This window comes from Panicum virgatum, chromosome 9K (genome assembly GCF_016808335.1).
Source record: "Panicum virgatum strain AP13 chromosome 9K, P.virgatum_v5, whole genome shotgun sequence".
In the NCBI taxonomy this organism is placed as follows: domain Eukaryota; kingdom Viridiplantae; phylum Streptophyta; class Magnoliopsida; order Poales; family Poaceae; genus Panicum; species Panicum virgatum.
The window spans coordinates 64872424-65149579 of NC_053144.1; the positions used below are offsets into that span (position 1 = coordinate 64872424).

Genomic DNA, 277156 nt, shown 5'->3' on the forward strand with positions numbered 1-277156 from the left:
TCAGTAGCAAAATGGCATGTGTACTTGCATAATTGCGCCGGTGCTATGTAGAATATCTTCTGTGATCAAGTGCTAGCCGAGGCCTGAATCTGAACGTTCAGCTTTCAGTCCTTTTTCTTTTCTTTCAGAGAGCACTCGATCGTCGTTTGATGCCCACCCCGGACGTGAATCTGCTGAACTGTTTTGTGAAGGCCACCCGGACTTAGATGGGCCGAAAAGTACCTTGGCTGTTGGCGAAGCCCAGTGTGACAAACTGAAGAAAGGAAAGGGCCTGGAGCTCTCTGATACCAATGTTGGCCCATAAGAAGTCACAAGTGTGTCGCATTCCTTTCTTATTCACTTACAAGATTTCATCTTGGCCCCCCTAAAAAAAAAGATTTCATCTTGGTCAGTGAATCGGCATGGACTATCCGTGAAACATGAAACCTATTTTTGCTGGGACCACTTTCATACACGTACGCATACAACCAATCGATGGTATAGTTGACGTATTAACCTGGTGACATGAAGCACAGTGTGAACTTTTGGAAGTTTGCCCGGCCCTTCGACCCCATCCTACCATTTTGCTCAAGCAAACAAGGCTCCTTTTTTGTCAAGTAAGCTGGAAGCGAGAAAACCTTAGCTTTCAAGGCAGGACACTTCACCTCAGGACGAAAAATCCACTGTGTATTACGATTGTGGGAGCGTTTAGTTACTTCCCCAAAAATTTTTGGATGTCACGTCACCACTTTGACCAGATGTCGGGAGGGTTTTTCGGACACTAATTAAAAAACTAATTTCAGAACTCACTTGGAAACCACGAAATGAATCTTTTGAGGCCTTTGACCGCATCATTAGCACATGTGGGTTACTGTAGCACTTATGGCTAATCATGCCCTAATTAGGCTCAAAAGATTCGTCTCGTCGTGTATATCCAAACTGTGTAATTAGTTTTGTTATTTAATTACATTTAGTGCTTCATACATGTGTTCAAAGGAGAGGTGAAAATTTTTGGATGAAAATTTTTGGGAACTAAACGGGGCCTGTGTGATCCAGTGAACTAGAAGCACCTGGACCTCCCCCCCATTTGATCAACTGTAATTGAACCTTGCAAGACAAGGAAAGCCCCTCGTCCTCTTGGGTGGTTCCAGGGCTCCAGTGTAGTTTTCAGTTCGTACTGTACTGTACAGAGTTACTGTTGCCCGTGTCAAACATATCAGGGTCCTGCGCACTGCGTGATGTACGTTTGCCAGTACACGTACTTGGGTAATACTGAAGCTATCTATCTATTATATTAATAAGAGAAGGTTAAAAGAAGTCGAAAGAAGCCATCACGTTCGCCGATAGAGTCTACAAATTCTCACATTAATCTAAAAAAGAGAAGATTTGCACCGTTGGATTTTATGAAGATCTAACGGTCTAGATCAACTCAAGAGTCCATATCAAATACAATTAGAAAATAGCTATTTTTGGATTTAAAAAAATTAGGACATGACCAAAGAGTTCATGCCGAATACGATAACATGGACATGGATTCTATGTTTCCCTTCCATAATCACACACGTACAACACCCCCATGTATCATGTCCTCTACGTCGCTCACATTATTAAATAGATGCAAGCTCAATTTTAGATAATGAGACACCTAGTCTAGATAGATGCAAGCTAATAAATCCAAGAATTAGCAACATAATTATTGATGAAAAGAAGTTCAATCCAATAAAGAACAAGATCTCGATAGGGTTGGACGGTTGGCTAGGCCGCAATCCGCAGATGAGAAAAATCAATTTGGACAAAAAGTAATTAAATTGAGTCATGAGAACTTCGTTTAGGCAGGAAACAACTCGATCCCGCGGATGAGGAGCTTGATTTGAGTGCTGCAGCTTCCATCCTAAGGCTATGTTTAGATTCCAAAAAAAATTAGGACCTGCAGTAATTTCGAATGTTTGACCACTAATTAAAAGTATTAAATGTGAATAACTAATAAACGCATTCCATAACTCCGAGTGTAATTGTGAGATGAATCTTTTAAGTCTAATTGGACTATGATTAGATAATATTGTGCTACAGTAAACAACCTCTAATGACGGATTAATTAGGCTTAATAGATTTGTCTCGCGATTTCCCGTCCATCTGTGTAATTAATTTTTATAATTAGATCATGTTTAGTCCTTCTACTTTCGGTTGAAAATTGCTATAGTAAATTTCATCTAAATTTTTTCAGCATCTAAACACAACCTAATTTGTTTTATTTGCTATGCGTACAGAAACTGATCAGCCTGACTAGCAATTCGACAAAAATAAGAGGCAGGACTTGCATATGCCAGTACGGGGGCTATGAAATTGTGGTTCAAATATTTGCCCTACATATGTCGATCTGTACCCTATTAAATTGTTTCAACTTGGGCATTCAGCGGGTTTGTCCTCTGATGCTGCGGAGTGCGCAAAACTATATGTTGAGCTATTCAAATAGCAAGAAGCTAGCAACGCGCATTACGAATAGTAAGGCACCAATGTGGTTGAGCCCGTATCCATAATAAGACGAAAGCACGATACCCTCCATGCGCCACGCTGAACCATACACACGTGTGATATTCTTGATGCGTAGGCAAAGCGTTAATTTCCATTAACATGAAGAAAACATTAACCTTTCTAAGTATAATAATTAATTATTTATCTATTATCAAATGTAATAGTGTTAAAAGAGACACAACGTGGTCTAAACTAACTAGAAGAGTTCATGTTGAATTCAATGAAGATGCAATATTCTAAATTACCCAAAGTGCGTATTACCAAAACAGAGCATGTAGCAAATACAAAGTTCCCATAAGAATCCATATTTCCATTAGTATCTTGACTTATACCGTGTTTTAAAATATTACATATTCCATAATCTATACATAACTTGTGTGGGGAAAGAATAAAGAAGGAGCAAAGTAGATCGGATAAAAAACTAGAAAAAATAGAGAAGAGAAAAGAAAGGTAGGAAAAATGACAAAAGTGAGGGGAAAAAAAGAAGAAAAGATAATTTTTTGGCTTTATTCTATTATTATATTACTACTATGTTACTTCATATAAAATTATATTATTATAAAATCATATTATAAATTGTAGGAGAATAATAAAATTTATCTGTAAGGAATCATAACCTAGGAGAACTTTGCATATTTAACATCTTACATGTATTCATGAAAAAATAGAAGTAGTTTTACCAAACGTTTTTCAAGCTCCATCTCCATTTGAGAAGTTGCTCCATCAACGGAGCTACAACCGGAGTCGTTTCAGTCATAGCCGAAGTCCTGCCAAACTAGCCCTAAGTTGATAGCCTACAACAAAATAATTCAATCCAGTTGGTGTTGTTTCTCCTCTTCGCTTAGGAAAAAACAGCAAGAGACACAATCTAAACTCAGCAAGTGAGTCGAACTAAACAGGGAACTACTCCGTTAGGTGCATCGAACGTGAAATACACTAATTGATTTCAAATGTGTAGAGAAAAAAGCGAAAGATGGAGAAATCAATCGAAATAGCTCAAGGAAATGGAAGTCAAAAGAAAAGAGTTAGAAACAACAGCGAAGACATGTCTGGAACTATACATCGCCGAGATGACAAAAGTATGAAGTTAACCAATTATGCAATCAGTCAGATGGGCTAAAAATAAATAAAAAAATCTACATAAATGGAGAAAATACCAATAGGTTTCACTAAATAGAAATTACTATATAGATATATAGTAATATAGCATGTATATAAGTTTTGTATGGACAAGTGAAAATGAATAAAAAAATAATATGTTTTGACTGAAGCCAGCAAAGAGGCCCAACCTTTTTCTAAATATTTTATCCATGATTATTTTTAATTTGCTTCCACAATAAGCTAGACCTAAGTCTACTAGAAGCATTTAGGTATTCTAACAATTAGGTTTGAGATCTTTTCGCTAAAGAATAATAAAATATTGCAAGGTACAAATCGAGGTCAAACATCTATTCAACATGACCCAATATTAAATACGATTCTCAAATTGATATTTTGCATATTAAAGTATTAAAATATGCAAACTTGGTATAGAAATAAATGATTGATATAAACTTCTATACATAGAAAGGTACATGTAATATTAAACGAGGGCGAAAGATAGGTAAATAAAATAGTAAATACGTCTTTTCTGTTAAGGTAAAAATACAAAAATAATTCAATAAAAAACTAGCTACCCGCGGCTATAAATTCGGAATTAGAAGAATACAAAGAAATTGGGAATTAACCAAAAAGTTCATGTTGGATGCAATGATTAAATATATAAAGTCATAATTATAAAAATAATAAAATTAGAATTATTAGCATTAGCACTTGATATAAAAGAGTTACTATTAGCAAAATTGCTAAATTTAAAATTAAATATATAAGAAAATTAGCAGTTCACCAAAGGGTCCTTATCGAATATAACTAATAAATATATAAGTGTAAGAATTAAAATATAGAAAACAATTAGTAGTTAGTTTGTATATTGATTAAGAATCACTAAATAAATAGTTTAGATCAAATGCAAATAATAAATCCTAAATTTGAATTATAAACGGGCCTACAAGTTCTCAAACATTTAATGTTCAATTAATTAATAAATAGTTAAATTTAGAATTTCAATTAATAAACTTAGTAGTTAATTTGTATATGAATTTTAAACAAAGTGTTAAAAGAAGCCATCACATTCGCCAAGATGATTTAAAAATTACCATATTAATTAAAAAAGAAAAAAATTGATGAGTTAGCCACGAAGAACCTTAGCCGAATAGTAGCATATTCTACATAATTGGAAGATAGAAAAGTTGCTAAGAAGTGATTTTGATATGGAGAATGATGAGCGGATAAGAGTCTCTAAACATGAAAAACACATAGATAACTAGCCTAATAAAATTAGAAGCATAACGATGACTGCATGGTGGTGCATCCATATCATAGCCACGACATAATATTAGCCTTATCACCAAGTTGGTGATTGCTCTAACATGGATTGCATTGTCTCTATTGCCAAAGCATGACGATCATCACTAGCGACACCAAGAAAGACTGAGATGGTGATGTTTTGCTACATAATATTGTCATTTGATGATGACCGAGAGCTAAAAATATTTATAAGAGAAGAAGGCACGATAGATGATACAACCATTATGGAGCGATGATGCGAGATGTAGAACAAAGCAACTTGAAAATTGATGTTTGAGATGCACGCCCGTTGATAGCAAGCCAAATGTAGTGTTCAAAAGTAATATCGTGCACCATCATTGATGTATCTTCGGTTACCATAGTATAGCGGACAAAGGTTCTTGGAATCATTATGGAGATAACTATACCTAAGATAATATGAGAGCATGCATTACGAGGCTATATCAACGGGTGATTCAAGGATAATGAAAAGAAAGTATATTATACTTTTATTGGTATCTGGATTAAACCACTTACCTAAATCTTCTTCTACAAATTTTGAAGTAATTTATTTATCATGCACCATAACTAGAACATTCAAGAAAAATCATACATCACAAGTATTTTTTAAAAGTAATATTGATGTCAAAATAAAATACATAAATATTTAGTTACTTCAGTAAATACCCTAAAGATGTATTTCTATATAAAGCATTCTTTTTTTTCTAAATTATAATCTGAAAACACACCACAAAATATAATAAAAAAATAAAGATGTACCTGTGTGTGTGGACCATGATCATTAGAACAAGACAATCACAAGGATACAACTAAACAAAACTATTTGCATTCAACTTTTCTAATGTAAGAAAATCTAAAAGTTTAGAGGAAAAACTAGATACCCGCGCAAATTGCGCGGGGCACCTTGCTAGTTATCTTATTATTTGACCAATAAAAGGAGCCTCCACGTTCGCTCTCAAGGTCTAAAAATTCTCACGTTAATCGAAGAAAAAAGGAAAAAAAGAAAAATTACCCACCACTACCATTATGATAAAAACTGGTCTGAAATACCCCTATGTGTAATTAAAAAATATCCACCATTACCATTATTGAATAATTAAAATAAAAAATACCCACCGTAACAAGGAGAAATTACCCACCACTGCTTGGTCTAAAATACCCCTATGTATAATTAAAAAAATATACCCCTATGTCTAATTAAAAAAATATCCACCATTACCATTATTGAATAATTAAAATAAAAATACCCACTGTAGCTAGGAGATTTTGTATTGATTGCGTGAGTCACCTAGCTAGGAGACAACATTGTATCATCATGTGTCCATATATATAGGAGATGTATTTACTTATTTTAAATATATAGGTGACATCAGCGGTCACGTCTCGCCAGCGCAGTTCTGTCCCTCGTCATGCGGAACCAAGTAGGACATCCATGCATGGCCGCCGCGGCGACCGCTGTCCGAACCACCACTGTTTGATCGGTCGTGATTCCTCGAAGCTGTTTCAACCATACAGCCTCTCAGGTGCTTGATTCTGGTGTCTTGAAGTCATAGATTGATTTCTCTTCGGCGCCGGCGTTCCATCTGAACCACTCATAATCACATCACCATCCATGAGATTTACACTGAAAACCTAACAGACCAAAAAATTACAAACTCAGAAAGCAGAAATCTTAATTGAACATCTGGATCACATATTAGTGTGATGACCATTGTCATGAAGCTCGCTAAAGTGAAAGTACTTAGGAGGTGTCTACATATACCAATAAGGCAATAAAACAATCTTTACATGTGTGTGATAACTTTTATTATTCACATTGTGAAATTTAATTTAATTAATCCAATAATGGGCCTTCATAATAGGTTGACTTTCGTATACCAATTAGCCACCTTAATAAAGAAAATTTAATTAGAGCGTAAAAGACAGTGCATATCAGTGCATCCTGATATGTCTGACCAGCTGCCTCGGAGCTTATCTGGTATGGACAGTCAAAGTAATGTCATTCAAAACATCAAAAAACGTTGCAAAGAAACTCATTCGACGAAAAGGAACAAAAAAGGAAAAACTTTGATGGAGAATATATTTTAACAAATATAACTTTCATTTTGCATTTTGGATTGCTACCTCTACGGTACTTAGAATTTTGCTACTATATGACAGCCGATGACAAAAATAGTGTAACCTTATATTTAAAAAAACCAGCAGCTAGCAAAACTAATAAATACAAAAAGAAATAATTACAAATGCAACATTAGAGATGGTAAGATCTAGCCGCGCAAATGCACTGGTAACCCAACTTCATTTTGGTTGACAAAAAAATCGCTACTATATGGCGGTTAATGACAAAAAAATGTAACCTTATATATCAAAAAAAGTAGCAGCACAAGTAACAACTAGAAAAAATAAAAAAAAATGCAAATATAACACTAGAGATGGTAACATCTAGCCGCACGGTTGAGTACCTTCTCCTAGCTGTGATGAGTGAATTGTCAACCGTGCGGTGTGATCGTGTGCTTGGTCTTTGATTGCAGGTACACGGGCGTCGAGTGTCGACGGAGAGCTGCCGTGGAGGTGCTGTGAACGATGGACCGTGCGGTGGACGGCGGTGAAGGGCAGCCGGGACCGGAGCTCGGGCCGAGCGGCAGCTGTGGCGTCCACTCCTGGATCGAGGGCGCAAGCACCGGTGGATGGCGGGTTTCTTGGTTTGCGCCACAAAACTAAGCTGGCGGAAGGCGGTTGAAGACGCCAAGTCGTGGAGGCACGGGCGTCGGTCTCGGGACTAGCGGAGGAACGGGCGTCGACAGCGTCTAGGGCCTCGCGCGGGCGAGGAGTTGACGGGCGTCGGGCGGCGTCTAGGACCGTCAGGAGGCCGAGGCGGGAACGACGTCCAGGGTCACGGCGTGGAGGCGGGAATCTTCCCGCGCGTGGAGTTTTGGCGGTTTTCTCAAAACCGGCCACCTACCCGGGTTTCGCGGACCTGAAGCGTCCCCTCATAAGAGAAGACCTAAATGTGTTACAAACATCAGTCCCAGGAGGCTGATGGCACATTTATTACATCAGATGGTTCATTACCGTACAACCCTACGCGGTAGTGAGCAGAGAAATGCCACTATCGCGAGGATTACAATCCACACACATGCGACGATATTAAAAACAAAGAGAAAATCCTCAAGGTCTTGCGCCATGCGGAAACTCTTGCGGGTGACCCAATCCACAGGCAAGGCTGGGTGCAGGACGGTAACCCTACTCGGCGTCGTCTGGCACAAAGTCTGGATCTTCTTCTGTAAGAAGGAAAATGGGGTGAGTACAAACGTACTCAGCAAGTCCAACCACACCCACGGAGGGGGGGGGGGTATAACAGAAAATATGCATAGGTAAATCAAGGATAAGGTTACGGCTTAATTTGCAGAAAAACGACATTTTATGCAGGGGTTTATTTTATAGAAAACCTTTTAGAAATCAGTTTTTGTTTTAACACGGAGTTCAGGTTTTAAAACTGCTACCGGGCTCCCCGTCCGTCGTAGCACACGGCACAACTGCCGGAACTAACTCCAAAACAACTCACGCCAGCCCATCCCAATGAAACACTAGTTATGTGACCACACCGTAACTCGCCCAATACCGTGGGCACGGACTATTCGAATAGATTCTTAACTCTGCAGAGGTGTGCAACTTTACCCACAAGTAGGATACCACAACTCGAACACCGTCGTGTCGGTGTAGATCCCAACATAGCCATTACCCACCATAGCTAAGCCTGACTAGCCATCACGGGATGCACCAAGGGGTCATTGACCGTTCACTTAGGTATAACCGGGCATAAGTCACTCGGGGCTTATCCCTTTTACTTAGTCACCCGTTGCTCCCAGCTCTCCTGATGGCTATCACACCAACTAGTGGGATTTATGCTACGCCGTTGCCCATACAACGGTCGAGTGGTTTGCACGATAGTGGAGTTAGGTGAGATGACACACCAACTCGGTCCTTAGACACAACAAGATGGATAACTCCCTTCTTTGCCCTGCCACACAGGCATAAGCACACCAATCGGCAATTCACACAGAAATGCCGTCCATCTCGCACATAATCATCTTTCGAAAATCCACATTTTATCCCTTCCCACACGCACACATTTTCTTTATCAAATAAATCATATTAAGGGTAAAGTCCTAAGCGTTCTAATATCGATTAACGTCCAAGCAAAATCAGACATTAATCTAGGTGGTCAAGGAATGGTCATCACAAATCAAGGGGTGGCTATCCAACTGGGTTTTCATGCAAGTAAAACATATGCAACTTTATAAAACAGGCCATTTGGTTGTGTTCATAAAAACTAGGACAGAAACATGCATCAAAGGATGGGATTGAACTTGCCGTCTTCGTAGCCTTCGGGGAAGTCCTGTCCTTCGGGCTCGGGGTCGCGGAACTGGCCCTCGTTCTCCTGCTCACAGAACTGCTCGTTGACGGGCTCTCCTTCGTTCACTCCGCGGTCTACAGCACACACAACCAAGCGTCCAATCAAAACAAAGATTCTATCGTTGAGCTCGAATCGGAAGCACATAAAATATAGAGTACGAAGTATTATTTTCGAGTGGTTTCCTAATGGCATGGCCAAGACTTGGTTAGGAAAGGCGTGATAAAGTTTCGGGTTGATCAGAGGTCGTTTGTTACATGAAATGATAGGTTTTAGTAAAGGTTCGGGATCGGATAAAGGGGCAGGGGCCTAGTTGTAAATAATTCGGGAAAACTCGGGGCCTGTTTACGATTTCTAAAAGTATTTGGGCCTAAAAGGGAAGTGCAGGGACCTAATTATTATTAGGTTTAAATAGTGGAGGATTTGTTTGCAAAAATAGAAAAACAGAAGGGCCTTTTTAGGAAAAAGCCCATAAGGAGTGGGGGGTTCTTTATGGAATAAAGGGAAGGGGGAGGACCTAATGGCAAAACTGTCATCTCCCTCCTCACCCTCGCACTGGGAAACAGGGGAGGCGGGGGCTCGCCGGCGGCGGCCTTGGGCCGGTGGCTCAGGGCGCTAGGGCGGCCGGGATCGTGGGAGGAGAGGGAGGCGGTGGTGGCTGTGGCAGCTTGGGTTGTGGAGGAGCGGTGCCGGCGGGTCTCTTTATAGCTGTGGAGAGGCGGTGGCGAGGCCGGGGGTAGGTGACGGCCGGCGAGCCGCGCGGAGCGCCATTAATGGTGTCTTGGCTCCTTGCGGGCGTCGCGGAGCGAGGCACAGGCGGCGAGGCGGCCTCAGTTGACGGGACGCGAGCGGCAGCGGCGTGCACAGGGCGGCGCTGTGCGGCCCAGGGCGGTGGCGCTAGCGGCGAGGCCGCGGCGAGCACAGGGCGTCGCAGCGACGGGCGGCGCGCGGCGCGCACGTGGGCAGGGCAGGGCGTGCGCGTGTGCGTGCGCGGCGGGGCAGGGGGTCAGCGGCGTGCACGGGAATGGGGCAACGCCAGCGGCGGGTGTCGCGGCGTTGGCGCGGGCGGCGAGGCTGCGGCGTGCGGGAGCGGGCAGCCTGGCGGCGGTGTGCGCGCACGCACGCGCGTGCTTGGTCCGGGGTTGGCGTGGCGTGGCGCGGCACGGCGCTCGGCCAGTGCGCGGGGTGCGCGCGGGCAGGCGGCTTGGCACGGCCTTACGGCGGCCGGCGCCGCGGTCCGGGGCTCCGCGGCACGGCGAGCGCGTGCGCACGGCCCGGGTCGACTTGGCGCGGCGAGCTGTGCAAGTGGGGTGAGCGCGCGCGCGAGAGCGGGGCGGGGCAGGCTGGGAAGCGGCGCTCGGGCGGCCGGGCTGAGAGAGGAGGGGGCCAGGCCAGGCGGAGCGGGCGGTGCTCAGGGGCCGAGCGCGCGGGTAGGAGAAAGGAGAGGGAGAAAGGAAGGGGGGAAGAGAAAAGAAAAGAAGAAAAAGAGAAAAGGGGGAAAAGAAATGGGAAAAAGAAAAAGAAATAGGGAAAAAGAAAATGGGAGGGAGGGAAAGGAAAAGGAGGGGGCGGTGCGCGCCAGCGGCGACCGCGACTGCGGTCGGCCACGCGTGGCGTGCGGCCGCGGGAGGTGGGGCACGCGGTCGGAGGGGAGAGAGGAAAAAGGAGGGGGCGGGATTCGCGGCGGCTGGTCACGACGCGTCGCGTTGGATGGGAAAGAGATGAGACGTGGATTGAATTCGGGTGTCGGGTCAGATCTCCGGGGATCGGGAGATCGGAGCAGGAGGGTTTCCGGGAAGTTAGGGTTAGGGTTTGAGTCGAGCTCAACAACAAAAACAAATTTAGCGCATGATTTATTTTGGTGAGTTTTCGGGATGTCACAAACCTACCCCACTTAAAATGAATCTCGTCCTCGAGATTCGGCTGGTTCCTAAACAGGTGGGGAAACTCCTTCTTCAGAGCGTCTTCTCATTCCTACGTCGCTTCTTCTACTCCGTGTCTGCTCCACTGGACTCTGCATATCCGTACTTCAGAGTTTCTGGTCCTTCTGGTGACCGTGTCGAGAATCTTGACCGGTACTTCTTGATATCGTAGGTCTGGCTGTAGATGTATCGTTTCTACTGGCACGTGCTCTGCCTCGGGTACTTTCAAACATCTTCTTAGCTGTGAGACGTGGAACACTGGATGTATATCTGACATTTCTTCTGGCAGTTCCAAACGGTATGCTACTGCTCCAACTTTCTTCAGAACTCGATATGGTCCAATGTACCGAGGGCTAATTTTCCTTGTACCTGAAATCTTCGGGTTCCTCGAATGGGTGATACCTTGAGATACACAAAATCCCCTGGACTGAAACTTATTTCCCGCCTTTTCTTGTCAGCGTAACTCTTCTGTCGGGACTGGGCTGCTTTCAGCTTTTCTCTAATCTCGGCCACCCTTTCTTCTGCTTCCTTTATGAGGGCAGGCCTGACTAGAGCACGTTCCCCAACTTCTGACCACATCAGAGGGGTTCTGCATTTCCTTCCGTAAAGAGCCTCGAACGGCGACATGCCCAAGCTTGCTTGATACCCGTTGTTGTATGAGAACTCGGCATAGGGTAAACTCTGTTCCCAATCTTTGCCGTAGGTGAGAACACATGCTCTCAACATATCTTCCATAATCTGATTCACCCTTTCTGTCTGACCATCTGTCTGCGGGTGACAAGCGGAACTAAAGTCTAGCTTGGTGCCCATAGCTTTATGCAAGCTTTTCCAAAATCTAGAGGTGAACTGGGTCCCTCTATCTGAGACGATTCAACTGGGCACACCATGCAACTTTACTATATTTTCCACATAGAGCTTGGCTAGCTTCTCTCCGCCGTAGTTGGTCCGTACGGGTATGAAGTGAGCCGCTTTAGTGAGTCGGTCCACTATTACCCATATGGAATCATGTCCTTTCTGGGTTCTGGGCAGCCCTACCACAAAATCCATTCCTACTTCATCCCATTTCCAAACTGGGATGGGTATGGGTTGCAATAATCCTGCCAGCTTCTGGTGTTCAGCTTTAATTCTCTGGCAAGTATCGCAATGGGCGACAAATCGTGCAATATATGCCTTCATCCCATTCCACCAATATTTCTGTCTTAGGTCCATATACATTTTGGTGGATCCTGGGTGGATGGAGTAGGCCGAGTTATGAGCTTCGTCCATGATTATCTGTCTGAAGTCTCCCTTCTGGGGCACACAAATCCTATCTTTATACCATAACGTTCCCTTATTATCCACTCTAAAGTCTGGTGCGTTATTTTCTCCGGTCTGCCTCCGGATTTCCATCAGTCCCTTGTCCGCTCTCTGGGCTTTCCTGATTCGTTCTTCTAGAGTGGATTGAACGTTCAGCACTTGGCTGGAGCCTCGAGGGACAATGTGCACGTTTAATCGCGCCATTTCCTCTTGTAAATGGTCATTCTTGGGCCCATAGGATTTCCGACTCAAGGCATCAGCTACTACATTTGCCTTTCCCGGGTGGTAATGAATTTCCAAATTATAATCCTTGACTAATTCTAGCCATCTTCTCTGCCTCAGGTTTAAGTCCGGTTGGGTGAAGATATACTTCAGACTTTTATGATCGGTAAAGATTTCGCACTTATTTCCAATTAAATAATGCCTCCAAATCTTAAGTGCGTGCACTACGGCTGCAAGTTCCAAATCATGAGTTGGGTAGTTTTGCTCATGGGTCCTGAGCTGACGGGAAGCATATGCAACGACTTTCCCATCTTGCATCAGCACACAACCCAATCCTTGTCGGGACGCATCACAATAGATGACAAAATCCCGATGAATATCCGGCAGGGTTAGCACTGGGGCTGTCGTCAATCTTTGCTTCAACTCCTGGAAGCTTCTTTCACACGACTCCGTCCAGGTGAACTTCTTCTCTTTCTTGAGCAGCTCTGTCATGGGCCGGGCTATCTTAGAAAATCCCTCAATGAATCTCCGATAATACCCAGCTAATCCGAGGAAACTTCTGATCTCACTGACATTAGTTGGTTGCTGCCAATTGGAGACTGCTTCAACCTTCTCGGGATCCACTGCTACTCCTTCCGTGGTCAAGATATGACCAAGGAAAGCTACTTTCTCCAGCCAGAACTCACACTTGCTGAATTTGGCGTATAGCCTGTGCATTCTCAACTTCTCCAGAACTACTCTCAAGGTGTTGCTCGTGCTCCTGAATACTCTTTGAGTAAATAAGTATGTCATCAATGAAGACTACGACAAACTTATCTAGCTTGTCCATAAACACTTTGTTCATGAGGTTCATGAAATAGGCAGGTGCATTTGTCAGTCCAAAAGACATCACCGTAAACTCAAACTGACCATACCGGGTGACAAAAGCTGTTTTCGGGATGTCGCTCTCCCTGATCTTGAGCTGAAAATAGCCAGACCTCAGGTCAATCTTGGAGAAGTACTTGGCTCCTTTTAACTGGTCAAAAAGGTCATCGATTCTGGGTAGGGGATACTTGTTTTTGATAGTGACTTCGTTTAGTGCCCAGTAGTCTACACATAACCTCATACTTCCGTCCTTCTTTTTGACAAATAGAACCGGGGCTCCCCAAGGCGACGAACTTGGCCTGATGAAGCCAATCCGTTGCAACTCCTCCAGTTGTTTCTTTAACTCCGCCAACTCGGAGGCTGCCATTCTATAAGGTCTCTTGGCTATAGGGGCAGTTCCAGGGACAAGGTCAATAACAAACTCTACATCCCTATCTGGTGGCATACCAGGAAGTTCTTCCGGGAAAACATCTAGATACTCGTTCACTACTGGGACTTCTTCCAAGGACTTGGCTTCCATGCTGAATACCATCGGGTTTGCTCCACTTTCCCGGGTATGACAAGTCACTCGGACTCCCTCTGGGTTTGTTAGATGGACTACCTTGTCCGTACAACCTATGAGGCCATTATGTTTGCTCAGCCAATCCATTCCAAGGATCACATCTATCCCTTCTGACTTAAGTACTACTAGATCTGCTAGAAACTCTACCCCACTTAAATTAATCCTTACCCGTAGACAACCCAGTTGACACCTGATGTCTCCTCCGGGCGTCCGGGTTAATAGGGGTGTCTTTAGTAGTACTGTAGGTATTTTATGTTTCTCCACAAAACTCGAGGATATAAATGAGTGTGACGCTCCAGAATCAAACAGTACTGTTGCAAGAGTTGAGTTGACTAGGTACTCACCGAGTACTACGCCTTGAGCTCCTTGAGCTTCCTGTGCGTCGATGTGGTTGACACGGGCTCGTCCGAAAGATTGCTGGGATTGCCTCTGCTGATTGTTGCTGTTGTTGTTGCCATTGCCACGGAGGGGCACTCGGTTGGCACCCGTCAGAACTGGCTTGGGTCCGTTCACCGTGTTGGAGAAAGCTGAAGTAGCCGGCTTGTTCTTCGCATAGGGGCAGTCGGCGATGAAGTGACCCGTCTCACGACAGTTGAAGCAGGCCCTCACGTTGCTGTTGTTGTTGGTGACCTGGCTTGCATTACTCTGTGGGGCCCTCATGGTGCTCTGGCTTCTGGGCTGGGTGTTAGGGGCTCGTGGTCCTGTCACTTGCGACTGAGTTCTGTACTGCATTGGGGCTTGGGACCTTGGTGCATTGTAGCTGAAGCTTCTGGCCTTCTGGGAACGATCCTGCTGGCGGGCCTTGCTCTCCAGGAACTTGCGCTTGTTATCCTTTCTTTCATCACTCTTGGCCTTCTCAGTGAGGATTGCCTTGTTCATCAAGGTGTTGAAGTCAGGATAGATCTGAGGGGTGAGCAGGGTCCTGAGTTCTGGATTTAGTCCCTTCTTGAACATGTCTTGTTTCTTTTCGTCGTCGTTTACTTCTTCGGCGCATAGCGAGCCAGCTCCATAAACTGGTGTGTATATTCTTCCACCGTCATATTCCCCTGCTGAAGTGCGCGAAATTCATCTGCCTTGCGCTTCATGGTGGCCGAGGGGATGTGATAACGGCGGAACTCTCTCAAGAATTCATTCCAGGTGATGGTGGAGGCATCTCTGGCAGCAGCGCAGTAATTTTCCCACCAGGCTAAGGCAGTCCCGGTGAGTTGATGTGGTGCCAGGAGGACTTTATCTCGATCCTGGCACCCAAACGGCTCGAGCTTCCTCTGGATCACACGGAGCCAATCATCTGCGTCCAAGGGGTTGCTGGATCCGGCAAAAGTGGGTGGCTTGGCCCTCAGAAAAGCTGTCAGCTTGTCATTAAAGGTCTGCTCTCGTGGCTGCCTATTCATCAGAGCATTGGCCAGTGTCTCCAGTATGAGAGTCTGGTTATGGATTATTTGTGCCAGGTCCACGAAGGGTGGTGGTGGTGGTGGCAGCTGTGCATCATGATTTTCTCCTCTGCCCTGACTCACTTCTTGTTCTTCCTGAGGATGGTTCTGCCCGTTAAGGCGTACTCCTGCATCAGCGGCTGCAGGGTCCCTGACACGGGAGGCCCTCGTGACGCTTCGGGAAACCATCTGCAGATTTGGTAGGGTTTTTGTGAGATTGGGATTAGGTGATGTTTAAGTTATTTAATTCGTATTTTGAAACAAACAGAATTAACCTTCTGCCGAAAGGCACACACACAACAAACACACAACAAGGCAAACAAGCAACTTTTACTAAAGCGAGGTAGGGTACAATATGGGAACATGACTAGAACGCGTACTACACGTCCGGGTACAGGTTCAAACTAGGAATACAACTTAAACTGGAAGGGCTAGAAGGGTACAACAACAGGGTAGGGTTGGACACTCTACTCGCGGGGCGAGTCTTCTTCTGGGGTGGTACGTGCTTCCGGGGAAACAAACGGCTCGTCGTCCTCCGGGTTCCCGTTCTCTTGGGGCTGAGCAACAACTTCTCTTTCTCTGACAGCAGTAGACCCTTCGGGGTTCTCGGGTGGAGCTCGAGGGCTTCCAAAGAGCGTTCCCCATCCTATGACGTGTGTCCCAAGTAGAACATGGTCTTCTCCGACGGCCGGAACTGGGGTCCCACTTCTGGTCCATTCTTGCATGCGCCGGTCTCGGGCCTGTCTGAGGCTCTCCTGTGCAACTGCTTCACTGCTGATCGCGGCTGCGGCTCTTGCCTCGGCTTGGGTTGCTCGGACCTGTTGGAGCCTCACCGCGAGTTCAGCTTGCTCGGCACGATTGGTCTGCTCCCTCAGCAGGTGGGCCTGCTCATCGAAGAGTTGGTCCAAAGCGGCCAGATAGTTAGCCACTTGGTACAAAGGGTCTACTTCATGGCGGCGCCGTTCCAGGCTTCTCATGCGGGCTTCCCAAACAGGGGTTCTGATGGCCGGCGGAAAGAACCTCATTGGCGTGGGTGCTAGGTGTTCTTCGAAAATCCGGCATAGGTACCGAAGTGCCTTTCTGACAGCCAAGGGATAGGTGTCTTGGTGCCTGAATCCCGTAGCGGTCACTCGCCACGACTGGATGTTGGGGTGGCGCTCACTTCTGGCGATGACTATGATCACCCTGCAGCGGAGAGTGCCATGATGCTCGTACTCTCTGCTGTAGTACCTTGGGCATTCCGTAACGCCAAGGCTTTCCAGGGCGTTGATCAACAGGCTGGGGAAGCCAGGTGCAGCTTGGCAGTCGCCCTGGGTCCATCCTTCCTCAGCCATCTGAAAACAAAGATAGGGTGAAGATCTTGCACGAATATTTGCGGTACACAAAGGGATAGATGGTTTTTATTTATGGCATCATGGTGGGGTACAACTTCATGGGTACATGATTATTAGAGCAAAGGTTCTAGCTTAGAGACCACTCCTATCATGGGGATTCTTCCTCAATCCTAAGGGAGCGCTTCTTCAGTGGAAGATACTGATTCGTGGAATCATCGGTCTGAGTACCCTTATCCCAATGGGTTTCCTCGGGCTCTTCTTCTTCTGTCTGAGTACCTACGTCCCAATGGGTTTCCATGGGTTCTTCTTCTTCATCTTCCTCTATCCATCCACCTATTCCCCAGCGAGCCTCGTACCTCCGCATCTGAGCTTGGAGAGCGGCTAGCGAGTTCTCGGCACGTGCGGTTCTTGCCTTTTGCTCTTCCAGTTCCGCCTCTTTTTCATCCATTTGGACTTGGAGGGCAGCCAGGGAATATTCCGCGTGTACGGTTCTCGTCCGTTGTTCTTCCAGCTCCTGGGTTGCCTTTTCTGCTCTGCGGACTTGTTGCTTTAGTTGTGCTGCTTGCTCGCGGTAGAGCTCATCCAGGCCGGCGAGGTAGATGGACAGGTGGGATACAGTGTCTTCCAGATCTTCTTCTTCCCTCCCGAGTCCTCTCATTCGGGCGATCCAGGTGCGTCCTCTTCCTTCAGTTGGCGGGAAGAACCCCATAGGAGTCCGCTGAAGGTGATGCTTGTAGATCACTCGGAGCCGTCGCAGGGCTTTACGGGCGGCTTTCCGATAGGTATCCGGGAAACGGAATCCAGTGGTGGAGATGAACCAAGGGTCCACATCAGGATAGCGGGTGCTTCTTGCTATGAAGATCATCAGGTCACACCGAAGAGTACCCTTGGAGTCGTACTCCCGATAGAGAAACTCTGGTGGATCCACAACTCCGATGCGTTCCAGACTGAGTATCAACAACTTGGGAAGGCCGGGCTCTGCGAAACAGATTCCGCCAATCCATCCATTGTCAGCCATCTGGAACAGGGCAAGAACCAAAGGTAAGTGTTTGTGTGAGGAAAGGATTAAGGATAGAAAAGTCCTAAGGTAAAGGGTCTAAAAACGGGTTTCGCTCCTAGGGTCACGTCCTACGGCCAACCTACGGCTCTGATACCACCTGAAGCGTCCCCTCATAAGAGAAGACCTAAATGTGTTACAAACATCAGTCCCAGGAGGCTGATGGCACATTTATTACATCAGATGGTTCATTACCGTACAACCCTACGCGGTAGTGAGCAGAGAAATGCCACTATCGCGAGGATTACAATCCACACACATGCGACGATATTAAAAACAAAGAGAAAATCCTCAAGGTCTTGCGCCATGCGGAAACTCTTGCGGGTGACCCAATCCACAGGCAAGGCTGGGTGCAGGACGGTAACCCTACTCGGCGTCGTCTGGCACAAAGTCTGGATCTTCTTCTGTAAGAAGGAAAATGGGGTGAGTACAAACGTACTCAGCAAGTCCAACCACACCCACGGAGGGGGGGGGGGTATAACAGAAAATATGCATAGGTAAATCAAGGATAAGGTTACGGCTTAATTTGCAGAAAAACGACATTTTATGCAGGGGTTTATTTTATAGAAAACCTTTTAGAAATCAGTTTTTGTTTTAACACGGAGTTCAGGTTTTAAAACTGCTACCGGGCTCCCCGTCCGTCGTAGCACACGGCACAACTGCCGGAACTAACTCCAAAACAACTCACGCCAGCCCATCCCAATGAAACACTAGTTATGTGACCACACCGTAACTCGCCCAATACCGTGGGCACGGACTATTCGAATAGATTCTTAACTCTGCAGAGGTGTGCAACTTTACCCACAAGTAGGATACCACAACTCGAACACCGTCGTGTCGGTGTAGATCCCAACATAGCCATTACCCACCATAGCTAAGCCTGACTAGCCATCACGGGATGCACCAAGGGGTCATTGACCATTCACTTAGGTATAACCGGGCATAAGTCACTCGGGGCTTATCCCTTTTCCTTAGTCACCCGTTGCTCCCAGCTCTCCTGATGGCTATCACACCAACTAGTGGGATTTATGCTACGCCGTTGCCCATACAACGGTCGAGTGGTTTGCACGATAGTGGAGTTAGGTGAGATGACACACCAACTCGGTCCTTAGACACAACAAGATGGATAACTCCCTTCTTTGCCCTGCCACACAGGCATAAGCACACCAATCGGCAATTCACACAGAAATGCCGTCCATCTCGCCCATAATCATCTTTCGAAAATCCACATTTTATCCCTTCCCACACGCACACATTTTCTTTATCAAATAAATCATATTAAGGGTAAAGTCCTAAGCGTTCTAATATCGATTAACGTCCAAGCAAAATCAGACATTAATCTAGGTGGTCAAGGAATGGTCATCACAAATCAAGGGGTGGCTATCCAACCGGGTTTTCATGCAAGTAAAACATATGCAACTTTATAAAACAGGCCATTTGGTTGTGTTCATAAAAACTAGGACAGAAACATGCATCAAAGGATGGGATTGAACTTGCCGTCTTCGTAGCCTTCGGGGAAGTCCTGTCCTTCGGGCTCGGGGTCGCGGAACTGGCCCTCGTTCTCCTGCTCACAGAACTGCTCATTGACGGGCTCTCCTTCGTTCACTCCGCGGTCTACAGCACACACAACCAAGCGTCCAATCAAAACAAAGATTCTATCATTGAGCTCGAATCGGAAGCACATAAAATATAGAGTACGAAGTATTATTTTCGAGTGGTTTCCTAATGGCATGTCCAAGACTTGGTTAGGAAAGGCGTGATAAAGTTTCGGGTTGATCAGAGGTCGTTTGTTACATGAAATGATAGGTTTTAGTAAAGGTTCGGGATCGGATAAAGGGGCAGGGGCCTAGTTGTAAATAATTCGGGAAAACTCGGGGCCTGTTTACGATTTCTAAAAGTATTTGGGCCTAAAAGGGAAGTGCAGGGACCTAATTATTATTAGGTTTAAATAGTGGAGGATTTGTTTGCAAAAATAGAAAAACAGAAGGTCCTTTTTAGGAAAAAGCCCATAAGGAGTGGGGGGTTCTTTATGGAATAAAGGGAAGGGGGAGGACCTAATGGCAAAACTGCCATCTCCCTCCTCACCCTCGCACTGGGAAACAGGGGAGGCGGGGGCTCGCCGGCGGCGGCCTTGGGCCGGTGGCTCAGGGCGCTAGGGCGGCCGGGATCGTGGGAGGAGAGGGAGGCGGTGGTGGCTGTGGCAGCTTGGGTTGTGGAGGAGCGGTGCCGGCGGGTCTCTTTATAGCTGTGGAGAGGCGGTGGCGAGGCCGGGGGTAGGTGACGGCCGGCGAGCCGCGCGGAGCGCCATTAATGGTGTCTTGGCTCCTTGCGGGCGTCGCGGAGCGAGGCACAGGCGGCGAGGCGGCCTCAGTTGACGGGACGCGAGCGACAGCGGCGTGCACAGGGCGGCGCTGTGCGGCCCAGGGCGGTGGCGCTAGCGGCGAGGCCGCGGCGAGCACAGGGCGTCGCAGCGACGGGCGGCGCGCGGCGCGCACGTGGGCAGGGCAGGGCGTGCGCGTGTGCGTGCGCGGCGGGGCAGGGGGTCAGCGGCGTGCACGGGAATGGGGCAACGCCAGCGGCGGGTGTCGCGGCGTTGGCGCGGGCGGCGAGGCTGCGGCGTGCGGGAGCGGGCAGCCTGGCGGCGGTGTGCGCGCACGCACGCGCGTGCTTGGTCCGGGGTTGGCGTGGCGTGGCGCGGCACGGCGCTCGGCCAGTGCGCGGGGTGCGCGCGGGCAGGCGGCTTGGCACGGCCTTACGGCGGCCGGCGCCGCGGTCCGGGGCTCCGCGGCACGGCGAGCGCGTGCGCACGGCCCGGGTCGACTTGGCGCGACGAGCTGGGCAAGTGGGGTGAGCGCGCGCGCGAGAGCGGGGCGGGGCAGGCTGGGAAGCGGCGCTCGGGCGGCCGGGCTGAGAGAGGAGGGGGCCAGGCCAGGCGGAGCGGGCGGTGCTCAGGGGCCGAGCGCGCGGGTAGGAGAAAGGAGAGGGAGGGAGAGGGAGAAAGGAAGGGGGGAAGAGAAAAGAAAAGAAGAAAAAGAGAAAAGGGGGAAAAGAAATGGGAAAAAGGAAAAGAAATAGGGAAAAAGAAAATGGGAGGGAGGGAAAGGAAAAGGAGGGGGGCGGTGCGCGCCAGCGGCGACCGCGACTGCGGTCGGCCACGCGTGGCGTGCGGCCGCGGGAGGTGGGGCACGCGGTCGGAGGGGAGAGAGGAAAAAGGAGGGGGCGGGATTCGCGGCGGCTGGTCACGACGCGTCGCGTTGGATGGGAAAGAGATGAGACGTGGATTGAATTCGGGTGTCGGGTCAGATCTCCGGGGATCGGGAGATCGGAGCAGGAGGGTTTCCGGGAAGTTAGGGTTAGGGTTTGAGTCGAGCTCAACAACAAAAACAAATTTAGCGCATGATTTATTTTGGTGAGTTTTCGGGATGTCACAGGACCCTCCAAAACCGCGGACCGGATCTTCATATACGTGGCAGCATCGCGGAGAAGACTTCGTTTCGAAGAAAGAACCTCGGCCGTCGGATGAGACCATGTAGATATTTCCGGTTTAGCCCATACGGGCGTTTTAGTCTCTAATTTAAGTCTAAGGGTATTTTGGACCCCTGTGTGGGCACCATAAATACCCCCTCACTCCCTCTCTCTCTCTCTCTTAGCGCCTGGAACAGAACACTCCCTCTCGCAGCCCGGCGCCGCCTACCCCTTCCTCCCGTGCGCCTCTCTCCCTCTCTTCTGTTCTTCCTCCCTTTCTCCTCTAGAGTAGGATTTGAACTATGAATTTTTGAGTCCTTGTACTGAGATTGAATGGGAAAGGAGGCCCTTCCCTCCTTGTGCCCTCCGGGGTTTTGATTTCGTTTCAATCTCGTACGTCTTGTGCTTCGTTTGTGATGAAATTTGGTTTTCGTTTATGTGTTCATGAAGCACGAGACCGTAGTACTTCTCTGAGCTCTTTGTGGTGAATCCATCGCTCTTTACTCAGTACAAAATGCCTAGGATTCACGAGGTCTTTCGAAACGAAGTTTTTGCGTTCTTGAGAAAACCCCGTTCTTGCTCGGTAATCCCTCGATTCCTCCCAAATCATGGAGTGATTCGTCGATTCCTTCCGTGGATATGTTCACAAGTCCTTTGTGATCCTGTCTACAAAATTTGGTAAGATTTGGACTTGATTTGGCCCTTCGATCATCGAGTTTCTGAAGAGTGGCGAGCTGAAAAATTCGTTCTGGGCTCGGGCAGAATTTTTCGTATCACCGGTTGAACCGGCTCCTGCCAATGAATCAACCGGTGATCAGAGTTTTGCTCATATTTGCGTTTTAGGGTTTCTGGCGTATTGCTCCGACGTAGGTGTTTTGGCATCATCGGTTTAACCGGCGTTGTCATTTTGCTTTCACCGGTGTATTGAGCTTTGAGTTTTCCTCGTCGGATCAACCGGTGTTCAGTTTGTCTGTTTTGCAGTCTCTCTGGATAACTGCACCGACGTTGGTTTCGATTTTGTCGGATCATCCGGTGAAGTAACACCGGTTGAACCGACGCTGTTCAAACCTATACGTCGGATCAACCGGTGCTTGCTTCATCTCTGCTGCCGGCTCTGTGACATCGGTTAACCCGGTGAGGGTTTTCTTCACACGTCGGTTTAACCGGTGATCATATACCGTGCTGTTTCTGCTGCTTGCTCGCTGCTTTTGATCCGATCTCTTCGCGGTTTGTTCCTAGAGTTTTTGTTTGGTGTCTAGCTCAGCTATAGCTACACTTTGCACTCTAGAAGAGAGGATTTGTGGTGTGCTTATGGGATCATAGGCCAAACTTTCCAAGTAGAAAGTTTTAGTTGGCTCCCATTCACCCCCTCTGGTTGCTTTTTCGGTCCCTCAAAATACCTAACTTTCTTGCCAACATTTTTGCATGCTATGATTTTGATGTTGGTAGGCCAATATATTGGCTCGCCGTGATTTTGGCTCGGCACAAATTTGCATCCAACCAATCACGCTCATTATTCCTTCGCGAGGTAAAAAAAAGAAGGAAATGACGCCTGCTGACTGGCCACATCATCGAGCCATCATTCTGTCTGTCTCGAGACCCGTTCACAGAAACGCATCACTCCACAGATGCCACGGTAAAAGTGAAAAGAGGAATGCGTGGATCCACAGACCCATTCGTGGTAGCTTATTAGCTTCATGCAAATTTGTATCTGTGAATAATTGAATATACAAGTAGTCCGCTCCAAGTTAAAGGAGCTAGGTGAAGGTGAATAGGTGATTAGATTACAGCCTAAAATTCTTGACATGTATCCTTGCTGCCTGTGTGGCTCATCAGGTGCCTGCCCAGGGTGCAATCACGGTCACATGCAGTACAGGCTACGGGATTCCACTGGCAGGACGGCACTGCCAGTGCAGTGTGCAGGGGGCATGCAGATAGATGCAGGTCCTGTGCAGGGTTTCACATGGCGGCGGTCTCCTCCTCCTGCTGCTGGATGCTGCCGAGAATCTCATCCACAGCGGTGGCGATGTCCTCAACAGAACCCATCTTGGAGTCATCCTCCACCTGCCATCCAAACGGGAAAGGCGATGCCATCGCCGGCCTCATCAGTCAGTTTTATAGAAATGGAGCGAGCCAACGAACAATGGCCGCGCGCCACGCCGCGTTCTACTTCTCTAAACGCCCGGTTTGTCTCGACCGGCTTAATAAAGCAGCCACGAGCCGTACGGGCGATTGATATAATTACCTTGAGACTGAATGTGTAGAGGACCATGGCGTCGACGGTGGTCATGTTGAGGTGCAGCGGCGGGATGCGCAGCTGGTGCAGGCCGGCGACGAGCTTGAGGAGCTGCTTGGGGCGCCGCCGCGCGAGCACCTTGAGGCTCGCGTGGCCTTCCACCATGGTCACCTCGATGTCCGCGACCGCCGCCGGCCGGCCGCTCTCGGCCGACACGTCGCCGCTGCTGGCGGCATTATTGCCCGTGTTGCTCGTGGAGCTGCTGCAGCCGTGATGAGCCGGCGAGGTGGAGTACTGCGGGAAGCTGAAGAAGCCGGCGAGCGGGGAGGAGCTGCCGCCGGCGTCCGTGGAGCCGCCCCGCCGGTTCCTGATGCTCTTTTGGACCTCGAGCGACTGGAGCAGGTGCTCCAGCTCCCTCACGTAGTTGATGGCGCCACCGACGATCGATGCCTGGTCACCCTGTAAGAAGGAACCAAAAGCATAGCACTGCTATTATCGCATTGCAAGACATGTAATTAAGTTGGTAACGGTGAGCGATTGATGAGCAGCGATCGATCAAAGGCGGTTACTACTGACAGGACGACGTACGCGTACCCTGTGGGCGTAGGACGGCGGCATGAGGGAGCGGAGCACGGCGAGGTACTCGTTCATCTGGCGGCGGCGGTTGCGCTCGACGGCGATGTGGGTCATCCGCTGGGTCTCCATCTCCTCCTTGTTCTTGGCGACCTTGGTGCGGCGCCGCTTCCTCCGCACCGCCGGCGCCGGCGGCTCGGGCGCCGCCTCCTTGCCCTGCTGCTGCCGGTCCGAGGAGGCGTCCGAGGAGTGGTCCCTGGCGGACGCCGCCTCCCCCCAGTCGTCGTCCCACACGGCCGGCGCCGCCCACGCGTCCAGCTCCTGATCCCAGCTGTAATCCCCCGCGCCGAGGTCGCCCATGTCGCACCAGGGCAGCGCGTACGGCGAGTCCCCGCGGCCGTAGCCGAAATGGCCCGCCGGGGAGAACACCACGGCCTCCAGCGCCATGGCCGCTGGCTGGCAAACGGACGCTCCCGCACGGAGGGACGCGATCGAAACGGCCTCGCTGGCCCGCTCGTGCGGCTGTGCCGGCGTGGGCGTGTGGTGGATGGATGCGAGCGGCGACGCGGCGTGGGGCGGCCGGCTCGTATATAAGGTGACGCGCACGGCGTACGGGCACGGGAGCGAGACCGGCTCTCCGGCGGGTTGATGTGAGGAGGGGTGGCGTGTGCCGAGCCGCGCTTTATAGCGGGGGGGCCGGGGGTGAGGTGGGGTGAGCGAGGCGGACACGTACGCGGCACCGAATGCCCCCGGGCCCCGCCGCCGGGCCGGGCGCGGGGTTTTGCGCTCGGGGGGATGGACGGGGCAGGGCAGGCGATGATTTCCCGGGCCGGCGATTAACCGAGACTCCGAGAGAGGGGTGGAGCCGAGCCGGCGAGCGATGTGGCGCGGCGGTCGGGTGGTTTTGTTCGTTGCCGGGGCAGGTGGCCCCAGGTGGTGGTGGCCGAGCTCGAGCACAGGCTGTGCTGGCACGGGCACCACGGCTGGGCGGGGTTGCCAACTCGATCGCCTTGAGGGTGCTACCTGCAAAATGGGCGTCAAGGCGCGGGCGCGGGGATCGAGAGATTCTGCGAGCAGAGAGCACGGTGGCCGGAGCGGCGTGACAACACCATACTGCAGGCGCGACGGCGATCGTCTGTCGCCAGTCTCGTTCGCTGCTCGCCGGCCGGACGGCCGGTTGTTGCAGAGCCGAACGGCGACCGGCGAATACTGGGGGGCTCATGTGATCGATCGTTCATTGCGAGGCTAGCTTAACGTCTCTTTCCAGTCCTTAATTTCTTCAGAGACTCGGCCATGATCGCGTCCATCTTCCAGCGGAATCATCAATTCAGCATGAACGACTCGTACCAGTCCGTCACGCGATTCCGGGCGGCAGTGACTTGTACGTTACTTACTGCGTGGAATGGAGCCCCATTGGGTTAGCTCGATTCTTCGGAAATTGATGGGAGGCCTACAGGAGCTACTAGTTTATATGTACAGCGAGTCGAGGACGTTTTCACGCGCAGCTCCATCAACTTGCTCCCCGTCACGTAGAGGGAGCAGAAATAGCCGCGTCACAGCGACAGGGGGGGAAGAAAGCGAAAGGTGCATGCATAAAGTCTCTCTGACAGATCGAATCTGGCTGTCACTTTTGATCCCTAGCTTCTTTCCTCGCGCTGTCAAATGCAAATGGGTAACAAAAGAAATTGGCTCCCTTTTACCTCTCGTTTCAGACTTGCAGCCTTTCATGCCAACAGTACAAGTTGCTGATTCCTGAACCTAATTACCTAGGTACACTAGCATTAGGCAGGACTCTCGAATACACATACTATACACATGGACTTTTAGACGTCGGAGCTGCACTTTTTGGAGAATAATGCACTGCTTTTCAGCACATAGAATACTACAGTGACTTGTACTTGTTTTCTGAAAGATATAGTAGCAGAAAGACAGAACGCTAACTGGCGGTGCCCTTGGAATCCTCCCAAGAAATTGCTGATAAGGTATATCAATCATTACTTTACTCTGTCTAATAGTCTATAAAAAGACAACTCGACTCTGTTCCTGACATACGCTGGGGAATAAGAACAAATGTTCCCTTGCAATTTGTTAATTATTGTTGATCTGCACACGTTAGATCCAGTCCAAGCACGGAGAACTGATCATGAAACCGCGCGCGCGCTCATCCTAACAAATCTATATATATTTTTCCTACGAGCCAGGGAAACCGTGGGCGCCAGAACACCGGATTGCCCCCCCGAGGCATGATGCATCAATGCATCATTTGTTCTGTTCTTCAGGTCCCGGAGAAAATAATTTTTGCACCTATTTTCTTCTTTCTTATTAATCTCTTTCGTTCCTGCTCTGCCCATTATCACTCAGGGCGGAGACGGGGGCAGGGGTCTGGCTCCCTAACGATCCTGTAGCACCATTATCAAAAGTGGAATTTACTTCAGCAGCAGCCTGCGGCAAAACTGTTGGCCCCCCCAATGATCAAATCCGGGCTCCACCCCTGCATGTACTCGTACGTGGATTCTAGCTAGTGACACCTGCCAGTCTGTTTCCTAAACAATTCTTCTGTTCACATCCATTTGTGGACGTTAAAACTGAAAAAGAAAAAAAAAGAAAACTATACGACAGTTGAGACTGTGAGGTGTCATATACATGGTGTTGCCTGGAGGTGCTAATAATGGTCATGTTTGGATGCTCTTCTAATCTATGGAGAATCTCTACAGATGGAGACTGAAATACTTGTATTACCAAAACTGTACGGACATCAATAACTAATCACTTGTTAATGCTAGCTCTGCTTTACTTTTTTACTTTGATACCATTGCTTCGATCTGGACAGACTCTTTTTTACTTTGATACCATTGCTTCGATCTGGACAGACTGTCAGTTTGGCAATACAGATGGAGTATTTGTCAGCAGTGTATTGCTGTCGCCTTTCATGCTCTGATCGAGGTCAAGCTAATTTCTTTTCTTGCAGTACTAGACTGCATGCACAACTAAAATTAATCAGATGTATTTTTTACTCATCTCTTTGAAAAAAAAGCCCTCATCCCTGTGTGTAAAATCGAACCGCTATAGCTTAAAAGGTACTTCCTGTGCTAAAAAAGAAGAAGTTATTTTAGATTCAAAATTGGACCCAAAAAATAAATTATTTTAACCTGTTAAGTAGAAATTTTTAGAAATAACTATTAAGTATGTTCATGTGCATGCAGAAATCAATTACTGCCAAATATGGCTAAAAGTAAGGGCAAGTAAGATCACCTTACCTCCTTGTTAACCTGTCAGAATTTCTGAAATAACTTTTTTTGTGTGTTCTCTAAGAAATGCTTTATCCCAGAACAATAATAAACTGCAAGGGGATTAGTGGTACTAATCTGATTTAGTCTATCACTAACTAACATGCCATGTTGAGTATATTAGCCTACATGAGATCCTACGATGCTGCAATTGGTACATTATGTTTATTGTGTGGCTCCGGTGTGATCTTGCTGCGTATTGATAAAGATACATTAAATCCAGGCTTCCAATCAATCCAGGTCAAAGGAACTTCCTCTATCTACTCTTAGAGCATTGGATTGTTGAACTAAAATTAGAACTATACTTTGCCATATTTTATTTCTGGAAATCATCACTTGCCTTTGTAAGATGAAGGTTTTTTTTGTTTTTTGTAAAACCAGATCATTAAGGGTAATAAGCCGCATGTAGGTATATATCTTAGAGTGAGATTTAAATAAAATTCTAGAAGATATCCTGGACAAAGTCACAAATAATGAAGTTCCAGTAACTTGATAATTATGCGATGAACGAACTAACCTGCGTGGGATATATTGGGCCATCCATGAACAATCTCCACTGATCTCGTTGCATGGCTAATTTTGTCAAAAAGATACGAATCAGGAAGTAAGGTATCATGGCACGCCAGTAGTGGGTTCTTTTAGAAATGCATTCTTAGCAGCCTAGAAGGAGTATAGTGGCACTATTTTGGTTTAGTCTAAGTCCTAACTAACATGCCATGTTGAGTAAATTATGCTACAAGACTAAAAAAATCATACTGCTCCAATTATTGGCACATTACGTTAATCGCGTGGTTTCCATGTGTGTTCTTTGTTACGTATCTCTAAAGATACAATTAAAATTCATTCACGCCTTCGATACTGATTTCCTCAACTCTTGAAGCCCTTGTTATACAATTAAAGTTAAATGCATGTTTTCCATTTTATTTCAGGAAATTAAATCATCACACCTCTCTTTTTTTTTTTCTTGCGAGGAACACTTCTCTATAAAGTGTACCATTCAGGCTATATAGTGCTTGCAGTTATCCGGTAGCTTTATTGTTACATGGTGATATGATTGGACTAAACCGTGGGGAATTTATGTGGTTATTCGTGAATGTAACGTATATCACAAGCGATCTCGGTGCATGCATGCCTAGCTAATTTGGTCAGAGAAGATACGGATCAAGAAGGCATGGTATGCAAGCAAGTGTGGTCCGATCCCTTAAGAAATGCATTGCTCCCATAACCATAATAATCTTGAAGGAGATTACTAGTACTGATCTAGTTTTGTCCAGTGCTTAGGCTAACATGCTACGAATGATGCTACGAGATAAAAGAAGTTGCCTATACTGCTCCACTTGCCACATTCGTTAATGCTGTGGTTCTGGTGTGTGCGTGCTCGTAAGCTCGTTACGTATCTGTGAGGGGATACTGCCGCGGATACACACGCATGCACGAATGCACGATCGTGTTAGCCAGTTGTGCAAATCGCCGCCGTTGCCATTATTTCTTGGAGAAATCAGCATGCTTGTTTCCATTTTTTGTTTCTTCTTGATGACCGGCTGTCATTGAAGAATGGCCACTGAATGAAGCAGGGAGAGAAGACGACAGGCATACACACATAGACCTTTCTGCTTGGCACGTACAGAGAAGGTCAATTCCATGGTGCAGCTGCAGCAGCTCCTACACCATAGGTAGGCGTCTACGTACTCTGCGCCAAACGCAATTCTCGGCGATCTTGTTTCCATCCTGTTGAATGTTGATGGCTTCATCCCTTGCTTGTACACCAAACCACAGTGCGCTGCTGCCGATCGAAACTAAACTAACAAAAGTCGCATCGCAGCCTTGGCACGAGCATGGTTTTTCTTTGCCATCTCAAGCAAGACTAAAACCACACACCTGCGCGCCGCATTACCGGTGGCGGTTAGACGTGTGGAAACAAGGTCATTAGTCAGTGCAAAATCCTGGGACGATCTCGTGTGGGGATTACTTTGGATGCATACATAGGGGCAGCGGGTGAGGCGATTTGATCTGCTCAAGAAAATGCTGCAAGTGTGAAATGCAAAGTTTGGAAGCATTGCCAACCTCTCTGCCAAAAAAAACCCCCGCTCTGCCCGGGTCCAACGCGCGCGCTCCTAAACAAAACGGTACCTGTCACTTGAGTGGCGCTGGAGGAGGAGGATGCTATCTGGACAGTTCCTTTGGCACAGCTAGTTTATTGCAACAGCCATTTCCTTTCACCGGCCGGGGTGTCCAGCCCAAGTTTATTGCAAGTTGCCAGGACAGTGCTCGGCCGTTTGCTTGCCCGTTTCAAAGATTCTTGTGATCGCCTTCATCGTGAGGACGACCCCTGCAAGAAGTATGCATGGGTCCTTTGCCCAGTTGCGAGATCGACATGACTAATTGGTTTTTAAAGTAGGCTACTACCAGCTACAAGCAGGCGTACGTTTTTGTCTTGGTTTGTTCTTGACAAAAAGAATGTCCTCTGCGACTGTATTTTTCCCATCTTTTTGGCGGGAGTGTTATGGGCGGCATATTGTATTATACTATCATATAGCGTCACCGCAAGTCTTGGACCAACACCGTATGGTACTCTACTTTTATTAGCTGATTAATCAACTGGAGTGTCATATATAGTCGTCTATTTTGTTGCCCATTTACACACACACAGAGCTCTTGACGCCATACATACAAAGAATTTTAAGTTTTTATGCGAAGAATAAAAGGATCGGCCATGTCAATTGGAAACGATGGTCATCAGAATTCTCTGCTCGATCGATCATACTCTTCTTGCTTGATTGAATACTGCTGCCATGGCTATAGATGGCCATTTGGCCCGATACCCATGGGGGCCCGAAGCCCGGCCCATATTAGCCCGACCCGAGCACGGCACGGGCCCGAATATTATTGGGCTCGGGCCGGCACGGGCACGATAGCCGGGCCGTGCTTGGGCCTCAATCCTGGCCCATGGACACGTCCAAGCACGGCCCGAAAAAGCCGGCCCGATCGGCCCGATGGGCGGCACGGCGGCCCAGGCACGGCCCACGGCCCGCTCGCCAGGCCAGGCCAGCAAAAGAGCCGTTGGAGGCGCTGCCGGCCCAGCCCAGCGGAGCGGGTATGTAAATGGCGCCGGCCTCCATTCGCTCGCCCCGGCCTCCATTCGCTCGCCCCGCCCGCCCCGACCCCTCTCGGCCTCTCCGCTCCCCTCGCAGCCTCGCCTAACCCTAACCCTAGATCGAGCCTCTCCGCTCCCCTCCCGTCTCCGTCTCGATCTGACCGTCTTCTCCAACTCCGGTCGCCGGCTCGCCGCCGTTGGCCGTCCACTCTACCCTCTTCTCTTTGTTTTCCTGCCTACTTTTGCATCTTCACCGGTCGACTCGCTTTCTCAACTCAAATCCGTCCCCAAACCCAGTCCTCCCTCTATAAATCTCGTAGATCCGGCCGTCCTCGATCTCGCCGGCGTCCTTGGTGCTCCGGATCTGGTAAGTCCCTAAACCCTAACATGTTTTTTTTCAGTTTTTTTTATTTCTTTCTCCTGTTCTGATATTTTTGACCTCTCTGCGCAGTTGCTCGGCCGATGCAAAGCCGTTGGGGTACCTGAGGGGGCTGGATCTGGGTCTTTGGACCCTAACCGGCAGCTCGGTTCCCTCGGTTTTGCCGGCCGACGCGAAGTCGTGACGCGCCGAAGGCCTGGCGTGCGGCCTGCCCTCCAGGCCATGGACGACGACGAGGGCCACACCATCAACGATGAGTTGCGGATGATGGGCCTGGAGGGCGACGACGAGGACGGTATGGAGGAGGAACGGGAGGAGCTTTTTGGTCGGCGTGGTAATGTGGAAGTAAGCATGCCCCCTCCCCCTCCCGTTGGTGTTGGTGTTGGTGGTGCCGGTGCGGGTGCTGATGCTGGTGTAGGTGCCGGTGCTGGTGCCGGTGCTGATACTGGCGCTGGTGGCGCTGGTGGTGCAGCTGACGGTGCCGCGCCGGACTCTGTCAGCCACGCCGGCGAGAAGCGGGGACGGCCCTGCACCTCCAAGGTGTGGGACGAGTACGAGAAGCTCTTCAAGCAGATCAATGGTAAGACCGTCAGGTATGGAGCCAAGTGCCTTCACTGCAAATCCATCCTTTCTGGCTTTTCTAGTAGCGGCACTGGCCATCTTAGTCGGCATCTTCTAACTTGCCGTAGTAAGAAAAAGAAGTCTGGAGCTCAGTCAATTCTTAGTTTTGATGCTGACGGTAGTGTGGTTTCCTGGGAGTACAGTCCTGATGTGGCTCGTACTCAATTGTGCCGTTTGATTGCAAAGCTTGATCTGCCTCTAGGGTTTGGTGAAACAAATGAGTTTAAAGAGTACATTCAGATTGCTCATAACCCTAGATTTACTCCTGTTAGTAGGCAGACCACTACTAGAGATATTGCCAAGTACTTTAGTGAACGCCGTGATGATCTTGTGAAGTACTTAAGCTCTAATTCTGTTAGCTCTGTTGGTCTTACCTCTGATATATGGTCTGGTAATGCTAAGGAAGATTACCTTAGTGTGGTTTGTCATTATGTTAATTCTGATTGGCAACTAGAAAAGAGAGTGTTGGGTCTCAGCCTTATTGATGTCAGTCACAGTGGTGACAACATTGCTGAGCGTGTGCACACTGTGATCTCAGACTTTGGCTTGACTAATAAGGTGTTCTCTATCACTCTAGATAATGCTTCTGCTAATGCCTCTGCTATGGAAGCACTGACACCTTTAATTAGAGGTTATATTGGTGATGAATACTTGCATCAGAGATGTGCATGCCATATAATTAATTTGATTGTTAAGTCTGGCTTGAAAAGGCTTAAACCTTACTTGGAAGCATTTAGGACTGCTATTTCATTTGTGAACTCTTCTAACCAGCGCATTGCTGCTTATAAGTCCTACTGTATTGCTGTGGGTGTGAGGCCTAGGAAATTTCAATTAGACATGGATGTGAGGTGGAACTCCACCTATCTCATGCTTAAGCATCTTGTTCCTCACAAGCAAACATTTGGTGTGTTCATCCAAACCCAGTACCCCAGAGCAGAAGGTACTCCTTATCTCTTAACTGATGGACATTGGTATGTTGCTGAAAAAATTCTAGAGTTCCTTGAACTATTTTATGATTCTACTGTTGACTTATCTGGTGTTTACTATCCCACTGCTCCACTTATATTGCATAATCTCATTGAAATTGCTGGACAACTTAAAAATTATGAAAATGACAGAATGCTTAGAGAGGTGGTAATTCCTATGAAATCTAAATACCTTAAGTATTGGAATGACATACCTCTGCTTTATTCCATTGCATTCATCATGGATCCTAGAGCTAAAATAAAAGGTTTTAGCAATGCTCTCAGGCTGCTCTCTAGTTTAACTGGTACTGACTATTCTGCTTATTTTACCTCTGTGAGAGCTGCTCTGTCTGACATGTTTGGCAAGTATGAAAGCAAGTTTGGTTCTATTAGATTGGCAAGGCCTACACATAAACCTTCTACTGGTAAGAAAAAAGCTCAATGGGGTAAGATCTTTGGTGATGGTTCTACTTCTACTACTTCTCCTGGGTCTGGTCTTGGCAGTGTTGGTGCTGGTGGCTCTTTTACTGTTCCTCTTGGTAGAAGGACATCTGCAAGTGCTTTGCTGCAAGCAGCAAGCACTGGTGGTACATATGGTATTTCTTCTGAACTTACTGCCTACCTAGATAGTGACACTGTCAACCAGTTTGATGATGATTTCAACATCTTGACCTGGTGGCATGAGCACAAACAGTCTTATCCAGTACTTTCTATCTTAGCTAAGGATGTTTTAACTGTGCCTGTTTCTACCATCTCTTCAGAATCTACCTTTAGTCTAACTGGCAGGATCATAGAGGAGAGGAGGCGTCAGTTGAAGCCAGAGATGGTAGAAATGCTCACATGCATCAAAGACTGGGAGGCTGCAGATGAAAGAGCTCAGCACATGGTGGAGGATGGAGACCTGCAGGCAGCTTATGAAGATCAGTACCTTGATGAAACTCCAGCACAAGCTGCTGTGTAATAGGATAGTTTATTTGCACTGCATGACTATGAGGTTAACTTAACACTGGAACTTGAACTTAATGAGCTGGGCTGTACTCTTTTTTCCTATCTAGGGTTTTCTCACGAGGTGTGAGTTTTTACCTAGATAGGTTTTTAATGAGGCAGTCATTGCACAAAACAGCTCATCCTTGATATTTTGTTGATTTCTGTCATTTTTTGTTACTCAAGATGAATTGATCTGTTGAATGAGTCATGTTGCGATTTTAGTGCCTAGCCTCGTGCCTGGGCACTTGGGCGGCACGAGCCCGGCGGGCGGCACGACACGGCCCGAAAGGGTTTAGTGCCGTGCCTGGGCCTCAAGTCCGGCACGCTGGGCGGCACGGCACGGCACGAAAGTCTTTTCGTGCCCAGGCGTGCCGTGCCTAGGCGTGCCTGGGCCGGGTCGTGCCGTGCCGCCCATTTGGCCATCTATAGCCATGGCATGCATGCCAGCTAACCAATCCAAACCTGCAAGCCCTTGAAAGTCATGCAACGGACAAGTCTGATTGCTCGATTGCACGCACTAGTAGTTATAAAAAAAAACTGCAGCCAGCAGGTAAGTAACCGAGGCGTAGGGCTGGTTTGTTAACGGGAACCGATGTCGGCACGGGAATCCCCTCAACACATGCGAAATGGATCGCAAGGGACTTATTTTTGTCTTGGCAGGGGAGGGGGGCGGCTAGCTACTGTTCGACTGTTGTTAATGTTAATCGCCTGCGCTGTCGACACTGAACCCCTAGCTAGGCGTCGAGCCTATCTATGATGTCTGTCGTGGCATGTGTGTGCTCTCCTAGTACATTCCCTAGGCCAGGTTTTGTGTGTGTGTGTGTGTGTGGCTGAGGTTACATCACATGATTCCGTTTAGACGGCGTTGTGCATTGCTTGCTTGGTAGATGCACGCATTTCGTTAGGACACGAGAGTGACAGTAGTGAGAGCGATCAGCAGCAGCAGGTCCCAGGTAGCCTAACGTGACAAGCATCCGCACACAGAATTGTTCTTCTGCTGACTGGGGCCGGGCCTGGCCGGTACACCGGGCGCTTCCGAGCCATACAGTCTCGCGAGCCCGTGCACGCTGGCCCGCCTCCTGGCGACAACCACCACTGGCCGCCGCGCCCACTTTTCTCGCTCGCCCCCAACTCGCGTCGCGTCGTGTCTGCCCCGGGCCGCAGGGGTCCCTGTTCCCAGCTGCGGCAGCGCCCCGCCACTGTGCGCCGCACGGCCCCGAGCTTTATTCCCACGGGGAACGCCGACGGGGCACCGGCCCGTCCGTGCTAGCGATGCGATGCGATTCCACGCGCGCGGTGAGCCGGTCCGGACGGCACGTGCGGTACGACGACGCCGGTACCCTCGCCGCACGCCCCGGCGGAGATGCCACTCTCGGCGGTTCCGCCACCAGTCGTCCGTCCTCGCCCTGACGAAACACGATGGCTCCGATCTGTTCCCGTCGCGGCAGCGCAGCGAAGCAACGGACGGCAATGGCGACGTGGGGGGGGGGGGGGGGGGGGCGACCCGGCAGTGAGCCCCGGCCGGAGACAGGACATGAAAGGGGGGAGGCGACGGCCCGGACGGCGCCGATCGGCCGATCCTTTCCGTGCCGCCGCCTAGCGCAGTGGCAGCCCGTACGCGGGCTCCAATTCCCCAGGCGCGCGGTCACGGCAGGGGAGCACGAGCGCGGCAGCAGCCAGCAGGGGTGGTGCGTGTGTCGCCGTCAAATTATTCGCGGCCTCCGAATCATGAGGCCGCGGATCGACGGCGATCGGCGCAATCATGCCGCGCGCGCGCCTCGGCATCGTTGCGAGCGTAGCATCTACCACCTTGGCACGTTCTACGTGCAGGCCTGGCGAGTGGCGAGGTCGTCCGGCCATGCCGGGCCGGCAGCGTCGTCGTTCAACTCTTGCTCCCCCATGGATGGACTGGAGGACTCTGCCGGATCCAACGGGATAGAGCACGGCTGCAAACAGTACGCGTCCGTCCTTGCGTGTAGCTGCTGCTGCTGCTTATTATTAGGCCTTCGTGGCCGTCGCGCCGGGTGCTTTTAGCCGACGTGACATCACTCCGCTGGCCACGGTAGAGCCACGTAGCAGCACAATCATCGACCGGCCGGCGCCGCTGGAACCCTAGCCTTGCTCGGGCTTTGTGATTCCATCGTGCGGTGTGCTCGTACCACGGAGGTATCATGATGGCGCGCGATGCGGCAGTGTTCTGCAGATGTGCAGTGCCGCTGCTCGTGACGACGCGGATCCCCTGCCCCTCTCTCTGCCGGCGGGCGGCCTATTCTCTTCCACGGATCGAGATGTTCTTCCACCATCAGCCTGAAAAATGGTGAAGAATATACCGGATCTTTCAAAAAAAAATGGTGAAGAATATAAGGTCCGTGCGTTAGCTATCCCCAGGGAATACGATGCTCTGGCCAGTCCTTGCTCTGAATTATTCGCGTTGCAGAGGACAGAGTTCAGACGCTCGTCAGCTTGATCTGTGTGTGCAGCAATGTTAGCAAGCGGCTCCAAGCTGCTGCGACGATCGTACTCCTTTCCGTATCCACACATCCATAATTGTTTTGTGTTCATTAAACTCATCATAACGAAGGAACACCAGCAAGATGGTCCACAGAAGTCCATTTTTGCAACAAAAAGAAAGAAAGAAAAGCATCTACGAAAGACGAAGACGGAAGACTAGTCGTGCATCTCAAACTTCGGGGCGATGTATCTCTGAATGTCCGACGGCCCGTAAGCAGTGTTGGGCTGATGGGTTTATTTAGTCCGTAGGTAGAAGCGTCGTGAGCCCATCCCGTAAGCAGAGTTGGGCTGATGGGCTTATTTAGCCCATCCTCTCGGCTCGCATTTATTGTACGTACTGGGCTACGCGCTGATAAGCCAGCCTAACCATCCTGAGATATAAATCAAAGCGACATACGCGCATCGGAAAAAAAAAAATTCTTGCCCGCGTGAAGTAGCCGTCCACATTTCCAATCCGCTATCCTAACTTGCATCCTATAGAATAATATACGCGACATGATGAGGGACTCCAAGCTATAGCGTCAGGGACCCCATGGAATTCATATTGACTACGGCACAGCATCCAGGAAAAAAATTTATCGAAAGAGATCTAACCACACATTATTGATGGATGGAGCGTTGAACGATTCACAAATCAAAGCAATATATGGCTACGTCACACTTTAAAACGACTTCAACGGCACTCGAAAGAGTTGGCAAACTGGATTTTAGATTTCACACCGAAACAAAGCCAGTGAGTACTCCAATTCGTAGACAAGAGATGTTACTCCAACTTCCAGCATCCATGCGCAAAGCTTTGTTGTCTTCGTTATCCATCTTGGTATGTCTGTTTTTTTTTTAACTTTAGCTTGAGTGACATACCATGCATGACACAGGATGGACACAAACACATCCCATTCAATCAAGAGACCTCAACGAGACTCGGCTATAAGTTTTTTTTTCTTTTTCTTTTTTGGGAGACGCTGAGAGTGATCCAGCTCCGTAAGCAACCGCATTATATCAAAATCACGAACAAACTTCGTGTTTATTTGTTCGCTAGGCTTCAGCTGAAATCATGCGGCCAGGTGACCCGTTAAACAAAGAGAATTAGTATTATGCGGACAAGCACGCAGCTTGGATATACCGAGGCATGAATAATGTCGGGTGCGATGGAATTGGAGGGAGGCTTGGAGCACACCGGCATCCATAATTTGAAAAGGGCCGGTAAGCTAGCAAATGGGCCTGAGATGGCATTGGGCCGTGTACTGGACTGTTCTAAATTTATCCGGAAGCTAACAGAAGAGGGTGGAGTGTCCTCTTCTAAAAAAAAAAGGAAGAGGGTGCAGTCGTTAGATTCATTCCTGCGTCCGGTTCGCCAAGGTCGGAACGCCCTAGCCGCGGTGTGTTAATTCCTGCCCCATCACATCCATTTGCAGTCTCATACTTGTTCCTTTGGGTGTATTAGATCTCCAGTATTCCAGCGGGCAGCGGCGATAGATCGGCTCGTTGGAGGTGAGCAGCAGAAGCACTGTCGCCGAAAAAAAGGTCCACATTGTCCACAGCAAAAGTTCACAGAAACATAGGTTCAGAACCACATTAACCGATTTGCATGACAACCAAAAGATAAGACATAGAAGTGGGGGAGGAGAGAAAGTCCATGCCAATTAAGCTTCTGCATTATCATCTGGCATCTTCGACTCAGCTAGCTGTCTTCTTTTGTTGCGAGGAGCGTCATCGACTTGGATATGCTGAAATCCTTCCGTACTGTGGAGCATTGGGCTTATCTTGATACCCACCGTACTGAGAGTTTGTACTAGTGTTGATGTTTCTTGCTGTTGCTGTGAATTTCTACTGTTTAGTTGGTGAGAAACAAGTGTTTATCAAGGGCAGATTTGATTCCTTAGTCAACTAATGTTCTCAAAATTTGTAAATTTCTGCAGCATTAGGAGCAGCTTGTACTGGTGAGGGATCAAGCACCGGTTCCGCGGGCGCATGAAAAAGCTTAAGGTCCTCATGTGGGAGCTTCTCGGTCAAGGGAAAACTGGGTAGCAGCAATTGTCAACAGCACGCGAGCTATGGTGTGACAGCACTTTTAGCATGCTCGTGGACTGGACTTGTTGGCCTTCAGTGTTTCAGCTGTAGTTTGTTATTAACGTTTCACCTTGATCGTTGGTTTCGAGTTATACCAGCTCTGTATGTAAGCTCTTAACATTTTACTGCCTTACTTGGTCCGTGACTAAATGTTAAATGTTCTTCAGTATTTCTGCTTGCAATGATAGCTTGGAATGTGCATATTATTCTTTCTAAAAAAAATCTAGGCACAAGAAATTGAGGATTACAAAATTAGTACATTGTAATTTATATACTTATGTTATCCGCATAATTCATCTTCTTATGGCTTGTATATCTGAAGTGAGATTTTTTTTTTTAATTTGCTGCAATATCTGAAGTTCGATACCCTGATTTTGAATCAGCATCCATGGTCCTGGACTAGTGTTCCTGTCTGAATGGGACAAGACTCTGTAGGCAGGTGTTGATATTGGATCATGGTTTGTCTTACTCATCGAATATGGTCAGGAAGCATGGACACTGTTCATGGTTTCCACTTTGAGTTGCTAAAGTTTAATTTCTGTGCATGCTCGGCAGAGCCTCTTGGGAATGAAGTTGGTTGTGCTGAACTGAACATGAGCACATTTCTTTCCTAAAAAATGACTCTGGTTCAGGTTCAGCAAACAAGCATTGCAAGTTAAGCTTCACCATTTTCAGAGCAGTTACGGCCGGTGATGATGAATCAAGCTATGCCACTCAGTATGGTGTAGTCGTTCGAATGTCTGCTTAACGCGTAATACATAGAAATCTCATTCATCGTTGCTTATTTCACTTTCCTGAACAATTCGTCACCCATCAGCATGGTTCTGCACTTCCGTTCAGTCTGAATGGAACAATTTTTCAACCGGCAATTCGGCAGGTGTTGATCGTGCATCATGGTTCGTCTTGCTCGTCGAATTGGGTCAGGAAGCATGAACGATGTTCAGGATTCTATTTTGAGCTACAGTACCAATACTGTACCCCCGAAACTATGTATCGCCTGGGCACAATGCCTTCATCCGGAATGGGCTCTACTTCATTTTACAGCCAAACTTCTGGATCCTGGATTATGATTTGGGCATTGCTGCCCTTGCGGGCGGTGCTGGTTTAATTTTTTGGAATGGTGGCATTGGTGTCTTTGCTACAGATCTGAAGTTGGGCCGGGTCACCAAGATAGCCACGCTCAATGACGTCAGTTTTGTTATTCCCTATAAGAGCTTCTACACTCCACCGGTATTAAGCTTATGCTGTGCTTCATTTATTTAGTAACAACAGAAGTATGGATTATGATATACGTATTCCCTCATGCTATGAATCAATCTTCTCTCTATTATCGGTGCTGTTACATGAACGGTGGAACTCTCGATAGTGAAGTAGTGATGTTTTTCTACTTGATTAGCCAGCTTCCATTGGCTCGTCAGTCAGTTGATGCCTTCCTGATTCAAGTATTTTCAGCAGAGTTGGGAGCGCCCTCCACCAGTGACGGGCCAGGAGCTGGTGTCTCAAATGCTTGACAAAGTTTCTGCTATACCAGACACAGGCTTCTTGATCAAGCGGATATTTTGTTGACAGCAGTGGTGGTGCTTTAGGTGCTTACTAGTAAGTATGCCCGTGCTAACGCTACGGATAAATTTAAAACATACAAAAAATAACACATGATCCATAGTCCAAAAATAACACATGATCATACAATCTCGCTCTTGCAGTTAACCAAAACTGAAAGTAAGAATCTGCCATCTTTGTTCCTTTCACAAATTGATTAGTAGATACAAATAGCAGAGATCATTGCATTATGGAAGTTCAGAAGGAAACAATACATCAATCTACTTGAAGCAAAAGGAAACAATACAAGGCAATTAGGCTTAATCTATATCTCTTTTTTCATCCCATACAAGGCATTCAGGCAAGAGATATCCATAAATGGCTTTGTGAGATGATGCCTATTTTCATCAATTAAATAAACCACCAGAATATCTTTGGCTTTCCTGCCTTCTGGATACCGTAGGGCAAGGATCTGCATGCAACCATCAGGCTTCAGGCCTGCAAGAGGCACTGTGGTAGGATTGACTGTGCCAAAATAATAAAAAATTGCACAACATGAAAATAACAATCTGATTGCAAGCACAATTAGCAAAGTAAGTAGTAATAGGTCAGCAAGTTTTATTCTAGGCATGAAAATGCAAGCACAGATAAGAAAGTATTCCACTACAACAAACTAATTGTTTCATCAGGATAAGAATTGTTTCATTCAATCAGACCAACATTTAATAATCTCAGCTATTAGATATAGAAAGATATAGTGGCAGAATGGAGATCACGCACAATATGTGCACTTCAATATTGGACTATACCTCAGCACTCTTTTTCTTGCAATGTTGAGCTGACCAACACCAATGTACTTCCAGACCTGACAGTGCCATCCAAAAATGATGACCTATCTCCCAGCAATGTTACAATGATTTAGGAATTTGGAAGAACAAGAGTATAAACAAAATGAATACAAAAGTACAAGTTGGAGGGCCTTATGCCCAATCAGCAAAGAAATGCAGCAATGGCTAATAGTCTGCTCATATGCCCTTATAAATTAAATAGCCATAAAGTACTCCTTTATGATAATCAAGATCGAATAAGATTCATCCTAAAATCTGTAGGCATGATCACTATAGGTCTTAAACAGATGAAATAAAAAACCAACCTTTTCATTTTAGTTGTTTGCTGCTGCAGTAGGTAGTCTAGGAATACCAGTGAACTGGACAAAGACAAACCCATATAAGCTAAACTTAAACTACCACAATTGTGTCATGTAGTAACTACATACTATACATGTATATGCACACCAGGACTAAACATGCCTTGAACCACTGCAAAGCATCCTAGTTCCCAAAAATGTATGAGCATTTGCATCTGCACCACTAATTCGTTGCATCACACAAGTCCAGCAAAATGCTAAATTACCTCCAAATTACCATAGCTTTTCTTGCCTGTAAGCGATGCCTCTGTCACCGGGCAATGCACAATCTGCTGCTCACGACCACCCAGGCGATCTTCCGTGCTAGGCTGTGGAACATAAATTTCGCCACATTCTCCCATATATCCTTCGGTCGACTTGATCTCCATAGCCGCTATGACACCCTGCTTTGATTGGATTCGTGGAACCTCGCACAAATTCCATATAGAACCGTACAACCTTCTCACCTCTTCAACTCGATATCGATTTTCCAGACCGATGAACAGCTCCCTCTTCTACCTTCTCCATCTCATTCCTACTTCCATGCAGCCGCCTCCAGTGTCACGCTCTGACTCTCGTTCCCCCCCTAGATCGGATTGCTTGACGGCATTTCTGCCTCTCCAAACGTTCGAACGTTCTGGAAGCAAGCAGATGGCTGCAGCCAAAAGTCTACGCGTTCCCACCTGGATACACCACAGTGCAGTTCCTCCACACAAACCGTCTTCCTCGCTTTGACTTTTGTAACATACCGCTGAAGCTTAGATTTAAATTACAGCTTCTTAGTCAGTAACCACTCAACAGAGGAACACGAATCTTGACGTCTTACTTTTCATCACAGCCGTCGGCTACCGCGTGGGCACGGGCCGCTGTGCGCACTAGAACATTTGGGCCCGACCGCCACGCGCGACGTCCCCGTCTCGCGTGCGTTTCGTTGCGCGCCGGCCGCGTAATTAACACCTCTGCTCCGCTCCCTTCAAAACCTCTCTCTCTGTATCTCTCCTCCCGTCCCGTCGTCCCTCCGCGCCACGCGATCGGCCAGATCCCTACCCCTCCCCGGGGGACGGCGATGGCTCGCCGCGGTACCGCGCCGCGGCTCCTCGTCCTGCTCCTGCTTCTATCCACCGCCGCGCGGCCGTCTCTCGCCCAGCCGAACAACAACATCACGAGCGGCGGCGGCGGCCACCACACGCTCCAGGAGTACCGCCGGCGGGTTCGCGCCGACCACGGTGATCGTGCTCGTCGTCCTCATCTCCGCCTTCGTCGTCCTCACCCTCTTCTCCATCTACATCAACCGCTGCGCGCCGGCGCGCCCTCCCCCGCGCCGGCCGTCCCGCTACGCCCCGGATCATCAGGCCGCCGCCACCGCGGGCGCCGCGCGCACCGGCCTCGACAGGGCCACCGTGGAGTCGTTCCCCACCGCGGTCTACGGCGACGTCAAGGCGCGCGTGGCGGCCAGGTCGGGGCCGCTCGAGTGCGCGGTCTGCCTCGCCGCGTTCGAGGACCACGACGAGCTCCGCGTGCTCCCGGCCTGCTGCCACGTCTTCCACCCGGACTGCATCGACCCCTGGCTCGCCGGCGCCGTCACGTGCCCGCTCTGCCGCGCCGACCTCACCGCCGCCTCGCCTCCGGCGACCGCCGCCGAGAGCCGCGAACCGACGGCGCGTGAAGAGCCGGACCACGAGGAGGAGGAAGAGGAGCGAGACGAGGCGGGCCTCGTGGCCCCGTTCACGCCCGAGTCCGTCATGAGCTTCGGCGCGGCGCGGCACCACGAGTTCCACTTCCGGCGGACGCAGTCAGCCATGGACATGCGCCCGGACCGCCACACGCTGCGGCTGCCGGAGCACGTCATGAAGGAGTTCGCCGCCGTCCGGAGGCACCGGCGCGCCGCGAGCCTCGCCGGGTACCCCGACGCCGCCGCGGAGCGGACGCCGCGGTGGCTGGCGTCCTTCTGGCGGTCCGTGTCGTGGCAGCGGCAGGGACGGACGGATGCGGACGCCCCGGAGGAGCACGGCGGCAGCAAGCGGGTCGTCCCGATCACCGGAGCGCCGGCAGAACAGCCCGGCGGATCAGGGTCTGCTGCTGTGGACGACAAGGAGAAATCTCACCTTGGCGCGTTAAGCCAGGTCTGATTGATTTACATTCGCGTGCCTGCCAGGACGCTCTGCGTGGTACAAGACCCTGCAAGCTGTACAATCAGCAGGTGTCATGCTTGCATTCTGGTACCTGCAACAAGATTAGGGTTCTAGATACTAGTGTAGTACATCATAAAAATGTCCGATCTCGATTTGAATGCCTCCCAGAATTGTAAGATTCTTATGGCGATCGACTAATGCTTAGGTCATTACAGCACCATCAGTTACTTGGAAGGCTTTGATTGCCTCCAGCTGTGACACGCAGTATACCCAAGACCCGCAGACACGAGACGGGACGGCTGTCTGAAACAGAAAACTTACACCGCCCCGCCGGTCGCCGGAGCATTTTTTGGCCGACGGTCAAACAGAAACCCCCTCAAGGATGTGGAGTATACCGTCAAAGAAACAGTGTTCGCAATAGTCGTACTCGTACGCGAAAGGGTCAGCGCCTAGGCGACTTTATCCGGAGCTCATGTGCGACAGCAAAATGGCGACCCGTAGCAATGATAAGAGCATGCATCAAGCAGTAGCCAAAGACACCACTGGGCCGGGGCCAGCACAAACTCAGACCGTGTTTAGTTCTTTTTTTTTTGAATTTTGAAAGAAAATATTTCATATTTGAAGTACTAAATGTAAACTAATCACAAAACTAATTATAGAACTCGTCTGTAAATACGAGACAAATCTAATGAGTCTAATTAATTCATCATTAGAGCATATTTACTGTAGCTTTACTGTAGCAATTTAGTGTCTAATCACGTCTAATTGGGTTCATTAGATTCGCCTCGCGATTTACAGTCCATTTGTGTAATGCAATTTTTTCCTGACTATATTTAATAGGGATCCCTATTTAATATACCATACAAGCGATTTACAAAAATTTTGAAATTTAAAGTTTGAAACTAAACATAGCCTCAAACGACGAGAGAATGGGGTGATCTCATCAAGCATCTACACACGCCACAAAGTCACAAACCGGAAGGGAGAGAAGCATTTCAAGATTTTTCCTTTTCCTTTATGGAAAATCCATTCGGCGTGGTTGTTGGTTGTCTTTTGGATGGGACATGCTCGCACGTCGTGCTGGTGCCAAGACGAGAAATGTTCCCGCCTAAGCAGAAGATGATGGTTACAGAACTTAGTGAAACAAGCAAAGCCAACCTTCGTCTTCTCGCCGGCGCAACCCCTCCATCCCGTTGCATGGCTTCTGGGCTTCTTCTTGTTCTTCCATTCACCAAAAAAATCGGTCACAGGCCATCACCGAACTTCCGACAGCTTGTCCATGCGCGTGCTCGCGATCATGGCCTGCAACAAAACGAAACCACCCCCGGAAATCGTTAGCTCTCGATCGACGAACGGCATTCAGAGAACATCTGGTTTTTTTTTTCTCGACTGGATCTACAACACTTGGTCAGAAATGCATGTGCTCTTGCAGTTTGGGCGAAATCTGTGTAGGGTGGCTGACCTCCTTTTCCCAGTCGCAGCGGACCGTGATGATGGCCAGGATGAGCGTCTGGACGGCGGTTCCGCCAATCATGCCCGCCCAGATTCCCTGCAGAAAGGTTTCGCGCAAAGCACTAGTGGTCATGGTCGGGAGAAAATTAAGTGGCCGGCGGGCGGCGAGAGGGACGGGCACAGTTGACAACGTACCAGCACGCCGAGGTTGAAGAGCCATCCGAGCAGGATGCCGAGGGGAATGCCGATGAGGTAGTAGCAGCCGATGTTGACGTAGGCCACCATGGATTGCCAACCGGACCCAACGGCCACACCTGACGATGATTGATTCAGTAATAGGCTCAGTAGCCTATCGGGCTAATAATCATGTAACTTATGGGCCAATATGGGCTGTTTGTCAAGCCCGTATAATTGCCGGTCCCACAGAAGGAAAATGTGAGTAGTGACCTGAGAGGACGGGCTGGATGCTGTTGAGGAGGACGGTGAAGGCGAGGAGAACGGAGAGGTGGTCGACGGCGTCGAGCACGACGGAGCTGGAGGTGAAGATGAAGGCGAACTTGTCGTGGAGGCCCATGATGAGCACCCAGAAGAAGAGCCCGATCACCAGCGAGGTGACGGACGACACGATTGTCGCGAACCTGGCGCCCGCGCCGTTGCCGGCGCCGAGCTCGTTCGCCACACGCACCCTGCAACCATCGAAATAAAACCACCGAATCCGAATGTTAGCACTGTTCTCTTTTAATTTTTGAACCGTGGTCCGACTCTAGAATGGGCCGGATACAGTCGACACATAGGCTTTGGCCCCACTGGGCCCGCATCTGGCATGCCAAACATGTAGGTTCGCGCTGGCAGCTGCCCCTGCAACAATGGGCTGGCTACTTGGCCCCGTCGCAGAGGATAAGCCGACGGCAGACTAGACGTCACTTGGCAGTTGGCACTCGCCCACAGCAAAGAGCATCTTCACTAATCACTAGTATGGCAAAGACCAAAGGATGCCTCCGGACACCGGCGAGAGGTCCAGCTTTGGATTCTCGACAAGTCCACCATTTCACTCCGTCTACTTTCCGCCTTCCACGGGACTCTGCCGCATATATGTTGCAGCTGTAGCACGGGCGCTATTGGCAATCGGACTCGCTACCCTGCAAACCACCACCGCCGTCGAGCTGCTGCGACCTCGCCAAGTTTCTGATCCACCAGTTATTTCCCCACCGCTCCCGGCTGGCGGCGTCCCCACCGCCATACCGCGCCGTCCCCCATAGCCCACCACCACTGCGGCACTGCCTGGCTTTCCTGCCATGCGAGTCGCCTCGACGAAGAAAAAGCTCAGCAGCTATGGTCCACCTGCCAGCGAGCAGCAGCAGCGCTCTTCTTCGCACTCTTCCGCCCTGGGCCCTAGCGTGAACCATGCACGCATAATACTCCGAAATGTGTAGAGCGAGAAAAGTAATCTTACCCGGTGCCTGCGAAGAATGCCAGCGGAATCATCATCTCCCACCCGTTAATACTCATGCTGCATACGCAACACAGGAGTATGTGCGATGTCAGACTGTAATTCCAGTGGGTGCTTTATATTAACTAGCTAACCAGCTAGGGATCGGAGGTGTTAGATGAAGCAAAGCGAGCGATGAATAATAATCACCGTACCAGATGGAGAGCGCATCCACTGCAATCGCCGCGTTCTTGAGGTTTCCAGTCAGCAAGACTAGGATCCTGTAGTACCAGTTCTCCAAGCTGCAGGCAGGCATAGTTGTAATAAAAGAAAAGTCAGCACGCACAGTTGATCAGGTGCAGTAGTGTCATCCGATCCTTATTCCTTAACAAATTACAACGTACCATAGCATGACGCCTGAGGCGGAGGACAGCTTGACGAACTCCCACATCCCCGCGAAGGCCTCGACGGAGAAGCCGTGCCACGTCTCCGGGCACCCGCCGCAGGAGACGTAGGCGAAGAGCATGGCGGCGGTGGCCCACCACGAGAAGTTGAGCGTGAGCGCGATGCCGACGAGCCCGAACTGGAATTTGGCGACGAAGAGCCAGCTGACGAGGATGTGGACGGCGAGCGCGGCGGCGGAGACGGCGGCGTTGACCATGTTCTTCATCTGGCACTGCAGGAACCGCTGCAGCGGGAAGAGGAAGGCGAAGGAGAAGTGGAGCGGGATGAACCACACCGACACCCGCCCGGCCATCGCCGACAGCTCCGGCGGCTGCCCCGTCAGCAGCAGCACCTCCTCTGCGAAGAAGTACATGGGCAGCAGCAGCACCGCGCACAGGAGGAGCACGATCCACGACCGCTGCATGTACACGCCCATCATGTGGAACTTGCGGGCGCCGAACGCCTGCCCGCACAGCGTCTCCAGCGCGCTGGCCATGCCCAGCTGCAGGCGGTTGGTTTAATTTGTGACATGCATGCAACAGATCAGTCAGGCACGGCAAGATAGATCATATCATTTTTCTTCTTCATTTTTGCTGTTTCTTTTAAGTTAAATCTTTAATTAGTTTTAGATGCAGAGATGAGTGGAAATCGCGAGCAAGTAAAGGCTCTCCTTGTTTCAAAAAAAAAAAGTAAAGGCTCTCCCGTGTTTGGGGACCAACTGGGATTGAGGTCGCGGAATCAATGCAATAATTTTCTGTCGTTTTCTGTTGCTCTAGCTAGCTAGTACAATTCGTGGTAGGTTTGCAGTTAGTACGTATATATCTATATCCAGCTGGGAAAGAAGATGAACTTATTTTGTTTTAAAAAAGACGCTGTGCAATTACTAACCCACAGCGAAAATAGCCAACGTCGTTGTACTGGGGTCCTTGTCCGTTTGAAACTAACTAGCCCGCTTAGTATTCAGCTATCATGATGAATTCATGCTGAAGAAACCTATAATTGATGTTGAACAAATGGAATACCAGTGAAGAAGACGCCTATGGCTGAATTTTGTCCAAAAGTCAGTTTGACAACGACAGGTTCAGCTTTCTGTGATGCTGTCGAGAAGCGAACCAGAGGCGCGACGCGGGTGAGGCCAATAATGGGAGCGAATCCTAAACGGGAGCCGCGTCGGTGGCAGGCAAGCTCAGCCGAGTGTTCGTTCCTTCATAGGAAATCCAGAGTTGGTCATCGTTCTCCCTGTCTCTCCTTCGTCGACCCCGTTTGGCAAGGAGTAGAAAGCAGGAGGGAACTTGAGTACGCTATCTGGAAGGATCCATATCATGCCAGAGACCCCCCACCCATGCGTCCACCGTCGATTTGGCACTATGTCTGTGTCGTTTTTTCAGAAAAAAGAAAAACTATGGTCGCGTCTCGTACTGTACTCCGTGGATAACTGTTTCCAGAGCGTAAGGCTGTAGAATTGCCACAACAGAGCTGAGCTGCTGCGTCGCCTGGTAAAAGGGAAAAAAACACGGTTCACTTGCTAGGAGACGTGCACAAGGCTACAAGCACCGTGTAAATCAAGTGGCTGGGATAAAAGCTAACTACGAGTAACAGCTAGTGTTCGCAAAAAAAAAAGGGCTACTGCACATCCATGATTTGCAGATAGAACGCAGCGCACATGCACTACGTAGGCTACCAGCTGAGAGAAGGAATTTTTTTAAGAAAACACTACTACAGAGGACCACGTGAACTAACATTGTACGTATATGAACGAAGTCTTAAAGTGCGTCACATTATTGTGCTAGTATATGTTAGTAGTCAGGAAAACATACTGAATGTGGCTGTCTTTTGCGGAAGAGAAGTTTTTTTTTTCGTAAAGGTGACTATGTATAGTATTTCATTAAGAGGGAAGGGAAGAGAAATTGACACGGTATTCTTAGGGAGCCCGGCCGCCGAAAATAGAAGGGTCGCGAAATTAAACGAGCCAGCGCGGCTTGCTTGCATTGGATTCGGAAGGTAGGCAGGTAGCGGCGGCGGCGGCGGCGGCGGCGCGCGTACCATGAGGCCGAAGTTGAAGCCGACGACGACGGTGTTGGCGATGGAGATGGCGGCGAGCTCGAGGTCGCCGAGGTGGCCCGCGAAGGCCTGCGTGATGACGTTCATGCTGTAGGTGACGACGCGGCTGAAGATGGCCGGCGCCACGATGACCCACAGCTTCCTCGACTCCTCCCACACCCTCCGCCCGAGACTGCCGGTGCCCGCCGCCGCCGCCCGCCACTCCTCCTTCCTCACGTCGGCGTGCAGCAGCGCCACCCGGGACGGCGCGTCCTCCTCGCCCCCTCTCTGCTTGTCCGCGGCCATCGTATCGATCGAATCGAAGCCTTCTCGGTCTCTCTGGGGGATGCTATTGCTAGGTACAGGAGGGAGGCTAGTTCTGCAAAATTTGGAGTCCAAATGTTTGTTGGAGGAGGAGGGAGGGAGGGACTCCTGTCTGTCGTCGGTCTGGTTTTCTCTCGGAATTGGACCCTGAGAGAGACCGGCTTTTAATAGGCAAGGGGGGCCGTTGGAGTTGCGTGGCTGTGTTGGGGAGTCCAGCCTCGCCGGAGCCACCGCGTCAGCGACGACGGAAGCAAATGTTTGTTGAAACAAACGGCTGCGCGCTTCGGCACGTGTGGTCGCTGTAGCGAGCGAGCGAGCTTCCTCCGCCTCCCTCGCCGCGGCCTGTGTGTAGACTACTCACGCCTCACGCGGCGCCCAGCGGCCCACGCCACACCAATCATCCGGCCCTCGCGAATTATTATTTTTCTTTTACCCCCGGAAAAGTAATGCTTTAAAAATAACCCCTCGGCACGTGCAATGACGCGGCTGTAATTATGTCACTGTGCTGGGCGTGAGTTGGTGATCAGCCTTAGAGGCAGGAAAAAGCTCGCGCAAGTGTGCATGGATCGGATGTGTCGTCACGTGCATGGATCGGAGTAATACATTGAGGTGAGGCCGCTGTTGTCACAAATCATGAATCTCCAAAAATAGCTGTACTTTTAGGGTGGGAGATCAGAATTTGTAGTCAAATAGATTGACTCATTGTCTTGCTACGCATGCAAAACCGGTGGTCGGTCAGTTCAGTTGTTTTCTTTTGTCAATCTCATAAGTCATAATCACCATCGGCTCCAGTTTTAGTGAAAGTGTTATCGATATAGTTACTAATACCATGAACTAGGTAATAGAGCTATAGGAGTGTGACACTCATCTCACATTTTAACACTTATGACACTTATATAACTAGGCGTATAGTCCGCGCATTTGCGCGGCTAGTATTGAAAATTCAAAAATTGGCATATCGTTGTATCCTTACTTAAAGGTTATACTATTTTCTATCATACATCATCCTGTTCATTATCGTAAATTATGTCTTATTGTTGATTAAAACAATTCAACTATGATCTACCTATAATAATAATTTGATTTGTTGAGTTTTAATAATATTATGCAGATAATTATTCTTATTTTCATTTTATTTTGATTGATTGTTGTTAACTTTAGTTTTTATTAATAGTATATATTTGTAAATGCATAGCTAAATGGTATTTTATATTTGATTTTTCATAATGACATTGGTGGGTGATTTTTAATTAGGCACATGTGTATTTTAAGCTAATTTTTATCATAATAGCAGTGGTGGGTAATTTTTATTTTTCTATTTTTTCCGATTAATGCGAGAATTTCTAGACCTTGAGAGCGAACGTGGAGGCTCCGTTTGTTGGCCAAATAATAAGATAATAGATACTTCCATTGAAACTGGCCTAACCATCGCAAGGGCAAGGAGGAAGATGAACAGTGTCGTGGGCCTACCTACAATGATAACACATCTCCTTCCGGGACACGTTGGCCACGCCTCGCGTGCACGATAAATAGATCCGCCCGAAAATGTTGGCCCACTACCTTCAATGCATTTTACAATGAACCAGTAAGGTTTGCGCACTTGTGCTCATAGAGATGAATGTGCTTTCCCTCGAGAGGAAAAAAAAAGATGAATTTGTTTCAGGTTCTGTACATGAAGTCTGTCCAGCGGGCGAGAGAGATTCAGAGATAGAGAAAAAAGCTTAGAGTGTGGGTTTCGTGGAGGGTGGTTAAGGATTTTTGGCAGGTGTAGCTAGACTTCCGAGAGCTAGAGCGATAGAAAGAGCACTATCCAATTCCTTTTGATTTTACAAAAAAAATTAATACCCATAATACATATACATAGGCTTTGGCACAAGAATGAATGATCCCACGTGTCATACACATATATCATTGTCAAACATTAATTGGCTGGTTGGTAGCTTAAACACAATGTCAATATTCGCGCAGATAAATTTGTACTTTATACAATTTTTCGAATTACTGATTATCTAAACTGCCGGCCAATATAACCTTTAAATTACCTCTTTCTATTCTATACAGAAAAACAGTGCATGCACGTGCGCCATCTGTTTGTAACTTCTTGTATATATACACGCACGTGGTGTTGACCGACGAACTTATTGTGCCAACAAATTGCGTGGCGCGACTAGAACTACTGCTATAGTTTAGGACTTGCTAGGCTGCCGACGATTGATATATTCTGAGAATAATTAGTTTTTTTGTTAAAATAAAAAATAATCCTGTCCTCACCTGGCTGAGATCCGCCGCCCTGGATCCGATCCGCCACGGCGCCAGGCACCAGGCCTGGGCCACCCGCCACCGTGCTCGTCGGACTCCCGGGGCCACACGGACACACACAGATCTCCTCCCCCAAAAGGACAAAACGCAACTCTCCTCCGTCGCTGTCTGCATGTACGCACGAGCAGGACGCGCAACGACATCTTCTGCAGCAAGCTCCTATTTTTTGGAAGTATAATTAGGTTAGCACCCACGGGATCAGTGGCGACAAGGACCGGCGTTAGATTAGAGGGAGCTAGGCTGCGCCGTAACGATTAAATACACCGTCTACGCCGATCAAGGGGAGTATGGTAGCTAGGATAGCCCACGTGCTGCTCCTGCTCGTCAGTTAAGGACGAATCATGCCACCAGATCAGAGCACTTTGGGAAAAAAGAAATCCCCAATCGGGTCGCAAACTATGCATGTATCAGTACAGCGACCACATGCGTCGCGGGACGCGCGCTGGCTAGTCCTTTTGTTGTCTGAAAACCAGATGAACCGACGACGGATCGGACGGCGATCATACTAACGAGTAACGAGTAGATGGTTGTCGCTCATCATGTGGAAATATACCAGGGGCATCCGTCCAAGTCGTAGTTAGACTTGCATTTTTTTTTGCCGGGTTCAGTGCTTTACGAGACTCCAATTACGTACCTGAAGGGAATGACAAGCAATTTTTGTTTCTAACTCTTGTCAAGCCGCAATAATTGATCCACTTGCTGCTCATGTGGACATCAAGCAGTCATACTACGTCAAAAGTAGTCCGTCACCATCATATTTGGAAAGGGCATTTATTTTTTCTCCCCACTTAAACTTGTCAAAAAAAATGCATTTATTTTTCCCACTTAAAAGGGCGACTTGCACTAACACACTATGTGGAGGAAGATGAGCACAATTTTAACTATTTATTTATATATAGTAGTAGATGATTATAGGACAAAGAAAACAGATTAGTACGTGTATTATTTCACAGCATATGTGGCTCCCAAAGCACGCAGAAAGCTAAGCGAGTAGTGAGCATATCGATCAAGCAACTGAATGAAAGCAGGTCGTCGCCGAGGTGTACCGTACCATGAGGCCGTAGTTGAAGCCGACGATGACGGTGTTTGCGAAGGAGACGGCGGCGAGCTCGAGGTCGCCGAGGTGGCCGGCGAAGGCCTGCGTGATGACGTTCATGCTGTAGGTGGCGATGCGGCTGAAGATGGCCGGCCCGACGATCACCCACAGCTTCCTCGACTCCGCCCACACGCTGCTGCACAACCTGCTGCGACCATCCACCGCCGCCGTCTGCCACTCCTCCTTGGTCACGTCGGCGTTCAGCAGCGCCACCCTGGTTCTGCTGCCCTCCTCCTCCTTCCCACATACTCCTATTTCTCCTCTAGGAGGATGATGATCCATGTCGATGGCCGAAACGACGATCAAAGCCCGTCTGTGATCTCTGTGTCCCTCTCCTGCTATGCTTTGTTTTGTTTGGTATGCTTGTCCAGGTGTGTGTGGAGGGGAGTGAAGTCGATAGAACGGCCAAGCTGCCTGGCTTTTAATAGAAGAAGAAGAGCTCCATAGCTCGACGCAGATCGACGGCCCGGAGCGGCTTGCGGGGATCGGGCGGCGGACGTGGTAGACTGGTAGCGACAGTGAATCCGACAAGCCGGGGGCAGGGGGAAAAACGAGATGGATCGGATGTACTATGCTGTGCGAGCGCGCGGTTGTTATTAAACTTGAACCAGACGCGGATGAGAAATACTACTGCTATACATGTATGGTTGGGGTGCCATTTCATGATCCAGCAAGAGAACCGTCATCAGTACGGAGTAACTAGAAGATGGCTGCCATAAAAAAAAACAAACTTGAAGATGGCTGCACGGATCGGCCGCGAATCGCTGCTGAGTCAGAATGCTGATGGCCTGTCGTCCCACGGTACGCGCGCGCTGGGCCTGGGTGTGATTGTGGTGGAATGCGCAGTTTCAGCAGCGTGGGCCCACGGCTGTGTTTTCTTTCGGCCCGCGGAAGTATGGAAAATGGACATCGCTTACGGGCCTTCTAATCGGCCCGATGCTGCCGATTTCTTCTATTTTCGTGCACCGGGCTAAACAGGCAGCCTGCTCAGTCGGCCTGCTACCCGGCTAACCTATGCCTTACGAGAGTCTCCGTAGCAAGTGAAGTTTTAAGTTCGGCTTAATATGAGAATGGATATTCTGAGATTTAATGTCATTATGCATTCAGTGGTAGGCGACGTTCCTGTCGACAGCAAGTGGTGACTTCGTCATCAATTTCGAAAATTGCCGGCTCAGTCTTCCAAGATGCTCATAAAGGTAGGATTTGCGTACGTGTATTTATAGAGGTGTGAGTGTGCGTGCGTTGTGAGTGTCTGAGTTGTACTGTATAATAAAAAAATTCAGAAAAATTAGAGAGAGAAAATTGTCTCGGCAGGCAGATGGTATCGCCCGTTACATCAGAATTCATGAATCGATCGCAAGACAATACTGGATGACTTGCATGGACGACGTGCCATTATCATTCGCGTCATCAGCCATGCGCCGACAGCCCCGACACCGCCAAGCACATCCCCCTCGCTGACGCGCTACTGGCCGTCGCCGCTGGTCATATTCAGCGCGTGCCTCGTCCTCCTCGGCGCCGGCGGCCCGCTCCTCCTCGGCGTCCTACATCGTCCACGGGGGGCGCCGCCTGTGGCTGTCCACCCTGAGCCAGCGCTGGCCGGGCTCGTGCTGCCGCTCATCAAGGCCGCCATGGCGCTCTACGGCCGACGTACGGGGCCGCCGCGCGCGAGAGTGCCGCCCCCTTACGCGACGACGGTGATGCAGATGCAGGTCGTCATGGGCGGCTGGCACGGTGGTGTGCCTGTTCGGCATGGCCATCAAGGGAGACTCTTCCAGGCGATGCCAAGGGAGGCCGCCGAGTTCGGGCTCGCGCGGCAGGACCAAGTACTGCCTGGTGCTCGTCTTTGGAGCCGTCTCGTGGCAGCTTTTCAACCTGGGGATCATGGGCCTAATCATTTGCGTCTCGTCGCTCCTCGCCGGCGTCCTGATCGCCGTCCTCCTTCCGCTGTCGGAGGTGCTCGCCGTCGTCGTCCTTCACGAGAAGTTCGATGGCACCAAGGGCATCGCCCTGGCGCTCTCGCTCTGGGGCTTGGTGTCCTACCTCTACGGTGAGAACGCGCAGAGGAAACTCGTGGCGAAGAAGATCGCGCAGCAGGCGGCGAATTGAGAAAATGGAAATGCTCCTGGGATGTTGTCAGAGAACAACAAACATGTGCGCGACATTGACATATCGGACTATCAGAGTTTTGATTCTCCAAAAAAAAATCCTACTGCAGCGTGAAGGTTATGTTTAATATACGACTGTTCAGTCTAGGTCTCTAGGAGACTTTGTGCCGGATTGCACATGAGTGGGGGCAGCGGCTTCTATGTCTCCTTTGCATGTCTCCATCAGTGTCCCTGCATACGTGGAGTCCATCCGTTGGTTGGTTTTGTGGGCCTTTTAATTTTGGTAATGATTTAGATACAGCCGAATTTTGGTAATGATTTAGATACAGCCGACCGTACAGGTGTCCAGTTGCACGGCCGGTTACATCCAGCATCCGACACGGAGAGCTGCCACCGCCACCTGACCGGGACGGTCTCACATTCCAGAAATTAGGAGAGTAGAGGAGAAATTTATTCAAAATCTCGGGACACGCGCCGGTTCATTTCGTTCGGCCCCCCTCTCTAGTGTTCGTCTCTCTCTCCCCCCCATCCCCCTCGCTTGCATCGAATGGCGATTTCCGCCCCCTCTCCCATGGCGACCAGCTGAATCCATTGGGGGCGCAGCACTCCGGGCGCGGTGAGTAATTCATCCCCCACGTGCGCGCATTTCGCCCCACATTTTCTCTCTGACGGGGATGTGCTTCGTTCTCTATTTTTTTCGATCGACGCGCTGAACCAGCGGGGGCGAGGGGGGCGATTCATCGTGCGCTGAGGGGGAGGAATCGCTAGATCAAGATAAGGTGAGCTCCTATTGCAGCCCTGCGCGCGCGTGCATCGAGCCCTCTGCTGCCTCCCCTACCTGGCGCGCCAAATGTCGTGGTGTGGCAAACCACAGCCGGGTGGCGGAAGGCACCCGCCTAAGCCCAGAGGGTGAGTACCCGGGGGTTAGCTAGTGACTAGTTCAATCTCGCTCAAGAACACGATGAACACAGCAGGATTAGAGTGGTTCGAGCCGCCGGAGCGTAATACCCTACGTCCACTGTGTGTTGTGTTGCCTTGCCTCGAGAGAGTCTGCGAGAGCTTGTGTGTCGTCTCTTTTTCTATGTACAGCGAGCGCCTCCCTTTTATATCTCAAGGGGACGCGTACATAGCCGTTGGGACCCCGACAGGTGGGCCCAATGATGTAGTACAAGATAACGTACTGTTCATAATTATGGCGTCGCAGGCGAAGGAGATCTCTCTCCTGGACTCCATTGTGTGCTCCTGGAGTTCCCCATTCAGCATGTCAAGGCGCTGTCTTGTCGGAATGGCGCCAGGCGTAGCTAGCGGCATTGCCTGCCACGTAGCTGAACGGGCCGCGTAGCTTGCGGCGTAGGCGGCATGATGGAAAAGTGCCATGCCGTCGTATCCAATTAATGCGGCAGACGGGCTCTGCGCGGGTACAGCACAGGTGGCTGCACTGTGTACCTTGGTAATACGCGGTGCACAGTGAGGCCTGACAAAGGATGTCCCGCGCGCCGCGGTGACAGAGCACGCCTCAACCATCTGCATTAAATGCGGTGGGTGTGCGAGTCTTCCAGCGGAAGACTCGCGCACGAGCCCGCGCCCGTGCCTCCGGGACACGTGGCGGCTCTGGACCCCCCAGCAGTATGTTGGTTCTACCACGTGTGAGGTCCGGATGGACGCGGGAGGTCCCGGACCCCTATGGGGGGTCCGAGGCCTTGGCTGTCAGGTTCGGAGCTTTCCTTCCTCTGGGACACGTGGCGTCTCCGGACCCGTCCCCTAGCGGGAAGCGGGTCCGGGGCCGTTGGCCCGAGGAGGTAAGGGCCTGACCCATGGGGCCCGGTTGCTCCGTCCTTTGGGCGCAGTTACGGATAACTACGCGGGTCCTGCCTTGCCGCAGTAAGAGTGGGTATCCCTGTTACAGGGTACCGACAGAGGTTCCCATCCGCTTTGTGTTTTGCTTTTTCTGGGCTCCGATCTGATGTGCTCTAGATTTTGTAGTTTCATAGCGCTCGATCAGGGGGGGGCAGCCATCCTGCGCTGCAGCATATGTGCGTGGTGCGTGCGCGATGCAGCTCTCCGTGGTGCCAAGGTGAGTTTCTCCTCCATGCCCTCCTCCCTCCCCCAAATCCTCCCTATCGAGAGAGCCCCGTGCATTTTGTTTGATTCAAGCGATGGTGTCGAGCGTGAGATTAGTTTTACAACAGCACCTAGTTTTTTAGGATGGGGAATGTGTGGGATCGATGCAGAGATTAGGGGGGGATGCCGCTGTTTTGTTCTTCTCTCTTTTTCTCACCATAATATGCGCTCGTTTATTGGGTTACAAGTGTAGTAGTTCAAAGTCCAGGGAGCATGCAAGTGATTATTGGGCGTCATTTTTTTTCATTCTCTTAACTGATTTTTTTGTTGTTGTGGTAAATGAATGCTATTATGTGTTTGTAGTCTATCGTTAGTAGGTTTATCTATCAAACAAAAGTGAGTCATGGGTTTGCTGCTTATGCTAGCTTGGAAGTCTTGTAAAAAAGCGGCTCATCTGTAAGCCTCATTTTTTAATCAGCAATCTATCTTGTATGTAAGAATTCAATGGCCAGTTTTTGGCTATAATTGCGTCAGAATTCATTTATAATTGCCAAGCAAAAAACAATAAAATTGCCTTTGTCTTTTTTACCTAAGCAGACCACACATGGGATCATCTTTTTTCCTGCACATACTAGCATGAATCTATTTTTTGGCAAGTACATCATAGTTTACATTTGCAATTTTACATCACAGCTTACCCTTTTCATACATGGATTTTTGTCATTTCTTTTTAAGGACTCAGAGAGTGAGAGGGGGAGAGGGGGGGTTGTAATGTCTGCACCATTTTTAACATTCAGTAATAATGTGCAGGTTTGCTGGTTACTTGTTACAATGCCAAGAGGTCAGAAGCGGCAACATTGCAGCCTGCAACCGTCTATCATGGAGGTGTGCCATCTCTCTCTATATAACCCACCTCTTTTTTTATGTGTGATAATATAGGCAATAACATGGTTTCTGCATTGCCAAGTTTCTACATTCCATGAGGCAATTTTTAAGGTAATATTAGGCAAAATATCAGGCTCGAAGACAACATCATTTCCTCTTTTTTGTGTTACTGTATGCCAAAGAGTAGTATATATTAGCCACACAGTTTGCCACCTCTTTTTTATAACTAATCTTTTTTTTGTTTTTGAAGTCCCGAAGAAACAGAGCATCGCCTGCTAGGCTTGTCAAGTTATATCCAACATTGACAGATGACCAGCGCAAGAAGATAAAGGAAGTGAACTTTGACGGATTGCTCAAGATAGCCTGCGCCACTCTGCCGGTGGGTCTTGCAACATGGCTTATGGTGGACTGTTTTGATGCTGAAAGGTCAGAGCTCGTGTTTCCTGGGAGGGGTAGGATTTCAGTCACATCAGATTCTGTTGCGGAGATTCTAAACTTACCAAACAAGGGTGCTAATGTGAAGATGAGCTGGACGTTGACGCCATGAATTTCATGATCAGCAAGTACGGCATTATCCATGGTTCAGCACCAAAGATTGATGACATGATCGAAAGGATAAAGAAAAATAGGTCCCCAAATGAAGATTTCCTGAGATCTTTTCTGATGATTGCTGTGTCAACATTTCTGTGCCCTCCAACTAGTTTGGGAATCAACCCAAGGTGTTACCCAGCATTAGTTGATCTTGGAAGCGTGAAGAAGCTGAATTGGTGTCAATTTGTGGTTGACCAGCTCAAAGAGGTCTCTAGAAATTTAAACAAGAAAAATACTGTCAGAGGGTGCCTCCTTGTACTTGTTGTAAGTTTTTTTCACTCCTCCTACTGAACCCTCCCCCCCACCCCACCTCCTCTCCTGTCTTCTGAAATTTAATAAATTTTTGCTTTCTATCTTTCTTTTTTTCTTGCAGATTCTGTACGCAAATTCCTTAGCTGTTGACAACGTGCAAATCCCTGATACCAAGCCCAGAATTGCTGCGTGGACTAGACAACTTTTGGACAAGGTCATTAGGCTGGATAGGAACCGCGATGGATCCTTTGGCAAGCTTAAGGTACATTTCTATTTTCTGGACATCTCAAAACAGATTGTCCTTTTTTTACAAAACAAATGCATGGCCTAGCACTCTTTTCCTCTTAATTAAGCTTAAATCATCAGAATATTCAGTGGCCCAAGACTCTTTTTTCCACATGGATGATGTGCATACATTTATAACATCAAAAGTGCCTCGACATATGGCAATTGAGGTGTGTAAATTCTTTTTCAAAGTTTTTTCTACTTTTTCAGCTTTTCATTTTCCTTCTCCCCTGCAAGCAATTATGTTACCATACATCAGCAACTTAGTGTCTAGACTCTTAGCAACTTTACTATAATGTTTTGCAGAAAAAGAGAAAAATCACATTAGCCGTAAAGCAAAGTCCTAACTGGTGTGACAGACATGCTTGGCACATTTATTCAAGAAATTGTTGCGGCAGAAGATCCCCCTGCAGCAAACTTGAGAAGATCAATGCGGCAGAGGACAACCCAACATGAACCTGATGTTGCTCGAGCGGAGGAGGAATTTGATGCAGATGAAGGAGAGACAGACGAAGATGCAGACTATGCAGAACATGAGGAAGAGTGGATTAGCAGCAGCGAAGATGGCGGTTCAAACAATGGAGATGAGGATGAAGATGGGCAAGAAGAGGAAGCAGAAGACAGCCAAGATCTTGTCCCTCTCAGCACGCGGCTCAAGAGAGTGCAGTCAGCTCAAAACAAAACTGGTAGTCCAAAAACTCAAGTAAAAGTAGCGGATAAATCAGGCAATCTGAACACCCTGCGTTCAAAGTTGAAGCTGCCAGACAACCCAATGAATGCATGGAAGCACGACAACATGACGGATGAGGGTTGCAGTGCTAGGGAGGGTAATCATGTTAAGGCAAAATGCGCAGAGAAAAACATGGATGAAGAATGCACCTCAAGGGGGAAAAGCCCAGCCATCTCAGCTAGTGTTGGCAAGGCTAGTTCTTGGGATTTCCCCCCTCCCGGATTCGATATCATGAAGTCAATCGAAGAGCCGACCCCACCCGGTGAAGGAACAAGTGGATCACACCAAAACCAAGTGCCATCTACAGCTACTGCAATGCCTAATACATTCAACACCAAAACTGCATCATCTGGTATTCCCGCGCCCCACCCCCCCTAAAAAAGTTGAAATAGGCAGTTTTGTGTACCTGAATAGGCAACATAATTATTTCCATTTGACATTTTTATTCCCAACATTGCTTTTTTCTTTTCAATTCTGCGAGCATAACAGTATATCCCTCTAACCCTTTTTCTTTCTTTTTTTTGCCTCTCTCTAGATGATGCATCTACATGGTCACTGGATGACATACCAGAGGAAGTGTTGCAGCAATGGGAAGCACAAGCTATTGAGGCCAATAGACAAGCCAAGGAAAAGCTTAAGATTAGTTTTCAAGATACACCATCGAGCGCACTAGCATCCACCAGCAAGACAAATAATGCTGGGCCATCAGGGACAACTAACATTCAAGTGTCAAGAACAGATGCTAACTCATCTGTCACACTTGTCTACACCCCTCCACCTAGACGGATTTTCAAAAGGAGTGCAGCACTCCAGTCTCTATATGCTGAAGCTGCTCCTAAGATACCATTCAAATGCAGCTGGGGAGTCAGCAAGGTATACAATGATGTGTGCATGTGTTCAGGAAGGTCCGCCAGAGGCAATAATAGGAAGTATGTATGCATACACCCTGCTACTTATTTTCAATCATACTTTTACCTCACAAAGAAATTCTTAGCATTTTTCTACAGGGCACTCGTAATCAATTACAAGTCCACCTTTGCTGTACTGGGGGATCTAGTGGACTTAGTAAAATCAGAGGGGAGGTTGAAGAACACCATTGCAGAGGTTAGCATTAATGTTTTAAATGGCAAGAACAAAAGGGGCGCCACCAGATTTGTAATGCCGCTCTATGTCACAGTAAGTGGGATGAATATTTTCATGTTTCTTTTTGATTAAAAATGGCATAAACATGACTTCATCACACCCCCACGTAGACACTGTTGCAAAACAATCAAACCGAAATGGCATCTGTTAAATACGCATTTCAGAAGGATAGAAACAAGCTACACCACCGACAGTTGGTATGTGCCCACCAACCTTTTTTTCTTTTTTTTATTGGTCCCACGCTTTCTTTTTTCTGCTATCTAACGTGATCTGAAATAAAAAACACAGATATTCTTCCCAGTAATACAGCAGCTAGTAGAGAACAATGAACATTCAGGTCATTATTTTTTTATTGTACTTAATTTGCGCAACAAAAGGTTCGAACTGTTGGACTCATTGAGGACTCGTGGAGATGCAAAACTGGAGGATTGCTGCAACAAAATTATGGCTGGGATAAAAACTTTATGGGGAATCCATTATGGTGATACTAACCACGATATAGAGAACTATGAACTTGTGGATATTGGAGTTGCAAAGCAGACAAACAAGTAACCTAATGTCACCTCCACCCCGTTTCTTTTTTTTATGTGTGTGCTGAAAAAAATCACAAACACAGCCCCTGCTTATTTGTGTTTTGTATGGTTTTTTACAGCCACGACTGCGATTTTCATATGCTTTTGCATGCTGAGTTTTGGGATGGACACTACGTCTATACTTTCAAGGAGAAGGATATATCAAATATACGCAAGATATTGACACACAAGTGGCTAAACCACTTCGAAAATGATGCAGATTGGGAAAGCATTCTAAACTAACTAGGTACGGGCCTTTCCATAAGCATTTTTAGTACTTCCCAATATGCAATTTCATCAAATACTAGAAGCTCGACCCCGCCGGCCATGGGGAGCTCGACCCCGAACCGGCCATGGGAGAGCTCGACCCCGACCCGGCCATGGGGGAGCTCGACCCTGCCGGCCAGGGGGAGCTCGACCCCGACCCGGCCATGGGGGAGCTCGACCCCGCTCGGCCCTGCGGCGGGAGGGAGCTTGGCGGTGCGGCGGGCAGGAGCACGGGAGGGAGCTGCCGACGCCGGCGAAGGGATGGGGAAGAAGAGGAAACTATGTATGACATGTGGGGTCCACAGGCAAAATAAAGTATAAAGAGTGTAGATTTAAAAAGTCTGTTGGTTTAACTATGCTATAGAAGGTCTTCTATCTTTTTACAATGCTTGTAAAATTCCAAATTTAGATAAAACTATACAAGAGCTCTTGGAGATGCTCTCAGGATGATAACTATCAGATTTACATCTTCCTCTTCACACAGCAGCGATGGCACCTCAGCGAGACCATCGCATATCTACCAATGAAGCCAGCTACATGGATTCAGCAACACTATTACTCAATCGATTGGTGCAAATTGTACATATATGGAAAAAAACCCAATTTTGTTTCTTCTTACGAACTACTCAATTGATTTGAAGTGCATATTTCTGAAAAGAAAAGGAAAAGCGCAAGATTAGTGGGCCCAGCTTCTTGAGGGGAGATGAACGGATGGCCTCTCCATGCACAGGGACACCTAAGGAGACATGCAAAGGAGACAGAGAAGCCCCAGCCGTGGGTGAAAACTCCATTGCAGATGCCTTTTATTTCCATATCATTCTGAGATCTGTATTATATGCGTATTCAAACGAAACACAAATGCATGTTATAATTGAAAATTGGCAGATCCAAATTCGGCGATGCAGCAGCGTTCGGAATGGGCTGGATTATTGCGCGCGGACGATGCGCGGCGATGCGCCAGATCATGCGGCCCAGCTGTCCCTGTCGCACGTGGCACATGCTCTGGTCTAACATGCTACGGAGTAATTGTATTTTGACACTATTTATTAATTTAGCACCTCAGTTACCAAAGCTGCAACCCCTCCCCCCTAATTCTCCGGTCTGGCTCCCCCAAGAGATGATCATGTACAAGTGGAGCTGCAAGAAACATCAAGCCGATCAGCTAGAAGAGCTAGGCTAGCTAATACTCTACCATCCCAATTCAGTCAGTCCTTCTCCAACTTTTTTTTTGGAAGGAAGAGTTCATCTCCAATTCTCCATGCAAGCCATAAGCAATGGGCCAGCGCCGCGGCGCAATTGGCTGTCGCCGCCGGTCATGCTCAGCGCCTGCCTCGCCCTCCTCGGCGCCGGCGGGTCGCTCCTCATCCGCGTCTACTTCGTCCACGGCGGGCAGCGCCTGTGGCTTTCCACCATGATCCAGGTGTCCGGCTGGCCGCTCCTCCTCCCGCCCCTGTGCGTCTCCCTGCTACTCCGCAGCCGCAGGGACGGCGTCGGCGGCGTCGCCGACCGCCTCCTCCCGCCCCGCCTCGTCGGCGCCGTGGCCGTCCTCGGGGTGCTCTACGCCGCGGCGTGCTTCGCCTACTCGCTGGGCTTGCAGGCCCTGCCCCTGTCCACATCTTCGCTGCTCCTGGCGACGCAGCTCGCCTTCAACGCCATCGCCGCGGTCCTGTTCGCGGGGCTCCGGTTCACGCCCTTCTCGGCCAACGCGGTCGTCCTGCTCACAGTCGGCCCGGCGGCGCTCGGGGTCGGGCCGTCGTCCGACAAGCTAGCGGGCGAAGGCTCGGCTACGGCGTACTGGACGGGATTCTTCGAGTGCGTGGCCGCGGCTGCGCTGCTGGGGCTCGTGCTGCCGCTCGTCGAGGTCGCCATGTCGAGGTACGGGTGCCGGCGGAGCGGCTGCGCCGCGAGGGTGCCTTCGTCGTACGCAACGGTGATGCAGATACAGGCCGTGATGGGCGTGGCCGGCACCACGGTGTGCCTGGCCGGCATGGCCATCTCGGGGGACTTCCAGGCGATGCCTAGGGAGGCGGCCGCGTTCGGGCTCGGCGAGACCAACTACTACCTGCTGCTCGTCGTCGGGGCCGTCTCGTGGCAGCTCTGCAACCTGGGGATCATGGGGCTCATCGTCTGCTCCTCGTCGCTCCTCGCCGGCATCATGATCGCGCTCGTCCTCCCGCTCACGGAGGTCCTTGCCGTCGTCTTCCTCCACGAGGAGTTCGATGGGGTGAAGGGCATCGCGTTGGTGCTCTCGCTCTGGGGCTTCGTCTCCTACCTCTACGGCGAGAGCGCGGAGAAAACGGCGGAGGCGAGGAGAAGTGGGGACCTGGATTCGCCAACCTGCTACTCCTTGATGACTTGATGGCAACTTGTAGGTTAAAGAATCTGTCCACCCTGTCCAAATAGACACCCAACAAATTGCGCAGCTCAAGCATGTGGCAGGTACAAACGCACCCGCCCCATACTGTGCTGTGAATGCGATGGTGAGGTGCTACAGTAGCTCCCCTGATCTGCAGCTAAGTGCATCTAAGAAAGAAATTGTTTTTTTAGGGGGATCTAAGAAAGAAATTGTTTGCTTACCATGACCCTGACCATGACGGGGGCTCCTATGCATCTTGTGGAAGATAGATAAGCTATCTATCTTTAAAGCTCATTTGGCCCAATTAGCTGCTGCAAATATGTTTAACATTTTGATAGCATTAACTCAACATTTGTTATAAACAGATTCAACATTTGATTTCAAATTGTTGGAACTGTAAAGAGAAAATGTTGAAATTGAAAGCGCGAAATATTGAAAATACTAAATTAAAATGTTGAAGGCGCTTCTTCTCCGACGAGCAATCTTCTTCTCCGGCGAGCTCGGCGCGCAGCGGCGGCACGGGCGGGCAGGCGGGCGGCGGTGGCTGGCGAGCATGGCGCGCGGCGGCGGTGGCTGGCGAGCATGGCGCGCGGCGGCGGCACTGGCGGGCGGAGGCGGGCGCGACCTTAGCGTGCAGGAGCGGCAGCTCGCCGAGCTTAGCGCGCGGAGCCGCGGAGGTGCGTGCGGGCAGCGGTGGCGGCAAGTCAGGCGCGACGTGCGGGACAGGAGGGCGGCGGGGCAGGGAGCGCCAGCGGCGGTGGGGTGCGCGGGCCGCGTGGGATGGCGGCGGGGGTAGGGAGGGAGCGCGCAAGTGAGAGAGGGTGAGAGTTAGGGTTTGGTTGTGTCGATCCAATGGTTGCAAAGGGTTGCACGAATCTCAAACACTGGAAGATGGGAAAAAAATCTAGTGCAGACGAGGAGCCCATTCTGGCCCAACAATCCTATATATCTTTCGGAAGATTTTTTTCTTCCCCACCTTCGTGTTCGAGATTCGTGCAAATCATCTCATCCGTTAGATCTCCTCAACCCTAACCTTCCTCCTCCTCCTTTCTTCCTCATCATGCGCCACCGCCGCCCCTGAGTCCGGGCTTCGCCCGCTGCGCCGCCGCCGCTGCCTGCTTTGCCTGCTGCGCGCTGCGCGCCGCTGTGCGCTGCCCGCTGCTGCGCATGCTGCTGCGCGCATCCTGCTGCGCCTGCTGCCACTGCATACTGCTGCGCGCGTCCTGCTGCGCATGCTGCCGCTGCGCGCCGCCGCCGGAGAAGGAACCAGTTCAACATTTGATTTTAATATTTTCAACATTTTATATTTTTAATTTCAACATTGTCTTTACAGTTTCAACATTTTAAAAACCAAATGTTGAACAAGTTTAACAAAATGTTAAGCTAACTCTATCAAAATATTGAATAGTTTGTAGCAGATAATTGGGCCAAAATGGACTTTTTTTTTGAACGAACGGCACTCGACGAGTGCGTTTCTATTGATATAGCAGCAAATACAAGACTACGGCCCTGGGAGGCCATAGGCAGGAAACCAAAAAAGAAAAGAAAAACAACAAAAACTCGCCCGGTTGGATTGGGACGTCAACACGGATAATCGCTCAAATATACTCACTGGCCGGTTGGATTGGGACATCAACACAGTCCAACTCTACCCACAAGACGACAGAGAGACAAGGCTCAACCGCAGTTTCCACCCATCATCACAATCATGTGGTTATCGAACCACTGAAGTGTTCCGGCATTGATAGAGGAGCAGAAGGGGCAGACACCATCGCACCAAGAGGCCACTGCCGTGCAGGACCCAACGCCGCAATGTTGCTGCACCCAACTCAGCCGCCCGACGGCAAGAAAAACACCAAGTCCGGAGCAACTCAACGTGCGGGGGCCTCGCCACTTCCGCCGTTGGACGCCTCTCTCGCGTGCGCGGGGACCCGACCCGCCACTCAGCACGCCTCTCCCATGTGCGGGGACCTCCAACCCGCCACACGGCACCACGCACCGGATTCGTCTTAGGAATTGCCGTCGAGGCAGCAAGAAGAAGTGCCCCGCCCCCGGGACCTGGACCAAGCCGCCAGACCACCGCCGTGGTTCGAAATCATCTCGTTTCTTTCCCCCTCACACGAAGACGCCGCCCGCAAGCCAGAAGACCGAAAAAGTCACCCACGCCGTCTTCCGACGTTGTACCGCACCGGTAGGCTCAGCTGCGCTGAACAAACCGCCACGTTCCGCTGCGGGCCAAGCCATCACCGGCTGTAGTCGCCACAAGCGCCGTCCTTCAACGCTGTCCCACACCGCACTGAGGTTGCCACGCAACACTAGGCGCCGCGGAACGCTGCAAGCAGCCGAACAACTGCCAGAGATGACATTCGGCCACCAACAGGGGAGCAGACATCTTGGCGTGAGGTAGACAACCCTCATTTCGCATGTCCAGCGACAAAATTGTCACCGCCGATCGAGGTAGCCGCGAGCAGCAGGCCAGCCATGCCGCCGAACGAACAGTGTCTCTAGAGACGACGCCTCCAAGGAGGTCACGACGCCCCGCAGGCGCCGCCGTCGCTCGTCCAGGAGCTGGACCGGGTTTTCACCCAGAGACTTGTGCAACAGGAATCTTGCTCCAGAATGACGCCCTCAACAGGGAGAGCGACGCCCGAAGGCGCCGCCGCCATTCCACCAGAAAGGATCTGGCGAGGGCTTTCGCCCGGAGCTCCGAAACCCCGCCGCACGCGTTCGCCGTAGCGAGCCGACACCATTGCCACGGCCTTCCCAACCGGGGGACGCAACTGTCGCAGCACCAAACCAAGCCGCCGCCGAGCTTCGTCTCCATGCCGCCGTCCTCCGCACCCAAGGGATGCCGCACCGCCCACACCAGTGCGCCCTGACCGCGAGCCGCCCTGCCGACGCGCGCAGCCGGCTCGGTCTCACGCCGGCCGCAGCCACCCGGCCGCCGCAGAGCACCGGCGGCGGATGACGCACCGCCCGCACAGGCGCACTCGCGGGCGTGGGCACCGGCCACCATCACGAGCGTTCCCGCGGCCCCGACCGTCGTTGAGGAGATTCACGCGCAGGCCTTCTCCGCGCGCCGCCCGCGTCGGTCTTCTCCGCAACCGCGTAGCCCCGAGCGCCAGCTCCACCCCGACGGTAGATCCGCCGGCGCAGTCGCCGGATCCGGCCATTGGGGGCCCGGATCCGGCCTCCCCGGCGGCGACGACGCGCAGCCCGGCGACGAGCCCCTCCGCCCTCCATGGGCGTCCGCGTCCGCCACGAGAGGGAAGGAAGGAGTCGGGGAAGCCACGCCGCCGCCATCCCGGCGGGCCGCACGGGCTTCCGGCGGCCGGCTCCGGCGGCGGCGCGGCGGGGGAGAAGGGGGGAGGGGTGGCGGCGGCGGCCGGGGTCGGAACCGCCCGAGTCGCCCTACGCGGGGGCGATGCGGGGGCGACCGTTCTCACTATAAAAAATGAATAGTTTATCTATCTTCCGGAAGATAGAGAGCCCCCATTCTGGCCTGGCTGAGGAGCCCATTTATCAAAGCATTCCTTTCGTGCAGCCCCAATCAAGAAGGGCTTCTGACGGACGCTCCGATCAGCTGGCCCATGGGCCACAATCAGCTCGTCCCTTTTTTTTTCTCTCTCTCTCTGAGCGGCCTGGCCTTTTGTTTTCTTTGATTGTTGTACAAGTGTATAACCGTGTGACCAAACACAAATTATTTTCTCCAAGTACAACGATTACCACTTTACCAGGAAGAGTATGAAATGGCCTTGCAGTGTGATTATGTACAAAATACCACGCCAGACGCAACAACCGTACGCGATCGATGCAAGTCTGCTGAGAGGCTGAGACTTACCAGAGCTATCAGCATTGGTTGAGCAGTCACATTACTCTGACCATTTCTTGCTTCCCAGCAGAGTAGGTAAGACCGCCGGATTGAGAGGAGAGCGTTGGGTTGGGTGGTCTCAACAAGGTTAATCGGAACACGCGCGCTAATCGTTCAACAAACCTGAAACTGTAGGTTCCACGAGCTCGCGCGGCCGCCTACACCTACATGTCTATATATAATATACTATAGAGCACGGCTGCGTCAGACTAGTTGTCTGGGCAATGCCAATTGGTCACAGTCCGATTAGTATAGTTGGATTTCACTAGTTCGAGCTCGACTTGATAGTAATACTAATACTCTATCATTCCATCATGCTGCAGCATGCACGCTTGGACCAAATTTAGGGCAAGGCCGTACTTTCACCGTAGTACTACCAACTACAGTAACTCCTTATTTAGAAACAAAACGAAATCATACACGTAACTGCTAATAACTACTACAGTAATAACTACTCTGAACCTTGGCACGCCATGAAGTCTCTGAAACACACAAGTGTTTCTTCGTGGACAGTATGAAAGAAGATTTGCAGCAGGCGTCTCGTTTTTTTTTTCCTTTTTTTTCTGGTAGTTGGTGACTGAAAATCGTGAACGTTGATCTTTGAAAATTCAGCGGATAAATCATGCTTATTAATTGATACAACCAACTGCTCACCTGGGCAGGCAACAACAGTAGCATAACCGTAAGTAGCATCCTGATGTTTACATTCAGAAAAATATTTTCAATAAAGCTGAATGTTAACATTTTGCTCCGTTAGGCTTTCAATAAAGCTGGTCACCCCAGCAGGTGTCGGCTGAATGTTAACATTTTGCTCTGTTAGAGCAAGGCTTAGAACCCAGCCCGTTGCGGGCTGGGAACAGGCCACGGCATGCATCGGTGGCAGCGGTGGCATGCAGCGGTGGCAGTGGACCCGTTACCAATTAATGCTATCTGTGGGTGCAGCAGTCCGCATGCAGAGAGAGCAGCTGCGACACAGTTCTTTTCGCCGATTTGAAGCCGGCTGGGAACAGAGCGCCGGCTGTCTTCTTTTTTCTTCTCTCTCCGCCAGCGAGGACTTTTCTGCTGACATGGATTCCTCCCAGCCGGTGAATAGTCCTCATAATACTTGCTCTTAGGCTTTCAATAAAGCTGGACAATGTGCCTTTGATCGAAAACATTCAGAAAAATATTTACCTGCACCCATCCACTTGTCCGGTCCTTTTCTCTATCTGGAATAATGATGAAGTGCGCGCTCATACCTACCATACCATTACCAAGGAAGAGTAGATGAGATCAATCAAAAGCTCGAATGACACGATCTTGCTAACGACGAGTACTAAGCACTAGCTTCATTCGATGACCTCGGGAGAGAATGTTCAGACAAACCAAAGCTGGGCTTTTGATGGAGTCGAGTCGATTTTCTCGCAGTAGGTGAATGCGGTTTCAGCGCTTGGATCGTTGTTAAGTTGAACCAACGCAGGCCGGGAAAAGTGAAAGGACATCACCTTTTCCCAGGATATTTTTTTCTTGACAAGGTTACTGTACAAGCTAATTCCAACCATCTCTCCTCCCCTTTCAAAAAAAACCATCTCTCCTCCTACCAACAATATGAACCGCGGTCACAATCATCAGACTGGATCAACGACGAGCATCACCTCTCTGAGGGGTTGTTTGGTTCCAGAGACTTTTTTTTAGTCCCTGGAACTTTTTAGTATTTAAAAGTATTAAATAAATATTAATTATAAAACTAATTGCAGAACCCTGAGGCTAAACTGCGAGACGAATCTAATGAGGTATCTTAATCTATATTTAGCGAATGGTTACTGTAGCATCACTGTAGCAGATTATGAATTAATTAGGCTCATTAGATTCGTCTCGCGAAAAAGCACTCAGCTGTCAAAAAACATTTAGAAACAGATTTTATTTAATACTATAAAATAGTAAGATTCTTTTTGATGTGATAGGGACTTTTGAAAAAAGTCCTGGAGCCAAACAACACCTGAAACCTTGCACGGGAAGAGTCTACTAGACTACTAGCATTCCATCAAAACAAGAGTCTACTAGCATTAATGAAGTGAACATGCAACCCCAAATGCAGCTGAAAGTCTGAAACTGCACGTCCCAACAGAACAGTGTGCATCAAAATTTTGGATCTGCATTATTCCTACAGGCCGGCCATACTCCACAGTCTACACACAGCAATCGTTTCAAAATATTTTTCATATGTTCAGATACAGTCTGAAACCTACAGCAACAGTAGATTACTGTGTCTGGATATCTGAATTAAACCTCGGCCCGAACCAACCATACAGTAGTACTACTAGTAGAATAATGGAGCCGATCGAACAAATATCTTTCTAAATTCTTCTAACAGAAACATAATCAGCGCGCATGCGTTAATTACCCGGTCATCGCAGCCCGCTGCCAGTTTCCGCGGAGGCTCTTCAGTTTTGTTTTGTCTCGCGAACAGTGGCCTGTTCGGTTCCTGCGCTAAGAAGTACTAGGAAACTTTGACCACTAATTACAGTGTCAAATAAAATCATTTTATAAAATCAATTTTAAAATCCATACGTTAGAAAACTTGAAGAATCTAATGAGTTCTTTGACCGTGCGATTAGAGGATGGTACTGTAGCATCACCGTAGTCAATCATGGATTAATTATCGTCATTAGATTCATCGCGAAAAGCTACTCACATCGCTAAAAAGATTTTGCAAATAGACTTCATTTAGTACTTCATGCATGCGAGATTTTTTTTCGGACAACGCACGTGCTAGTCACTAGCATGAACTAAACAAGGCCAGTGGGAAAGACTGAAGATGTGATTGGCAGCAACTAGTCCAATATGCTAGTAGCTCAGTTTCGTTATCGCTAAGGCCTGCTCCCGCCGGACGGGCGACATCGCCAGCAACATGGAGGAGAGAGGAGGTATATGCTAGTTTCTGGCACGAATTTTTTTTACATGCATAGTTTCTAGCACGAATTTCTTTTACATGCATGAAGTATTAAACAAAGTTTATTTGTAAAAATTTTGTAGGATTGTGTAACTTTCGCGATGAATCTAATGATAATAATTAATCAATGATTGGCTAAAGTGATGCTACAGTAACTATCCTCTAATCGCGCGGTCAAAGATCTCATTAGATTCTTCATGGTTCCTAGCGCAGGAGTTGTGAATTTAATTTTACAAACTGTCTTCATTTAATATCTCTAATTAATGATCAAAGTTGTTACAATTCTTAGCATAACAAAAAATGGGCCATAGGTTTTTTTAAAGCACAAACAGGGCCATAGTAACAGCAGGTGCTTGAGGCACGCTAGGCAATGCATGCAGCTTATACACAATTCACCGATTAAAATATTAATTAAGCCGACGACGTTGTCGGCCGTTTGAGAAGACCCATTGGCTATCACATGTCAGCAACTCCTAGTCCTACGTGGATGGTGGTTGCCTTGCGTACCGGTCAAACGGAGCAGCAGTCCTGGCCGTGGAACGCTGACTACCAGTTTGCTCACATGTTGCTCCCTGTCCCTGTGGTCAATCAACAAGCATGCTTTACCCGTAGGGTTGAAAACGGACGGAAATATTCCCGTTCCGACCCGTTCCGTTTTCTATTTTTGTCCGTCCATGTCCGTATTTGTGGGATCCCGTTTCCGTATTTACGGAAGTAGAAATGAGATTTCTCCGTCCGTTTCCGAGAAATCCCGTTTTTATATGGAATTGAACCGTATTTATTCTGTTTTCCATCCCGTTTTTAATCTACATAAGATATGTCTAAAAAATGATATGTTCAAAAACATACTAATCACTAAGTATGCATGTTAACATGTTAACAAATGGCATACTAGTGAATATTGGACTAATAACTTTGTACGTGTATATTATTTTGTGACTTTGTTAATGTATACTCGAGAATATTTGATCGCGTTATTCTTTCCGGCTCAACGTCCGTATTGGTTCGTTTCCGTACTTCCGCGTAACCCGATTTTGTTTTCGTGCCCGTATTTTCCGAATCCGATCCCGTTTCCGTCAAAAAATATAAAAATAGAAGTAGAAATGAGGTTTTTCCGTCCGTTTTCATCGCTATTTACCCGGTCAGGGCAGAGAAGGACATGACATGCATGATGGAATTATTAGTTGTTGCAAGATATATAAAAATAAAAATAAATAAAGCCCAACTAATTAATCCCACGAGACCAGCAAAAATGCAGAAAAGTTCTTGTTAATTATGCTTCAAAATTGAAATGCTTGCAAACTGTAGTACTAGTAATACTTATGATTGCATAGGCTTGTACACCTCGGACGATTAGGATTTTGTTTATAGATCCTAATATATATAGCAGTACACTTTACAGGAATCGCAGAGCCCAGGGACAAATGAACATGCGTTATCTGAAATTGAGAAACAAACAACTAGGCCACTTTACTTAACTGTTGCTTGTGTACTTGTTTTTATGCCCGGCTGCAACTGCAAGTGTGTAGTACTCCTACTTGTCTTCTCTTTTCATTCCGTGCTTTTGTGTTGACGCACCAACTTCGCTAGCTAGCTAGCTTCATTTATCTGGACCTCATCGCTTCTATATAAACCCTAGAGGCAGACACACAACCAAATCAAGCCAAGTACAAGCACAAGCATACAACAAGCAGATCGAGCTGAGCCTCTAAACTCCTGCCAATTAAGAGTAGGAGGCTGAGAGGCATAGCATCATCTCCCATGGCCACCATAACGGCTAGTGCCAGTCCAGCCATGCAAGAAACCGGCAGCAACAAGGCGTCGAGCTCGACGTCGCCGGATTGCACTACCACCGCCGCCCCGGCGCCGGCGCCGGTGCGCTACAGGCCGTCGCTGCTGGTTATATTCAGCGCGTGCCTCGTCCTCCTGGGCGCCGGCGGCCCGCTCCTCCTCCGCGTCTACTTCGTCCACGGGGGGAAGCGCCTGTTCCTGTCCGCCATGCTGCAGATCTCCGGCTGGCCCCTCCTCCTCCCGCCCATCTGCGTCTCCCTCTTCCGCAGCCGCAGCAAGGGCGTGGCCAACCTTATCCTCCCGCCGCGCCTCGCCGGCGCGGCGGCGGTCCTCGGGGCGTTCTACGCCGTCTCCTGCTACGTCTACGGCCTGGGCTCGGAGGCTCTGCCGCTGTCGACGTCGTCGCTGCTCCTGGCGACGCAGCTCGCCTTCACCGCGGTCTTCGCCTTCATCTTCGCCGGGCTCCGGTTCACGCCCTTCTCGGCCAACGCCGTCGTGCTGCTCACCATCGGCCCGGCTGTGCTCGGCGTCGGCCCCGGCGCAGGGAAGGTTGCCGGCGAGTCCTCGAGGGCGTACTGGACAGGGTTCTGCGAGGCCATCGCCGCGGCCGCGCTCGCCGGCCTCGTCCTGCCCCTAGTCGAGGTCGCCATGGCGCGCTACGGCCGGCGCACCGGGCCCGCCGCGAGAGTGCCACCCCCCTACGTGACGGTGATGCAGATGCAGGCCGTGATGGGCGCCGCCGGCACGGTGGTGTGCCTGCTGGGCATGGCCATCAAGAGCGACTTCCAGGCGTTGCCGAGGGAGGCCGCCACGTTCGGGCTCGGCAGGACCAACTACTACCTGGTGCTCATCTGGGACGCCGTGTCATGGCAGCTGCTCAACCTGGGGATCATGGGGCTCATCACCTGCGCCTCGTCGCTCCTCGCCGGCATCATGATCGCCGTCCTCCTACCGCTGTCGCAGGTCCTCTCCGTCATCTTCCTCCACGAGAAGTTCGACGGGCCCAAGGGCATTGCGCTCGTGCTCTCGCTTTGGGGTTTCGCCTCCTACCTCTACGGCGAGAAGGTGCAGAAGAAACGCGAGGCTCAAAAGATGATGGAGCAGCAGATGGCTTCGGCTAAGAAGACTGGAGACCTGGAGTCCGCTGCCCTTTGAGAATCAGATTTCTCATTTCTGATCTGTTTACTGTTTGGCAGTTTGGGTCGTGCAAGCATATATAGGGCCATACAGATACATACAGGTATAGTAAAAACAAAAGGGAGTTTTTCAGCTACGAAGTTATTGTACTTGTACGACATTGTTTCATTTGTAAGGAAGAGAACACAGAAATTAATTAATCAAGTGCTATATATATACTGAATTACTTATGTATAGTTGAAAGAAAAATAATACTTTCGTCCCCGGCTCTTGTCGATCGTCCATGCACACAATCTAACTTTTTTAACCAATAAATTTTTTAGGTGCTAATGCAAACTTCTCCATGTGAAATTTTCTAGATCTGTCATTCGGTCACGAAGTGACTAAATAGGCTATTGCCATGGCACTATATATGCACAGCCTCACCATGGGCCTGTGTGGTGTGATAACTATAGGGGGCTAACGGATCATGACTCTAATAATTCCTTCACAAACCAATTCATCAGTTCATAATCATGGTTAACTTAAAAATACCCCATTTGCAAAAAAAACTTAATATACAAACTATGAGTTTTGAATATTCCTTCACCACCTCATAGATATTTGTATTCTCTAGTCGAGAATGCGAAGGTGGGATGAAACTGTCTTTGATTTTGACGATTGCGAGTTTAGGGCGCAGGGTACAGACGTACAGTTCAGTCTTTTTGGGCAAAATCAATCGTTTTTAAAATAAACTAGCTAATAACTGACCAATGTTGCCACTTGCATCTCTTTTTTTTCTTTCTTTCTTTCTTTATTTTTGCGGGTACCCACTTGCATTTAGGTCCATGGGGCTCTTTTCCGAATAATATTTTAGTACCTGTGTCTTTTTTGAATAGCCATATGTGTTTCAAAATCTATAGACGCCAAAGGAATACCAGTTGTATTTCGCAAAAAAAAAAGAGAGAATACTAGTTGAAGAGACGTAGAGGGCACAGTGAAGAGTGAACCTCGGAGCTCTGGCTACAGAGCTCTCGGTAATTTGTGCGTGAGCATGATCTGCGGGCACAACATATATAGTTTCGAGTTTCACGCGGAAATCCTCTCCCAGTTGAACGTGAGCATTTCCAAGAGTTGGGCATCTCTACTTGGCATCTATTTTTTTTGGCAAATCAAGAAAAAAAACCTCCAACAGTTTGACATCTAACTTGGTCAGGAAGCTTCGCTTTGCTTCCCGGCGGCGCGAACGCATCGACCCCGCCTCCTCGTCCTCCACCGTCCCTCGCGCCCTTCCCTAGCTCCTACTTGTACAGAGAGGCTGGCGGCCGGGCCGGGCCGGGGGCACGTGATGATCTGTCGTTCTGGAGGCGGAGGGGCGACGTCGGATGCCGCCGTGCCGGTGGGGGAGACGGCAGATTCGTACTCCAATCCTGGCCGAGTTCCATAACGTGGTAGAGGTCCTGCCCGTGAGCCTCTCTTTTGTTCTGTTCTTGCTTTGTTCGTCCTGCTGAAATCACCTTGGAGCACAGCATCGCGTCCCAGGCGCCATTGATGGCGGCGGCACAGAGCAACAGCACGAACACGAAGCGACGGCGGCAGGGAGCAGGCCGCGACTTCACGTGAAACAGGTAAAAGACCGGCGACAATTTATTGTGGGCCTTTTTTTCTCATTTTGCCAAGTCTAAAATAGCAAATTATTAGAAATGGATTTTATTTTTATAACTCTTAAAAGAAGCTCTAACTACTCTGAACATCGACATGCCTCGAAGTTTCTGACACAACTTGCTTTTGTGTTTTCTCGCTCGCGGACTGTGTGGAAGAAGTTTTGGCGCAGCCGGCCCACTAGCTAGTTGGTGAATGCGACGATTGAACGTTGATCTTTGAAAATCCATCGGATAAAATACAAATCATGCCTCAATATATATATGCCCCTGCTACTCATATGCGACGAACTGTTCACCTGCTAGGTGGAACAACGGTCTTGGCAGAACTGTAAGTCCGCAGCTCGAAATAAACTTCCTTATAGTAGAAAAAAAAGTCTACGGTGCCATCCTTTCCTGATATACTCACCTTCAGCGGAAGTCTGTAGCATCACACTCTGTTTAGCTGGCTGTGGCTTGTGGCCGGTGCTAATTTGATGTGAGAGAAAAGTACTGCTGACTGGCTGGTGGCTGATAGTTGATGCTGATCTAGTTTGAGAGAAAAATACCGCTACTGGTTGCTAGTAGGAGAGTGAAAAATACTACTACTGGTTGTCTGAGAGAAAAATACTGCTACGCGTGCTCTTACCTACCATGCATCCCAAGGACGAAAAAGGAAGCGATCGTATGATCGATCTTACTGACTACCACTACACATTAGCTTTCATTCGACGACCCTCTCGCGAGTGAATGTTCAGACAAATCAATGTCGGGCGGCTTGATCGAGTCCAGTCGGTTTTCTCGCAGTAGGTGAATGTGTTTCCAGCATCTGCATCATACCGTTGTGACTGCAACCGACGCATACCAAGATATATGGAAAGTGAAAAGGCGGCTCTTTTCTCTCACGGTAAGAAGGAAAAAAAATCGCCGGTGAATCCAAATTAAAGTTTTGCAGATGGTAGAGAAACAGATAATCTTAACTCCTAGATAACCAATTCCGACCATCATTTTCTGCACTTTCAGCCAGCAATACTGAGATAATACCTGCATGCATTCAACATTGGTGATACTGACATATAATCTACACCTGCCTATATATATATATATATAGGTTCAATACATATGATCATATATATACCTGAAATTAATATTTGCACAAGGCACCGGCAATAAGCCATTTTAATCTGTATGTTAATCTCTCAAGCTGAAAGGAATTAATTAAATACGTACAGAAGAATGGAACCGATCAAACATTTGTTTTCGTTGAACAGAGAAACACAACACAGGTCAATAGAACAGCGACCTGCAGCAAAGCTTATGCACTGATTACCCTACCTGTCTTTGCAGCCTGCACCTTCGAAGAAGGCACTACCCCTCGGTTTTCATTCGGCTCTCTGAAAAACCATCATGTCTTTGTGTAGACACATGTGAAAGAACAAAGAATGGCGATGTGCTGACTCGATATTTGACATACAGTCACAGCTAGAGTTAGTCCCATGTACTAGCTTACTGGGTAGGGTACTGCTAACTATCTAGTAGAGCCGACATGGAATGGTAGACCTATTACCATTACACGATAGAACAGATAATCTTAACTCCTTGATAGCCAATTCCGACCATCATTTTCTGCACTTTCAGCCAGCAATACCAATAGATAGTACCTGATTGCACTCAACATTTTGGCATCGTACCAAGATTCTTACCTGTAGACGACCAGCGGCAGCAATTACCAGTTTACCACTTCACGCGACTTGTGATCGAGGCATCGAGCGACAAGCGCTACAGTGGCTGATGCTATAGCATTTTACGGTGTATAAACAGTGCGCCTGGACCCGGACTGCTACATGTTGTATCTCTAGGATCAACACAGTGCACAGATCGAGTAAGATTTGTCTTCTTTTATTTACATCAAGAACAAGAGACCCTAGATCTATTGCATAACCGGTAAAATAAGGAACGCAGTGAGGGAGTAGAGAGAGACCGTCACCACCAACACTTGAGCTCGATCCAGCGGCCATCTCGGGTTCGTTGATGGAGATCCGCTCAAGGGCGGCGACGAGTGAAGCAGAGAGGTCGACGCCGGGCCGACGGTGTCGAGGACGGTGGCGGTGACGGCGGGAAGGAGTCGGCTGCAGCGGAGGAAACGTCAGTGGAGCAGAGGCGGCAGTTTCCCGTTGCTCCTGCGCACCCTCAGATCGGGTTAGGGTTTTCGGTGGGTTTGGCGGCGCACTGGTAAACCTCGTACCGTGTGCCGCCGGCCTCCACCTTTCTTTATAGCGCAGCGCAACGGGGCCCACCAACCATTAAGGGTTGGACGCCCCCGATCAGGGCGCGGATTAAGGGCCTAATAGGCCGTTGGGCTTATTAGGAAGGAGATCAACCTAACATTCTCCCTCTTGATCTCACTTTGTACTTTAACTTTATACTTTAACCTGAAACTTTTCCTTTAGTTGTTCCATCACAGATTAATGAATAGAGCATGCTTTATCATCACGGTCCAACACCGATAGACTCAACAGCTACCACACACATCACTGTTTTGAAACAAATTCTTTATCTTTTGGGCCCTTTTGTTTTCCAAAAATCACAGGCTTTCCCTTAAACCCATGCTGGCTATGTGTTCCATGAACACATTGGGTGGTAAGCCTTTAGTGAGCGGATCCGCAAGCATTTTCTTTGTACTTATATGCTCTAGTGTAATAGAGTGATTCTGGATTTTCTCCTTCACAACATAAAACTTTATGTCAATGTGTTTGGCAGCACCACTTGACTTATTGTTGTGAGCATAAAACACTGCTGGTTCATTGTCGCAGTACATTCTGAGTGATCTTTGAATGCTGTCTACCACTCTTAAACCGGGTATAAATTTCTTTAACCATTCAACCTGCCCCGATGCCTCATAATATGCCACAAATTCAGCGTACATCGTCGACGACGCAGTGACGCTTTGTTTGGAGCTTTTCCACGATATAGCTCCCCCTGCGAGTGTGAACACATAACCGGATGTGGACTTTCGGTCATCGATGTCCCCCGCAAAATCCGCATCTGAGTACCCTTCTATCTCTAGGGAATCGGATTTTCTGTATGTTAGCATGAGGCCTTTTGTTCCTTGCACATAACGTAATGCTTTCTTTACCATAATCCAGTGTGCCTGTCCTGGATTACTTTGATATTTGCCAAGTATCCCGGTAACAAAAGCTAAGTCAGGACGTGTACAAACTTGAGCATACTGTAGGCTTCCGACAGCTGAAGCATATGGAACCGCTTTCATTTGATCGATCTCATACTGGTTCCTGGGACATTGAAATTTCTCAAATCTATCGCCCTTGACTATTGGAGCAGGTGAAGGCTTGCACATATGCATACTGCATTTCTTTAGAACTTTTTATAAGTATGCCTTTTGTGACAGTCCCAATACCCCCTTTGTTCTATCTCGATGAATTTCAATTCCCAAAACAAATGAAGCTTTACCAAGATCTTTCATATCAAAGTTTGAGGACAAGAATTTCTTTGTCTCCAGTAGCAGACCAACATCACTACTAGCAAGTAGAATGTCATCCACATACAGGATCAGGAAAATAAATTTTCCACTTCTGAACTTTGCATAAATGCAATTGTCCTCCTCATTTTCTTTAAACCCAAATTTTCTTATGGTTTCATCAAACTTTAAATACCACTGCCTAGAGGCTTGCTTTAATCCATAAATGGATTTTTTTAAGCGACACCCCATATGTTCTTTTTCTTTCATGAAAAAATCTTTTGGTTGTGCCATGTAAACATTTTCATACAAATCCCCGTTAAGAAATGCCGTCTTTACATCCATCTGATGTAACTCTAAGTCATAATGTGCCACCAATGCCATTATAATCCTGAAGGAATCTTTACACAAAACCGGAGAAAAAGTTTCGTTATAGTCTATCCCTTCTCTTTGCGTAAAGCCTTTTGCCACGAGTCGTGCTTTGAACCTTTCTACATTCCCTTTGGAGTCATGTTTTATCTTATAAACCCATTTACAGCCTACTGTTTTGGCTCCTTTAGGAATTTCCTCTAAGTCCCAAACACCATTGGAACTCATTGATTTCATTTCATCCTTCATAGCTTCCAGCCATTTAGATGAGTGAATACTTCTCATGGCTTCTTCATATGAAGTGGGATCACCCTCCATATGAACCTCTTCTGTATTATAAACTTCATAGTCGCTAGAAATAGCCGACCTTCTTTCTCTTTGTGACCTTCTAAGGGCCACTGCTTGTGGCACATTTTGTGCCTTAACTTCTGGCATATTTTCCATAGGGGGCTGTAGCACCTCCTCCTCATGTCCAACCGCGGGTTCAGGCGGTTCCTGGATGACAGGTTCCAAACCTTCGCTCACTGTTGGTATGGGTGGAGTTGCGACAGGTGTTGACACCGTAATAACTAGAATAGTTGGCGCAGCAACAACCGAAGAAGGTACTGACGTCACTATTTCAGGAATTTTTGGTGCAACATCAACAGGTAGTGAGAAAAATGGCTCTTGAATCATAGGAGTAGGCACATACACCCGCTTCTCCTCAAGGTCAATTTCTCTAGGTACCATGCTTCCCCTGATCATTTCACTTTCTAGAAAGACAGCATGTCTCGTTTCTACAAACTTTGTATGTCTGTCTGGGCAGCAGAAACGAAAACCTTTCGACTTTTCAGGATAGCCTATAAAATGGCAGCTTATAGTTTTTGAATCCAGTTTTCCAATATTTGGATTAAACACTTTAGGCTCAGCTGGGCTCCCCCAGACCCGTAGGTGAGTCAGTGAGGGTTCTCTTCCTGTCCATAGCTCATACGGCGTTTTGGGCACCGATTTGCTTGGCACTCTGTTGAGAATATGAATGGCGGTTTTCAACGCCTCCATCCACAGACTCAATGGCAATGAGGAATAACTCATCATACTGCGCACCATATCCACTAGTGTACGGTTGCGCCTTTCAGCTACTCCATTTTGCTGAGGCTCCCCCGGTGTAGAGTATTGGGCAACTATACCATTTTCCTGTAAAAAACCTCGCAAAAGGTCCAGGAACTTGTCCATAAGGGGTATGTCGACCGTAGTACTCCCCTCCACGGTCTGATCTTACTATTTTAATTCTTTTGTCAAACTGATTTTCAACATCAGCTTTGAATATTTTAAATTTATCCAATGCTTCAGATCTTTCTTTAATTGGATAAATGTAACCATAGCGGGAGTAATCATCTGTAAATGTTATGAACGAATCATAGCCATCCACACTTTTCACAGGAAACGGTCCACATATATCAGTGTGAATTATTTCTAACGTTCCTGCACTTCGTTTGGCACCCTTTTTAATTTGCTTTACAAATTTTCCTTTAATGCATTCGACGCATTGTTCAAGATCAGAGAACTCTAACTGTGGAAGAATTTCACTCTTCACTAATCTTTCAATTCTCCCCCTCGAAATATGGCCTAAACGATAGTGCCATAATTTTGATGAAGTATCTTGAGTTCTCTTTCTTTTCTTTGTTTCTTTCTCTGACAAAGATTCATTCACATTCACATTACATACAGAATGCACTTTATCACGCGTAGATAATAAATAAAGATCATTGTAAAGGATAGCATCACCAATACAATTATTATCAAACCATAGTTCACATTTGCCATTCGCAAAATGACAACCAAAACCATCTGTGTCTAAACGTGATACACTTATCAAGTTTCTTTGAAGCGAAGGAACAAATAAAACATCTTTTAATACAAGTATGAAACCATTAACTAGCTCGATGGAGACATCGCCAACAGCTTCAACATCTGCTTGTACTCCGTTCGCGACTTTAATGTGTCTTTCGCTTCTTTGCGTAGTCCTTGTCGAACGGAATCCCTGTAAAGAATTTGCAACATGCACAGTTGCACCAGAATCAATCCACCAAGTAGATTTAGAAAACTTTAAATACAGGGATTCATTAACAAATGAAATTACATTCTCACCATTCTTTGCCATTATCATCTTTAAATAAGCGGGACAATCTGCTTTACGATGCCCCTTGTCAAAGCAGTGAAAACACTCATCTTGTGCTGGAGTGCGCTGTTGCTGACGCTGTTGCTGATACTTCTGTGGCATAGGTGCTTTGTCTTTGGACTTTGGGGAAGAAGCAGCACGGAAAGGCCTTTTCTTGTTATTATGCACAAAATTGACAGACCCACCATTCTGTTTCTTGAGTCTATCTTCCTCTTGTGCACACATGGCAATTGCCTTTTCCATGTTCCACTTCTCTGGCTGTGAGTTATAGTTTACAACGAATGTTGCAAACTCTTTTGGCAGAGAAGCGAATACCAAGTGCACCATAAACTCTTCTTTAAGATCCAAGTCCATTAGTTTGAGCTTGGAGTTCAAAGCGCACATCCCCATGATATGATCTCTTATTGTACCGACATTGCCATAGTACCTCTTTGTGACCAGCTGCTCTATGATCTGTGTAGCATAAGTCTTTGAAGAACTAGTAAACTGATTCTTTATCTTTGCAAGGTACTCAGCAGCTGAATCACACTCTCCAATTGAACCCAAAATGTTAGGATCAATTGTGTTCTTTATAACTGCCACACATTTCTTGTTGGCGTTATTCCACTTTGTCTTTTCGAGATCATAAGCCATCTGTAAGGGAGCATAGTCCCTTTGCTTTTTCTGCCACTCAGCATCAGTGTAAGAATCTCCTCTCACTGGAGCCGGTGGCTCAGTGGGCTTTGGAGTGGTGATAATCTCATCCACTTCTCCACAGACGAAAGCAAGATCAACCTTCTTGATCCATTCGCCATAATTGTCTCCTTTTAGAGTCGGGATGTGACTGATGAATCCCATCAAGTTCATCCCCGCTGAAATTTTCAAAAAATAGTGAGAACATAATAACAATAATTGCATGTAAAATTCCAACGTTGGTCAAAATAGAACATACAACTGTTTATGTAATTAAATCTATATCACCGTTGGGCAGAAATAGAAATAAATGCACAAAAACTATGAAATTACAGTATTGTAATTAACAACGTTGGTCAGAAAATTAACAATACCATAATCCTCAAAAATAACCTTTTAATCATGTTCTTAAACTTTAATTGTCTCGTTAGTTCGAATTAAAGTATAAAAGCAACTATATTAACTTAGCAGCGGAAACATGTATGAATTTCTATTTCCAGAAGCAAAACTATAAACTTTTATCTCTAAACAATAAACACGTTGGTGCAAAATTGAATAGAGATCAAACTATAATCTAAAACCATTCAAAAAACTATTGAAATTGCTTCTGAAATAATAGAAAAACAATAAAAAGAAACACTGTTGAGGCGGCCCAGGAGCAAAAAACCGGCCCGCGGCCCGCTCGGCCACCTTTCCTTGGGCCCGAGGCCCAACAGCCGACGGCCGGGCCGCCGAATCGGCCCGCCACGGCGTCCCCCTACCCGCCCGCATGGGCCGCTTTCCAGCCCAGAAGGCGAGACGCTCTCACAGCCGTTGATCGCGATCGGACGGTCGTCCGCGGTTTTCGCCAGAACAAAACCGCGTCGCCGTCGCCGTGCCCCAAAACCCTAGCGTCATTCTCTCCTTCCCCCTTTTCTCTCCACGCAACGCAGCGGCAGCCACGGAGCGGAGGCGACGGCCATGGCGGCCGCGGAGGAGAGGACGAAGCGGCGCCATCGCGGCTTGCTCACCGGTGTGCGCGCTCGCCGGTGGGTGAGCGCGCCGCCGTCGAGCTCGCCATGAATGGTGCCTTGCTTTCGAGCCCGCGCGCGTGCGCCCCGGCGTCCCGGCGGCGAGCGGCGAAGCGTCCTGTCCCGCGCCCCGACGAAGCGGGCTGCGCGGATCTGTCCCGCACGAGGGCGGCCGGCTGTGGGGCGGTGCAGGTCAGAACCCACCGCTCTTTGCTCTAGGGTTAGGGTTTGCTGTTCGATTTGATTCGAAATCGATCTTTTTCTTTTGATTTGCTTTCGATTCGCACTCGAATCTTTCTCTCCCGACCTCGATCTACACGTGTGTAGGCGACTGATACCATTGTTGTATCTCTAGGATCAACACAGTGCACAGATCGAGTAAGATTTGTCTTCTTTTATTTACATCAAGAACAAAAGACCCTAGATCTATTGCATAACCGGTAAAATAAGGAACGCAGTGAGGGAGTAGAGAGAGACCGTCACCACCAACACTTGAGCTCGATCCAGCGGCCATCTCGGGTTCGTTGATGGAGATCCGCTCAAGGGCGGCGACGAGTGAAGCAGAGAGGTCGACGCCGGGCCGACGGTGTCGAGGACGGTGGCGGTGACGGCGGGAAGGAGTCGGCTGCAGCGGAGGAAACGTCAGTGGAGCAGAGGCGGCAGTTTCCTGTTGCTCCTGCGCACCCTCAGATCGGGTTAGGGTTTTCGGTGGGTTTGGCGGCGCACTGGTGAACCTCGTACCGTGTGCCGCCAGCCTCCACCTTTCTTTATAGCGCAGCGCAACGGGGGCCCACCAACCATTAAGGGTTGGACGCCCCCGATCAGAGCGCGGATTAAGGGCCTAATAGACCGTTGGACCTATTAGGAAGGAGATCAACCTAACACTACAGTCAGTAGCTACTGCACCGGATCCTGGTCCCCGAAGACCAAGCTGTGAACTGTTTTTTCTTTACTTGTTCGGTAGAAAAGGATGGACAAACGTGCACGGTTATTACAAGAATGCCCTGTCTGTCCAAACAAAACTTAAGCACGATGTGAAACTTAATCCAAGAAGCAGCAGGGAAAAAGGTACTTTATCAATACAGACGTCCGTATAAATTCAATCATTCAGATATATGAGATTGCCTCCAGCAAACACGAAACAACACCCAAGTCGGCATATCAACATAACCCCAAATTTATGCACAACATACAGAAGAACAAATGCCGTGTCAAACAACTACCAACATGTTGTGCCGTATTGTCAATCAGGTACAAAGAGCTGGTATTTCATCTCCGGGAGAATTTGGACACAAGGTACACCAGAAAGAAGCAGCCAAGGGCAAACAGGACCACATGAACAAGATGGTTTGAACCGTTCTGTATGATGCTCTTGTTCATTCGCCTCATGTTGTTCTTGACCCCAGCCTGGGCCTTTGTCAGAGTCATTTGCTGCAACAAGAAATAGTTTTAAATGAGGCACTATCATGGAGGCATATTCCACGTTTTCCAGCACAAAAAGACACACATTACATTGTTGATGAAAAAAAAAACTCGACCGGCGGGGGAAAGACCGCCCCCACGGCTTTCAATTAAGAAGAGGCCAGTTGACCCCGGCCGAGAAAACCCCCGAAAGCCGGCTTCCGGGCTTGGACTGGCGGCACCTTGGCCCTGGGCCGGTCCGTAACCTTCATGGGCCGGGCCGTAGCCACATGGGCCGGGTTCCGTCGCCCAAGAGCCGTGTCGCACAGCCAAGCTCAACGGAAGCACAACGAGGGGGTTTTTTTCCCACAGGCGGGGGTTGTTAGCCCAGTTGGTGCGAAGCAACCAGCGGCACTCCACACATTGTTGATGAACACTCGCATGCTCTCAACAAACATAAGGAATATGGCAGACAACAGATATGTAGTTTGTGGTTCTTTAGGAAATATTTTATAGAAAACAAATGATATGAAAAAAAAACCCAGAACAAAACAGAAAGTTACATTTATGAATGATGAACCCTGCTAAGCTAGAATGAGTGGTTACAGTCTAATTTACTTTGCTAAATAATCTTTATCATTCTTCGTTCCAACGTATCAAGTTACTAGAAATGAAGTAATGCTAAATCAACTGCTCAACACCTGCGGAACTGAAAAATAATCAAGGTCCAGAGCAAATCATTATCTTTTAGAAGTCTTTACATCTGAAGGAAGTGACAAAATAACAAGCACTTAAGGCTTGTGGTTCAAATGCATGACATTAGAACTTACAATTCCAGTTCCCTCTTTTGTTTTGAGAAGCAACTATTCTGTGGAATTTTAACATAATATGGCTGCACAAGGACAACCTGGACAAGATAGTCAATAATAAAAGTAGGCTCAAATCAGATCATTGAGGCTTTCAGACAGTCACACATGATATAAGGACATGCCAACCTTGGTCACTCAATTGACTAGAGCGAGACGACTGGCCAAATGCATTTGAGAAAACATAACAATAAGAATGGATGGTTATTATATCCCATCCTTACTACTAAATCATTATTATAGAATTGTGATGTCCTTGATTTGTTTATTTATCTCAGCTAACCACCCTGTTATATCTCTGCTTTTATTTATCGTGCTACCTCTCTAACTGTCCACCTATAAATGGGGGTGATAACGGATCATGGCCCTAGTGATCACTTCACAATTCAACTTGGCCCTTAAATTTTTTAGCTCAAAATTGTATAAGATTAGAGCCCGGCCCTTAGATTATCTAGGCCAAATTTAAGGCCCTTTACCGCCCCTACCTATAGATGGTTCTCACTAAGCCACAGGCTTGAGCAGCAGCAGCTCACCTTCCACAACACCTAGCTCACCTGTACCTGAGCTGAGTAGGTACCCCAAGCGGTGACCAGAAGAAGAAGAACCCATGGAGGTGGAACTGGAAGAGGATGAAACTGATAACGTACTAGCAGAAGAGGACCAAGCTGATGAGGTGTAAGCTGAAGATGGCCATCAGGAGGAAGATCAGGCAGGACAAGGGATGCACCTGGAGATGAGGATGATCCACCTACGCCCACCACCTGAGAGATGGACTGTGAGGCATCATCATGCTCCTGGACTCTGCTATTTCGCCAGGGCGCTTCGCATGCTGTTCCACCGCCTTCACATGATAGTAGAGATCGAGTACATCGGAGCTCAGAGGAATCACCCAAGATACCGAGAGGAGCGGATAGTGTCAGTACACATCCGCGCACCAGACTTTGACCATGGAGGAACAGTGGAATTGGCTGTGCACCGCGCCTTAGCACCCGGAGTTACCTTCACCGCTAGGATCAGTGATGCAGCTAGCCAGGCTCTTTCAGTGTTATGCCACTACGGAGGAGCTGAGTTGGATGACACCCATGGAGGCACTTCCCTCGACGCTCTCCAGGCAACATGAGGAGCGTGATAGTTGGAGTGCAGAACCTCTTAGACACCATGATGGTTGGCTCAGGGTGGCGGGTTGGACTCACCGCCACCCTTAACACTCAGATGGAGCGCAATGCAAAGGAGCTACAGCTAGTTCGTCATCAGCTAGCGAATACTAGAAGGGAGAATGAAGCACTCGGAACTGCACTTCAGGGAGGAGATCCAGCCGCCCAGGCACAAGACGCTACAGATGACTGGATTGCCATGATTCCAAAAAATGGAAACCGGTCTGACCTGCAACTAAAACACTATTGCAAACAACTGGGAAAAAACCCAAACCCAACCAAACACCACCTGTGGCAACTACAACTAGGTGATTGGAACCTTCAAACAAATATATGTGCTAACAACTAACTACAAATGTAGAATTACGATAAAAAAGCCATTGAGTTTTCTTCATGATTCGCCCCCACACTATTACTAAAATTAGTTACTTACCAGCTGAGATATGAAATCATTTTGATACTTGGCCTCTGATTGGATCTCCTGAGCAACCTGCGGTACAAAATCAATGGCTTATCTTAGAACTAAATCAATGTCTAGCTAAAAGTAGAGGGGGAAAAACTACAGGTATATAATACATGCTAAAATGGTCACATAACATTGGTTTCATTTAATGAATAAAATTGGACAAACTTCTGAAACAGAGTTCATTAAATAACTCATAGGAAAATTCAACTAGTATAACTTACTCCTCTTAGCTTGCGGACTTGTCCACGAAGTCCGAGGATATGATCATCCAAATCAGCATTGATAGCGTCGATCTGGAGCGAAATCTCGCTGGAGCTTGATGATGCAGCAGGCCTGACTGTCAGCCCTTCCCTGCAGAACCGGACATTCAGATAGGAACAAAAATATATGACAGGGAAATCTTGGGCTCCAAAAAACGGACTCAAATAGAAGAAACTCCAATATTATTGAGAAGTACAAGAGGTAAACTAGGGGAACAAAAATTAGAACAGAGAGCCATCGCTGATAATTACTGTGTGGGTAAACTTTGAAACCAACGGGAACCAATGGGTAACAGAACCACAAATATTTGTGCCGAAACAGCACAGAATCGATGTTTAAGTACAAATATTTGTGACCGAGTAATTAAAGATCAATTTCTATTTCCAGCAGATGCTTAGGGACTTGGGGTAAAATATTACTACTGTAATGCGAAGCTTTTTAGATGGCCAACAGGATGACAATCGACTGAAAGTCTGAAGCCAACCCAACCTTTATACCTAAGCTAAAACAGACGTCAGAAATCGTGCATACAAGAAGCGCCAAAGAATGATTAAGCCACATCAAGCACCGCGATGAACCAAATCGGAAAGGCCACTGGACGTTGGGGATCAGCACACGGCACAAACTAATCAACCAGTAACAGTAAGGAGGGGGGAAACAGACACAAAAGGGCGAACCTCGAGCCGTAGGAGCTGTTCGCCATGGCGGACGCAGCAGAGGCGATCTCCGAGGGACCGAAGCTTCGAGATCGGCGGTACGAGCGCAAATTCGCTTGCCCCGCCGGCCCGCCCCGACGAACCGACCCAAGCAATCCCGGTGGTGGCTTCAGAGCAAGAATTATAATTTCGGTCGCTGCGGGCGGTAAGCCGAGTCCGGGCACATGCAGCTGGACGGGTGGACCCCGCATCATCAATGCATTTTAGAAACTTTGCTGAACCAGAAAAAAGCTCACATCAGCGCTAGTCGCTCGCTCGAGCCGGCGAGTAGCAACCAGGGTTTTATTTCCCAACCAGAACCGGTTACCGCCGCCCTCCGGTACCGGTTTACCGGACCGGTTAGGCCGGTAACCGGTGGAAACCGGTTGAATTCAAATCCAAATTTAAATAAATTCAAATTTTTCCGTGCAACCGGTTTGACCGGTTTACCGGCCGGTTTGACCGGTTTACCGGCCGGTTTTACCGGTTTACCGGTCGGTTTGACCGGTTTGAAATTCAAACGCTCCCGTGCAACCGGTTTACCGGCCGGTTTTACCGGTTTACCGGCCGGTTTGACCGGTTTGATCGGTGGGCCTTCATGGGCCGGCCCATTTTTTTTCTTTTTCTTTTTTGATTTAACTTTAAATTCCCACAAACTATACTAAATGAATGAATTTTTGAGAAAATTTGACACCATTAGATTCATCACACCTTGAAGTATTTTTAGAAATGTTTTGGGAATTTTTCATTTTTTGAATTCAAATTTAAAATTTGAATTTTGGCCAGTTGGGTACCGGCCGGAACCGGAACCGGACCGGACCGGTTTGACCGGTTACCGGTCAAACCGGACCGGTTCCCACCGGTTAGGTTAACCTTGGTAGCAACACGCCCGCTTCTTTCTCTCTCATCCTTTTTCTTTCTTCCACGTCGGATTTAGCCGGCTCACATGCACCCATAATACTTGCTCTCAGGAGGGAAGAGGAAGCCGGGCTCTGGTGGGGCCGTTATAATTGGGGAAGCGGAGGGCGACGTGGCAGATCGGACGGCGGAGGAGTCACCGGTGACGGTGGCAGGCCAAAACGCGTAGATACGTAGCGAAGCAATAGAACGTGCAGTGGGGCTAGCGCCTATCGCATCGCGAAGGTTCCTGCGCGGCTGCGCAAATGAACGTTTTCTTCGACTCGTTTACATGTGATGATCTGTTCTTTTTTTTTTACGGTGAATTTGATCTGTTCTGAGGAACAGCTCGCGGAGACAGTTTAAAGGTTTCGCGCAAACTGATCGTGGCGTGAGCGAGTGAACACACGGGAGAGTTTATCAGATTTAACACTAACAATCGGGATGTTCAGACAATAGCTTTTGAGTGCGTTGGTTAAATAAGAAGTGCAATCAGTTGAATCTTGGGTGTGCAATGAGTCCATTTACCGTGTCAATCCACGATTACTGCACGGAGAAAAATGGATTCAATTCATCGCGCAAAGCAAACACGGCAGGATCAGGATGCACATTGTCATATAGATCAAGATATGTTTCGAACTCTCATTTGGTCCAACCGGAGCAAATGTCGAGGCCTGTCCAACTAAACTGCAACAACTATCAACTTGTCGAACACACCCATACCACAAGTTCACAAAATGCAACACAAAAGACTTGTTGGGCCCGTATCAAAGTGATCTATATCAATCGAACCGCGTATAAATCGATCAATTAAGTTCCTTCTCTAATCCCCAATCTGAACCGATCAGCCGGCTGCATTCCACTACGTCAATCTGCTTGTGATTGTCTTAGCATTTCACCTCAGCACAGACACTTCCATAGCGACTGCTCGTCTGCTCGAAGCAAATCATAGATGGCAATTCATAACTCGGAGCAGACATGACAAGATGCACAAGATGTCACCGATTGAAAAATGGTTCAAGTTGGTACAAATCACAGCAGAGCCAATAGTCCCAATACCTATCCAACTAAATCTGGACAACAGTCGACACCAAGTATATTACAACTGTAGTTTATAAGACATGCTACTACCAATCTATGGGCATCACTAAGCACGCAAATTCTGAGCCTCCTGAAGTGCTTCCTGCAGATTCTTTACAGCACTGTCGTAGTAAACAAAGCCCATGAACCAAAACTCATGGTTATCAACTGAAACCACCTGAATGTATTTCTCTGATGTGTTTGTTCTGCTTGTCGAGGAGTTAACTGATCGCAGTTGAGCAAGGGGAATGACCACCTACATTTTCAGATAGATAAACAAATTGTAAGTTACGTATTCTTTTTCAAGAAAAAACAGATTTTGGAATTACTGAGTAATATAAGCAAATGAAACTGCCGAAAAAAAATTCATATGTGCACTGATAAAAATAATGCTTACACCAAAGTGGGGAGGAAGGAATCAAGGCGACAAGAACAATAAAAGTAGAACAAAAGGGAGGACCAAAGAAATTCTACAACTTTAATTTCTCACACAAAACAGTACAGCAAGACAAATTGTTTCAAGAAAATTCTGTAAGGCTGATTATCATAATGTAATGAATAAACTTCAGTATGAACTGCATTTCCTCAAACAAACTTTCATAATTCCTGAATCAAAGCAAAACACAAGTAAACTTCATACCTTGTAGTAGCTCCACTCCGTTTTGTCTCCAACCTGGTATGCAAGTGGGTTATCACTGCAGAAGGCCAGTTTTACATTGGACAGGTAAAGTACACCCATAACAGGTCCAGCCGAGGTTGACAAATAGCATGCATATGGCTTCTTGAGTTTTTCGCCCGGAGCGACCTCAAAGGTTTGATGGAAAATTTTTTCATATCCACCTTCTGCAATGACTTTAGTGACCTGGGAGATCCTGCCCATTGCTGCATCAGTAATGCTTGGGCCAGTTTTCACTGTTTAAAGACAAAAAAGGTCAATCTCTCCAGAAAGCAATGTGAAAATGACATTTTCCAACACAGCTATATTAATTGATATGCATCATAAAAAGTGAGAGGAAGGCCTGATCATACTTCAGCTTCTCTACATTGCAATGAAGAAACATAGTTATAACTAATCAAACTAAGATCATACAATGACATATAAAACTTTTACAGTCACCTGAACTAAGAAGCCTTATACTTAATACAAGTCGACTTTAACTATTGAAAAAATGCCGCAAAAACAAATTGTACAGAACACCTAAGTATATTAGACAGGTTACCCTAATTCAACACTAACATAATTTGCACCGTTCAGCGGAAATCCTGAATCAAGAGCCACACCATCGGAATAAGGTTAAACTAGTCAACTAAATTAGTTGCCCCTCTTTTTGTCCGAGCCCATCAACATGGATTCCAGTCAGTTTCATTGTGGCTAAGCAACAGCAGAACCTAACGGCACCTTAATTCCATACTACCATACCAAAATGCACGTGAAAATAAACAGCACAGTTAACAATTTGATGGAAGGAAAACGCAGAGCAACGAGTTCAGAGCTGAAATTGGTGAAAAAGACGAGTATGGAATCGAAGCTCACAGTGCTGCCAGAAGTTGCCGGTGATGTTCTCGGTCTTCCGGGCCGCCTCGCCGAACCTCTTCCCCATCTTCCCGAGCACGTCCTTCACCGAGTCCATCGTATCTGGAAAAAAAAACACATCACACGAAAGCCCCAAGAAAATTAAGGAACGGTCCAAATTCCGGTCGGATCGGCGGCTAACGGGGCCAGATTTGGGGTGCGGGGGTGACGCACTCTTGGGGGCGGTCGCGGCGCCGCCGGCGGGGGTGGAGACGTAGGGGTTGCCGCCGTAGGGAGGCGGCGCGGCGGTGGCGGCATGGTAAGACGGCGGCGGAGGCGGGGCCACGTCCTCCGGCGTGAGCCTCGGGTAGGCCGCGTACTCCGGGGCTGCCGCGGCGCGGTCTCCTCCGCCGGTGGACGCGGCTGCTGCGGGCGGATTCATGTCGCCGGTGGGCGCGGGGACGGTGCGGTGCTTGGCGTTGGTGTCGATGCCCGTACTTCGTACGTTTCGTGGACAAGATGGCAACTGACAGGCCCTCCGGGTTTTGGTTTTGGTTGTGGAATTTATCCGGGATCCGCCGTGCCAACGATGCCACAATTTATAGTTTTTTTTAGGGAAATTTGTGTGTGACACACTGTGAAACTATGGTTTTGTGCCACACACATTGTAAAAGCTAATTTAGTCTTCAACACATCGTAAAAGAGTTGTTTGGTCCGCAACACATTACATTGAATAAACTAACTATTTTCAGTTGAAAGGAGGGGCAAAAATACCAATTTACCCTTGCACCCTACAGTAATACTACGGTAAACATGCTCTAATGATGGATTAGTTAGGCTCATTAGATTCGTCTCGTGGTTTATAGACGAGATCTGTAATTATTTTTGTGATTAGTTTACATTTAATACATCAAATGTTGAAGATTCTCTTACAAAAATACAAAAATACAAAATACAAAATGAACTGAACAAGGCCTGAACTGAGGGCACGGTACGAGAGCTTTGACATGCGGTGCTATTGCTGAGTTGCTCACTGCTAGTATAGCTAGCTATCCAATTCACTGCCTGGGCTCTCGGCGTCGTGTCCCTTGCTGGCTGCTTGCCTGCTTCTGCACTCCCGCACCGCCGCCAGCCAGGAACCCGGCCGCACGGCACACAGCATTGCAGCCACAACGTTCTCGAGTACTCCTAGGAGTGACCGTGGCGTGGAGAGAGGCAGAGAAGGAGTGCGACTGTGCGAGACTATTTGGTGAGTTTTCGATGGTCATCAGGCATGCAGAGCAGAGCTGGACGGGGGGGGGGGGGGGGGGTAGAGCACAGGAGGAATATGGTAAAGATGATATGAGGTCTAAGGGCAAAATGGTTTTTTTATAACTCTTCTCTGCTGAAAATAATTTATTTATTCTGTCTGATGTGTTGCAGACCAAATCGCATTTTTATGATGTGATGGAAACTAAATTTGTTTTGGTGGTGTGTGTAGCACAAAACTAAGTTTTCATAGTGTGCCACCGACAAATTTCTCTTTTTTTTTAAATATTTAGCATCTGATGAAATAACGCGGCGGAGTCGTCGCTAAGCACCGCGCATCAAAGTTTGAGCTCGACTTGACCACTCAAAATGCTTAGCCACGAAGGTGTTTCCCGTTTTTTTCTTTGCCTCGGCGCAATTGAATATGCGCTCTTCGCTATCGCGTGGCTTGTGGAATTCTTTTTGTAACAAATACTCTATTGAATTTAAATTATAAGTTATTTTAACTTTTTTGAAAATTTTAAATTATAAGTCATTCTAATTGTTTTGAGAGTCAAAATATTTCAAATTTGACTAAATTTGTAGAATACAATACTAATATTAATAATACAAAAAAATATTATTAGATTATGTAATAGTGTGTCTATCATAAATTTTTATAATATTTTCTATATTTTTATCAAATATACAAATAGTTTGATCATTTAGAAAAAAATTGGAGTAATTTACTATTTGAAACGGTGGTATGGCTAATGGCTTGTGTGTATTTGAAATCCGTAACGCCGCGTGATTTGGGGTCTGTTTGGCAGAGCTCCGGCTCCTCAAAAAATGGTTCCGGCTCCGGCTCCTCAAGTGGAGCGGTTTCTTTGGTGGAGCTGGAGCCGTTTTGCAAACCGTTTGGCAAAACAGCTTCATCTGTTGGAATGAGATTATAAAATGTCTAAATTGCTCTTCCCTATATTTTTTTACCCTTTTCTTCTTTTTTTCCTTTTCTTTCTTTTCTTTTTTTTTCTCCTCTCCTTTCCTTTTTCTTTCCCTTTTCTCCTCCTCTCCTTATCCATTCGCCCACCTTATCCTGTCGCCCCCTCGCGCCTCCTCCCGAACTCTGCTTGCGCCGCCGCCACCGGCGTTCGCCTACGCCTCCTCCTCCTCCCACGGGCCTGTGCCGCCGCCGCCGGCGGCCTTCGCCCGCGCCTCCTCCTCCCACGAGCCCGCGCCGACACCTCCCGAGCTCCGCCCGCGCCTCCTCCTCCTCCAAGGCGGCCTCGCGCCTTCTCCTCCTCCATGGTGGCCCGCCCCTCCTCCTCCCACTGGCCAGCGCCGCCACCTCCCGAGCTCCGCCCACGCCACCCCCGCTGGCCTTCACCCGCGCCTCCTCCCGGCGGCCTAACTTTGGCCTGCGCCTCGCGGCCCCTCCACAAGGACAAGGCGGTCCGATGGGTGGGAGGAGCGGCGCGGAGCCGTGCGGAGCCACATTTTCGTGGCTCCGCCTCCGTCGATGGGCTCCAGAGAGCGAGTTTTTGGGGGCTCCTCCGATGGAGCCGCCTCCCGGCACCCCGTTTGGGAGGGCTTCGCCTGGAGCCGCTCGCGGAGCCGCTCTTGGAGCCCTCCCAAACAGGGCCTTGATATGACACCGTCCCCAACTCCGACGACGCGCTTACGCCCGCGCGACCCCACCTGTTCTAGAAGGTTTGAAACCCACATCGGATCCGCTTTGCCACAACGGTTCGATTCCGGACTGACTCTGCTGCCCATGGATCGAGATGGTTCGAAACCCACCAAGGCTAACGACGGCACGTGAGCTCCCTTTTCCCCGGGCCGTTGGCTGCCGCCAGCCCAAGGTGATGGGCGGTTTTTTTATTTTTATGTTTTTTATTTTCGTTATTTATAAAAATATATTTTTGTTTTCGAAATTTACAGAAATATACCCCGGCCGCCTGGTCGCCCCGCTGCAGGGCAGCAGGGGCTTTTTTGCAAAAAAATTCGCTGAGAATTTGCGCTGAGACCCCTGGAGGATCGATCGCCCGGCAGCGGAGCGGCCGGCCCCTCAGGCCGCCCGGCAGCGGGGCGACCGCCTCCCAGAGGCCGCCGGCAATAAGCCATTTTAATCTGTATGTTAATCTCTCAAGCTGAAAGGAATTAATTAAATACGTACAGAAGAATGGAACCGATCAAACATTTGTTTTCGTTGAACAGAGAAACACAACACAGGTCAATAGAACAGCGACCTGCAGCAAAGCTTATGCACTGATTACCCTACCTGTCTTTGCAGCCTGCACCTTCGAAGAAGGCACTACCCCTCGGTTTTCATTCGGCTCTCTGAAAAACCATCATGTCTTTGTGTAGACACATGTGAAAGAACAAAGAATGGCGATGTGCTGACTCGATATTTGACATACAGTCACAGCTAGAGCTAGTCCCATGTACTAGCTTACTGGGTAGGGTACTGCTAACTATCTAGTAGAGCCGACATGGAATGGTAGACCTATTACCATTACACGATAGAACAGATAATCTTAACTCCTTGATAGCCAATTCCGACCATCATTTTCTGCACTTTCAGCCAGCAATACCGATAGATAGTACCTGATTGCACTCAACATTTTGGCATCGTACCAAGATTCTTACCTGTAGACGACAAGCGGCAGCAATTACCAGTTTACCACCTCACGCGACTTGTGATCGAGGCATCGAGCGACAAGCGCTACAGTGGCTGATGCTATAGCATTTTACGGTGTATAAACAGTGCGCCTGGACCCGGACTGCTACAGTCAGTAGCTACTGCACCGGATCCTGGTCCCCGAAGACCAAGCTGTGAACTGTTTTTTCTTTACTTGTTCGGTAGAAAAGGATGGACAAACGTGCACGGTTATTACAAGAATGCCCTGTCTGTCCAAACAAAACTTAAGCACGATGTGAAACTTAATCCAAGAAGCAGCAGGGAAAAAGGTACTTTATCAATACAGACGTCCGTACAAATTCAATCATTCAGATATATGAGATTGCCTCCAGCAAACACGAAACAACACCCAAGTCGGCATATCAACATAACCCCAAATTTATGCACAACATACAGAAGAACAAATGCCGTGTCAAACAACTACCAACATGTTGTGCCGTATTGTCAATCAGGTACAAAGAGCTGGTATTTCATCTCCGGGAGAATTTGGACACAAGGTACACTAGAAAGAAGCAGCCAAGGGCAAACAGGACCACATGAACAAGATGGTTTGAACCGTTCTGTATGATGCTCTTGTTCATTCGCCTCATGTTGTTCTTGACCCCAGCCTGGGCCTTCGTCAGAGTCATTTGCTGCAACAAGAAATAGTTTTAAATGAGGCACTATCATGGAGGCATATTCCATGTTTTCCAGCACAAAAAGACACACATTACATTGTTGATGAACACTCGCATGCTCTCAACAAACATAAGGAATATGGCAGACAACAGATATGTAGTTTGTGGTTCTTTAGGAAATATTTTATAGAAAACAAATGATATGAAAAAAAAAACCAGAACAAAACAGAAAGTTACATTTATGAATGATGAACCCTGCTAAGCTAGAATGAGTGGTTACAGTCTAATTTACTTTGCTAAATAATCTTTATCATTCTTCGTTCCAACGTATCAAGTTACTAGAAATGAAGTAATGCTAAATCAACTGCTCAACACCTGCGGAACTGAAAAATAATCAAGGTCCAGAGCAAATCATTATCTTTTAGAAGTCTTTACATCTGAAGGAAGTGACAAAATAACAAGCACTTAAGGCTTGTGGTTCAAATGCATGACATTAGAACTTACAATTCCAGTTCCCTCTTTTGTTTTGAGAAGCAACTATTCTGTGGAATTTTAACATAATATGGCTGCACAAGGACAACCTGGACAAGATAGTCAATAATAAAAGTAGGCTCAAATCAGATCATTGAGGCTTTCAGACAGTCACGCATGATATAAGGACATGCCAACCTTGGTCACTCAATTGACTAGAGCGAGACGACTGGCCAAATGCATTTGAGAAAACATAACAATAAGAATAGATGGTTATTATATCCCATCCTTACTGCTAAATCATTATTATAGAATTGTGATGTCCTTGATTTGTTTATTTATCTCAGCTAACAACCCTGTTATATCTCTGCTTTTATTTATCGTGCTACCTCTCTAACTGTCCACCTATAAATGGGGGTGATAACGGATCATGGCCCTAGTGATCACTTCACAATCCAACTTGGCCCTTAAATTTTTTAGCTCAAAATTGTATAAGATTAGAGCCCGGCCCTTAGATTATCTAGGCCAAATTTAAGGCCCTTTTACCACCCCTACCTATAGATGGTTCTCGCTAAGCCACAGGCTTGAGCAGCAGCAGCTCACCTTCCACAACACCTAGCTCACCTGTACCTGAGCTGAGTAGGTACCCCAAGCGGTGACCAGAAGAAGAAGAACCCATGGAGGTGGAACTGGAAGAGGATGAAGCTGATAACGTACTAGCAGAAGAGGACCAATCTGATGAGGTGTAAGCTGAAGATGGCCATCAGGAGGAGGATCAGGCAGGACAAGGGATGCACCTGGAGATGAGGATGATCCACCTCCGCCCACCACCTGAGAGATGGACTGTGAGGCATCATCATGCTCCTGGACTCTGCTATTTCGCCAGGGCGCTTCGCATGCTGTTCCACCGTGTGACATCCTAGAGTTTTTAAATGCTAAGTAAGAAATATTAGATACGATATTATGCATAATCAACCAAGAAGATGGACTCGAATACATTTATGTGTGCATGCATGTGTATGTGTATAGATGCATATGTCAGAAACCGTAAATAATTTTGTAAACCAATGCAAGTATACATATGAAAGCGAATAGGCATCTCTCTAAAATCATGTTAAATCAAAGTCTTGTTAAAGTCAAAGAGAGAAAATAAAAGTTTGAACATAAAATGACAGGTCCTTTGAACCGTAGTGTTCAAAGATTTAATTTATCTGTCAAATTTCAAACTAATCTGCTTTGAAAATAATTTCTAAAATATAGCTCAAATGAATTTTTGTCCAAAACCAAAGTTGTAGGTTTTAAAAATAAACAACTTTCGTGTTCAAAGTTTTTCGAGTTGCTACACAAAAGTGGGAGAAAAATTTGAATTTCAAAGTGTATTGGATATTTTCAAATGCACTCAAGTTTCAATTTTTATCTTTGAAACGAAGTCTCAAATGAAAAAGTGCCTAAAACGAAAGTTGTAGATCTCGAAATTTTAAGCAAGTTTGGTATTCAAAAGTTTTTCGTTTGACCTCGGGAGAAAGGAGAAAAATTGAATTTACAAATGAGAGTTTTGAACTTCGCTTTATTTACGATTTTGCCCTCGCTCCATTTCCCTTCTCTGTTCCTGCAGTGACGCCGTTCGCCGTCGAACGCCGTCGCCTCGCCGTCGTCCACGCGCCGCGCCGCAGCCCTCTCCGCGCCTCTGGTGTTTCCCTGAAGCTTCGCGACATCGCCACGCGGCGCCATCCCGTGCGCGCACGCCGAGGACCGCCATCGAAGCGCCACGGCGAAGCCGTATCGCTCCGGCCGACCGTGTCACGCCCTCCCCGTCGCCTTGACTCGCCTGGACCATTTCCGCGGGCTCCGAGCCGTCCTCAACCTCCCCTCCTTCCTTCTTGAGCGCGAGCACCCCGCCCCGCGAGCCCCTGTTGCCGGGAACGGCCGCCGCCGCCGCCGCCCCCTAGCTCACCGTGGAGCTCACCCCTCCACCCTTTCCCGCGCCAAACGGACCCCGTAGCAAGCTCCCTTGACCTCTGCTGGTGCTCCCCGACCTGCTCGCCGCCGCCCAGGCCCGCCGGGAACGCCGCCGCCGCGGACCAGTCCACCGCCGGCCGCCCCTCTCCGCGGCGAGGCCACCACAGGCCACCATCTGGAGCCCCAAGCCCCTCCAAAGGTAGCTCTTGTGCCCCTCTCGCTTTTCCCCAGTGGGGCCCCCACCGCCGGAGCCTCTCCTCGCCGGGAAAAGCTGCGCCCTACCTCCTCTGTTCCTTCCCCGTCCAAGGACCCGCGCTGAGAAGAAACAGAAGTCCAGGGGGCCAAGCGCAAAAACGCCATGAACTCAAAACAGCGAACTTTGAAAATACCTATAAAATCGTAGAAAAATCAGAAAAATACAAATCCAAATGTTTTGGAATCCTTGCAACAAGACCTACAACTTTTGTTACATCCAGTTTTGCATTTGACCAATAGTTTTATCTCTATATTAAATATTAGTTTTATATACCTTTGTATGTATCTCCTGTTGTAGTCCTGAAATAAGGCTAGTTTTTGGACAGTGTGCTATACCCTAGATGATTAGCTTACTGTAAAAATTTGATGACATTTTGACAAATCTAGCTATATGTTTCATTAGATCTTGGTTTATGCCTATGTTAAATATAATTAAATACACAGGGTTATATTTTAGTTTTCATGAGCTGAAATTTTTACAGGAGCCTTAATTTAGTTTCTAGATGCTATGGAAAATTTTTGGGAATTTTTAGTAATGTATCACTAGTCCTTTTGTTTTATTCATGAATAAACTTTGTAAATCAAAAACCCTAGTTTCCTTCATTAGAAAAATCTCATATTTTTATTAGAGCTTGGTTTTCAAAACATGATCATGCCTGTACAATTTTAGGCACTAAAACTAAGTAGTTTACTTTGTGGATTTGTAGTTAGACAAATGCCTAGGAAAGGAATCTAAATTACTATGCTTGCTGTATAGCTCAATAAATTATGAAAACTTTACCACAAGCTCATCTTAAGGAATCTAACCTACTGATACAATTTCAATACCAGAACTTGCATTCTTTACCCTAGAGATTTGTTTTTGCACACTAGTAGTAATAGATTCATGAGTTTTTATGATTTATTTGTTACATCAAATGACCTGAAAATTTTACTGTGCACTAGTGAACCAGTAAAGCATCTCTCATAACAATATCAGCACCATTCTATATTTTTAGCTTTAGTTATAGTTTTCTCTTGTTTTCCATGTGTTAATATGATGAAAAACACTTTTCTGCATTTTTCTGAACTAATATAAAAGAAAAGCGACACACCCAGCTCTTTTATGAGTTAGTATAGATAAAATTCCTACTCTATAAATGACTGCCCAACAGGCTAAAAAAGAAAGTAGTAGCACCTTCCAACTTGAGTTTAGTTGACCTCCATCTATATCAAGAAATGAATGCATTATATACATTTCATACATATGCATTGTTGTATTTCATTTAGGTACGATAGAAGAATCGCGTGAATGACGTGATATCGGAGCCGAGCCAGAAGACGGTGAATGGTGGACACGTCTAGAAGATGGACGGGTGGATCCCGATGTACAAGACTGAAGGAAGCTGCTCGTTGAGCAATTCTCCTCTAACTAACACTAACCTAGTGTTAATTCCAGGCAAGCCCCGGAGCATGTCCTACTATTTTAAATTTATGCAACTTATTATTGTTTCTATCTACTTGCGCATTTAAGTTTACAGGAGTTGCTTGGAACCTTAGCTGCATGATCCTAGGTACCTATGCTTGAACACTAGTATGTGTAGGTCGCTAGTTGGCTAGGCTAATGGTTCGGTAGAAGTCGAGTGATTTCCTGTCACTCGCGAGAACTATAGGAGTTGAATGTCTACTATATACTGCAACTATAAGGCTCACGGGCGGGGTTGTGGTACTTGTGATACCCCGTCTGTTTAGTGAAAATGGATAAGGCCGCAGTGTGTGGTAGTGGTGGTTAAGCGTTTGAACGTACTAGACACATGCCGAGAATATGGTAATCGGTAAGCTTAAGTACCTGATTGGACCGGCAAGTGGACTTTACTTTCACCTTCTTTGAACGTCGTTTCTCATGCGCGCACATGCGGGTGCAGAGTCGTCGTACTCTGTAGTCGAGGACGGTGACCCTGATCCACAACCCGGAAAGAAAGGGGAAATGTTGCACGTGTGACTCTGCGAGTAACCACGTGACGTGTGTTTAGGTCTGCCTTGCAAGGTTAACAAATTCGATTCGAATCGTCCGCTTCTCACGGTTTGGGACTGCTTAACCCTTCTGCTACATAGAGTAAGAAGTGAAAGATGATGATGATGAATATGGATGATTGATGAAAGATAATTGTTTCCACCATTTATGCTATTGGATAGATGCTCACCTAGAATGGTTAATTGAACTAGAACCTGAAAGCTAAAATATAAAATTAAGGATCTACTCTTTACTGCTTTTCGGCAAACAAACCCTCAAGCTAAAAGCCTTGCATGTCTAGATAAAGGGCTAAGTATACCCTTAGTCGGGTAAGCCTTGCTGAGTATTAGTATACTCAGCCTTGCTTGTGGTTTTGTTTTTCAGGTGGTACATCTGAGGATGTGGCTGACGTCATGTACGGGCTTCATCATGACGTCTTGTTTCGTCGCTAGACTATCGTTCGTTTTCCGTCAAACTTAAACTCTGTTATACTTTTATGAATTCAAACTTGGTTTGTAATAATAATTCAATTTTATACTCTATGCTATAAAATTTGTGGAATGTTGCATTCTCTGGACTGCTTTGTCGATCCTGTTCAAGTGGTTTAATCGGGATTTTACCCGACAGCACTGCCGGATTACTCCGTTTTAAGTGTGTGTTAACCCTGATTGTTGTTTTGATGATGGTTAGCGCGCTTAAGCCGGATTAACTTAGGCGGGGCTGCCACACACCGCCTTCACATGATAGTAGAGATCGAGTACATCGGAGCTCAGAGGAATCACCCAAGATACCGAGAGGAGCGGATAGTGTCAGTACACATCCGCGCACAAGACTTTGACCATGGAGGAACAGTGGAATTGGCTGTGCACCGCGCCTTAGCACCCGGAGTTACCTTCGCCGCTAGGATCAGTGATGCAGCTAGCCAGGCTCTTTCAGTGTTATGCCACTACGGAGGAGCTGAGTTGGACGACACCCATGGAGGCACTTCCCTCGACGCTCTCCAGGCAACATGAGGAGCGTGATAGTTGGAGTGCAGAACCTCTTAGACACCATGATGGTTGGCTCAGGGTGGCGGGTTGGACTCACCGCCACCCTTAACACTCAGATGGAGCGCAATGCAAAGGAGCTACAGCTAGTTCGTCATCAGCTAGCGAATGCTAGAAGGGAGAATGAAGCACTCGGAACTGCACTTCAGGGAGGAGATCCAGCCGCCCAGGCACAAGACGCTACAGATGACTGGATTGCCATGATTCCAAAAAATGGAAACCGGTCTGACCTGCAACTAAAACACTATTGCAAACAACTGGGGAAAAACCCAAACCCAACCAAACACCACCTGTGGCAACTACAACTAGGTGATTGGAACCTTCAAACAAATATATGTGCTAACAACTAACTACAAATGTAGAATTACGATAAAAAAGCCATTGAGTTTTCTTCATGATTCGCCCCCACACTATTACTAAAATTAGTTACTTACCAGCTGAGATATGAAATCATTTTGATACTTGGCCTCTGATTGGATCTCCTGAGCAACCTGCGGTACAAAATCAATGGCTTATCTTAGAACTAAATCAATGTCTAGCTAAAAGTAGAGGGGGAAAAACTACAGGTATATAATACATGCTAAAATGGTCACATAACATTGGTTTCATTTAATGAATAAAATTGGACAAACTTCTGAAACAGAGTTCATTAAATAACTCATAGGAAAATTCAACTAGTATAACTTACTCCTCTTAGCTTGCGGACTTGTCCACGAAGTCCGAGGATATGATTATCCAAATCAGCATTGATAGGGTCGATCTGGAGCGAAATCTCGCTGGAGCTTGATGATGCAGCAGGCTTGTTGATGCAGCAGGCATGACATTAGAACTTACAATTCTAGTTCCCTCTTTTGTTTTGAGAAGCAACTATTCTGTGGAATTTTAACATAATATGGCTGCACAAGGACAACCTGGACAAGATAGTCAATAATAAAAGTAGGCTCAAATCAGATCATTGAGGCTTTCAGACAGTCACGCATGATATAAGGACATGCCAACCTTGGTCACTCAATTGACTAGAGCGAGACGACTGGCCAAATGCATTTGAGAAAACATAACAATAAGAATGGATGGTTATTATATCCCATCCTTACTGCTAAATCACTATTATACAATTGTGATGTCCTTGATTTGTTTATTTATCTCAGCTAACCACCCTGTTATATCTCTGCTTTTATTTATCGTGCTACCTCTCTAACTGTCCACCTATAAATGGGGGTGATAACGGATCATGGCCCTAGTGATCACTTCACAATCCAACTTGACCCTTAAATTTTTTAGCTCAAAATTGTATAAGATTAGAGCCCGGCCCTTAATCATACACCAATTGGCTGGTTTTAGCTGGATTGTTTATACATTGCTTTACAATAATTCACGGCATAAGTGCAATGCTACAAGATGTAGATACCATTACGGATCTCTGGACAGATGGGTTTGATTCCAGCTTGTAAACAAATCATAGAAAGTACAGTGTATTGTCAGCACTATATAATAACAATTAACATGGGACAGATCAAAATGTATTCCCACCATGAAATAAAATAGTTTATCATCACAAATACTCGAGAAAATAATATGCTTTCATGTACAGTGGTTGATATGGAGTCACATGGCACCGTGCAGTGCAACATTTTTTTTTAAAAAAAAGAAAATGTTTGCAAAGTCCGCGTAAGTTTACTGCACAACTCAATCAGCTAGGAGCCTAGGAACATGGAGAGCGGAAAAATTATTGGAGAAAAAACAAGATTTGACATGAATAATTTCTTCTATCTTTTTTTTGCAAAGGGAAGAGATACTCCTGCCTTGCAATATCGCTGAGAAGCCAGGTCGGGTGTAGCAAAAGTGGACAGTCTGACCTAGCTAGCATTGCCTTTACCTCCATCATTCAGCAAGGTATTTTTTTTTTTGAAACAAACCGGCAGGAGAGCTGCCCGCTTTATTAAAAAGGAGGGTGCCCGATGGGCAACAACTAAAAATTAGCACAGTACAAGCCCAAGCACATGTCTTCAAAAAAAAGTAGAAAACCGGCCGGCCAAAAGAAAGAAAAAACCAAAGAGAGAAACAGACTCCCGCTAAGCCAAGATCGCAGTCAAGTGATTGGTGCCCGCCGCCATCCAGTTACTCGCATGGTCTTTAATCCTTGAGATCACCATCGGGCATGGTGTTTCCTTGTGCTTGAAAATTCTTGCATTGCGTTCAAGCCAAATCTCCCAAATCACCAACATGATGAGGCTTCGCAAACCTTTTCCATCGTTTGAAGGTAGTCGCGCTAATATGGTCCACCAATCCTCCAGTGATTGGAAAGGCTGCCCAGCTACCGGTCTAAGTCCCTCGAGGCCCAGGTGGCCATAGCATCCCAAATTCTCTTCACAAAGCGGCAATCTGCAAAGAGATGGATCCATGTTTCTTGTGTAGCGCGGCATAAAACACAGTTAGTGTTGTGCGGCCATCCCCTTGCTGCAAGACGATCGGCCGTCCAAATCCTGTTTTGGATGGCAAGCCAGCTAAACATTTTGCATTTCAGCGGCGCCCAAATCTTCCAGATGAGGTTATCAAAGCTAGTGGAGGAAGATCCAACGAATTGTGCCTCATAGGCCGACTTTGTTCTGAAAGTACCATCTGCAGTGAGCTTCCAAGTAATGTTGTCTGGGATATCTTGATGTAGCCTTGTTTGGCTCACTTGATGCCAAAGGTCACAATATTCCCTGAAATGAGCCGGTGAGAAATGTGCATTATGAAAATTAGGGTCACGCACCCAGTTGCTATTCAAAAGCGCAGCTCGGAGGCTTCTGTTCTTTCTTCTTGAGATGCTGAAGACTGTTGGTGCAATGTCCCTTGGTCTGCGGCCCTGAAGCCAGGCACTTTCCCAGAAGGAAATATTTTCACCGTTACCTATGGTGATTGTTGTTGCTGCCGCAAATAGCTGTTTATCTGTGCTTGTGCATGGAGTTTCAGAGTCCAACCATTGGCCAATTTCCTTCTTACATTGCTTCCAAAGCCAACGCAGTCTCAAGGCTCTTGAGAATTTGCCCAAGTGAAGGATACCCAGACCTCCCCCTTTTTTGAGCTTGCCGCTCTAAGCCAATTGACTTTGCATTTTCCACCTGTCAGCACATCGTTGCCCACCCATAGGAATTGTTTTCGTTTATTGTCAATGAGCTTGAGTATTTCTTTTGGCACACGCAGGGCTGAAAGGAGATGTATTACCTGTGAGGTCAAAACCGACTTCACAAGTGTGAGCCTCCCTGCCATACTCACATTGCGACCGTTCCACGCATTCAGCTTACCTATCATTTTATCCACTACCGGTTGGAAGTCAACACTTTTCAGTCTTGTCGTTGACAGAGATAGGCCCAGGTATCTAATTGGGAAACTTGCTCTTTTTGCCGCGAGGCCGATGAGTACTGGACTTAGATCAATACCTTGGCAACATATGGGGATGATTGTCGATTTCTGGAAATTTGTTTTGAGCCCAGTCACTTCGCCAAAGGAGTTGAGAATATTGGCTAGAGTGCGGACCTCATCCTGAAACGGAGCGACGAAGAGGGCGGCATCATCCGCATACATGGAGATGCGCAAGTGCGGGCCTTTACCCCTCAGTTTGGTAAGCGCACCCATCTCAGTAGCCAATTCGAGAATTCTCTGCAAAGGGTCAATTGCAAGGACAAATAGAAGCGGCGAAAGAGGGTCGCCTTGTCGTAGACCTCTTCCATGATGAATCGGCGGATTGGGTACCCCGTTGAGGAAAACACGTGAAGTGAAGGTGGATAAAAGTGCAGCAATCCAATCCCTCCAGCGCTGCGGGAAACCAAGATGTTGGAGTAGGTTAAGAAGATACTCCCAACGAACCAAGTCAAAAGCTTTGGTGATGTCAAGTTTAAGAAATAAAGCGGGGGTCTTGTTTCTGTGATACCGTCGCGCAGCTGTCCTCGCGCGCCATGAAGTTGTCATGTATGCTCCTTGTTTTGATAAAAGCACTCTGACACTGTGACACGATGGAGGGCATGTATTTCTGTAGCCTGAGTGCAAGAGTTTTGGTTATGACTTTGACGAAGGAGTGAATGAGACTTATTGGCCGGAAGTCTCCTACAGTGTCGGTGCCATCTTTTTTGGGGATGAGAATTATGTTGGCCGAGTTAATTAGTTGCAGACTATTCAACCTGAGACAATGAAAAGCGTTAGCCGCTTCCATAATATCCTTCTTGATGATGCCCCAACAAGCTTTCAGGAAGGCACTGGTGAAGCCGTCCGGCCCCGGTGATTTGTCCCCCGACATCTGGTCAATGGCGTTCTTTATTTCCTGTTCACTGAAAGGATCATCCAGCGCCCCTTAGATCGTGTTGCTGGATACCAAGGAGGTCCCAGTTGAAGTCAGCATGCCGGACTGGTGGGTGTTGCATTGTCGCCGTGAAGTGGGACTGTATCTCAGCGGCTTTTTCCTCATGTGTAGTTACCCACCCTGCATCTCTCTTCTTGAGACGTTGTATGAAGTTCTTCCTCCTTCGCGCATTGATTCTCCGGTGAAATTTTTTTGTGTTGGCGTCCCCCAATTTTAATTCTCGCAGTCGGGCTGCTTGACTACGGCGGGCGCGCTCAATGACCGCCAGGCCTTGCACTCTTAGTTTGAGCCTTTTATGTAGAGATTGCTCCTCCGGTGATAGCTGTCTGTGCTCCTGCGCCTCTTCCAATCTAAGGATTACTTCAAGGGCCATGTGTAAATGGAGTTTGGCGTCGGGGATGAGCTGTTTGCTCCAGGCACGAAGAGCCTCGGCCGTGGCTTGGAGCTTGTGGTAAAGCTTATGGAATGGCTCATGATGCGGAGAGTTGCTGTTCCATGCAGCTGCAACCACCTCACGAAAATGCGGCAATTTGATCCAAAAGTTTTCAAATTTGAAGGAGTTTGGACGCCTAGGTCCAGTTTGGTTGGAGAGAAGTAAAGGGCAGTGGTCAGAAAGCGATGTAGACAGAGCGTGGAGGACGTGGCCGCTGAAGTTGGTGTCCCATTCCTCATTGCAGAAGACACGATCTAATTTTGCCTGCGTCGGGTTTTGTCTCTCATTGCTCCAAGTGAATTTCCTATTCTGGAGATAAATTTCTCTGAGATCGCAGTCGTCTAGGGCTTCTCTGAAGCACCGCATAAGCCTCGTGTTGAGTCGGTTATTATTTTTATCACTTGCCTTGTAGATCATGTTAAAGTCGCCTAGTAAAAGCCACTGCACCCCAGGCTGTGGCTTCAGCTGCTGCAGCTCATGCAGGAAAGCTTGCTTTCTAGATGAGAGTGTTGGCCCGTAGACAACTGTGAGGACGAATGTCGAAGAAGTTTCAGTGGTGGAGACAGTTTCAGCAAGGTAATTGACTTTAATCAGAGAACAAAATCAGCATCTTACCAGGTGAGGCGCCTCACCTGGTCAAAAGATGAAGAATTTAGAATACTCCCACCAACGCGTGTGAGGTGCAACCGTGCAAGCCTTTAAGCGAAGTGGATTTGTACTCGAAATCTGCCCAAGGTCGATACACATACACTGTGAGACAGCAGCAGTGTTAGAATGTAAACGTGTGGCCCATGGGCCTGCCACAAGTGGCTCCCCTAATGGCCTATATGTACTCCCTAATTGTCACTATTGATGGTAATCCAAGTATTATCAAACCCTAATACTCTCTCATGGTATCACAGACAGGATCACGATCCTCTCCCTTCCGCTAGAGCCGCCGCTGCAGCGGATCTCGCCGGCCTCCCATGCCGTCGCCGAGATCCCCTCGCCGGCTCCCCTCCCCTTCCCCGCGCTCTCACATGGCGCCCGATCCCGATGCCACTGCTGAGGAAGAGCGCCGCCAGCGCCAGGCGGCAGCGGCCGCCGCCGCCAAGGCCGCGGCCGATTGTGAGGCCGCCCTCGACGCGTTCGACGCCAAGCACGCCGCTGTACACGCCCAGGCCCTGGCGGTCGTCAACATCAAGGTGTTGGTCCCCATCACCCTTGATCGCATCGCCAACAACTACGACCAGTGGCGCAAGGTGTTCCTCATCACGCTCGGCAAATACGTCCTCACCGACCATGTGCTCTCCGACGACGCGCATCCGACGCGCTCGACATGGCAGCAGATGGACTGCACCGTGCTGTCATGGATCTACGGCACCATCAAGGACGATCTGCAGTAGCAGGTCATGCTCAAGGAGCCCACCGCTCACACCGCGTGGCTCACCCTCGACAACGAGTTCCTAGGACAGCGAGAGTCCCGCACTCTCTTGCTGTCCGCCGAGTTTCGTTAGTTCAAGCAGGGCGCCCTCAACATCACCGACTACTGCCGGCGGTTGGAGACGATGGCGAGCGCCCTCGCTGAATTTGGCGATCCCGTCGGCGATCGGACCTTGGTGCTGACGTTGATCCGCGGCCTCAACAGGACGTTCCGCCACATGATGTCGCACTTGAAGCTCCACCGCCCCTTTCCCACGTTCGACGAGGCGCGCACCCTCCTTCTTCTTGAGGAGATCGACCTCCAGGATGCTGCCGGCGACGAACCGCCGAACCCAACCGCCCTCTTCGCCTCTGGTGGCGCCCCTCAGCGCCCCCCTGGCGGGTCCGGGCAGACCGGGGCTACGGTGGCCCTCCCGGTGGTCACGCGGGCAGCTCCAACGGCGGCAACGGTGGTCGCAACAACCGCCGCCGCGGCAAGAACAAGAACAACGGCGGCGGTGGTGTTCCTGGTAGTCAGGGGGCCAGTCAAGGGGGGGGGGGGTCTACCGGCCTGGACCTCCTCCACCGCTGGCTCCCATCCCTAACCCATGGGCGGGCACCCTCCAGCTCTGGCCGCACCCCTACGGCTCCGGAGGCGGCATGCATCGACCCCCAACGGCGCCATTTCAGCAACCTCCGGCCGCGTTCCACGCGCAAGCGCGGCAGCAGCCCTACTTCGCGTCGCCACAGGTGCCCTACCTGCAGCCGCATGGGGGCAACCGGTGCCCCCTGGCTTTGGCTATGGGGGTGTGCCCTCTTCGCCAACGACGCAGCAGCAGGCTCCCTGGACTCCTATGGCTGGCGGATCTTGGCATCAAGGCTCACTGATCGACAACTTCAACACCATGTCGCTCAATGTGCCTCCACCTTCGGCTGAGTGGTACCTCGACTCTGGGGCTGGCTCCCACATGTCCAACACCGCTGGTATACTCACCTCCTCCTTTTCTCCACCCTCATATCCTTCATCCATCATTGTCGGTAACGGGGCGACACTTCCCGTTACATCCGTCGGGTCTACTTCTTTTATCACGCCGCGTCGGTCACTAGTTCTTTCTAATGTTCTTGTTGCTCCTGGCACTATTAAGAACTTGATTTCCGTTCGCTGCTTTACCACTGATAACAATTGTTCTATCGAATTTGACCCGTTCGGTCTTTCTGTGAAGGATCTTCAAACCAGGAGCGTGATCGCCAGATGCAATAGTTCGGGCGATCTCTACCCGTTCTTTGCTACACCCACCACCAGCACCGCCGCCCTCGCAGCCATTGCCGCCCCATCCACCCTATGGCATCGTCGTCTCGGTCACCTAGGGTCTGATGCTTTGTCCAAGCTTCTTAGTTCCAAAGTCATTTCATGTAATAAGAGCACCACCGAAACTTTGTGTCATGCCTGTCAATTAGGTCGTCATGTACGCCTACCTTTCAGCTTGTCTACCAGTCGTGCATCTAAACCTTTTGATCTTATTCATTGTGATCTTTGGACGTCTTCTATTCTTAGTGCATCGGGGTATAAATATTATCTTGTCATTTTAGATGATCGCACTCACTATACCTGGACATTTCCTCTCCGTCTCAAGTCTGAGACGTTTGAGACGTTGTCCCATTTTTTCGCCTATGCACGCACACAGTTTGGCGCCCCCATCAAGGCCGTCCAGTGCGACAATGGCCGCGAGTTTGATCACTCCTCGGCCCGCACGTTCCTCCTTACCCATGGCGCCATTCTCCGTATGTCGTGTCCTTACACCTCGCAGCAAAACGGTCGTGCCGAGCGCATTCTTCGAACGATTAATAATATTGTTCGCTCCCTCCTATTCCAGGCTAGCCTACCTCCCGCCTACTAGGCTGACACCCTTCACACTGCCACATATCTTCTCAACCGTCATCCCACTAAAACCTTGGCTGGTCGAACTCCATACCTCGCGCTCCACGGCACACCTCCCACCTATGATCATCTTCGCGTGTTTGGATGTGCTTGTTACCCTAACTTGTCATCCACCGCCACCCATAAGTTTTCGCCTCGCTCCACACTGTGTGTCTTCCTCGGTTATTCCGCAGATCACAAAGGTTATCGGTGCCTGGATCTCCACTCTAATAGGATTATTGTCTCCCGACATGTCGTGTTCGACGAGTCGTCCTTTCCCTTCGCCGACATGTCCACAACTCCAATTGATCCTGGCACTCTAACTTTTTTGAGCGATGATGACACCACCACTTTGCCCATTGGGCCTAGTGTTGCTCCTGCAGGTCCTTCGGACGTCGACGCGGCTGCTCCACCGTCCGGCGCTGCTGCCCCTGCCGACACACCGTCGCAGGTTGCTGCCAGTAGCGCCAACGCGGGCAGCTCTGACTGCGGCGCTGCTGCCCCTGCGGACACGCTGTCCCAGGACGCTGCCAGTAGCGCCACCAGCTCGCACAGTACCGCTGCCCCTGCTCCGCAGGTCGCTGCCAGCGGTACATGGCGCACCGTCTCCACCACACCGGCCGTCGTCTCGCCGGTGACCAACGCCCACAGCATGCGTACGAGGGGCAAGTCCGGGTTCATTCAGCCAGTGGACATACTCAACCTCAGTGCTACTGTCCTCTCTCCGTTGCCGGCGTCTGTTCGGTCTGCTCTTGTTGACCCGAACTGGCGTGCCGCCATGCAGTCTGAGTTCGACGCTCTCAAGGCCAACGACACCTGGACCTTGGTGCCTCGGCCTCCCGGCGTCAACATTGTTACCGGTAAATGGGTTTTTCGGCACAAATTTCTGTCAGATGGTTCTCTTGACCGTTACAAGGCTCGTTGGGTTTTGCGTGGCTTTACTCAGCGTCCTGGCATTGATTATGATGAGACTTTCAGCCCGGTTGTGAAGCCTGCCACAGTTCGTTTGGTTCTCAGCTTGGCTCTCTCTCGGTCTTGGCCTATGCATCAGCTTGACGTCAAGAATGCTTTCCTTCACGGTCACCTGACAAAGACAGTATATTGTGCTCAGCCCTCTGGTTTTGTCGATGCATCACGTCCTGATCATGTCTGCCGCCTCAACCGGTCACTATATGGGCTCAAGCAGGCGCCGCGCGCCTGGCACACTCGGTTTGCCTCCTTTCTTACTTCGATTGGATTTGTTGAGTCGAAGTCAGATACCTCTTTATTCACCTTTCACCGAGGCAGTGAAGTGGCTTATCTCCTCCTATATGTTGATGATATTGTGCTCACAGCTTTGTCGTAGAGTTTCCTTCACCGGATTATTTCAGCTCTCCGTCAGGAATTCTCTATGACTGACATGGGTCCACTTCATCATTTCTTGGGGATTTCAGTTGAGCGCCGTGGTGATGGTCTGTTTCTTTCACAGCGACAGTATCTCTTGGACATTCTGGACAGGGCGGGCATGCGTGACTGCAAGCCGTGCTCCACTCCCGTGGAGACCCACTCCAAGTTGTCAGCTGACGGTACGCCTGTGACAGATCCTACTCACTATCGTAGTATTGCTGGAGCCTTGCAGTACCTCACTTTCACTCGTCCAGACATCGCCTTCGCTGTTCAGCAAGTGTGCCTGTTCATGCATGACCCCAGAGAACCTCACCTCACTGCTATGAAGCGGATCCTCCGGTATTTGCAGGGCAGCCATGACCTCGGTCTTCACCTTTCTCGGAGTGCACCTCTTGATCTTACAGTGTACTCTGATGCAGACTGGGCAGGATGTCCAGACACTCGCAGCTCCACCTCTGGGTATGCTGTGTTCCTTGGTGACAACCTTGTTTCATGGTCTTCCAAGCGTCAGGCAACAGTGTCCCGTTCGAGTGCTGAGGCCGAGTATCGAGGCGTGGCAAATGGCGTCGCTGAAGCTTGTTAGCTGCGGCAGCTGCTTGGTGAGCTTCGCTGCCCTCTTCGCCGTGCCACCATTGTTTATTGTGACAACGTCAGTGCCGTTTACCTCTCCACCAACCCAGTCCAGCACCAGCGCACTAAACATGTGGAGATTGACCTACACTTCGTTCGTGAGCGCGTCGCCCTTGGAGAAGTTCGTGTTTTGCATGTTCCCACCTCTTCGCAATATGCTGATATCTTCACCAAAGGGCTTCCGACATCAGTGTTTACAGAGTTTAGGTCCAGTCTTAATGTTCGCGGTGGTCACAGTTCCGACTGCAGGGGTGTGTTAGAATGTAAACGTGTGGCCCATGGGCCTGCCACAAGTGGCTCCCCTAATGGCCTATATGTACTCCCTAATTGTCACTATTGATGGTAATCCAAGTATTATCAAACCCTAATACTCTCTCAAGCAGCACCGGTCAGGAGCCGTGCCCAGTTCTCTGAATGCACCCACGGTCCACCGGCGCTTTTGAGCGCTGCTCGAGTTGCAAATGATAAGTTCAACCAGAATATGCCGTGCAGGAAGTCCACTGAGAAAGGTGCCGACTTTTGGCGCCAGTTTTTCCGTTCCTCCGTGCGGGCAATTGCAATATGATATCGCCAGGTCAAATTATAGTGCGTGGCCTTTTGGTGCTTGGAGATGGACAGCTCATCTGCAACTCTGATCAGAAAGAATCCGCGGTGCTCTCTGCTCGTAGCAACACGATCGGCGATCCACCGGGCCTTTTGAATCTCATGCCAATAAACAAGCAGCGGCAGCCGGGTTATGTAATTAAGCTGATGCTGCGGATCATAAGTAAACTAATGCCACACCCACCGCCCAGCGTGATGTGTCCAAGCGTGATGTGATATCTGAGCTCTGGTATGAGAAAAATTATATATCATCACCCAGCCACATCACATTTCATCGCTCAAGATTTTTGTGAGTGCTGATTCCTTTTTTTTTTCTTCTCATTCTCTTGTGAAGAAATCCAGAAACTGAAACTGAAAGGATGGATGCTGAAGATATGTGTACTTCTGAAGAAATCAAGTAAGTCTGACTGAGCAGCAGTGGCAAGCTCGCTCACAGCACATGACAGAAAGCTATGACTGGGCTTTGAGATGATCTGAGATGACCGCAGCACCGAATGCTCATTCCGCACAGCTTGAGTTGAGTGACAGTAGGAGGGCCAATGCAATGTTGATCGGAACATATCGAGTTGCCGCAGCATCGAGTACTATGCCAATGTTCTTCTTGGCATGTCACACGAAAAAAAGCAGAAAATGAAACTTGATGTGGAGCAGATTAAAGGGGAAGGAAAAAAGAAAGAAAGAGAGGAAGCGCTGCTGATCTTGTCAGGTGATAACCAAGTCCAATGCTGCTCTGAACATATTGTTCACCCCATTTAGGTTTCTCCGTTACCATTCGAATCGGCATCTCTGCATCCAAAATGGCGCTCCATCGACGGATCGCAATAATTTTTTTTTTTCAGGAGACTAGAGAGAGCACAAGCCCAGCCGGGACATTATGAGCTGTGCTTGGTGTTTTCTAAGAGGAGATGTTTAGGTTTAAGCGGGGGCGCGCGTCTAAACAAATGCGTGGCGCTAAGAATCCCAATGCCTTGACTGACAGCAATCCCTGCCCGAAAGGGCCGACCAGGCGCAATAAAAGATGTGGGAAGAAACAAAAACAAACGAGCGCCCCCTGGCCTATCTCCCGCTCTTTCCTACCGCTGCCTTGTAAACTAAGCCCCTCATGCATGTGGACTCGGCAACAGTGGCCGCTTAGTTTTTGCGCCGGGTTTTGGACTCTGCTTTTCCGCTCAGTGCCCGCCCTCGTCGACCTGACCTGTTCAAGATCAGGGATGCTGGTTTTCCTCAGCAGGATCTGGGCTGGTGGTCTATCATCTTCTTCACCACCTAGCTTTCTTCGTCAGGCTAAAACTGCCAGATGCCTCTTCTCTTGCAAAGTTCAGAAGTTAGCAGGATTTAACGACACAGGCTAGGCTGGTGATCGGATGAGCGAGTTTGTTCTTCAACCTTTTACTGACTACTAGTACTCGGAAATCATCCGGAGATGACAACTATGCATATCAAATCAACAAATGTCAGGTAAAATTTCTCTGTTGAGCACTGTGAAATTCTGCAGGCTAGGATACACAAAACTGTCCCATAAGGCAAGGGCGCGAGGCAACGGCTACTGCGCGAAACTAGCAGAAATTCCTGGCAATTTTAGGGGGCATGTCCGGCATAACGCAAGTGGCCTGAGGAGTTCACCGCCACTACTAACCCAGTAATCCTCGTCAGTGAAAATGCCGTCACGTGAATAATCCAGAACATGATTTTACAGGCGATTTTTTTTTAACATGGCACCTGAAAAGGAACAGGTAGCCAGATCTACCGCCTCCCTGGCCCTGGCGAGGGGAGGAGGGAGAAAAGGCCAGAGAGATCTACCGCTCCACGGCTCTGCCTCTACCCAACGCAAGCGGCGGCTGCGTCGACTGACTCAGGCGAGAACACAAGTACACCTCACACCCACCTCCCCCGCACCCCACCACCCACCTCGTCTCCACCTCCGCTCCGCAGGCGCTCCTCCTCCTCCTCCCCCACCCGGCCACCCCCTCCGTCTCCTCCTCCGCTTGGCCGCCTCCTCACCCAACGCCGCGACGTCGGGGGGAGCCAGCCCGCGCGCCATGTCGGAGGAGGACGAGGACCAGCCGCCGCCCAAGCGCCCCAGCGCGTCGCCGCCCGCGGACCAGGTGCTCGAGAACGTGCTCGAAACGGTGCTCCAGTTCCTCGACGCGCCGCGGGACCGGAGCGCGGCGTCCCTCGTCTGCCGCTCCTGGCACCGCGCCGAGTCCGCCACGCGCGAGGCCGTCGCCGTCCGCAACCTCCTCGCCGCCTCCGCCGCGCACGCCGCGCGCCGCTTCCCCAACGCGCGGAGCCTCCTCCTCAAGGGCCGCCCGCGCTTCGCCGACTTCAACCTCCTCCCGCAGGGCTGGGACGCCTCCGCCTTCCGCCCCTGGGCCGCCGCCATCGCCGCCGGCGCCTTCCCCGCGCTCGCCTCGCTCTACCTCAAGCGCATCCCCGTCACCGACGCCGACCTCGACCTCCTCTCCCGCTCCCTCCCCGCCTCATTCCGTGACCTCTCCCTGCACCTCTGCGACGGCTTCTCCTCACGCGGGCTCGCCTCAATCGCCTCTCATTGCAGGTATCGTGTCTATCCCTCCTCCTCGTCCTCCTCTGCGCCATTCCGATGCGTTGCTCTCCTGTTACAACTTGATGATGGGTCCTCCCTACCCTACAGGGGGCTGCGAGCGCTCGACGTGGTGGAGTGCGACATGGCCGAGGAGCAGGAGGTCGTGGACTGGGTGGCGGCGTTCCCGCCGGAGCCCACCAACCTCGAGTCGCTCTCCTTCGAGTGCTACGAGCCGCCCGTTGCCTTCGCCGCGCTCGAGGCGCTCGTGGCGCGCTCCCCGCGCCTCCACCGCCTGGGGGTCAACCAGCACATCTCCCTCGGCCAGCTGCGCCGCCTCATGGCGCACGCGCCGCGCTTGTCTCACCTCGGCACCGGTTCGTTCCGCCCGGCGGACGGCGGCGAGGAGGGCCTCGGATTCGGGGAGGTTCTCGCTGCATTCTCGTCCGCTGGGCGAGCGCGCACGCTTGTTTCTCTGTCCGGTTTCCGTGAACTCGCGCAGGAGTACCTGCCGACCATCACCGTGGTGTGCTCCAACTTGAAGACCCTTGACTTGAGCTACACCCCGGTGACTCCCAATCAGGTTTTGATGTTCATCGGGCAATGCTACAACCTTGAGACGCTATGGGTACTAACCTCAATTGCTGCCTTGGCTTGGTTCATCTGGCTGTGTGCTGCTGTTTTGCTGATGACGACGACTTCTTTGCTAGGTACTTGACTCGGTACGCGACGAAGGGCTTCAGAACGTGGCAATTTCCTGTAAGAAACTCCAGTGTCTTCGTGTGCTCCCATTGGATGCGCATGAGGATGCCGACGAGTTGGTATCAGAGGTTGGCCTTACTGCCATCTCACGGGGCTGCCCTAAGCTCCGTTCCATATTATATTTTTGCCAGAGAATGACCAACACTGCTGTTATCGCCATGTCACAAAACTGCCCGGAGCTCAAGGTATTCCGGTTGTGTATCATGGGACGGCACCAGCCTGACCATGCAACTGGGGAGCCTATGGATGAAGGGTTTGGTGCCATTGTTCAGAATTGCAGCAAGCTTACCAGGCTATCCACATCCGGGCACCTTACTGACCGGGCATTTGAGTACATTGGCAGGTATGGCAAGTCCTTGAGGACGCTCTCAGTGGCGTTTGCTGGAAATAGTGATATGGCACTGCAATACATCCTCCGGGGCTGTTCAAAGTTAGAGAAGCTTGAGATAAGAGACTGCCCATTTGGTGATACCGGCCTCCTCTCGGGGATGCACCATTTCTACAATATGCGGTTCGTCTGGATGTCAGGCTGCAATCTGACCCTGCAAGGGTGCAAGGAGGTGGCTCGGGGATTACCACGGATGGTGGTGGAGCTGATAAATGGCCAGCCTGAGAATGAAAGGGCTGAAACTGTGGACATCTTATACATGTATCGTTCGCTCGATGGGCCAAGGGAAGATGTACCACCATTTGTGAAAATCCTGTGAAGCTTCTTCTGCGGAGGCATGGTATGAGTGGCGCCTGGGAGTATCTTGCTTCTGCACTTGATATGATAAGCGCAGATCTAATGCAATCTATGTAAGTTGGAGCTGCAGATATGGTACATTTTTCGCTTTCAATTTCTAGAGAAGGATTTCCAAGCACTTATTGGAGCAGCGGGCAGGGTGCTCAATTGATGTTGTGCTTGTAGGAGTTCATCAGTGTGTGCAAAAATTTTCTACCGCAAGACCATAAGCGCAGCAGAGCAGGCTTCTTCGAGGGGGCGTCATGGCCGCCTCAGTTTTGTTTGCTGCTCTGGGAGACCCCAGTCTCTGAGGATCATGTTTCTAGGCCAGCGCAATCACCATGGTTTCTCTTCTCTGATTTTTCAATGTGAAGCTTGTTATCATATTAAATTCATTAGACCTTTCCCTTCTGTTGTTGTTGTCGTCGCGTATTTTTCATTCCACTTTCGCGTTTCCAAACTATGAGCAAAGCCTCCTGAACTGTGAGCTAATGCTGTTAAATTTCATTTTTCCCTGTCTCGAGTTTTTGTAATCGCTGTTGATGTTTAAAAAGTCTCTGCGCCTGTCTTTTCGTTATCTCATCTGAATCCAGAGCTTTGGCTGTTGCTATCATATTACTGGAGGACCTACAGTCACAGCCTGAAAGCTCTATCCATGGGTTCCCTTCCCTCCTCACTGAAAGGTCAGCCAATGGTCATGCTTATTAGGCTGACCACAGCGGAGGGAGCAAGAGCAAATTTGCTCCCTCCTCGTTTCTCACGCCCTTTCTGTCTACAGTGCCAAACAGTGCATCTACAATGTCAAACAGTATATTTGCTCCTTCATTTGCTCCCTCTACTGTGGTCGGTCTTAGGCCCTGGTCCATCAAGTGATGATTGCGCGCCTGGCGTCCATTTGTCTTGACAGCCCTAGTTCCTCGCCGACGTGTTCGCCGTCCACAGTCAGGCCGGCGACAGCGACGGCCGGTTCTACTAAGCCTTCCATCAACTCCTGCTGCTTAGCGATTATATGATGATGATGAGTCGATGATGAGGTTTTCTTTTGCCCCAACGCAAGTGTCATGCTGATGGTCTTTGCACGCTCGCTGTGGGCGTACTAGCTGCCACCACGGCCTCAGCTTCCTTCGGCTGCCCTGCCGGCCACAGTTTCGGCGAAAGAAAAGCCTGGATGGCGACCAGTCCTCCGAGGAAGCCCTTGTGGATCCGGACGAGAAGAAGGAAAAGCAAGGAAAAATTTCTCGGCGAGAATTTTCTGAGAAAACCGAAAATCCTATTTCTCGGCGGGGTCCGGTTTTTTTATTTATCGCCCGAAATTTTCGGCCCTTTTGAATCTCCGCCCAAACCAAATTGGTGCAGCAAAATATTAGGCCACCCTGTTGCCTTCTAACACTAAATCTTATTCATATTCCATTCCCCATCTCTCTCGGTCCCTCCACGACTTCATAGGAAGCCATAGCGATAGCGGTGGCCATATTAAACAGACTGTTTGTTGTGGCAAGAAAGTCATATTTATATGCATTATTGTATCTTGTTTATACTATTAGATTGTTTGGAAATAATCTAGGTTACTTCCTGCATAAATTGAGAATTTTTTTTCTAAATTTCATCCGAAATCAACATGGCAAATCCGATAATTTTTCGAGAAATTTGTTAAACGCGTTTCTCGCTCACCTTCTGTTTTTTTTCCTTACCGGTAAGGAAAACCTTGGGGAAAAGACGACGGCGAGATGGCAAATGATGGGGGAGTGATGACCGGTCGATGGCGATGGAGATCGATCGATCGATCCGTCGTTTGACTGGGCTGGTCATTGAGTGACCGGGTGAGTGGAATGGGGGTAGTAGATGCCAAGCGAGCGTGAGGACTGGAGATTCAGAGGACAGTGAAATCTGCAGCTATGGTGAAAGGCCGGGCTTCCCCCAGCAAACACTCATTGGCTTCCTTGACCGTCTCGCTGTCGCCAACAGTTGGGCTTGTACCCTCGTTTTTTTGCTCGCCGTCAATGATTGAAGGCGCGCTCGAACTTTACGAACGAATAGGAAAGAAATTTATCGCCACCGCAAGTGGTAAATCTGCCTTGTTGTCACCACCATCGCGAGTGGTAACTCTGCCTCCTTGTTTCTGGTAGTATCTAAAGCAATCAGGCCTGAGCTACTGAAAGGCGGATTACGTACTGAAAGCTGCGGCCACCGATCGCCCCAGCAAGTGTCCGAACGCTACTGATGGCGATCTCCCGGCCCAAAACAGGAGATCCCCATCATCGATTCTGATAGTCCGAGACCGGACTGAGTTATCGCATGATGGCGCCTCGAGGCCTAGCGGTTGGGATCCGTCGCTGTTTCTCGCCATCTTCAGGCATCATGTCAAATAATTGGCTGCTGTTCCAACTCGGCCTCGGGGAGAAAGATCGGGAAATCCGGCAGGTCTAGTGGACCTCATGCTTCAACTGCGTGCAAAGCGGCGGCCATGGAAAAGCGAGGCGAGGGTCTCTCTCTCTGTGCATTGTGGAAGGCTTTGGTTCTTCGAGAGGCAGGGGGCTGATGGTGGCCGCCTGATGAGGGATCGATTCACCCTGGAGGAAAGTTGCAACTGCTATGAGCCATGTGGAACAGCACTTGCTGTGTGCAAACCTTTTGAGTACTCTACACTAGCTGGCATCAAGGGCCACTGCTATTGCATGGTAGTTTGGAAGGACGTACGCAAGTTTAGAAACATATCCTTTTAATAAAAAACGTGCTCCAGCCACTGTCGCGAAAAATAAAATCAGAAACAGGCAAGAGGGGGCATTCATGGCAAAATGCATCTTTCTCTCGCAATTTTATTATTGCTGTGCCTTTTTCTCTCCTCATTACGTTCTATAAACCACGCCTTTCCCGGGCTCATTATGTTGGGTAAAAAGGATGGAAATGATGGCTGAAAGTTTGATTCAGCGTGGTGCTGCACGCCTATTTTAACCCCTTCACCGGCTCCAAAACTAGCAAAAGGTGAGGTAACTTCTTTTTCCCCGGCCATCAGCACGGGGACATGGATCATCTGGTGTGGCCACTCGACGATCTCTTCTGAAAGCTAGGCGCCCTGCGCCCATCCTGGTCTCAGGGCAGGCAGGCATGTGTTCCCAAATCTGCAGAGGTGTTAGCGGGGTTTTAATTATTCAGATCTTGTCAGACTTCATGGCTCAACCGAACTGCATATGAAGAAAGCAAAGCATGGCCAGTTATCGCTTTTGCACTGCACCTCATGATTATGGGGCGATCAAGCGCAAGCTTAACTCCTAACTGCTTCCTGCAGTGTGGGCCCATGGCGAGTAGGGCTTGCAATCATGTGAATATGCGAACAGTGAAGAGATTGGATTTCTAGGGTTACTTTATAGAGTGTCAACACCTTAGAGTTTTCATTTTATTTTGTGGTCATGTCACCTTTTCTCACCCTTTGTTGATTGAGGTAGCAGGGCCATGTTCCTAAATATCCAAGATAACACATGACCAGCGTGTCCACATGCATCTGAAGAGCCCTAGAAAGAGGAGTCCTCCACTAAATCCTATCCTAGCTCATGGGCTTCTCTGCGTGAGCCTGATGCTTGTTGTGTGCCGGCCGGGAGAGAATCATTCGCCTACTGCAAGCAAATGTCAAAGTTCTCGCCTTCTCGGTGAAATGAAATGCACTGCGAGCGCATCTTTTGTCGAAACATCAGCAGAGGATATAGTACCTTTGCTTTATAGGAAAAAGGAAAAGCAAAGCGGCTTTGTATTTGTGGAAGCTGGATTGCAAGAACATATTCCGTAATCTGAACCGCGAGCGATATTAGTCAACGGCTTCTGGTACGTGCAACGTTTCTGGATGAAGTGATTGATCATATTATTGAACCTGGCCGTAAGGAATCAGTTTTTGAACCTAGTTTTTCACCTCTCCAAAGTCCAAACAGAGAACTTGAAATGTTCCCATTTCTATTTTTTTCAAAAAAAAAAGGGTGTGCCCATTTCAAATTTAGATTGCTCAGTTTCTTCGTCCGCCGACATACTACTTGAAAATTCTTTCATTCACTCTATTCGTTTCAACCAGCCAACAGTGTTTTTCTCTCACATCAAATCAACACCAGCCACCAACCAGCCAATAGTATTTTTCTCTCACAACAAATCAGCACCAGCCACCAGCCACACCAGTCTTTGTTGATATACTAATCTATGCACAAATGCCGCACACAGATGACCTACCTACTCGCCAACCATTTAATCTGGGTCAACATTAGTTTTTAGGTGAAGAGCTTATGCCAAAGAAAAACTGAGGAGAATTTCAAAAGTTTTGGGGGCCTCAATCAAGCACTTTTCTGTTCATCAACTAACTCCTGTTTCTCACTTTCAACCATTGCAGAGAGTATTTTGCACGCACTGCTCCCGGACATGAACATGCCAATCCACAAGTTGCTGCTCCCATCCAGCGGCCAATCGCCGGAGTGGACAACTCAACCCCGACCAATCCAGTTTCGGTCTCCCCGGCGAACATGCACGGCACAGCCGAGCCGAGCCATTGCTGCCCTAGCAAAGCGACAGGTGAAGAGGCCGGTCTGGTTCGGTGGCGGGCGCTAAACGATGGGGGCCGGGCCAGGCGGCCAGCCGTGCCGTGCTCTGCTCTCGCGCTCGAGGTTCGGGGTTCGCCATGTGATCTCCTCCAGAGACCAGCCAGTTGCAGGTGAGTACGAGCAAATGATTGAGGGCTCCTCCCCTTATAGTTTTCCATCAGGCCCGTGGGCCGTGGGCCGGCCCGAAGCACGAGAATTGGGCCCGGTACACGGCCCGGCCCGGCACGGAGGTAAACGGGCCCGGGCCGGCCCGGCACGGGCGTCGTGCCGTGCCTGGGCCGCGCCGCAGGCACGTGGGCCGGCCCGGCCCGGCCCGGTTAGCGTCCGGCCCGACTCGGCACGTGAGCCGGCCCGTGAGCACGAAGCCCACGAAGCCCGCCAGGCCGAGCCGGCCGGCCACATAAGGGGGAGGGGGCGGCCGCGGGCGCTTGTAACCCTAGGCCCCCATCCATTCCCCGCCCTGGCTCCTCCGTGGCTCCGCCTCGTCTCCTCCGCGCTCTACCTCCCCCGCTCCTCGCCAGATCCGCTCCACGCCTCCACCCCGAGTCCCCGACCTCCACCGTCCACCCCACCGCTCCGGCGTAGATCCGTCGCTCTCCGACCCCCTCCTGTCGCGCGGATCGCCGGTAACCCTAGGCCCCTCCATTCCCTGCCCGCCTGGCCGTCCGCCTCGTCTCCTCCTCCTCTCCTGCTTCCCCCGCTCCTCGCCAGATCCGCTCCACCCCGACCTGCGCCCCACCTCTCCCGCGTAGATCTGCCGCTCTCCGACCTCCTCTGCCTCTCCTCGGACAGATCCGCCGCTCCAGTGGACCTCCTCTGACTCTGCTCGGTCAGATCCGCCGCTCCTCTCATGCCCTCACCTCCTCCCCTCTCCTTTCTTCTACTTCTTCCTCACGAATCCTCCTCTCCCCTCTTTGCGAGTCTGTGTGGCCTGCAACTCCGGTGAGGGCGTCGACGGCAACTTCGGTCTTCGGTGCTCCGGCAAAAGGTAAGTCAGAACTCGCCTTTCTTCTCATTCTTCCTCACGAATCCCCCTCACAGTCTCTCCTCCTTGTGCAGGCCGTGAGGGACCGAAGACCGGCGATGGCCGCCGACGACTCCTACAACAATGAGTTGCGGTCGATGGGCTTTCGCGGAGATGATGAGGATGACCTGTCTGCGGATGCCGCTGAGTTGTTTGGGAGCAATGCTACCATCGACCTGGATCCAGAAGGCCTTCCTCAGGGGACGGCCGCTGGATCTGGCACTGGCAGCGCGAGCACCGCCGCTGCCACTGAGTCTGGCTCGACCAGGAAGAGGAGGGCGTCCACCTCCAAGGTCTGGAAAGACTTTGATGAGATCTATGAGGTAATTGATGGTAAGGAACGTCGAACTGGTGCTAGATGCAAGCATTGCAAGAAAAACCTCACTGGTAAATCAACCCATGGTACTGGTCACTTGAAGCGGCACATTCCTATATGCCCTGTTTCGAAATCTCGTAATGCCATGACTCAAACTCAACTTAAGTTTAATCCTGATGGCTCTGTGCACCTTTGGGAGTACAAACCAGAAGTAGCTCGTACTGAGTTGTGTAGGTTAATTACTCGTCTTGACCTGCCTATTTGTATTGGTGAGTCTGATGCTTTTGAAGAGTACATTACTACTGCTCATAATCCTAAATTTGCTAAGGTGTCTAGGCAAACAACCACTAGAGATTTTGCCAAGTACTTCACTGAATGTCGTGCTCAGCTTGTTGAGTGCTTGAAGTCTGTATCCTCTGTTTCTCTTACTTCTGATATCTGGTCTGGCAATGCTAAGGAGGATTACCTTAGTGTGGTTGCTCATTTTGTGAATGCTGATTGGCAACTAGAGAAAAGGATCTTAGGTCTCAGGTTGATTGATGTGTCTCACAATGCTGAGAATATTGCTGAGCGTATTACTTCTGTTATTGCTGATTATGGGTTAACTGATAAAATCTTTGCTGTTACACTGGACAATGCTGCTGCTAACACTAGGGCTATTAATCAACTTAATCCTTGTTTTGTCTGGTTATGTTGGTAGCTTGTTCCTGCATCAAAGATGTGCTTGTCATATCATAAATCTTATTGTTAAGGCTGGTCTTGAAGTGTTTAAGCCAATGCTTGGTGCATTTAGATCTGCTATATCATTTCTAAACTCATCTAACCAGCGCATTGCTGCATACAAGTCATATTGCATTACTGTTGGTGAAAGACCTCGCAAGTTTGGCTTGGATATGGATGCGAGATGGAATTCTACCTATCTTATGTTAAAACATCTCCTGCCCCATAAGGACCACATTCTCTATTTTCATCACTACTCAGCATCCTTTGGTTGATGGTCAGCCACTCCTGACAGACCAGCACTGATATGTTGCTGAAATTTTTTTTGAATTCCTTGAACAGTTCTATGATTCCACTGTTATTATGTCTGGTGTTTATTACCCCACATCTCCATTAATATTGCATCATGTTCTTGAGATAGCTAGTCATCTAAATAATTATGAAAATGATAGAGACTTAAGATCAGTTATGGTTCCTATGAAAGATAAGTTCTTGCAATACTGGTGTGACATACCCATGCTCTACTCCTTTGCATTTATACTAGACCCTAGGGCTAAGCTGAAAGGTTTCACCAATGTTCTTAGACTTCTATCTCAGCTTAATGGTAATGATTACTCATGCTACTTGACTGAGGTAAGGGCTGAGTTGTCTGTTATTTTTGCTAAGTATGATAAGAAGTTTGGTGGTGTAAGGTTGCAAAGGGCTGCCCAACCAGGCCCTACAGGTAAGAGAAAAACTGCTTGGGGAAGAATCTTTGGTGGTGAGTCTTCTTCTTCTGGTTCTAGTTTGTCTGGTACTACTCTTGGTTCTGTTACTAGTCTTGGTTCTGGTTCTACTTCCTCCTTGCATAGAAGAACCTCTGCTAGTGCTCTGTTACAAGCTGCAACTTCTGGTGCTTCTCTATCATCTGGTTCTGAATTGTCTGCCTACCTGGACAGTGATGCTGTTAACCAGTATGATGATGATTTCAATATTTTGAACTGGTGGCATGAGCATAAGCTATCATATCCTGTTCTTTCAATTCTAGCTAGAGATGTAATGACTGTTCCTGTTTCAACAATATCATCAGAATCTGCATTTAGTATGACTGGCAGGATTATCGAGGAGCGACGACGCCGTCTGGGCCCTGAGGTCGTGGAGATGTTGGCTCTGATCAAGGACTGGGAGCAAGCCGATGCAAGACTTCAGCATCTCATAGAGGATGAAGAACTTGAAGAATCATTTGAAAACTTATATCTAGATGTTGAATCTGTATAACTATGTAGTGTGGACTGTGGACTGGACTTGAACTTGTGATGAACATTTGAACATTTAGAGGTGGCTGTACTCTTTTCCTTTGTAGGGTTTTGTCCTCACGAGGTGTGGGGTTTTACCTACAAAGGTTTTTAACGAGGCAGCACCCAAAACAGCTCAATAAATTTGTTATCATGAAATGTGCTTCTGTTTTGTGATCTTTTGTGAATTTGAATCTTAGATTTGAAATCTTAAATCATTCTGAGTTGAGAGAGTGGCAGCCTGGTGCAGATGCCTAGCCGGCTCGGGCTGGCACGGCCCACGAAGCCCGCCTGGCATATCGGGCCGGCCCGGCACGCCAAACAAGCCCCCGTGCCGTGCTCGTGCACAGAGCTGGGCACGTGGGCCGGCCCGGCCCGGCACGATTAGTTATCCGGGCTAATCGTGCCGGGCCAGATCGGGCCCGTGCCGGGTCGGGCCGGGCTCGGCCCGTTGGACAACTATACCTCCCCTCCCCGGCGCTCAGAGAGATTTGTAAAAGGCATCCAGTGCAGGCAAGGCATCAATGTTCGCAGATCTACAGCGCGGCACGGCAGGCAGGGGGCGCTGCTTGTGCGCGCAGGTGACAGCCACTACACGAACAGGCACAAGGGGTTGAGGAGAAGCAAACAAGGGGTCTAGTTAGATTGCAGCAGACCGGGACAAGCCTGAATCGATTCTTTGATCCCCATCTCTCTCTCTTATTTTTTTCATTTCAAACACTGAGCTGCTGATTGTTTCGTATTATCTATCTTTGCAGGACAAGCCTGAATGACAGCCAAGCAGTTGATCATATGCCAAATGTTGTATTTTACTGATACCTGCATATGTTCATGACATGGATTAGTTGATGAAGCAAGAAAGGATGTTTAAACGTTTTCTGCTCTATTCTTCTTTTTCTAACCTTCAAAGTAAAAAAGGGGGAATCTTGCGCATCATTTCGAACCCCAAGAACCATGGACTTGTTGGGAGACGAACCGCATCAAACTGACCAGTGATAAGAGAGGTAAAGAGGAAAGGCTGCCTTACCTTGCACTTGCAGAGGCCAAAGTGGCAACTTGCAGATGCATTTTGCCTTTCATCCCTACTCACCAATTCTGAACTCGCAGTACCAAGTGCAAACTTTTCTACCCAGCTATCAGCTTTTACTTCCTCTCCACGATCTTGTATGATAGCTGGGTAAGCTCAAAATGTATCTAACTGACCAGGTCCTAAGCTTCAGCACGAAGCATATCGATCAGGTAGACTAGGTCCTAACTGATAACAATTAACAACTCAGTTTTGAAGAGAGCAGTATGATGTTGGCTGTGGTACTGTGAGACGGTCAAAGGCGTGCCATTCAAACCCCTTGCATTGGTGGGGGCCAGCCTCTCTTTGCAAAGGCGAAGCACTGTACTGCCATGATCTCTAGTTATTATCAGTGTTCAGTCTCTGCAGGGGCCAATGCCAATGCCAAATGCACATCCAATCCATGGTGTCATGGTGATGGATCCATTCCAACCAGAACCAGCTTCCTCCTCTTCAAGGTGACGGGCCGATCCATCCAACTGGTTTTCTGTGGTCGTGGAAAGGCTTGAGTGCTGATCACAAAAGGGCACAAGTGAATGCTGCACAGTGGCATGAACAGAGCAAGAAAGCGAGGCATCTCTGTGGCTAGATAGATAGAGAGTCACTGACGCGGAGGCATGCCTGCCTCCGCCTCAAAAGAATGAGTCGGGCTCAGCCCTGCATCTTGCTACACATCACCTGTGCCTGCGCTTGTGGTGCTGCTGCTGGAGGATGTTGCTTTGCACATTGCTGCCTTGCTGGGGACCTGGGGTCCTCTCTTTCATCATTGCAATCTTGTGCCATGGTTGAAGATGATACAGGACGGCATGACCGTTTGCCTCCTTGCCGTTTTCAGGCTTCAGTTGTTAAGTTCGTCTCCACTTCTTCACACTCATGATTTTCTTTTGAACCGTTTCCGGGGATAATATAGATCAGAAAATTCAAAATCGGTGCCGGGTTATATGAAGAGGCATGTATCTCGACAGAAATTCATAAAAAAAATTTTTGATCTTCATGCTGGAATGCTAGTACTTGGATTTTAGCTCTGTATTTTCATTACTGTTGTATGTCTGGTCTGCATTACTCTCCAGGCAGGAGGACCATCTGGGACGGACACTGGGCAGAACAGATCTGGTTTCAGACCGAGTCTTTTATCGCATTGCTAGTCCCAGATCCACAGCAGGTGCTGCCATGTTCCGGCTCTCTGCAGCTCATCACTCTCCAGGTTGTTCGGTACATGATATATAACAGCTCCTGTTCACGCTTGAACGATTAGTAGCCGTGCCACAATTTTGAACGCTATGTTTCTCTTTCTCGCCTTGTATCCATCTTCCAATGAGTCACTGAAGCGTGTCTTCTTACGTGGCAACGCTCATCTGAATGGCACATGGTGATCATTCATCGCTAAGAAAATGAGCTGACATATGAGAGTGACAGAGCACATCTATCGACAAAAGGCAGCATATCGAATCCGGTCTTCGTGATCCTGACAGGTAGTATGTGTTTTCAGAAGTCAGGATAGCAGAATCATGGTGACCTGCAAGGCCAAGATAAGATTCTGCTTTGCTGGTTCGATGAATGCCATCCAATTTCACCTTCCCAGAAAGCGGTTCCACGCTTCAGTGCAGAATCCATGTAAATGTTGATGGATGCAAGGAGCTTAAACAAAATCAGGAGCAAGACGATCCTCCATTCCATTTATCAAACATCTCTAAGAGATGAATGGTCAAGGTGCCAAACTTTCAAAGCGTTCACCCTGGAGTTGGAGATACTTCATCCGATTAGGGAATACAGCATCTTGCTTTAGGAATACTGGTAGAGTATTGAACGTTAAACTTTTTCCTAAAGGTAGCGAACTACTGAACGTTAGGATTGGATTCTGAAGAATCACGGTATGCGTGCATGGACATCTGTACTCACCACTGCAATTGATCTACAAGCTAGTGCAGAGTGACAATGCAGCAAGAGGTCAAGACAATGACTTTGCTACTCTACAATACTACGTCCAAAGCCGATTAAGAATTGTCAGAGTTTACTTTGGTAGGTTAGGCTTACCTACTTTCTGACCGCACAGCACATATGCTCATATCCTATCCTACAGAAAAGTAGTAAGCATGAGCTTCAGCATAGAAGTATCTATATATGATCATGCCCACTAAGATTGTCAACGCGAGATATTTTGCATAAACAAACCGCAGCATGCCAGGCAATAACGGGCAGGAGCTCCAATGAAAGAGAGTCTTAGTGGCGATGATCGAGAGAGACGTCACATCGACCAAGCATCATCAGGGTTTGCATTGGCACCACTACAGCATAGCACAATAGCAGCCATTTGGCAATTGGCACTAAAAGGTGAACATGGAGATGATTTTTTATCTGTGCCACGTGTAGTTGATCAGCATGAGTTGGTGATCAGCACTTGTCCGCTGTCAGTATCCCAAGAATCTACGTAGTAGCTGACCGTTCATCGTGCAAGGATTTCTCAGCAAATTCTTCTTCTGGGACCTTCTGAACAGATTCCTTAGCACTTGCCTGGGAGTGCAGTACTGATGACAGTGATGGCTCATCAGACAACAGCTGAAAGATGCACGGAGCTTTTTGAGTGTCACTGGAGGCAATGACGAGTCAAGTACGCACATGTGGGGAACTAAATCCTTTCTCTGATGAGCTTGCGAAATTTACTAATGCAGCACAAGGACAAGTCCAGTATAAAGTGATTTATATAACTCTTTCTTTCTTCAGTAGATCAGATCTGTCAGAGATATGGCAGGATGCCAGGAAAACAATATAATCGAAGTTTTTGTGCGAGCGAGGTTGACCAGACATGATAGATCAAATGGTTCGCTCGTCAGTTGGACACCGGAAAATTCAGAAGAATGTGCTTTCCCTCGATCGAGGTGTGGTGAAATGCCTAACTGATGGGGTTCTAATTAACGAACTGCTACAATGCAGACGGGCAAGATCTGCAGTTCCACATGTACGTTTTCTCTGATGATGAAATTTGGCATGACCAGAAAGCAGCAAAGCTGTTATCTTGATTATACGAAGTTGGTGAAAGTTTGGTACTAGAACAACATAGTGTAAGGTTGTACAAAATATATATCGACAGACCTTCCATCATTTTGGTGCCCTATGTGAGTGACCCTTTATCCTTTGGCTGTATTTATACGCATAGCTGACTAGTGACAACATCGTTGCTTATTTGCATTGGCAAGATTGAAGGATCGTCTGCCATCATGCATGGATATCAGAAGTATGACTTGATGAGTTTAGCTTTAGCCTCCAATAATCTCTTTTATTGTTTGGCAGATAAGAGCATGAATACAAGATGTACATAAAACTAACACCGTACCTATCATTTGTCAATAGTTTGCATAACTATATTGTGACTTGTGAGCGATCAAAAAGGACTTCCTTCTTGAAAGGAAGTATTCATGTGATTTTTGTCAAAGGTGATCACGTGGGTAGAGGTTTCAATACTATTCCTCCGTCCGTTTAACTCTGTTTATAGCGCATATTAAGACTGACACTTGTTCTTAACTAGAAAGGTTTGATTTGGACAAAACTAAACTGATCTACATGTATGCAGAAAACAATATAATGAGAATACTGATTTCCATGGTAAACACATAGTTCAAACTAAGGAATCAGTTAGATACTTGTGGAATGCATGTGATCGAATTGTGATACAAAGTGAAAAAAACTAAAGAATATATGCATAGATGAATATATATGCATAGATGAAAAAGTATATATTGCAATTGTTAACTAAAATCTATCACAACGACGGGATAAAGATAAGTATATATGTACAGGGGTAGTGTATTAGAATATTTAACTGGTGAGAGAGAGGTAGAGAAAAAATTAATTATTAGCTAAGGGTACTAGTTTTCATGAATTTTTAATACTTATGTCTCTAAAATTTAAAATTAGCCCGTGCAGGATTAAAACATATCGATGAAATAAAACTTATTGATAAGTTTTGTGCACTAAATGTTCATATAACTCATTAGTTAATACTCTGCCGATCGACTAGTCTACCCGTGGTTATACTACACACATCCCATGAGCGAGTGATCTTGAAAATGAAAAATACGGGAACCACGCGCTATGGTAGTACTATATATAGAGGGGTCGGCAAGGATATTCATTCTACTTTATTTAACTAATTCATTGAATATTAAGTCTTGATACAAAAAGTTAAGGTTTCAGATATTTAAGAGCGGAGTATATTGTATATATAGAGGTAGGGCATAATACATCATACAGATGTAGGGTGGTCAGAGAGTTCTCAGTACGAGTGTAGGAATACGACCTAGCGTTGGCACACGCTTTGACCACTGATCTGATACACACGTACGTGTGCATGTACACTTGTTTCCTGAACGAATGCATGGAAAATGTTTGACCCGTGGTTGGTTTAAATCCTGACCCAATTCTACCACATGTCACGCCACGGTTCGTTGAGCGGTGCAGGTTTTGGATGAACTCGAGGCTGCACATGAGACTCAACATCTTCTATTATCTTATTATTTGGCCAACAAACGGAGCCTCCACGTTCGCTCTCAAGGCATAAAAATTCCCATGTTAATTGAAGAAAAATAGAAAAATAAAAATTACCCACCACTGTCATTACGATAAACTATTATCTTATTATTTGGCCAATAAACAGAGCCTCCACGTTCGCTCTCAATGTATAGAAATTCCCACGTTAATTGGAGAAAAATAGAAAAATAAAAATTACCCACCACTGCCATTACGATAAAAATTAGCCTAAAATACTCCACCAATGCCATTATGAAAAATTAAATATAAAATATCATTTAGCTACGTATCAGTTACAAATATATACTATTAATAAAAACTAAAGCTAACAACAATCAATCAAACTAAAATGAAAATAAGAATATAATTATCTGCATAATATTATTAAAGCTCAACAAATCAAATTGTTATTATAGTTAGCTCATAGTTCAATTGTTTTAATCAACAATATGACATAATTTACGATAATGAACAGAACGATGTATAGTAAAAAAAAGTATAACCTTTAAATAAAGTTTCAACAATATGCAAATTTTTGAATTTTCAATACTAGCCCCGCAAATGCGCGGACTATACGCCTAGTTACTAATTAAACATGAAGCCAAAAAGGACACATGCATGAAATAACAGCAGCCTTCTCTTTAATTTCCTTGATTAAGCTCGAGATTAGCAAGTGTACAATTGGCACATAGCCAGAAAGAAGTTTATTTGCACGCAGACGTACGCTCTCTATAAACAGCGCTTGTTACTTAACCGAGACGATCGATCTAGAGCGAATAGCTAGCTAGCTGCTCATCATACATCACGCATATATGATCGATGATCTGCACGTACGTTAGCAAGTATTATTCCTCATATACAGCTAGCACAGCGCACACTCTGATTAATTAGCAGCTACAAGATGCACGTACTATACACGCCTAATACGCACACGTGTCATCCACGACATGCATGATCGATCGGCAACACACACACACAAACACACACGGGTAGCTGCAGCTAGCTAGTGATGACCTCTTCCAGGAGCTTGTACCTCCGGACCCTCGGCCTGCCGCGCGCGACGCCGGGCGACGGCGGCGCGTCGCGGACGCGGCTGCCAAGGTCCGACGCCGACCGCCGCAGCAGAAGCCGCTGATGCTGCGGGTGCTGCTTCTTGATAGGCTTTCTCAGGTTCGACGACGCGAAGTCGCCACGAGCGGCGGCGACCTTGGGCGATCTGCCGGCGGCTGCGGCTGTGTCACCGTGAGCAGCCGACGACCGGGCGGCCGCCTTGCCGGCGGATCTCGGCGACGACGAAGTCGAAGCCACGCCTCTGTCCGCCCTCAGGCACCAGTTGCAGGTGCCGTACGACTCCACCTTCGGGTACCGATTCGTGCAGTACCTGGTACACGACCACGTATATACGTACATACGTGCACATACAGCATCAGCCAGGCTCGTTTGGGGTAAAAAACACATACATGCTGGTGTACGTTATCGCATGCAAAATTATGAGTTGATTGAAGACGAACGTGCACACACGCTGGATGATGATCGCTGATCAAAATTATGAACCGGAACGTACTGATAAACAGTGGTGCAGTTGGATTCGGGTGCAGATCAGCGATAGCCAGCACGGTCGTCGGATCACGGCTTGGAAATCAACGTCGAGCGAATGTGCATCGGCCCCGCGTCTCGTTTGACAATTTGGCGACGTGCGGAAAGTGCATGTCCGCGGAATAAACTAGACACGGACAATTTGGTGACGGAAAGGATCGGAGAATAGAATGAGAATTGAAACTTCCCATCGAATGGACGACGACCGATGGATTTTACTTGAATTTTGATAGGGGCGACAAATTCAGGAACGGCCGGGATCAGCTAGCTAGCACTGATGATCGACCAGTTGTCAGCAGTTCTGTGCAAGTTTCACGTGTTGTTCAGGAAAAGGTTGGGTTGTGCAGGTGTAAGAGGCATCAACTCATGAACTATCTGTTGGATCGTGTGGTGGACATTTTAGATTCAAAGCGGCTAGATGCATGCATGCATACCTCTTTTCTTTTCTACTACTACTAATACAGTATATATTCCAAATAAATTCAGTAGCTTTACTTTTTCGAAAACGCGCAGGAAAATCACGCATCTTTTCCATTCATTGGAGAAATTCTAAAACTAAACGGATTATTATTAGTCATATATGCCAAAGAAAATTAAACCAAATACGGGAACAGATGAATCTGGCCCTGATTCGATCGATGCAAAGTATAACACCCTAAATAAAGCGATTAGTTAAATCTCAGATATGCGCGAGAAGATATCTTCGGTGGAGTCTAATCTATTCGCGCGAGTAGCACCTACCGATGCTACCGCAAGTGCAGATCGAATTAGGGATCGGCCGCACACCGTACGGACATGTTCTTGGCTACCTAAATGAAGAGGATCGGAGGAGGAGTTGAATGGAGAGAGAGCGGTGGGTGGGTGGGTGGGTACTGGATGCACGTACGTGTGTTGGGAGCGGACGGAGCAGGCGGAGCAGCGGAAGAGCTCGGGCAGGAGGCCGCTGTCGCCGCACATGCAGCAGACGGCGCCCGCCGGCTGCGGCGGGCCGCCGCTCGCTCCTTCACCGCCGGCGCCTGGGGACGCCTTGCCGCTCCCCATGGATGATGGATCCGGTGCAGGCCTCCCGGCCGGTGGTCTCAGATGGATGCACCGAGCCGCCGCCGCCGCATGCGGTCGATCCGACGGGGATGAAAGATGGCTTGCAGCAGCTGCAGGGTCGTCGCCGGCCGGCTGCTTGATTTCTAGCTCGTCGTCGCTGCTCCTGGATGATGGGCTGGATGGGTGTTTGGGGGAGGCTGGCTGGAGGCAGGAATTAAAGGTGGCGGTGGTGGCTGATGCGGTGTCTTCTCTCTTCTGCAGTCTTCACACATCTCAAGATCTTGCAGAAGCTGCCCTCTTTTGTCCTCCTCTTCCTCCCAGGGCCGGTAAAGATTTCCTGTAATATTTTATTCACTGGTTAAGGTTCGCAGTCCAGGCCTTGAAGTTTTGTGGTTTTATTTTCTGATTTGTATGAAGCATGCAGCAAATCTTTTTTAAAATTTCCTCTCTTTTTTTACACAGGTTCTAGATCTCGCTATCCTGCTTATGTATTATAGACTTCAAGGACCAGTATTTCTCCAATCAAAACCATGTGACCTTGCCGGTTGATTTAAACAATCACTTGGGAAAATATGAAAAGTTGCTTTGACATATGCCATTTCATAGTTTACACTAAGAGAGCTGTCATATAGTACAAAATCCTCCATTACCATTTATTAAAATTTAACTAAAAATCATGGCGGGCAGGTCGGCCAGGGACATAAAAAAAAGGAATCACGAATACAGAATCTTGCAAGGGGCAATACAGAAAACACTTCAAAGTAAATACTGTACAATATAATAAATAAATCGCAGAACAAACAAGACGTCCCTGTCAATGGCAAGACCGTGAATCGCAAGGCATCGAGGGGCGAACCCTTTCCTCTGAGGAATAATTACAGCTGGGTGGATGGACTTCGTTGGACGGCCGGGCGGGCGTGGGCCTACCAGCACGCTCCGCGAACCTACCGTGCTTCCGCTGCCACGCGGGGCCCAGAAAGGTACGGCCCGCCTGTCAGGGCTGCGTGGTTGGCGTGGAGGTGGCCGACTTGCTCGCCGCCCCGCGTGGGGCACGCTGGCCGTTGGGCCTAAAAGGAAACCGGGTGTTGGCATCCCGTGTAAATTGCGAGCGAACGCGGGGTGGATTGATTGGGGACAGGGGTAGTGGGGTCCGCGTTTGACCCCTCTGCATGCCGCGACCGCGACCGCCAATAGGAAAGGTTACCGGGACCCACGTGGATCCGACGTGGCAGGTGTTTGGGCGTGTTCCTGCATGTGGCGAGCAAGAGGACGAGGAGGAGAGCCGGGCCGTCGGACACGGCCTAGTGCTTTGCGTAAAAGTAATTTAATTGGCCAAGTCCGCGCTTCTTTTTCTTGCGTTGATTGATGGTGATGGACGCCTCCACGTATACATGGGATCACCATATCATTCTTCAACTCCTTTTATATAGTATGATGATGAGTCGATGAAACCGAGTTGCAGGCCTGCAATTGCAGTCAGCAGTGGAGCCAAAATCAACATCTACTATTAATTTGTTTTAAGAAACGCATAGTACATGTGACAATAAGTTACAATGCAATAAAATATTAGACATTATCACATTATCATTAAATATGCATAAATATACTACTGATCAACTTGTGAGTCCCAATTGCGTGAAAATATCAAGCATGAGTAAATAAAGGTGGGATAAATATATCCTACCATCACTAACTCACGTATGTCTGCTCCGGTACAAGTGTGCAAGTGGAGAGGCACAAGTTGAAGAGAGTTTTGTCTTGTTCCAAGGAAACCGGCGTGGGGTCTAATCCGCCGGCTGGCCTCGCCGCGCCGACATGCCAGGCGGCAGAGGGTAGTGGGCAACTGGCCGCGGCGGGCATTCGGCCGGCTGCATGCTTATCGCCCACGTATTGCTCGAGCCTTCCGGATAGGACCAGCAAGCAAGCAGCACATGGTTCCGCCTCCTAGCCAGTAGTGGTATACAGCGCGAGCAGCCTCCAGAAAGTGGGTCTGCGAACGCTCAGCTCAGGTTGAATGGACACTACCTCTTCTTCTGGCTTGTGCTCTTGGAAAGGATCAAATGAAGCTTTTTGCTGAAGCGAGAGGGGGGACATTCACCTGCGTTCCAGTGGGCTGTGGCTCACGTTAGCTTTTGCTGCGTCATGCGAACCATCAAGACCCATGACTCTTGAGATGTCAACTATCAGCCGTACGAGAATGAGCTTAATCGTTTACATAATCAACGATCAGCTCTAACAACTAGCCTCACATTATACGGAAAGTATTGTGTTTAAGGCCACTTCCTACAGCAGTTCCCGTAATGCTCGATACTTTCATGTGACCAATGACCAATCTAACTTTAAGAAAATTCGACCACCAAATTCTAAAGACCTTTAGGCATCACACATTCAGGCAATCAGCAAAAGGGAAAGCTATAGCTGCAGCACTGTATAACATTACAGCTTCGACACACCCAGCGAGAGTCGAGGGAACGGAACACATTCCCATCGGCCATCATCGTCAACCAGAGAATAAAATCACCTACAGGCAGCACGCTGAGAAAAGAATACAACTATGCACATATTGCACAACTTCATCTATATCTACAATCTGTACAAGGGGGTGAATCCACCACATTACATGTATGAATCATTATACCCTCCCAAACCACAACATAATTGCATTATTTATTGACATCTCAAGTAATAATTCCCGCACTGGCAACACTTGCAACCTGCTTATCTAACCAGGTGCCACTAACATGGATCAATCCATGTCTACACTATGATCGCAACAAGGCCTTGCGATTCCGTTGATGTCGAAATATGGGCTGCTTGTACCTTGGATGTAACCATTTTCCCAACTGTTCAAATTTTCTGGAAGGCTGGAAGAGAAGTTCTAAATTGAATTTAGTCCATAGCTTTTGATTTTATTAGTGCTAATTCCATGGGTTGTAAGAAAGCCTTAAGAGAACAGCAGTACCTCAGCAACTCTAGCAAACAGTAAATCAACTCTGGGCACATTCGAAACCTTCAGCAATCTCATGCATCCGAAATCGTTCCAAAAATTCAAAAGGCCTGGATATAGAAATGTGAACTTTTCCACATCAGAACTAAACAATAACAATGTGATGATTTCTTGTCATTATATTAGATGTAAGTCATGGCAGGGTAAATAACATCAAGCAGGGATGGTGTTCATTTACACTTAGCTAATCTCTTTCTAAAATCAAATGCTCATTGGAAGAAAATGTGTACTATAAAAATAGCAATTTCAAAGATAATCTGAGCACTGTATGAAAAGAACAGAACTGCATCATATATTACTTATGGTAGTCTAATTAAAATAGCACATCATGGTAACTGGTAAGATGTCAAGTTCTTAATAGGGCTCGGTTGTCTTACAGCAAAATTTGACGGTTCCGGCATAACTTCCGCTGATTATTCTCTATGGCACTCAATACATCAAGTTCTGGTCCAGCAACCATAGATGTAGCATTTGCATCGGGTGTCCACAGCTAATAAAGAAATAAAGGAAAGAGTGAGTCCAATATTCAAGTACTACCACTAGCATATATTAGGCTACTTTTGAGAAAATCACAATACACCACTGAACAATGGCATGATTCACTGCCTTCCACTCATTATAAGGCTGACATGCAGGGCTAGAACCCCCATGTCAGTGATACAATTGTATATATGTACATATGTGAACATAGAAGTCATCTAGCGGCGTATGATAGAAAGCCTTACATATAGATTAGGACAAGTACAGATTATACCAATTGCAGCAAGTAGAGATTGTATACCTTTATTGTATAATCGATTCCACTTGTTGCAACAGCGCAATCAAAGGGATGAGGCTGTATGCAGTTCAGAACTGAGGAAAATACAACAAGCATCAGAACCAGTGTTAAGGAGATAAAAGCAAAGGAAATTGAAATATAATTACCAGCACTATCCCCTGCAAGCATTTTAATAAGCCTTCCTGTTCGCTTCTCCCATATGAACCATCTACCATCGTCACTTCCGCTGGCAACAAACTCCCCTGTTGTAAGAGGAATAAAGCACAAGAGTTGAGGACCGCATTTGTGAGCTCATATTATCATGTAAACTGTCCATCCAATTTATTTTTATTTTTCCATGTGAGGTTCTGGACATTTCAAGTGGGGAAGAACACAGCATGAGAAATTATTTTTACTGATCCAAGCTATGTTCTGTTTCATGAATCTAAGAAGATTCGAGTCAAAGCAAAGCTGTTATGTATAAAGTGAATAGGCCTGTCGGGCCCAGGATTTGGGAGGAGGGTATTCAAAATTTCAAGTAGTGTAAAAAAAATTTGACAGAGGCCAAAGTACATATTAGTAGCACATAGTTGAGTACCGATAACATAAATTGTTCTACATAATAGACGTACTAAATGATCAACATATCAAAGAGGGAATATCAAAGTGGGGGAGAGGTCTAGGTTGGTTAGCGGGCAGATTTTTGGGCTGTTCGGCCCATTTTGAGAAGGGAGGTGGGCTAGATGTCATTCTCAGTTTTTTCAATACACATACATATATATGATTATATATACTTGATTTTTTTTAAAAAAATAATGGGTATTCAATGAATACCCTTAAATACCAGGTGGGCCCGCCCCTGCATGTCTACAGCGTACGCGAGTGTTTTGGATTCTCTCCACACTCGGCTTTTGCAGCCATCCTATCAAGATCCTGTGGCCGACCTTCATCTTCAACCTCCAGCCAACACAACCATATCCACCGAGCTCCTCATTTGCCGCCGCCACGTGCCCCTGCCCTGCTGCGATGGGCTAGGGTCTCACCGGATCTCCGTGGCACGCCGCCGTGAAGCTCCGGCAAGACCCTTGCCCGCCTGCGGCAGCTGCCTTCCTACCCCGCCGCCACCCACCGTTGTCGTCATCGCCCCCGCACCTACCTGGCCCAATCACCCGAGCCGGGGCCATCCGCCGCCAACCTCACTGCCCCCACGTCCACCACCATAGCCAGGCCAGCCTGAGGCCCCTGGCCTTCCCTCTAAGGCTGGAAATGGAGAAGCCCCACCCCAGACCCAACTCCAAACCCTATCCCTCCGAACCCGAGCTTTGATCTCGCCAGAGACCTCGGTGGAGACCTCGCCGGAGCTGAAGACGATGGTCACCTGGTCTTGGATTAGACGGAGGAGGTAGAAAAAAAAAATCAGGTGTGGGTAGCACAAATAATACTCAGGCACACTATAGTGAATTTAGTGGCTATTGTAAAGTCTAAACTCCAGGTTTCCGTAACAAGGTATCACGTTACTTTCAAAAGGAAAAAGTCCATTTTATTCCCCTCACCAATCCACTTTGTCCGCTTAACTCCCTGAACAAAATTAGGCTCACTTTACTTCCCCAAACTATTTCAATTGGTCTAATCAACCCCTTGCTGAGATTTCTTTTTTTATTTCTCCGCGTGAAAGTGGATTTTTGACTTCAAATTTTGCAACGTGATTTATAATATGATGCCCTATGCTAGAAAAGTGCATTATGATTTTTTTTATGAATACTTTTCATGCAGAATTGTATTTCTATGATCAATTTCACATTTAAATTTTCCTAGCCTAAGAAAATAGACATGAAAAATTCTTAATTATTTTTAACATAAGGTATCGTGTTCTTTATCAACTCATAATTTGAATTTAAAATTCAATTGATGGAGAGAATATCATTTGGGGGGTAGATTGGACCAATTGACATTGTTGAGGGAGTAAGTTGAGACTAAACTTTGCTCAGGGGGTTAAGCGGACAAAGTGAATTGGTGAGGGAAGTATAATGGACTTTTTTCCTTCCAAAACCACTATGTTTACTACAGGCTACAGCACAGCACAGTTCTATGTCTTACTCTTAAATGAAATGTTAACATGTTCCTGTGCTTATAAAATCTGCAAATGAAAAAACAAGTGTGTTGATGGAACTGGTAATTTAAGAATGGATTTTAACATGCATTCCCTAAAGCAGAACTAAAACAAGAATGCATGAAGGACTAGCCCAACCTTGCTCACCAAGAAAGCTAGCCTGTTTTATATCTGTCCCCACATTGCAGTGTGCAACATATCTTTGTTTCATATCAATGGCAACATCCGACTGCATCACACGATTTGGAAAATTGTGTCAGAATCCATATGTTAATAGTACAAAAGGTATGACATAAAAAGTCAAGAATGCAGAAAAGAAATACCTGGAAGGCAGAATCATCATTGTGAGCGGACTCCGTCGATCCATTCTCACCAGTATGTTCATTGGTTTGATCCTCTCTTTGATGAAATCTGAAACTTAAACTACCCCGAAAGACACCTTGATCATTTTCTCGACTTTCATCACCAGATACTGATGTCTCATAGTCTAATTCCATTTCATCATCATAGTCTGAATCTTCTCGTCCCTCCTGTGATGAAGAACCACTGACATCGGATCTAGAAAATATATCCCTCAATGAGCGTAATTTCCCATGTGTATCAGCTTTAGCATTCCCATTCTGTTCTGTTCTATTCTTCTCAAGTTCAGCTGCTTGAACAAAAAGGAATATATCACAATATAGAAGAGCAATATCTTATAAAATATAATTCCTCGGATTCAACGCCTAGAGCTTGAAAGTAGAAAGAAGCATAATAGACTGAGACACACAAAAAGGCTACGAGCATGATATGGTCACAAAAATAAAGTTATGGGTCGTCTAATTGATATCATATAGTCATGGCAGCAGCCAACAAAAATAGAAGATTAACAAGAGCTAACAGTAAGAGGTGACAGTCCAGTAGATGGGAGGAAAATAACATCTTGATCATTTAGCATACAAACAAGTTAACACATAACCCCAGAAATCATCAGTTCATATGCTAGAGTTATGTGAAAAAATAATAGTTTATGATGTTATCGTCAATATACTCACCTGAAGCAACACGCTGCTTTATATCATCCACCTGCTTCCTCAATTCAGAATGTGGCGGAAGAAGTATATTTGCTGCTTCTGCATACTCAAAGGCCTCCCTCAGTCTTCCTAACTACACAAGGCATGACAAATTTACAATATGACATGACTAAATATTTAATACTCCCTTCGTCCCAGGATACAAGGCGCACACGTAATTCAAGATTCAAACTTTAAAAATTTTGACCTACAATTAATCTTGTATAATAAAAACTTTGTCTTATAACAATCATATCATTGTATTCATATTTAAAAGTAGTTTTATATAACTATAATTTTGTTGCTACAAACATTATATTATAGGAGATAGGAGATAATAAGAGTCAAATATTATTATTGAAGACCGTGCCAAGTTTGACCACGCCTTATATCCTGGGATGGAGGGAGTAGATGGAAGCTAACAATCTGATTCAGGGCATCTATTTAAAGGATAACTGATTTTATTAGCAAGTGCATAAGTAAACAAAACAGACGATGTGATTAAACTAGGACAGATCAGCTTATTGGAATCACCTAAGCCCTCATGTATTATAGATTGTGTACAACAACAACAACAACAACATAGCCTTTTTTCCCAAGCAAGTTGGGGTAGGCTAGAGATGAAACCCGAAAGAAATAAGTTCAAGGTTCAGGCACATGTATTATAGATTGTGTATGCTCATAAAATTTATCTAGGAAAACAATAGAAAAATATTCAGTTAAAAAAGAATAGGAAAACAGAAAAATTTCTGAATTTCTTGAAAACTTCATGTTTGTATGAAATTTAATATTTTCCACAGGAACAAACTTGAGAAGGCTTGATTAAATTAGTACAAATACGGAGCTACCAAACATTTCACAGTATACACACACGTTGCTCGGAGTGATTCACAGATGCTTACCTGTAATAGTGCCTCTGACATATATAAGTGTGCTTGATAGGATGTGCGATCAATATTCCGCGCTCTGTTGCAATCCCGAATTGCCATGTAAACATCATTTTTCCACTTCCTCTGTAGATCAAAATTTTATGATCCCTATATGTATTGTGCAACAGAAGTTTCACAAGTGATCAATAAAGCAGACAAACCTTTAGGTACAATCCTGCTCGAGTACACAAGCAATCATGCCTCATGTTGTCGTCAATATCAGGTCCCACTGATTCAAGTACTTCACTGCATGCGTCAATCCCATACATTAAGTTCTTTCCCATCTCCATAGATCTTGTCGCAACTTGCATAAATTTCCTGCACATATCTACCTGAAACGGGGGCCATGAAAGGTGGAGGGGTTCAATATGCGTAGGGGGGGGGGGGAGGGAGGGAGGGAGAGAGAGAGAGAGAGAGAGAGAGAGAGAGAGAGAGAGAGAGAGAGATTCTCACCCTCAATGTTCTGGAAGTTGTGCTCACTGAAATCTTCCTTTGTTTTGCATGTTCTTTTGCTGGTACTTTGTGAAAAGGGGGTACAAATAATTGCTCTCGTACATAATCAGCAGTGTATCTCACTGAACTCGTACTATCTGAACTGAACAAAATTTGATCAATACAATATTTAAGATCTGCCATCGTATATCAATAGTAGCAGGTAAAGCATATAAAAGATGTGAGAAAGAGATGCAGGCTGGGAAAAAGTGTGTTGGTGTGAGTTGGACTGTTGGAATGTGAGTATGTTGTAATCTTCCTTTTGGAAGAGTTTTTGTTCGGACTGAGGCTTTATATTTTACTCATTTCTATAATACAAAAGATATGCAGCTCTGCAATGCATTAGGAAAAAAAAAAGACAAAGAAGGTGCACAGTGAGCGAAGTAAACGTACCTGTGTCAACATCAAATAGATAAACATGTTCACCACTGTAACTTAAAAGCACCTCCTTCCCATTTGGGCTGAATGCAACATGTGTAAGGTGCAAATATGCTTTCTTCTGATTGCAAAACACACACAAAGTCAACAGAAGGAACACTACTGTTGTTCCACGCATAACAACAGTGTGAAAGTCAAGTGCACATTCTGGGTCAAATGCGCTAGCTCAAGTATCTGGGACAGGTAAACCTCATCCATGGCTTATGAAAAAATGGACTAACAATAGACAACAGATAATAATGCTAGAACTAGTGACACTGACGTGACGATTATACAGGTGCCCTCTGGTTACAGAGAAGTAATCAGGAAAAAATGTATTTTACCATTTTTACTGCCTCAAAAAACTTTTTTTAGCATACATATAGCATTTACACCTTTTGACGCCCTTTGTCTTCATACAAGCTAGTTATGTTGCCATTACCATACAAAACTGAAACAGCACAGCATAACCAAAACTAAGAGTGAACTCACATTGTTAGCAAGATGCAATGGGCAGAACATTTTAATGCATGGTGGAGGCTCCCTTTTGGTTTGACATGAACTCAATGTTGGTAGCATTCTCCTATCATACAGCCTGGCAAATGCATCGCTGCATGAACAACATGTAACAGAGTTGTGTTAGTCAGGTAAAAGAACAGAGAAGACTTCTTATGTACTGACTATGGATGACAAGAAGTAAAGGTTACCTCCCACCAATAACAATTTCATGGGGACGAACAGAGCTAATATCACAAGACTTCAGTGACAATGGAAGTTTGGGCATATCAGCTAAAGACTTCTTTGCTCCACAACGTAGATCAAGCTGACATAAATACATTGTGCAGAAAATAATATGAGAACCAAGCCCAAAACTAGATCAGCTATATTGTTAGTAAGCATTTATCTTAAAGCAGCAATTATCCATGAATTTCAACTTGAACCTGAAAGGCAAAAATTGGACTCCCATTTCTAGAGGCCTCTCAAGATAATAAAACCAGGGGGGGGGGGAATTATTGACAAATATTTAATAACATGATACGCTGGACTAACAGAACAGAATATGATGTTCCATATGAAGAATTCAGTCAAACAACTACAGCTGGAACAAGGAAACCAATGGAAAAAAGAAAGTATGAATTGCTCACAAGCACATTGTGGCATTCCTGATTAGCAGATCTTGCACGAGGACAGGAACTACACTCCCGAAAATCATGCTGTCTCAGAGTACCATCCTCACTTGCGCTCCACACTACATTTGGATTGCCAATTTCAACCTACATTTGGCAAACAAATAAAAGTATTAATGACTGAACCAAGCAGAGGCTGACAAAAGCAAAGAATGCAAGTCCATGGATGAGCAGAACACATCTCAAATGACAAGACATAACATACAACACATCAATGTCTAGATATAAAGATATGAATAACACATCTAAGTGGTACAAGATTCAGTTACATGATGTCAGCTGCTCTCCTAATAAAGAATAAAAAGTTTCCAATTTTCAATTTGCTCAGACCCATGAATGCACAAACTTCCCCAATGATCTAGAATTCCAAATTACAAATAATGGTCCATCTGTATGATAACTTACAGCTAATTTCTTGACCCTTCTTGAATGACACTGGTAAACTGCTGATGGCTCCATAGAAATTTCTCTAGACCTTCTGCCACTTAAACGAGACATATTGAAAACACGAACCTGGAAAAGAATCAGTAACTCTTCTGAAGGAAGACCCAACATAACAGGAATAAGAAACAATTTTTAGAAAAGGTAAATGAAAGGTGTACCTCTGCATCTCCTGCTCCAGAGACTACTACTTCATCACATGTTTCTGGGACAAATTTTGTGCAAAAGATATTTGCAGAATGTCCAGTGTCAATACCATGCAAGAGCTCCCGATTATTGTAACTCCAGATGTTAATCTGCAGAACCAATAATTACGCAATACTGAAATCAATGTTCGGATCTCTTCACTACATAAAACATTGAACCAAGTCACACATGAAACATTTGAGGACTAGGTGCATCATGTCACTGCTGGAGCACTGTATCCTTTGCAAGATGGGTTTCAATTGCTTGTATCATACAATTTTCTACTACTTTATTCTTTAGTCGACAGCTTAAAATTCATACATGCAAATGGAAAGTTTTTAGGTTTGTAAAGACGAAAGCCGTACACAGCCTATAGTGCTTTTCAATAAAAGGGATCCACGAAATAATTAACGACGGTGGTTCAATGCTTCTGTAAAGAGGTACAACAATTGTATAACAACAAAGATTAACGATGCACTACCATATTTCTAAACACAAAAGGATCTACTAGATATTTTCCATTTAAACATATGGCTTAGTTGTCCTGCAAGAAAAAACATATAAACACAAAAGATGAAACACGTTCATATCTCTCAAAACCATTTATAAGACACTACAGTTTTGATAAAGAAGTGAGAGTCCAACTAGCACAATAGAACAAGAAAGGATTTAAAATTACTGGTGTTAGCAAACCAACCTAAGTTGAGAAACTTACTTTAGTATCATCTGATCCTGATATGAGAAGCGAACCATTCGAATTCCATGCAATAGCATTCACACAACCTGTGTGACCCTGTTAAATACCACAGGAAAAGGTGCACATTACAAAAATCAAGCAAAAGACAAGAAGCTTCAGCTTTTACCTCAACAGCACATAGAAATTTTTAACATGCCAGCATGGGATTCATATATATTAATTCACACGCTAGTCAATGGAAACAGTTACTAAAGTACCTCCATCTCCTTTTCCAAAGCAAGCTTTTGCACTAGAGAAGAATGAAATTGTACTCTTTTCCTAATTTCCTGCACAAGAGAAGGCATTAGTTGTATTTGCATTATACTTTAAACCATAGTTGAGAACTGCAGAATTACAGAATGGAAGGCCGAAGAAGAACAGTACTACAAATGATAGTATTATGTGTCTCTGTAATTCAAGATATAATATTCAACCAAGCAATGCTGCCAGGAAGACATTAGCTGCATTATACGTGATCAAAGTTAAAAAAAAATGCCCCTTTGTCATGCATGCTTCAGTTGCAGAAGTTGCTGGAACAGACCCCTTTGCCCAAGATACTAAATAAAGGAGAATTGGTTAGTTAGGGCAATTGTTTAGGCAAACTGGTGTTCTTTTTCCTTCCCTTGAAGTTCCATATTTTTCATTGCCCTCTTTCTAACATGGACATCAATTTTCAGATGGTGGATCGGTTCTCCATAGACTATATGTGATGTCTGTTGCCTTCTTTCAATCCTAGATACAATTTCTTGTTGAAATACTGAATCCACAGTTGATCCATCCAGAGGCACCATATATATGTACATTGTGAGGAAAAGAGCTATTCTGAAGGCATACCACAAAAGCTGACAAGAAAGGACCAGTATGCACACACTGCTCCCAGCATGCACAGCTGTTCGAAATAAGGTTCCCCTTCCCCAAGTAAGTCATCAGATATGTTCTATGTAAAAAGAGTTGCATCATCATTGCCTAAAATCTTGCTGCCATCAAGAACAGATTAATGTTCTACGGACAATTTACGTTCAACAAAAGAGAGCAAGCATCCTGCAGTCATTTTGATACTGCCACATTTCAGAAGTAATTCCGGTTACTAAACAAACAGCTGAGGCGTATAACAAAGAAAGCATTTATTCTAATCCCAACTACTGGCGTCAGGCTGAGTCATCTGAAGCACTCGAACAGCAACTAGTTTCCCCACTCCCATAAACTCTAGTAAGTTCCAAAGTAGTGAGAACGACCGATCGGGAAATGCAACCCGAGGTGCCACTAGCTCATCCAAAACCGCCTCGCCAATCACTCCTGTCCCAGTGACTCGCCGACACCAACCCCGACGAATCAGGCAATTCTCCCCCAAATCAGAGAAGAAATGACGCCTAAAGCGGCAGGAGAAAACTCAGGGCTGGGGTGCTCCGAGGGGCCTTACGCGGGAGCCGTGGAGGCTGCGAGCGTCGAGGAGATCGGTGACGCTGCCGTCCCAGAAGGGCCGCCGAAGATTCTCCGCCGCGTCCATCTCCGGCTAACCCTCACCGCCTCACCCGCTACGCCAGCCGCCAGCTTCCGCGCGATCGCAGCGGTCGGGGTTAGGGATGCTTCTGGAAACTCGGTTGTGCCCTTCGGCCTTCGGGGCTCGGTGGTCGGGGCCGGATGGGTGGTGGCCCTGGTGGGAGGCGTGGGCGTGGGGGTCTCTCTGGTTTCCAGAGACAGAGGGGGCGCCCGGGTCGGGGACTCGGAGTGGGGCCAGACGGCCAGGGACCCGTGGATCGACGGCTGAACGAGGCGTGGACTGTCAGGTGGGACCTACGAGGCTACGACGGCAGCTCCCCGAGCTTTCCACTTTTTTTCTTTTTCTGCCGTTCGGATGATGACGAGAGGCTGGGTCACCGGGAAATCAGGCTGTTAGCACTGGCGTTCGGTAAGGCCACTCCGAATGGGAGTTTTATAAGAGTTTTATACACATTAATTAGCATATTATGTAGAATTATATGATGACATGGCATAGAATTTAAGAAGAAAGAGAAGAAACCAGTTTCGTCTAGATGAAACTCTCTCTACACGCATACCAACACTCTATGAGTCTTAAAATTAAATACAATATAGATCTCATTAAACCACAATATGAAACTATGCATTGGGAGAGATGGTTTCATCCATTGTTTCATAGTCTTCTTGCTTATGTGGCTATTTTGGAAATATCAATATGAAACCCTCCACTAGGATTAGCCTAAAGCATCCTAGAGGACGCCGATAGGGAAAATAGCCTACAGCGGGGCCCCCTAAAGTGTCCCTAGCGTCCAGGATGAGGGAGGATCCTCGATTGCTGAGGAAGTCCGCTACGCCCGAGTCGGCCCCACCGAGGCTCCGCTCGCGCCGCACCCCAACCGCTCCGCTCCGCGCTCCGCTCGCTCCGCCCCGCCATGGCCGCCGTAGACCGACCTCCGCGCCGCCGTGCGCCGCCGCCGCCGCAGGGGAGGGGGGAGGAGGGAGCGGCCCTGCTCACCGCGGCCGCCGCACGCGCCAGGCCCTCCTCACCACGGCCGCCGCAGATCCGGTACCGCGCCCTGCTCCTCCTCCTCCCTCCCCCTCCCCCCTGGACCTTCCACGCCGGCGCCTGGATCCGGTCCGGCCGCCGTCGCCGGATGGGAGCAGGAGGCGGAGAGGGAGGGAGGGGGCGGAAGGCGCCGGCGCCCCTCGGCCATGGCCTCCGCGCGGGGGAGCTCGATCCCGTGGTCGGCGCGAGCGCGCGGTAGCACCGCCGCACGCCTGTTCCGCCGCAGGGGAGCTCGATCCCATGCCGCCGCGGGCCTTCTCCGCCACGGCCAGCGCCCTCAAGGCAAGGGCGCGGGAAGAGGGAAGAGGGGAAGGAGCAGACGATGGGCGATGTGGCCGGCGGGGAGGCGTGGCTTCGGTCGCCGCTGCCGGCGGGGAGGGGATGGGGAGGGAGGGAGGACGGCCGTGCGCCGCCGTGGCAAGGAGGAAGAGGAGGATGGCCGTGGTCGGGAGGGAGAGGTGGACCACCGTGGCCATGGCCGGAGCCGAGCGCAGTCGTGCGGCCGTGCGTCCTCCCCGCCGAGCCTCTGCCGCGGCGGCTCCGCGTCCTCCCCCGCCGTGGCAAGGAGGGAGAGGAGGACGGCCGCCGCCGGGGAGGGAGGAGGCGCGGGGATGGCCGGCGGAGAGGGCCAGAGAGAGGGGGAGGGCGGCGGAAAAAAAAGAAGGGAGAGAGAAAAAGTAAGAAAATCTGACATGTGGGTCCCGCCTGTGGTAGTTGTTATAGAGGAGAGATTTTGATGATGAATGAGTGCAGAAAAACTAGGTATAGAGAAGAGAATCTCGATAATCAGAACAGAAATATTCCTTTAAAAAATGAATTTAAAGTAGAACGAGTGTGAACAGCCTCATATCAGTGCCCAACACGTCACGGGCTGGAATTTCCAGCACTCGCAGAACGGACATTATTAAAAGGTGGAAAAAGAACATGCCCAGCATGTTTTGACTTTCAGAAATTTATTTTTTGCGAACTTTCAGAAATTTCAGTTTCAGCAAAACTGTTCCGAGTTTTTTTCTTTTTTTTTCAGAGGAAAGGCATCGTTTCGCTTTCAGCCCCGTATCTTCACACCAGAGAGTTTCAGTGAGATCATGGTGAGCCAGAAATTACATCTGGATTCGCCTTTTAAGTAGACTTTTTAGAAGACCACAGAAATGGCTATTGTCGATGAAAAGGACATTGATACATCATGTTACTTCGAGACATACCGACATCTTGATCCGACAAGAAAACAACTGAAGGAAAACGAAGGGCTTGCTGGGTCTACACGAAAAGCTTGAAGGGGAGACTAGCCTATTTCGGAAAATGAACTGCATTCGCAGGGATATTGAAGAATATACATTTGTGCTAACATGTTCCCAGATTTTTCTTTCCCTCCTTCAAAACTTCTCTATTGGGTCTACACATATGTACAGTGTTAATGATTTACTTCTGTTTGACATGGATCACAAAAATAGAAAGCAATGTACAACGCCAGGGGGAGGAGAAATCTCGCCCTTCCTCACAGGGGTAAAAAAATATAAAACATCTACAAAGAGAACCGCCCAGTCACATTGCCAAACTAGCTGCAAAACTGCTGTTGTGACGCCACCTCGGACATCAAATCTCTGTTCCATAAGTTATTGGATCATTGGCTCGGGGCCTCACATCCTGTGGAGGTGTCCATCAGTGGTCATTGGTCTTCGAACTGCCTTGGCCTCCACTTCCGCCGTGATTACCATGGAACTCAGCATGGTCATCCGAGAATCACGAACTCTCTTGGGTTGTCACAGGTAAGTGCAGTTCGCTGAATGTCCAAGCCAAGCAAGATTCTACCAAGGCAAGCCTAATGTCGGGCCCGACATTTTCAGACTTCACAATGAGTGACAGCCTCCGTAAAGCAGTTCCAAACGCCCTGCATGGTTACCATAAACAATAATTCAGTTAACCATCAGTTAAACATTGCTCTGCAGTGCTTCAGGTAATTAATCAAGTAGGACAAAAACTCACATGTTATGAGTCTAGAGCAGTTACTCATTTGAATAGGCCTCTGTAAAGTCTCTAATTCTTTGCTTTATAGTCTAGAGGGAAATAACCAAAATATCAGAATGAATATAATAACTAGAATGGTACAGAAGCCGCATCAGTTGCATAGTAAACTACACATACCTGCAGCTCCTCATGAAGCAATACGAAGACCTTCTTCATCAATTTATGCTTCTGCAGGAGAAAATGTTCACAAACAGATTCAGGGAGAGCTTCAATTATTAGCAAATAGCAAGAGTTAAACCAAATAGCTAAGTTATTTAAAAGTATCCTTTCTTAACTCAACGTCACATGAGCAGAGCTATTTGTTTGATAAGAATAATGGTAGTGATTTTAATTTTTTTTTAAGTCAGAAATAGAAATAAGGAATATTTTGTTCCCTTTCAGGCTATGAAAAAACTAAAAGCAGTCATGTTAAAGCATATGGAAGATCAGGCAGAAAACATACTGCTCCTGATTCACAGTACATGTCTCTGAGTCTTTCTACAATATTATAATATTGTTCCTTGTCTCTTTCTTTAGCAACATTGAGATCCTCTTGAACCTTTAAGAATTCAGACCTGTATTTTAACAAATATAAGAAAAAGAAAAAACACCAGTGCCAGGAGATTATTAATTTATGGACTATTAAGAGAAGAAAAATGAAGTGCAAAAGAAATAGAAAACACATACTTAGTTTTCTCAATCTGACTGTTCAAGTATGAATAAGCCTCATACTTCTCTTTGTACTCCTGCACGTAATCTTTGTATCTGGAAAAGAATATAATCAATCGGTTCTATGCATCAACAATAAAATACACTTAAAATTCCAAACAGATTTTGCATTTCAATTTCAATCAAATTTACAGACCCCTTGCTGAAATGTGAGAATGATCATACGATTCGTAATGTTTCAGATAACACGGACAAATAGAAGTCTCCAAAAGAGCCAGTGGAAAGAAAAAAAAATCAAGCATTGGTCACCAGCCAACGTGAAAAAGTTCCAACAGTTTCAAGAGAAAGGAGAGAGTTTAAGGCATCAAGAGATTTATAGAAATTTAGACAAGTCCACTGAGTTGTTCTATTAAACAGGGACCTGTTTGATAAAATGGCTGGTCCAGGCCATATGATTCAATCATTCTAAGTAGCTGAAAGATCAATAGGACTATCCAAGATTGTATCAAAAGATTCCAGAACAGAGGAATCAGGTACAGCTTAGTGATAAAAGTAGGGGGATGTGAAAATGCACAAAACAAAATGTCGAGACATAAAACTGACTGCATGGAGGATATTGGAACTTACTGTGAGAAATCTTTTATTGGAGCCTTCAGTTCTGGCTCATCTTTATCATACTTGGAGAAAAATAAGTTATCGTCATCTGAAGAACTGTCCCTCTTCCTACCTGTCTCAGTCTCAATCAAAGAGTTGTTCCTACTTCTTTCCTCATTATCTGATGGGGAAATTGATTTCTGTGTCCGAGGCACTATGGCATTATTAATACCATTCTGTGGAAGCCGTGAGGTCGTTTTCTTCTTCATATCTGGATACTCTAGCATTCCACCTTGTGCCATCCTTGACTCATTTTTGCTTGCTTTTTCTCCTGACCTATATGATATGTTCTCAGAATCTGAATGATCAGTTCTTGGAAAATGCTGATTCTCTGGAACATTTCCTCTTTGCTGAGGCCTATTATCATCAAAATCATACCCTGCTGCCTTCCTGGGAAAGGCTTCCAGGTTTGTATGACCTCCAATGCCATATTCTTGAGGTGATGGTTTCCCCTTATCATGAAACCCAGTTACATGAGCCTTCCTGTTATTCATACTGGAGTAGGAATTATTTATGTCAGTTAATTTACCATCGAGTGACTTGGAAGAACTATTTCTCTCGAATTGCTTCCTTGTCCTCCCATTGTCATTTTCCAAAGAAGACTCACGAAGTTCACCCAATTCAAGATCTGAAAGCTCTCTCTGGAGCTTTTTCTTACCATGAGGTGACCTCTCAAAATTATCTCTTTGCGAAGTTGATAGCTCACCGTTACTTCCATTGGGTTCAGGAAAAGCAGTGATCTCATCAGGCCCAATATTTCCACTGGAAGTTTTGGTTACATTCATGGAATTTATATTAACATTAGCATCCTTTGAACGCTTTAGCATTTTATCATCAATAAGATAATCCCCATGTCTACTCCTTTTTCTTGTGGAAGAATCATCCGAGCCATCAAAATTGGCATGTTGACCTTCACCATGTGTCCCAAAGTCAACATCGGTACCATGCCATTGTTTCTGCATCTTATCTGCTTTTTTCTTCAGACTTGATTTCTCAATATTTTCTTTTGGTCTCTCAGAGTGCATTGCTGGGATAGGTACATTTGGGCTCTGATCTATCTTTTGCATATTTCCAGAAGCCAAAGGTCTTCCTTTCATGGCAGGACTGCTATCTCGTGAAGCAATGCGGCTAACACTCCCTGTCTCCTTGTTCAACTTATCATTCGTATGTTTTTCAGGCAGTAAGTTTTTTTTGTGCTCCGAGAAAGAACCTGTAATGCCTGGAGATGCTGCGTCAACCTTGACCTTTTTGCCACTTTCAAGCTCTATTGTGGAGTTCTCATTACCGGAAGACCTTCTCAATTTGGGTTTGGCACTTTTGTCCCCAATACTCATCGGGTCATGGTTTGATCCATCTTTTGATGCTGATTTTCTCCTGTTAGGATGCTGCTTTGTGATTTGACCAGCTTCTTCGTTGGGTATCTCACTAGTTGTTCGCAAGGAGTCATCAAAAAGGTCTTCTTGATAAGACATTTCATTATACCTGCTATCAACTCGGCTAGGCTCCATTCTGTTGCTTGGCATGTTCTTGCTCCCTGGAATCTCAGATGGCTTCTTCAGGTTGCCTGCAGCCAAGCCATCAGATTCTGCATCATCATTATTAGCATTAAAATTGTTCAAATCAATATGTGGTGATGTAGTCCTATAATCCATATGTGTTCCAATGTCGATCTGTTCATCATCGAGATCGAGTCTTGTCAAATCTCTCGGCGATGATGACAAATTAAGATCATCTGCAACTTTTGTTTGTGCTGTATTTGCTTTGTCGTCATCACTTGTAATATCCACAAATGCATCAGAGCCTTCCTTGCTGCTCGATGAAGCATCACTATCACTGTCGCTGCTGCTCCCGCTGCCACTTTCTGCAGCACTTCTGCTTTGGCTCCCACTATCACTTCCACTGTCACTGCTGTCACTGTCGCTGTCGCTATCGCTTGCACTCTCACTAGAAGTTCCTGCCTTATCTTCACTGCCATTATTAACCTTTCCATCTCCTGCGGTAGCAGCTGGGGAGCCCACAACATCAATACTCTCAAATATATCAGGATCGTCAATCTTTAAGCTTGGAGGAAATTCATCAACGTTCTCATTGATGGATCTGTTGTACACAGCAATAGATTTCTGTTAAGGTGTCGTGGTAGAGTTGCTGGCATCTAGAGAAATTGTATAAAGCTTTGGAAGCAACATGACAAACCATTTCCACAAGATAAAAAGAAAAAGAAAAAAACAAGGAATTTGATGGTAATATGAGAAAGGCTGTACCTTCCCTCTTCAGATGCATGTCTTTTAGAGTTTTCTACCTCCAATCCTGGTTTGAGCACATACCTCCCAGGTGCTTGGTAATTTGCAATCTGAAAGAATAATCAAAATGTTATGTGAGTTCACTCCTTGCTTCCTACATTTCCTATTTGGGAAAAGAGGTGACAAATAGTGTTTGGTTACTCACATTCTTGATGCTGCTCTCTATTTTCTTCGATCCGTTAGGAAATACATCTGCAACAGCTTTCTCCAAAGCCTGCATATGTTCCATAACATGTGTGAAGAATATCAGATAATTATTCGTGGCGTATTAAGTGAATTATGCAATCAGATAAATTAGGAGGAAATAAGGTGTATATGACGACAAATCAAAGCATGTGCAGTGTAATACCAAACCCAAAAAATAACATTACTGTAAATTATGTTCAAAAGGTGTAGTGATAGAACAACCATGAGCTGCAATGTCGCTTGATGAAAGTACCAAGATACAAATAGGTTTTTATATAAAAAAGATACAAAAGGTCAACTCCGTCAACCTTCTTTTATCATACTGCAAACTGTTTGATTTATTTACAAAGAAAAAACAGGAAATTTCATGGTTATTGTCGTGGTGCCGCTAACCACAGCCGGGTGGCGGAAGGCACCCGCCCTAACCCAGAGGGTGTGTACTCGGGGGTAGCTGGTCTTAGATCAATCTCACTCAAGAACACGATGAACACGGCAGGATTTAGAGTGGTTCGGGCCGCCGGAGCGTAATACCCTACGTCCACTATGTGTTGTATTGTCTTCCCACGAGAGTGAGAAGGTTGCGAGAGCTTGAGTCCGTCTGGATCTGTCCTGTGCACAGCGAGCGCCTCCCTTTTATATCTCAAGGGGGTGCGTACACAGCCGTTGGGTCCCCGACAGCTGGGCCCAACGTTGCAGTATAAAACAACGTACTGTTCATACATTATGGCGTCGCAGGCAAAGGAGATCTCTCTCTTGGATTCCCTCGCCTGCTCCCGGAGCCCTTCGTACATCATGTCCTGGCGTTGTCTTGTCAGGACGGGGCCTGTCGTAGCTAGTGGTACCGCCCGCCACGTTGTTTAAGCGGGTGGTGTAGCTTGCGGCGTAGGCAGCATGATGGAAAAGTGCCGTGCTGTCGTATCCATTTAATGCTGCAGGCGGGCTCTGCGCGGGTGCGGCACAGGCGGCTGCACTGTGCTCCTTGGTAATACGCGGTGCTCAGCGAGGCCTGACAAAGGCTGTCTCGCGTACCGCGGCGGCAGAGCACGCCTTGTCCACCGCATTAAATGCGGTAGGTGGGCGAGTCTCTCTGCGGAAGACTCGCGCACGATCCCGCGCCTTCGGGACACGTGGCGGTTCCGGACCCCTACACGGTGAGGGGAGTCCGGGCCTCGGCGGTCAGCCCAAAGCTTCCCTTCCTTAGAGACACGTGGCGTCTCCGGACCCATCCCCAGGTGGGGAATGGTCCGGGGCCGTTGGCCTGGTGGGGGAAAAGCCTGGCCCGTGGGACCTGGCTACTCCGTCCGACCCGTGCTGTTATGGATAACTACGCGGGTCCTGCCTTGCCGCAGTAAGAGTGGGTATCCCTGCTATAGGGTACCGACAGTGGCCCCCGGGCCCACCTTGGGGGAGGTATGAACCCACAGGTGGGGCCACTTCTGCGATTTGGCTCTGTAGTAGTATAGCTTGAAGCTCCTTTCTGCATGGGTCTTGACCGGCTTTGACCACCCATCGGGTTGGTTGCTGCCTCATCACATCGCAACGGCTTACTGACTATGGGCCCCACGCTCAGTGGTTCACCTAGTCATGCGCGCGACGTTCGGCACTGTTGCGGCCGGAGTAAACGGATCATTTACCACCGGCGCAGCTCCCGAAAAGCTCGGCCACGCCTGCGATTAATACGCGCACGTCAGCTCAGCTTCCGCCTTGCTTCACGCGCGCGGGCGACGGTTCGTATCCCGCCTTTTTACACCTTTGTTGGTTACCCGCTCTCCCTGACAGGTGGGCCTGGGCCCCCACGTCATGGACTGGGCGGTTAACTCCAGACGCGGGCGTCGCTTGAGTTTCGGCGACGGTTCCGAGGCGCGCCGGTTGAGTCAGGCTTTATAACGGGGCGTACCACATTCCGTGGTTGCTTTCCCGCATTCGTCTTCTTCCTCCAGCCTTTGCACCCCTTTGCCTTCGAGCTTTCCTCGCCCTCCTCTCCCCTACACAGGCTCCCTTCTCAGTCCACCAAGAGATGGCATCCCTTGTTCATCCCCGCCGCTTCCAGACCGAGGGAGAGCTGAACACAGTGCGCCGCCTGCTTGGGTGGAGTGCTCAGGAGACCGGCTGGGGGGTGCGAGCAGGCTCGGTTCCCCTTGGCAACCTCCGCGCCAGGGAGTTCGTGCTATTCACCTCGCACGTCTCCGCCGGCGTGGGACTGCCGATTTCTTCATTCCTGCTGCTGCTGTTGGAAGACTTCGGCCTCCAGCTTCAGCATCTGACGCCCCACTCCCTCCTCCTGGCGTCCATCTTCGTGCATTTATGCGAGATGTTCGTGGGAGTGCGTCCCTGCGTCATCCTCTTCCGCTACTTCTTCATCCTGGTGAGGTCCGGAAGGAGCAAGGACGAAGTGGGAGGGTACTACTTCCAGATAAGGAGCGACCTGCCGACTCCTTACATTCCCGGTCTTGCTGGCGGAAGGTGGGAGGAGTGGCGCAGGGATTGGGTGATCGCCACCACCGAAGCGAACGAGCGCCTCGCCCTGCCGACTGGGGGGCCCGCCTCCAACAAAGCATCCTGGAGGGCCAAGCCGTCGTTGCAGCCGGAGTTCGACTCCGTGCTGGACAAGATCAGGTCGCTGGCGGAGAGCGGCCTCACCTCGTGGCACATGCTCGGGGACTTCGTGAAGCGCCGGATCGCCCCCCTGAAGCAGCGGCCGCGACCGGCGTGGAGCTTCACCGGCCTCAACGATTGCAGCAGGACCCACCGCGGGGAGGGAAGCGACCTGACCCAGGAGGCCTTGGAGGTCCTGTTGCGGAACGTGACGGGAGACACCTTCATCCCGGAGAACCTGATCCTCCCGCAGAGCATAGTCCCCCTCTGCGAGGACCCGGCGAGGGTGGCGGTGCTGGCTACCCTGCCAACCCTGGACGACGGGGGACTGGCCCCACGGCAGACCGAAGGCGACCCAAACCGTGGGCTCCGGATCCCTGGCACGTCCGGGGACCAGGCTATGCTGAGCGCTGCGGGGTCCGGTGCCACCACGAAGGGGAAGCAGGCCGCGGCTAGTAGTGCGGCCGCGGCCGGCTCCAGCCGGGCACAGAGCAGCTCCGGTGCGTCGTCGGGAGACGCAGGCCGGCGGAGGCTACTCCGGGGCGACGGGACCCTGGTCTCGGAGCCCGCCGCGAAGCGCCAGAGGTCTTCTGAGGGTGTAGGCCAGGGTAGCTCCCGGGCTGCCGGCCCCCACGGGTCCTCTGGCGCAACTGGACCACCACCATCGCCGCCGAGGAATTCTTCCCGCCGGCAGCAAGAGCAGCAGCAGCAAGAGCAGCCGCAAGAGCAGCGGCAGCAGGCACGCGGGCGGCAACAGCAGCAACAGGTGCGGCCCCGGGTTGCGCCCATGCCACAGCCACAGGGACAGCAGCAGCAACAGCAGCAGCCGCAGGAGAAGAGGCCCGGGCTCCGGGGACGCTGGGTACCCGGTACTTCTGGGTTAGTGTCATTCTACTCTCCTCCTTTGCGCCGGTGCTCTGTGTTTTTTTTTTTTATGGCTCTTCTGCTTTGCAACCAGGGCTCCCCGCCCCAGCGGTTCTTCTACCATCGCTGGCACATCGGCAGGTGCCCAGGCGGCGGCGGCCTTGGCGTCGACAGCGACGGCGACAGCAGGTGCGGGACCCTCAGGTACGGCGACCTGTGCTAGCCCCGTGGTGCGTGACGTGATGCTGACTGGCGTGTCATTTTTAGACTCTGCAGTGCTCAGTGCGGCGGCGGCGGTGGCGCCGGTGCTGGGTGCAGCCGCGCCCGACGCAGCGACGGTGGAGGCGCCGATACTGAACGCAGCCGCACCCGCACAACGCGGCGGAACGCTGGTGCTGGGTGCAGCCGCACCTGATGCCGTGGTGTGATGAAAAGCCGGCTCTGGCGCCGCGGCCCCGACGCCTTGAACAGCGGCGGAGACGCCGGTGGCAAGGGCGCAGCCCGCACCTGACGTATCAGTGGCGGGGCGGCTGGTACTAGGCACAGCCGAACCCGACTCGCGGCCGCAACCGCAGCCGACCGGCCGCGTACGACACGTCGGCAATCGGGGCGCGGAGTTTGGCTCGGTCCGCACCCTACTCGGCGCAGCGGGGGCGCCGTAGCTGGGCCCGACCGCTCCGACCTCGGCGGCAGCGGGGGCGCCGGAGCTTGGCCCGCCGCGCCCGACTCGGCGCATCGGGGGCTCCGGAGCTGTGCACGGCCACGCACGACTCGTCGGCAGCGGGGGCGCCGGAGCTTGGCCGGCCAGCGCCCGACTCGTCGGCAGCCGGGGGCGCCGGAGCTTGGGCCCTTCCGCGGCCCGAATCTGCGGCAGCGGAGGCGCCGGAGACAAGTGCCGCAGCGGAAGCCCCTACCTCCAGCTCCGGTCCTGTTGCAGAGGAGGAGTTGGAGGTGGTCTTTGGCAGGCGGCTCCTGCAGCTTCAACTCCCGAAGGAGGATGCGACTCCGCTTCCCCAGGTGCTGGTGCAAGTTCGGCGGTCGATCGAGGAGGCAACCTCCTCCGCCGAGGTGGCCTTCCGGCGGGAGTGGTCTGCTCTGGAGAGCGAGCGTCAGCGCCTTTCCGACTGGCACACCCGCCTGGAGGCGCACACGAAGGCTGAAGCCTCCCGCGCCGCGGAAACTCGGTCAAAGCTCAAGGCGGACCAAGAGGCCTACCGAGCCAACCTTAGGAAGGTGTTTGACCGAGAGTTCGCGGTGTCAAACCGAGAAAAATCCTTGGCACAGCGGGAGCGGGACTTCACCCTGGAGGTTGTTGGCTTCGCTGCTCAGCGGTCCGACCTCGAGGCTCACCTCGCAGCCCAACGGTCCGAGCTGGAGACTCGCGGCGAGGACCTCGAGGTCCGGAGGCAGGAGCTCGACGTCTTCTCTGCGACCCTGCAGGGATGGCGTGATCAACTGCAGGAGAGAGCCCGCCAGCTGACTGCCGACGAGACGGATTTGGAGGAGGACCGGAAGTCCCTCGCCAAGCGGGAGGCTCACGCCACCGGCATAGAGAAGGAGCTTGGGCGCCAGCGAGACTCGCTCAAGAAGCGGAAGGCATGGGCGGAGCAGAGGGAGACCAAGCTGGAGGAGAGGTCCCGCGAGCTCGAGGAGAGGTCCCGCGAGGTGGAGGTGGCCAAGGCGGCCCTGGACACCCGGGTGCAAGAGGCGGTCCGGGAAGCGGTCCGGAAGCACCAGGAAGACCAGCGCGTTGAGGCCCAGCGGATCGCTGACTGGGCAACCGAAGCGAGCCTGGCGCTGGTGCCACTTGGTCTGAGCCCGATCCAGGTGGCGGAGCCGCCAGCTTCAATAGCTGACGCCCTCCCGGTGCTGAGTTCTGCTTCGGATAGGCTCCAGCGCCTGGGGCCAGTCCTTGCTGGACAGCTTGAAACCGAGGGCCGCGAGCTGATCCGGCTGGTGGCGGAGCACATCCTGACCTGCCTCCGGAGCCACGACCCGACCATCTCGCTGGCGCCCGTGGTCGATGGCCCTGTAGCGGAGACGGAGGCCGCCGCTCGGGACAGCGTGCAAGAGGTCGTTGACTTCGTCGCCGCATACTTCAAGCGAGAGCCTGCAGACCCTTGAGCTGGGCATTGTATCTTTTTCCTTTTGCATTATGTAACAAACTTTGTATTAGTTGAAATTTTTGAAGTAGAAAAAACTTCAACTTAGCTGTTTGTCAGTTGTTGATTTGCAATATGCAGCACCCCGGCACCCTGGCCCCCTGGCAGATAGGTTCAGTTGCTTGGACCTGTCTGCCATCTGAGCCGTAGAAGATACTCCGGACCTCCTTGGCATAGGGCTGCATAGCCGCATCTTAGCTATTTGACGCATGCAGAATTCATCCATGATGTCTGGGACAAAGCGGATGCCCCGGGCCCCCTGGGAGAGAGACTCAGTTGCTATGAGTCTGTCTACCATCGAGACTGGCTCTTATCCTGCATGAAAGCTTTGAAGCAGATACTCGGACCCCCTGGTAGGTAGGCTCAATGGTTTGAGACTGACTACCACTAACCAGGTTTTAACCTGTGTACCACTTCAAAGTTAAAGCTTAGTAGCAGACCCGCGGGGCTCATTCCTGACCAATCCCAGGCTGGTACCAGGTCCAGGGCTCCAGATGCGCAGGTCCGGGTAGCTCAGTGCTTGTTTCAGAGCGGTGGAGTGCGTAGGCTTAGGGTACGGAACCAGGCTAAGGCGCTACACAGCAGGGGCGGACCTAGTATTGATGCCCCCGTATTCCTAGGAATAACCTGCTGGCGGAAAAACAAGTGAAATATATGTATATATGTATAGATAATTTGGTATGTATACTCAGTATGCTTGAACCAAAATACTTCATTTAGGTTATTGCAGCTGGTCACATTTTTTTAGGAATACCCTACTTAGAAATCCTAGGTCCGCCACTGCTACACAGGGCTCCGGACCGCTCCAGGAAACAGCACGATCTTTCCGGACCTGGCTTCATCGTCCCAGACCCTTCGCAGTAGTGGATGAGGTCACTTTGCTGTACTTGATCCTTTGAGATAGAGCTGGACATGCCGTGTTGGACTTAGGAAGCCAACTCTTGAGCTGGAACGAGGTCCGGGCTCCCAATTACCCGGCTCTAGGTACTAGAGTACTCGTTACAGGGTGGTGGAGTGTGTAGGCTTTTGGGTGCGGAACCAGCTAAGCGGCTACACAGGACTCCGGACCACCCCCGGAAACAAGCTCCCGCTCTCCAGAGTAGGTCCTTAGGGGTCCGGATCCCTCTCCAGCAGTAAGAGGGTCCGGATCTGAACGGCAGTCCAGCAGCTCAATGCAGATCTTAGTTGTAGCAACAAGGAGGTCCCCGCGGGGGTTAGAAAAGCAAAATCCCCGAGAATCGAAATGCGCAATTTAACCTCGACAGAAAGACAGAACTAGGAGAAAAATCTTTCCTTTGCAATCTTGATGTACATGGCTTGCGCGATGGATGCCAGAGGCCGGGTTTACGAGGTCGGACCTCTACCGCTCTGAGCCGCGCATTAGCCGACGGTGCGATGGATGCCAGAGGCCGGGTTGACGAGAGTGGCCCCCAACCGCTCTGGGCCACACGCTAACTCTATCTTATTACAAAGGAAAAGTTATTTCCCTGCTCTGCCTGGGTGTAAAACTTACGCAGATGCTCTATGTTCCATGAGTTGGGCAGTGGCACTCCATCTTCTGTGGCGAGGCGAACGCATCCGGGCCGGCATACATCTGTAACCTTGAAGGGCCCCTCCCAGCTGGGGGAGAGTTTGTGGAACCCCGCTCGGTTCAGGATCCGTCTGAGGACGAGGTCGCCAGCTCGGAGCTCCCTACTGTGCACGAACCGTTGATGATAGCGCCGGAGCGCCTGGTTGTAGCGTGCATTTCGGATTGCTGCTCGCCACCTTCGCTCGTCAACGAAGTCCACGTCGTCGCACCGCAGCTGCTCCTGCATGGATTCGTCAAAGACCTGGACCCGTGGTGAGCCCAGGTGAATTTCTGGGGGAAGGCATGCTTCAGCCCCGTAGACCAGGAAGAACGGAGTCTCCCCGGTGGCTCGGCTGGGTGTGGTCCGGTTGCCCCATAGTACACACGGAAGCTCGTCAACCCACTTAGCACCATGCTTCTTCAAGCAGTTGTAGGTGCGGGTCTTGAGTCCCCTGAGGATCTCTGCGTTCGCTCTCTCAACCTGTCCATTGCTGCGGGGATGTGCTACGGACGCAAAGCATAGCTGGATGCCGATGTCCTCACAGTACTCTTGGAAGAGTCTGCTTTTGAATTGGGTCCCGTTGTCCGCGATGATGCGGTTTGGGACGCCAAATCTGCACACAATGGACCTGAGGAAAGCGACTGCTGATTTCTTAGTGATATTCACCACAGGGGTAACTTCCGGCCACTTGGTGAACTTGTCGATGGCGACATAAAGGAACCGGTACCCGCCGACAGCCCGGGGAAAGGCTCCAGGATATCCACACCCCACACAGCGAATGGCCATGAGGGTGGAATCATCTGCAGAGCTTGAGCCGGGGTGTGTATTTGCTTTGCATGGAATTGGCATGCTTTGCAGGACCTTACCAACTCAGCCGCATCCTGGAGTGCTGTTGGCCAGTAGAAGTCATGCCGAAAGGCCTTGCCAACAAGCGTGCGAGAGGAGGAATGACTTCCGCACTCGTCTCCATGGATCTCCGCGAGCAATTCGCGGCCCTCTCCCTGGGAAATGCACCGCATGAGGACACCGTTGGCGCCACGGCGGTAGAGATCCCCTTCTACCACCGCGTAACGTTTAGCCAATCGGACTATGCGCTCAGCGGACACATCGTCATCAGGGAGGATGTTGTCTTTCAGGTAGTCCCGGATCTCGGAGATCCATGCATCGGGAGCTCCCAGAGTAGGTGGGGGTGGCTCTGTGAGGTCACCAGGTTCCTCAACAGAGCACACAGCCCAGGTCGGGCACCATAGGTGGAATTCTGCCGGGACCGCTGGCTTCGAGGTGCCAGCTTGATCCCCCTCACCCAGCTCGGCAGGCTGGGCGGTAGGTTTCAGCAGCCGTCTTTCAAAGACACCCTCGGGCACAGATGCCCAGGTAGATGCTCTCGCAGAGAGATCATCTGCTGCTGAGTTGTGCTCGCGGGGAACGTGTTGCAGTTCCAAGGCGTCGAAGTCCTTCTCGAGCTTCCTCACGCGTATGAGGTATGCCGCGAGCTGGGGATTGTTGCAGTTGCAATCCCCTCGGACTTGCTTGATGATTAGCTGGGAGTCCCCCTTCACCAGAAGCTGCCGGACCCCCAATGAGAGGGCTTGCGTCAAGCCAAAGATCAGAGCTTCGTACTCCGCCATGTTGTTGGTGGCCTTGAACTCAAGGTGCACCATGTACTTCAGCTGATCTCCGTTTGGGTCGATAGGACCACGCCAGCCCCGGCCCACTTCTCGCGGGCGGACCCGTCAAAGAAGAGTGTCCAGTGAGGCTCGGTGAAGACTGGTGTCCTGATTTCCGGCTCCGGGGGTCCAGTGTTTACGACCGGACCCCCAGAATTGCTTGGGGAAGGAGTCCACTCCGCTATGAAATCAGCCAGGATCTGGCTCTTGATTGCATGGCGTGGCTGGAAGTCCAGTTGGAACTCTGCCAGCTCTGCTGCCCACTTGGCGATATTGCCTGTGGCGTTGGAGTTGTGCAGGATCGCTCTTAACGGGTAAGAGGTCACTACAACAACTCGGTGTGCTTAAAAGTAGTGCCGCAGTTTCCTGGACGCAATAAGTATTGCATAGATAAGCTTATGCGTCTCAAGATACCTGGCCTTTGCCTCGTGGAGGACTTCGCTGACGTAGTAGACTGGCTTTTGGACGGTCCGGACACTAGTTACCGGGTCCGGCTCGCCCTTGTCCACCACATCAGGCCTTTGGGCCCCCAGTGGTTCTGGGCTCCCACTAGGACGAGGCTCCTCCGGACCCGCTTGTGCGGGGTCCGGACCTTCAAGCTGGGGTGAGGCTGACGGGCCCCCGTGTCCGGGGTCCGGCTCACCATCCTTGGCCAGGAGGACCTTGTTGTTCCCCTGGCGAGCTTGCTCCGTCCTTTCGGCGACCAACACCATGCTGACTGCCTCCGCAAACGCAGCAAGATACAGAAACAACGGCTCACCGGGTTCTGGAGCCACCAATACTGGCAGCGAGGTGAGGTGCTGCTTCAGCTCCTGGAAGGCCTGTTCAGCCTCTTCGGTCCAAGAAAATGGACCGGACCTCCTCAATAGCTTGAAGAAGGGAAGGGCCCTCTCGGCCAGCCTCGATATGGAGCGGCTAAGAGCAGCGAGAGATCCAGTAAGCTTCTGGACGTCCTTGATGCGGCCAGGAGGCCTCATTGCTTCGATCGCCTTGATCTTGGCTGGGTTTGCCTCGATGCCTCGATGTGAGACCAGGAAACCCAGCAGCTTCCCCGCTGAGACGCCGAAGATGCACTTCTCTGGGTTCAGCTTCGTGCGCGTAGCGCGGAGTCGGTCGAAGACGAGGGACAGGTCCTCCACTAGTGTTGACCCTACCTTAGTCTTGACCACAATGTCATCGACATAAACCTCAACAATATCTCTAATTAGATTACAGAAGGTTTTGTTCATAGCTCGTACAAACGTGGGTAAGGCATTCCTTAGACCATACGGCATGACAATGTAGCAATAAAGCTCATCTACTGTTACAAAGGCGGTATGCTTCCTATCCTCTCTAGACATCTGAATCTGGTGGAAACCAGAGTATGCATCTAGGAAAGACAAAAGGTCACACCCGGAGGTTGAGTCCACGATCTGATCGATACGCGGAAGAGGATAGGGGTCTCTTGGACATGCCTTGTTGAGGCTGGTGTAGTCGATGCACATCCGAAGCTTCCCGTTGGCCTTTGGGACGACGACCGGATTAGCCAACCACTCGTGGTGGTGGACCTCCTCGATGAAGCCGGCGTGTAGGAGCTTGCGGACTTCTTCGCGGATGAAGTTCTGCCGCTCCACGGACTGCTTCCGAGGCTTCTGGCGCACCGGCGTGGCGTCGGGGTAGATCCTCAGATTGTGCTCGATCACTTCCCTAGGGATCCCGGGCATCTGTGACGGTTCCCAGGCGAACACGTCGACATTTGCCCGGAGGAAAGCGATGAGCGCGTCTTCCTATTTCTCCTCCAGGTTCCCCGCGATGCGGGTGGTCCTGGTGGAGTCCGCTCCAATCTGCACCGTCTTCACAGGAACATGGTCCGGATCAGACGGTTGGACCTTGGGAGCCTTTGCAGGCGCCTTAGGTTGCGAGGTGGACGGATCCTCCTCTGTACGTGCTGCCTCTGCCGCCAGAGCATGCAGTCTCTCAACTGCAGCAACGGCAGCAGTGCGGTCGCCCTGCACGGTGAGGACTCCGGCAGGGGAAGGCATCTTCAAGACCAAATACCCATAATGAGCAATGGCCATGAAGCGGTAGAGTGCTGGTCGGCCAATGATGGCGTTGAACGGAAGGTTCACCTCCGCAACATCGAACAGAACGCTCTCTGTGCGGAAGTTCTCCTCAGTCCCGAACGTGACCGGCAATGTGATGCTCCCCAGAGGGAACACCGGGTGTGGGCCCACTCCGGAGAATGGGCGCGAGGGAGTCAGCTTGGACTCCGGAATCTGCAGCTGCTTGAACGCTGCATAGCTGATGACGTTGAGGCCAGCCCCACCGTCAATCAGCACGTGGTAGAGCCTCACGTTGGATATGACAGGAGCGGTGACTAAAGGTAGCACACCAGCTCCGGCCATATTCTCCGGGCAGTCGGATGGCCCAAAAGAGATGGTGGTGTTCATCCACCTCTGGTGCGGCGCCGCCTTCGGGACCCCCGGCTTCACCGAAAGGACCTCCCGGCGAAGGGTCTTCACGTCCCGCCGGGAGACAAGCTCCCAGCTTCCGCCATACATTACGTACAGCTTCTTGCGGCGGTCGCCGTTGTCGGAATCGGAGTCGTCTTCGTGATAGACGCCCTTCAGCTCTCGAGCGGGGGATTGGTACCCCAGCTCCTTCTCCCCGGCCGCGGCCCCGCTGTCAGAGGCCTTCTCCTTGCCGGCCCGCTGGCGAGGAGGAGGTGAACCGTCTTTGGAGGACTGCTCACGCCGCCCACTGACCCGCTTCGCGAGCTTTTGGATCTCCGCTTCCACCTTGCGGGCGAGGACGTTTACCGTGGGCATTCTGGCCCCCGGCCGCTGCCGCCGCAGCCGGCGCCGCCGCTGGCGCTGCTGCTGCAACGACTGGTCCGCCAGAATGCGGCTCCCCGCGACCCCGGTTCTTGTTCTTCTTCTTCTTGCCACCGCCCTGAGCGGTAGCACTGGAGCCACCAGCCTTGATGTCTCCGTCTTGGGGGGCTGAGTGCCATGCACGGCCCTCAGCGGCCCTGGCACACTTGTCTGCCAGCGAGAAAAGCGTAGTGACGCTTTCCACCTCGTGCGTCGCCAGCTTCTCGAGCATCTTCTCATCACGTACCCCCAGGCGGAAAGCAGTAATAATAGATGCATCTGAGATACGAGGAATGGTACCCCGTACCTTGGTGAAGCGCGAGATGAAAGCCCGAAGCGTTTCCCCGGGTTTTTGCCTCACGGCGTGAAGGTGTGCCTCCACACCATACTGCTGGTAGGCGCTGGCGAAGTTCGCTGCGAACCTCGCACAGAGCTCTTCCCAGGACTGGATCGTCCCAGGTGTGAGATTCATGAGCCAGGTCCGGGCTGGCCCAGACAAGGCTACATGAAAGTAGCTTGCCATGACGGCGCCGTTACCACCAGCCGCTGTGATGGCGGTAACGTACACCTGCAGGAATTCCGACGGGTTAGTAGTACCGTCGTACTTTTCCGGCAGGTGGGGGCGGAACTTGGGTGGCCACGCCACGGCGCGGAGGTGCTCCGCAAGTGCAGCACAGCCCACCCCGGCCACCGGTGCGCCTGACTGAATCCGGGCGTTCACCGGAGGCCTGGGTGCCGCCGCGTCCAGATCAACATTGAGGTTGCGTCCCTCAATGTTGAGACTGCGCTCTCGCGCCCTCTCGACGGCGATGCGGGCATCCTCTCCCGCGCGCCGGCGGTTGAGCTCCTCCCGCAGATCTTCTGTTCGTGCACCCCTCACGGTAGGGGAGCGCACGGATGCCGACGCACCGCCCTGACGCTGGTGGTAAGGTACCACCGCGTTGCCGGGCGGAGGTCGTTGCCCAGTCCTTGCAGAACTGGGGGAGGCCTGAGCCAGGTGGAGGAGACGGTCGACGTCGTCCCGCCACTGCTTCAGGGCGTCTGGCGAGGCTGCCTCAGCCGGGGGGTTGCGAAGCAACTCCCTAGCCGCTGCCAGCGCTCCGCCGCTCGCAACCTGTGAGGGGGCCCTTGATGGGCGCCCTGACTCTTGCCGGCGAGCGGCGCGCGCCGCCGCCAGTGGTGGCTGCTCCACAGGCACAGTTGCCCTGGAGCACGAACGCGAGAGGCATGTGGCGTGGAGGATGCCACACCCTCCGTCATCTCCATGTCGTCCACGCGAACCATGGGGACGAAGAAGAGATGAACTGCGACCAGCTAACTCTCCCCTACCTGGTGCGCCAAATGTCGTGGTGCTGCTAACCACAGCCGGGTGGCGGAAGGCACCCGCCCTAGCCCAGAGGGTGTGTACTCGGGGGGTAGCTGGTCTTAGATCAATCTCACTCAAGAACACGATGAACACGGCAGGATTTAGAGTGGTTCGGGCCGCCGGAGCGTAATACCCTACGTCCACTGTGTGTTGTATTGTCTTCCCACGAGAGTGAGAAGGTTGCGAGAGCTTGAGTCCGTCTGGATCTGTCCTGTGCACAGCGAGCGCCTCTGTCGGTACCCCAGGACTGGGGTACCCCCTCTTGCTGTGTCTAGGCAAGAGCCTTAGTAGTCATCCTTGACTACAACCAAACAGCCGGACCCCTGCGGTCCGGCGTCCTGTCCTCCCGACAATGGTCCGGACCCGTTCCACGGCTGGGGAAGGTCCGGGGACACCACGTGTCCCAGGAGAAACAGGCGCTCAAGCGCAAGCAGCCGAGGCTCCGGACCTCCCGAGGAGTCCGGATCCCCGCGGGGTCCCGGACCCCTCATAGGGTCCCGGACCCCCCGCATAGCAATCGGACCCCTCTCCAAGGGAAGATTTCGACGCCCCGCCTCAGGATGGTCCGGGGCCGACACGTGTATGAAGCCCTTGGCCTCCATATTGAGGTTCACCTACCTTCGCATTCATTGCGGTAGGTGGACGTCCGCATTAATATAGCAGAAGCCGAGGCGTTTGACTAGTCAGGGACACTATTGATCGCGTATTACCAAGGTAGTGGGGGGACTGGCGCCGCCCACGCCGCGTCTGCCAGTCTGCCGTAACAGATGGATACGACGGCTCGGCTTCGCCCTTTATGACGCTACATAATAGCCTCAGCAGGCCACGCCGCAAGCTACGCTACTCCAACGGGCACCTAGCTGACGGGACAAGAAAAGACCCCCCCTGTGTCAGAGGAGCAGCAGTACGCATATCGGAGGGAAGATTCGCTACCGCTGTAGCCACAGTCACGTTGGGCCCACCTGTCGGGGCATCAACGTTCTATGTATCCGCTCCCCCTTGATCTATAAAAGGGGGGGCGCCGCTAGAAATCCCCGGGCTGAGCAAGAGCCAAGGCCAGCAGAGGATAGGTTCATACACACTACTAAGAACAATACATCTCCCAGTGGACGTAGGGTATTAGGCTCCGGCGGCCCGAACCACTCTAAATCGTGTGTTCTTGAGTCCCCTTGTCCCAGTGTAGATCCAGCCCCATCGCCTAGTACTTCCCCGAGTACTCCCTCACTGGGAATAGGCGGGTGCGTTCCGCCACCCGGCTGTGGGTACCCCTAGAATCCCCACGACAGCCTCCCTTTTATATCTCAAGGGGGTGCGTACACAGCCGTTAGGTCCCCGACAGCTGGGCCCAACATTGCAGTATAAAACAACGTACTGTTCATACATTATGGCGTCGCAGGCAAAGGAGATCTCTCTCTTGGATTCCCTCGCCTGCTCCCGGAGCCCTTCGTCCATCATGTCCTGGCGTTGTCTTGTCAGGACGGGGCCTGTCGTAGCTAGTGGTACCGCCCGCCACGTTGCTTAAGCGGGTGGTGTAGCTTGCGGCGTAGGCGGCATGATGGAAAAATGTCGTGCTGTCGTATCCATTTAATGCTGCAGGCGGGCTCTGCGCGGGTGCGGCACAGGCGGCTGCACTGTGCTCCTTGGTAATACGCGGTGCTCAGCGAGGCCTGACAAAGGCTGTCTCGCGTACCGCGGCGGCAAAGCACGCCTTGTCCACCGCATTAAATGCGGTAGGTGGGCGAGTCTCTCTGCGGAAGACTCGCGCACGATCCCGCGCCTTCGGGACACGTGGCGGTTCCGGACCCCTACACGGTGAGGGGAGTCCGGACGGGCGCAGGAGGTCCCGGACCCCTATGGGGGTCCGGGCCTCGGCGGTCAGCCCAAAGCTTCCCTTCCTTAGAGACACGTGGCGTCTCCGGACCCATCCCCAGGCGGGGAATGGTCCGGGGCCGTTGGCCTGGTGGGGGAAAAGCCTGGCCCGTGGGACCTGGCTACTCCGTCCGACCCGTGCTGTTACGGATAACTACGCGGGTCCTGCCTTGCCGCAGTAAGAGTGGGTATCCCTGCTATAGGGTACCGACAGTTATATTCCCATTTGCACATGGAGATTGATTAATATCATGTGACCTCATTGATGGATGGATGGAGGGAGTACCTTTAGGCTCATTCCTTTTGGATTTTCTGAGAGTACAGATATCAAGAGGCTCCGCACTTCATTTGTATTGTCATCAACACTTGCAGAATGAGCACTTGCTCGGCGATTTATTCCTTTAGACATCTTACTTGGTGTTGCTTTCTCAGTTTTATTGTTCTCCTCTTTATTCAAATCAAAAGGTGTTATGACTTCATTATTTGCATCTGATCCAACAGGAAATGAAGGAATACTAGTTCCAGGTTGTTCAGGAGAAGGTGCCGGAGAAGTTGAGAAATTTCCTTTGGGAATATTGCTAGATAACTTCACTTTAGAAACTGATTTGGTCGGGGCGATAACAGCAGCTGGAGCAGGCAATGAACAATACAGAGAGTTAATTACAACAAAACAAAACAAAAACAGTAATGCGGAATAATATGATACAACATGATCCGAACCTTTATTCTTTTTAAAAAATTCATTCTTCTGCTTCCAGTGCATCCTCCGCATACTGCCTGGAAAAGACAACAGCAATAAATAGTAAACAGCCTCTAACAAACATTAGCCAATTCAGAACTAATATTTGCTATTGCACAGAGAAAACCAGAGCCCATTTACTATCTGATACGAGGAAATTAAACATACGTTGAATTTGCTTATAACAATCACACAACAATGCATATTTCTACTATGAATGAATGAAAGCTAAATCGAGGTACAGATAATAAACTAATAATATAATGTTAAAATAGAAAACATAAATCAAAGTACACACCTTCGACAGCTGCTGCAGCCATTGACTTGGCCTGACTCTTGACAGATGGATTAGCTGGGTCCAGAACGATTGATCTACAGCCAGAAATATTACAAGGATACATAAGCAAAATTGAAGAAAACTACAATACCATAAAACAGAAATCTAAAAAATATACATATCAGGATTATCATAAATCAATAGAGACCAAGAGGGTTATGGAATGGGGAAAGCAGACAAACTTTCGAGATTTCGAGAGACGTTCAGCCTCCTCAGAACGCATTTTCACAAGGTTCTTTGCTGACTCATCCAAAATGCGTTGCACATTCACCTTGCGCCAAGCAGAGCCACACTCTAGAAGCAACCCATTTCCATCCTCTCCACTCTGGCGTTCCTCATAAATATCACACAATTCGCCGCGTTCAGATGCCCATGTGAATTTGAATTCTTTACCATTAACATCTATAACCTGGTGCAGGAAAAGATATTTGAGTAGTCACGCGAAACAACAAATGTACAGAATCAACTAAACATACAGGAGTAATTGACATGTTAAACAAATTTCTCTTGGCAAGTTGGCATAACAAATTAACAATCTAAGCTAGACCTAGTAGGACAATCTAAGATGGACCACTATCAACCTGAATTTCTTCAAAGCATCCTTCGCCATAGGGAACCAGCCAGTTCCCACCAGTCTCCACAATTTTGGTGCGGACTGGAAGTGCAATACAAAATGAATAGGCATATTTTCTGTTGTTTCAACAGTATAGTGGCATACTTGGTGGTAATTCCGTACATAAGAGAGACAAAAACTTCATAAGACACAGAAAAGAAAAGAAAAAGATGTATGCCTGGAAAGAAAGAGAACCATCCTATTTATATAAACCAAATGAGAGGCTGTTCCCTCAGAAGTAAGATATACAAACTACTGCTCCGCAGCACTAGGCTAAATGAAAATTAAATTTGACTTATTGTGAAGAAGGGGCGAAGCCAGGCCACAAGCTCACCAGGGTCATGTCTATCAAACGACGGGGCCATCAAGCACTATTAACAAATATGAAATATGAACAGTGATTTCCATTGCATTTTACAAAATTTGTTGGGGTCGGCGGACCCCGGTGAGAAGCTGCAGCTCCGCCCCTGTTGTGAAGTCTAAATGATCATTTTTGGAAAGTTTTGAGCAAGAATTAAGGCCTGTTTGTGTGTTGTGGTTTGAGAAACTGTGTATTAAGAATCTGTAGTTTGAAATCCAAAGACGTGCAAAACCACAGTTTAGGGAGTAAAAAAGAAAGGTCTAGAGTGGAGTTCCTAAAACTCCAACAAGACGACAGTTTTAGCAATACCATGACTTTCAAAAAGGTATAAGGTTTGTTACATCCAAACGCCCTCATGGTTTTCCAAAACCAAAATAATTTGTAAAACTTCAAAAACACTTTGCATCCAAACAGGGCCATAACAGATTAAAATCCAAAGTCATCGAAAAGGAAAAATCCAGAATCACATACTAACATAAAAATTATGTGTAGCATAAAAAATAACCAAACCATGGACAAATATGAACACCAAATGTAAAGTGATTTCAACTCGCGATCCAAATCAAATTGCATGAAATGACAAAAGAATCATCAGACAAGCAATGTGCTTGTTTCAGGCAGCCTAAAGTAAATCAGAATAGCTAGGAGTCCAAGGCCATAGTGCATGGAAAAAACAGATTACTAAGCTTGTTCCCAAGCAAACAAAAAATATATATATCAATAAGAATTATGAATATTGTGCTCCAACAGATCCAAATAACTGCAAAGCAATCAATGAGATCTTTGAGAGCAGAAGACACGGCAACGATATGCAAGCATGATTTGCACAAAATTCTAAAGTGAAAGGGGCCAACGAGCAATGCAAGCTCTTCACTGTCCTATATGAACCAAAGTAACCCAAAGACCGTGGCACCATATGAAGAGAACTATCTCTTTGAATATCATGTAGTAAATTTGGTTAGTATGAATGTATTACAGAATAAACTAACAAAAACCCAGTAAAAGTACTGCTCAATGGAAAACGTATATAGGATATACTGTAAGTGGAAAGCCTATCAGACTTGTTAGGTTAAAATTTGAAGGGACTCATGGAAGCAGAACTAAACGACAAGATGGTGCTCACGTTCTCCGACGAGTTGTACATGTTAGGGTTGAACTTGATGCGGGCGCCGCCACCAGCCTCCTCCGCCCGCCGGATCTCGTCGATGAGGTCGGGGGTCAGCCGTATTATAGCAGCGAAGGCGGGCGGCCCGCTGGACTCCAGGCGGAACCCCTCGTCACGCCCCGCCGGCTGCGCGGCGGCAGCGGAGGCGGCAGCGGAGGCGGCGGCGGCTCGACCGCGGGGAGGAGCGCCCATCCCGCTGATGGAGGTGCCGCCCCGGCCGCGGCCGTGGGGGGCCGGCGGGCGCTTTGACGCGCCGCCACCACCGCCGCGCCCACCGCCACGGCCGCCAAGCTTGTACATGGCCCGCGGCTCGCGGCGGCGCCGGCGGGAGGGCTGGTCGTATTGGGGCTCGCTGGTGGAGAGTTGCGAAGACGGACGAAGGAGAGGGCGCAGAAATCGTCTGAAATTTCTCCTTTTTTCTTTTTTAGTCTCGGGTTTTCCCTTCTGTATTTTCCTGCCAGACTTGTTTTTTCCCTTCTTTCTTCTGCCCTCGATCTGATTCAGAGCAAAGCAAGATACCTGTAGAGATTATAAGAATACGCCAGGGAAGTTTTAGCCTATAAAAGTATGCCGTTAAGTTCGTCACGTGGATGAAAACATGGTACAAATTAAAAATCTACTATTGACGCCCCGCTACAATTGTGTCAACTAGGTGTAAAGGATTCGGCTGGCTATAGCTGTTAGTTAGTACTAATTTGCTGTGATAGAAAAATACTGCTGACAGCCTGGTGGCTAATACTGATTTAGTGTGAGAGAAAAATACTATTGTTGGTTGCCAGCAGAACAGAGTGAAAAAGGCAAGTACATATACATACACAACTGATCACATTATCTCTGTTGTAAATGCATGTAGATTCTTTAATCAAGTTTAATCTATCTACCACATTAATTATTAAATATATGATGATATTTAGAACAAATTAATTAATTCAAAATTTTATCGAACTAGTAATTAGTTCTGGCGGTACATTTGCGTTATTGCACGGAGATCTAAATTATTCATCCACCCCGCGTGCAATGTTTATCCTAGTGAACCAGTGGGCATATGTAAGCAATTTCAAAGTGTAAAAAAGTTGCAATTTTTAAAACCATCGATCAATTCAAATTCCTATTCCACAACTATATCTCTTTCGAAAAGACATTCAAAACAAGATCCTATTTGTATATAATTCAGTAACATTTTTCAAAGACACATAAATTGCTTTGTGTATAATAAAAAATATCAAAATAAAATAGTTAAAATAATGCTCAACTTATATGCTAAAATTGCCTATTATTGTCCATGCAATAAACATTTACCTACCCAACAAAAGTTCTTTATCCCCATTTACTAACCACACCAAACAATCTATCTTCATAATATGAACATCACTATCCACTTAACTGAACACAACGTCTAAAGGAACATTTTGTAAAGCTATTAGCAATTTTCGCAAACACTATAAGAAAATTAGAATACACAAAAAGGTAGTTTCTCTCATAAAAAATGTATCGTTAAAACATAGTGGTGTGGGATCTTATTTTAAAGTTCTTATTAAAACAATACAATTGTGTAATCAGATTTGATTTCGATACTCGATTTTGAAACTACGACCCTTTTATTTTTGAAATTGTGTGCACGGCTATCCGCCATTTTTTTTATTCCTTAAATGTGCATGCATGTGTGTATATTATTCCCTTTTTCCTTCTTTCCTTCCCACTCAGTTTGTGGTGCCTGAAGCGCAATGCAGCATGTGTATGTGCAGTCGGGCAAAATCCCTTGATTAGATAGTTTCAGTTGGCCGTACATATGTAAATTAGCCACGTCATACTAAATATCATAAATCAAAGGAAACAGAGAAAACACATAGAAAGGGTTATGAATTCGCATCAATTGCGTCTAAGAAATTTAATTTAGTGGTCTTTCTTTCTTCTTCCCTCGCTCCTTTAAGAATTCTTTAAAAGCTCAAGACAAACCTTGTGTATACTATCACTCCGTTCCAAATTGTAGGTCGTTTTGTCAAATCTAGATACATAGATTTTGCTATGCACCTAGATAAACACAATGTCTAGATGTATGACAAAAATTATGCATCTAGATTTGCCAAAACGATCTACAATTTGGAACGGAGGGAGTACGCATTTAGAAGAATAATCTGTCATCATGGAATCATATTACGGCCCTGTTTGGAACCGCTCAACTCAGATTTTAAGCGAAATAAACGAAATAATCCCGCCAAACGTCCTGATTATCAACTGGCTTATTTCCAACGCCAACGCCAAAAAATCCTCCGTAGCACTGCGTTTTGAAACGCGGCTCGACCGTCGCTTCTCTGGAAACGCCAGGCTTTTTCCCTCAGAGACCCTCGCCCCTTCTCCCGCACCCGAGCAGATCTGGATCGGGGGCGCTGCCCCTCTCCCTCCCTACCGCCGCCCGCCGCCCCTCTCCCTCCCTACCCCCGGCCGCCGCCCCTCTCCCACCCTAGCGCCGGCCGCCGGCCTCTCCTTCCTCACTGACGCCGGTTCCGTCCCAGTCTGCCTCCCTGCTGCGCCCACCGGGAGGCGCCGCCGGCCTCCCCGACCTCCCCCTGGTGGGCCCGCCGGGAGGCGCCGCCGGCCTCCCCTCCTCCCTGCTGCGCCCGCCGGGAGGCGCCGCCGGCCTCCCCTCCTCCCTGCTGCGCCCGCCGGGAGGCGCCGCCGGCCTCCCCTCCTCCCTGCTGCGCCCGCCGGGAGGCGCCGCCGGCCTCCCCTCCTCCCTGCTGCGCCCGCCGGGAGGCGCCGCCGGCCTCCCCTCCTCCCTGCTGCGCCCGCCGGGAGGCGCCGCCCGTCTCCCCTCCTCCCTGCTGCAGCCGCCAGGAGGCGCCGCCGGCCTCCCCTCCTCCCTGCTGCAGCCACCAGGACGCGCGCCTCCCTCACCAGCAGGCACCACGCAGCGGCTCCCTCCTCAACACTGCTTCAAAGGTTAGCACAACAGCTCATGCCATGTGCATGTACTAATATTGATTTCCTAAGCTTTATGGCATAGAGTTGATTCTCAGAAAACAAAGCACAAATCTTACCTATAACAAAAGAATTGCATATTTAAGAAGTCAACAAGGACAACTTACAGAAAATGAGCCTAGAAGCCGATCTCTAGCTAGAATTTCTGGAGTTTTAACCCATATCTGCCAACAAGAAGAAACAATGTTAGCAACAAGAGTTAATTCTGCTGCTTAATGATGAGTTAACTATACTGAATTCCATGCATACGAGAATCCAATCAGCACTATACATATAAAATAAATCACATCAGCAAAGTGAGAGACCAGGACCCATCTAGACTACTGCAAAAGTTGTTCGGTGGCACTGGTTATATTCCTGATTGTGTGATTCCGGTAACTTCCCTAGATCATATTCCTTTCATCCTAGGTTATTTTACTAAAAGGATCACGGCCTAACCAAGCAAGTTAGCTTTTGATGATATATTGACACCTCATAGCAGAGTTCAGTCACAGAGGAGGGCATTTTAGTTAGGCGCGATTTTTGCTAACCAATTTAGTACCAGATCAAATACCAGAAACTGACGCGATCAACAGAAACATCTCACCTGTCCGTCATACCATCCCGTCTCCTCATCTGAACCAAATACGATACGGATTTCAGACTACAACAACACAAACTAACAGGAAGGCGAACAATTTATAGATGGAAAAAAGCAACAAAGGTTCCAGCTAGATGGGATGCATTTGCAGCCAAAGTGTTCAACGAAATATGTGTAGAAGAAGTCCTTGCCCATAACAGGCCACAACATTGCTTGAATTCCGTGGGTTATGCTAATTTGGTGAAGAAGTTTTTTGACCGAACAAAGAGACCATACTCCCAAGACCAAATGAAGAACAGATGAGATGTTCTAAAGAAGAAATACTCTCAGTGGAAGACCTTGAACATGAGAGCCACAGGATTGGGTAGAGATCCTGTTACTGGATGTATTTCAGCCTCGGATGAGTGGTGGGCTGACCAAAATGCGGTTAGTAGTTGTCATTTCGTGTTTTTTGTACATGCATTACTTGTTATTTTTTGGTGACATTCTAATTGCTCTAATTTCTGTTTCAGGCTATGCCAGGATGTATATCATTCAAAAATTCAGTTCTTGAGCATGAGGACATGATGCGCATAATGTTTGAAGCAATTAGTGTTACAAATGAAACTGCATATATTCCTGGAACTGGTCATGCGGGGGGAGAGGAGGAAGAGCATGATGATGGCGAGGATGGTGAGGCTGATGGTGAAGGCGAGAGGGGTGCACCACAGGTCACCCCAAGTGCTAACAAAAGGCCAGCTCCATCTTCAGGGAGAACCACAGGTTCCCCTTCTGGAAAGAAAAAGAAAACATATAGGGATACCCTTATGAGGAGGTTGGTGGAAACATATGAGAAGAAGGCCCAGAGTAGTAATAATTCAGCAACTTCTCATGTCATTGATCATGTTAGAGATGAGATTGGATCTATGTTGGAGCAAGTCCTTAATGATGGCACTGAAGAAGGGAGTGATGAGCACTACTATGCTACCCAACTTCTAAAAAACAAGGAGAACCGTGATGTGTTTATTACTTTGAAGACACCTTCTGGGAGACTTAATTGGCTGAGGAGAGCATGGGAGGACAGGAAGAACTAGTGATGTTCTTTTGTAATGAACCAATAATTCCTTGCATCATTTATTTGTACTGTAATAGACCATTAATTTATTTCCTTGCATCATTTAGTTGTACTGTAATGAACCAGTAATTTATTTCTTTGCTTCATTTAGTTGTACTGTAATGGACCAATAATTTGTTTCCAAGAATAATTATGTTGTTTCCCTGCTAAGATGAGCACATGTAATGCTTCTTGTGAGACTGAGGTGTCAGATGATGATGAGGATTTCATGGTTGCATATATGGCAATGGAATTAATGGGCTCACGTAATGGTGCACGGAAGAAGGTGGTGGATCCCAATATACCAAGGATGACTGGGATCCAGTGGGTTGAACTCACTTTAAATGACCGAGTTGAGTGCTACAACATGTTCAGAATGACAAGGTCAGTGTTCTATCGTCTCCATGATACATTGGTTCAGAATTATGGCTTGACTGCAAGTAGAGGTATCTGTACCAAGAAAGCCTTAGCCATGTTTTTGTGGGCATGTGGTCCACCTGAATCATTGAGACAACTCAAGAATAGATTTGGACATTCATTGGAAACTGTCAGTAGAAAGTTCAGTGAGGTGCTTCGCTGCATTTGTAGATTGGCAGTTCACATCATAAGACCTAAGGATCCACAATTTCGAACAATTCATCCAAAACTACAAGAAGCTAGGTTCTGGCCTCATTTCAATGATTGCATAGGCGCCATCGATGGAACACATATACCTGTTACCGTGCCAAAAAGTGAGCTACCAAAATACGTTGGCCGACATCATTATTCTTCACAAAATGTCATGGCGGTTTGTGACTTTGATATGCGGTTCACATTTGTTGTTACTGGTTGGCCTGGATCTGCTCATGACACTCGGGTATTTTTGGATACTTTAGTCACCTACAAGGAAAGCTTTCCACATCCACCTCAAGGCAAGTATTATCTTGTTGATTCCGGGTATCCTAACAGAAAAGGATATCTAGCACCATACAAAGGTCAAAGGTATCATGTGCCTGAATGGCAGCATGGTCGCCGCCCAGTGGGATTGAAGGAGGTGTTCAACTATCATTATGCATCCCTTAGAAATGTGATTGAGCGCTCATTTGGAGTTCTCAAGATGAAGTGGCGCATTCTCTTGAAAGTACCTAGCTTTCCAGTTAATAAGCAGTCTCAGATTATTGTTGCTTGTATGGCTCTTCATAACTTCATTAGAGAAACTGACATAAATGATGAACATTTCATAACCTATGTGGATGACATTCGTGACGAAGACCCTTCAGAAGATGCTAGCCTAATGGGGGATGATATAGATATGTGTGCCTTCCGTGATGAACTTGCTTCGGTTTTGGTTGGTTGATTTATTGTTGTAATTTTTAGTATTTTGTAGCATTTTCAATGGATCAAATGAGAGTTAATTTGACTTCTATTGTACTTTATATTTTTGTATAACTAGATTTCTATCTCAAACTTCAAAAAGATGCAGAAAATTGCCTTTACATCAGTGTTACAAACAAAAAATGGTATTATCAGCCTCAGGGGTATAGCAGTCATTTTATATACAGGACAGATAATCTACCAGCAATAATCAGGACAGCCAAACACCTTGCTTATTCTAGACAGCAGATTCTCCAGACCGCAGCTTATCAGATAAGCCTGCTCAGCTTATAAGCGAGTTTCAGAAAAGCGGTCCCAAACAGGGCCATAATCTACCAGCAATAATCAGGACAGCCAAACACCTTGCTTATTCTAGACAGCAGATTCTCCAGACCGCAGCTTATCAGATAAGCCTGCTCAGCTTATAAGCGAGTTTCAGAAAAGCGGTCCCAAACAGGGCCTACACCACAAGAATTGTATCACAGGATTGGTATATATATTAACTTGTTGTATTGATAAATGATATATACATGTTTGTTTGTTCCGTATTAAAAATTAAACTGTAGCCATGTGCTTTATCGACTGACATGATCCGTAGCTAGTGGATGCCTCGCTGCGTTTGGTTATCAGGTCGTCGTCAAAACTAGCAAACTCTTGAGTGAATTCAAGTAAACACATACGTGGACTATAGTTGGAAGACAGATGTGTTTATGATTATACACAATTCCCGTGTATCTTGTGCTTTCTTAACCCATGCGAGTTAACAAGGGCATCATCAGACACCCGTCAACGATGCGACCGGTGAAAACATTTTGCATATGCAGTATTTTGTGTTCTACGTAATCTGCTAGTATTTGTTGCAATTGCAATACCGTCTTGGCGTGCGTCAAACACAGAGAGAGAGGGAGAGGGAGAGAGAGAGAGGGGGTGGACGGGCGGACAAACCAAGCAGGGACAAGCAGTCGCGTACGGTGGCCTCGACGGGGGGAAAAGACCACACAGAGGGCAGGTGAGTGACGTCTTATCCGCCCCGGACCGCACCCACAGTTTAAGGCCTGTTTGGGACCGTATGAGCCAGAAACGCGAAAAAATCCGGAAAACGCCTCGCGGCGAACACGCGTCCGCCCACAACGCAAAACGCGGCAAAAAGATCTACGTGAGCCAGAATCGGAAAAGCGGCCTGAAACGAACATTTGTCTCCCACCTGAAACGAACATGGCATCATTTATGTCATTTCGAGTGATTTTAGTGATCGAATGATAACACAACACTTGGACTAATATGATTGTTGAGATGACCATTCTCAGGCTTTTAGATTCAAGTGATGATAAAGAGAAAGAGGAGATAGGCGTAGCAAGGCCCGAAAAGGCTGCCCCTAAGCTCTTCAGATCAGGAGCAACGGAAGAACCGATGCCTAACCATCGGTGCATCCGACGCTATGATGTTTGGTGCAGGAAGGAGTCGAAGCCAAGTCAGCCTATAGGCACCGGTTGAACCGACGGTCCAAGAAAGGGCATCGGTGCATTGGGCGTACTGTGTACCAGAGACGATATCAAGTGCACAGGAAAAATTTCTTCAGCACCGGTTCAACCGATGGTGCATCGGAGTATTTGCGTCGGTGCATTGACGTCAGCAGAAGAGAAGAAGGCTGTGAGTGATCGGTTTAACCGACGTGCAAGCATTGGTTCAACCGGCGGTCACTGTAGCAGCAGTCAGAAGTTCAACGGCTACTTCGTGTCTTAAAGTGACCGGATGAACCGACGCTACCCCTGCCAGAGGCATCGGTTCTTCCGGTGATACGCAGATTTTCTGCTGACCGTTGGAGCAACGGCTACAAGACTTGGTGGCCTATATATACGCCTCAGCCCGGCCATTTGAAGATTGCTGGAGTTGCTGGACATACCACACACACCCAAGAACATCTCTAAGCCGTACAAAAGCATCAAGATTATATCCTTAGTACTTAGCATACTTTGAGAGTGTTGTGTAATGGATTAGCTCTTAGTGAGTGAGATTGCAAGGCTTCGAGCCTTTGTGCTGTGGTTCATTAGCGAACCAAAACAAGAGCATGGTGCGCCGGCACCTTGGACGTGACGCTCGCCGGCAACGTCATCGAGCCTCCGACTTGGTGTGGAGCGGCGACGACATCTTTGTGCGGGGGATGTGGAGACCCCCATCATTTGTGGAGAAACTTCTTAGTGGAACCCGGGGCCAAGCTGACCGTGATTGTGTTCACGGAAGAGACTTGGTGGCCGAGTAGCAATACTCTTAGTGAGTGCTACAACAACATGGATGTAGGTGTGACTTTGTGGCTAACCGAACCACGGGATAAACACCCGCGTCAAGAGTTTGCTATCTCCTATCCCGCTTTTTAAGCTTCCGCATTTCATACCAGCAATTTGTGTGCCTTTACTTTCATAGAATAGTTTCTTGATAGGAAAGGTTATAGGTTGCTAAACTCTTTTGGGATAGGGGTTTCACACTAGAACAACCTAGTTGCACATTTAAATAGCATGTTTTAGTTTAAGTTTTGTGCAAACTAGTTGGAGCCGTATGTCTAAGGTTTTTAGAGTGTCTAATTCATCCCCTCCCCCTCTTACACTAGAGCACCCGTTTCCTCTCACCACCGTCCCAAACAGGTTCTTAGCGTCCTGAGACAGCCCGCGCAAACAATCGCCCCCGTCGTCCCAGGCTCCCAGCTGCGGCGCTGGCATATCCTCTTCCTGGCTCGGATCGGGTCCATCGACTTTGCATTGCAGCCGTGCTGATTGATCGATCAGCAGCCGGTGGAGTCACGAAACGGTTGAAAGGGCCCGGTCGCGGCTGGTGTGCTAGCGGACGTTTCGATGATGCCAAGCAGGTCCAGTTAATTTTTATTATCCTCAGATTAGTAGATTGCCGGTCCAAGGAGATGACTAGCAACGATGAATTGAGGGTGCTCTCGGAAGGCCGGCAACGGCCAATCGCGGGATAAAATGCTACCATTTGGTAGCTGCTGACGATCGGCAGCGCAAGTGCCGGTAGCGTAAACCGGATAACGGATGGGTACTCCTGCAAGTGGCAAAAGCATCTGTGCCTTTTCCCCACCCCTTTCCGGAGAAGAAGGTGGTGGCCTAGTAGCCTTTGGGACTTTGGGTTCCAGTACCGATTGCCCAGGCCAGACCCCATGCTCGAATCGTCACCGTGTGTAAAGACCATCACCGGCCAGATCCGGACGGGGCGTTCCGGTGCTTCGGCCACGCAGGGAGCGTCAGCAGCCGCCGTTGGTTCCCGGCCGGGCCCTGCCAGGTCAGAATCATGCGTACCAGCCTACCAGGCCGTACATGCGGCGACCAGACGTGTACCCCGTAGATCAGGGACGCGTTACTCGTTGGCAGTACGGTGTCGAGCCGAATCGCGTGACTCTGCGAACTACATTGCAAGTACTCCGAGCAACATTGATGGAGCTTTTCGAGACACAGATAAAAGTGGTGCCTGGGGTTTTCTGATCCGTGACTGTAATGGTCATGGTGTTCTGGCGGGTGCAGGCCGCTTGAGAGCAGTGCACGATGGAGTATAACTATTGAAACTGATTCTGCAAACCTAGTGAAAGCTGTTATGTCGAACGAGTTTGATCGGGCGCCCAGCGGAGTGATTTTCAAAGAACTGCGTGTGCTCTTGTCCCTGCACTTTGTTGCTTTGAGTTTCTTACATGTCCCTCGTACTTGTAATAGTTGTGCTCATGAACTTGCTCAGGTTGGTCTTTGTAGGGACCCGGATCAGCCAGCCATTTGGTGGGCATTTCTAATTCGCGCGTGCGCGCCAGGAGCGGTCCTGGCGATCGATCCGACAAGTTCCATCATTACCGGCTGTCCGGCTCCTCTCTCCGCAGTCCGCACATTCGTGACTCTCCACGGCCCACTGCACTGCAGACCCGTCCGGCCGTCCGAGTGTCCGATTCCCAAAGGGCCAAAAGCACAATATCCAACCAGGTGAACGCCCATGCACGCTGTGGCCCCCGTTCTCTTTTATCATTCCAATCAAAAAATATAAATGAACAAAAATGCAAAACCAAAATTTGTCAACATAAATACGAAAATATATGTGAAGATGAATCATTCAAAACAACTACAAAATGAAAAACATGAATATACACTATTTATTAAAAATTGTAAAAACATAAATTTACATATAAAAAATATATGCATAAAAGCATAAAAATATTTGCCTAAATTGCATGACACCAAAATTATGTGCATAAATTGTACTACAAAAATATGTACATAGACTTCTATTCATAAGTTATGCAAAAAAGCATAAGTTGTATCCACACATTATATGAAAACAAAATTTATGTTCATAAGTTGTGTAAAAAGTATTTACAAAATGTTATGAAGTAAATATATTAAGGAACAAAAAATCTAATAAAAAAGAAAAGAAAAGGGATGCTCGGATATGTCAGTACGGAGCACCACTTGCGCCGGCTGCTGCTGCTTTTATTTGGTGCCTTGGTTCCCGCGGAGAAAGGAAATGAAACCAATGTATGCTGTATGCATCACATACTCCAAAAAAAAAGGTATGCATCACATATGTGTGGCGTGTGCGAGCGTCCGCGCGGACGGTGCGGTCCGATCGGAAATCGAGCGCCCGCATCCCAGCCAACGCTCGCGCGTTTGTTTGGATTTGCGCCATGCAGGGCGGGTGCAGACTGCAAACAAGGTGCAGCAACCGCGTCGCAAACGAACGACGACAACCGGAACGGGAGGAACGGCAGAGTGTAGGAATAGCGTGGCGCAAGCATTCGACATTGATCACCTCCCAGTTTGTTCAGAATGTGGGCATCATCAGTCTTCGGGACAGGGGCAAAGAAGCCCACATAAATAAAACAACATAAATGCCCTTCGTTTTCACGACCGCCCAAGCACTAACCGGGAAAAATTGCAGGGCTTGTAAACTACCTACCCGCCTCTCCTACCACGGCCACGCCCGCCACGCCCGCCACCTCGGCCCCCTCCTCCGCGCCCTCCTCCACGGCCCCCACCGCCACCCTTGTGGTGGCCGCCGGACTTCTTGCTGTTGCCAATCTTCATGTCCTCAGGGAGAGGCAGGATGTTATCGACGCACTTGCGGAAGCTGAAGTCGTCCGCTGATCCGTCAACCCTGCGGACAAAGAAGCAGCGGCTTTGCCACACTGGGTGGTTGCGGATCTCAAATGCTTCAACTCCGGCCCCAATCTTCTTAGCAGGGTCAGCATGGCCTTTCTTCAGCAAGTCCTCCAGCACCATTTGTTCATACTACAAAAATTGAGATGCAGATTAGAAATCCATGTGTTGAAGAGAAGATGTTCATGGTGGTAATGATTATGGAGGTTAACTGTGGGGGCTTTCAAGATCAATGAAACTACCTTTGTGGAGCGCAAGGTCTAGTAATCTAGTGGCCATTATGTACCTAGTAATCATTTTCAAATGCCCAACAGCCAACCATTCCATCATCCAACTTCTTCCGTATACTAGATTCGAGAAAACTTAAATGCAGTCATATTGAAGTGTTTGACCTAAAAGCATTGCTTATTATTACGAGAAATTTTGCATCAAGTATCCGCCTAACCACATAAATCGTCCTTGTGATTTTTCAGTGCAACCAGATCACAGATACAATTTTATTATTTTCCCTTTAAGCTCCACATACACAAAGCAAGTGCAGATTATAATCTCATAAATCCTAAATGTGGTAAATGAGGCAAAAAAAAAAGCACAACTCAAACACAAATTAGAACAATATAGACAAACAAATATGATAAAAAAATACGTTTGAAAACAAAATTTCACCAATACCATATCGGAAAGGTAAAGTTTTTATCTAATTCTTTCCAGTTTCCATTTATGATATATATTGAATATATGAGATCCAAAATCCCAATGTTGTAAGGTCGTCAACTGAAGATGTAATCATGGTTAGTAATGCTTCACAAAAACTTGAAGGAATAAGTAAACGACCATGCTAGGACAGTGATTTCTAATTTTGTGAATAGAATAGCCAAAAGCTAAAACAGGAGCGATGTCCTCTTACTCAAAACACCAGAAAAGCACTTGGAACTCTAGAACAAAACTGAAAGACCATGAGCAGGCTGAACAAATTAAAGAACATATGAGGCCTAATACCTCAAAGTTCCCAGTGACTGATAGTGATGTTAAACACCAATGGATTACATAAACTGCTTACACTATGAAAAGGAAAATCTAATGAACCTCTAAAAACAATGCAAACATTCCAAGTAAATCAAACATAATAGGGATACTTACTTATATGCAACCCCAACAGATCAAGCCAAAGAAGCTAGAGGTCCTTTAGGGACACATGTTTAATCCAAAACTAACAGACCACACTAGTCACATGAGACTCAGACAAAGCTAAGAAAACATCAACAATGCTTAATCAAAGCAAGCGAAAGTGTTAAACAAGTTCCATAGTGATAATAGAACTACGGAAGAGCAAACTGCATCAAAGCATGCATAATACTATGCTAAAGGTTAAGATCTTTTTTAGCTCGTGCCGCAGCTTTGATGGATCAAATTAAAGGAGATGGAAGTCGCACGGCACAATAGAAGCTCCACTTTAGAACCCTGTAGTACAAACTAAGTAATTGCAAAAATCGCAGCCTTAAAATAGATTTACATGCCGAATAATTTCCATAACAGGAGTAAACATTGTATAGTACAAGTAAATGCACTCCCCGAACTCAATGAAGCTTATGGAATTTACCTACTGCCACCTTTCCACTACCGCAGCAAGGCTAACAATTCATCAGGCGAAACTAGACAAGGAATTAAGGCTAGCAACGTACAGGAACCATCTTCAGCGCAACCAGATCACCGCGAGGCTACGAGAGAGAATCAATCACCTTATTGAAGTCAAGCTGCGGCGCCCACGAGTGGAGCAGGGCGAAGAAGTAGTCGAACATCTCGACGGCAGAGGCGAACTCTTTCGGCCCCAGCTTCACGGGCTTGCCCTCCGCCTCCTCTCCCTCCTTTTCATCCTTCGTCTCCACCTCCTTTTCCTCCTTGGCATCCCCCTCCACCCTAGGCTTCTTAGCCGCCGCCGCGTCTTCCTCCTCCTCCGCCGCCTCGCCGCCCTCAGCGGCGGGATCACCCTCTTCCTCCCGCTCCCTCTTCTGACCAGCGGCTGCGGGCGCCTCGGTTTCCATCGCTGCGGCGGCGGCCACTACCGCCTCTGGTTCAGCCATATCGGAGACGCGTGGAAGGCAGAAGCGGAGCTCGAAGTGTCGGCGCCGGCGGTGGAGGCTGCTCCGGGTTCGTGTAGGGTTTGGGGTTGGGGGGCATCCGTTCCGTCCGAGGAGAGAGAGGGGTTAAGAAGACGGGGCCCCCTACGGCATTTTGGGCCGAACCCAGTGGTAAAGGCTTGACGCGGCCCAAAAGTGGCCCACCAGAGCCCACGGAGCCCGGGCGAGGAATCGGGTTCGTGAGCCACCGCCCAAGGCAAGGAAGGATCTGAGCCTTTTACCTGTGAGCCATTATGAAACTTGGCTCTAACCCTCAAGCCACTAAAATAAAGTTGCACACCTATAAGGACAAGTTGAAGTTCGTTTTACCCTGCAAGCCATTCCATCCAAACTTGGTGATAACAGACGTTAACTGAGCTGGAAAAATACTGGAATGCCCTTTGGCAGAGAAACAATGGAACTTTGTCTGTTCCCTTGGTGCCACTCGGTGGGCTCATTTTTTTTGGCACCAAATGTACAGCAGGGCTGTTGACGCCAAAGAAACAAGTTCTAGTTTTTGTTATTTATAAACAGCCCAGAATTTGTAATAAGAATCATATTTGCAACATCTCATCATCATATTTTGTTAGAAACAGCCCAGAATTTGTTTAAAAATAATATTTGCAACATTTCATCATCATACTTGACGAACATGTCATCAACATTACTAAGACAATAGAGGTCATCATAGCTAACACATTGAAACAAAGTTCTCAACAGTCACCACGAGTTCACATAATATTTAGTCCCAGTTTACAAATGGCTCAGAAGCCATCACACAAGCCATCACAGTACATTACAACTAGTTTGAGTTTGCATCCATGCAACCAAAAGATCGAGTGTTCATCCATCAAACCAAAAGCTCCGGTTTTCATCCATCCAAAAGTATTGGGCATGGCATCACAGAGCAAAATACATGCCATCATATTACCTTTCACTGCAGTTCTAGCTTCTTCTTGCTCCTGGTATTGGAAGCTGGGCTACTTGGGCTGCCTGATGCAAGAGGGAGCCTCTTTGGGGTCAGCTTCTTCATGATGGCGTTCCTCCTCTTCGGTGTAGTTTCCTGCGCCTCTAACTGGACTGTGGCAAAAGCGTCCTCAATGACAGGACCTAGGATCACAGACTGCAATGGAACAGGCTCATTGGATCCACTTCCAGACTCTCTAGTTGATGAACTTGTACTTCTAGATCTCTTGGTTTTCTTTGCTCCAGAAGAAGATGATGCCTGTCTCTCCCTTTTCTTTGCTGCTGCCCTTTGTACAGCTTCATTTATTGGGAATTGCATGACTGATGGAGTAGCTACCACAATGCTAGTCTCTGTGTTTGCTCTTGCTGCTGCTGCTGCGGCTGCTCGAAGCCTTTTCTTTGGCACACCCCTACATAGGACAAGCATATGTATCAGTTTGAATTAAAGAAAATGGACATGCAGATGTAAATTAAACAATTTATTTCACCTTTCAGCTATCATTGCAGCTATGTCTTCAGGCTTCCCATTCTTACAGGTTTCCCAATGATGCCCTTTCTGATAGCATATTGGGCACTGATGCCTTCTATCCTTCTGGCTGCTACCACCTTCAAAAGTCCCTTTCATCCTATTCTTCCTTCTTCCTCCTGCTGTTGCCCTAAGTAGTGGAGGGTGCATGAAGAATCCATGGTTGGATGTGGGCCACATGCTCTTGTCTGGAATGCAAGGGATGGAACCTTGATATGCAAGCTTAAAATTATGGACAGAGTAGTAGTCAGACACAAAATCTTCCAGTCTGGCACCAGGGATGGAAGTGATGTAAGCAATTGCATGCTTGCAAGGGATTCCTGTGCCTTGCCAAACCCTACAGGTGCAGCTTCTCAGTTCCAAATCGACCACAAATCTATAGGCTAGATTGACTCCCTTTGCACATACCTCTGCCACACCTTCAGGAGAAGATGTTATCACTTGAATATCCAAATTGAAACTTTTTTCCCTCAGCTGCTTCTCAATGTGAGGCAGAATCTTTCCAGTAAACTTCATGGCCACCCTCTTCCTATGGTTCCATTTGATCAATATCTTCTGCCTTATTGTGTCCAGCAAGTCATCTAGGTTCTTTGCCTTCTCAGGCTTGATCCAATTGTTGAATGACTCGGCCAGATTGTTGGTCACATAGTCCACTTTGGAGCCCAACCTGTATTGGCTCCTAGACCACAGCTTCTTGTGGTTCTCATGCAGATACACCATTGCCTCAGGCTTGGCATCAGCCATTGCCTGGTAATGCTTCTCAAACATGTAGTTGCTCCATGAATATGAAGAAGCCCATAAGTGATCATCAAACACCTTGCCAGAGTACCTTTTCTTGAAATTTTGTACTAAGTGGTACATGCACTCCCTATGTTCAACACCAGGAAAAACTTCAGAAACCCCACTCATGACTGCCTGACCGCAGTCTGTATGGAAACAAAGTCCATCTGGGAATCCAATTACATCTCTCAACCTACTCATAAACCACAGCCAATTATCACAGTCCTCTGAATCAATTACCCCCACTGCAACTGGATACATCCAATTATGTCCATCAACTGCACAGGCTATACACAACTGCCCTCTGAACCTTCCATTCAAAAAAGTACTATCTACTGCAAGATATGGTCTGCATGCTCTAAGGAATCCATCTACACATGGTTTGAGTGCAAAGAATAGTCTTCTGAACCTGATCTTATTGTTTATGGTGTGGTGATCAATGACAAAAGATGAACCAGGACTAGATTCCTCTATCTGGGCCTTAAGCCTAAACAAATTGTCAAAACTTTTATCCCAATGCCCAAAAAGCTTGTCCATGGCTAGATTTTTACCTTTGTACATTCTCCTGTATGGCACAGTTACTTTGTACTCAGCCTTCAACCTCCTTGTCAGCTCTTTAATTCTAAGGTTGGGATCTTCCTTCAACCAGTCCAGCACTTTATCACAAACCCATAACTGAGTGATCCCAACACACACTCCAACCCTACTAGCAGCCTGACAATCATGTTCATGTGGGTTCCTTTTGATCTGCATAAATAAAACCAAGAATGCTGATTATAAACAAATAAATCATTGCAACAAAGAAATCATAAAAGAAGTGCTCTATACCTTAATTGTCACACCATCCTTCAGAGCTGAGGCATGAATTCTCCATGGACAGTCCAGCTCCTCTCTGAACTTGCAGTGCACCCTATACCTCCCTGGATCACTCTTGTCAATTACATACTGGTGCTCTCCAATAGCACAATGAGTAGCTAAAGCAATCTTAAAGGCATCCATATCTGAATACAAAGTTCCTACAGCCATAGGTGGATTTTTCTTATCATAATTAAGATCAGGCAAACCATCAGGGACCCTATCTGAAACCATCTCATCATCAGACTCATCACTCACATCTGAATCAGAACAGATTTCATCCTCAGAACTCTCATAAGCTTTAGGATTTGGGGGTGGTTGTGGTTGGTAGCTGGGACCAAAGTCAAGGTATAACACCTCATCATCAACACCAACATGCTCATTCATTGGGTGTGGGTTAGGCAGGATTTCAGGTTCATCAGACTGAGTATGTGTGCTGTGGCTTGGCTCTCCTAAGCTTGGATCACCAATTGAAGGGGTGAATGGGGTTTCAACAGACTTGGAAGTAGTACCAATGTCCCAAAGTGGAATCTGAGGGGGACCATTACTTGGCTTGTAATATGCAAAGGTAACGAAGCAACATTTGGAAACACTGTGTTTTTCAAACATGTGAAGCAAGTCTTGGTCAGTGCACAACTCGATGTTGACCTTTGTATCCAAGGCCCAATAGTAAACTTTCACTAACTCGCCGTAACCATGAGGATTGGTCTCCACAACTTCATCAACGAAGTCTTTGAAATTAATGCGGTCAGCATCCACAACTTTGCTCAGTTCATACCACTGACCACGACAGTTTGGAGCAACAATCCGCATTTCTAACGTGAAGCTACTGTCTGCGTCGTCCATCCTACAGATGAACAAGGATGAGCAAGCGCAGCAGTAAGCTATCGTGACCTAATGCATAGAGAGGGGGGGGGGGACGGACAACTCACCCGCCAGGAACGAGCCCGCTGACGCTGTTGCTTGCCGGAGCCATGCGCGAGCCCGCCGTTCCCGCCCGCGCGCGCTGGTTGCGCCACGCCTGGCCACACCCGCCTCGCCTGGGAGCAGCCTGGCCCGCCGCGCCAGCCGCGCAGCGCCCGCCCGCCTGGCACCGTCCGCCCGCCGCGCACCGCCCGCCCGCCGCGCCTGGCACCGCCCGCCCGCCGCGCCCGCCGCGCCTGGCCGCGTCCGCCGCGCCTCGCCCGCCCGCACGGTAGCGCCGCCGGCCCGCCGGTAGGGTTTGGAGCCGCCCTCACGCGAGTCTGCTCGGATGGATAAGTGAGTTGGGCGGGTGCGGGCGAACACTGAAGGGCAGAGGGCCACTGAAGGGCAGAGGGCAAAATTGGAACTGGAAATGCTAGGGCCCACTTGTAAGATCAAGGAAACGGTGGTTTGCTAACAGATCGGGGACGGAATGGTTTGCAGGGTAAAACGAACTTCAACTTGTCCTTGTAGATGTGCAACTTCATTTTAATGGCTTGAAGGTTAGAGCCAAGTTTCATAATGGCTCACAGGTAAAAGGCTCAGGAACAGAAGGGATGCGCTTTCCCGACGGCGTCACGTACATAAACGGCCGTCGAAGCCTCCGGAGATGCCACTGCCCGCGCCGTTCCGGGTTTTCTCCCCACCCTCCGCCGCCGCCGCCTCAGCCGGTCCCGCCGGAGCGCAGCGCGCGCTGATCTACGGACGCCGCGCGCCCCTCGCGGGAGCGCTCCTGTTCTTCAGCATCGGCGCTGTCAGCGCCGCCGTCGCCTGCAGGACGGGGTGCTCCTTGTCCCCCCGCCGCCTCCCATTCCTCGGGTAACTTCCCCCTCCCTCCTACGAGAGCTCGTTTGGCTGATGCGAGGAAAGCACTCGCATTATCATGGGTTTTGCGAATTTTGTGCTGCTGCAGTTTAGTGGATTACCACTCATTAGTGTGCAATTAGTTTGAGAATCGCAAGCGTGTAGCGGTAACTAGATCGCGGTTCGCGAGATTTTGTAAGATCATATGGAGTGGAATCGCATGATTTTGTTGACGCTGCTACAATTGGACTAGTGAATTATGCCATAGTGTAGCTTGTGAGAAGTGGTTGTTCTTGTTCATGTGGTAGCATGACTAGAGTTATTAAGTAGGCAAACTTTGGAGGATACAAATGTTGGCTCTTGTGTCTGTCATTGTATCTCCATAATCATATTGTGATACTAAGATTAAGAAACTAAGTTATGTAAAACTTTGCAGGGCAAGAGGTCTCAGCTCTGCTCGAATGGAGTCTGCTTCCACCACCGTGCCTTCCATTGTTGTATATGTTACGGTTCCAAATAGAGAAGCAGGTAGCTAGCTTAACTTTTTTTCTCAGCTATTGATGCTTTCTTTTCCACTGTAAGTGCTTGCCAATCAATTCATGCAGTTCTCTCCATTGAAAAAGGGCCAGAATTAGTATGTTTCGGGTTGTGAACATCCAATCTTTGTTTGCTTTATTAGTTTTTTCTTTTAAGATTTTATCTTTTTGCTGTTACCATTGTCGTGCATTTTTGTGTGTAATCATCTAATAGGTCTTAAAGAACTGTCTTACATCTACTGCAGGCAAGAAGCTGTCACAGAGCATTATCAGCGAGAAGCTTGCTGCTTGTGTCAATATAGTACCTGGTTTGAATTTGATTTTCTTCTCGCTTATATTTTTTTTTCATGTTTGACATTATGAACACACTGCACATGAAAATGTGATTGTTCATTGTTGTGTCAAGTGGCTTGTATAAGGGTGGGGGCAGGGGTTCGGGGATTTTCTCGGCCTGCGTGAGAAGGCCTCTTCTTACATGCAATGCCCGGAGGGCGACTTGCCCCTCGCAGGTCGAGTTTTTTTAAAAAAAATATTTATTCTTCCTAAAATGGAAGATTTTACTCTATGCAAATAATATTAACAATATTTAAATTATTTATTACATCTTTTGGAAGGTGTACTTGTGTTACAGTTCACGAGGGACAAGGAGAGCCCTGGGCTCTCTTGGCCTCCTGGCCTCACAAAATATTAATTTTCACTGCTCAATGTTAAACAGTAAATATTTCCACTTTTCAAAATGATTGGTAGGTTTATCTGTTAAGTTGTGCCATGTGAAGTTGGGCTACTTCTGTAAATGAGATTAGCTTCAAAACACAGCATAGCTAGCCTGTAAGGCTGTAAGAACTAACTATTTCGGAGCTTACTGAAATGATTTAGTTGGACCCCTGTGATAAATATTATTTTGCACATAGCTTCAGGCAACCTTGGCAGCCATAAACTAAAATGACAGAGTCTGTAATTTCGGAGAAAAAAATATCACAAGGCCTCTGGTGTGATGACCAGGGGTTAACCCGTCCACCAGGGATGATGGAGGGAGTAGGGACGAGGTCGTTGCCTCGCCTGCTCTCACGCTTGGCAGAAGATAGATAGGAGCAATAGATTAATATATTGCTTGATGTTCTAATTACACAGACTTTATATTTATAGGCTGATGGCTTTTGGCCCACGTTCAAGATCAACCAATCTGCAACTGTCTGGTCATTTAAACAAACCAAATCTTAACTAACTGCCTTCCTCCTGCTAATCTCTAACTAAATCTTAACTAATCTGCTACAAACAGATTGCTTTGTTTTGACTATGGATGAAATGGGGCAGGGTGCATTCTGCACCTGTCTTTCTAAAAAGAAACCAACGTATCTAATCAACCACTTTGGCGTCATCAACCTGAACTGGCTCTGGCCTCCGTGCTCTTCTTCTTGCATCACATGTATTGGTGTCCCCACATAACATCTTGCCAATAAATAAGAAGGATCAGTAGAATTGCATATAATATTTTCCTTGCTCTTCATCTTTGAACACTTAGTATGAGTACATTACTGTGTTCTTATGCTAGTTTTTGGAATAGAAAATCCTCTTATTTGTCTTTTCAAGTGAGATGAAAAATACTGAAGTCATCCTTATCCTCTCAGGCATTGAGTCTGTTTACTGGTGGGAGGGAAAGGTATGGTGCTAATAATTGCAACCACAAACTTCTAAATTTCCACTTGAAATTCTCTCCCTGCTTTTCGAACTAAGTCTGATTGTCTGCCCTCTTTCAGGTGCAATCTGATGCTGAAGAATTGCTCATCATAAAGACGAGGGAATCACTTCTAGATGCCTTGACCGAGCATGTCAAAGCCAACCATGAATATGAGTAAGCTCCGTGCGGTTTACTGATTTCCTGCTAGTTGATCCTAGTATATATAGTGGAGTAAAGTATAGTATGCAACACTGCTCCTGTTTACTAGTTCCTCGCACATGCAGTGTTCCTGAAGTCATTTCTCTGCCCATAACCGGCGGTAACAGCAAGTACCTGGAATGGATCAAGAACAGCACCCGGGAAAACTGATCTGTTTTACAGCCCTGAGTGTGTAATGCAGATCAAAACACCCAAGAATATGAAGTGATGGCTCAGGTCTTCCAGTGGCTTGCACAAGGGTGTTTCTTCGTCGACCTGTATATCTCAGTTACATTATTGTACCAAATTAATACTTACCATCTTCTCGTGCCAAATGATCTGGTGTGTTGTGTGGGTACTGGGTACGCAAATGCATGCATTGCTCTGTTTACAGGTTGACGCATGCAACTCAAACTAAATGATATTCAAGCATGTGTAGTGTTGCTCTTTATCTATCTTTGGGCCGAGCTTTCTGCTGATGTGTGCCTGAACCTTCCGTTGCAGCTACGGGGCTACCGGCAGCAGAATTTACTGCAAAAAGCCACCGCAGCGCAACCTTGGAGGCACTGCAGGCCTAAGGTCACAGTTTCAGAGCTGAAACAGAAAGCCTAACGGCCAGGCCAGCCGCCTCCTGCAACTGCTCGTCAGGATTAGAGCACAGTGGGGGCGACGCGAGACGGCCGTGAGCCCGTGACGAGGCCGCGCCGCGCCGCCTGTGTTCGACCGGTTTTTCACTCATTCCGCGTGAAAATCACACGGAATGCACGCCAACCGGCGAGCCAGGTGCTGACGTGTTAGAGCCTCCCTCAGCTCCTCTACTGGGTTACTGAGCGTAAATCAACAACCAACTAGAAGAGGACACTGCACCCGGCCTGGACAGGAATGATACACTCCAGATACTGTCAAGTGACAGCTTGTGAATCGCCATCCTCTTGTGTTGCGTAGAATGCGTGCCATTCAGCCCACACCAGGATGAACCAGCTTTTGTACTGTACATGCTCGTGACACGGTCGTTGATGTACAAGTGCCCCATCGGATTTTCGCAAATTATAGTAATCTCTTGCAACAGCTACAGCCATACAAAAACAACAACACCAAAAAAAAACGACAGAAATAATACACACACTGGCAGATTCTTACTAGTACGTTGGTCTTTCTAGCTACCCGTGACGAAACGAACCAATTCTTGTTCGTGTCACGTCACGTCCCTTATTGCACAGCACCACAACACTGGCACTGGAAACATAATGCACGGCTACGGGCGGCGGCGGATTGGGGCTCAGACGCTCAGTTGCAGGGCTCCCTGGCGAAGCCGACGCGCGAGGCGGCGACGTCGACGACGACCCGGACGTTCTGCTGCTGCAGGTTGGCCACCACGTTGACGACGGAGTTGACGTTCTGCGGCGCCTCGGCCATGGCCAGGCACGCCAGCGGCGTCGCGCTGCTGTGGATCAGCGTGTTCTCCATGGGCAGCGTCAGGTCCACGCCGCCGTCCATGTGCAGGGTCACGGCCGGCGCGCCGCCCGCCGCCACCTCGTCCGTGTTGAAGCACGTGTCGAAGGCTCCCAGCGACGTGTACCCGCTCGGCGCGCCCACCTGCCGCCGGAACTCCTCCCGCAACGCCGCGTACACGGGCGCCGTCCACCGCGTGATCACCGTGCCGGAGTCAATCACCGTGCCGGCGCCGGTGCCGGCGTCGAACGCGAACGCCCCCGCGGGCACCTTCACCCACGCCCGCCCCACGCTGAGCCCCGTCACGTTCACGTAGTACAGCGACGGCCGGTGCGGGTTGCTCAGCAGCGGCGTGTACCGGACGTTCTTGGGCTGGCCAGCGGCGCCCAGCCGGAGCGAGCCGGAGAAGTAGTAGGACTTGTAGCTCGGAAGGCAGTAGGAGAAGACGCCGCCGTACCTGCTCCCGGTCTGGGACAGCAGGGACATGGGGCCACGGCCGAGGCCGAGGAGCCCCTGCTTGGGCAGGTTCGCCGTCGGCCCGGTCACCGCGCCCACGCACCCGAAGGCAAAGTTGGCGACGGCGTCCTTGCCCAGCCGCAGCGTGTCGCTGCCCAGCGACGCCTGGAAGGAGGCGTCGGCGAAGGGCTTGGAGAAGGCGCACGCCGGCAGCGCGGCCTGCTGGTTCGCCGGGCACGGCTGGCCCTGGAAGAGCGGGCACCAGTCGGAGGCGCAGGGGAGCGCGGCGTACGAGGAGGAGCTGGCCGGGATGAAGCGGCTGCCGGCGGGGCACGTGTCGCAGGGGGCGCAGTGCGCCCAGGTGGCGTCGGCGCTGGTGTCGAGCGCGAGGAGGGTCTGCTGCACGGGGGTGCCGAGCCCGGCGCGGACGACGTACGAGGGCGGGGCCTGGCCGGAGGCGACGGGAGCGGAGGTGACGCCGGGCGAGGCGGCGGCCTTGGAGGAGAGGAAGAGGAGGCGCGCGTCGTCGGCGCGCGCGAGCGCGATGATGGACTCGAGCGGGGACGGGGACGGCGGGTGCACGTTGTGGTACACGGAGAGGTCGGCGACCGAGGCCGCACTACTGGCGGCGAGGAGGAGGAGGAGAAAGATGGTGGTGGTGGCCGCCATGGCCACTGGCGAGCAAGCTACTGGCTAGCGGGGGAGTGGCAGGCAGGGTGTATGAACGACTTATTAAGGAGTGTGCGGGTGGGTTTATATAGGGGTTCTTGGAGCGTCTTCCAGTTGTCATTGTGGAGGTTTAGCCAGGATCTTGCTTGCTTTATATTATTATATTAGCTCTTTTTTAATTAATTAATTAATCAATCTGTTACTTTCTTTGGATTTTTTTTTCGTTCTGAATGTTTTGCGGAAAGGAAATACTAGAGAGTTTGCACGACGAAGCTTGGTCTATTTTGTAAGACCATAGCCATGGTGAATGAACTGTTTTTTGGTGAATATGAATGGCCATGTCAATCACAAAAGGCACACGGGTGACCTGGGCCATGTGTTGGTTAGGGAGTGAAAAAAAATTCATGAAATTTTTTAGCAGCTTTGACCACTAATTAGAGGTATTAAATGAAGTCTAATTACCGAATCACCTCCAAAACTATAGTACCGTAGTATTTACTGTAGCTAATGAGGCCTTTGACCGTACGTTTAGGGAATTATTAGGCGCGGTTACTGTAGTATTACTGTAGCCAATCATGATAAAACTTGGCTTATTAAATTCATCTCGAAAAGTTATACCCATCCATAAAAAAGTTTTCGCAAATAAACTTCGTTTAGTATTTTATGCAGTATGCACACATTCGTCTTTTTGTGAAAAAAATTTCATCATGTAAACCAAACAGGCAAACACGGCCCTGAAGTGGATCCCAAAGCTAGGCGCCTAGGCCAGCTGAGAGCTGTCCGGTCGTAGTACCTCATGTAAAATGCCGTGTTTGGTTCTTTCTTTGGAAGAAGATGGCACACAACCCGAGGAATACTGTTAATTACGATGTCGAACAAAGCTAGTTTGCAAAACTAACTCTAGAACCCCTGCGCTAGAAACCTGAAGAATCTAATGAGACCTTTGACCGCGTGATTAGAGAATGATTACTGTAGCATTACTATAGCCAATCATCGATTAATTATCGTCATTAGATTCGTCGCGAAAAGTTATACCCATTCCTGAAAAAGTTTTATAAATAAATTTCATTTAGCACTCCATGTATGCGAGATTCTTTTCTCGGTTTGTGTACACGGTAAAACCAAACAAGGCCAATCATTGTCTACTGCATATACAGTGGCCGCCGTAACCTGAAAAAATGTCTGACGGCAGTGACGACACAGCTTCTTCGCGGGTCAACAAGGACAAGCATTGCGCGCTTCCAATCCCTCCACCACACAACTCCCAGTCTCCCATCGCTCTCGAATCCTCTCGTCTAGCTACAGTTGAGAGGGGAGAAGAAGGGCGTCGCGGGCGTCGCCGGCGGAGCTGGCGGTCCCCTCCGCCTCCGATGGCCTCAGGGCCGTCGTGAGGTGGCGGGGACTGCTGCGCTTGCGCCGGTCGGTGTGGGTGGTAGAATAGTAGGTCCTAGTACATCTAGGGTTAGATTTCTCGGCGTCGACGGCGAGGCGGCGGCGCCAAGGTGGACTAAGTCCTCCCGTGCTCTTCCTCGCCCCCGCGGCGCTTTACTCCGGTGCCAAAGGCGAGCCCGTGGAGGTGGTGCTCCCACTGTGGAGTTCCTATACATGAGTCGTTCGCCGGCGATTCATCGGCCCAGAGGGAAGGTGAGTTCGTCGGCTTCTAGGATCCAGGATAAGAAGGCAGCTTCGGGCCGTGCGGATGGTTGGAGAGTGGATAGGGCTCGGGTTTCTCGTGGCGGCTTCCGTCGCCGGCGACGAGTCCCTGTCCATGGTCGGCGAGGCTCGGGGTGCGTCCCCGGCCGATGCGGCGTCAGCGTTTGCTTCTTCTATTGCGGCTATTTTCAAAGCCCGGTGGCGATTGGGTTTCTCCGACCTTGGGTTGGCGGTGGTGCTTCTTCGGCGATGGCCGGCGACAGCGACGACGGGAGGTTGCGTCCTGCAGAGGTTTTAGAGCCTAGTGTGCATTTTCTTTGTTCCTTAGGGGCCTCTGGGCAAAATGGTCGCCACAGTTGTCTTCTGTATCCTTCTGGAATGTACCTGTATGTGTACGTGTATTTTGTATTGTTTCCTTAACGTATAATACAGGTATGTTTCGATCGAAAAAAACAAGGACAAGCATCATCACATCTTGGCGACTATCGTCTCGTGCAGGCACTCACTCCAGGGAAGCAGCCAGCCCACCAGAAACAAGCTCCTTCCTGCTGCTATATCTCCCTGAGACTCTGACTCTCAGTTAACGAGAGCCTGCCTGTTATTGCCAAACGGTTAGCAGCATTGTTGTTTGCAGAGACGTCATATTAACTGAAGAGCTGGTGAGGTTAACTGACGACCACGTATAGGTGCAGTACGCTGCTTATCCGTCGCTGGCCGGATCGAACTGCTGGTATACGTCGGTTATGCACGCGGGCAAGCACGGCACATGTGAATGTGTGATCGATCGGATCGAGGACCACGGGCACACGATCGAGTCGACCCGACCCATGGGCATGTTGCTGGCGTCTGCACAATGCTACAGGAGGTAGGTTACAAAGATGATGCATGATTAGCAGCGGCGCATGCGCATCGTATGTGCAGACGCAGAGATGGAGCGGATCTCGGCTTTGCCAGTTTAGCTAGAGGCGTGTTTTCGCCTAGTATTTTACCAATTACAGGCTGAATCTGACTGAATCTCGATTGGCTGCTGGGACGGATTGGATAGATAGATCACAGATGGAGCAAGTGGCTGAGAGCCGGCCCGGCGCCCCCTGTCAGTCCCGTGCTCGATCACGTCGCGCCCTGATCCCCGCGCGCGGCCACCAAAGCTCCCTGCACCCTGCATAGTGGCTGGCAGCATGCGTGAACACTGCAAGGTGCTGCTATTTTGTTGCCTTCCACTTCACGAGAGGCATCTCCAGCTCGATAACAGTCTGTAACTTTGAATGCATAACCCTAACGCGAAACGCCCGAATTCGTCTGACCGTCCATGAACACGCGCGTACGGTTGCTATGAGACACGGCAACAGTCAACGACACACTACGCCAGAAATGCGGAGGAGGAGCGTCGCTCAAGAGTCAAGCAAGAGCATAGTTCCATGGCTACGGACAAAACGTACCTCATGTATGGAGGAGTAGCTCTAATCACCGATTAATCTTCTATAGATAAGTTCTCACTACTACATCCCAGGCCCAGCAGAAGCGAACGAGATGATCGACGAGCTCATGAGCGACCCCCGGCGAGTGTCGGCCGGAGCATGCCGACAAGAGAAGCCAGCCCTCGCTCCCCTGATCTCCTACCAAACAAATCACCCCCAGATTACCGAGGCTAGCTGACATTAACATTTAACAACAATGCTTTCAGTGGCCTTCCTGACGAATACGATTCCTCCGCGGAATTCTCTGCGCGCACGCCCCCACGGGCTCCCTACGCCTGCATCCAAAGGGCGCCTGGTCACGGGTCTCCGGATCCGCAGCGATGCCGCCAACCTTCTGTCAGTCGGTCACCACTCACCCTAGCCCCTGCTGGATCAGGATCGGAGCGTCGCGGGGGAGGGAGACGCTTGGATTGGATCCTTGCAGCTGCAGCTCGCAGCTGATGATAACGCGGGTTCCCGTTGGTGTTCTGCCTGCGCGCGTCAAGGCAGCAGCGGCGATCGATCGGATCCGTTCGATCTAATCCAAAGAGCTAGCGCCGCGTGAACCGACAACAACTCTGCGGAGAGCTCGTGGCGCGTGAGATTGTTCAGCTGCCGAGCGGCGGACAGATGGGGTGCTCCGTACGATTCGTTTTCAATGGAGGCTGGAGCTCAAAAAAAAAAAGTCTGTGTTTAGATTTGTAAAATGGTGGTAAAAAAGGACACATTGGACACTGTAGCACATTATAGTACTTTTCGTTTGTTTGTGGTAATTGTTGTCCTACCATGATCTAACTAGGCTCAAAAGATTCGTCTCGTCGTGTACATCAAAACTATGCAATTAGTTTTTTTATTTACCTACATTTAATACTCCATGCATGAGGTAAAAAATTTGATGTGATAGGTGAATAGTGAAGTTTGGAGAGAGAAATTTTAGAACTAAACACAGCCTTAAGAGGAGCAGGCCAGTTCGGCAATCTAGATGTAAGCACATCCGGGGAATCTTCTCGGGTGCTGCAGTATGCATGGCTCCTCTTGCAGACTCGCAGGCCGCAACACGAAATCATTCCAAAACGGGATCGGCAATCGAGAACCAGATAGCAGGAGGGTGTTCGTGCTCTCTGCTGAGTTTGTGCTTTCATCCTTGACGCCTTGTGCTTGTGTGCGCGCGCGCAGGTCAAATGCGCGTGCAAATATACCCTGCAGAATCAAAATGAAACAGGACACATCTCTGCAACTCGATTTTTTTTCAAAAAAATCCAGTAGGATTGGAACTGGTCCCTCTGTTCCTAAAAGAATGCAAACTCTCGAGTCCCAAGGAGTCAAACAATTTTAAATTTGATTAAATTTATATAAAATAAATTAACATTTATATTGTAAATTAGGCATCATTAAATAACTATAAAAGTGGTTTAGGCAACGGGTTTGATCACCGCATGTCAATCCAACTTGGTCAATCGGCAGGGTAGTGTATAGCTAAAATATCTCGAACAATGATTCCAAAGGAAAAAATCATTTCAAACAACATAACTATACATGCATTCTCCGTTTGATGTTTGGTAAGCCCTACAATAAGCTGCACATAAAGAACAGGGCCAACCAGGGTATAGAACAAGAATGAACGAGCAAGTATACAACAAAGTTAGCACCGATCGTCTCTCCAACACGACATCAGCGGAGTGATGTCTGGCCGGCGAGATGGAGCAAGGCCTGCTTGTGATACGCCGTGCGGAGCTTCTTGTACTTTTGCACAAAGGTAGGCGGGTCGATGTCCTTCTTCAGGAACTTCTGGTGCAGCTCCTCAGACTCTTCGTCCAGCTTTGCCATTGATGCTGAGGAAACAAAATGTGATGAGTTCAGACATTTCACAAAATTCAAATACGTGGAATTAAAGTTTCTTTTTTTTCTTTTTCAACTGGTATTGCCGCATATCCACTGGGTGGCCACAGTGCCCTTCAAGTTGATCACATAAACAAAAATCGAAAAAGTTCAGAAGATTCTAGCATGATCATGTTGTGCATGTTCAAAGATGTGCACGAACAGTGTGACACATAGTGAACACTGTATCCCGTTATAAACCAGCAAATAACCACAGTCTGATACTCAGATACAAACATGTAACTGATAAGAAGAAAGGAACTGAAGATGTTATCGTTCAGAGTACTTACATTGGAGCTTATCAAGCAGCGCAGCAGGGGAACAGGACCTCATAATATCATCTTTCTGCCTCTCCAAATCAGTCAATCTGCCTTGGGCAGCAGCTAGTTCCGTGGTTCTTATTATTGTGCACTGTACAGATTATAAATGCAAATGAAATGTCAGCAAATAAATGAAGAAAGCTTCACAGCAACAGTTTTGCAAGGCTGTAGGTGACAAGCTGCACCTGATTCCTAAGCTCCAAAATCCGCTGCTCCTTTTCTAAATTCTCTCCTGTAGTTTACAATACAAAAGAGAGTAAGAATAAGTTACATATATCTTATTTGAAGTTCAGTAGATCAACGGGTACTTTTGAGACACCATTATTTTAAAGAAAGAGAATTTATGGCTCACTTGCAAGTTGCAATGTCTCCTTTCTAAGCTCATCACGTACCTGAACATTAAAAGGGAGCATCAAGTCAGCAAATACAAAAGACTCTTAAAGAATTTCCTATGTGGGTACACCAGAGATGAGCGGTTGAGATAAAACAAACTAAAACAGATAAACAGCAGTCAAACATCACAATACAAATACTTGCAGAACAATCACCACACATGGATGAGGGCAGAGGAAACATGAAAGTGGTCTTAGAACTCAGCTCGTATGAGCATCTACAATATGTAAGCTTTCGATCATTCAGTACGCCAGTGTAGCGTAGACTGCAAAGAAATAATTAACATAAAAAAAGAGTAGTGTGAAACAGTTTGCAACTCTACTAATCAGGAAAGTTTCAAAGGATTTTCCATAGGCAGTGCAGCATGGATAGCCAATACAAATGAGAAGACACTCTTATGAACTCCAATAATAATTGGAACCACTGAATGAGCACAAAAAATGTTGGTTATAGTGCAGAAAGGATTTCAGCATCCTCTGGTGAAGTCAGCATCACAAATATAAAAAGTGGTACGTGCAACAGAGCTTACATTGTTCTGGGTTTTCACTTGATCAAGTGAATTAAAGAATGCATTATATGCCTCTTTGTCTTTCAATAGCCTCTGTAACTCCTCGATACTGCACAGAAAGGTTTGATGAAAAAGATATGATAAGATTGTTGACTCCAGTCAAATTATGCATCATCAGGAAAAAAATGAACATTGTGCAAATAGACAAGTTGTCAATGTATACAATTCGGAAATGGAAACACAGCAAAACAAATCAGCCATGCATAAACGTTCCTTACAAAATTATACAGCAGTTATCGACTGGTTCTCCTACACCAAGCATCATGTTTTAGAGAAGCAGTTTGTCTCAACTTTTGCCCCTAGAATCACCCTACAAGCTGTCTGGCTCTGGATATTCAAGCTTGACTTAACATACACAACACATTCACAAATTATCCTTTTCCCATTCTTGCATGGGTCCATCCAAATATGCGATGCGGATCTGTGATGTAACGGTGTATGCTGAAGGACTATACCTTATTGCAATGTTAAGGTATCAATATTAGAGTGGTCATATGGCATGGATCTGGACACAGTTTTCCAAATCTCCTAGTTGGGGATAACCCTTAAAGCATGAAAGTTATAGTAAAGGGTAACAAAGTACTCCCTCCATCCAACTATCCAAGGCCCATTAGGAAATCTGAAAAATCCAAGTATGCAAGGCCTATTCCAGTTTTTTCTCGAAGTCATGGCGCGCAATGCTTCGTGGACAGTCGCGAAGTAACTCCGTCCCCGGATCCATTGTGGCACCATGTTTTTTTTTCTAATCCATCACACGTCCACCCATGCGCAGTGGATCCCAGTGGCCAAATGCCATAATTAAGAGGCTAAACTGTACGCGTTAAACGAGGACGAAGTAATTGCATTTTTTCTTCGAGTTAACTCTTCCTTGGTCTTTGAGTCATGAACAAATGGGCCTTGGATAGTTTGGATGGAGGGAGTATTTTGATTGCAATCTGTAACAGATACAAGATAGGAGACAATATTTTCTACAAGAAATCTAAAGTTAAATCATGAAAGAAAATAAGACCATGAGCTAACCTCTTATCCTTCAAACGAGCAATTACCCCTGCAGCTTCAGCAGGAGATGGTTGCCCACAGGATGAAGACTGAGGATGATCTGGAGCTCTTTGATGTGGACTGGCACTAGAAGAGGTAGGCGTGGATGGGCGTGAAGACGAGCCTACCACCGAGGGAGGGTACCAAGACTGTGTAGGGATTTCCTGGAAATTTGGATCCGTTTGCTGCTGCTGAGAGCTGCAATATGTACATTGAGCAGAGCCAAAGGCAGTAAGCAAGGGGAGAGAAAAAAAATCAGAACTGCTTACGACATATAATTTCGTTTATGCTATCTTTAATAATTCAGTAGATGCATCCACAGGAAATGAAACAGATATTCGGTCAAATTCTCTTTGGTTAACAAATGAAATTCTAGGTGCCATGGTTCGTGGGTGCAGCTAGACAAATTATTGTGATCAGACAACTTATTTTTGACTTGATAGGTTCTGAAGTAAACAGTTAATCAAATGTATACAGGAAAAATGTAAAACCTAGCTAATTTATACAGAAATGAAAAGCTGAGGCTCAGAAAACATAAATAGTACACCACCATAGATCGATTACTCAATTTCAACGGGACCAACGTACCCGAAGAGCGGAAATCTCCAGCTCATTGTATTAAGCAATCTGCATGAATAGATACAAGGTTATGGATGCCAACTGATAAACTGATCACTGATGTAATCTGAAATTTATTGTGACAATAAAAGTGAATGTCTAGATAAATTTTTGATGCAAATAGCATAAATGTGGTATTAAGTGCTCGTGGTATAACACTAGTCAGTTGCATTGTAAAAGTTGATTAAAATATCTACCACACTGAATTTTGTCCATCGTCAGAAATGGCATGCTCACTAGCAGATACAGACGTCTATTCCATAGGCCGTGACTTGTACCACGAAATTGACTAGATGTGCTATACTAGACCGGTGAATCCATCATTGCAGATGCCATTCGTGGCGGTGGTAACTTGCTACGATCACAGGGTTCATACGGGCCAGTAAGTAACCATCCAGTAATATAGCAGGCAAAATTCGTCAGTGGGAGAGTAAAGCGTGCATGATTCTGAGCGCAATTCCAGCAGAGGCGGGGCAGACTTAACGAAGGGGCATTCAGCTGAACCTTTCCCATTGGCATAATAAACTGCATCCGCGCCTAATCGAATGGTGGATCGGATTCGTAGTGGAGGATGGAGCATGCGAACCCTCTCAACTCCTAGAAAACATGGGAAGGATCAGATACCAAATCAATCCACCTCCGGATGGATCTCCAGTCCAGTGCACTGGACCGAGGGAGAAGGGCGGCGGCAGTCGGCAGAGGAGCGGCGAGGGATCCGGCAGAGGGAGGGAGGGAGGGAGGGGTCTCAGGCGCGGCGCGCTGGGATTCTAGTTTAAGAGCAGCTCTGCTCGGCTGATGCGCGCGCCGGCGCCGGGTAAGAGGGCGAACGCGTGCCAAACACGGGACGAGAAGAGGAGGGGGAGGGTTGATTACCCCGCCGCCGCCCGCAGCGCGCGAGAAATCAGAGGAGCATTTGCCTCGCTCCCGCGGTGGTTGCTTCCGTGCTCCGCCGCGACGGAGGAAGCCGCGGACCAGACGACGGCAGGAGAAGAGTCCAAGCCACGCTTGTTTGGGCCGTACGCGTTGTTGGGCCATACGCGTAGCCAACGACGCGCGAGTTAGTTTTTTTTTTTTGAGCACACTCGCGCGAGTTAGATGTTGCTGTTGGGCCTTGATGCTTGGCATAGGGAGAAAGGAGCCCAAACTGGCAGCCTGTCCCGGCCCAAAAGCGAAGTTCAGTGTATTTTTTTTTGTCGCTCGCTCAACTGTGTCCGTTCAGGGAATTTCCAATGAGATGAGTATACTGTGGGAGCACACAAGGAGGAGCATTAGCACATCCGCGAACACCTATGCTGAGGAACTTCCCTTGGATGGAGGCTTGTTGCTTTCGTGTTATGGTTTCTGTATGCACGAGTGTAAACATCAAGTCCATTGACATTGGCTCGGTCTATAACGTGACACTTTACAGACCAAAATATACACGTATTTGAAAAATCAGTAGTGTTAGAGCCTGTTTAGATCCATCAACTAATTGACACATAGCTTGTTTAGGCGTATGTGGTGACTTCGTCAATATCGATAATTTGTTTTTAATTTATAGGGTAGGATTTGCGTACGTGTATTCATAAAGGTAAGTGTGCGTGCGTTGTGAGTGTCTGAATTGTACAGTGTAATTAAAAAAATCAGAACCAACTATTATGTAGTAAAATCTTTTTAACTAGCTAAATAGCAACTATCCAATTAGATGATCGAACCTGACTAATTCCAACTAACCAACTAATGGATTTGGTGGATGAATCTAAGCAGGATCTTAATCACAGTGGCTCATCAGTCATCAGGCATCAAAGTGGCATCAAGATAAGCACATTCGTGCACCGAGAGGTTCGTAGGTGCCATACATCAGAATTTTGCTGAAAACTCGCATGCACCACACTGTTTTTTTTTCCCAAGAAATTATTGGTCACGCGCGGAAGCTCAAATTGAACTGGCGCTACGGGGACGACAGGAATCTCACCGTGGTTTATCTCGTAGCAGGCCCGGTTTAGTTCCCAAAATTTTTCATAGAGTATCCGTTACATCGAATCTTTCAACACATACATGAAATATTAAATGTAGTTAAAAAAATAACTAATTACATAGTCTAACTGATTAGCACGAGATGAATCTTTTAAGCATAATTAGTTCATGATTGGATATTATTTATCAAGTAACAACGAAACGTGCTACGATAACTTTTCGTCCAACTTTTTACAAACTAAACGGGCCGGAGTAGCAGGCCGCACCAAATTCAAACAAAATCCGGCACTCTTGCTTTCTTGTACTCCCTCCGTACCAGAATATAAGTATTTGTTGACTTTTGCTGATCAAGTTTGACCATTCGTTTTATTTAAAAAATTTATAAAAATATATAAATAATTATAATATACTTAAAATATATACGATGATAAAATATGTCATAACAAAATAAATAATATTTTCATAAATTTTTTGAATAAGATGAATGATTAAATATAAATCGCGAAAGTTGATAAATATTTATATTTTGAGACGGAGAAAGTACGTGTCTTGAAAAGAGCCAAACAAACACAGGAGAGAGCCAGCCCTAGGGCTAGCGCTGGTGGCTGTCGAAAGCCAAGCCAAGCCAAGCTAAGTGGGGGATGCCGTGCTGGCCGCACATGGCGCCACCCCATTGCCCCCGGTCCCTCCGCGGCGCCCTTCTTCCTCCTCCAGTCCCGAGAAAAACACCCCAAAACAGTATCGTCGGAGGAGCGTAAAAAAAAATGCTGAGGAATTTTCCTAATCATTTTTTTTCAGAAGTCCCTCTCATATTAAAAGAAATCTTACTATTTTATAGTATTAAATAAAATCTGTTTACAAATGTTTTTTTTAAAGTTGAGTGTTTTTTCGCGAGACGAATCTAATGAGCATAATAAATTCATAATTTGCTACAGTAATATTCGCTATTCATAAATTAATATACCTCATTAGTTTCGTCTCGCAGTTTAGTCCAAAAAATCTACAGTTAGTTTTATAATTAATATTTATTTAATACTTCTAAATACTAAAAAATTCCCGAGACTAAAAAATCCCAGCAACCAAACAACCCTGAGCCGAGCCGAGCCGAAGAAGAGAGGCAGAGAGGCCAGAGGCGACGTACAGTAGCAGTCGCGGCACGCACAGTGGGAACGGATACGGTGGTGACCTTTTAAACCAGACCGGCACGGCAAGCAACGGCGGCAGCCGTGTTGGGCGATCCAATGGCGCGGAGGGTAGGGAGGGGTCGCCCCTGACCACCTCGTGGCAGACACCTGGCTACAGGGGCACCACCATCCACGACCTTTGCCATAAAAAGCTACTGCTCCTTCGTATGGCGCTGCGAGCACCTGCTGGCAACTGCTGCAGTGGCGCAGGCCAGCTAGCTAGGGTGCTCCTGCTCCGCTGCTCGGCTGCTCCAGACCTGCTGCTGCTGCGCCCACGTGGCCGTCCTTATCCGCCTCCGCCCTCCCTCCCTCTCCCACCTCGGTTCCTCCTCTCTTTCTCTCGCCGCTATTGGTTAGTTCCATAAATAGTAGCCAGTTGCTCACTGGTACGGTGGTCTCTCCTACCAGCTGCGGCTGCTTCCCCGACGACGCGCGCCGCAGATCTACACCCTGTAAGTGATTGCTGCGGCCGTGGCTTTCCCGGCCAGCAGCTGGCTAGGGTTCTCGTGAGCAGCTGCTTGGTCGTCTTTCCTACAGTATTCTTTACTAGTGTGCCCGGCCGGTGGTGGTTGATTATTGCCGCAGCGGCGCCGGGCGGAGCAGGGAGGGAGGAAGGGAGGGAGGGACCATGGCTGGGAAGAGGGAGCGGATAGCGATACGGAGGATCGACAACCTGGCGGCGAGGCAGGTGACCTTCTCCAAGCGCCACCGGGGGCTGTTCAAGAAGGCCGAGGAGCTCTCCATCCTATGCGACGCCGAGGTCGGACTCGTCGTCTTCTCCGCCACCGGCAAGCTCTTCCACTTCGCCAGCTCCAGGTAACCGTCGTCCACCGCCCCGTCTGACGATCTGCCCCTCCAATTGTTCTTGTTTTTGTCTGATGTATCAGCTCTCGTGACTCTGGATTTTCTTGTTCGGGTTCTTCCAGCTATTCTAGGGCTTGCTTATACTGATTGAGCTGCATATCTTGCATTGGTGCTGATCGAATGCCCTAATTTCCTTTCCCTTTTCTCTTCTTCTCTAATTTCGCGCCTTAATAATTAATTAATCGATTAATTCCAGACCTAGAAACCTGATTTCCCTATTTCTTGAGATCGGGGATTCTTGTCTTCCAGCTGGGGTCTCCTTTTCTGGGACCAAGCTAAGCTTGTGTATGGCATACGTGTCGTTTATTATGGATTTGATATTTGATGATCGATTTTTTAGTGTATAATTATCACTAACGGTCGTTCTGAGATCTTCTAGTAAGAGTACCTTATTAACTTTTTTCAAGCTTTGCACGATTCTTCCTTGTTTTTTCTAGATCAAAGGAGGAAGTTCGTGCTTGTTTGAGACTTCAAGCTAATAAGTTTCTTTTCCCCCTTGTCAACAGCGACTTCGATTGTTGGTTTCTAGATCGACGACTATGTTTTTGGGTGTCCTTTTCCCTCCTAACAGAGATTTTCATATGCTTTCTTGGACGTCCTCGTTTGTTCCAGCTGTAAAACATTTTTCTTGCAAAAAGGAAAAAAACAATTTTCATTGATACACCAGTACTCCACTTGCTGCCCTACAGATCCAGATTCTCTTGATGCTAATAAGTGTGTTTAGTTTTTTTGTCTACGTACACAATGATAATGAGGTAATATATCAGCAATCTGCCCCATAAAAATAGTGGTAGATTTATGTTGGCCGACCGGTTACTGGTTTTCATCATATCTGATTCCTTATCTAGATTTTATTTTTCTTTACGAAATATAGTGCACGCACGCATAATCACCCATTACTGCATTACGTATCTCATGCAAAGTAGCCACACCCATACTGATATTCTCTTTATTTTGACCACTTCAATGATTTTTCTCCATCGATGCTTGTTTGATTAAAACTTGAAATTTGTGGAAGATATATATATACTAGATGGAGCCTTTTAATTTCTTTTGGCATTGTGACCAGTAAAAACAGATTCTCTCTGAGAAAAAGCGTACATCTCGCAGGTCTTCGTTCTGATCTGCAACTAAATCTTTTCTCCCCTTTTGTGTAAGTTGTACTTCGATTTGAGAATGTGCAAGTTCTGATCTGAGAAAAAGCGTACATCTCGCAGGTCTTCGTTCTGATCTGCAACTAAATCTTTTCTCCCCTTTTGTGCAAGTTGTACTTCGATTTCCAAGTTTCCTCTATTGTTGTTGTAGCACACGTAGGACGTCATTTCTTTTGATTTTACCGGCTGGTGTGGGTCCCATTTAACTCGGAAATTCTAAGTAGGAAATGCTTTCTAACTAGTCAGCGCAATTTCCACATGTATTCCACCGGCTTACCAGGAAATGCGTTGGAATGTTCCTGTGAGCTTCCATTAATTACTGAGATCATTTCCAGCCATTGAAAAGGAAAACAAAACCCATCATGCCTCATTTCCTCCTTGCTTATCGATGTAATAATAAGCTTGCAAGGTACACACCATTGCATTCAAATTTCCTAGGTTAAATTTTTCCATATTTCTTCACTAGTTAAATAGGGGTAAATTACTACTAGTACATCTGTTTTTTTTGTCCACAGAAATGCTTGCACAAATAATTTGGTCCCGTCTTCTCATGTTACACAGTGATTTTAGATCACTGACACTACTGCACTACTCCATGTTGAAGAGTAGTTGTCTGTGCATGACATGATTCATCAAGATGGCTAGGATAAAAAAAAGGTCGTCCTACCCATGGTGGAATAATTGTGCATCGTATTTCGTTCCATATTTTTGCTCGAATAGTGGGTGTAAAATGCATACTTTTACTCGAACAGTGAGTGTAAATAAAATTAGGGCAGTATATATGGGGTGAAGGTCCAACGAAAAAAATTATTTTTTCTTCGTAAAAGGGATTTCACTGTACGTAAATGTCCAATCGTCCGACAGACATATTTTAGGTATAAAACTCTGTTGCTTACAACCACTGTAGCAGGTTTACATGGTCGTCTCTCTTATCTACGAAAACAAAGACACATAACATTGTCCTTAAAATTCACAAACATAAAATTTTAAGTCTTCCGACCCTTGCAGTTGCATAAAATTTAAGCTGGTACTTTGATATATTTTTTCAACTTTTGACATTATTATAAACGCAATTTGGCACGTCATGAGGCTTCTTCCTGTCCTGTAAGTTGGACGAAGTAGTAGTAGGCCTGAACCAAGCCGTCCCGGGTATCCATGCATGAAATATCAATCGATGGTGACACAACAATACGATGACCCTGGCCCTCTAGCAAGTATTTGGCTTGTATATCTTAGCCTATCAACCCGTGCTTCCGCACAATACAAACTAATTATAATTAATATAAAAATAAGATATAACTAATAATTGTAATTATCTAATCACGCTCTCTTTCATCTATTAAATATTCTAATATATACTACAAAAATACATATTTACCATTATCTAGTTGCAACAGATTTTATTTTGCATCACACCTCCATGTGTGTTTGATATATATATTTCATTAAACTATTTGTTTGTGAATTGGTATATTTCTCTTCCATCATACATAAATACATGGTGACATATTCCGTGGGTAGTATTTCTATATAAACAATAACATAAATGTGTAGAAGTTGTAATTTAGAATTTTCTATTGGTGCACTTTAATATTTTTTATAATTATATATTTAGATTTATATGTCACTTTAACTTTAATAATATCATAATTGGATAATTATATGCAAATTTAGGGGTTGTTTTTATTATTTATATAATGACATAGGTGGATAATTTACATGAAGATTTGGGTGCTACTTTAGATTTTTTTTTATAGTGGCAAAAATGGATAATTTAGATACATGTTTAGAGGTTATTTTAGTCTTTTTTTTGAAGGATTTTGCGGGAGAACCGTGCTATGTCATTTAAGGAGAGAGGCAAGGAAGCAGGCTCCTACAAGTTCGATATTACATGAAAGAGATAAAACTCGAACTCAAGCATACAACTTTTAATCATTAAAACTCGATAACTCCGACCGACTGCAAGCCATTTTCCTGCTGGTCGCTTCCATCTTGATCTCCTGCAGAACCTTCGCTGGTGTTATGGCCTTCTGATCGAAAAACAGCCTGGTTTCGCGCCTCCCAAATGTTCCATGCTCCATACATCGTCATTGCTGCTTTTCAATCGTGTTTTCTTTGGCAAATGCGCAAGTTCTTTCTGCCACTAGTATTAGGATTAGAATTGCCGGATCCAATGACTATTAGGAAAGAGGGTAATTTAGTCTATTTTCATAACGGTAAAGTTGGATAATTTATTAGAAAAGATAACAGATCCAATTACTATTATGATTAGAGTTGTCAGATTGATGTCCGGATGTTTCTGATTTTTGTGAGAATTTCTCTAATTTTTAAGTATCCACTTCACATGGAGACTCAGAAAGGAGCCTCCAATTAATAATAGTAAGATTATATGTTTTCAAAAGCAATAATATATATATGGTTACTGAGAGAAATTACTTTGGTACGAGCATGCTGACTAATCTGATCTGCTGTTGTTCTGCCCCACTTTTCTGAAGCATGAATCGGGTCATCGATCGGTATGACTCCCATTCCAAGACGCTGCAGAAGTCAGAAGCACCGTCTCAGCTGCAATCCCATGTGAGCTAAACTAAATTCATGCTGTAGTTGCCGTCCACATTTAATTTATAATTTGCTCCGATTCTAATCACAAGACAGACACAGTGGCTACCATATTGGTGGTACTAACAACTTCAGGTTTAATTTGTTGCATATATGTTCATTAGGTGGATGACAGCACTTGTGCAAGGCTAAGGGAGGAGCTCTCCGAAGCAAGCCTTAAGCTCAGGTGAACATGTAGCCTACTATAGAATCCACAAATAGATGCTAGCTAGTCTTAGTTTTTGGGACAAACCCTGCTTGAAAGTTGTATACGTTATTGCTAAATTAGGGTTGAATTGGCTGGCCATTAATTTCCTACTACAGGCAGATGAGAGGAGAGGAACTCCAGAGGCTGAGCGTCCAACAGCTGCAGGAGTTAGAGAAGACCCTCGAATCCGGCCTCGGCTCTGTACTCAAAACCAAGGTATCTGATGATACACGTGGTAGCATCAGACTGCACAGTAATGAAAACTGTAACCTTTTCTTCCCTGTCAAAATTGTAGAGCCAAAAAATCCTCGACGAGATCAACAGTCTGGAAAGAAAGGCAAGCATAACTCTCTTGTCAAACTGCTTGAGTTAATTTTATTTCCAAAATAAGATGCTTCAGACTCAGTTGCCTTGCCTCGGACCTAGGCTAGTCTGCAGCTTAATGAACTTTATGGAAAACTTCAGAGCAACATTAACATGCTACTAAAAGATGCAGCTGAAATATTTTACAGCATATTCAGTCAGATAATTCTGTTTCCTGACAGCTTCACTTGTGTTATTAAATAGAGAATGCAACTGATCGAGGAGAATTCAAGGCTAAAGGAGCAAGTAAATTCCTGTCCTCCTGTGCATGAGTTTTCCATTCCGCTCTGCATCTTTTTTCCAGGGACACCTCCTTTTAATAAGCCGTGGTGATCTGAAGCTGCAGGTGACCCGGATGGCAAGGATGGAGACGCAACTCGGCGCCGATTCAGAAGTTGTGTGCGAGGAAGGACAGTCATCTGAATCCGTGACCAACGCCTCGTATCCGCGCCCGCCGGCCGACACCAACGATGGTGGCTCCGATACATCGCTGAGGCTCGGGTGAGTTCAGAGTTCGTGCCCGGCAGACGACACGTCTGATAGCTTGTTCATCGTAAAGCCAACGCACATATGAAATTATATAAGAAAAGGAAGTTAAATAGCCATAACCATATGAATCTGCATACTGCAGGTTACCACTGTTCAGCTCGAAGTGATGGAAACCGAATTGTCCTGGAGCAGAGTGACGCCGATTACCTGCCCTCCCCATTGTAAATCTGGGAGCAGAATTCCTGGCTTGAGAAGCGGCCAACGCGTCGCTTCAAAATAAGAGGCATTATCGAGTGCTGGATGATGTGTGTATTCTGAAAGTGACTTGCTTTTGTTATACGGCTTGTTAATAAACAACGGGTTCCCTCTTGATGTTACCTGCAGTTCATGTTCTGTTCTCTGTTTTGAGAACTCGTAATTCCCTGCACTTCATGTTACCTGCAATCCCTACTTTCGCTGATCATTCTTTGCAGAATTTGGAGCTCCATTCCTCTCATCGTCCCTCCTTGAGGAAGAGGATCTGGATCGTTCTTTGCAGGATTTTCGATGCGAATGTAACAAAAAAAAGCCAGTGGAATTTGCAGTTAAAAAAGACTATGGCTGTGTTTAGTTCGCGAAAAAGTTTGGGTTTTGATACTGTAGTATATTTTGTTGTTACTTGACAAATAATATTTAATTATGGACTAATTAGATTTAAAAAATTCATCTCGTGCTAATTATTAGACTAATTAGTTATTTTTTCAACTGCATTTAATGTTTTATGCATGTGTTAAAAATTCGATGTGACGGTACTGTAGGAACTTTGTGCCTAATCTGCACGTGTTACATAAGAGCGCATATTTTGGCGTTAACGAATAAGACATCCACTAACATGCATCAAGCACCTTCCCTGCTTTATACAGGAACACACTTCCCCTCATGCCTCCAGATGATAGTGACTTAGTGAGGTGAGAGTTGAGATGTGACAGTTTAGAATCTTCAGCTGGGGCCTGGGGGGAGGCTAATCATGTGGCGTATCAACAATAAAAGGGCCAGTGCAAGCTGCTAATCATGTGGCGTATGGGAGCAACTAGCAACGGGATCGTTTCTGTTTCTCTGAATCGCATTCGCCCTAAAGCAAATAAATGCAGTCAGATATTGGTTTCTCGAACATATCAATCAGATCTTTGCTGTTCTGTTTCAAGGCGTTAAAATGCACGGTTCTAAGTTGTCACTGGTGAAGAGAAACGTCAGTTTTATCTGCTTCGCTTTCTCTAGCTTCCAAGTATGTTCTATATCTATGCTATCACAACAGCCAACAGAAACGCGTGATTAGTAGAAACGTAGAGCGCAGGTACGCATGCAAGACGCAACGACAAACCAGGATCAAATTATTTCAGCCTTTTTTTCAGCTCATTTTATTGCATAACCAGTTCCTACATCAGACGGCGGAGATCCGCGGCCGCGAGACACGGGTGGTGCAGATGATGGCTTCATCATGAGGGTTTGGGGCTCTCTAGCGAACAGGCTATATGAGGCCCCTTCAGAAGCAACAGGCATCTTGCATGGCGCGCCATTCCTTGCTATCCCAAGCAGGTTTGCAGGGAAATGGTCTCCCCATATGTCGTATGTGAAGTCTTTCTTCAGCCCGGCACCCTCGCCTCTCTTCACAGCCTTGTCTTTCACCAGATTGGAGCCAGGAGCACGAGCACGCAGCGCAATCGGGGAAGAAGTGGCCAACATTGTTGAGCGCCATGCGGTGGTGGTCAGTGCAGGAGCTGAAGGTGATGTGGTTCCAGGTGAGGCTGAACGCGAGCGAGGCTGCTCCTTAGCGACTTGTGACCAAGTTTTCTTCTCACGGTTAGTGACAGCTGATGATGTGGTTGCTTCAACATCGAATCCAGTCTCAAGTTTGTTGTCATGCTTCAGCTCCGATGGTGCCCCAGAAAAAGACCAACCTTGTTTTGGTGTTGAACCTTGTGACAATGGTGAAGATGGTGTTGAGTTCCCACTATGACTGCTAGAAACCTCAAACTTTCCTGCCAGTCCTGCACCACCAACTTTCCGCTTCCTTCGTTTCCCTTTGTCTCGAGCAATCCTGATAGTGAGATTTTCACTAGTTTGCGGAGCTTCTCCTGAGACTTTGTCTTCCACTGGATTCTTTGGGGACACAGATACAGTCGAAGTTGTGTGCAGTTGTTCATCAGGACTGTTCTTGTCATCTGTACTCTTGGAGTTATCAACAACACTGGCAGGGTATTTCTCAGCAAGAGCTTCTTCAGTTCTTTTGTGTTCCTTTATGGCCCTGTGCACAAGCCACAGATGATCAAACTTAAGTCAATGTAAAATTAAATGGGCTTGCGAAAAGGAGTGGTGCTGATCAAAACTTACCTGGACTTTTTGCTGCTTTGGTGAAGGAAAGATGGCTTAAGAGTCTTGCTAATGGTACTTTTCCTGTTCTCCTCAAAAATGGTACTTTTCCTGTCATCAATTTTGATGTAATGATCTTGAGAGCTCACTGTCAAAGTATGTGGGGTATATCGGACGAAGACCAGAACAAGCAGAGTTAAAGCTCCAAAGGAGAGTAGCAACAGCTTCCAATGAGCATATCTGAGATAAGACTTTCTGCATTGGTTTAGCATGCAGACCGGAATATTTGCAGTCATAGGGATCGGAAAGATGCCAGTAGTCATGACCAACTCAAGATCTCTCTGAACCATAGCTGAAGAGAAGTCAGCCTGAAAAGAAATGAGCATTCTTATTGATTCACTTGGAGCTACGCTAAATCCCTTGCAGTTGTCCACAGTAAAACCATCCACACCACAATCAGCTCCTGAAACTTTAACCTTTGTCACTTCAAGAGGAAGGTCACCGCTGTTTTTAACATGTATCTCCTTGGTTAACTGTTGACTGCACAAAGAGCTCAGGACCTCTTGTTCTATCATTGTTGATTTATTCTGAACATTGGAGCCGAGGTTAAACTCCAGCTTCCAAGCAGGTTTGGATTCCTCCAAAAGGACAATAGATTGCCGTCCACCATATGCCCGGAGAGGCAATATCTCCACTCCTGACAGATTATTTCTGATCAAAACCATGCTTGACCACGTGCAGCGATTCGAGGGACGGAAGACAATAGGACCAAGCAAAGCAGTCTCTGAAGGACAAAGATGGGCCTCAGTGATTGCTGTATCACTTAACGAGAAACCAAATCTAGTCTCTGTTGAGTTAATCTCTGGAGATTTGCTTGAGAATGTGAGCTCACATACATCAGTTACAGTTTTGCACTGGTCTATGATTTCCTCAGAGTTCACTACCAGCTGCATGGCTGCACACTCCAGGCTTGGGTTATGGACTTTTATCCATTTCAAAGACTGTGAACCAATTTGCACAACAGGAAACATCATTTCATGATCTGCTAAAACAGAAATCCCATCACTTGTTCCATGAGACCTCCATTGTCTAAGTATTGTATCATCAGCTTTAACTGCTCTCATGATCATTGGCTGCAGATCGTTTTATAAAATTACATCATCAGATTACAAGAAAAAGGATATAGATGCACAAATTTATAACCCACTTGAAATAACAAATAACAAGTCAAACAGCCGTCAGTACTTAAGCACAAGAGTGAAACATGTGGACGATTGGAGATAAAATTCATATTCGAAGAGCAATCAACAACTAGAACAGCACTTGAGTTACCAAGGTATTTTGCTACTATACAGCTATAGCCTATAGGCATCAATCTCAAGATCAGATTAACCTTTTGCAAGTAGCACCATAATAAAGAATTAAGAATTACTAATAAACGTTTTCCTCTATAACATCAAGCAGTTCATTTAAAATAACTGATCAACAGTTAAGACTCAGGTCTAGGCATCCAACATATTCTCTTCAATAAAAAAAAATAAACAAAGCTCCCGATGAGTAAACATAGCATACCAAATACTAGCCAATTAAGCATAGACTTGACACCATGCAACAAGATGAAGACACCACAAGGACATGGAAGCTACGTAAGATGAATTGTGTGTGGGATTTACATGAATGAGGAGAGAACAATACATGAATGAGGGGAGAACAATACAGTAGGCTAGGAAAAATTATCAAACAGCATAAGGTAGTGTTGATACTAGGCCATATTTCAAATAAAATTCCTAGTTAGAACTTAGCACTTCAATGGAAAAGGGCATTTAATATCTATTGAAGCAATGAGGGTTTATTTCTTGTTGAAGAAAACGTGTGAGGAATACCTTCACATTATGCAAGTCTTCTATTTGCAGCATAGTACCTAAAGTTCTCGTCTTTGCATTAGCAGAGATATCTTCCTCGTATAATGGTCTGGTAAACGGTCTGTCCGATTCAGTAACAATAGCAGTACTTGTATAGGAACGAGATGCACGCACTAAATCTTTGCATGGTATTATGATTGAACTACCAAGGGTACTGTTTGTTTCTACCACTATATTGCAGCTGTCGAATGAAATGTCATCTGGAACTGAAGAAGTGTATCTTAGTAAAGCTATATCTGTTACAGTATCAGGGAAGAGTATCAATCCGTTCAGGTACTTAACCTGAAAGAGCATTGGGCCATTTCTGTCATCCTCAGTAATACCTACAATCCTCAGTAACTTTGGTGCATCATTTCGTAAAGAAAGTGAAAATACCGACCCACTTTCATCACAGGTCGATATATGCTCAAATGTGACAGCAATTAAGCCACTGGAATCATAGTAGGTTCGTGTATGCACCTCTACCTCAATAGGTGTCACAATAGTATGAATTGTATCGGGGGTGCAATTGCGCATTTTCAAGCAGATAGCACCAAATACCTTGCCTTCAGAAAGAGCTTGCAGTTTTAACTCTATAACAGTATTCCTCTTTGAAGGAAGCACCTCCCATTGCTCACTTGGCCTAATAAAGATTACTGGCCACCCAGATTCATCACTGTTTGCTGCATACCAGTTTCTACTTGAAGATAGCTCTAGTGCTCCATCAAACAGGCCTAGCTGGCAAACAAGGTGAGAAGAATACCTTGTGCTCTCCAATGAAGACATCCAGACAACCACTTCCTCAACATAGAGAGTATCATCATAAGGGTTGTATATGGACAAGTTCCTCTCTAGCTGTCCACCTATTACAACATCTATCCCTGTCAATGGCAGTATCTGATAGGGAGAACTGACAGCCATGCCCTTTGCATGTATAATAAATCCACCAAAATTTGTCTGCAGAACCAGATGTGCTGATGACGAGCCCAACAACTTTGGCAAGAAAATGAAGGTGACTGTCGCATTATCCCCAGGCTGCAGCTCCAGATCCTCAAAACCATATACATAGAACTGGGGGTCGGTGCTGAATGGCTCATACAGACGCAGGGTACTGTCGTTGTTCAAATTCACCACGGTCAAGGTAGCCATGGAGGCGGCATACAAGTCTCTGCTGCCCCAATCCAGCACCGGCGGGTTAATCGCCACATTCATCGACAAGGAACTGTGAAGGCCACTCGAGTCGACATCTGCGGCCGTGCCATCCAACTCCATCGGCACCCCGGCTGATGCCCGCATCCAATTGTCAGGCACAAGCGGCGCCTGGCACGACGCTGCATTGTGCCTCACACCAGCATCCCCGTCTCGCCCCAATCCATTGCGCACCCGGGCGAGCGTCGTGTCAACAGAAGAGCAAGTCACCGCGCCTCCGCCGCCGGACATCGGGAAGCCCAGTGGCGGAGACGACGGTCCCCACTCCCTTGACACCTCCAAATCCGGCGCCTTGATGCCAACCTCGCTTGCAAGCAGCCTATGAGCCACCGAGGACGAGAAGCAGAAGGCGCTTTGGTCTGCACAGTCATCCCGGAAGCCGAGACAGCGACCGTCGCCGTCAGCCCTGTCACTCTCCTCGGCGCAATCCTCCGCCGCCGCCGACACGGAGAAAACAAGGAGCACCGAGGTCAAGCAGCACAGCGCGAGCAACGAACCCCTGCAGGAAACCCGACACGCCGCAAAAAGAATCAGCACATCGCCGCAGTTGATCGCCGAATAGGGAAAGTGGCAGCAAACGGCATACATCGCCGGATAAAACCTCGGGAGGGGAGACACACGAAGACAGTGAAAAGAAAAAACTGAAACTTTTGAGCCGATTCAAGCACGGATCAAGCTTGAACTACTGAACACAAGAAAAAAAAATCCAGAGAGAGGGGGGAAAGCAGAGCAGTTGGTTCGCTTCAGGATTCCTAGAAAGTGGCAAGGAGGAGGCGAAGGGGAGTTGGAGGGGAGGAACTTACCCGATAAAGGAGGAGCAGGAAGGCGCCGCCGGCGAAGAGCGGTGGCGGCGGCCGCTCATGGCGAAGGAGGCATGCGGCGGCCGAGACTTCACTGTGGTGACCATGGGAATCCACGGAGAAAAATGGAAAAGAAAGAAAAATATACTCCTGAGGAGGAGGGGACAGAGGCAGGGCAGCGGGGGAATGAAAAAGGAGGAAGGCGAAAAGAAAACAAGGAAAACAAATGAGTTGGGTGTTGGTTGGTTTTTGGTGCCCAAAGGAAAATCAGCAACTTTACAGCTTGAATAGACCACTTTACCCCTGTGCATCTATCTAACCAAGTTCGTTGCGTTTGTGAAGTGAAAATTTTGTCCACACTTCCATGTAGTACTAACTTTCAGCTCGTCCCGAGCAAGCGCATCTGGTAGAAAAGTTAATCCTTCTCACTTCTCCGTTTTGGCGTTTCCCGTTTACCGTCAAACGGTGCGGAAAAGCGAACTTGACACAAGTTCTTCGAGGAACTTCCCGTTTTTTCTCTAACATTAAGCCGAAACCAAACATTGTATATGATCGACTCACCAATACGTAAATCCTTGGGGGAGGATTCCTCGTTTCCCTGTAACACCGCACATAAGCATAAATACATCAAATGTAAAATGTTGGTAAGTTACGCCCAAATGTATTATTTGTATATAAAACTTTCCGTCGAGGAAAGACCACTCTGAAGATATTTACTCTGTTATCTGTTACGCTGGCTGCGGCTGGTGAATAGTGTTGGTTTATTGTGAGAGAAAATTACTGCTAGCTGGTGCTGGTCCGGTGTAAAAGAAAAATATTGTTGGTTGGCTAGAGAAGCAGCCAGCAGAACATAGTGATTGTAATTAAGGTACTCCCTCTGTTCCAAAATGTAGGTCATTTTAACTTTTCTAAATTTATAGTGTTTGCTAAGCACCTAGATATAACATATGTATAGATGCATAGCAAAATATATGAATCTAGAAATGTCAAAACAACCTACATTTTGAAACGGATGGAGTAGAAGACAACCTTGATTACATATCATAAAAATCTCTGAACCCATCTTAATTGGTGAGGATTTTTTTTAAAAAAAATCAGTCCTAAATTTCCGACTAGAATTTGAACCTAGGTTTGCTGGGTGCTACTCGAGTACTCTAACCTTTCACATTTGAGGATTATTTGTATCCACAAAAGTATCAGTATAGCATTTTGTTCCAAACACACCAGTAGCTACTAACTGATTCGTTTAGGGGTACAAATCGGTGACCCCTGCGTGCACCTCCAACCCTAGTAAGATTTGGGCTAGAATTTGAACCTAGTAAGATTGGAGGTGCACCTAAAGATCACTCATTTGCACTCGTACATTAGTTTGAAAAAGCATCACGCCAATCTTACTATTACTAATTGGAGGCTCATTTCAAGCCTCCACGTGAAGTCACCTAGGATTCTAAGTGGACATTCCAAAAAATAGGGAAATTCTCACAAAAATAAAAATATCCGGCCATCAATCTGACAACTCTAATTATAATAGTGATTGGATCTATTATCTTTTCTAATAAATTATCCATCTCTGCCACTATAAAAATATATTAAAATAAATCCCTAAACATATATCTAAATTACCCAACTCTGTCATCATAAAAAATTAAAGTAACCCCCTAATCTTCGTACAAATTACCCACTATACCATTATAAAAATAATACAAATAACACCCTAATTTTGCATATAAATTATTTAATTATGTTATTAGCTCCACGCACGGTTTTGAAGCCGAGCCTTTCCAGCAATGGAGATATTAAAAAATAAAAGTAACTTTAAATCTAAATATCAAAGTGCATTAATATAAAATTGTAAATTATTATTTCTATCATTATTAATATATTATTTATATTCTAAAAATACTACCCACGTGTTATGAGATAAAATATCAATCCAAAAGCAAATAGTTCAATTAAATATATATCAAACACACATGGCGCGGTTGATATATTGGCTAGTAATAAAAATGTAACGCGGCACTGCACATACATAGCACGCTTCCTTCCTCGCGCCGTCGCGCGCATGCGGCGCCTGTCGAGCATAAACGGAGCGCAGAAACGAAGCGGACACGTCTCGGGATTGGCACACCGAACAAGAATCTGGCCATGTTTGGTTAAAACCACGAAAACTTTTGCACAAAAAGACGAATGCATGCATGAAGTATTAAACGAAGTTTATTTGCAAAATCTTTTTAGAAATGGGTGTAATTTTTCGAGACGAATCTAATGAGCCAAGTTTCATCATGATTGGCTACAGTGATGCTACAGTAACCGCGCTCAATCATCCTCTAATCGTACGGTCAAAAGCCTCATTAGCTAGAGCAACTGCTACAGTACCGCAGTTGTGGAGGTAATTTTGTAATTAGACTTTATTTAATACCACTAATTAGTGGTCAAAGCTTCATTTCTCTCTCATCAAAACTTTTCTACACTCTAACCAAACATGGCCTCTGCTCCACAAGTCCATGCCATTGCCAATGTCATCTGACTGGCTCGTGTCTCCACCCTCAGGTCAGGTCAGGTATAGATAGCGGCCGGCTATTCGCTGCCACGCCCCCCAGCAGGCAGGCAGGCAGGCAGACGCTGCCGAGCTCGACGTGGCCACGAGACCGAACCGGCAACTGATGGGATGAGAAGATAGCGTCCGCTAGCAACTCCGATCCCTTTCCGGCGGATTCGACGGGTGAGCCTGCACTCCACGCACGCCCCTCACAGTCACAGCAGCAGCTGGCTGGCTGGCTGGTTGGCTTATCCGCAGGCAGCAGGTTCACGGCCAGGCACGGCCAGGAAGGAGCAGGAGATCTCGACGGCGGGACCCAACACCAAGAGGCCGCCGGGGGTTTTTGCTGTTGTTGCCTTGCGGCTACAGGGGCCAGGGGGGATCCGACCCGGAGAGGGGCCCGGCCGGCCGGGGGGGCGACGCACCCTGACGCGAACTCGTACGTGGCGCCGCCGCCGCCGCCGCCCCCTGCACGGCGGCTGCACGTCGCCGATTGGACGGCCTGTTTTATATATATACGCGTGGTACGAGTGGCCCGGACACAATCGCGCAGCGCAATCCCCAGCCAGCTGCCTGCTGCTCTCGTGGCAGCAGGGACGCTTTGGAAATTCGTCTCCTCTTTGTTTATTCTGCATAGTCTCTGCGCTCATCAGAGCACGGCATTCTTTGCTTCTTTCGTTTTCGTAGAATGATCGTGAGTTGGAAGGAACGTGTTGTGAGGGGCGGCGGCCCGGCGCTTGTGAATCTAGACACGCGATGAATTTGGACGCGGAACCGGAAGCTTTGGGCACGCAAAAAATGCCTGACCCGGCCGGCGACGAGCAGGGGCTCTGACCGGCTCACGACCAGCAGTAATGAAGAGTTTCAATTTTTCAACTACAAAGACGATTGACCGCGCTTGTTGATTGTGATCCCGACACCTGAAAACGACTGATGACCGTTATGTATTCGTTTGTGCTCTACACACCCCCGGCCGTGTTGTTCGATGCACTCCACGGCCACAAATCAAGTGTTGTTTTTCGTTCTTTTTTTGAAAATTAGTTTGTCTCCTTATTAATGGCTGGTCGTAGTAGAATTGAATGTGGCCTAGCTCGTTCTATATTGTTCTTGTTCCAAAGGGGAATAATTTCCCTCCCTTTTTGGAAATTAATCTATATATAGGTCAACGATTAGTAGGGCAAAACCATTTTTCCATTCATAGATATTATTACAATTATATTAATCCCAGATTTTGGTAGATCGAATGGTGCAGTGCTCTATCTCCCCTCTCCCCCCCTCCCTATATATGGATGCTTTCCAGTTTTCTCAAGATTTTTTTTTTGCAAAACGGAGACAAGAGTATAATGGCCATTTTCTCTCTTAGGTAATTATATATAGGCACACTTCCTCTAAATAACACCTAATTTGATTAAAAAACTTACAGCTAGAAACTGAACTTGAAACCAAAATGTTCTCCCACTTTTGACCTGCGTATTTAGTGCCCGTTTTGGCTCGACCTCCCATTTTGATGCAACAAAAAAAAACCGAAGTTGACCTTGGGTTGTAGCAGTGGTTTGAACCAATGCCAACATTTGGTGCAACCTAGCCCCATGCATGCTACTATTGTGGGTGTTTTTCTCACCCGTTCTCAAAGCGAAATCTTAGGGTAAAAATATAGTTTGTAATCAACTCACAATGGACGGTGATCATATGCTTTTTTGTAGAAGTTATTAGATGGACGTCCAATACACTCAAATCAATTATCTGGATCATGTAATGACTGTTCGTCATCTTTTCCATATATCCATTTTGAATCAGCGCCCAATATACTTCCTCTAAAATAACACATAATTTAATTAGAAAAAACTTATTATTAAAAATTGAAGATGTTGTCCCGCTTTTGACCCAAGTATTCAGGGTCCGTTTTTTGGACGGACGCCTGCTTTGACGCAACAAGAAACTGAAGTTGACCATAGGTGTAGCCGTGGTTTCAGCAAAAGCCAAATTTTGGTGAGTCTAGCCCCATATATACGGCGGTAAAAAAGGAGTGCCAAAAAGTTGAAGAGCCCATAACTTGAAATGGCTCACTCTACCATGATCTAGGTGAAGCACCAAAGCCCCAATTCAGTCCTTTTCCCCAAGGATGCATTAATCAGCCATGGTTTCCTGCTAGTTTAATTACAATTCAGCCCAAGTTTATTTATTAGAAACTAACTTTAATTATAACTGCACTTAGTCCAAATTGACACCTAAGTTTAATTAGAAAAAACTTACTACATACTAGAAATTTGAAGATGCTTTCCTGCTTTTGATCCAAGTATTCAAGGTCAGTTTTGGACCACCGCACGGACAAATCGGTGATGTAGCCATGGTTTGGATTGAAGCCAAGATTTGACGCGTCTAGCACTAGTTGAACGCTTTACGTAAACATTAACCAGGTGTTGGTCAGGTGAAAAACCAAGAATCCCATTGTTTAAGAGCTGCTCGTGTATAAGCCACTTTTTGTCAAACCTCCTTCCCCCCCTCGTGGGACCACCACACTTTTTTTTCGTTAGGAGCTCATTGATCCCCAAGAAGAAAAATAAAAAAGGAGAATTGTACGACGTGTGGCATAGCTGCCTGGTCGTGGTTGGGGTGCAACGTGCTCGCCACTAATGTCAGCTTGCTTCCTGACAGGGCCTCCTAAGCATTGGCTGAACCGGGCTTTTGTTAGACTAACCCCCACTTGTAAAAGGTTCCTAAAACTGGCCTTGATTGGTTGGGACGAACCATTTGCGTCCTGCATGCCTCTGCTTAATTTGTTAATCTCTGGACCATCCATACGTCTTGCGGGGCCAGTATTGCATTCGAGGATATATATATATATATATATATATATATATATATATATATATATATATATATATATATATATATATATATATATATATATATATATATATATATATATATATATATATATATATATATATATATATATAAGCACATGATCCAACGACGCGACGTCATCATGCTTATATACTAGTCAGCTCGTGCTCTGCACACACTGGTGGTCTTGCGAAACAATGACTCTAATTGGATGAAGGTATTTATTTTAAAAAAATTTGGACGAAATATCTTAAAGTAAATTCTAGAGGCAACAAAGTAACTAAAACTCAAAAGAAACAAATAGCATGCACTTCCATCGCTCATGATTAGCATCCGATGATGCGAAATGGAGTCCCAATCTCCATAATTTGCATGATGCTGCCTCGAGTCCCTAAGCCGCAACCGCGGCGATTCATTCATGCACCTAAACTCTAAACATGAAAAATATCTGGAGTTTTTTTTTGAAGAAATTTGTGTCATTTAAGAGAGGAGAGCAAGTCCAAAGTCATACAGGTTCGTATCTGGAGTTTTTCAAAAAACATATATCTGAGTTAAAAATAGTTAGAAAGCAACTGCACTTGCTGCAAGTTCGTAGCGGCAGCTCACACTCCCACCATCATTAATCAACTCCCCCGAGGTCCAAAGGGCCCGCGGCCACCCTCGCCACCTCACCGGCCGACACGCGTCCACCTAACGGTAGACCTAACGGGAGGAATCTGCCCGTGGCGGCGCTGTCGCCGTCCCCGCGGATTCCGCACCGGGTGCCGCCCTTACCCGCCGCCGTGGCACCCGCGCGGTGACTCTTCCCGTGGGTCCCCAGCCGGCGTGGGTAGCGGATTCCGGTGAGCGTAGCGCGGGGGCGACGCGCGCCGTGGGTCCCGGACGGGCGGGCCCGCGGAATCCGACGGTGGGCGCCGCACGGTTCGTGTCCTGTGGTGGTGCCGTGTCGCTTTCGGTTTGGTTTGGAGGGACTAGCCTGGTGTAACAACTAACGAGGGCTCGGTGATGGGGTCTAATCACCAATTTGCCATTGGTCTCAGGCAACGAAAACTCAGAGCAGAACCGCCCGTCTTCAGAGATTCAGAGCACTGCACGCAAATGCTCGTGCTAACAGCGAACTGCACCAAATTTCAGCTTCCAGATGTACGTGTCAAGGTACTTGCGACAATAATGACACCTTAAAAGCAAGGTCGAGCGAACTGCATCGAACTTCAGCTTTCAGATTAGTCTTCGAGGCATTTGCTGCTGTCATCACTGAAAGAAAGAAGCAGGCAGGGGATGAGATGTTCTTCAGTCGAGCGACCTGTTTGACTACTGAGGAGTACTGAGAGGCGTTATCAGTCACCAACCGCTGACCATATGGGCACAGGGCACACCACTGCTCCGAGCTCACTTCTGCATCTACACGCGCCCGTGCTTATCACCGATCAACAGGAGACAGATACTTGCTGCCAGATGCCAACCGAGCACACACATCAAGCCAATTGGGAGGCTTTGCCGTATTTTACGCAATCCCAGTGACCACAACAGCCAAATGCATGCCCAGGGTTGGATGCTCAGAATAACCAAGCAGATACGAGATTAAGATGGAGTGGTCACTAAACCATACGATTAGTAGAGTATTACCACTAGTAGTCAATAATGTATCTTTGCACCAACAGGCGATCGATCAGCTGTCCATTTCCAGCATCTCGCCAGTCGCCACGCTACCTGTACTGAATACTCGCCACCCTTTTCTCACCGGGCTCCAATTCCATAGCTGCCTTTCGCCAACTCAGAGCTCGTGTACTAGGGTTGGTTCCACCAATCCTCCTTGTTGCCAAGTGCCCAACTGCCAGCAGCTAGCAACCGGCCCAGCAGGCAGCTGAGGCCCCGTTTGGTTACCTATGTTAATGAATAGTGATTCGTGTTAATCTCTATGTATGAGCAACTAAATGAAGTTTATTTGCAAAACCTTTTTACGGATGGAGGTAAATTTTCACGACGAATCTAATTACGGTAATTAATCAATGATTGACTACAGTGATACTACAGTAACCGTCCTCTAATCACGTGATCAAATGCCTCTTTAAATTCTTCAGGATTCCTAGCGCAGGGTTGTGGAGTTAGTTTTGTAAACTGTCTTTATTTAATTTCTTTAATTAATAATCAAAATTGCTACAGTCCTAGGGTAGCACAAACCAAACAGAACCTGATTCATGCCTCCATGGATAATTCAGAGAAGCCTCAGTCCCAACAGGCGCCAGGTAGAAGCTGCCACAGGCTCCACCATACGTGAAACACGAAGTGATCAGGCCGGCAGGCCAGAGAATCTAATCTCGTCGCTCTTCTCGAGCCTGACTATAGCTAGTACTCCTAAAACTCTACTAAAATATAAACGCAGTGATTTGCATTGGTCAGGCTTGCTAATCAACTCCTGGTAGAATTGTAGTATTACTCTTGCTTGCTTCTTAATTAGTTAAGTACTACCAGTAACTGTACTATATTCGCCAGTTTAACAACTCCAAGTCTCCAACTCTAGTCGACACCTTTACGCCAAGTTGCCAAGGAAATCCTCTTTAGCTAGCTTTCATCCTTCTCCCCACACGGCCACACCTTTTCGCGAGGTAAAAAGTCGGCCGGAATGGCATAATCCGGCCATCGCCGAAAGGACGGCGGCAAAATTAGCCATAGATTTCGAGGCGCATATTCGCAAACTTGCAGTTTTTTTTCTTTTTTTTTCTAATAAATTGTTTCCGGGAGTGCGGGGCGCTCTCGGCTCGGTGTCGGCCGCTCGTTACCTTTGGCGTCGGCGATGGCGACACTGCCGGCGCCGCCCGTGCAGTGCCATCATGTAACATCGTCCGATCGCCGGCGGCGAAGCGCTCGCCGGGTCCGCGTCGCCGCCGCCAGGCAGCTTTTGACCAGCCGTGATTTTAGTTAAGTTAATTATAGCCGATCGGAGGGGGGTAGGTTTACTTGGACCTGCAACCGGTGACAGGAACGTTGATGACGATTGGTCCCGTTGTTGGACTCGGAAATTTCTGCCACCAATGAGGCCGCTAACTAACCAGCTGCAGTGAAAAAATAAATGTACAGTAGACATGCGGCGATTCATTACGCTGACACCCTCCGTTTGTGCCGGATCTCTCAAAGGGTAAAATGGAAAGGAAAAAAAACATGTAACGTGACAGGGTAGTCAAGTATCGCTATTCCTTATCGCGGGGAGGTGTCGCTAACGTGCGGGCTAGCAATTTCATAATACAGGGTTTTCTTGCAGGCTATGATTGGCGTCCTCGTGTAAAATTCAAAGGCGAGAGGGGAATCTTTGGTGTGACGTCGCCGGGCGGAGATTCCGTAGCCTCGCGGTATTCAGAATCTCCTATCAATTGCTCCAACCCTAAAGTACAACGGAGCTGCACTTAGCGTGACGACAAGATGCAATTTGCCAAACAAAGACGGCACTGCCAACCTCCTCAAACCTCAATGAAAAGGACCGATGCGATTACAATTTTTTTGAAATAAAAAAAATGCAATTACAACTTTACAATGGTGTAAACGAAGTACTCACTCGTCCTCAGGAAAAAGAAATCGCAAGTACATAAATGGGCCTTTCGGCCCGGGAAACAAGCTACTGAGCTAGTAACGAAAGCCCGCCCATGCATCGAGCGTTAGCGAGCTGAGCCATTTTGAGGCCCATTCGGCCCAGGAAATCTGCACCACACCGTCCACGACTCACGGTACTGTGACTCAGCACTTGTCACGCGAAAGCGACGATGCAGGACACGCTGATAAAACAACGCCAGGCGTGATTAAGGTCAAAGAAGCAAAGAATTCCTGATTCTACAGCCGGCCACCGACGTAAACAAGCTCCGTCATCCGGCACAAAGGGGCTACCCGTGTTCAACATTTGGGGCCTAAAGTAGAAAGAGGGAAGGCTATGACGGAAGAAACCAAGAAAAATCAGGATAAAGGTGTTGAATTGAACGCAAAGATTAGATAAGAACCTCTTTTAATTGCCTGTGGACTCTGAGCGCCTCAAGAACGCTTTCAACCCACCTGTCAAAAGCAATATGAGAAGTCATAAGTATGGACTAGGCAGTAATCAAGGCTGCATCATGTACGATGACAACATCAGTTCGCAATGTTCAACATCCCTGGCATGTACGTGGTAATTGGATAATGTTACTCAAAGGGCAACATGATGTGTGCATACCCTTCAAGTCCAGGGGTCGTTGGATAATATACACTCTTCAGACCCAATTTCTTCGCTGCAGTGCCAGTGGTCTCACCGATGCAAGCTATGGAGTTATTCCAACAATCGACTTTTGAAATCAGCTTTAACCAAGCTCTGCATCGCAATGATAACAAAAAAAAAGACTGAACAATTAAACACATAAAAACAAACTGTAGCAAAATGGAATTTAGGGATACTGGGGATTCAAGGAAAGTCAATCCAGGCAAAAATCATATTTCAAGTTTCTACTTTATGTATATTGGCTAACTAGCATGTCATCCTTTTATTATATTACACTGAGCTTCCCCAAAAAGTACTTGATGTTTAAATGTTAGTATCTCATGATCAATTCAACAACAGCTTTACTTTGCACAATTCACAAAGATGGTTCGTGATAAAGATTATCCAAATGTGCTAGTTATAGTTACTTCAGTGTGGAGGGAGAAGCTACTGCAACAACAGGAGCTGAAATAGCAAGCTTTAAAGTTAGTGGTTCGACATCTTCAACAGGTACCTGCATGCATACACAACACCTTCATAATATTAACAGAGATTCAAAATCCATGTACAAAAACTGTTAAAAAATGATATAAAAGTGATGCTAATTATGTTCTGGTTCTTACGATGCAAGTCTTTACTCTGGTGATGCATGCGACAGTACATAAGTAAATAACACTATCAAGTAAAGAAAGCTAAACATGCATATATCAAGTAAATAACTCTACTCTGGGATTAAGCATCTGCAGAGTGAATAGTTCAGCAAGAGTAGCATTGAGTTCAACAGCTAATAAAAATTTTAACCTACAAGAAATAAATAGACAATCAACAATACTTCAGCTTACATTGTTGTAAATGTTCATCTTAAGCACAAATGAAGTTGATATAGCAAATTCTCAACAGCAACAAAAAAGTTCATGCTAAAAATAGGTACCACAGACCACAAGAATAAGCTCTCAACAAGATGCAGAAAGACTTGTCTGTGCATATGGTGAGACAGGAGGTGAATGTTAGAAAAGGTAAGTGAAAAAAGTTCATCCCACACAAGTGCAAAAAAAATTACGGTTGTATATGTATTCAGTCTTGTCACATGAAATCCTCGGTCTGATAGCCCCTCTTCTGCATTACAAAAAAAAAAACTGTAAATGCAGATAATGTATACAGTTCCTGAATAAAACAAATAAATGATTAGATCAAATCATAGATCACATACGCCCAGTTAAAAGATCATAACCATAAAAGTTCAACTAGAGAACAGAAAATTGACTGGACCAGAATCAATATGCAACACCATGAAGAAACTGACACAGTAAATGTGAGAAACATGTGGCCTTAGTGAAAGAAGAAAATAGTAAGAAGATTCTCATTGTAAACAGCAAATTGACTCACGAATTTCACGACTAGCCTTTGCAGATGCAGGATACAACACTTTACATGTGCTCTCACTACCCCTGGGTAGCTCTGAGGCTAAGACTTCACCCATAGCTGATGAACAAGAAAAATTCATTAAAGCTGATAAATAATTCAGGATGAACAAAAGAGCATTAGTCTTAGCAAATATACAAGTAGAAAGGACATCATAGAAAGCACAAGACAAGATACCTTTCGAAGGTGAAAATGCAACCTCAAGAGATTGATCATCAGACTGTGATACTTCATCAAAAACCCTTGCAGTTCCTGCTCCAACAACCGCTACTCGCACCTTAGGACTTCCAGCAGCCCTGGCATTGAATTATTGTGTAGCTTGTGTAAAAAATGATAGCCTTCGATTATGTTTGATCTGGTAACGCTTCAGTTATTTGAAATTAAGTAATTAAGTCTGTAGAACAATGGAGAACAGATATACAATGTAGTCTGTTAGCCAATGAAATACTGACACAAAATTTGTAACGACAAGTTACAAGGAACGAAATTGAGGCATAATTACTACTTGAACAGCAACATTGAGCAATATGTTTGAAGCTTACTTCCATCCCCGAAGGAACACTGCAGCTGCCTCAGGAGAGGTTATAGTAATCCAGTCAAACTTGTCATCTGCAAACACAGAATACTATAGCGACTAAACCATAACTTTCCAATTACATTTTTTTAGAGCTAGTACGAAGAAGAGAATATCACAATATGAACTACTATAATATCTGAGGCTAAGAGGAAAGAATGAATATGTTAAGTGTTGTGTTTCCAAAGAGTGAAACTCTGAAAATGAAATTGAGCAGGTGGATAGTGTACGCAGTGGCAAAACAAAGACTAGCACTTACTACTTAAGACTTCTGGAAGCCTATCTGTATCAGGGCCATCAACATGCTTAATAAGAGGAAGTTCCAGACACTGTATATTGTGTTTTTCCTACATAACCCAATTAGAAAGTTGATGTAAATGCTAGGCAGCGATCAGCAGAATAACTAGAAAGAAAGATTTATTTCTAAAAATACGGAGATCAGCAGTAATTTAGAAGATATTAAACTTGTGTACTATGATTTTGCATGGTTATCCCACAAGCTTACTTCAGAAATCACTTTGAGAAAAACTCCCATGTATATTCTCTTCACTAAGGGCCATGGTTCAAGTCTCTGAAGAATCTTATTCTATTTTATTTTGCCCTGGCATCTTTGAAAGCTTGTGGGTGCCAAAAGGTTGAACTATGGCTGGTAAGCATCATAATTGGTGATTTTGCCAACTTCCCTACGGGCTACGGCAGCTTCATACCATTCGAAACCAAACTGATCATGGCAATGCAGTATTGACACCAGGCTCCACATTAAAAAATTGAAGGACCAAGGACTAGATGGAAGACACTTTCTAAAAAAGAGGCAAGGACTAGATAGATGGAACTGTAAAATTTGAAATTACAGAGAAGTGGAAATGCCCACTGAATCTGAATTCGTAATTGCAGTTTCAGAAGGACGGTGAAGTAGCCAGGTCCATTAGCATTACAAATTTGGCCTTGAGGTCCTCCGTATCACGCCCCAGGTTAACTCTCCCGTGAAGGAAATCAGCATGGCTCCCCAAACTAGAACAAAAGGTCGCATGCCTATGATGACTAGCGACTAGAAAGGTAATTAATCTGCAATACTTCAATTTTCCGTAGCCAGTCATATGTAGTCCACAGCACAGCATGGACATCCAAGATGTTCGCCCTGTCACCCCCTACGAACCTCTAACTACTGATTTTCAACACTAAAGCACAACGGGAGAAGTACCCACTAGGGGACTCACCAGCGCGGCGATGAGCTTGGCATTCTTTCCCAGCTCGCGTGTCACCACGACGTCAGGCGGGGGCGAGGAGCGCGCCAGGAATCTCTGGGTGGCGCCAGTTCGGAGCCTTCCTGCGGATCGGGTTTGGAAGGTTCCAGAAGGCGGGGAAGGGAAGGGGAACGCCAGCGAAGAAGAGAAGGCCATGGCCTGGCCGCCTGGAGCTTGTGGCCTGTGGGCTGTGGGTGGCGAGTGGAAATGGATGGAGATGAAGACGCTCTGAAATGGGCCCCACGCCTTGGATCTGGGCCTGCGGTTCTGCGGCCACAGCCCGCTGTTTGGGCTGAACATGGTGGGTGTCTATTTATGGGCCGTGAAACGTGTGCTTCTCTTCTTTTTATTTTTCTTTGATTTGAGAAACACACTCAGTTTTATTTCTCTTTGAGAACCACACTCAGTTTTGCTCCTCAAATTAACGTAGCAAATGGGTTTGCTAGTCAAACATCAACAATCCTTATTACCATTAATTTTTTTGAGATTATATCATACAATTCAGACACTCACAATTCACGCACACTCATTTCTATAAACACATGTTCGCAAATCCAGATGTCTCGCTGTTGACGAAAACGTCAAAGCACAACGCGTAATCATGCACAGCCACCAAGCTAGGCGGGATACTGGTTTTGCGGGCGACCGCTCCCAGCGGTCGATGTGTGCTGCCTGTGCACGTGACGTGGGGCCAGTGTGCAAACTCTTCCAACTCCACTTTTTTATCTTCTCTTTTTTCTAACTTTTACGTATGTGTTCTATTTTTTGTCTTTAATATTTTTTTGCTTCTTTAACTATTTTTATCCTGAAATGTTTTTGTCAAAATAGTTTTCTCCAAATTTTCTATCTCAGATTTTTTTTGCTAAACTTTTTTGGCTCCTAAATTTTTACTTGTACAAAAATTTTGCACGGCAATTTTTCTTTCAAAATTATTGACCTCAAAATATTCTAGTCTAAAAATTTACGAAATCTTTTTGTTTATAGTATTTTTCTCTTTTAATTTTTTCTCAAAGCTTTGTTTAGAATTGTTTGTATAAGTTTGGTTAATTATTGTTTTATTTATACAAGTTAGCCTAGTTTTTATAATATACAAATGTGTCATGGCAGTTTGTTTTACTGGAGCTGGCAACAAGACTTGTGACGTGACGCGAGGTCATTAGGACAAAGGAATCGACCGTACGAAGCCCAGATTACGGTCGACCGTAAATTAAATATGCCCCAAGCTAGGCCGTGCAGGCCGCCGTGCTGGAAGTATTTTCCATTTTACGGAGGAGGGAAGCAGCTCGATCCTGCACGACGTTCCACGCCTCGCTGACGTGCCGCTCCTCCGTGAGCGTGCTCCCGACGGCGCACCTGAGCATGTAGACGCCTCCCACCATGGCGGAGCTCATGTACGGCCCGGAGCCGGCCGCGTTCACCTCCTCGAGGAGCCTCCGGTTGAGCTCGTTGGCCGCCTCCAGCTTCCCCTCCGGCGGCAGGAGCCGGAAGCACACCAGCGCGAACCGCCTCGTCGCCGTCACCTCGAACCGCGCGTCGGCCTCCACCATGCTCTCGAACGACGCAGCCATGCGCACGTGGGCGCGGACGTGGCCGCGCAGGCCCTCGATGCCATAGCACCGGAGCACCAGCCACAGCTTGAGCGCCCGGAACCGGCGCGTCAGCGTCACGGACCAGTCCTTGTAGGCCACGACGTCGCCGCCGTGTTCCTCCGCCGCCGCGCCCCTGAGGATGTACTCCTGCTCCGTGCCGAGCGCCGCCACCAGCAGCGCCGGCGCCCTCACCCACAGCGCGCAGCAGTCGGTGTTGGCGAGGAGCCACTTGTGGGCGTTCACGCTGAACGAGTCCACGGCCTCGGCGCCGTCGATGAGGTGGCGGAACTCCGGGCAGACGAGCGCCGACCCGGCGTAGGCCGCGTCCACGTGGACCCACGCGCCGTGCGCTGCCGCGACGGCGCGGAGCTCGCCGACGGGGTCCACGGCGGCGGTCTGGGTGGTGCCCACCGTCGCGCGCAGAGGAAGAGCGGGACCAGCCCGGCGTCCGCGTCGGCCCGCATGGCGGCGCGCAGCGCGGCTGGCGAGAGCGCGAACATGTCGTCGCGGGACGTGGCGATCTCGCGGCAGTTGTCGCGGTGGATGCCGGCGATGTGCGCCGCCTTGCGGAAGGCGAAGTGGGTCTGGTCGGAGCAGTAGACGACGAGGTCGCCTATCCTCCTGCTGCCGCCAATGTCGGCGAGCTTGGAGTCCCGCGCGGCGACGAGGGCGCAGAGGATGGCCTCGCACGTGGTGCCGAGAAGCGTGCCGCCGCCGCCGCTGCAGAACAGCAGGGTCTCGGGCAGGTGGAGCGCCTTGCCGAGCCAATCGACGACGACCATCTCGAGCTCCGTGGCGGCCGGCGAGGCGGTCCACGTGAAGGGGACGACGTTGATGCCGGCCGTGAGGGCCTCGCCGAGGGCGGCGACGGTGCTGCTGGACGCCGGGAAGTGCGCCAGGTGGCGAGGGCTCTGCCAGTGCGTCAGGCCGGGCAGGATCAGGTCGCGGACGTCCCGCAGCGCCGCGCCGAACGCGTCCAACTCCGGCCGCGACGGCGCGTCCGCGGGGAGCTGGCGGCGCAGGAAGCCGGGGTGGACACTGGTGGGGTGCACGGGGTAGTCGCCCACGCGGGCGTAGTAATCGGCGATGAAGTCGATGACCTAGTGGCCCTGCCGCCGGAACTCGTCAGGGTCGAGGAACCTGGCGTTGGCGTTGTTCTGTGGCTGCGCGGTTCCCGTTTCCACAGGGAGGACGACGTCGTTCTGTGCGGCGCCAGCGCCATTGTTTTTTGTTATTATGATGAAAGCCAGCGCCATTGTTGATGTACGTAGTTGTGGCAAGGCACGTGTATCGCTATATACACGGGCCAGGGTGGTAAACTTGCAGCAATGCAGTACTGATGATCTGACACAGGATAGATGAACTACTAAGGTCTGATCAGCTGCAGCGGAAGTAATATAAAGACTGAGAATAATGTGCCGGGTGGTAAACATGTTTCATGAGAATGTGCCGGAAGTAAACTCATCTCTCGTCTCATGAAACTTTTTCCGTCTCTCTTCTTGTCATGTCAGCAATATGTAACCTATCTCTATTTGAATCTTGCTTATTCAAAAATGATAGACATAACTATAGGCAAACAAATATTATGAAAATACAAAAATTGGATCCGAATAACTGAAAAGTATCGTGCCAATAGATATGTTACATTTTTAGAAAAAAATTATACCGATTTTGATTTTTTAATTTAAAATGAATTATTTATGATTTTTAGTATAAACTGAATATTTTTATTTCTCATAAAATAAAAAATCACCTTTAAAACCACCTAAGCGGTTAAATTTGTCCGATTTCAATAGTTGGATGACTTTTGTTATCCGATTTTATAGTTGAAGGTTGAAAATCACTCTTTTGTGATAGTTCAAAGGTGTAAAACTGGACTATTCCCTAAGATTTAATACCATAAAATTGTTTATGAACTTTCATTGAGACCGGCCTAAGATGATGTGGCAAATCGAGGCCGATGGAAATATGATGTGGCAAATCAAGGCTGACAAGTATATTTAGGTCCTATTTGTTTCAGCTCGTGGGTATTTTTGGATCATTGGCTTTTGGGATCGCCAAAGGTTGGAGATCCCGAAAGTCCATAATCCAAAAGTGCCCACAATCCTAAACAAGTAGGGCTTTTATCCTTTGATTCCTCTCTTTCCTTTCCTCTTTTTCGCTCTCTCCGCGTGTGAATTGAATTGAAGTTCCCCGGCGAGATGGGGCTCGACGACCCATCAAAGGCGTCGTGCGATCACACAATCCCCCATTCCCATCGCACGCAGATCATCGCCAACCTTATCTCTAGCTGACATAAACTGAGTCATCTCTCTCCGCATTGCATGCACAGAGTTGCAGGGTCATCCCGCGGTCAGGGTAGGTTGTTACGGCGTTTCACTGCGGTGGTAGCTAGCCAGTTAGGTCTACCAGATTTCACGTGGCAAGAACACCGTCCATGTTAATCTCAAATTCACGGCGCAGCTAGGCTGATCGATCGATCCATGTCGCACGCACTTCCATTGGAAGACAATCTGAACGCGGCCGGCTGCCCTGGGTTCAATTCCTATCTGCTGCTAGCTCTAGGAATCGATCAATAGAGATGGTTCAATCATAGTCTCTCTGATGTTTGAAATAAACGAAGGGGGAGGACGAACGGCTGCAGCATGTGCGCGTCTCGCATTCCCAACCAACCACGGTATTGACTTTGTGTGATCTTTCGAGTGGTGAGAGCTAGGCGGTTTTGCCATCTGATCAATGCAAGGACCGACAGGCGTCAGTCATAGATAATAGCGGACAGTACTGTTGAACTCTTGCGTTTTTGAGGAGGTTACAACAATAACCACTATATGTAGATGTTGAAAAGGCTGCGCGAGTCTGAAACCGTTTTTAGTTTAAATCTATGTATATAAAAAAGATATATGATCCTATGACACCTAAAATATATGAGTCTGCGCGTGCTTTTTTTTTCTTTCAATTTAAATCTATGTAACTTGCATGGTTCTGAAATAAATGCTTTGAAAGCTTAGATGGTTAAAGCTTTAAAAGTTTGCGAACTCTGGGTATCTTCTCTGTTTGGATCCTCCCCAACTAATGATTAGCTAGCTAATTGATAATAATCTAGCTAAAGATTAGCTAACTAGCTATTAGCTGAGTGTCTTTGGCTCCATCAGCTAATTGTTAATTATTAATATTAATAGACCATACTACCTCTATGTTGAGAAATTTAACATTTGGGTTGGGGGTAATACGGCCTTTTGGTGTTTTTAGCTGGGATTAGCTGGGTTCAACCCGATAATGAGATAATACTATTTCAATTAGCTGGAATACCATTAGCTAGTCCATTAGCTAACCTCTTTGGATCCATAATAGCTAAATTTGGCTAGCTAATCATTAGTTGGAGAATACAAATAGAGCCTAGGTTTGTTCCATTAACTAAAGTTGAGTGCAGCATATATTAGCAATCCTATATATACACGCTAAAATTTTTGAGCTTCAACTAAAGTTTAGCTCATCCTATTAACACTCTCGTTTGGATGGGCTACATTTTCACACTTTAGCACTGTGATCCAAACGGGGTAGTTCGTAGATTTATGATGGTAGAACATACACACGGATTTGAGTCTCTCGTGATGTTCCACTAGACGTGGTACCTTCAAGGATGATACATAGCTAGCTGGGTAACGACAGAGAAACTAACGTAAAGGTAAGAAATACTAAGTCATTTTGGTCACGTGAGCGCACCAAAAGTATAATCATACACAACCACTTACTACCTCGATCCATAAATACAAAATAATCTAAATTTATCTTAAACCAAACTATTTTATATTTAACTGAATTTATAGAGATGAGTATTGACATCAGCCACATCAATAAAATAGCTATACAAAAATATTTTTCACAATGAATTTAACTATACACAGTTGATATCATAAATATAGTTGTTCTTATTGTGTTAACTAGGACAAACTTAGAATAATATAACTTTGGCTATTTTGGTTGCGCTATCACCTATTTTTTTTGCCAAATGCATAAATGACGTAAAATTCATGTCATTAAGTATCGACCAGAAAAGGTGTCATTTTTTCTTTAAATTACAGTCAGTTTTTTTTACAACATCCATTTAACATTTGGCCAATTTTGTTTGTGCACAACTTCAAAGTTTTAGACTATGAACAAATTACATATAATCCAGATCGTTTTGCGTCATCCAGAAAAGTTATGGCTTCTTTTTAAAAATTTCAGCGAAATTTTAGTACACAAAATTTTGTACTTTTTTCACTTCGTAAACAATTGATTTTATTTTCAAAGTAAACCCAAGAAGACTAAATGACAGTATACACTGACTGGATGAAGTAGGTAGAAAAGGGAAATTTTATCTGCGCCGACTCTGTCGCACAAATGGGCTGAATATAGCACAGAAAAAAAGAAAGACAAGCAACGTTCGGTCCACGAGGGCCGCTGCTTTTGGAAATGAAGAAGAACAGACCAAGCACCCGTCGAAATTCGATTGATGGCAAACCAATGTTTAGCAACTTCGCATTTAGCGAAACCGATTTCAAAATCCATGTAGACATGTAATTGACTAATCCCCAATACGCCAACATGGTAATTTGAATCAATTACCTTCTCTGAATTGAACATGAATCCAATACACGGCTGAAGAAGAAACCTCGCCTCGCCCGAGCTGCTCCGGACCGTCGGTTCCTACCTATCCAATTCCAAAGTGCTCGTGGCCGCCATCGGCCTCGTGCCACGCGCGGCGGCGGCGAGCCCTTCGTCCTGGACGCTACTTCTGACCTGTACCCTATCCAAATACACTTTGGATAGGTATGCTGAGCATGGATTGAGGTTACCAGTGACGCCTGTTTGTTTACCTATATGCCTTCCCTTTAGGAGCTCTCCTGTGTTAGCATTCGTTACTTAACTGAAACTGGACCAGTAACACAACACCAGTTATGTTCTTAGCTTAAACAGTAAAGGGTAAATGGCACTCGAAAATAAAAAAACAGTGAAGGGTAAACATCAGTCGCAAACAAAAAAAAAAAGGGAAAGGTGAAGGGTAAATAGATGCCAGTGTGCTACATGCAAAACGAACAACCCTAGCAAGTAGCAGAACTCAAAAACTAATTCATAAAACACATCAATTCTAAGAACGAAGACATGAGGAAGTCAACGTTTCATTTCGTGCAACCAGCCGTTTAGATTATATGATGCATCACAAATAATGATCTGGTATCAAACAATCATCAATAACTTGTGCGATTGTCTCATCTAACTAGCCTCCTCGAACTTGCACGATTGGTGCATTTCTTCTGCAAACCTGCACTCCCCCAGTTACCAGACAGTACCCGTGTGTTCTCTTCCCACGCACTCCCTCATCCCATGACACTAGTTTGTCTCACTGAAATTGCTTCGAAATTTGAGTTGAGATTCCAAATGAAAATTCGAAACTAGTTACATCAGTGATGGAGAAATGTGGTAAATAAATCCAATGCACCAACATTTTCATTTGGATGCCCAATAAAAATAGATATGTAATGCACTAACTATGAACATATCAGAAAGCACATCTGGTAACCAGGCGAACCTCTAAAAAGTCTGGGCAAGAAGACTGCATACAACATACATATACATCTCTCTTATTCTGTAACCCGTTACATGAGAACCTATCATCGTTCTGCACACTCCATTCAAAGTTTTATTCTGTAACCCCTTACATGAGAACATATCGTCAATATGCACGCTCCATTTTCAGTAACAAATATATATGAACTTCACTATACACTATATTATAGTTTCAGTCTTTGACTAGCATGGACTGTATTTTATCTTCTTCATGTTCTTGGATGTTTGCACTTTGCAATAGAAAGTAGAAACTCCACAAGGGACTACTCTCTCACAATGCTCACAAATTTTAACTCAATGAAACCTTAGAAGAAACACCTCTAGGATTTAGTATATGAAGCTCACAAGTATTTCAGGGTTGTCAGCTTAAACTGTGAAAGTGCAACATCCAAGCCACCACCCTAGCAAGGAGTGAAGCTTGATATTAATTCATCACAAGACTATCAACTCTCAGAAGACATAAGTATTCTTCTGGAATTAGATTGAAATAAAAAACTTCATGGAAACACATATGGAGCTCAACATTTCATCCTAGAAGCCAGACAGGTTCCATTATGCGTCAACAATGAGGATATGGCACCTAGCAATCACAATCAGTACAGAGAAACATTTTCTAAAGAGGAAATCCGCAAGAGCAAATGGAATGGACGACATAACAAACAGGACCAGCCACAATCACTCATCCCGATTCGTTGAGATATAGAAATGATAGTTACCAATGTCTGAAGTTCCTCAACCATGATATGAATAGAAGCAGGGCAGAACAATTGCATGATTGCCACTACATGACGGTGGAGGAGAGCTTGAGGCACTCGCTCTGGCACCTCTTGAGGCAGACATCGTTCCAGTTGGGCACCTGGTGCTGGTTGACGCAGACGGTGCGCGCGCAGGCGTCGGCGCAGGCGTCGAGCTCGGAGACGGTGACGCAGGTCTCCGGGATGGGGTCCTTGGAGAATGCCCCCACCTTCTTGAGCATCCGCTTGGAGGTGCAGACGCGCTCGCAGACGAAGACCTCGTCAGAGCTCTTCTCGCGGCCGCGCGCCGCCTTGAGGCGCTGCTCCTCGTCGCGGCGGCGCTTGATGCGGATGAACTGGCCCGCCACCAGCGCCGGGACCGCCGCGCCCAGCAGGGGCCACCACGCGTCCACCATGGCCTCGCGAGCCTGCGCGGAAATCGGGGCTGCACGGATCAGATTTGGCCGAATCCCCCACAAGCCGCAGAGATGTACGAGGAAATCGTGAGGCGAGAAGGGGGAGGAAGAAGCGGAGAATTGGGGAGTGGCACCTTGGGTGGAACCGATTGCTCGGCGAGACGTCGTCGCGTGAAGGAGAGGAGGGGAACCGGTGGAGGGAGGCGAGGGTTTTAGGCGAGGACGACGAGGTCAGGTCGGCTCCGCTCCCTTTCTCCAACTCCTATCTGTTGTGCGGAACTGCGGGGTGGGAGATGATGGATGGAGACGGTGTCAGGCTTGAAATGGGCTGAAATTTTGACACCGTGTGGGTGGACAGCAACGAGAAGCCCAATTTGAATTCTAGACTGCGAAACAGGCAAGCATTTGGTAACTAGGAACGTGTTTTGAATTTTGAAGGGAAGGACCCTACCTTTGCCCCTCTTTGTTCCGACTATTAACGTTCAAAAAAAGGATTAAGTCAATAAATTCGAAAAAAGGTCGTCTTTTGGTCTTGAAGATGGCATTTGGTAACTCGAAACATGCATGTAAAGCAGCATTTGGTAACTAGGAACGTGTATGTATATCTGAATTTTGAAGGGAGGGACAACAAACTGTTATAACATAATACAGGTATCGGAGTGCTATGACTTATCTTGCATGTAGGGCAACTATATCTCAAAGGTAAAGACAGCTATTTACAGTCTATCCACAATGTGAAAAGTATACTGCACAGTTAGGTGCGAGCTTCATAAAACACAGCACGCCCTATTCTTCGTCAGATCAACCACCATTCGCAGTTAGAAATGCGTCTCCTAGGAATGGGAAAATGAAGCCTCCACGGGTGCCAAAAAATTCCACAGCACGCTTCCTGGGAAACAAAATCTAGGATTCTGCTCCCTTGAGTCGCAATTTGAAGTTCTTCTCCAGAAATGACAAGGTTTCTGCATAAGAAGGATCGTTCTTGTTCACTGGCTTGCATGAATTTATATGATCAGTGGACGGTAGAACCTGCAAAAAAAAATATATAACAGTAAGCCCTTTAAATTTGCAAAAGTTGGAACTGCCATGGAACAAGGAATTTATGGAAGCTTACAAAGGGGCAGAATGGTGGAAAAAAATGTAGAACAATTCACATGGCTCAGTAAACAAGTTTAATAGCTGCTTATGTAATCTAAAAAATTTTCAATAATGCCCTGCCTCTTTAAGTGCTATTTCGAGACTAGATATGCCTATCAACATAAGTTTATCATTGACATAACCAGGAATTATTTTGGACTGCACCACATGTGAATGAATGATAAATTAAGCACTCGTTATACTTCCTCCATTTTTAAATATGTGATATTTTCATCAGTTTGTCCTAGATGGCATAAATATAAACAAAGAGAGTACAAGAAAAGAATTTACTATATGATATATAGTCTATCTAAACAATGCAATGAACTGAGAAATACTTACAACGAGTTCCCCAAAACCAGGGTATGCGGACTCAATTGGTACTATCTCCATCCGAAGTGCCCAACCACCATAGCCTTCAACAATCGGTGTGACCTGGGTCTGTCATGGAATCAATTAGCAATATAACTTAGCACTGAGGTAGTGGAAACTTTGCAGTATGAATAAATGAGAGTGCTTTCCTTGACCTCACTAAAGCTAAGAACATCGAGAAGTCCTTTGTTATGGCGCTGCCGCACAAAATCGTTTAATTCAACTAGTCTTGGAGATCCACTTCTTAATTCCCCGATCTATTGAAAATTAGTGTCAGAACATATAGAAAAGACAAAAGAAAATCAGTTGGTAAACCAGCTTGTCATATGAAGAATTGAACACCATACCGAAGGAGCTGGGCGAAACACCAACCCCATACGCCATGGCATATCTGCAAGTTTACTGCCAAAATGCGGACAGCTATAGAAAACCTGTGATAGAGACATAGTTAGATCCTATTCACTCATACAGAAGATCACGAAATTCAACACACAAATACATACTAGCCCAACAGTATTATTGAGGAAATTGTCATAGTTATTCAGCTTTGCTTGATATAACAGCTGCTTAACCACCAGTCCTCCCATACTGCAAGTATGAAAATGGGGTGAAAGCAAGTTATCAGTTATTTCGTAACCAACAATTACAAAGTAGGAGAAAATAACACAAACAAATTTAGCACCAGACAAGTGCAATTGCACGGGCGAGTAGCATCAGAGGCTAAACAACCATCCTTACCTGTGTGTCACAAAAATAACAGGCCGATTACCAATCCCAGCAGCCACCATTTTCCTCAGCAGCATAGAGCTCACCTCCTATAAAACAGATATAGGATCTTGAGTAAGAGATCAGCAAATAATCAATTAATAATATGAAAATAGATACCAACATATACTACATCAGAAAAATCTTGCAAGCTAGATCCATGGGGGGAAATCACTGCAGTAGCACAACACAAAAACAGCAGTAATGGGTATGCTGCTATAAAGTTCAAGAGCTTGGATTGTAACTTATAATGCTGACAAGCTGGGTCCAGGTCCACAAATAAGGGGTATATCACAAAAAAAAAAACTCAAGATTCTTTAGTTGGCACCGGAGAGAATTTGGAGAGAAAGGGGGCCATGCACAGAAGACAGAAAACAGAAAACTAAAGAATTCGCAGAAATTGTAACCTGAAGGGGCAAGCTGGCTCCAGTCCACTGGGTCAAATTTGTCTGCACAAAATTATTTGAAACCGATAAGGACACTGAAGAATTTAAAAGCAACGATGGTATCAGCAGAAGTACTCGAATATAACATAAGGGCAAAGGGAACTGATGCGCATCAAAGAACAAACCTTGTATTTGACTGTAAAAAAACGTGCTTGAGGAAAATCTGCTGCGAGCCATTCTCTTGGCCAACATGTACCCTCTTTCCCAGCATCTTCGTCAATGCTTTCTACCAAACCAGCTTTGGTAGTTGATGATTTGTCATCGGCTATTCGCCATGAATTGAATGGGCCACCACGCAAGCCATGGACAAACACAACATCCATCAAAGGGGCCTCTTTGGATGAAGCCTCTGTACCATCTACAGAGCTCCCAGTTTCACTAGAGTCTTCAATACCTTCATCATCCTTACAATTATCTCTTCGAACTGTTGAAATCCTAAAACCACTATTGTCCAAATGAACCTCAAGAGGTAACTCTGGATTTAGTAAGAATAGTGCATCTCCAAACTGAGGACAGTTTCTTTTATACTCGCTTTCTGAATCAGGATATTCATCCAAGCCTCTTCTAGTATTTAGACTCTCAGAGCAGAGTATATTCAATAATGTTAACCTGCAATAACTTTTTAACTTTATATCATTGCAGGGAATTCGCCCACTAGCACAATCCTCGAGCCACTTGCACCATACATCATCTGAAATGATTTCCTTCTTTGAATTGGGTAGAAGAGATAGAATGGTCAGCAGCCGGGACGCATGCCTTCGGATATGAGCGGCAGGAGCAACCCGTACACTTGAGGGATCAGTGGTAGCATCAGTAGAGGAAACATTGGAAGCAGAAACATTCTTGTCCTGCACTTCTCGAATACGCGATGCATCATATGCTTCAATTGCAGCAAGTTTCTCATAATCATCAGCCAGGAGGATATGCCTCAACAAGGAAAGAGTTCCTAAACCAGCTATTCTCTTTTGGCATGCACCATCCTCAGAACAAAGCTCAGCTAGAGCTTTTATTCCCTTGAGTGTAGCTGATGCTGAGTCAGCAGCATCAAATTTGGGTGGATTCTTTTTGTTCAAATTCTTTAGAGCTGTAGCAAATGGTTCAAGAGATAGAAAATCGGCAAGTGGTACTTTGTCTTTTTCATCAGACCCAGGTTCATAGCCTGATTGAGCACTTGCCAATTTAACAACAGCGCTACCTAATTGATTCAGGACCTGAGTTGCAGTGGAAGCATTATGGTAATCAACCGGATTCTGTCAACAACAGTAGTTGTATTAGGATGATAGGATGAAGAACAGGAGTGTGGATGAAAAAAACCAGTACAAAGTCATTAGCCATATCAGGTAACAAGCTAAATTCCACAATGCAAATCAAGGCTATATTTAAATTGTAACATGACAATGATATATCAACAGAACAAGACAGCTCCTACATGTCTGGATAATAAATGATGCTACAACCAAATGCCTTTAATTTTGTTACGAAATCAACTATTTAATCAAAGGAAATACTGATTTTCTGTCAAAGCATGAATGTTTTATGGAACTTGCCTATGAACAGAACAAACAGTCTACTCTAAATAGCTACACTGTCATGATGTATCCAGTACTTACATTTTTATAATGTATATTACCAAGCTACGATAGAAAAGAAAACATCATCAAAGATCTTGCAAGCTCTAATAATGTCTAAAACAACATCTACATCGAAACTCCATTTTTGGTGTGCTTGTGTGTATACATGCTTAAGATCTTTACATTGGGCAAAACATTCATCCAAAATAAGTTTTGGATTTGAAAAAGAAATGAAATGGGTACCTTCACCCTCTCTGGTTCAGGCTGTGCGGTTCCTTTTGAATTTTGGGCCTTGTTGTCTCCAAGAATTTCAGAAAGGATAAGAGCTAACCATCCCTGAGAAATTGGCACAGAAGCTGGACCATAGTCTTCAAGTATGCATGAAAGGATTTTTACAGCTGTACGTTGTGTTTTATCTGATACAGATTTATCAAAAATCCACCTAAGAAGAATGCCAGACCATCTTTGAGATTCCTCAAGTGATAAAGGAACTTCACCAGCATAAAGCAAACTCAGTGCGCTTGCTATTGATTCTTTCATACTGCTCTGGCCATTCTGGTTTTCTATCTTTTTTGCAATACTACGAAGTGGATGAAGGCCCCTCTTCCTTATCACAAATTTTGAGTCATTACACCGTGTCATGGACAGTAGGAAAGTTGATAATGACAGTTGACCCAATGGCATGTCATTGTTCTCAGTAGCCTGAGAAGCTGTAGAAAGAAGACTACAGCACCAATCAGGAACTGATGGAGCCAAGGCCAAATTCTGGTCTTCTAAAAGAGCTCGAGCCACAAGAGCTCCATGCCACTTGACAGTTCTTTCAGCTGCTTTCAGCGCAGTTGCAACTGCATGCCCATCTCTATCAAGATCTTGAATACGAGTGCGATTCAGATCTGATGCTATAGCCCAGTTTGCAAGAACCCATGTAGCAAAAGGTACAGCTACATGCTCCCTCTGCAAGTCATCCCAGAGGCCTGGGACAGCAGACGAACTTAATTTCTCAACTTGTGTAGACTCAACTGCAGTCTGTTGCACCACTAATCTTCTACTGTTATGTGAAACTTCCAGCATATCAACATCTGAGTTGTCCAACTCCAAGGAATTATTTCCTCTAGAGAATCCCAATATAGTGGTTCCACCAAGCACTTTAATCCCTATCCCTTTTAATCCTCTATCACCATCACTGCTGCTGTTATCCTCATGGTCATCAAAATGCATCCCTCCTTGCTCAATGACTTCAATTACTGCTGCAATATCTCTTGTATCAGCATCCGCAGGCAGCAAAGGCTGAAACGACGAGTAGTCTGCATTATCGCAGTTCGAAGTGATGATATCCATAAGTGCAGCCACAAGCATGCTCCTCCCTTTAGAATGATCTGAACCATCGAATGAAGATTTCTGTCCAAAAATAGATGATATATTAGGTACACCGAACTAAACTAGAGTATGCCTTCAAAAATAACAAATATAAAAAACTTTAGAAAATGCAGCGGTCAGCAACAAAAAAGTTATACTACACTTGATCTAATCCTGGGCTTTGCAGAGCGAAAAAATTTTGGCAAGCTTGCATAGATAATTTGCAGGTTCAGAAGTTGTAGCACATTCAGTTAAATTGTAAAGAATATTTATGCTCAAGCAACCTAATGCGTAAGAGCGCAGAGATTTAATACACATTATGACATGGCATTGACATCCTAATATTGCAAAACAGAATATGATCTTATTTCATTATAAGCTAGGTCGCTAGCTATATTCACACAAAATCTCAACATCTGAATAGCACAACATGGCATATGAATAACCTAATTCCATGCTACAAACTAGGCAACACCAAATCAATATGCCTAGCTAGGAAACTTAACTCAAATATCAGTTGATGCTGATGGTATATGGGAAACATTGCACCTTAATAAATTAATTCCATGGAATGGTTACAGCAACAGCGGCAAACTAGAGCCAACAACAGCACACAATCAGCAATTCGGTGGAATTAAACTATCGCAAGCTTCTACCAAACCACATTATGGAAATCAGAAGAAGCCCCCCAAAAAAGGGTTAGACCTGGGATCACCTTCTTGCCGCGCGTGGGCTGATACGAGAAGATGAACTGGAGGAGGCAGGGCACGGCGTGCGGGCGCCCGAGAACGGCGGGCGCGACCCAGGGGTCAGCCACCAGGTGCGCGAGCGCCCTGGCAGCCTCTGCCTGCGTGCCCCCCCGCACGACGCTGTCGAGCAGCCAGTCGACGACGGCGCCGCCCCCCGCGGAGACAATGGCGGCGCGCCGGGCGGCGCTGGCGGCGGCGATGTCGGCGAGCAGCGCGGCCACCCGCAGCTCGAACCCGGACCGCACCTCCTGGTTGGCCGAGGAGAGCACGGACAGGAGCGACTTCCAGAGCACTCCCGCGGCCGTCAGCGTGTGCTGCATCCGCTCCACGACGCGGCCCGCCGAATCCCTGGACCTGCGCAGCGTCTCCTCGAGGTTGTCGGCGGTGAGGTAGACCGTGCCCGCGGCGGCGAGGGAGAGCGCGGAGAAGGCGAGGAGCGGCGCCAGGCGGCGCCCGGCCCCTCGGCGGGGCGCGAGGTGATGCTCCTCTGGCGGCGTGGCGGCGATCGGGAGGGGGGAGGAGGTGGAAGGGGTGGAGGGCGCGGGGGATGCGGGCGGAGTCGGGGTGGTGGAGAGCAGGCGGACTCGGTGGCGGTGGTGGTGGAGACGGCGGAGGAGGAGGACGCGTCGCAGCATCGCCGGCACGGGAGGCGCCGCGGGTGGCTTCTCCTCTTCGGGAGGGCGTGGTTTTCCGGGTTGATTGAGCGATGTGTTCGACGGGCGCGGCGGTTGCCGTCGGTAGGAAGGCGAGCGAGGGCACGCGGGCGCGGGGAATATTCGCCGGAGAAGAGGGGGGAGATAGGGGAGGCCGGTGGTGCGGCAAGGGAGGCGAGCGGAGTCGGTACGGGACGGGAGTGGGCGAGGCGGGTTGGGCTTGGTTTCCTTGATGGGCCGCCTGAGTTTGGATTGGAGACCCGAAGCTTCGGAACACCTCGAGGCCCTCACGTTTTCCTTGCTCCTGTGGTTACACTGCTAGTGCATCTGGACAATTGGACTCTTGACTTGAGTTTGGCATTGTACTGTATCGTGTTCATTTCAATAGTGAGGGTGTTGCTCTATGTAAGCCTAGAAGATAATGCTGTTTCGAAAGTTTTTCTGATCACCGATTAGGATCTCAAACTAAACTTTCCGGTTTCCAGGGAGGTTGGTTGCTCATCGCCAAAAGAAAAAAAAAGGACGGTTGTTCACTTTTGTGTGGGATTATGGCCTAAGTTAGCCAGGACAGCCTATCGAGCTGGCTTTGCGTATGCAAACACAGCAAGGCATCCCAAACTGGCATCTGCATTATTGTCACCGATTACAGGATTAGCTAATGTTCGGTGAAGGAACCACGCTATCGGCTATCCGAAGAGAGGTTGTGAGGTTCTTTCGAGCAAAATGGCAATCCGGCAAGCTGCCACTCGGAGACCTTACGTAATGCAACCTCAGGCATCAAATATATCTGATGTTAATTGTAGAACGAAAAATCACCCTTGCCAACGATCCAAAAGGCAACGACTGGCCTGCATGATTTTGCTATTTTCTTCTTCTTCTTCTTCAGATGTGCTGTGCCGTTAGTCTGCTGACAACGCCAAACATTGTGCCAGTTTCGACGACGCGATGACACCAATTTACTAAACTTTGTCCAAACTAGCGCTGAAAATTATTGGAACTGGATTGAACGAAACACTCCAGCGAAACACAAGGCGTTGCCACTCTTAACCGTTGGATTAACGTCCGACGGTTCTGATCTGCAGCCAGCCAGGCAGCGAGTTCTCCAGGACTCCCAACCCCGCGCGGCCGCGCGGCGCCGGCGCGCCCACGCACCACCCAATGTTCGAGCACCACCCCGCGTGCCCGACCTCGCCGCCCGCATCCGGCGACCGCCGCTCCGTCCTCTTCGACCCTGATTCCCTCCCTGGCCTCCTCCGCTCCGCTGCCACCTCCTCGCCCGGCGCCTCTGCCCGGACCGTCTCCGCCCTCCACGCGGCGGGCCTCAAGCTCGGCGCCCTCCCCTCCTCCCTGCCGGCCTCCAACGCCCTCATCTCCGCCTACTCCCACGCCGGCCTCCTCCCATCCGCGCTCCGCGCCTTCTACCTCCTCCCCTACCCGTCCACCGCCTCCTACACCACCGTCCTCTCCGCGCTCTCCCGCCACGGCCGTCCCCACGAGGCGCTCTCCCTCTTCGCCGCCTCCGCGTCGGTGGTCGCCCCCGACGCCGAGCTCCTCTCCTGCCTCGTCTCATGCTGCCGCCGCGCGTCAGCCTTCCTCCCCGCGCGCGCGGCGCACGCTTACGGCATCAAGAACGTGGCCGTGCTGGTCTTCTACGCCTCGGCTGGTCCGGCGCTGGTCGCCCTGTATGCGAAGCAAGGGAAGGTCAGCGCTGCCCGGAGAGTGTTTGGTTGCTTGGACGTCGAGGACGTGGTGTCCTGGAACGCCATGATGGGGGGATTCGCTAGTGCCGGGAGGGATGTTGAGGCCTGGAATTGCTTCCGGGAGATGCGCATGAGGGGTGTTCGAGGGAATGCCCGCACAGCTGTGGCGGTGCTGGGCGCTTGTGATTTGGAGTCCGGCAGGCAGGTCCATGGGTACATGCTGAGAAGCCATGGTGGTGGTTCCAAAACAATTTTGTGGAATGCACTGATGAGCATGTATTCTCGCGTCGGCTCTGTCAATGACGCAGAGCATGTGTTCTTGGAGATTGAACGAAAGGATGTCGTGTCATGGAACGTGATGATTGGGGCATTTGCGAAGAACGGATATGGAGCAAAGGCTCTTGAGCATGTGGATGCCATGGCGCAGAGTGGGATGCAGCCGGACTCTGTAACATTCACAGCTGTTCTAATGGCATGCTGCCATTGCGGCATGGTGGATGAAGGGCTCGCACTATTCCAGCACTTCGTGTCAGTTGCTGGTCTCGTCCCAACTATGGAGCAGTGCGCCTGTGTTGTGGATCTGCTTGCGCGTGCTGGGAGGTTTGTAGAGGCCTTGGAATTTATCGGCCAAATGCCGATGAAACCAAATGCAATTGTCTGGGGTGCACTTCTATCTGCAGGTAGGATGCACCACAATGTGGAATCTGCAAGGATCGCATTTGAGCAGCTAGTTCTGGTAGAGCCCGAGAATGCTGGGAATTTTGTGACCATGTCAAACATATATGCAAAGGCCGGAATGGTAGAGGATGCAAAGAGAGTGAGGATGATGATTGACAGGGTAGAGTCAGTGAAACCTTCTGGACAGAGCTGTGTGGAAATAGTGTAATAAGGCATAAGAATAAGACTACATGGATTGTTGAGAGTTGCACATATTTCGAAGAGTGTATATTTCTGCTCACAAAACTTTTGTCATCCTAACTGTAGAAAAATAACATATTTTAGTGACCTGGAACTGCCGTTGATTTCAGATTATCAATGGTTAATGTTAGTTTGTGATTGTGAGCAAGGATTGCAGCAAGACAAACGAAAACCTACGACTGGCGATCTGAGAGTCACTCAAAGTGCCTATACATTTTAATGGTAATTTTGCGTGGCCTGCCACAGACTGATATTCTACTAGCAACTTTTTTGAGAAATTCTACTAGCAATTTTTACTCAATTTGCCATTTTCCTTGCCTTGCTAGTAGCGCTCAGCAATCAGCAAGCTGATCGCATATGAATGTTACCTTTACCACGACATATATAGTTTGATATCCTGATTTCTTTACAGGAAATGAAGGCAGAATAAAGGTTCTTCAGGATGGAGTCAATGAAAAACTGTACACTCAACTGCCCTGCAGCCTGGGTACATATTCATCTCCCTGGCAGCCATCATCGGCAGAAGTATTAGTAGTGGAAAAACATCAAGACAATGCCTCCACAAGAAGATATTTGACCTTCCAACTAACTAGTAGTTGGTCCACTTGAATCTGCTCATGTTGGAGTAATTTGTCTTACAGTCAAATATTATATCACATGAGCATTACCAGGCTTATCATATCCATTTACTAGGCCTGGGCCTTTCTAAATTCTAAGTTTATATACTTGAAACATTATGTTTGAAGTTGAGATGAGATCGTGACATGTAGCAGAAAGCTTTACTTCATGAATTCTCATATGTTACAATTTGAAGTTATATTTTACCCAGGGCATTTGGAGCTGAGTTCGATTTGAAGTATTATCTCACATAGGACTCCGTGAACTTGCTTGCATTGATCACGTAATGGGTCATTGTTGCCCCAAACACGTTCTGCCAAGATAGAGGCCCAGCCCATGTAGCCATTGCCCGCGAAAAGGCGTTTTTTCTATTTTTATATTTTTAAAAAATATTTTTTACATAAATATATTTTTGGTTTCACAATTTACAGTTTTATACCCCTACCGCCCGGCAGGGGGGCGGCAGGAGGCCTACCGAACGTCTGGGGGCCTACCGAACGTTTGCGGGGCGGCCGGCCCCCTGCCGGGCGGTAGGGATCTATATGTAATTAAAATTTAAATTTTATCGCATGAAGGCCCCTACCGCCCGGTGGAGGGGCGGCAGGCAGGCCGACCGCCCGGCAGGGGGGCGGCAGGCTCCCCCCAATATAAAAGCTGAGGTCCCTCCACCTGCATTTGCAGCAAACAACATCTATAGAGGGAAAAAAAAGGAGAGACGTGGGGTGAGGGAGGGAGTTGCAACAGCGAAGCCCTGCCGGATTTTAGATCCGAACCGCAGGTAACCAATATTTCTCAACTTTGTCATTCTAAATTTTTTATGTTTTTAATTCTGTGATTAGTGTTTTTTATAATTATAACCGCTTAGGGTTCGGATTAGTGGTTATAATTGAAGCCGCATCATGGTTTTAGAAACTGGTTTAATTAAAATTAAGTCTTTGAATGGCCAGATATATCGAGCAATGTGGCATTTCAAGTTCATTACGGTGATTTCCATAGAATTACTCGTGATTTCTATGGAGTAAATCTATCAGCATTGGAACGAAGACAGTGCAGTCTAGATAAACCCCTAGAGAGGAGTTTCGGTTCCATACGCAAATGGTTTCACGGTAAGTTTAATGTGAATCCAAAGACTCATTTGCTTACGGTTCATACCGTGACTTCCTGGGAAACAAATCGGGATTTCTGGGAGTTGATGCTTATAAGTAGTACGGAAGAATGGAAATATTACATGCACGCAGCTCTTCAAAGAGGGTGTCCTCTTGCAATGGTAATTCAGATTCACCAGAAGGTCGGTGATTTAGGTGAAGGATCAACACACACAACATATGACGTTCTACAGATTCATTAGTTCGAGCTGCTAAACCATTTACACAGTGGATTGATGGCGCACCTAAAGATACATACCAATTTACGGAAATTTGATATCGATTTGTTAATCAACTTCGTGTCCTCGGGTAATCCTAGCATATAATTACACAATAATTTTACTATTTCGTAAATATGGATTACAAATGACGGACGTGATTAGAACTGAATAAGAGTTACTTTAATGTGCATCTCATACACCTCTGACCGCATCCATATCTTACAAGTATGGTTATCTGCGGTTCGGATCTAAAATCCGGCAGGGCTTCGTTGTTGCAACTCCCTCCCTCACACCACGTCTCTCATTTTTCCCTCTATGGATGTTTGCTGCAAATGCAGGTGTGGAGGGGGACCTCAGGTTTTATATTGGGGGGAGCCTGCCGCCCCCGTGCCGGGCGGTCAGCCTGCCTGCCACCCCTCTATCGGGCGGTAGGGGCCTCCATGCGATAGAACTCAAATTTTAATTACATATAGGGTCCTACCGCTCTGCAGGGGGCGGCAGGGGGCCGGCCGTCCCACAGACGGGCGGTAGGGGTATAAAACTGTAAATTGTGAAACCAAAAATATATTTCTGTAAAAAAATATTTTTAAAAAATAGAAAAATAGAAAAAACGCCGCGAAAAGCTAGAACTGCGCGGGAAACTCCAGGCCGCCTAGCGCTAGCGGGGGAAAACCGGCTGCGCGCCTCTCGCCCTCTCCACACTACATCTCTCGGCGGCGGCGGAGCCGCAGAAGCGAAACCTGATGGCCCCCAGAGGCGCCCGCGCGGCAGCGGCGGCCAGCTCCGGCTCCGAGGACGAGGAAGAGGAGGCGGGATTCTCCAGGAGCTACTTCCTGGCCAAGGAGAAGGAACCCTCCTCCGGCAAGAAGCGCGCCCGCGCCGCCGCGGGCAAGCTCTCCGACCTCAACCTCGTCGATGAGCAGGTCTGGTGCCGCGCCACCCCGCATTCCCCGACAACATCTTCACCTCTCGCGGCACGAATCCGTGGGTACGATTGGCTAATTTGGGGATCCCTCCACTCCACTCTCTGCAGGTGTTGCGTGCATCCCTTGCCGAGATCCCCCCGAAGCACGAGGAAGAGGTGGAGGCTCTCACGAGAAGCTACAAGGATCAGTACCGCAACTGGCTGTTCGAGCTAACGTTTCTTCTGAAATTCGCAGCACTAGTGCAATTTCGAAATCGGTTTCGCTAAGGTTCTTGTGGATTGGAGCGAGTAATGGATGCATTGTTCTGATGTAGGTTCGGTTTTGGTCTCTTGATGTATGGGTTTGGATCTAAGAAGCAGCTGCTCGAGGATTTTGCCTCCACTACCTTGACTGATTTTACTGTCATAGTAATCAATGGCTATCTTCCGGCCATCAACTTGAAGCAGGTATAACCTTGTCTGGCCAATATTTTTTTTAAAGGGAAAATTGTGGGGGAGTTCCCCACAGCATTTTGTCTGGCCAATATTGGTCTCTAAGTATTGCTTGCGCTATCCTGCTTTTGTTCAAATGCTTCGAATCTATTAAGCATATTCATGAATTGCTCTTGAGTCCAATCCATGTGGAAATGGTAAATTAAACAGTTAGGTGTCATGGCATTAATTTGTTATGGAAATTTTATTATGCAGGCTTACCTTCTGTTTTTTGATGCTTGAATCAGCTTCAACTTTTGTCAGAATATAAGTTTGGAAAATTGGAAGGAGAGAAAACAATTCAATTAGACCTGATTAGTTTTGCACAGGAAGCCCCTGTGTGCCCTGCATTTTCATTTTCTTGACTTGATTTGCCATTTACATGTCCAGGGAAGGAACATTTACTGGGTTATATTTGCCATTTTCAAATTTGACACCCTAAACATGCACCTGATTTGGATTGCTTATCAATTTTGAGTCAGGAATTGCTTCCGTAGTTCAATTTCATGTACTATTTTAAACAATATATATAGATTTCTACTTGTATGCTTTGAAAAGGACCATTAGTTCTGCCTAAACTATTACATTTCCAGGTCATAGCAACAATAGCTGAAATGTTCTGGGATCAAGCAAAATCTAAGCGCAAACGTCAACCTGGAACAAGGTCTCAGTTATCACAGCCTTTTCCTTCACAATCATTCGGTGACATCATCTCATTTCTAAAGAGACAGACATTAGATGACGTGGATGATCAGGTGTGCCTTCTTATACACAATATTGATGGACCTGCCTTGCGTGATGCTGAATCACAGCAATGTCTAGCACAAGTTTCTTGCTGCCCACAAGTCCGTGTTGTTGCATCAACAGACCATGTTAATGCACCTTTATGTAAGTTTGTTGCACATTTTTAGTTTCATCCTTCACTAATCCATTCATTGTAAAAGATATCCTAAACTGGAAACTATTGCAGTATGGGACAAGAAAATGGTGCACACTCAGTACAGGTGGAGCTGGTACCACGTCCCAACATTTGCACCTTACAAAGTCGAATGTGTTTTCTACCCATTGATTCTTGCTAGTGGTGGTCATGCTCAAACCACAAAAACGGCTCTAGTCGTTCTGCTGAGTCTGACACCAAATGCACAAAGTGTTTTCAGAGTTCTTGCTGAATATCAGTTGGCAAATGAAAAGGAGGAAGGTGAGTTCATTGTAGACTTAGATTCCTGGAATGGAAGAGTTCAGATGGTTGTAAACTGATGCTTCACTGTTTTGTTTCTCAGGTATGGCTGTCAGTAGCTTGTATACAAAATGCCGCGAACGCTTTCTGGTAAGCAGTCAAGTGACACTGAACTCCCACCTGACGGAGTTTAAAGATCATGATCTGGTTAAGATTAGAAAGCACTCTGATGGCCAAGATTGCCTCCGGATTCCCCTTGTTTCTGATGCACTGGAGAAATTGCTGCAAGAATTGGGTTGACATCCTGCTCTTGGACATTGTTCCATCAGTCAGTTGGCTCCAAAGTTTAAGGGTTTTCTGCTGCATGTAACTGAAGAATGTGCTCCGGATCAAAGGAAAACATATCACTTTAAATAGAACTTAGATGAGCATTACAGTCTGTAATTGTACATGGATTATCTATTACCTCTCTTAATTGGCAGCATGTTGCATGAATTGCTCTGCTATGCTTGGCTTTTTCTGTTTCTTTGTCTTGAAAATTTTGCCATATATTGTGATTTGGCCATTGGCAGTTGGCCACTACCCATTTATTGGTATATCTATTTGGCACAATGGTACCAAAGTATTAGGCATAGCATGCAGTGTGCCAAAAGATCTGCAAATGCAGCTCAAGCTGCGAGCAGAAATAGTGGATTTTCACCATGTATTTGTAGTGATGGCTAGTTCAACATTAGAAATTACAGTAAGCAAAGTGGTGACAGATACTGCTACCTTTTGGTTTCATTCTTGTCATTTTTCCAAGCACTTAGTTTATTGTGGGCTGTGCTCACCACATAAATTTCATTCCTGGCATTGAATAACAAATGCAAAACCATGGGAATGTCCTCGTCTGTATTCTCACAATCTGACGCAAGATCTAAAAATTGTAAGACCTCATATGTCTGTAAAACTAAATAGGTTCACAATTGCACATGAATGGCACATCATCTTGTCAAGTTTCAGAGTGCCTTTCAATGTAGAGCACAGCCACGCATACTTTTGCTTTATTCTTTGATGTTTCCATGCTTCTGAGATGTGTTTCTGGAAGGATCTGCTCAAAGCCATATCTGGAGATCTCGTTGGCAGCCTGCTGATCAAAATTCTGTTAGGTTTGTTCACAGAATTGTTGCAATCTTCATCTAAGCCTGGCTGTCAGCTATCACTACCCTTTTGCAGGCAGACGGGAATGACAATCCTTGTGAGGAGCTGCAGGAAGATCAAACGGTCCCGCCAACTTTTTCACTAGAGGGCCGCGGTAGAGATCATAATCTTCTGCGTGGATTCCTGCCCATTTGGTTCCTTCGACAGCTGCGGAGCCGCATGAGTAGTGTAATGCTAGAGGGTACATTGGATCAAATTAACAGATGCTCATCTGAAAATTGCATTTGTTCTTCCTTTATTGCACGATACAACATTACATGATTACTTCTGGTTGATATGATACACCATCATGCAACAACAAAGTATATACACAGAAAATAAGCAGTATATCTAAAGATACATCTCAGTGTATCTGAAATGTTACAGGTGAGAAGTAGAAAAAAAAAGGGTGGATCATTAAAATTTTATCTGTTTTTCATCCTTGAGCCACAGGAGCACTTCCGACAGACCCTCAGTTAAGTTCCTTGGACTATAACCCAATTCTGTCTTTGCTTTGTCACATGAGTACGACCATTGATGTCTAAGAACATGCACAGTCTGCAACACATGTTAAGGACAAAATTTTAACCCAAACTCCTAAACCATGATAATTGTGTAAAGCAGAGAATAATGGGCTTACCGGGTAACTGATAAGTGGGAGCTTTCCGGTGATGCGAGAAACAAAAACTGAAATCCAGCCATATACTTCAATCAACCAGAGCGGTACATGGAATAGGGGTGCCTTTGTGTTTGTGATATTAGCAGCCATATTGAAAATTTGCTTGAATGACATATTTTCTCCAGTGAGGAGATATCGTTCGCCCACTCTGCCCTTCTCCATAACTGCTATGTGCCCACTAACAACATCATCAACATGACAGAATGATTCTCTATCATACCCATCTCCTATGTAACCAGGCAAACGCCCATTAAACCTCTCGATTAACTGCAAGAAACTTTGAGGTTTAGGTTTTGCTCACAACTATGTTCATAACAAACTGCAAGTGGATATTCCTATAATTTATAATTCAAATAATTTCAGAATAACTAGCAGATCTTTGACATATCAATGTGGAAGAAAGATCGCTTACAATGCGGGAGACAAGGTTTCCAGTTGTAAGTTTTCCAGGGCCATAGATGACGCCTGGGTAGACAATGGTGATCGGCACCCCCTCTGTGGCTGCCTGCAGTGCGATCCTATCTGCAAGAACCTTTGATTTCTCATACTCAGTGCAAAAGGCTTTCCCTGGATGCATCTGCAATTTAGAACCATTGAACTATGTTATAATTTGTAGATGTAAGTCTTTCTATATACACATGTATACTTAAAGAGCTCGGTTGGAAGTGATCACTAAAAGATAGATCTCAAGAGTAAGGTTTTACCTGTGTCTCATCTGCAACATAACCATCAGTTGGGCCAATTGCAAAGAATGACGATGTGTAAACTATCTTTTTCACAGTTGGTGTTCTCTTGGCAGCCTTCAACACATTCTCCAGTCCTCTCACATTAACCTGTACTACAGCAGAAAATGTACATTTATTATACCGATCCTATTTATACTATATATGTTATCCAGTTTTATGCATCGTCTCCTGAAGTATTCTCTTACCTTATGTTTTGCATAAGAAACAGTACTAAGATGAGGAGTTAGTATGGCAGCACAGTGCCAGGAATTGCCAAGAGAACAGTTTGGCAGATCACATGTATGGGCTGGCATTAAATGTGTCTTTTATGCTACGAACTGAAACTGGAGGAATCTCTATGAAACTCCAACCATATCCTTATTGAAAGGATAATACTATATCTTAATTGAACAACTGCCAACAGATACCATTCCAATTAGGCGTGCCCCCTCAATTCCAGGCAGCTTAAGGAATTATAACTAGTGGTCCAGAAAATGGTATATCCACATGCTGAACAGAAAAATTAGGCGAACAGAAGGATTTGTCTTACTTTGTGGAAAACGGAGGGATCGGGGAGCCACGGCTCAACGGACGCGGCGACGTGGAACACGGCGTCACAGCCGTCGAAAGCAGCGGCGAGGGAGTCCGCGTCGGTGACGTCGCCGTACGCGAGCTCAACGCCGGGGGCCAGGCCGGAGACGTCGCTGGAGGGGCGGGCGAGCGCGCGCACGGCGTGCCCCGCGTCGGCTAGCGCCGCGCACAGGCGGCCGCCCAGGTACCCCGTCGCGCCCGTCACCAGCACCCTCATGCCGCCGCCGGCAACCGCAGCAACAGCCGAGCCGATCCAGCTAGGTCTACACACACTCTCTCCTGCTCGAGCCTCACTGCCAATCCAGCAACTCGGGGGAAGAAGGCCATGCGAGGCGAGAAGAATGATGCGACTGAAACTAGGATCTCCTTTTAGGGATTTGGTGGGAGATTATCACCATTTTTTAAATGGTTTTTTTTATCCATGCCATTATAATTTGCTAGCTTCTGAGATATGACATTACAATTCACCTATTTTGAAATCTGCCATTACAATTTTTCATTTATTTGAATCGTGCCATTTTATACGTCTTTGATGCCCTTGGACCCACTTGCAGACCCCCGTATTTTTGTATGGCCCAAAATACCCCTGTTGCTTCTCTCCCAATACTCACTGACGTGTGGGGCCCACACGTCAGCTTCTTCTTCAACCTTCGGTGCTTCTTCTTCCTGCATCCCCTCCGCTGGCTCCCCTCCGCTGGCGCCCCCCTCCCCTGGCTCCCCTCCGCCGGCGCGCCTCCTCCCTCTCTCTCCATCCTCTCCCCTTCCTCTCTCCCGGGTGCTGCAGGGCCCCAGGCCGGCGGCGGCGCCGGCGACAACAAGCTGCTGGCCGGGTACCTGGCGCACGAGTTCCTGCGGCGCGGCACGCTCCTCGGTGAGCGGAGGCTGGAGCCGTCGGGGCGGAAGGAGAAGGATCCCGTCCTCGCCGTCCCCGCGCCCGAGCCGAGCAGGCGCTACGCGGAGGTTTCGCGGCTGCTCATGGCTGGCGGGGCCCGCATCCCCGGCATCGTCAACCCATCGCAGCTCGGCCGCTGGCTCCGGATTAAGGAGTGACCGGCCGGCCATGCCGTGAGGCCGCAGAGGGAACGCGCGGCGGGGCGGCATTGCCTGCTGGCTCGCCTCGCCTCGCCTCGGCGGCCGACCAACCCAAAGAACAGCGGATGCATCTGGACACAGCAAGCGGGTTTGTCCTGTCATTTTCCCTTCGATTTTTTCGTGTGGTAATTAGCGAATCATTTCCCCTTGTCAAAATTCTAGTGTAGTTGTCGGATGAGAAACCGGAGGCACTGCTGCTACTAGCTTTCGCCGCTTCCATTACTCTGAAATCATCTGCATCGGCGGAAAAAAAATTTGTGATGATATGCGTAGATGGAGAGAGAGAGGAAGGGGAGAGGATGGAGAGAGAGGGAGGAGGCGCGCTGGCGGAGGGGAGCCAGGGGAGGGGGGGGGGGGGGCCGGCGGAGGGGAGCTAGCGGAAGGGATGCAGGAAGAAGAAGAACCGAAGGTTGAAGAAGAAGCTGACGTGTGGGCCCCACACGTCAGTGAGTTGGGAGAGAAGCAACAGGGGTATTTTGGGCCATACAAAAATACGGGGGTCTGCAAGTGGGTCCAATGGCATCAAAGACGTATAAAATGGCACGATTCAAAGAAACGAAAAATTGTAATGGCATATTTCAAAATAGGTGAATTGTAATGGCATATCTCAGAAGTTAGTAAATTGTAATGGCATGGATCAAAAAAACCCTTTTTTAAAAACTGGATGCGGATTTGCTACGGAGCCTCGAGCCTGTCTGTCTTCTACTGTAATTATAGTCAACTCCTCAAGTCATCAACCCCCGAGACCACGGCGAGTGACTAACGAAAATTTGCCTTTTTTTCATTTTTATATTAAAAAACAAAATTTCAAAAATATATGTCGAATAGGGAAATTTTCAAAAATGGGTGTCTGTCGCCCCCTAATGGGCGACAGGGTGCCTGTTGCCCATCCAATTGGCGACATGACCTAAATATAAAAAAAAATTATATTTAGGTTCTGGCGCCCAGGGCGCATTAAACAGTGAACTTGTAAAATTAATATAAAATTGTAGAAAAATAGGAAAAATACAAACTCAATTGTTCTGGATTCTATGAAATAATATCTACAACTTTTGTTAGATAAAGTTTTTCATTTGATCAATGTATCTAAATCAAGAAAATTAGTTATTGTACCTAGCAAAATCTGAAATAATTCATTTGGTCTAGTTGTGCTTATCTAAAATTTATCAAACTTTTTTTATAGCTCTTAGAAAATAAAATAATGGTACTGTAAAAGTTACGGCTTCTAATACTCAGTATAGCAGCATGGATAAATAACTCATTTAAACTAGACATATTGCAAGATCTAATTTAAAAACTTATTCTAGAAATGCTTTCTGGGCCTACCAATTTTGTACAAGCCTATGCTCACCATATGCATCACTCTGGCCAAAGATGACATGCATCCTTTATCTTGAGATTTAAATAAAAGTGCATTAAACTAGTATTTAAAATAGAGCAAGATACGTTGATCAAATGAAAAACATTATTTAACAAAAGTTGTAGATCTTGTTTCATAGAATTCAGAACAGTTGAGTTTGTATTTTTTTATTTTTATAGGATTTTATATCGATTTTACAAGTTCACTATTTAATGCGCACTGGGCGCCAGAACCTAAATGTAATTTTTTTACATTTAGGTCCTGTCGCTAATTGGATGGGCGACAAGGGGCACCCATTTTTGAAAATTTCCATATTCGACATATATTTTTGAAATTTTGTTTTTTTAAATTTAAAAATGAAAAAAGCGCGCCGAAAATTTAGGCCGCTGGGCTTGCAAATTGTAGTCGCTGGGTTGGCCCATTCTGCTCCTTTTTTCTTCCGGCACCACGCATTCGATCCTGAGCCCATTTAGCAGATAGCCGGAGTATTAATCTAGCAATTTGGTTTTTCCTACTGACCTACTTTTTTTTCTATTCGGCCTCTATGTACCTTTCGACATCTCAGTTACTGGAGTACTCTAGTTAAGAGGTGTAGCTGTCACGCACTCTCTCTATTCGTTTCGTGATTTCGTTTCATCCGTTGGTCCTCCTAATTTTAATTAATTAAGTTTAATTAAATGTCTATGTTTAATTAAGTTTCTCGTCAGGTTTTGACTTTGAAATGAGCACATCATCTACTTATATGTACTGAACCGATGATGAGCAAACCATACCATGTGTCAATCTTCGCCTCGCTCCTGATCAATATAGCCAGAACTTTTTAAGATTCATAAAACATTTTAAATTGTTCCAAACATATGAGAAGGTTCCAAAAATTCTTTTCTTGTTCCACGATGTACCGACAACTTTGAAAAAAAGTTTCCTAGAACATTTTAAATTGTTTCAAACTTCGCAAATGGTTGAGTTATTCCAAACAGAACAAAATGTTCCGAAACAATTCTGAAATGTTTTCATCTTGATGAACATTTGGAAAAGTTCGAAACAACTCGAGAATGCTGAAGAACGGAACAATATTAATAGTTTGAAGCAAGTTAGAATGGAGAAGAATAATTAAAAAAAGCTTGTTGAAACAATCTGGAAAGGAATTCACCGGCCCACGAAAACTCCAGCCCACGAAACAACAAGTACGAACTGGCCCAGGAAGAAACCACGCACGCGCCGTGTGATTGAAATCGTTTCTGCGATAGCTCGGCGCGGCTTCGCGCGCGTTAAGAACAGACGTTCCCCGCAAAACAGCCCACCGCCGTCGCTCGCCGTGCCGCCCAGACCGCCGTAGTTAGGGTTCAGGGCCTGCTGGGTTAGGGTTTGGGGTTGCCACGGCAGCCGGGGTTTTCACCCCGCTGCGCACTGCTGGTCCTGCTGCTGCTTGAAGGCAACGTGAGCTTATGATTTGTTCGGATGCTGCTCGATGAGTTGCAATTAACGGGATGTGTCTAGATACAGAGATCGGATTGATTACTGGCTCTTGGCCTCAATTCATAGAGGTCAGACAAACGTAACGCCGGTTCAGACATTGTCCATGCATGGCTAGAAGATTTCGTGGTGATGGTGGCAAATTCGACTTGCAGTTAGATCAGTGTGTGGTCAATCACAATCAGAGATCAGAGCCATTGTCACGGGCTCAAGGTGGAGTGGCGTGACAAACTTCTTTCTTAGTGTTGGATAAGCTGGACAAGTAACATTCATAGGCAGATAGCAGCAGCCAGCAGACAATGCAGAGAGAATAAAATCGTTATGGTATGTGCTTGCACTAATCTGCCGGTTTGAAATTATACTTAGTCTGTTCTGTTCAGACATTCAGTATAGGGAAAAGTCTGTTTTTTAACCCTGAACTATCACGATAGTCCGATTTTGGCCCTTGAACTACGAAACCGGACATCCTACACCTCCAACTAACGAAACCGTTTGAAAAACAACCCTGGCTCAACAAAAGGCGGTTTGCTACAGTAAAATTTCCGAATTTCTAGAATTTCACACTTCTCTTAATTAAATAATAAAGAAAACATAGTTAATATTGTCTAAAACTCATGATATTTTTTTGGGAGGTAGATCAAAAGACAAGGAATCTATTTTGGCTAGATGTGCTACAATAGACATAAAGGAATTTGAATTATAAAATTTTAAAAATAGGTAGAATTCAAAATTCCTTGAATTTTTAGGTCAGTTAACCTATGATAAAAATACATTAAAAATATGATAATTCATAATTTTTTATTTAGTTTAGTTAGGTATTTTTTATTGGCCCAAGTTCTATAGAAAATTCATAAATTAAAATTTGAGGAATCAAATTTGATTCAAATTTGAGCATTGCGAAGGAATTCAAAAACTTTCTTAAAAACTTGGGCCAATAAAAAATACCTTATTAAACTAAATAAAAAATTATGAATTATCATATTTTTATTTCATTTTTATCAAAGGTTTAGCTAACCCAAAAATTCATGGAATTTTGAATTCTACCCATTTTTAAAATTTTATAATTCAAATTTCATTATGTTTAATGTATCACATCTAGCAAAATAAATTCCTTGTCTTTTGATCTACCTCCCAAAAAAATATCATGATTTTTAGACAATATTAACTATGCTTTCTTTATTATTTAATTGAGAGAGGTGTGAAATTCCAGAAATTCGAAAATTTTACTGTAGCAAAACCGCCTTTGGCTGAGCCAGGGTTGTTTTTCAGACGGTTTCGTTAGTTGGAGGTGTAGGATGTCCGGTTTCGTAGTTCAAGGGCCAAAATCGGACTATCGTGATAGTTCAGGGTTGAAAAATAGACTTTACCCTTCAGTATATAGTCCTGTTGTTCACTTGTTCGGATTCTTTTAGTTTGTTAGGACTCCTGGACGACCAGTTTTCTTGGCATGCCGTGGAACAATTTCTTGGGAAACTAGGTGGAGGCAGCAAGAAAAGCAATCACAACTTTGCCCCTGCATAGTGCATTTCCATACAATATGAAGCCGGTGTTTCTTCCAAAAAAAATATGAAGTCGGTGCTACATTCACATGCTCTCATTTTCTTTTTCTTTTTCTTTTTGAAAGCTATGCTCTCCTGGTTTTGGTTGTGGCAAGTACCCTTCGTACCTATGCCCCTATCATTTGTCCTTCTCAGCAACTTGTTTATTCATGTCTTCTATACTAGTTCCGTTGCAAGACATGATAAAAAACTCAATATGGACTCGAATGAAAACTGATACAGCTTTAGAATTCGATCAGTTTCTCATTCTTCAGCCACAAGAGCGTCTCTGCTAATCCTTCAGTTAAGCTTCTGGGACAATAACCAAGCTCCTTCTTAGCCTTGTCACATGAGTATGCCCATTGATGTCTGATACAATCCACTCCCTGCAATGTAGAAATTATGGACCAACTATGTATCAACACAAAGCATCATCATTATGTGATGATGAACTAAAACATTAAAATGGAAAATAATACACATACAGGATAGCTGATAAGTGGGGGCTTTCCAGTTATGCGAGCAACAAGAACTGAAATCCGCCCATAGATTTCAAGCAGCCAGAGAGGTATGTGGAATTTGAGCGGCTTTGTGTTCGTAATATTCGCAGCCAGATTGAAAATCTGCACGAATGATGCGTTCTCTCCGGTGAGGAGATATCTTTCACCCACTCTGCCCTTCGCCAATGCTGCTATGTGGCCGCTAACCACGTCATCGACATGGCTGAACGACTCTCTGTCATACCCGTCTCCGATGTAACCAGGTAAACGCCCATTGAACCTTTCAATTAACTGCAAAAAGATCTTTATTTGATCAGGTTCTGCCAATTACTACTTTAACAACATATTCATGGTCAAGAATGTTTTTGCACTGTAACAAAGGAAAGATCTCTTACAACACGGCAGACAAGATTTCCAGATGTAAGAGTTCCAGGTCCATACATGACGCCTGGGTAGACTATGGTGATCGGCACCCCCTCTGCGGCTGCCTGCAGCGCAATCCTGTCTGCTAGAAACTTTGATTTCTCATACTCTGTACAAAATGCTCTCCCTTGATGGACCTGAGATTTAAAAGCAATTTGACAATTTGCAGCAGTATGTAACGTGTAAAAGCATTTCTGAATGAACACGAAATTTTTTCAAATAGCATGCGCGACCCAATTTCAGAATTAGGATCCTAAGTAGGAAATGTCAGCTGGGTGCTAGTATACCAAACCAGGGTTGTTCTACAAGGATGGGTAGATTAAAATACATTCAAATAATTAGGCCTATAACTAGAGCGCGAAATTTATGCTCATTAAAGAAATTCCACTCAGAAAATCAACTAATCGATCGGTAACTAGACGAGCATATACATATGCTCATTATTATATTCATGAAGAGCCACTGCTGTCGAAGTTTGGGAAACAAAAATTCTGAAACGAGTTTGTACCTGTTTCTCATCAGCGACGTAACCATCCGTTGGGCCAATTGCAAAGTATGACGATGTGTAAACTATCTTCTTCACTTCCGGCGTTCTCTTGGCAGCCTTCAACACATTCTCAAGTCCCCCCACGTTCACCTGTTAATTGCAGCAGCTAGTAAATGCACGGGCCTCTCGAAGGGGCCTCCTAGGAGCGTGTCTTTCAACGGGAAAATGCACAGGTTTGCAATGCACGTTTATCATACCAAATCGGTTTGGTAATTGGTATGCGTCACATCTCCCATTTTAAGCTCTCGCCGGCTTCTTTTTTGATATAAAATACATTAGCGAGATGATGCATTAATGCGTAATAAAGGCATGTCAACCACCCTTCAGATTTATTTTTATCATAAAGATGGGAAACATCAAGAGATAATTCTCTATTTGCCATCGAGAAAAAAGATGTACTTCGACACTGAAAATTTATACGTGTTTCATCTCCACACGTTTCACCAACTCATATTGGTCACTTGGGTACAACGTCTAAATGATATGATAGTCTATAAAATCATAAAATGAAGTCTTGCATTAGAGGATTTAGTTTTATTCATTACCTAAATATTAAAGACCTGAGGAATGTTGAGTACTCTATCCTGCTTGTGATGAGTGAATTGTCAACCGTGCGGTGTGATCGTGCGCTTGGTCTTTGGATTGCAGGTACACGGGCGTCGAGTGTCGACGGGGAGCTGCCGTGGAGGTGCTGTGGCCGATGGACCATGTGGTGGACGGCGGTGAAGGGCAGCCGGGACCGGAGCTCGGACCGGGCGGCAGCTATGGCGTCCACTCCTAGATCGAGGGCGCAAGCGGCGACGGAAGGCGGGTTTCTTGGTTTGCGCCACAAAACCAAGGAGGCGGACGGCGGTTGAAGACGCCGAGTCGTGGAGGCACGGGCGTCGGTCTCGGGACTGACGGAGGCGACGGGTGTCGACGACGTCTAGGACCTCGCTGCGGGCGAGGAGGTGACGGGCATCGAGCGGCGTCTAGGGCCGTCAGAAGGCCGAGGTGGGAACGACGTCTAGGGCCACGGCGTGGAGGCGGGAATCTTCCCGCGCGTGATGTTTTGGCGGTTTTCTCAAAACCGGCCACTTACCCGGGTTTCGCGGACCCTCCAAAACCGCGGACTGAAACTTCATCAAGACGGCGGCATCGCGGAGAAGACTTCGTTTCGAAGAAAGAACCTCGGCCGTCGGATAAGATCGTGTACAGGGGGTGCTGCAGGCCAACCGGTCTGACCGGTCCCTGGCACCGGTCTGACCGGTCCCTGGCACCGGTCTGACCGGTCTAACCAACCGGTCTGACCGGTCCAGCGCACCGGTCTGACCGGTCCCGCGGGTATAAATACCCCTTCACTTGTGTTAGGTCAAGGGCGGCTTTTGTAATCTACTCAAAGACAAGGATACACAATCCAAATCCAAATCCAAGAGCTCAACTTGCTTAGCTACACAATCTAAGAAAGAGCAACTAATTAAGCTACACAAGCTAACTAGTTACACTAGGATCTCTACTTCTAGCTACACAAGCAAGAAGATGATTAGCAAGCTACACAAGCTAACTAATTACTAGAGAGCAACTACACAAGCACAAGATATAGATGAATGTAAATACAAGGCTTGTGATTTGGAGAATGCAAACTACCGAGAAGAGTAGCCAAAAATGACACGGTGATTTTTATCCCGAGATTCACTTGGTTGCCACCAAGCTAATCCCCGTTGAGACAAGCTCCAAGGTTGCCGCCGATCCTTTTGCTAGTGGTGACTCTCAAGTCACACTCTCCCACGTGGAGTGCTCACACCGAGCTCTAGCACATGATCCGGCCGGACCACTTGTTGCTCTTCACGTCTCGCTCAACTAGAGTTGCTCTTCGCGGCTCCCGCGGGGTGAGCACAATACCCCTCACAAACTCTTCTCCGGAGCACCGCACAAACTTCTTGCGGGCTTCAACGGAGTCTCTTGCCACCAAGCCGTCTAGGAGGTGGCAACCTCCAAGAGTAACAAGCACACCGGCTTGCAACACGATTACCTAGTGCCACTCGATGCAATCACTCAAAGCAAACGCACTAGAATCGCTCTCTCACTCGATCGGATGATTACTATCAAGTTAGAGTGAGTAAAGGGCTCTCAAGCACTCTCACACATGGACACCAAGTCCCCAAGGTGCTCTCACCGCTCAAATGGCCGGCCACACCCTCTATTTATAGAGGGAGGCCCCAAACTAGCCGTTACACTCAAATCCCGTGAAAACTGAGTTTTCGCGGACTGTCCGCCTCACAAAAACCGGACCGTCCGCCATTTAAAACCAACGGCTAGAACTGCAATGATTATGTGTCAGAGTCGACCGTTAGAGCCCCGGGCGGACTGTCCGCGCCCCTGGGGCGGACTGTCCGCGGTTCAAAACTTCGAACCAACCGATTTGCAAACGTCCCTGACTAAATCTGGAAGTTACCGGCGGACTGTCCGCTCCCCAGGGGCGGACTGTCCGCAGTTCAAAAGGTGAGCACACACAGAACCCGCAGTGTTTCTGTCCCAGAAATTTCAGTTGGAGGCGGACCGTCCGCCCCCAAGGACCAGACGGTCCGCAGGTCATTTTGGGCACCAAGACAGAACAACCAAGTATCTGCGCCCGTTTCAGCTTTTAAAGGCGGACCGTCCGCCCCCATGGACCGGACGGTCCGCAGGTCATTTTGGACCACCCACAGAGCCAAAAAACAGTTCTGTTTGAGCTCAACTGAGATAACGGCGGACCGTCCGCCCCTCAAGGGCGGACCGTCCGCAGGTCTAGGGCGGACCGTCCGCAGGTCTATTTCCAGCAGAAATGTACCTCGGTAAAACGGCCATAACTCTTAGCTCCGATGTCCAAATTAGGTGATCTTGGACTCTATGGAAAGCTAATTCAGAGGGCTACACAACCCAACTGAATTCTTGATCCAAAACACAATGGATCAAAGCAGTATTCCACTCCAAGAGACAACCTAATTTCCAGAGAAAACCGAAAAACCTTTCTTGCTTCCCAAAGTTGATCAACATCAACTCCAACTCTTTCTCCTTTGCAAATGTGCCAACACCACCACGTGAACAACACCAAGTGCATGTGTGTTAGCATTTCACAATCATTTTCAAAGGATTTTCACTTGATCTCACCACGCCACTCGATCCTAGCAACATCGCAATGTTAGATCGCTCAAGTGGCACTAGATGACCGATATGCAGACAAGTTTGCCCCTCTTGATAGTACGGCCATCTATCCTAAATCCGGTCATGCACTTCTCTACACAACCTTTGACCGGTGAAATGAAATGCCCTACAAGTCATACCTTTGCCTTGCGCATTCCATTTCATCTTCCCAAATGTTGATGCCACACAAGCACCAAACTCCATCAAGCCTTTTGATCATCATCATGAGTCAACACTTGGCTTGATCTTTCTTAAATGATATGATCCACTCCATATCATCACATGACCTCTTTGGTCCATCGATCTTGACCTTGCTCGCTCTTCACCGTTGCCTTGGTCCATCGGCGCCAAATCTTGCTCAAGCTTCACCGCCTTGTGGTCCCTCGCTTCAAAGCCTTGACTTGCCCTTCTCCATTGCAACCGGTCCATCAAGCCAAGCCTTGTCTTGATCTTCTCCACTTTGGTCACATAACTCCATGTCATGTCTCATATGCAATGAGCTTCTCGATCACACTATATGAGCATAGCATCAACACTTAGCCATTTCTCCTCCATGTCACATGTTGCTCATACTAGTGTCTTTGTGTGGACTAATCTCCTGTGTATCTCAACATAAACACTTATTAGTGCACATAAGTTGTCACTCAATTACCAAAACCAAACAAGAGCCTTTCAATCTCCCCCTTTTTGATAATTGATGACAACTCTACAAAGATATGGAAATTAAGCATATTCCAAGCTAGCACTTCACACATGTGTAAATAGCTAACTTGGTTTGGATTTTATGTTTCTTATCCACCAATAAGACTACTTGTGAAAGATTGGATAAGCACCATAAAAATCCGACTTGGTAGTAATAACTCCCCCTACATGTGTGCTCAAGAGATTTCGTTTTAAACTCACACACATGCATAAATATGAAATTTGTGGGATTGTTATCACTACTAAGTGATGCTAAGGTATATAGGATAAACCTTTGAAGCGTGATACCAATTTGAGTTGCATCCTTAAAGTTCATTCCTTAGCATCAATGAGTAACTAGACATTCATAAAAAACTCAAGATACCTCATGAGATCAACAATATTAGCAAAGCTCTTGATTCACTTGTAAAAAAAAATGTCTAGCTACAATCTATGCATGCTAGTTGTCAAATCATCAATCAAGTTCTATGACTAGCATACATCACACACAAGCAATGCATATATAAATTTTAAAACTTATGCAAATGCAAGCAAGCGCATGAATATGCACATATCAAATGCAAACAACCAAGTTCATGAGCTTGCTCCCCCTACTTGTGTGCTCCTCTTGTCCAAGAATATTGATCCTCCTCAATATTGCTCATCTTGATCCATGTCCATGATTGCACTCTCATCTCATCTCCCCCTTTGTCATCCAAGGATAATTCATATCTTTGTTCATTTCTCTCCCCCTTTGTCATCAATGACCATAAAAAGGGCCGAAACCATATGAAATTTGCCATGTGAAGATCAATGGCTACCACTTGAATACCCCTTGTAGGCAATCATATGAAGCGCTTGTGGTTTGATACAAAGAGTTGGACTTAGGTAGATGGTTGAGTCTTGAATCTTCATTTTTGATGGACACTTTCAATTTGATTAAAATTGACACTACTTGTAACAACATGTGAAAACATGAAGATTTGAAATGCCACATGTAGGATACTAGTAGGATTCTTGACCTTGATACCTTGTAGTGGGGCTCCTCCCCCTATGTCAAAGTGTTTGTCAATCTACTTGAATCTTGAGCTCTTCTTGATGAGGGTAGCTGTGTTGATTTGAATTGATCACTTAAAGTTGAGGATCACTTGTGAAACCACCATTGTTGCACTAGATGTACTTGAATGAATACCACTTGTATGACCATGTATATCACTTGTAGAGATACAATGATATACCTTGTTGAATCTAGTATCACTTGTAAAATCATGATGGATCACCTTGTTGAATTTGACATTGATAATCAATTCTTGAACTAGATTGTTTCCATGAGCTTCTTTCTCTTTGACTTGATCTAGACTACTTGCCCAAATAATTCAACTCGGTTTGAACCAATGATAAGCTTCTTCACACCTCATTTTAAGGGTTATCTTGACAATGTTGAGTTAAACACTTGAAAGCTCATTTTCTAGATCAACTACTTGGGTTTACTAGCTCATGAACATGTCATATGTTACCACTAGATCATATCAAGCATAGAAGTAATAGTGGCATCATAAAACATTTAAAATTATTTTATTTTTCATGAATGATCACTATATATGACTATATGCACTAATCATGTCCTTAGCATAGTATGAATGCATATGTCAAGCAATTTCACCTTGCTATGTTGGAGTAGAGGATAGTCATTAGATTCCAATTTAGCTCTCCAACTAGCATCATGAAGTCCAATTATAATAGCTTGGTGAAGACAATGAATACTAATATGAAAGCCATTCTTCACCCATATGAAATGAATATCACTTATTATCAAATGCACTATCTTGTTGTGGTTGGCTTGCTTCATCTCTTTGATTTTTGCTTGCATGAGAGAATACCATTTGAATATCACTTGAATTTTCATGAATCTCTCTACTTTGGGTGTTGCTTGCTTTTCTTGATCAACCCATTTGATATCTTCAACTAAGCATCTCCAATGACTCTAGATAACCACTTCTATGTTGGCCTTCCAAGCACCTTGCTTGTCAATCCCACTCTTGGGCGGCTCGCCTCTCTCTAGAGAGAAGTGATCTCTCCAAGAACCATTCTTGACACTTACTTGAAATGAATTTAGTTGATTGATCAAACAATGGACTTGTCATGATGAGTAATTTTGGAGTCTGCTCTAAGTCCTTTTCTTTCTACTTGAGGTTGGTCTTGATTCTCAACTTGAGTACCAAAAGTGTGCCAAAAATACTTCTCAATCAAATGGCCTTGTACCCAATACTCGTGATGCTTCTAGATTATTTCAAAACCAAACCTAGGTTCCTCAACCACTTGTAAAGATGATTTCAACTTGAGGACCTTTCAATTTAAGTGACTCAAGATCAATCCAATATTTATCACTTTTCTTGAGCAGATTCAACTTATCTCAGGCGGACCGTCCGCGGTATACTGGCGGACCGTCCGCGCTTGCTAAGTGCACATATCATCGGTGTAACCGAAGCTTACCGGTGCATCTGGCGGACCGTCCGCGGTCTTTTGGCGGACTGTCCGCAGTGTAATTTTGCGGCTTAAAACTTTTCTGCAGAGACTCTGGTAAACAAGTCTCATGAACGGCGGACCGTCCGCCTCTTACCCGCGGACTGTCCGCACTACCAAAATTCAGACAGCCTAGAACTTTTCCAATTTTCACAATTTCAACTTTGAAATGGGATCATTGCTCAAATAAAATTCCAAAAATCACAAAACTAGCATGAACACCATCCAAAGACTCATATGAGTGAGTAAGAACGAGAAATAAAAAATAGATCAAGTAAAATCAAGGAAACTCATAAATAGCCCATAAAAGCTTTGGAAAATCAAAAATTTGAAGCAAAGAGTGCACATAAGAACCAAATGTCATATGTACTAGTTTTCAAGCCATATTTGAGAAGTAAATGACATTTAGCTCATTTTTCAATTTGCGAAAAGATTTTTCATTCAAAAGCAAGATTTAACACAAATAAGTTTGCAAGCCATCAAATATTTCCAATGAATTTCTCACAACTAGAAAAAGATACTTGTATGTTGTAGTACTTGAACTTCATTGTTTTGACTTGGCATTGGGTTGTATATATGCAAAAACCTTCAATTCCTTGATTCAATCATAAGATCAAAAATATGAATTTTATTTGAATCAAGCCTCCAATGCCTTTGGTACCTACACACATTCATCCACATTTTGATGGTACCCAAACTAGGTTGGGTCCTCTCAAGTTAGGAGCAACATACTTTGGCAATGCCTTAGTATGAATATCGGGATGTTTTGCAATAGTAACAAATGAGGTACCATTACCATCCTTTCTAAGCATAATATTTGCATCAATTGAAATAGGCTTAGAATTGTTACCTAAGGGACATGAATAAGCCATGTGTCCCCTTTCCCGGCATAAGTAGCATCTTCTCTTTTGTTGAGCCTTTTCTTCCTTACTCATTTGATGTATCTCATTGCCTTGCTTCTCATTGTTTGCTTGAGCCTTCTTCTCAAGCTTGTTTGGGCAACCCGAAGCTAGGTGACCCAATATTGCACAACTATAGCACTTGATGTGAGCATGTGGATTCTTCTCTTGAATTTTGTTATTGCTCAACATCTTGGCATCTTGAATATGAGTTGGATGCCTTGCTCTTGTTTTGCCACCCCTTCTTGTTCTCTTTTTCATCATCTTCAAGTCATCTAGTTGATCATCATGGTTGCTCTTGACTTGAGGTTGGGGTGCCTTCTCTTGCTCAACTTGTGGCTTTGATTGAGGTTCTTGTTGCTTCACCAATTGCTTGGTTGGGCACATTGAGGTGAGGTGACCCCAAGTGCGGCACTTGAAGCATTTGATATATTTAAGCTTCTCTTCTTCCTTCTTTAACTTGAGCTTTTCTTTGTTGGGGCAACCAATTGCAAGATGTCCCATCTCATGGCATTGAAAGCACATGAAATGAGATAGCTTCATTTCTTCTTGCTTCTTCATCTTCCTATTATATTTATTTTTGCCCCATTTCTTGCCTTTGGCTTTGCTCTTGTTGGAACCAATGCCACTCATGTCACCGAAGCTTCTTTGATTTTTGATTATGCTTTCAAGGGTGACTTTTGATTTTGTCCATCTCTCTATCTTGTTGCTCAAATACTTCACTTGACTTTGGAGCTCTTTGTTTTCTTCTACAAGGTTAGTCTCATATTGCATAGTAGAAGAAGAACAAGCATCTATATGTGAAGTACATGGCATAGACAATAAATCATCACATGAGGTGGATACATGTTTCTTTCCTAAATCACAAGGGTTAGCAACATTTTGCAATTGATCTTTTAACCCATGTGAAGAGCTCTCACTAGTTTTAATTCCTTTACTAGAAAATTTGTTAGTGAGTAAAGCATGGTCTAGTACCAAATTTTCATGAGCAACACTAAGCTCCTCATGAGTCAATTTTAGCTCCTCATGTGAACAACTCATGACATAAAGTAAATGCTTTTGTTGTTCACATGTGTCTTTGAGAAAAGAGTTTTCTTTTTCAAATTTGATTGTTTTGGCTAACACTTCCTCAAATAATTTGGTCAAGCTAGCATATCTACTCAAGAGCTCATCATATGAATTAAGATCAATCACATTGCAATTTGATACCTTTGTGTCACCTTGTGACATGAAGCAATGTGGAGATGGAGATGAGCTTGTCATAGCAATATCATCCGTACATGAGCCAACTCGATCATCAAGTATGCTTGGAGTAGAATCATAATTTGCAACACTTGAATCATCATCAATCATGTCAAGTGAACTTGTTGTAGATTGATTATCATCGTCATCACTTGACCATGAGATGGAGCAATCTTCCACAACCACCATGTCATGGATGTGCTCATCATCCTCATGCACTTCCTCCTTGGTCTTATAATCATCATGATCATCGGAGGCCGCCCCATATTTCTCATTTAGATAACTCCAAATCTCATGGGCGGTTTCCTTATCCATGATCTCACCAAGAATGCAATTATGCAAAGATCTAAACAAGATGTTAGTAGCTTGGATGTCTAGATCTAGGCATTTCTCTTGTGTTGGAGTTAGATTTTCTTCATCTAACACATGAGAAAAACCTACATCCACCATCCACCACATTTGAGGGCAAATAAATTTAAAATTGCATATCATCCAATTTTTCCACCGTGCAAAGTGTGTGCCATCAAAAATATGTGGACACTCAACATCTAGCCCATAAGTCGCCATCCTCTCGGGTCGGTAAGGACCACAAATGAGAGACCTCGGCTCTGATACCACTTGTAGGGTCGAGATGGCGGACTAGAGGGGGGTGAATAGTCCTTTCTAAAACTAATTGCGCCGGCTAACCGAAACTTATGCGGAATTGAAACTATTCGCTTAGCCAAGACTACACCCCTCTAACTATAACTCTAAGGCACCTCCAAAAAGATCCTACACAAAGTAAATGGAGTGCCAAGCTAGTAAGAGCTCTCCTAACAATTCTAATGCCAAGTCACACAAGCCTAAGCACTAGTACTTTACAAACCGGGGGAGCTCCTACACAATTCTAATGAGCAAAAGCACAAAGCCAACCTAAGCTCACTAGATGCTCAAGGACAAGGATACACAATCCAAATCCAAGAGCTCAACTTGCTTAGCTACACAATCTAAGAAAGAGCAACTAATTAAGCTACACAAACTAACTAGTTACACTAGGATCTCTACTTCTAGCTACACAAGCAAGAAGATGATTAGCAAGCTACACAAGCTAACTAATCACTAGAGAGCAACTACACAAGCACAAGATATAGATGAATGTAAATACAAGGCTTGTGATTTGGAGAATGCAAACCACCGAGAAGAATAGACAAAAATGACACGGTGATTTTTATCCCGAGGTTCACTTGGTTGCCACCAAGCTAATCCCCGTTGAGACAAGCTCCAAGGTTGTCGCCGATCCTTTTGCTAGTGGTGACTCTCAAGTCACACTCTCCCATGTGGAGTGCTCACACCGAGCTCTAGCACATGATCCGGCCGGACCACTTGTTGCTCTTCACGTCTCGCTCAACTAGAGTTGCTCTTCGCGGCTCCCGCGGGGTGAGCACAATACACCTCACAAACTCTTCTCCGGAGCACCGCACAAACTTCTTGCGGGCTTCAACGGAGTCTCTTGCCACCAAGCCGTCTAGGAGGTGGCAACCTCCAAGAGTAACAAGCATACCGGCTTGCAACACGATTACCTAGTGCCACTCGATGCAATCACTCAAAGCAAACGCACTAGAATCGCTCTCTCACTCGATCGGATGATTACTATCAAGTTAGAGTGAGTAAAGGGCTCTCAAGCACTCTCACACATGGACACCAAGTCCCCAAGGTGCTCTCAGCGCTCAAATGGCCGGCCACACCCTCTATTTATAGAGGGAGGCCACAAACTAGCCGTTACACTCAAATCCCGTGAAAACTGAGTTTTCGCGGACTGTCCGCCTCACAAAAACCGGACCGTCCGCCATTTAAAACCAACGGCTAGAACTGCAATGATTATGTGTCAGAGTCGACCGTTAGAGCCCCGGGCGGACTGTCCGCGCCCCTGGGGCGGACTGTCCGCGGTTCAAAACTTCGAACCAACCGATTTGCAAACGTCTCTGACTAAATCTGGAAGTTACCGGCGGACTGTCCGCTCCCCAGGGGCGGACTGTCCGCAGTTCAAAAGGTGAGCACACACAGAACCCGCAGTGTTTCTGTCCCAGAAATTTCAGTAGGAGGCGGACCGTCCGCCCCCAAGGACCGGACGGTCCGCAGGTCATTTTGGGCACCCAAGACAGAACAACCAAGTTTCTGCGCCCGTTTCAGCTTTTAAAGGCGGACCATCCGCCCCCATGGACCAGACGGTCCGCAGGTCATTTTGGACCACCCACAGAGCCAAAAACGGTTCTGTTTGAGCTCAACCGAGATAACGGCGGACCGTCCGCCCCTCAAGGGCGGACCGTCCGCAGGTCTAGGGCGGACCGTCCGCAGGTCTATTTCCAGCAGAAATGTACCTCGGTAAAACGGCCATAACTCTTAGCTCCGATGTCCAAATTAGGTGATCTTGGACTCTATGGAAAGCTAATTCAGAGGGCTACACAACCCAACTGAATTCTTGATCCAAAACACAATGGATCAAAGCAGTATTCCACTCCAAGAGACAACCTAATTTCCAGAGAAAACCGAAAAACCTTTCTTACTTCCCAAAGTTGATCAACATCAACTCCAACTCTTTCTCCTTTGCAAATGTGCCAACACCACCACGTGAACAACACCAAGTGCATGTGTGTTAGCATTTCACAATCATTTTCAAAGGATTTTCACTTGATCTCACCACGCCACTCGATCCTAGCAACATCGCAATGTTAGATCGCTCAAGTGGCACTAGATGACCGATATGCAGACAAGTTTGCCCCTCTTGATAGTACGGCCATCTATCCTAAATCCGGTCATGCACTTCTCTACACAACCTTTGACCGGTGAAATGAAATGCCCTACAAATCATACCTTTGCCTTGCGCATTCCATTTCATCTTCCCAAATGTTGATGCCACACAAGCACCAAACTCCATCAAGCCTTTTGATCATCATCATGAGTCAACACTTGGCTTGATCTTTCTTAAATGATATGATCCACTCCATATCATCACATGACCTCTTTGGTCCATCGATCTTGACCTTGCTCGCTCTTCACCGTTGCCTCGGTCCATCGGCGCCAAATCTTGCCCAAGCTTCACCGCCTCGCGGTCCCTCGCTTCAAAGCCTTGACTTGCCCTTCTCCATTGCAACCGGTCCATCAAGCCAAGCCTTGTCTTGATCTTCTCCACTTTGGTCACATAACTCCATGTCATGTCTCATATGCAATGAGCTTCTCGATCACACTATATGAGCATAGCATCAACACTTAGCCATTTCTCCTCCATGGCACATGTTGCTCATACTAGTGTCTTTGTGTGGACTAATCTTCTGTGTATCTCAACATAAACACTTATTAGTCCACATAAGTTTTCATTCAATTACCAAAACCAAACAAGGGCCTTTCAACTGGCCCAGGTGGATCGAGCTCTAACGCTAACTCTGCTCTTGGCTTTTCTCTTGCCTCTTTGCCTTCTGTTTCAGATGAGCAGCTGTAGACGCTGGGAGACAACGACTTGTGCCTCCTCATCAGCAAGTTCCAGCGCGTCTACCACAACAGGCAGAGGAAGAAGAACCCCGGGTGCTACAACTGCGGCGATCTGAACCACTTCAACGCCGATTGCGCCAAGAAGTCCGGCGGTGGCCAGAACAACTCCTTCGACTACTACCGCCACCGCGACCGCGACAAGGGAGGCTCCAACAAGGAGCGTCGGCGCCACAAGCACCGCAGTTGTGACCGGGGAGGACGCTTCGACAAGGAGTCGCTCAAGAAGCGCTTCCAATACAAGGCCAAGAAGCGGGAGAAGGCCTTCCTGGTGCAGATCAGCGACCTCGACAAGAGCTCCGACATTGACCGCTCTTCTTCACCGACCTCCGACGACGACGATAAGAAGAAGAAGAAGCGGGACAAGGAAGCCACCGGCTTCATCGGCCTTTGCTTGGCGGCCGGTCGGCGCAAGAGCTTCTGCACCATGGCGGGTGAAGCCGACGGTGCTCGTGCGTCTTCGGGTGGACATGCTACACCGACGCACTCCGGCTCTTCTCCTGGATCCGAGAGCGATTAAGAGGTAAACTCCACGATCGACCTGCTTGATACAGAGGTTAGGGAGTTGTACGCCGCTCTCGACAACCAGAAGAGGCTGCTTAAGGAAGCAGCTAGAGAGCGTAGAAAGCTTAGGGCTGAGCTGGCTTGTGCTAGGGAGAAATCTAGTGAGGATGAGTGCGCTGGCTGCATATCTCACATGAATGATCTTGTTCCTCTCCGTGCCAAGCATGATGAGAACGTTGCGAACTTAGATATTGCTAAGACTTTGCTTTCTGACGTGTCTCACGAGCTAGCCAATGCCAAGCATGAGCTTGAACTTGTCAAGGACGCTCCCATTGTTAGTGATGTGCTTGAATGCGATGAGTGTCCCATTTTTAAGTCTGATCTAGTTTCTTTGCAGTCCAAATTTGCTACTGTTGTTTGTGAACTAGAAGAGCTTAGATCTAGGCCTGCTTTGCTTGGCGCTTGTAAGTTTTGTCCCACGCTTAGGTTGGAGCTAGAGGAGAAGAACGCTTTGATCAAGTCTTTTGGAAAGACTAAGGTCGTAGAGTCTAGCCCACCTATTGACTGCTCTGTTTGCCCTGGTTTGATCTCTGATTTGGATAATCTTGCGGTAGAGAAAGCCAACCTGGAGAATGAGAATATCTATCTTATGGCGATTCTTAGTTGGGTTTCTGCTAGTGAGCCGCAGTTGGGCATGATGATCAAGCAGTTCAAGCGTGGTGAAGGGTTTGGGGTTGGTTACACATACACGAAGTCATACTTTGACAGGTTGTATGGTAAGATCGGCAAGGCTGCTGGAAACACTGCTAGCACGAGCACGAAGCCTTCGCTTGTTGACCCCGCGGATGGTGTGCTTAAAGAACCACCGAAAGCACCTCCGCAGAAGCAGGTTTGGGTTCCAAAGCCCAATGAGCTGAGGAACTCCCTCGACACGCTCCCTGCTGCCACAGCCCAGGTTGCCCAGAAGAAGAGGGCTGCTCCTCCCCGTCCGCAGGCTAGGCCTCCACCTCCCAAGCGCGAGGTAACGTACCACTGCGAGTTCTGTGATAGGGAAGGTCACCTGGAGGAGTTTTGCTTCAGGAGGAAGCGGGCTGTGAGGAGAGAGCAGGAGAGACGGAACGCGGACATGTACTCTGCTCGGGTGCATGGTCCTTCTCGGTGTGGTGATAGGCGAGATGCTAGGGCGCGCCGTGTAGGTGGAGGTCAGGGAGACGGTGGTGGTTACCGTGCTCCAGCAGGTGGTCGCTTTGCCGGTCGTGCTCCTGGTCGTTTTTAGTACAGCTATGGACCACGGGACCGAGATTTTGGAGGAGGTTTTGAGGCTCCACCCTTTCCTCGCGGTGGTGTTCGTCAGTCACGCGGTAGACGGGACAGGGGATATGCTTTGTCTGGTTTTGCTAACCCTTCTGTAGAGCAAATGGCTTGACACTGGTTTGCTTCTCACTTTGCTAACCCCAGTGTTGAGATATTTGCTCACCCTTTGTCTCACTACTGATGTGCAGGTCGGAGGCTTGGAGAACCGGTGGATTATGGACTCCGGTTGTTCGCGCCACATGACCGGAAATGACAAATGGTTCTCCAGCCTCACCCAGATGCGCTCAAAGGAGTACATTGTGTTCGGGGATAATGGAAGAGGAAAGGTACGTGGACTTGGCGCTGTTCGGGTTTCTGATCGCTTTACCCTGAGAGAAGTTGCTTTGGTTTCGAATCTTGATTTTAATTAGCTCTCTGTCTCGCAACTTCTTGATGAGGGGTTTGAGGTTCGCTTCAAGGAGGGCTGTTCGCGTGTTTTGAATTCCAGGGGAGATTTGGTTTGCCTGATTACACCTCGCGATCGAGTTTTCTTGGTTGACTTCTCTGGAACTCCTTTTGGCCCTTCTTATTGCTTGATGACTGGTCCTTCTTCTGATTTGTGGAAGTGGCATAGGAGACTTGGACATTTGAGCTTCGATTTGTTGTCGAGACTGAGCTCACTTGGTCTGATCCGAGGATTGCCCAAATTGAAGTTTGAAAAGGACCTTGTTTGCCATCCCTGTCGCCATGGGAAAATGATTGCCGCTTCTCATCCGCCTGTTAATCAAGTGATGATCGCTCACCCTGGAGAATTGCTACACATGGACACAGTAGGTCCTTCTCGGGTGATGTCTGTTGATGGGAAGTGGTACGTGCTTGTAATTGTGGACGACTTCTCTCGCTATTCTTGGGTCTTTTTCATGAGAACCAAGGATGAGGCTTTCGAGTTGGTTCGAGACTTGATCTTGAGGTTGAAAAACGAGCTACCCCAGGCCATGCGAGAGATTCGCAGTGATAATGGCACAGAATTCAAAAACGCTCGTTTTGACGCCTTTTGCAGTGATCAAGGGCTTGAACATCAGTATTCTTCCCCCTACACTCCACAGCAGAATGGAGTTGTAGAGCGGAAGAATCGGACGCTGGTTGAGATGGCGAGGACGATGCTCGATGAGCATAGGACTCCTCGCAAATACTGGGCTGAGGCGGTTAACACCGCTTGTTACGTGTCCAACCGCATTTTCTTGCGTGCTTTCATGCACAGGACTTCTTATGAGTTGCGGTTTGGACGCCAGCCCCGTGTTGACCATCTCAGAGTTTTCGGTTGCCGGTGCTTTGTGCTGAAAGATGGAAATCTTGATAAGTTTGAGTCTCGCTCGTCTGACGGGATTTTTCTCGGTTATGCTTCTCACTCTAGAGCGTACCGTGTGCTGATTATTGATACTAACATCGTCAGAGAGACTTGTGAAGTCACTTTCGACGAGACTGCACCGTGCAATTCTTCTGTCTTTGAAGTTGCAGGAGATGATGAGCTTGGGACCTCCATCTTTGAAGATGAGGAGGAAGAAGCTGCAGAGGGCGATACTGAGGCTACCACGCGTGCTGTGGACCCAGCTATCTCTGCCACGAGCTCGGACGATGACGACGGCCACGATCCGACTACGTCTACTTCCCGGGGGCTGATCGAGGAGGTGACTCAGGCTTCACCAGCTGCACCTGAGAAGACACCAGCTTTGGTTGAGGAGGAGGCGACTTCGACACGGGAAGCACCGTGACACATTCAGCATCGCCATCCACCTCAACAGATGCTAGGTGATCTCAACGAGCGAGTCACCAGGTCCAAGGTAACAAATATCGCTGGCTTTGCTCATTCAGCGTTTGTTGCCTCTTTTGAGCCCAAAGA

General features: G+C 47.4%; 27 protein-coding genes, 1 long non-coding RNA gene and 3 pseudogenes across 40 annotated transcripts in view; 12 read left to right on the top strand and 19 right to left on the bottom strand.

Moving 5' to 3' along the window:
- Nucleotides 1–23138: 23138 nt before the first annotated feature.
- Nucleotides 23139–24938, bottom strand: LOC120647044 (transcription factor bHLH94-like). The gene is made up of 3 exons (XM_039923647.1): nt 24314–24938; nt 23729–24178; nt 23139–23547 (listed from the first exon to the last, which is right to left on the bottom strand). The coding sequence occupies exons 1-3, from the start codon at nt 24737–24739 to the stop codon at nt 23443–23445; spliced, it is 981 nt and encodes a 326-aa protein (XP_039779581.1). The 5' UTR covers nt 24740–24938; the 3' UTR covers nt 23139–23442.
- Nucleotides 24939–37361: 12423 nt separating this feature from the next.
- LOC120648882 lies at nt 37362–38428 on the top strand. Of its 2 annotated transcripts, XR_005665109.1 has the most exons (3): nt 37362–37495; nt 37581–37977; nt 38056–38428. It is a non-coding gene; the product is annotated as an uncharacterized LOC120648882 (long non-coding RNA). The 2 variants fall into 2 exon arrangements; XR_005665108.1 differs by having other exon boundaries at nt 37374–37977.
- Nucleotides 38429–41986: 3558 nt separating this feature from the next.
- On the top strand, nt 41987–43261 carry LOC120647045 (annotated as a pseudogene).
- Nucleotides 43262–43931: 670 nt separating this feature from the next.
- Nucleotides 43932–52553, bottom strand: LOC120647046 (protein DETOXIFICATION 27-like). 4 transcript variants are annotated; one of them, XM_039923649.1, is made up of 8 exons: nt 52123–52553; nt 46349–46890; nt 46160–46246; nt 45969–46061; nt 44963–45201; nt 44711–44829; nt 44526–44612; nt 43932–44365 (listed from the first exon to the last, which is right to left on the bottom strand). In XM_039923649.1, exons 1-8 carry the CDS (start codon nt 52447–52449, stop codon nt 44318–44320), a joined length of 1542 nt encoding a protein of 513 aa, XP_039779583.1. In that variant the 5' UTR covers nt 52450–52553; the 3' UTR covers nt 43932–44317. The 4 variants fall into 4 exon arrangements, with proteins under 4 accessions (XP_039779583.1, XP_039779585.1, XP_039779584.1 ...); XM_039923651.1 differs by having other exon boundaries at nt 45969–46025; nt 52123–52552; XM_039923650.1 differs by lacking the exon at nt 52123–52553 and adding an exon at nt 48432–48902.
- A 1274-nt stretch (nt 52554–53827) lies between these two features.
- LOC120647048 lies at nt 53828–54322 on the top strand (annotated as a pseudogene).
- Nucleotides 54323–62134: 7812 nt separating this feature from the next.
- Nucleotides 62135–63637, top strand: LOC120647047 (purine permease 3-like). The gene has a single exon (XM_039923654.1). The coding sequence runs from the start codon at nt 62320–62322 to the stop codon at nt 63418–63420; it is 1101 nt and encodes a 366-aa protein (XP_039779588.1). The 5' UTR covers nt 62135–62319; the 3' UTR covers nt 63421–63637.
- An 8265-nt stretch (nt 63638–71902) lies between these two features.
- Nucleotides 71903–73364, top strand: LOC120648883 (purine permease 3-like). The gene has a single exon (XM_039925521.1). The coding sequence runs from the start codon at nt 71982–71984 to the stop codon at nt 73164–73166; it is 1185 nt and encodes a 394-aa protein (XP_039781455.1). The 5' UTR covers nt 71903–71981; the 3' UTR covers nt 73167–73364.
- Nucleotides 73365–83509: 10145 nt separating this feature from the next.
- Nucleotides 83510–87459, bottom strand: LOC120647049 (bet1-like protein At1g29060). 2 transcript variants are annotated; one of them, XM_039923656.1, is made up of 5 exons: nt 87280–87459; nt 86563–86692; nt 86309–86365; nt 84686–84762; nt 83510–83885 (listed from the first exon to the last, which is right to left on the bottom strand). In XM_039923656.1, exons 1-5 carry the CDS (start codon nt 87303–87305, stop codon nt 83879–83881), a joined length of 297 nt encoding a protein of 98 aa, XP_039779590.1. In that variant the 5' UTR covers nt 87306–87459; the 3' UTR covers nt 83510–83878. The 2 variants fall into 2 exon arrangements, with proteins under 2 accessions (XP_039779590.1, XP_039779589.1); XM_039923655.1 differs by lacking the exon at nt 84686–84762.
- A 1714-nt stretch (nt 87460–89173) lies between these two features.
- On the bottom strand, nt 89174–91359 carry LOC120647050 (GEM-like protein 1). The gene is made up of 4 exons (XM_039923658.1): nt 91022–91359; nt 90809–90910; nt 89915–90186; nt 89174–89530 (listed from the first exon to the last, which is right to left on the bottom strand). Exons 1-4 carry the CDS (start codon nt 91227–91229, stop codon nt 89342–89344), a joined length of 771 nt encoding a protein of 256 aa, XP_039779592.1. The 5' UTR covers nt 91230–91359; the 3' UTR covers nt 89174–89341.
- A 3609-nt stretch (nt 91360–94968) lies between these two features.
- Nucleotides 94969–101879, bottom strand: LOC120648241 (bet1-like protein At1g29060; the record flags this gene model as incomplete). Its single annotated transcript, XM_039924973.1, has 3 exons — nt 94969–95347; nt 101491–101547; nt 101745–101879. Coding segments are annotated over 3 exons (354 nt in total), but the record flags the coding sequence as incomplete, so codon positions are not given.
- Nucleotides 101880–113577: 11698 nt separating this feature from the next.
- On the top strand, nt 113578–116327 carry LOC120647051 (transport inhibitor response 1-like protein). Of its 4 annotated transcripts, none has more exons than XR_005664670.1 (4): nt 113617–114323; nt 114420–114936; nt 115019–115885; nt 115981–116327. XR_005664670.1 is itself a non-coding variant. In XM_039923659.1 (3 exons), exons 1-3 carry the CDS (start codon nt 113806–113808, stop codon nt 115775–115777), a joined length of 1794 nt encoding a protein of 597 aa, XP_039779593.1. In that variant the 5' UTR covers nt 113578–113805; the 3' UTR covers nt 115778–116327. The 4 variants fall into 4 exon arrangements, 1 of the variants encoding a protein (XP_039779593.1); XR_005664672.1 differs by having other exon boundaries at nt 115019–115868; nt 115947–116327; XR_005664671.1 differs by having other exon boundaries at nt 115019–115868.
- Nucleotides 116328–129911: 13584 nt separating this feature from the next.
- LOC120647052 lies at nt 129912–132428 on the bottom strand. The gene is made up of 2 exons (XM_039923660.1): nt 131775–132428; nt 129912–130673 (listed from the first exon to the last, which is right to left on the bottom strand). Exons 1-2 carry the CDS (start codon nt 131927–131929, stop codon nt 130292–130294), a joined length of 537 nt encoding a protein of 178 aa, XP_039779594.1. The 5' UTR covers nt 131930–132428; the 3' UTR covers nt 129912–130291.
- A 1897-nt stretch (nt 132429–134325) lies between these two features.
- On the bottom strand, nt 134326–170148 carry LOC120648242. The gene is made up of 32 exons (XM_039924974.1): nt 169721–170148; nt 167806–168032; nt 167585–167658; nt 167268–167324; nt 166834–167174; nt 151561–151629; nt 151377–151465; nt 149089–151212; nt 148480–148557; nt 148256–148367; nt 147931–147981; nt 147795–147842; nt 144664–144756; nt 143462–143530; nt 143223–143300; nt 142483–142617; nt 142286–142393; nt 141839–141967; nt 141401–141516; nt 141186–141303; nt 140670–140775; nt 140238–140374; nt 139946–140116; nt 139758–139868; nt 138838–138949; nt 138127–138452; nt 137942–138032; nt 135861–135956; nt 135718–135788; nt 135314–135426; nt 134892–134986; nt 134326–134793 (listed from the first exon to the last, which is right to left on the bottom strand). Exons 1-31 carry the CDS (start codon nt 170060–170062, stop codon nt 134917–134919), a joined length of 5862 nt encoding a protein of 1953 aa, XP_039780908.1. The 5' UTR covers nt 170063–170148; the 3' UTR covers nt 134326–134793; nt 134892–134916.
- A 3483-nt stretch (nt 170149–173631) lies between these two features.
- On the top strand, nt 173632–174577 carry LOC120647053. Its single transcript, XM_039923661.1, has 2 exons — nt 173632–173747; nt 173834–174577. The coding sequence occupies exons 1-2, from the start codon at nt 173667–173669 to the stop codon at nt 174392–174394; spliced, it is 642 nt and encodes a 213-aa protein (XP_039779595.1). The 5' UTR covers nt 173632–173666; the 3' UTR covers nt 174395–174577.
- Nucleotides 174578–180522: 5945 nt separating this feature from the next.
- On the bottom strand, nt 180523–183099 carry LOC120647054 (protein EMBRYO DEFECTIVE 514-like). The gene is made up of 2 exons (XM_039923662.1): nt 182648–183099; nt 180523–181040 (listed from the first exon to the last, which is right to left on the bottom strand). Exons 1-2 carry the CDS (start codon nt 182987–182989, stop codon nt 180705–180707), a joined length of 678 nt encoding a protein of 225 aa, XP_039779596.1. The 5' UTR covers nt 182990–183099; the 3' UTR covers nt 180523–180704.
- A 586-nt stretch (nt 183100–183685) lies between these two features.
- Nucleotides 183686–184808, bottom strand: LOC120648884. Its single transcript, XM_039925523.1, has 2 exons — nt 184480–184808; nt 183686–184401 (listed from the first exon to the last, which is right to left on the bottom strand). The coding sequence occupies exons 1-2, from the start codon at nt 184695–184697 to the stop codon at nt 183960–183962; spliced, it is 660 nt and encodes a 219-aa protein (XP_039781457.1). The 5' UTR covers nt 184698–184808; the 3' UTR covers nt 183686–183959.
- LOC120648243 lies at nt 184765–187128 on the bottom strand. Its single transcript, XM_039924975.1, has 4 exons — nt 187085–187128; nt 186126–186999; nt 184854–186044; nt 184765–184785 (listed from the first exon to the last, which is right to left on the bottom strand). The coding sequence occupies exons 1-4, from the start codon at nt 187126–187128 to the stop codon at nt 184765–184767; spliced, it is 2130 nt and encodes a 709-aa protein (XP_039780909.1).
- Nucleotides 187129–187681: 553 nt separating this feature from the next.
- Nucleotides 187682–190786, top strand: LOC120647057 (protein CutA 1, chloroplastic-like). The gene is made up of 6 exons (XM_039923664.1): nt 187682–187934; nt 188356–188447; nt 188701–188763; nt 190084–190115; nt 190213–190307; nt 190418–190786. Exons 1-6 carry the CDS (start codon nt 187726–187728, stop codon nt 190500–190502), a joined length of 576 nt encoding a protein of 191 aa, XP_039779598.1. The 5' UTR covers nt 187682–187725; the 3' UTR covers nt 190503–190786.
- A 558-nt stretch (nt 190787–191344) lies between these two features.
- On the bottom strand, nt 191345–192976 carry LOC120647056 (aspartyl protease 25-like). The gene has a single exon (XM_039923663.1). It carries the CDS (start codon nt 192906–192908, stop codon nt 191619–191621), a length of 1290 nt encoding a protein of 429 aa, XP_039779597.1. The 5' UTR covers nt 192909–192976; the 3' UTR covers nt 191345–191618.
- Nucleotides 192977–197491: 4515 nt separating this feature from the next.
- Nucleotides 197492–201854, bottom strand: LOC120647058 (vacuolar protein-sorting-associated protein 37 homolog 1-like). Of its 2 annotated transcripts, none has more exons than XM_039923665.1 (8): nt 201707–201854; nt 200804–200842; nt 200198–200413; nt 199139–199226; nt 198569–198608; nt 198402–198448; nt 198187–198307; nt 197492–197850 (listed from the first exon to the last, which is right to left on the bottom strand). In XM_039923665.1, the coding sequence occupies exons 2-8, from the start codon at nt 200827–200829 to the stop codon at nt 197690–197692; spliced, it is 699 nt and encodes a 232-aa protein (XP_039779599.1). In that variant the 5' UTR covers nt 200830–200842; nt 201707–201854; the 3' UTR covers nt 197492–197689. The 2 variants fall into 2 exon arrangements, with proteins under 2 accessions (XP_039779599.1, XP_039779601.1); XM_039923667.1 differs by lacking the exon at nt 201707–201854 and adding an exon at nt 201458–201660.
- Nucleotides 201855–204142: 2288 nt separating this feature from the next.
- LOC120647059 (MADS-box transcription factor 47-like) lies at nt 204143–210086 on the top strand. Of its 2 annotated transcripts, none has more exons than XM_039923668.1 (9): nt 204143–204425; nt 204559–204789; nt 208487–208568; nt 208715–208776; nt 208914–209013; nt 209093–209134; nt 209365–209406; nt 209501–209661; nt 209792–210086. In XM_039923668.1, exons 2-9 carry the CDS (start codon nt 204602–204604, stop codon nt 209814–209816), a joined length of 702 nt encoding a protein of 233 aa, XP_039779602.1. In that variant the 5' UTR covers nt 204143–204425; nt 204559–204601; the 3' UTR covers nt 209817–210086. The 2 variants fall into 2 exon arrangements, with proteins under 2 accessions (XP_039779602.1, XP_039779603.1); XM_039923669.1 differs by having other exon boundaries at nt 204144–204425; nt 209507–209661.
- Nucleotides 210087–211011: 925 nt separating this feature from the next.
- LOC120647060 (transmembrane protein 131-like) lies at nt 211012–216086 on the bottom strand. Its single transcript, XM_039923670.1, has 4 exons — nt 215912–216086; nt 213882–215607; nt 212020–213131; nt 211012–211933 (listed from the first exon to the last, which is right to left on the bottom strand). Exons 1-4 carry the CDS (start codon nt 216013–216015, stop codon nt 211042–211044), a joined length of 3834 nt encoding a protein of 1277 aa, XP_039779604.1. The 5' UTR covers nt 216016–216086; the 3' UTR covers nt 211012–211041.
- An 8663-nt stretch (nt 216087–224749) lies between these two features.
- Nucleotides 224750–228956, bottom strand: LOC120647061 (uroporphyrinogen-III synthase, chloroplastic-like). The gene is made up of 10 exons (XM_039923671.1): nt 228724–228956; nt 227766–227853; nt 227475–227541; nt 227110–227228; nt 226897–226992; nt 226571–226626; nt 225939–226024; nt 225490–225624; nt 225281–225332; nt 224750–225190 (listed from the first exon to the last, which is right to left on the bottom strand). Exons 1-10 carry the CDS (start codon nt 228904–228906, stop codon nt 225167–225169), a joined length of 906 nt encoding a protein of 301 aa, XP_039779605.1. The 5' UTR covers nt 228907–228956; the 3' UTR covers nt 224750–225166.
- A 1017-nt stretch (nt 228957–229973) lies between these two features.
- On the bottom strand, nt 229974–231595 carry LOC120648244 (annotated as a pseudogene).
- A 4809-nt stretch (nt 231596–236404) lies between these two features.
- LOC120647067 (uncharacterized protein At5g64816-like) lies at nt 236405–237412 on the bottom strand. Its single transcript, XM_039923680.1, has 2 exons — nt 237234–237412; nt 236405–237111 (listed from the first exon to the last, which is right to left on the bottom strand). The coding sequence occupies exon 2, from the start codon at nt 237097–237099 to the stop codon at nt 236731–236733; it is 369 nt and encodes a 122-aa protein (XP_039779614.1). The 5' UTR covers nt 237100–237111; nt 237234–237412; the 3' UTR covers nt 236405–236730.
- Nucleotides 237413–237666: 254 nt separating this feature from the next.
- Nucleotides 237667–244356, bottom strand: LOC120647062. Of its 2 annotated transcripts, none has more exons than XM_039923672.1 (10): nt 243462–244356; nt 241634–242788; nt 239945–241069; nt 239781–239822; nt 239347–239423; nt 239112–239196; nt 238956–239039; nt 238764–238865; nt 238579–238677; nt 237667–238128 (listed from the first exon to the last, which is right to left on the bottom strand). In XM_039923672.1, exons 1-10 carry the CDS (start codon nt 244128–244130, stop codon nt 238003–238005), a joined length of 3564 nt encoding a protein of 1187 aa, XP_039779606.1. In that variant the 5' UTR covers nt 244131–244356; the 3' UTR covers nt 237667–238002. The 2 variants fall into 2 exon arrangements, with proteins under 2 accessions (XP_039779606.1, XP_039779607.1); XM_039923673.1 differs by having other exon boundaries at nt 243452–243572.
- An 895-nt stretch (nt 244357–245251) lies between these two features.
- Nucleotides 245252–247579, top strand: LOC120647063 (pentatricopeptide repeat-containing protein DOT4, chloroplastic-like). Of its 2 annotated transcripts, XM_039923676.1 has the most exons (3): nt 245252–246791; nt 246877–246988; nt 247179–247579. In XM_039923676.1, the coding sequence occupies exon 1, from the start codon at nt 245307–245309 to the stop codon at nt 246732–246734; it is 1428 nt and encodes a 475-aa protein (XP_039779610.1). In that variant the 5' UTR covers nt 245252–245306; the 3' UTR covers nt 246735–246791; nt 246877–246988; nt 247179–247579. The 2 variants fall into 2 exon arrangements, with proteins under 2 accessions (XP_039779610.1, XP_039779609.1); XM_039923675.1 differs by having other exon boundaries at nt 245252–246988.
- Nucleotides 247580–249400: 1821 nt separating this feature from the next.
- On the top strand, nt 249401–251935 carry LOC120647064 (origin of replication complex subunit 2-like). The gene is made up of 6 exons (XM_039923677.1): nt 249401–249673; nt 249784–249890; nt 249990–250122; nt 250740–251034; nt 251117–251344; nt 251427–251935. The coding sequence occupies exons 1-6, from the start codon at nt 249494–249496 to the stop codon at nt 251621–251623; spliced, it is 1140 nt and encodes a 379-aa protein (XP_039779611.1). The 5' UTR covers nt 249401–249493; the 3' UTR covers nt 251624–251935.
- A 798-nt stretch (nt 251936–252733) lies between these two features.
- Nucleotides 252734–254903, bottom strand: LOC120647065 (putative dihydroflavonol 4-reductase). Its single transcript, XM_039923678.1, has 5 exons — nt 254457–254903; nt 253886–254014; nt 253594–253758; nt 253143–253448; nt 252734–253060 (listed from the first exon to the last, which is right to left on the bottom strand). Exons 1-5 carry the CDS (start codon nt 254712–254714, stop codon nt 252920–252922), a joined length of 999 nt encoding a protein of 332 aa, XP_039779612.1. The 5' UTR covers nt 254715–254903; the 3' UTR covers nt 252734–252919.
- A 103-nt stretch (nt 254904–255006) lies between these two features.
- On the top strand, nt 255007–255862 carry LOC120647066. Its single transcript, XM_039923679.1, has one exon. It carries the CDS (start codon nt 255068–255070, stop codon nt 255545–255547), a length of 480 nt encoding a protein of 159 aa, XP_039779613.1. The 5' UTR covers nt 255007–255067; the 3' UTR covers nt 255548–255862.
- A 4091-nt stretch (nt 255863–259953) lies between these two features.
- The window catches only part of LOC120647068 (putative dihydroflavonol 4-reductase), a 23261-nt gene continuing 6058 nt past the window's right edge, over nt 259954–277156 (bottom strand). The window contains exons 2-5 of the mRNA XM_039923681.1: nt 261392–261520; nt 260856–261020; nt 260446–260751; nt 259954–260346 (exon numbers count right to left, since the gene is read on the bottom strand). Of these exons, the coding sequence (XP_039779615.1) occupies nt 260206–260346; nt 260446–260751; nt 260856–261020; nt 261392–261520 (741 nt within the window). The 3' untranslated portion in view covers nt 259954–260205. The remainder of the gene's footprint in view (nt 260347–260445; nt 260752–260855; nt 261021–261391; nt 261521–277156) is intronic.

What these genes read in the sequence shown, in the direction of transcription:
- LOC120647044 (XM_039923647.1), bottom strand. Translation starts at nt 24,739, where the DNA reads ATGGCGCTGGAGGCCGTGGTGTTCTCCCCGGCGGGCCATTTCGGCTAC. An exon ending in CGCCGTCCTACGCCCACAGG is followed by an intron (nt 24,179 to 24,313) that starts GTACGCGTACGT and finishes TCCTTCTTACAG; the next exon opens with GGTGACCAGGCATCGATCGT. An exon ending in TCTACACATTCAGTCTCAAG is followed by an intron (nt 23,548 to 23,728) that starts GTAATTATATCA and finishes TTTGGATGGCAG; the next exon opens with GTGGAGGATGACTCCAAGAT.
- LOC120647046 (XM_039923649.1), bottom strand. Translation starts at nt 52,449, where the DNA reads ATGGATCATCATCCTCCTAGAGGAGAAATAGGAGTATGTGGGAAGGAG. An exon ending in GCCTCAGGCGTCATGCTATG is followed by an intron (nt 46,247 to 46,348) that starts GTACGTTGTAAT and finishes GCCTGCCTGCAG; the next exon opens with CTTGGAGAACTGGTACTACA. An exon ending in GCATTCTTCGCAGGCACCGG is followed by an intron (nt 45,202 to 45,968) that starts GTAAGATTACTT and finishes CGATGGTTGCAG; the next exon opens with GGTGCGTGTGGCGAACGAGC.
- LOC120647047 (XM_039923654.1), top strand. Translation starts at nt 62,320, where the DNA reads ATGCAAGCCATAAGCAATGGGCCAGCGCCGCGGCGCAATTGGCTGTCG.
- LOC120648883 (XM_039925521.1), top strand. Translation starts at nt 71,982, where the DNA reads ATGGCCACCATAACGGCTAGTGCCAGTCCAGCCATGCAAGAAACCGGC.
- LOC120647049 (XM_039923655.1), bottom strand. Translation starts at nt 87,305, where the DNA reads ATGGCGAACAGCTCCTACGGCTCGAG. An exon ending in AACAGCTCCTACGGCTCGAG is followed by an intron (nt 86,693 to 87,279) that starts GTTCGCCCTTTT and finishes CCGGTTCTGCAG; the next exon opens with GGAAGGGCTGACAGTCAGGC. An exon ending in AAGTCCGCAAGCTAAGAGGA is followed by an intron (nt 86,366 to 86,562) that starts GTAAGTTATACT and finishes TTTGTACCGCAG; the next exon opens with GTTGCTCAGGAGATCCAATC.
- LOC120647050 (XM_039923658.1), bottom strand. Translation starts at nt 91,229, where the DNA reads ATGAATCCGCCCGCAGCAGCCGCGTCCACCGGCGGAGGAGACCGCGCC. An exon ending in CGCCGCGACCGCCCCCAAGA is followed by an intron (nt 90,911 to 91,021) that starts GTGCGTCACCCC and finishes TTTTTTTTCCAG; the next exon opens with ATACGATGGACTCGGTGAAG. An exon ending in CGGCAACTTCTGGCAGCACT is followed by an intron (nt 90,187 to 90,808) that starts GTGAGCTTCGAT and finishes GTCTTTAAACAG; the next exon opens with TGAAAACTGGCCCAAGCATT.
- LOC120647051 (XM_039923659.1), top strand. Translation starts at nt 113,806, where the DNA reads ATGTCGGAGGAGGACGAGGACCAGCCGCCGCCCAAGCGCCCCAGCGCG. An exon ending in TCAATCGCCTCTCATTGCAG is followed by an intron (nt 114,324 to 114,419) that starts GTATCGTGTCTA and finishes CCTACCCTACAG; the next exon opens with GGGGCTGCGAGCGCTCGACG. An exon ending in ACAACCTTGAGACGCTATGG is followed by an intron (nt 114,937 to 115,018) that starts GTACTAACCTCA and finishes CTTCTTTGCTAG; the next exon opens with GTACTTGACTCGGTACGCGA.
- LOC120647052 (XM_039923660.1), bottom strand. Translation starts at nt 131,929, where the DNA reads ATGGGGAGCGGCAAGGCGTCCCCAGGCGCCGGCGGTGAAGGAGCGAGC. An exon ending in TCCGTCCGCTCCCAACACAC is followed by an intron (nt 130,674 to 131,774) that starts GTACGTGCATCC and finishes GTCGTGTACCAG; the next exon opens with GTACTGCACGAATCGGTACC.
- LOC120648242 (XM_039924974.1), bottom strand. Translation starts at nt 170,062, where the DNA reads ATGTACAAGCTTGGCGGCCGTGGCGGTGGGCGCGGCGGTGGTGGCGGC. An exon ending in TGCTTCATGAGGAGCTGCAG is followed by an intron (nt 147,843 to 147,930) that starts GTATGTGTAGTT and finishes ATTTCCCTCTAG; the next exon opens with ACTATAAAGCAAAGAATTAG. An exon ending in TGTCAGAGGCACTATTACAG is followed by an intron (nt 138,950 to 139,757) that starts GTAAGCATCTGT and finishes TGCCTTGTGTAG; the next exon opens with TTAGGAAGACTGAGGGAGGC.
- LOC120647053 (XM_039923661.1), top strand. Translation starts at nt 173,667, where the DNA reads ATGAGAGCCACAGGATTGGGTAGAGATCCTGTTACTGGATGTATTTCA. An exon ending in GGTGGGCTGACCAAAATGCG is followed by an intron (nt 173,748 to 173,833) that starts GTTAGTAGTTGT and finishes TTTCTGTTTCAG; the next exon opens with GCTATGCCAGGATGTATATC.
- LOC120647054 (XM_039923662.1), bottom strand. Translation starts at nt 182,989, where the DNA reads ATGGCTGAACCAGAGGCGGTAGTGGCCGCCGCCGCAGCGATGGAAACC. An exon ending in CGCAGCTTGACTTCAATAAG is followed by an intron (nt 181,041 to 182,647) that starts GTGATTGATTCT and finishes CAATTTTTGTAG; the next exon opens with TATGAACAAATGGTGCTGGA.
- LOC120648884 (XM_039925523.1), bottom strand. Translation starts at nt 184,697, where the DNA reads ATGTGGCCCACATCCAACCATGGATTCTTCATGCACCCTCCACTACTT. An exon ending in GCTGCAATGATAGCTGAAAG is followed by an intron (nt 184,402 to 184,479) that starts GTGAAATAAATT and finishes TGTCCTATGTAG; the next exon opens with GGGTGTGCCAAAGAAAAGGC.
- LOC120648243 (XM_039924975.1), bottom strand. Translation starts at nt 187,128, where the DNA reads ATGGCTCCGGCAAGCAACAGCGTCAGCGGGCTCGTTCCTGGCGG. An exon ending in AGCGGGCTCGTTCCTGGCGG is followed by an intron (nt 187,000 to 187,084) that starts GTGAGTTGTCCG and finishes GTTCATCTGTAG; the next exon opens with GATGGACGACGCAGACAGTA. An exon ending in TGAGAAGCTGCACCTGTAGG is followed by an intron (nt 184,786 to 184,853) that starts GTTTGGCAAGGC and finishes CCCTGGTGCCAG; the next exon opens with ACTGGAAGATTTTGTGTCTG.
- LOC120647057 (XM_039923664.1), top strand. Translation starts at nt 187,726, where the DNA reads ATGCCACTGCCCGCGCCGTTCCGGGTTTTCTCCCCACCCTCCGCCGCC. An exon ending in TTTACTGGTGGGAGGGAAAG is followed by an intron (nt 190,116 to 190,212) that starts GTATGGTGCTAA and finishes GCCCTCTTTCAG; the next exon opens with GTGCAATCTGATGCTGAAGA. An exon ending in AAAGCCAACCATGAATATGA is followed by an intron (nt 190,308 to 190,417) that starts GTAAGCTCCGTG and finishes TCGCACATGCAG; the next exon opens with TGTTCCTGAAGTCATTTCTC.
- LOC120647056 (XM_039923663.1), bottom strand. Translation starts at nt 192,908, where the DNA reads ATGGCGGCCACCACCACCATCTTTCTCCTCCTCCTCCTCGCCGCCAGT.
- LOC120647058 (XM_039923665.1), bottom strand. Translation starts at nt 200,829, where the DNA reads ATGAGCTGGAGATTTCCGCTCTTCGG. An exon ending in GGAGACATTGCAACTTGCAA is followed by an intron (nt 198,449 to 198,568) that starts GTGAGCCATAAA and finishes TGTAAACTACAG; the next exon opens with GAGAGAATTTAGAAAAGGAG. An exon ending in GCTGCTTGATAAGCTCCAAT is followed by an intron (nt 197,851 to 198,186) that starts GTAAGTACTCTG and finishes TTGTTTCCTCAG; the next exon opens with CATCAATGGCAAAGCTGGAC.
- LOC120647059 (XM_039923668.1), top strand. Translation starts at nt 204,602, where the DNA reads ATGGCTGGGAAGAGGGAGCGGATAGCGATACGGAGGATCGACAACCTG. An exon ending in GAAGCAAGCCTTAAGCTCAG is followed by an intron (nt 208,777 to 208,913) that starts GTGAACATGTAG and finishes TTCCTACTACAG; the next exon opens with GCAGATGAGAGGAGAGGAAC. An exon ending in ATTCAAGGCTAAAGGAGCAA is followed by an intron (nt 209,407 to 209,500) that starts GTAAATTCCTGT and finishes GGTGATCTGAAG; the next exon opens with CTGCAGGTGACCCGGATGGC.
- LOC120647060 (XM_039923670.1), bottom strand. Translation starts at nt 216,015, where the DNA reads ATGGTCACCACAGTGAAGTCTCGGCCGCCGCATGCCTCCTTCGCCATG. An exon ending in TCCTGCTCCTCCTTTATCGG is followed by an intron (nt 215,608 to 215,911) that starts GTAAGTTCCTCC and finishes GGTTTCCTGCAG; the next exon opens with GGGTTCGTTGCTCGCGCTGT. An exon ending in AAGACTTGCATAATGTGAAG is followed by an intron (nt 213,132 to 213,881) that starts GTATTCCTCACA and finishes AACGATCTGCAG; the next exon opens with CCAATGATCATGAGAGCAGT.
- LOC120647061 (XM_039923671.1), bottom strand. Translation starts at nt 228,906, where the DNA reads ATGGCCTTCTCTTCTTCGCTGGCGTTCCCCTTCCCTTCCCCGCCTTCT. An exon ending in CCAAGCTCATCGCCGCGCTG is followed by an intron (nt 227,854 to 228,723) that starts GTGAGTCCCCTA and finishes TGGGTTATGTAG; the next exon opens with GAAAAACACAATATACAGTG. An exon ending in TGCATTTTCACCTTCGAAAG is followed by an intron (nt 226,993 to 227,109) that starts GTATCTTGTCTT and finishes CTTGTTCATCAG; the next exon opens with CTATGGGTGAAGTCTTAGCC.
- LOC120647067 (XM_039923680.1), bottom strand. Translation starts at nt 237,099, where the DNA reads ATGGTGGACGCGTGGTGGCCCCTGCTGGGCGCGGCGGTCCCGGCGCTG.
- LOC120647062 (XM_039923672.1), bottom strand. Translation starts at nt 244,130, where the DNA reads ATGCTGCGACGCGTCCTCCTCCTCCGCCGTCTCCACCACCACCGCCAC. An exon ending in TCAATAATACTGTTGGGCTA is followed by an intron (nt 239,040 to 239,111) that starts GTATGTATTTGT and finishes TCTCTATCACAG; the next exon opens with GTTTTCTATAGCTGTCCGCA. An exon ending in TGTTTCGCCCAGCTCCTTCG is followed by an intron (nt 238,866 to 238,955) that starts GTATGGTGTTCA and finishes AATTTTCAATAG; the next exon opens with ATCGGGGAATTAAGAAGTGG.
- LOC120647063 (XM_039923675.1), top strand. Translation starts at nt 245,307, where the DNA reads ATGTTCGAGCACCACCCCGCGTGCCCGACCTCGCCGCCCGCATCCGGC.
- LOC120647064 (XM_039923677.1), top strand. Translation starts at nt 249,494, where the DNA reads ATGGCCCCCAGAGGCGCCCGCGCGGCAGCGGCGGCCAGCTCCGGCTCC. An exon ending in TCAACCTCGTCGATGAGCAG is followed by an intron (nt 249,674 to 249,783) that starts GTCTGGTGCCGC and finishes CACTCTCTGCAG; the next exon opens with GTGTTGCGTGCATCCCTTGC. An exon ending in CGGCCATCAACTTGAAGCAG is followed by an intron (nt 250,123 to 250,739) that starts GTATAACCTTGT and finishes TTACATTTCCAG; the next exon opens with GTCATAGCAACAATAGCTGA.
- LOC120647065 (XM_039923678.1), bottom strand. Translation starts at nt 254,714, where the DNA reads ATGAGGGTGCTGGTGACGGGCGCGACGGGGTACCTGGGCGGCCGCCTG. An exon ending in ATCCCTCCGTTTTCCACAAA is followed by an intron (nt 254,015 to 254,456) that starts GTAAGACAAATC and finishes GCTGTAGTACAG; the next exon opens with GTTAATGTGAGAGGACTGGA. An exon ending in GAAACCTTGTCTCCCGCATT is followed by an intron (nt 253,449 to 253,593) that starts GTAAGCGATCTT and finishes AGTTTCTTGCAG; the next exon opens with TTAATCGAGAGGTTTAATGG.
- LOC120647066 (XM_039923679.1), top strand. Translation starts at nt 255,068, where the DNA reads ATGGCCCAAAATACCCCTGTTGCTTCTCTCCCAATACTCACTGACGTG.